At 43.0% G+C, this 271560-nt stretch overlaps 6 protein-coding genes and 1 non-coding gene across 13 annotated transcripts in view; 3 read left to right on the top strand and 4 right to left on the bottom strand.

The window, feature by feature from the left end:
* Positions 1 to 16395: 16395 nt before the first annotated feature.
* CCNJL (cyclin J like) lies at positions 16396 to 63178 on the top strand. Its single transcript, XM_074960620.1, has 6 exons — positions 16396 to 16609; positions 17364 to 17476; positions 31017 to 31227; positions 58046 to 58345; positions 59168 to 59327; positions 60281 to 63178. The coding sequence occupies exons 2-6, from the start codon at positions 17399 to 17401 to the stop codon at positions 60717 to 60719; spliced, it is 1188 nt and encodes a 395-aa protein (XP_074816721.1). The 5' UTR covers positions 16396 to 16609; positions 17364 to 17398; the 3' UTR covers positions 60720 to 63178.
* On the top strand, positions 32186 to 32262 carry TRNAA-UGC (transfer RNA alanine (anticodon UGC)). Its single transcript has one exon. It is a non-coding gene; the product is annotated as a tRNA-Ala (tRNA).
* Positions 63179 to 72532: 9354 nt separating the features above from the next.
* Positions 72533 to 84680, bottom strand: FABP6 (fatty acid binding protein 6). The gene is made up of 6 exons (XM_074960619.1): positions 84628 to 84680; positions 77354 to 77422; positions 76387 to 76458; positions 75286 to 75461; positions 73370 to 73459; positions 72533 to 72654 (listed from the first exon to the last, which is right to left on the bottom strand). The coding sequence occupies exons 3-6, from the start codon at positions 76451 to 76453 to the stop codon at positions 72601 to 72603; spliced, it is 387 nt and encodes a 128-aa protein (XP_074816720.1). The 5' UTR covers positions 76454 to 76458; positions 77354 to 77422; positions 84628 to 84680; the 3' UTR covers positions 72533 to 72600.
* A 49017-nt stretch (positions 84681 to 133697) lies between these two features.
* On the top strand, positions 133698 to 173259 carry PWWP2A (PWWP domain containing 2A). Of its 6 annotated transcripts, none has more exons than XM_074960614.1 (3): positions 133698 to 134459; positions 151799 to 153499; positions 170156 to 173259. In XM_074960614.1, exons 1-2 carry the CDS (start codon positions 133768 to 133770, stop codon positions 153483 to 153485), a joined length of 2379 nt encoding a protein of 792 aa, XP_074816715.1. In that variant the 5' UTR covers positions 133698 to 133767; the 3' UTR covers positions 153486 to 153499; positions 170156 to 173259. The 6 variants fall into 6 exon arrangements, with proteins under 6 accessions (XP_074816715.1, XP_074816716.1, XP_074816714.1 ...); XM_074960615.1 differs by lacking the exon at positions 170156 to 173259 and adding an exon at positions 166316 to 166353; XM_074960616.1 differs by having other exon boundaries at positions 133699 to 134459; positions 151799 to 152769.
* Positions 173260 to 185208: 11949 nt separating this feature from the next.
* Positions 185209 to 231598, bottom strand: TTC1 (tetratricopeptide repeat domain 1). 2 transcript variants are annotated; one of them, XM_074960611.1, is made up of 8 exons: positions 231482 to 231598; positions 230307 to 230653; positions 222040 to 222100; positions 220900 to 221012; positions 216602 to 216638; positions 214265 to 214413; positions 202785 to 202839; positions 185209 to 185781 (listed from the first exon to the last, which is right to left on the bottom strand). In XM_074960611.1, the coding sequence occupies exons 2-8, from the start codon at positions 230640 to 230642 to the stop codon at positions 185645 to 185647; spliced, it is 888 nt and encodes a 295-aa protein (XP_074816712.1). In that variant the 5' UTR covers positions 230643 to 230653; positions 231482 to 231598; the 3' UTR covers positions 185209 to 185644. The 2 variants fall into 2 exon arrangements, with proteins under 2 accessions (XP_074816712.1, XP_074816713.1); XM_074960612.1 differs by lacking the exons at positions 185209 to 185781; positions 202785 to 202839 and adding an exon at positions 204249 to 204326.
* Positions 231599 to 254667: 23069 nt separating this feature from the next.
* Positions 254668 to 259819, bottom strand: LOC141992664 (large ribosomal subunit protein uL11-like). The gene is made up of 2 exons (XM_074961995.1): positions 259727 to 259819; positions 254668 to 255042 (listed from the first exon to the last, which is right to left on the bottom strand). The coding sequence occupies exons 1-2, from the start codon at positions 259817 to 259819 to the stop codon at positions 254668 to 254670; spliced, it is 468 nt and encodes a 155-aa protein (XP_074818096.1).
* An 894-nt stretch (positions 259820 to 260713) lies between these two features.
* Positions 260714 to 271560, bottom strand: part of ADRA1B (adrenoceptor alpha 1B) — a 23798-nt gene continuing 12951 nt past the window's right edge. The window contains exon 2 of the mRNA XM_074960610.1: positions 260714 to 263018. Within this exon, the coding sequence (XP_074816711.1) occupies positions 262453 to 263018 (566 nt within the window). The 3' untranslated portion in view covers positions 260714 to 262452. The remainder of the gene's footprint in view (positions 263019 to 271560) is intronic.

Raw genomic sequence — 271560 nt, 5'->3', positions numbered from 1 at the left:
CAATGCCCCTCTGCCATGTACATTGGCCAAACCGGACAGTCTCTACACAAAAGAATAAATGGACACAAATCTGACATCAGGAATCACAACATTCAAAAACCAGTAGGAGAATGCTTCTGTCTCCCTGGTCACTCGATAACAGACCTAAAAGTGGCAATTTTTCAACAAAAAAAACTTCAAAAACAGACTCCAACGTGAAATTACAGAACTGGAATTAATTTGCAAATTGGACACCATCAGATTAGGCCTGAATAAAGACTGGGAGTGGTTGGGTCATTGTAAAACCTAAACCTAATTTGCCCAATATTAATGACCCCTACTGTTACTCACACCTTCTTGTCAACTGTCTGAAATGGGCCACTTATTACCACCACAAAAGTTATATTTCCTCCCTTGGTATCCTGCTGTCAATTGAATTGTCTCGTTAGACTAACCTCACACTTGGTAAGGCAATTCACATCTTTTAATGTATTTATACCTGCTTCTGTGTTTTCCACTCCATGCATCTGATGAAGTGGGTTCAAGCCCATGAAAGCTTATGCCCAAATACATTTGTTTGTCTCTGAAGTGCCACAAGGACTCTTCGTTGTTTTTGCTGATACAGACTAAGATGGCTACCACTCCGAAACCTGTCTCAGAAAAGACATTTCTCTTTGGAATCTTAAATCTATACTCAAGGAGGTGCTCTGCTCATGTACAGAGATTCACCCCTTCCACATTAAAGGATAATCAGCTGATTTCCTATTTCTCTAGTGTTAGCTTTTCTTTTAACTCAGGCTGAAAAAGTATAAGGCTTATAAAATGTCTGGCACATATGGCATGTGTATTATGAAACATAATCTAAGAAAATGCACCCTCCTATTTGTTACAGTATTTAACTAAATGCTCAGTCATGCAGTAAAAAAAAATTAGAAATCCTTTTTCTGTAGGGGCTGAAAGCTTTTGTAGTCTAGCATATAGGTTACTTAGTAAAAGCTGTCACATCACTGTATTGAGACCTAGTAGAGGAGGGTACTTTTAATCTAGATTGAAGGACTATACTGAATTCACTCAAAACAAAGTGATATGTTTACAGGTTTTCACAGGTTTTTCTCTTCCCCCTTTAAGACTCAGTATGAAATTATGACTATTGCAGTAAAAACTTAGCACCTGGGTTATTTTACTGCCGGAGCTGTAGGGATAGCTCAGGCTACGAGACTATCATCTTGTGCATGTCAAAATCATTCCATTTTGAAAAGACACTGTAGGAAAAGTGTTGTTTCTTTTCTTGTTTTCATATAAAGCACAGAGAAGAGGAGGGTGGCAGACACACATGCAGTGACCATTTCCCAAAACAACATACACTCTGGTTAACTAGACCAGAGCTTCAAAAAACGTTAGCTGCATTTTCCTCCATCCACGTTCTCTCCACTCTGCTTCCTTCAGCTATGGGAGTCCTGAGTCACACCGCAGCTCCCTTCTGGCAAACCACAGTAGGGTCACCAGAGAAACTCCACTTCTCAGACAGCTTTGGCTTCAACTTTCTCCTCCCACCATATCCTAGCGCCTATCAGCAACACACAGAGGGCAAAGGTAGGGAATACCTGGACCCAGAGTTGCCTGAAGAGCGCTCCTCTGCTAGAGGTAGTGTCTCCATTTGGTGACCTGGGGGAGCCTCAGTCTGACAAGACTTAGCAGTTCTATGAGACTTGGACTCTTGCTTGTGAAGCTTAACATCTCCAAGGACCAGGGCCTAGATGGTTAGAAAGTAGAGAGATTGATAGGGGTGCAGGACTGGAAAACAGATCTTCCTGATGCCTCCCCTGGAGTCTGAGCCTGTGTGGTATTGACACCCACAAGCAGCACTGACATGAATGGGAGTTAAGGGTGATCAACACCCAATGGAATGCAGACCTGTCCTCATCCCCATTGCCTAGCCCAAATCAGTGACCCCAATATTCAGCCCATCTCCCCAAGTTCCATGCTCCCTTCCTCCCAAAAACTATTCTACACCAAAAGGATTTTGACATTTCAATGTCTATTTGTTATGCTCTTATTCATTTAAATATGAAATAAACATGAAAAACTATAGTGATTGCTAGTATTACTTTTGCATGTAAGCTAAGTATCTAATATATGTTGGCAGTTTTGAACATAATGTTGAAATGTAACAGCTGGAAACAAGAGGAAACTGGAGCAACCCAGCCAGTCAGCTCTCCACAGTCCACCGCATTCAGAGAACCTCTGCACTAAAACTTCACACTAGAGAATGTTGCTGCTAATTAATAGGTTGATGGGTGGACTTACTATCTTAATCTCTGACAATCGTCCTTCAAGAGAAAAAAGGACTTGGATCGTTAAGGGTATGTCTACACTTGCAGGGTTACAATCACTGGAAGTTACATCGCCACTCAGAGAGCGCTGAAGGGAAACCGCTGTTGTGTGTTCACACTGTCAGCTGCCTGCATAATAGCATGTTCACACTTGCAGTGGTATTCAGAGCGGTGCTCTCTGGGAAGCTATCCCACAGAGCATCTCTTCCTCTTCTGCCGCTAAGAGTTGTGGGAAGGCGGGGGGGAGGGGGGGACGCAGGGCATCCTGGGTCCTGTCCCAATGCCCCGAGATGCATTGCTTTGCATCCCAGCAATCCCTGTGGTTCTGTCTGCATTTGACACCATCTTTCAATGTTTTGAGTACTGCACACTCTGCAGGGCCATTAATCACATCCTGCTCCGAAAGACCATGACTCTGGGCAGCGTGTGTGAAATTCTGGACGGCTGTGCACAAATGGGCTTCCCTAACTGCAGAGGGGCAATTCCAATTTTGGCACAAGACCACCTAGCCACCAAGTACATTAATCAGAAGGGATATTTCTCAATGGTTTTCCAGGCGCTTGTGGATCACTGTGAGCATTTCACGGACATTAACACAGGCTGGTCTGAAAAGGTGCATGATGCACGCATGTTTCAGAACACTGGCCTGTTCAGGAAGCTGCAAGCCGGGATTTTCTTCCCGGACCAGAAGATTACCATAGGGGAAGCCAAAGTGCCCACTGAGACCCTGCCTACCCCTTAATGCTTTGGCTTATGTAGCTATAAATGGGGCACCTTGACAGAAGCAAGAATCGGTTTGCCTCCCGCGTCTTGTGGTAGGTGTTTCACAGCTCCTTCACTCTGACCCTGCACTGCAGTGCATTCCGGTCATGGCCCCTTTCTGTCATGCATCGTGAAATCTGTCCATCGGTATTGTAATTCCTACGGCTGGAGCACAGCTGGGACTGGTCAGCCTCGTCTCCCCAAATGCTGATGAGGTCCAACAGCTTGGCATTGCTCCAAGTGGGGAAATCACCTGGTGCATGGAGCAGACATGGTCACCTGGAAATATGCACTGAGACCACTGCATGCATCACGGAGCAAACAGGAAGGGGAACTTTGAAAATTCCCAAGGAATTCATGGAGTGGGGCTCACAGTTGGTCACCTGCAGGCAGGGCAGTAGAGTTCAAACCGATGACCAGAGAGGCAAGAACAGGCATTGGGGAACATCTCCCGGAGACCAATCGCAGCGCTGTAATCGAGCAGGGTGTCTACACTGGCACCATGCCGCTGTAGCCCTGGCACAGGAAGCTCTATGCCTCTCGTCAGGGTGGGTTTTTTTTTTTACAGCGCTGCAGCTGCCCAGTGTCTGCACACTGAGTGGCTTGGCAGTGTGTACACCTCGGGAGTTACAGTGCAGAAAGCTGCTTTACTGCGCAGAAACTTGCCCTTCTAGACAAGGCCTAAGAGTGATGCTTTATATATTATTTAACAGGCACCAGGGTTTCAGTACTACTCTGTGTTAGTGCACCTTCAGCGTAAATTATTTAACACTTGACAGCTTAGCACAGGCAGGAGAGCAACCCAAGAATCCTGAGTAACTGATACAAAAGGATCTTTATCTGCCTGTATGCAATCCCTCAGTCCAGTCATTGCTAAAAGCTCCTGCAAGTTGGCATCCTGACAAACATACTAGACAACTGGAATCCTGCCAAATGTCTGTTCTAACTGAACTGCCAATGTAAAAAGGAGAGGTTTGATGCAAACCAGGCGATTCCACTACAACACAAACAACAGGTTCAAGGGAAGATAGTGTCTCATATCAGAAACTCTGCACAAGAGGGGATGCACAGGCAATGAGGGTGCATGGCAAAGTGGGGTGAAAGTCAAATAAATATGGTTACAAACAACTGAGGGTGATGGGAAAATGCCCCCTGAACTCTGAGAGGAATGTATTACACTGCTCATAGAGAGTGGTTGTTTCTGAACGATACTGTCTACAAGAGTATGATTTTGTCCGTTCCTTGGGGAAATGGAGGACATGGGGGAAATAGGAATGGGGGTCCACAGAGCTCTTGTATGGTGAAGAAGGGAGGCCTGGTACAGGAGAATGAGGGCACACAGAATCTCTGGCAGGGGGAGGATTGCAGGAAGCCCCTGAGAAAGAAAGGGATGGGAAGGGGGCACCCTGGGTGGTTGGGCGGGGAGGAGAGAAATAGATGGATGCAAGAAGCCCTTAGTGTGCGCAATATGAAGTTGTAAACGTAGTCTAGCTTATTTGTTAGCCCCCGACAACTAAGTCCCAGAGCAATTTATAGCTTGGCAGTAACAATGCAAAAACTTCCCATCCTAACCCCATCCACGAGCCTCCACAGTAACCCATAGGCACCACTTCTAGGAGTGGGTTCACTCTCCATTCCCACCCATATCTTGGCTTCTCTATTGAGATTGCTAGTGGTGTATTGGTATATTTTCATGTGAGATGGACTCTGATCTGGTAGCAACTGCACTGAGACCACCAAAGCACTTCACGTAAGCTACCAGTGGCTGGGCCACCCCTCCTGGAGCTCCCTCCTGCAGCAGGCTGTGGAAAAAAGGCAGTGTGTCTGCCTCAGTTTCCCCTTCATTTGCCTACAAAAAGGAATAGTCTGTGTCCTATTCAAAGACCTGTCTTTGGCATAATTTATTCATATACTTGCACAGTAATCTGTAAAACCCTCATGAAACAAGCATTCTCCCAAGCCCCCAAAGTACAACAGGTACAGTCACAACAGGTTTCCATGCCACAGGGACATAGTTTCCAGGTCACCTACTCGAGAGTCAGCGTCCAGCTGTTCCCAATTCCTTTCTGCTCCTCCAGGGCCCCTCTCTCCCAGCCTCTGACCAGAGGGTTGCTAGAGTCACTTCTCTCGTGCAACTCTGTTACCGCAGACAGCAAGTCCCATCTCCTGCAGAAGAGCTCCCCACATGGTTCTGCTCCTCAGGGCTCCTGCTCACGAGTCCTACCCTGCTCAGGGAACATCCCTGCAGAGTTAAGCCTTATTTCTGGGATTGGCCCCCACTCAAGTCTGCTGCAAGAGGCTCCCCCAGTGCTCCACTGCCCCAGGACTCCTCATCCATAAGTCCTACATGGTATCCGCCCTCCAGCATCAAGCCCCTCATTTCCAAGCTCTTCTTTCCTTTTGCCCAGGAGCCTCAGCACAAGCTCTCCTGCAGGCACGTCTACACTACAGACTTTTACAGACGGTGGTTCATGTCTGCACTACCCTCTTTCTGTCGGTGGTGCGTGTCCTCTCCAGGAGCACTTCCACCGACTTGAGAGGCAGCGTGGGGGGCTGAAAACCCAGGCTCAGCTCCATGTGCAGCTCTCCGCTGGCAGTTGCAACTCGTGGGAGGGGCACAAAGGGTCAAGTGCCCCCAACAGCCAGTGGCGCTGGAACATTTTTAAAAGTAAGGGGGCTGGCTTTCAGCACCCCCACCCCTGTCCACCACCCTCCCCAAGAGCTGAGGCTGGCAGCCAGGAGCCTGGGCACGCAGGGCCAGCAGGCAGGGCAGGGGGAGGGGGAGGGGAAATACCGCAGCACCCCCTGCACCCCTAGTTGGCATGCCTATGCCCGGATGGGGAGAGGAAGGGCTAGGGTAAGAGCCTTTCCTCTTCCAGCCATGCTGCCTGGGACGGCACAGTGGCTGACTGGGAGAGCATGTGGCTGTAGCAGCAGGCTGCCCCCCCCCCCCCCCCCCCCGGCTCAGCTTCTGAGGACAGGAGCCGACTCTGAGCATGCTGGGGAGCCTAGGGGGCTCTGACTTGTTCAGCTGCTGTCCTGGAAGCCAAGCCCGAGCAGAAGGCAGCCTGCTGCTGCCGCAGCCAGGCACTCTCCCAGGCAGCTGCTGTGCTGCACTGGGCAGCATCCGGGAGTGGCTCCAGGGCCGGGCTGCCAGGAAGAGCAGCCGAACATGCCAGGGGGAGCCGGCGCAGCAGGAGGACAGAGCCCCCTGCAGGTAACATGGAATAGGGAGAGTGCAGGGGGCCTGGGCTGGGGGAGGGGCATGGAGGAGTCACATGGGGAGGTCACACGTCCTCCCCTTTAGCTGGTGCCCCCTTAGCGTCCCTCCCATGAGTTGCCAACTTTCAGCTCTTAGTGGGAAGCCCGGAGAGGTTCACGGTTCCAGCAGGTAGCCATGAAATTGACAAGAATGATAGCCAATAGCCAATGTAAGTAACTCAGTGTCTACATGGACACTGCATAACCGATTACACCAACAGAAGCCCTACACCTCTTGCATATGTTGGTGTAGTATGGCACGTACGTCGGCGGGAGTAAGGATGTAGTATAGACACTGACATAATTAGGTTGACTTAAGCTGCCTTATGTCAACCTAACTCTGTAGTGTAGACCAGGCCCCAGCTGGGTTCCCCAGCTCTAGCCAGAGCTCTCCAACAACTTTCTTCAGCTTCTGTTCTTCTCAATAGCTCTCTAAACTTACCCCTTTTCCCTCTCTCTAGTCACTCTATCCTTCTGCTGCAGTTTTCTGTCGCTCTGTGGCCATGGCTACACTACAGCCTTTGGTCAATGCAAGTTTTGTCAGCGCACACAGCTATCAAAATGTGACTCTCACTGGGGTGCATGCGTAGTTGGCTGCTTGCATCGGTGCTCAGCATACCAGGAGAGCTTGCATCAATACAGAGTGTGGTGCAAGGTATCCCAGTGTGCTACACACTCTCACCTGGTGCAGTGCCTTTCAGGAGATTCTAGTAAGGTGTTGTTTAATAGAAATGACAAGTCATGCAGTGTCTATGCATGAACCGTGTTAACCTCAATAGGTTGACTATAGCTCCATGCCATTTGGGGAGGTAGTTTTACTGCACTGCTATAATGGCTGACAAATGCCCCAGAGACAGATTTGGGTGTAGGCACATGAACAAATAGGGCAATGCGAGTCTCCTTGCCTCAACCTACATTTGTAAGTTAGATGAGGTTAGTCTCTTCTTCTCAGGCAGCTCCCAGCCACCTTTCCGGTCTCTTTCTCTGGTGCCCAGCTGCCCTCTCAAGTTCAGCTGAGAGGTAAAAAACAGTGAGGAGTCCCTGTGGCACCTTCAAGACTAACATTTATTTGGGCATAAGCTTTTATGGGCTAGAACCCACTTCATCAGATGCATGAAGTGGAAAAATACAGGAGCAGGTATAAATACATGACAAGATGGGAGTTGCCTTATCAAGTGTGAGGTCAGTCTAACAAGACAATTGAATTAACAGTAGGATACCAAAGAAGGAAAAATAACTTTTGTAGGTAATGAGAGTGGCCCATTTCAAACAGTTGACAAAAAGGTGTGAGTAATAGTAGGGAGAAATTAGGTTTAGGTTTTGTAATGACCAAAATGAACCAAAACCTAAACCTAATTTTCCCCCATACTCTCCTGCTGACAAAATAAAACCACCCCCAACCAGGGGCAGTAGCTTTGTGGACAGGAGAGCATCTCCCACTAACATGGTGCTGGCCACACTGGTGCTTGTCATCGGTAAAACTTCTGTTGATCAGGAATGTGTTTTTTTCCCCCACGCCCCTTACTGACAAAAGTTTTACCAATGACAGTGCAGAGTAGACATAGCCTTAGAATCAGGTTTCTGGTGCAAGTGTCCTGGGAAAGCAAAATCACTTTCTATAAATATTTGTGCTAGCATGTCCAAACTGATTTTTATGTTCATGTTGTTTTGCAGTTTCTGCCAGTTCTATTAATACAGATAGTTCTTTTTTGTGCCAAATATGAAGCATGCTCATTCAATGGGGAATCCGCAGCACAACTCAGGTCTTTTCTTGATGATTGCACTTAGCTGTTATACAGTGCTTTGCATCCACAGCACTTTACCAAGGTCAGTATCATTCTCCTTTTACACATGGTGTAACTGAGGCACAGAGAGGTGAAGTGATTTGCCCAAGGCCACCCAGAAGGCTAGTTGCAGAGCCAGGAATAAAGTCCCAGTCCAGTACTCTATCCTCAAGGCATGAGTATTTTTTCCTTCTCTGCTGCTTTCAGCACATTTTGAGTACAAGTTTTCCTGTAATACCTTTACAAAGCAATGTGCATATCAGGAATCTGACACATTGACTTTATTTAAAGTGTTGTTTCAATGGTAAAAGTAGGATTGGTCAGTCAACATCAGTAAAAAAAAAATTGATGGTCTGAGGAGAAGCATTTAGAGGAAATAATAAGGAAGTTGGGATCTAGGAGAGCAAGATCAGGGGACTGTAGTGTGGATGCAGCCTGTATTTCTCAGAGTGGGAACTGGAGGAAGTTTCAGAATAACTCTGGGGAAAAGTTGCTGTAAGGGCCTTTCCAGAGCACCATATAAAATGCTGGCTTTGTCTATGCTCTCAGTTGCACTGGTTAAACAATGGTTTTTTTGTTTTTTTTTAAAAACTGATTTAGTTAAATTTGTTAAAGATAGGGTGGGCACTACTCATTCACTTTTCACCTGGTTTATACCGACTTAGCATACAGTGATTCTGTTTCTAGATACCACTGCAATACACATTAATAAAATCCAGGTTTAAATCCATTTAGGCATGTCCACACAGGGTTTTGCACCAACCAAGTCGATTTTTAAGTTGATGTAAAGTTAAACTAGTACAACTTTGGGTTAAAACAAAGGCATTTTTAATATTCAAACTATTCATGTTGTCTTATGTTACTTAGACCACACACAAAAAGTTGATGACTCTTTCAGTTAAACACTCTGATGGAAAATATAATCCCATAAATGCAGTACATATATAGTAAAAAACATGGACCAAAATACTATGCATGGATATTGTTTGACTGGCTAAACTACTAGCATATGGAAATGAACTGCTGGGATTGCTCAATATTTCAAAAGATCTAAGCAAATTCTCTGTTATTTTACCCAAGTGCCTCTTGTCTTTTTCCACTAAAAACAGCTGTAGCATTCAAGGCGAGGCAATGGCATGAACTAGTATCAAGCACACAATGGCTCTAATTTGTAAACACTGAGACACCGGATAATATTTAAAGCCAAGTTGTATGCTCTTCTATTTCAAGAGTTATTTAACTCATATTATGGAGCTGAGAATCACCTTGATGCTCCTTTAACAAGTACAAAGAATCCTACATTAATAAGAACAACAGTTGTTTCCTTGTCTGTTGCCTACTTTGCTGAAATTAATTTTGCACGGACTGTCTCGCTGTGCATCACATTTCATTCCATTCTAAAGTGCAATGAGTGAAACACGTTGATTATGGGACAGACTTTGAAAGAGATTGAGGTGCTGCTCAGCACTGACCAGAACAGTGCCTAACCCATAGGTGGCCTGCAGCGCATTGGAATTGTCAGCTCCAAGCTAAGCAGCTCCATGCCACCTAAACTCCCTCGGACATGGAAATAGTTGAGCACCTAAAAAACAGATTTTCAGAAATTGGCCAGCTGGGTAGGGAGCTGCCTAAACTAGCTAAAAGGAGAGAAGAGGCTAGGGACTTGGGCAACTAAGCAGCTGGCCTGCTGGTGGGCTCCACTCAGGAGCTTCAACTGCAAAACACTCCCTAGAATTAGGTACTTAAGACAGATCAGCTCCTTACTCATGCTCAGTACTTCTCTTATGCTTGCCCGTCCCTGTTGCCTCTGATTGTTTTGTGTGTAGGTGATGTGCTGCCTCTCCACATACTGGAAACTTGTGTCCAGCTCTCCTGTTGTGGGGTCTGCCTGGCATCAGATCTTAGGTGTGCTCAGTACATGCTCATGGGACTGGGCTCACTGGCAAGCTAGCTCCACCAAGTTTAAAACTCTCACTTAAGGGCCTCCAGGGCATTAACTTGCACTAGGGCTCTGAGCAGCTTGTGAGCTGGGGGGCGACAGCAGTGTGGGTTGTTTTGAAAGTGCCAACCAGCAGAAATGCCGGCATCTCCAGGGGCTCGTGAGCTGCAGCTTGGGAAGTGTCAGAGGTGCCTACATGGTAGGCTTGGCACCTGTATCCCTTCAAGTGCCCCTAGGGTGGTGGGGGGAGGAGGAGGAGTATTTTGGACTGAAAATAAAAACTGTTCATAAAATGTTTATAATCTTTTAGACACTTCTAGTCATTTACCTTTACAGCTATATAAATCTGGATTTTAAAGGTAGTAGAATGGCATTGATGTAAATATTAGACACCCCATAGCTGTATTAACAAAGTAGATAAAGAACAGATGAAGAAAAATAGGTCTATTGATGCTTTAATAGTTCTCACATTTGTACCACTGGGGCAGGACTCAGGTGCTGATTCAGCATGGTACTTAATGTGCTGAATTTTGAGCCAGTGACAATAGAACTACTCAGATGCTTATTTTAGGCAAGTGTTGTAGTATTTTGGTATCTATTTAGCCGACTGCTTAGAGATACTGAAAAGAAAATAGGTGAGAGTTTCTGATGGGTAGTTAGAATTCAACTGAGTTGGCTGCTAACAGGCCATTAACAGTCAACTTCACCGAACATTAGTAGGATTCCTTTTGTTTTGCAGAGTAAGTTAATAAATCAAGCATCCAAAGCATGCTCAACTTTTAGCATAAAAACAGCTGGGGCCTATTGTCTTAAACAGAACTGGTCAAAACTTCTCCACTGAAACATCTTCTAAAAAACAAAATGCTTTTCAACCAAAATGAATATTCACAAGAGTTTTCATTCTGGTTGAATGTTTCCGCATGTCAAACTGGAAACTGAAAATTCTTCAATAAAGTGTTTTGTTTTCAAAAATTGAGTTTTTATGGAAAGCTCATTTATTTTTAACTTTAAAAAGCCCCTATTTTTCCAATGGAAAAGCCAAAACATTGATAGGAAATATAAATCCCTCTTGATTTCCTATGAAAAACTGGAGTTTTCCCTGCCAGCCCTAGCTGTAAGAATGGAACCCCAGTTTCTCAAGTGAGAGAATTCACAGCCCTGCCTATTAGAATCCCTACTTGGAAATAACATTTTTCATATGGTTTTGATTGGGAACTAAATTTGGCAATAAACTAATGGGTACATTGATGTATTGCTTGCAGGAACTACTGGTGTTTCCTCCAAGCCAATAGAGCAGAAAGCTAATAAAGTTGAAGGATTATAATGCAGTCAATTGCAATTTCTACTAGGGTGTACATAAAATCACAGCTTCCTAGATGTGGGGTCTGAGGAATAGATCCCAGCTCCCTGAATATGGAGCTCCAGGACCTGGGGACATTGCACTAGGGCTATAAACCCAGGCCTCAGCTGTGGTTGCCATCTGTATGGTATACAGTGTTATTGTAGCTGTATTGGTCACAAGATTAGAGACACAAAAAAAGGGACTAACTTCTGTTGGTGAGAGAGATAAGCTCTAGCACTTACACAGAGCTGACCTGAAGAAGAGCTCTGCTTACATTCAAAAGCTTGTCTCTTTCACCAACAGAAGTTGGTCCAATAAGAGATATTACCTCACCCACCTTGTCTCTCTGAAATGTGGAGCAGTCACGCCTCTCTGAGCTGAAAGAGAGTCAAAATCCTTATATTATTGCTCTATTAGCACCAAAGGTGTCCACATGTAATCGGGACCCCAGTGTGTTTGGCATGATAAAAAAAAAAAAACTTGTATAACAATACCCACCTCATATATAACAATTTTCATTGGGAGATTTCAAAGCACTTTATAATGGAGCCACATACAACTATTCCCATTTTACAGATGGGGAAACAGACAAATTCAGCCTGGAGATAGTGAGTTTCCCTTACAAGCTCTCTCTCTCTCCGGAAGCCTATAGAAAACTTCCCCAAGTTGGGAACCATAAGACAATAAATTCAAAGCTCACCACTTCTGTTGATATTTTTCCTATACTTCTTAACTCTTATTATTGAGCAAGCCTTCATATCCTCTGCGAGGAGTCACTTACCAACTAGAGCACCCCTTCATAGCCAGGTGTAGTGTGTCTTCAACTCTAGCACCCTCCATCAACAGCCACTCAGAGCACGCAGTTTGCTCCTTCTCACCACTCAGGTCACTTGTAGTCCCACCCCTTCCAGATGAATTAAAAAAAGAAATCCAACATTTTATGCCAGGTCTTCAACCACATTCTGCATCAGGAGAGCTTTCCATCCCTTTCCCTGGGGCAGGTAAGGGAACCCAGGCCCCCCCTTCCTCTAGATTTCAGCCCAAGGACCATGCTAAGGTCTGCTCCCTCAGATGTATTGCTACATCCCTTGGATGCTTGAACTTCCTACCTTTATTGACCTCCAGGCCCCTCTCAAAGGGCAGCTCATTCCCATGTTTATTCTTAGAGGTTCCAGGTGCTTACACTATTTCCTCCCAAACTGCACCCAGTGCTAAATCCTTCTCAGGGTACCTATTACCAACCCATCTCTGGCTGAGGTGCAGCCTTTTACCCCCACGTTGCAGCTTGTTAATCAAATAATTAGCCACAGGTGGAAAAAATTGTTTGTTTGTTTGTTTGTTTTTTTTGAAACAGAAAAGAATTTTATTGTGACAGTTACAAGAATTACCAAAGAAATAAACCAAAATATGCAACAAAACAATGCAAACAGAAGGTATAACACAGCAGCTTTCAGGAGGCAGAAGTGTTCAGGCTAGCCTGGGCCCAGAGCGGGGGGGCTTCCTCGACACTCGTGGTCTTCCACCCTCCTGAGTTACCTGATGGCCTAGAGCGGGGGGGGCTTCCTCGACACTCGTGGTCTTCCACCCCCTCGAGTTACCTAGTGCCGCGCCCAATGTCACCGATTATCCCCCTCCTGAGAGTGCCCGACAAGATGGGCACGGCTGCGGGGTGGGCGGTTTGGGGGTGGGGGGGTAGACACCCACGTATTATAGGACCCCTCCTAGGTGACAGTAATGATGGTATCCACAGTGGCAACGACTGGGGCTGGTGTCTCTCGCTCTTCCCCTCAATCAAAGGGTCAGACGGAGGGAACCGGACGGGGTCACCGAGCAGAGAACCCCGGACAGCGCCCACCGCTCTTCGAAGGTGTCAAGGGAGTCGGTGGACGCTGCCCAGAGGAACTCCGCCCGGATATGTGAATGTACTGAGGATCGGAAAAAGGCCCTACAATCGCAGGACGTTTCATGGGCCAACCTCCTCTCTCTGGTTTTATAAATGACTGTTTTAGCTAAGGCTAGGAGGAGGTTAACCAGGAGATCCCGCGATTTTGTGGGGCCACGGATGGGGAGTGTATAGATAAAGAGGTGAGGGGAGAAATGAAGCCAAAAGCGCAATAGAATATTTGTGAGGAGCCGAAAAAGGGGCTGCAATCTGGCACACTCTAAATATACGTGCGCCAGGGTTTCCCTCACATTACAAAAAGGGCAAGTATCCGGGATGGGAGTAAACCGTGTCAAAAACACGCCCGTGCTCACAGCTCCGTGAAGGAGCCGCCAACTGACAGGTCAAGGTAACTTCCAATAGAGCTAGGATTAGAACCTAGATCCCTAGCCAAGTCCTAGTTGCACTATTCCAGAAAGAAGCTACAGGCTTGGTTAGCTTGTCTTTGACTACCACTCTCATCCTATGCTACCTTCTCTGAACCAGGAATGGCAACTAGGAATCATGACACCCAACATTCTGCTCTTATCTAGCACAGCGGCTCCTAAACTATATGGGTTCACATACCATCTTCTTCAAAAATTGTTGTGAAGTGAATTGATGAAATATCAAGCTCACATACCACAGCACAGTTTAGGAACACCTGGTCTAGCAAATAGTTGTGTAACCCCCTGGAAAAGGATGACATAACAACTATAGGGGCTGACCCTTATAGAGGCTAATAACCTACTTCTGCTATCAGTTGCTCATTTAGTTTAATTAGTAGATGTCTGTGCTGTGATTTTGAAGGTCCTGCGTTCAAACCAAACTGATGAATCATGTGAGAAAAATAATATTTAATCATATAATTAAAGACCCATTGAGAAGAAGAATGATGAATTAAGGCTGCCATAGGTAACATTAACTCTAACATCTCCATTTTGAGTGCTTGACTTGCAACCTTCATATTCTGTTAACATAGATATATAGATACTGGGCTTTTTTTTTTTTTTTCCAAATATCTATAGCTATGATTCCCTCTTAAATTAACACTTACGCCTCAGGACAGTGCTAATGCACTGCAGAGCCTTTAACCTGGAGGTTACAAGTTTAAACCCAGCCCAGTTCAGCAGTGACTAAAATATGTTCTAATCTAATGGATATTTAGTGGCACTTATATGAGATGAATTTGAAGGGTCTCAGTTCCAGTTCTCACATCACAAACTGACCACTATGCTTTGCACTAATCAGCAGTGTGACCCATGAACCTCTTGGTGCCAACTGGAAGAGGGGATGAATAGATTTTTACAGAGATCTTCTGGGTCGTATATCTACATAATATTTCACTAAAGGGTGACATGGGAGGTCTCTACCGAGAGCCAGTAGTACACTGGTTGTCATAATCACTGGGAAATGTATGGATGGGTAGTATCTAAGGCAGTGGTGGGCAACCTGCAGTCTGAGGGCCGCACGCGGCCCATCAGGGTAATCCACTGGCAGGCCGCGAGACAGTTTGTTTACATTGACTGTCCGCAGGCACGGCTCCCCGCAGCTCCCAGGGGCCGTGATTTGCCATTCCTGGCGAATGGGAGTTGCCGGAAGCAGTGGCCAGCACATCCCTGCAGCCCACGCCACGCCCTGCAGCTCCCATTGACTGGGAATGGCGAACTGCGGCCACTGGGAGCTGCGGGCAGCCGTGCCTGCAGACAGTCAGTGTAAACACTGTCTCGCAGCCTGCCAGTGGATTACCCTAATGGGCCACGTGGGGTTGCCCACCTGTAGGATTCATAAAGGTTTATGCGCTTGGCAACATTCAGGGCACACCCGGAGTGTTGTGTAGGAGCAGTGCACACACTGCTCCATCCAAGGGCATCAACCCTGGAATCTCGCCAAGATCACATGAACCGTGGGAAGCCTCTCAGGACTGGGCTCAAGGCCCGAGAGCAAGGAATGCGGTAGATAGAAATTGGTAAATAAGAATGTTAAACAAAGCCAGTGTATTCCTTTTATCTGTTGGAGAATGTAATGCGCGGGGGGAGAGAGAGAATAAAGGGGGAAGGTGGAAAGCTGACATGGAAAAGCCTGTTAGCAGAGACCAGCCTGCTTGCTTGCTAAAAGCTGTGTTCTGTCCTGTCATTGAACCGCCACACCCACCACTGACCTACGGAGTACTATCTGTACTGTGTATCTATACTGAAAATTATGTTCTTAAGGCAGGTAACCGGGAGGTGACATGTCATAGACAGGTTCCTTTCAAGCAGGGGGTAACAGATGCTTATCTCCCTGTCTGGTTATGTGTGTATGGGGCATCATATGTCTCAAAGTGGATGCCTACTTGCACACTCAGCTTTCATGGGGGGGAGGGAGGAAAGTTTCTAGCCTTCACACATCCCAAAAAAAGCACCAAAACATGAGCCCTAAAGTCTCAAAAACCAGAAGGCAAATAAAGATCCCAACATTTCTTATATTATAAAAATGTCATGATTTTAAAGCCGACTTCATAATGGGGAGAGGGGCTAACCCTGGCTTCTGAATGGTTGTGGCTGGCAAAAGAGTGGTATGGCGGAAGCTTGCCCTGCTGCTGACTTTACTCCCCAGACTGTGTGATTATATGCAAATGATTTGCGAATATGTACATTAGCTCATCGCATGATTTGCATAAGACATTCACACCCACCCACCCAGGCCAGGGGCTTGGTGACCCTGGTGCGGAGAGCACTGCTGCAAGCACGTGGGCAGCCAGCTGCTGAGCCCCAGCAGCACGCGCCGCCTTCCCACGGGACATCCTCTGCCCGCGGCGCCCGCCGCCCGAGCCAAGCCACGCCTCACCTGCCGCTTCCCGTAGCCTCACCGCGCAGGGGGCAGGAAACTACAGTCCCCAGAGTCCTTCGGGGCGGAGGCATGGCGCCTGCGTGGTGCGCGGCCGGTGTTGTAATCCCCCGCGAGCGCTGCTGTGCTCCCATAGAGTCTCAGCAGCAGCAGTGACCTGCTGCGGGGACTGGGTGCAAGAGAACAACGGGGGAGGCTGGAGGGGTCGGGCGCTATAAAAGGGGAGGGGGGGGAGCAGCGTCTGTTTCCCCTGCGTGGTGCACCCTGGGGACGTGGAGGGTGTGAATCCATCTCCCGTCTTTCCCTCCGACTTGTAGCGCCAAGGGCTGCCGGGGTCTGATCTCCCCCCTCTTGGCTGCAGGATTCGCCCTGCTGCTGTAGCAGCACCCGCAGGATGTTGGAGTCGGACAAAGGCTGCTGATCAGAGTGAGTGAGGCAAAGAGGAGGCAGCCGGCGAAGGTAACGCAAGTTGCATTTTTCAGGGTCCTGAAGTTGTGTAGCGTAGTTAATTAAAAGAGAAAAAGAAATCTGCAGGCTGGAATTGCACATTCGAAGGGTATTAGAAACCCCAGTGTGACTGCGTTACACAGCCAGCTGGGGGAAGGGCTAGATCCAATTGATGTAAAGTCAATTACAGGGCGCTTCTTGCCCTGATTTCATCAGGTGGGAAGAAGTCCCCCAGGATTTCTCTCGCTGGGACTCATTCCTCCCGTCCTCTCTCTCTCCTCCCGTCCCAATTTAAAAAACAAAAAAACCTTTACCTGGGAAAGGCAATTAGAAGGAAGAATAAGGGTGTCTGAGGGTAAAGGCACCACTGGTTTGTTTTATGGGAAGGAAGCAACAGTGTAAGAAACGCTTCTGCTATTGGAGAAGCTCTCTGAAATTTTAAGCGATCCCGAGGACAATGCTGCTCCGAGATGTTTTGGAGCAAAACCCCTTGAAAGGCTTTGGCAATGTCCTACAACTGGCAAAACCTACAGGTCACAATCTGATCAGAAGTTTGGTGGCCTTATGATGACCCTGAATAACTTGTATTTTTGTCTCTTTGAAACAAGCTGATCCGTGATTGTTTGTTTTCAAGTGGTTTATTTCTAGAGAGTGTTGTCAATCTGATGGCAAGTAACTAACGCTAAAACAGCTACGAAAAACTGATGGCACTGGATTGGTTTGTACAAGCTGCTTGATTGATTTATTTGGTTTGTTTCCTTTCCAGCAGAGTTACTAAATCCCACTCTTCCACACCTTTGGATGGGAAGAATGAGGATGGAAGAGCAGTGGTGGAAAGGGGAGCTGGCAGCAGACATTCATCAGACTCTGAGAATGAAGGTTGGACTTTAATTCCCTTCTCTCCCCTTCCCCTGTTCATTTTCGATTCAGCAAAAATGCTTTGGCACCCCTCAAGCATTATAAGGAAAACAAATGTTAAAGCTCTAAATTGTCAAGTAACTGTCTTCACCAATTCAGTTAATCAAAGAAGAAGCTACACTTAACCCTCTCTGTCCTATAAAAATGCTTTAATCATAATTTAGAGTCTGCAGAAACCTATTTACAGGCTAAAAATATCTGCCTGCTTTAGTTCAGCAGTTTTAATTCAGGCAAGCTGGTGCTGAGATAATGTGTTTAAATAAAAAGGGGATACTATTGCTGTGCTGCATCCAATCAAAAGATCTTGAGGTCTGAAGAAGTAACTCTGTTTTCAAACAAATACAGGTTGAGAGGCGGTTTTACTGCAGACACTTGTTTCTTGGCAGACTGCAGAGGAGTTGAGATAGACAATTACAGCCAGCATTTGTACTGCTTTGATAAAGCTAGTACTGCATCTACGTGTGCTCCTAAAGAAAAAAATCTTTGATATTAAAATACCTAAATGAGCAATATTTGGGCAGTATTTGAAGGGATTTATTGCTGTGCTTTGTCTTGTCCTCTTAATTTAAAAAAGCTCTTGCTTTGAGCAGCTAGAAATAATAGCATTGTCTATTATAAGGCATCCGATGAAAGCTTATGCTCAAATAAATTGGTTAGTCTCTAAGGTGCCACTAGTACTCCTTTTCTTATTGTCTATTTAGATGTTGCATTTCCTTAAGTACGCTTCAAACATTAAAGAATTGCTAAATGCATTTAGCTGGGTAACATGAAAGAGAGATCACAGCAAAGATTAACTATCTGCACTTTACTCCCTTTCAAGTTACCCTTAACAAAATTAACACTTTGGATATTCTACTACTTTTGTCTCTCCAGCAGGCATTCAACAATAAATTACATCAGGTGACTTAATCATTATCAGGTCTTGGCAAGTGGGTTGTTTGTTCTCATGCAATCACGTTGAGGGACAGGTCCTTCTGATTCTGAAATGGAGTGGGGGGATCTACAGCTGTTTCTTTTCATGCAAAAGAAAACACTGAACTTGTTTATAAGTTACTTAAAACTAATTTTTACTGAAACCCACACTATTTGGCTTGTCAATTTCTTCTGAGGCTTGCATAATTTCGTAGCCATATTTTACCTCTTGTATATGTGGCTTAGAATTTGTCTTTAGCAAGTGCATACTATGTCCCCAAAGTAGGCTGAAGTTACATTGGACTATCCTAGAGTGCTAACGTCTTTTCTTTGTTCATGTGTACCTGTAGATGCCAATTGCTATGACAGGAATAGGCCTGGTTGTTTGAATTTGCAGGTGAAGCTGAAAAGGGGGGAAAATGGGCTTGTACTTTTCTTTTGCTACTTCCTTCATAAGGAAGGCCTGAACTGAACTGTGCGTCTTTGTGTTCTTGCATTAGAAGTTTAGGTCCTGCCTAGTTTGGAAGATTCTGGTTAAAGAATGAAATGATATTTAAGAGCTCAGAGTATGAGTGTATTGAGAAAGAAAAGGACTGTCACGGCGTACAGTTTGAGTCTTTTTGTTAATGCCTTTAACATTTTGGAAAAATGAATCCTTGAAACAAATGAGAGAGTAAAACAGACCATCCTTTAATATCAACTCTTATCTTGCTGGTTATGCTGAAGTGGAAAAAATACCCGTAAACCCCTCCCCCCAAAACCCTTCAGGCTTTCTTTATACATAATAAAGAAGCAAAAAAGAGGATGCAAACCCAAGCTTTCTTTTTTAAATTGCAAATTTCCCTTAAAGAGAAATCTAAATGCGGGATTTGTAAACCCTGCAGTATTGAGGACTTGATGCCACCTGCTCATGCTTTTGAGGTGGGAGTTTGGAAGGAATCCTTCCTTTTTAAATAAATTTAAATAAAAAAACAAAAAAACCAAACGAACATACATAAAAGTAATTTGACTTAGCATGTTTCTAGTCAAATAGAAGAAGCGCATCTGATTTTGTTCTGGAAGAATACAGTGTATTTAACTAATTAGCTTTCAGTGATGGGGAAATCTGCAAAAGCAGCACAGAACAAAAAAAGCATAAATGTTGTTCTGCTTTTTTATGACAAGATTGCTGAGAGTCCTAATGGTATATTATGGTGCTGTGCTGTAGAAAATGGTAAAACAGATGGTGGTGCCCACAAAACAAAGCCTCCTCTCCCCCTCCCCCCCCCCCCCCGCCCCGATCTCTACTGAGTGATTTTTCTAAACACTTTCAGTTCTGTGGTCTGGCACAGCATGTTAATCTGGTCATGGATGGGGTGTAGGGGGAGGGAAGAACACACCAACAGATTAGTCTTGGTCTAAGCAGGTGAGTCTGAAACAGAAACAAACTATAGTAAAGGTTAAGGAGGACTTGTGGCACCTTAGACTAACAAATTTATTTGAGCATAAGCTTTCGGACAGCTCACTTCATCGGATGCATACTGTGGAAAGTGTAGAAGGTCTTTATATATACACACAAAGCATGAAAAAATACCTCCTCCACCCCACTCTCCTGCTGCTAATAGCTTATCTAAAGTGATCACTCTCCTTACAATGTGTATGATAATCAGGTTGGGCCATTTCCAGCACAAATCCAGGTTTTCTTACCCCCCCCCCCCCCACACACACACACACAAACCCACTCTCCTGCTGGAGAGTAAAGGTTGTATTTGGCACTGGGGAAAAATACACTTTATGTAGCCCATGACTTGCAGTGCAAATTTCTTGGCAGATTATCCCCTCTTCAGAAGAACGTACTTAAAGTTTGTATTTAATGCGGAGAAGACATTTCCCATCTCAGCAACATAAGGATTTCTGAAGGAAAGTTTCTGAAAATGTTTAACTTTCTTTAAAACAAGACATGTGGAGATCATTTTAATATTAAACCTAACTGAGCCTTCCTTTGGAGGGTATAAAATCACAAAAACCTGTAAGGGTGATGGCATAATATATCTGTGTCCATACTTTACATAGTGTGCAAAAACCTGAAATTACTGTACTCTGAGGATAATCAGGGACTCTGAGAGCTGGTGTTACTGCATGAAAGACTCCAGTCCATGCTGTGTGTTCATTAGTTATATGTAATGAATGAATGTGGTGCACTTGAGGGCAGGCACCTGGTGTACATAGCACACCTGAAGTCTTCTAGTGTAAATTGGGTTTAAAGGTGCTGGGAAGTTTTTTGCTGTAGAGATGGAGTGCTCATAAGGCAGAGGAAATAAATCCCTTGAGTTGGCATTCTAAGTTGGCTGGCTGGTCAGCAAGCAGTGTTGTGGTTGCTATGGAGGTAGCTTCTGCTAGGCTACACAGGGTTTGGTCTTGCAAGGTCTCAAGGGTTCTGGCCAGATCCAGAACACTTGTAAGCACATGACTAGTCTCGCCGAAGTCAAAGTACAGTACAAGTTTAATGGCTTCTCTGGTTGGGTGAGAACACTAAGCCTTGCAGGATTGTGCCATGGAGGACTGCTTGAGGAGGTGGAAGGGCACTGGTGGAGTAGAAGGCAGAGCCTGCCCTGCAGTCTTCAGTGTTCTCTTCTACCCTGTTCATCAGCAGTACTGTGCCAGGTGGGTTGAGTATATGTGCTGGTGCCCATGATGACCTTTCAGTAGCCTAGAGCCTGTGTAGTGGTGGTCAGTGGTGCAGGGACATCATGCTAGCAGGCTGACTTGCATTTTAACTCATTCAGCTTTCAAGAGGTTTTTGGGACCTACCAAATGGATAGAATGTCACAGAAATTGGCCTTCTGATGCTTCAATTCGATGTAAAAGTGTACCTCTGCTTTAGCAGGAATAAGTACTCTAGAAAGCTTATGCCCAAATAAATTTTAGTCTCTAAGGTGCCACAAGTACTCCTTCTTTTTTCTAGAAAGAGAGTTTAAATAGCAAGTCAGCATTTTTCCTTGCACACAAGGGCTAAAAAGAGGAAAAAATCTATTTAGAACATGGTCTGAGCTTATTTTGGAAGCAGAGTACTGAATTAACCACAAACGCTGGGGGTTGGGGGACATGTTGGCTTTCTTCCTTCCAGGATATGCACATTTCCTACAATTTAAAAGTACTCAGTAGATCTGCTTGTATTTCCTCCTTTATTCACCTCTTACATAGCTTCTCTAAGCAATGTGAGTAAGAGCAGGGCTGAATTTCACAAAGCCCATTGAGTGTGCAAGCTTTAAGAGTTTATATTGTAACTTAATCCTTCAAAGGCCGCCTTAATTGCTTTGCGAATGAGTGGTCTGTGGGCTTTCCAGCCAGGTGGATAGTTGAACAGAGCTGATGCCTTCTGCTGAAAACAAACAGTTCTGTGACTTTACATTTTTACAGTGTCTGGGGGATAGATATTTCCTCTAGGTAAAAGTTACTCCCCCAGATAACCCTGATAGTAATAAAACAAGTTGTCAGAAGTACTACAAGCAACAGGTTTATGGTCACCATTCTTCAGTAAAAACATACCCGCCCCCACCTTTCGCCCAATGAATAGGGGAGAATGTTTCCCTGTGTTCTTCACACACATTCTCTGGAGCTCTGAAACACTTGGCTTCCCTGTTCTATTAATTAAGCAAGATCGTACTAAAAATGAGGCCACAGTAATTCATCATTTCAATTCTGTATCCTCTTAAATCCACTATTGTACTTTTTACCCCTTACCTAATGTTATTTGATAGGTGCTTTTCAATAACTTTTACAGGTGCTTGGCACAGATAATTGAATTCAGCATTATACAAACATCACAACTGAGTAAATCAGGCAATTGTGTTTTTCTTTTTTTTTTTCTTGTCCAAAGGGGTAGCTGGCACTAGGACATTGCAAAAGGCTGTAACTCTTCCAGATTTTGAAAGCAAAATCTAGAGGAGGATTTCTGGAATCCAGCATGTCTGAGACACAATTGATCTCTTCTGTTCATCTTGATGAACAGAAAAAATGTTAACATTTGCTTTTAACTTGCCTTTCTAGTTTAATTCAGTTGTAAAATGAAAGTAGGCATAACCAGCATTGAGCAACTCATTGCATTAGGGCCTCTAAAGGGATTGTCAGCCCAGCAACAAAAATGTAATCTGTCCACTTTAAAAACTCCAGCTTTTGAAACTTGTAACAATAGCATTACTGGTTTCTAGCTTTAGTTTGCTTATAGTATAGATGGCACCATATGTATGGAGCTGAAAAGAACAGGTGTTCTAATAAAGTACATGATTATTCATGATCTTTTCTTTCTTCTTTCCTCAAAGTTGGAATCTCAGTTTTCACACTCCTTTCTCTGATCCTGCCTCAGATTAGCTGCTGAGCATTTGAATAATTTAAATTGAGTAAGGAGAATTTAATGAAACACTCTCTAAAATGCCAAAGCGAAACACATGAAGTAGTGGATTTTTAAACATAGTAGCAATTAAACTGTCCTTTGACATTAGAAATGTTTGGTAATATTGTGATTACACATGCCTGCTGTGGAGTGCATTCAAGCAGAAATACATCCTCTTACATAAGAACAGTGTGTTTATCTTCCTGTCTGTCTTCTTTAGTAGGCTGCAAACAAATTAAATTTTTGAATGTCTGAGCAGTGAAGTGTGCAGTTTTATCTGCATATATTGAAAGGCATTGTCAGTGGGCAGAAATCTGGCAGTCCAGTACAAATATGAAGTGAAAAATACGATACACATGGTCAGAGGTAGCTTCCCCTCTGGATGAACGGGACAACATTATGAAGGTTTGGCTCTTCTCTGAAAGCGAGTATGTGAACTGGCAACTTGTTACCGAAGAGGAGGCAGTGTGATCTCTCTAGTAGATGAAGCGCTGGATTAGGACTCATTAAACCTAGACTCTGTTCCCAGCTCTGCCACTTGCTGCTAGGTGACCTTGGGCAAGACGTGTCCCTTGTTGTGCCCCAATTTCCCTGTTTGTAAAATGGGGATGATGGTACTGTGACCACCTTTTTAAAGCACTCTAAGGTCTGCTGATGAAAAGAGCTATCTAAGAGCCAAGGTGGTTTTCAGATCCTGTATTTTCTGACTTTGATTTACTCGTGTTAGCTTTATTGGCTTGGCCATGCTATAGCATACTAGGTGAATTACTACGAAGTTTTAATTAAATTTTGGAAAGAACTCATCTTGGGGCTCTTTTCCCCACCGGCCTGGCTGAGTCTTCTAAACGACTCTCCGTTAGGAGAAAAAAAAAACCTTAATCTGCAAGTCTGATGTGGAGTTGAGAGCAGTAATTAATTTGTAATGAAAGAGGTGCTGGGGCTCAAGCAATTTTTTTTACATTCAGAGCTGATGCATCAACCAGAGGTGCCGGGGCTCAACCCTGGCTAGCCCTGGCACAAATTAAGCCCTGGTTTAGAGACATAAACATGGAACATCACTCTTCCAGTGATGCCATTTGAAGTCAGTAGACAAGAACCACGTGTTTGCATGAGTAAAGATTATATAATTTAAATAGAGTTTGTCTTCTTTTTAAAACCGGTAGGTGCATGCAGTAATATTTGTCATTGCTTACTGGATATGGGAAGTTCTGGTGTACTCCACTTAGAATAAGTTGTGTACTCTTTGAAAGAGATGGCGGAGACCTCCTTTTGATTGTTGGAGAGTGTTGGTGGTGCTGCATAAAATCATATATATATTAGTTGACATTTGAGTGGCATACTTCACCAATTGGCAAGGGTAGTTTGTTGAATAATAGCTTGCACACAACCTTATCCATTATTAGACTTTGTTGAAGGAGGGAGAAACTTGGCCCGTGTACTTGTCAAAAAAAGCCCTGGGATCTTAAATTTCAAGAGAGCTGCATTTTGACATCCTGTTTAAAGGATAACACTAATAGCTTAGTGTCCCTTCCAGTCCTGTGCTTAAGTGAGGGCAGTGGGGATGAACCCAGGTCTGTTATGAGACTCTAACCCCACAGTCTTCTAGAACTTTGCTTAGTTAGAAATGGGGGTGGGGGGTGGGGAGAAATACTAATAAAACTTGCTTAATGGAACTGGAGGACTCATTTAAGTTTTTAAGTTATATTAATAATGTTTCTCTGCCACTTAGGTCCTATCTAGTCTATAACAAATAGGTGACCTAGTTATAATAAGGCTAAAAGTTGACGTGTAGAACGTATCTAATTGTGGCCCCATAACAAGGTTAAAACCCTGGACTGTCTCCCTAACATGGTTAGAACCCATCTACACTACAGCTTTGAACTGATAGAGCAGTAGTGTAGCTGGAGTCTGATGCAGTTTTTTTGTTTTTGTTGGGTTTTTTTTTTTTTTTTTTTTTTTTGGTGGATTTTCATGCACATTCCTGTCCTCTGACCAAACACATCCTGCTAGTTTAGTGGTGGGCAACCTGCAGCACACGTGCTGCACGCAGCCCATCAGGGTAATATGCTGGTGGGCCATGAGACAGTTTGTTTACATTGACCGTCCACAGGCATAGCCCCCCGCAGCTCTCAGTGGCTGCGGTTCCCTGTTCCCGGCCAATGGGAGCTGCTGGAAGCAGTGTGGGCCGCAGGGATGTGCTGGCTGCTGCTTCCCGCAGCTCCCATTGGCCGGGAACGGGGAACCGCAGCCACTGGGAGCTGCGGGGGGCTATGCCTGTGGACGGTCAATGTAAACAAACTGTCTCATGGCCTGCCAGCATATTACCTTGATGGGCCGCATGTGGCTCGCGAGCCGCAGGTTGCCCATCACTGTGCTGGTTCCTTCTGAAGTGTCATTGACCTGTCAGTTCTCTCTACCTCTTCCCGTTGGGGAGGTGGTTTGCATAATCTCTGCATTGTGACCAGCAAAATCCAAAAGCATCAACTGTAACCCACTAACAAGCTTTCATAAACATAGTATCTGACTCTTAACCTTAATGACCTGTTCACTAAACTACTGCCAACTGTCTAATCATAGAAACACTTACCAGAATACTTCTGTAGACGTTTTTGTAACTTAAAGGCACAACACTGCAGTTTGTGCAGAAGCTGAAGTTAGTTTCAGTAGGAAATAGCATGCCATCAATTGCAGAGTCCCCTCTTGAGTTTCATGGCCCTTTGTAACTAAGCATTCAGACTTCACTTAGTATTGAAATACTGGCCAAAAATGGAAAGTTTGGAAGACAGGTAGTATAGGTTAAATTTAAGGAACATGTGCCTCCCCCTTAAAAAGAAGAACAGAAACTAAAGATTCCCTAACTCCTCTTTGTGCTATTCTCCAAACACTTCCTGACAAGAGGATTGTTTGTTTAAATAGTGTCAGTTACAAAGGAGTTAACTTTTCACCCCTGACTTTTCGTGCTAATGCTCTATGCAGAAATTGAATTCAAGGAGAGAAAATGAGAACCTCTCCCCCAGCTGAGTAAGATAGAAAACAGGAAAAAGTTGAATTGTTGTGAGGGTGAACTTTTAAGGTAACCTTATCTAGGATTTTTTCCTTACCTGTAAACTATAGGCCAGGGTGGCCAACCTGAGCCTGAGAAGGAGCCAGAATTTACCAATGAACATTGCCAAAGAGCCACAGTAATATGTCAGCAGCCCCCCATCCGCTACCCCCCTCCAGCTCCTACCGCCTCCCACCCACTGGCAGCCCCACCAATCAGCATGTCCCCCTCCCTCCCCATGCCTCCCGCCTGCTGCAGTCAGCTCTTTTGCAGTGCACAGGAGGCTCTAGTGGGGAGGAGCGAGGGCATCGTGGGCTTGGGGGAAGGGGTGGAGTGGTGGCAGGACCTGGAGCAGAGCAGGGAGCAATGAGCACCCCCCAGCACATTGGAAAGTTGTCATCTGTAGCTCCAACCTCGGAGACAGTGCCTATGCAAGGAGCTGCATATTAACCTCTGAAGAGCCGTCTGCAGCTCCAGAGCCACAGGTTGGCCACCCCTGCAATAGGCATTTCTGCTGCTGCTTAATTGGCAATAATCTTACGTTATTTCTTATGACACAGAGATTCTTGTTATAAGAAATCTGAGGATCCAGTGCAATAGGGTATTTACTGAGACATACTGTGCAAAGGAAAAGCCAGCATACAGAGAACTTTAAAAAAAAAAAAAAAAAAAAAAAAAAAAAAAAAAAACTTGTTGGTTAGTGCTGACTCCCTGATTTGAATAAACTGTGGGAATTTTTATTATTGGTTTTCAGACCTGGCTGTGGCCCTATGTAGGTTTAGGCAACTTTCCACTAGATTAAATAGCATCCTTCAAACATAGCTGTAGTTTCTTTCACAATTACATTTTAGAAACATAGTATTGAAACAGTCGTCTTTCAAGTATTGGTTTTCTTAATCTGACTGTCATCATCAAATGGTGAGAGAGAGATGCTGTCCTTGGATTAACTTCTTCCTGTCACAAAACGATAGAGGGATCCCAAGAATACTACTGTAAACTTTGTCCTCGCTAAAACTATTTTGTATATGTGTAAAATAATATATGCATATGTTAATGATCAGTCCCTGTTGCTATCTCAATAGACTGCTTTGGCAGTTACACTGATTTAACTCTATAGAACAGCAAATTCTGGTATGAGAGCAAGCATCCCAGGTTGTTGAGAAATGATAGCCAGGAGTATTTCTGGGAAATATTTTGTCAATTTACTTAATAAAAAAAAAAAAACAAAAAACAAGCTCGGCTGATGAATTCCATTTTGTTTCCTTCAGCAGTGGTTTACTACCGCAACCATCACATAATTCACTAAATCTTCTGCTCGTATCGAGTCAGTTGCTGGATATTTCATGAATACCTGTAGTATTTGGAGAAAGGTAGAGAATTCCAATGTTTAATTCCTTTGCCATGTTCCTCTTCTATCTTGGCATTTGGTATGTGGGGAAAGTCTAAGAAGCAGATACCTCAACTGGAATAAATCCCTCACTGTTTATCTGGCTTTTTATTGACTACAAATCCAGATGCTCCTTCTCTTGAAGAGGGAAAATCTGCTCTTATTCTGTTAATGTTGTCACAACTGACCAAACTGTATGGTGCCAGTTCACCATAGAAATGCATTTTGATGCCGTTGTTGTTATATAGATTTCTTCACAATGAAATAAATTTTAATAAGCATGTGGCTAACGCTGGTGCAAAGTGAGTCAATGTTACCCCCTTACTATTAAATTTGACATGGTGGCTCCAGAGCTCTGGAGACAAACCTCCCACTATATTTCTCATTTTATTAACAACTCAGGCACAAGCTCCTTTATTTCCACAATCAGTTCTGAAGTGCCTTAGTCCAGACCAGTTTGAGTTCCATCCTTAGAGCTGTGATAGGCAAGACTTCACCTGACTCCTACTTAACTAAGGGCTGGCCTCCACTGGGAACTTATATCTGCATAGCTACGTCTCTCAGGGGTGTGAAAAAGCAGCTTTGCCTGCTGCTGTGAACTGTGTGGCGTGTGCTGTACATGGTGGGGTGTTTTCCTGAGACTAGGAATTCTGTGGCGCTTGAGGTGCATTTACAAGTACTGTTTGATTTCTTGACTGCTGGTGGGCATTCTGTAATTTGTGAGCTAATGAAGCTACTTTGAGTCTCCAAAAACAGAACGTTAAAGTTTAGTGCACAAAATCAAAGTGCAGACAATGCCATGCAAATTTCTAACACAATTTAACATGAGTGAAACCTTTTAAAATTACTATTGAAAAGGAAGTAAACACGTCCTTTTTGTTTTCACAAGTGGATGTTAGTCCAGTGTAGCCTGTTGTGGCTGAGAAAACCATAGATTGGTGTATGTGAAGCTGAGGTTTGCCTTGCTTTTTCCCCCCAACATGGAGTGGTAGGGGTAAGGATGCAGTTCATAATGCCAGATGATATGTGGGGGAGCAGTGACCATGCAGTTCTCCAGTGACTGCAAAGGCTGAGTCTGATGTTTGGCCCTGTAGATCAACCAAGGTCTGCAGTGTTTGGGTTTGCTGCCTGAAAAGAGTCATTATTATCCTGGTGCATTTCCCTCTCCTTGTTCTGCTGGGACTCCTAGGCCTTTTGCCTGACCTTTTGTTTTGTATTGCATTTTTTTTTTTTCCATGTTTTCAGTCAGATTGTCCCTACGTGCTCTGATGCAGCACGGGCTTGAAAGATCTCTCAGAAAATTCCTAGCTTGTCGTCTTCTCTCTCCTTCTCATTAGGTCAGGTGTGAAGGGTGCATCCCTTAAGCTCACCATGCCAGAAGTTGCTAATAAAAACAGACATACCGTTGGATTTACAGTCACATTGGGAAGGGAAAAGTTTCAAAACTCCCTTCCCTTACTCCCATAAAAAATTGTAATTAGAGGTGCTTATTAACACTTCAGCTTTGGAGCGCCTTGGGATAGCACTAGTCTTGAGCTCCTGGTGGGGGAGACTTTCTGTTGCATGAAGCTATAAAATTTGGCCCCCAATTCCGTGACTAGAAGTATAGGGCAATGGCAGTGAATACTGGCAGCCCAAGTGTGGTGACTTTAGCTGAGATCTCACTCCTAAGGGTCACAAAGGCACAGAGAGCCCAGTTCTTACTGGCCTCACAAGGTCACCTGGGCCCACCTGCTGCTAGCCTGTTGGCTGTGATGATGCCAGCCATATTCCTCGCAGAGTGGCATGGGTGTCCTATTGTGGAGGACGAAATAAGGCTGTCATCCCTAGAAACCTGCAGGAGAGGATTGCAGAGTATCTACATGACAGTTTTTTTTCATCAAGCTCTCTCAGCAGGATAAAAAGGGTGTCCCTGTTCACATAAACAAGCACATGCCAACTCTACCTCTCTTTGTTGTACCAGTACCTCTTCTCATATGAGCAAAACAATGAAAAGTCAATACCTATGTCTCATGAACTTGGGGCTGGGCACCATCTTTGGGTTTGAACATTGTAAGGAAAAATGTATACACATTTACGTGAGATTCCTTCCTCTTGAAGCTTGTCTGTGTTCACCTGGCAGGACTGGCTAGACTGTGGTGGAGTCTCGAACAGGTCTTGGCTTGTGGCATGGCTGGAACCCTCAGACGCATCTTCTTCCTTCTCCTCACTGTTCACAGCAGAGGTCTTTGTCTCAGGCTCCTTGGAGGGATCTGTGGTCTGTGGGGTGCTGGTGAGGTCTTCACCAGGTATGGCATGCAGCCTGCTGTAAAAGCAGCAGGTCTGTGGCTCAGCACCAGTTCTATAGTGGAGAATGGGGCATTGTGGGAAGGAAGCTGCTGAAGGACTGTTTGGACTGACACGTGTCACACAGTGTCTGCAGTTGCTCTGTATCAACCTGAGTAGGTTACCCATGGTTCCACACCATTTAGGGAGGTGGTTTGACTGTCACTGTAATGGGGCATTTACATCACCTGGAGATTAATTTGAGTATAGACGCATGCACAAATAGGCCAAAATAGGTCACCTTGTGTTGACCTAACTTTGTAGTGTAGATCAGCCGTTACTTATGCAGCGAAGACCTATTCTAAGGCCTTGTCTACACTGGAAATTTTTACTAGTTGTGATTGTGTATTGTGGTAGTTCCTAAGAGTGTGTCACGGACCAGGATCCCATTATGGCAGGCGCTATACAAACACAGAACAAAGAGTCCCTGACCCAAAGAGCTTACCGCCTAAGTATAGTCCCCTTTGTCAACATTTCCATTTTAGTTTGGCTCTTAAACACCTTCTTAAGTGACCTACACTGAAAACAGGCCCTTCTATACTAGAATAAGAGCATCTACTGAATTTTCTGGTGTAGTAGACAAAGCGTGATAGAGGCAGTTGTCACTATTGTGGTATGTGTTTGGTTTCTAAGGATCTATGCACTTGTGCAGGGATCGGCAACCTTTGGCACATAGCCCATCAGGGAAAGCCACTGGCGGGCCGGGATGGTTTGTTTACCTGCCGCGTCCATAGGTTCGGCTGATCGCAGCTCCCACTGGCCGCGGTTCGCTGCTCCAGGCCAATGGGGGCTGCGGGAAGCGGCATGGGCCAAGGGATGTGCTGGCCGCCGCTTCCCACAGCCCCCATGGAAACGGAAATAAACTGCTTTCTTTCTACTCAATGGTCTTTTTGTAGGCTACCACCACTCTGCAATATTTGGGTTTTAAACACAATACAATAATGCTTTTTAATTTGTAGAACAAGGAAGGAGTTTTGTTTTATAAAGGACCTAGCAAAGTGTAGGTGTTCTGTATGGAATGTGTGTGCATAAGAAATAAAATGAACCGCTATGCCTTAAGAAATTATAGTACAGAACCTGACTTTGTCAGGTCAAATTTTGCACCAATGTCCCTTTTCAGTTATTCCTCATGATCCTTTTTTTTTTCTGAGTCTGGATAGTGTTGGAGCTCTCTTTATGGAAAGCAATAACTGGTTATTGCTGGGTTAAACCAGAATTTACAGTGCAAAATCAAGTACCTTAAGTCTCCTAAGGAAAATGAATGAATGACTCAAACATATTAGAAGTTAACTGACTTTCAAAACATGTTAGCACTAACACAGCTCTGCGTTCTGAGTAAATCTTATTGCTGTGGTTGCTAAGCACTTACCATCGTAGGTGGCGGGTATTGGTTTGGGCATTCTGGTCATTGAAACAAATGCTCACTTTAATACCTCTCTCCCCTCCTGTTGTGTTCTTGTAGGAACTGAAACTGCCTGTCTATAAGGCCCATTCACCACAGATTGGGATGCGCCGCTACTTTACTGACCTCTTGACTGTCCTCAGTAGCCGCTGCAATCTCTGCCCTACAGCACGGCACCTTGCTGTCTACTTACTGGACCTCTTTATGGATCACTACGATATTACTGTCAAGCAACTGTATGTCATTTCGATTGCCTGCCTTCTCCTAGCAAGTAAGTTCACTGCTGCCTAGTAACATGCTTGTTTTTTTCTGATCAAGCAGATGGTTGCTTTTGTTTTATGTAACGCACAAGCTGCTATTCTCCATTCAACAGGGGATAATTTTAATGCAAGATATAACTTCTCCCGAAATTCATCAATTTGGGCCTGAAATTATGCCACGCTTGGCTTCCACTGAGACCAAAGAGAGCTGGGATCATTCAGTACATTGGAGAATAGGACCTCCTAATATCTGAGCTGAAGGCAGTTACCAAAGCACACTGTGGCAGCTATATGTGCTTGCCAATATACCTCTGAACCAACATTATGTGTTTTTAAAGTAGCTTTGTTTAGTCACCGAACTAAAGAACAAGTTGAATTGTTAAACTCTTGCGTTTCAGGGAAGTTTTTAAGAAGTGATCTTAAAGAATGGGATTTTTAACTTGGCAAAGAAGTTCAGGGTTCCCAGCCAATAGCTCTACATAAACCCTAAACTCTTGTACCATTGGAGAACTTTTGCTTACAGTGATTTCTTCCATAGATCCATTGTTGTAGACTTGAGTGAGAACTTGGCTAGAAAATTTATAAGCACAGAATATGTACTAAAATGTTACACAGCAACTGGTGTCCATTTGATTAATGTGACACTGTCCTACTTGTTCAAGATGCTTGGTCTGTCTTGAAAATGAACCCGTGACAAAGAGATCTTTATTTGTTCAGCCCCACCTCTGCGCTCAAGACTATGCAAATGGTGGATGGCACTGATGTAGCCACAAGGATCCTACTTATGGTCTCTCCTGAAATGGATTGTGCTAGGATAATTTTACCATACAAAGGACACTTAAGGCCTCATAACACTATGGTGGAACAGACAACAGATTTTGGTATATGTTTCTAAATCTAGAGAGGTGTTGCCCCTTTTTCCTAGCTCTGAAAAAGGTGGAGATTGTTGTATCATTTTAGAAATATAGAGGAGCTGGAATGTAGCTCAGTGGTAGAGCGCATGCTTTGCATGTATGAGGCCCTGGGTTCAATCCCCAGCATCTCCAAGTTCTTTGGGGGGAGGGATAGCATTGGCCTGCTAAACCCAGGGTTGTGAGTTCAATCCTTGAGGGGGCCATTTGGAATCTGGGGCAAAATTTGGGGGTTGGTCCTGCTTTGAGCAGGGGGTTGGACTAGATGACCTCCTGAGGTCCCTTCCAACCCTGGTATTCTGTGGTTCTATGGGTATGTCTACACTACGAAATTAGGTTGAATTTATAGAAGTTGGTTTTGTAGAAAGCAGTTTTATACAGTTGATTGTGTGTGTCCCCACACAAGTGCTCTAAGTGCATGTAGTCAGCGGAGTGTGTCCACAGTACCAAGGCAACCGTCGACTTCCGGAGCGTTGCACTGTGGGTAGCTATCCCACAGTTCCCGCAGTCTCCACCACCCATTTGAATTCTGGGTAGAAATCCCAGTGCTTGATGGGGCTAAAACATTGTCACAGGTGGTTCTGGGTACATATCGTCAGGCCCCCGTTTCCCTCCCTCCCTCCATGAAAGCAAGGGCAGACAATCATTTTGTGCCTTTTTTTTTCTTGAGTTACCTGTGCAAACGCCATACCACGGCAAGCATGGAGCCCGCTCAGCTAACCATCACCATATGTCTCCTGGGTGCTGGCAGACGTGGTACTGCATTGCTACACAGCAGTAGTTAATTGCCTTTTGGCAGCAGACAGTGCAGTATAACTGGTAGCTGTCATCGACGTAATCCTGGGTGCTCTTTTAATCGGGCACCTGGGCAAACATAGGAGTGACTCAGCCAGGTCATTTCCCTTGTTTTGTCTCGTAGCGATTAAGTCCTACCGGCAGTGCGCTGTCTTTTAACCTGCAGCCAGCAGAAGATGACGGCTAGTCGTCATACTGCACCGTCTTCTGCCGAGCACCCAGGAGATGATGGCTAGTGGTCATACTGCACAGTCTGCTGCCAGCAAGATGTATAAAGATAGATGAAGTGGCTCAAAACAAGAAATAGACCAGATTTGTTTTGTATTCTTTTTTCTCCTCCCCTCTGTGAAATCAACGGCCTGCTAAACCTGGTTTTGAGTTCTGTCCTTGAGGTTTTGAGCTCTATCCTTGAGGGGGCCATTCAGTTTCTCACAAACCACCCCGTTTGTTGATTTTAATTCCCTGTAAGCCAACCCTGTAAGCCATGTCGTCAGTCGCCCCTCCCTCCTTCAGGGCAACAGCAGACAATCGTTCTGCGCCTTTTTTTCTGTGCAGACGCCATACCACGGCAAGCATGGAGCCCACTCAGATCACTTTGGCAATTAGGAGCACATTAAACACCACGTGCATTATCCAGCAGTATATGCAGCACCAGAACCTGGCAAAGCAATACCAGGCGAGTAGGCGACGTCAGCGCAGTGACGTGAGTGATGAGGACATGGACACAGACTTCTCTCAAAGCATGGGCCCTGGCAATGTGGGCATCATGGTGCTAATGGGGCAGGTTCATGCGGTGGAACGCCAATTCTGGGCTCGGGAAACAAGCACAGACTGGTGGGACCGCATAGTGTTGCAGGTCTGGGACGATTCCCAGTGGTTGCGAAACTTTCGCATGCGTAAGGGCACTTTCATGGAACTTTGTGACTTGCTTTCCCCTGCCCTGAGGTGCAAGAATACCAAGATGAGAGCAGCCCTCACAGTTCCGAAGCGAGTGGCAATAGCCCTGTGGAATCTTGCAATGCCAGACAGCTACCGGTCAGTCAAGAATCAATTTGGAGTGGGCAAATCTACTGTGGGGGCTGCTGTGAGGCAAGTAGCCAACGCAATCAAAGATCTGCTGATATCAAGGGTAGTGACCCTGGGAAATGTGCAGGTGATAGTGGATGGCTTTGCTGCAATGGGATTCCCTAACTGTGGTGGGGCCATAGACGGAACCCATATCCCTATCTTGGCACCGGAGCACCAAGCCGGCAAATACACAAACCGCAAGGGGTACTTTCCAATAGTGCTGCAAGCACTGGTGGATCACAAGGGACATTTCACCAACATCAACTTGGGATGGCCGGGAAAGGTACATGACGCTCGCATCTTCAGGAACTCTGGTCTGTTTCAAAAGCTGCAAGAAGGGACTTTATTCCCAGACCAGAAAATAACCGTTGGGGACGTTGAAATGCCTATAGTTATCCTTGGGGACCCAGCCTACCCCTTAATGGCATGGCTCATGAAGCCGTACACAGGCAGCCTGGACAGTAGTCAGGAGCGGTTCAACTACAGGCTGAGCAAGTGCAGAACGGTGGTAGAATGTGCATTTGGACGTTTAAAGGCGCGCTGGTGCAGTTTACTGACCTGGTTAGACCTCAGCAAAACCAATATTCCCATTGTTATTACTGCTTGCTGTGCGCTCCACAATATCTGTGAGAGTAAGGGGGAGACGTTTATGGCGGGGTGGGAGGTTGAGACAAATCGCCTGGCTGCTGGTTTCGTACAGCCAGACACCAGGGTGGTTAGAAGAGCACAGGAGGGCACGGTGCGCATCAGAGAAGCTTTGAAAACCAGTTTCATGACTGGACAGGCTACGGTATGAAAGTTCTGTTTGTTTCTCCTTGATGAAACCCACCGCCCCTTGGTTCACTCTACTTCCCTGTAAGCTAACCACCCTCCCCTCCTCCCTTCAATCACCGCTTGCAGAGACAATAAAGTCATTGTTGCTTCACATTCATGCATTCTTTATTAATTCATCACACAAATAGGGGGATAACTACCAAGGTAGCCCAGGAAGGGTGGTGGAGGAGAGAAGCACGAGGAGGGGTGGTGGAGGAGGGAAGGACAAGGCCACACAGCACTTTCAATAAGTTTTAAACTTATTGAATGCCAGCCTTCTGTTGCTTCGGCAATCCTCTGGGGTGGAGTAGCTGGGTGGCTGGAGGCTCCCCCACCGCGTTCTTGGGCGTCTGGGTGAGGAGGCTATGGAACTTGGGGAGGAGGGCGGTTGGTTACACAGGGGCTGTAGCGGCGGTCTGTGCTCCTGCTGCCTTTCCTGCAGCTCAACCATACGCTGGAGCATATTGGTTTGATCCTCCAGCAGCCTCAGCATGGACTCCTGCCTCCTCTCATCACGCTGCCGCCACCTTTCAGCTTCAGCCCTCCCTTCAGCCCGCCACCTCTCCTCCTGATCATATTGTGCTTTCCTGCACTCTGACATTGTCTGCCTCCACGCATTCGTCTGTGCTCTGTCAGTGTGGGAGGACAGCATGAGCTTGGAGAACATTTCATCACAAGTGTGTTTTTTTTTTCGCCTTCTAATCTTCACTAGCCTCTGGGAAAGAGAAGATCCTGTGATCATTGAAACACATGCAGCTGGTGGAGAAAAAAAAAGAGGCAGTGGTATTTAAAAAGACACATTTTCTAGAACAATGGCTACACTCTTTCAGTGTAAACCTTGCTGTTAACATTACATACATAGCACGTGTTTTTGTTCCAAGGTTGCATTTTGCCCCCCCCCCATGGCTAACGGCAGGGAACTTTTCTGTTCAGCCACAGGCAAACAGCCCAGCAGGAACGGGCACCTCTGAATGTCCCCTTAAGAAAAGCACCCTATTTCAACCAGGTGACCATGAATGATATCACTCTCCTGAGGATAACACAGGGAGATAAAGAACGGATGTTGTTTGAATGCCAGTAAACATACACTGCAATGCTTTGTTCTACAATGATTCCCGAGTACGTGCTACTGGCCTGGTGTGGTAAAGTGTCCTACCATGGTGGGTGGAATAAGGTTGCCCTCCCCAGGAAACCTTTTGCAAAGGCTTTGGGAGTACATCCAGGAGAGCCGCAAATGCCAGGGCAAATTAATCATTAAACATGCTTGCTTTTAAACCATGTATAGTATTTTAAAAGGTACACTCACCAGAGGTCCCTTCTCCACCTGGCGGGTCCAGGAGGCAGCCTTGGGTGGGTTCGGGGAGGATTGCCTCCAGGTCCAGGGTGAAAAACAATTCCTGGCTGTCGGGAAAACCAGTTTCTCCGCTTGCTTGCTGTGAGCTATCTACAACTTCATCATCATCATCTTCCTCGTCCCCAAAACCTGCTTCTGTGTTGCCTCCATCTCCATTGAAGGAGTCAAACAACACAGCTGGGGTAGTGGTGACTGAACCCCCTAAAATGGCATGCAGCTCATCATAGAAGCAGCATATTTGGGGCTTGGACCCGGAGCGGCCGTTTGCCTCTCTGGTTTTCTGGTAGGCTTGCCTCAGCTCCTTAAGTTTCATGCAGCATTGCTTCGGGTCCCTGCTATGGCCTCTGTCCTTCATGCCCTGGGAGATTTTGACAAATGTTTTGGCATTTTGAAAACTGGAACGGAGTTCTGATAGCACAGATTCCTCTCCCCACACAGTGATCAGATCCCGTACCTCCCGTTCGGTCCATGCTGGAGCTCTTTTGCGATTCTGGGACTCCATCATGGTCACCTCTGCTGATGCGCTCTGGCCAGCGTGGCAAGCTGCAGGTGACCATGCAAGCAGGAAATTGAAATTCAAAAGTTTGCGGGCCTTTTCCTGTCTACTTAGCCAGTGCATCTGAGTTGAGAGTGCTGTCCAGAGCGGTCACAATAGAGCACTCTGGGATAGCTCCCGGAGGCCAATACTGTCTAACTGCGTCCACAGTACCCCAAATTCGACCCAGCAAGGCCGATTTAAGCGCTAATCCACTTGTCAGAGGTGGATTAAGGAAACCGATTTTAAGAGCCCTTTAAGTCGAAAAAAGAGCTGCATCGTGTGGACGGGTGCAGGTTTACATCGATTTAACGCTGCTAAATTCGACCTAAACTCCTAGTGTAGACCAGGGCTATGATTGGTGAATGATCACTTAGTTGCTGACTTACCTTACAGTAAAAGATGATTAAAACTGGAATAGAGAAGAAACCAAATAATTGCATTGGCTAAAATTAGTTCAATCTTTTCTTTGAGCCTGGTATTTTGGTCCAGTCTAACTTTTTTGAAAGAAAATACCAGATTTAAATATCCCTGAACACTTATGAAAGCTCAGGATTGAACTTCACAACTTGCAGCTCATGTTTTAAAATCTCCAATACTGCATAACTTCATTACATTACAAGAGGAACTTGCGACTGCTGAGGTAATGCCAATTCAAAGTACTTTTCCAGGTCACTTTAATCTAAGAGAATATAGTAGTTGTCCTTCTGTTTATGATGGATGAAGGAGGTCTCAAAGCTTTCAGACTTCTCTGCCCTGCCCGCCCCACCCACCCCTTTAAAAAAACAAAACAAAAAAAAAAACTGTCTAGCCTGGAAGAGTGCTGTTAAGGTATCATTTCAATAGTTCTTCAATCAGATTTAAGGAAAGGATTTTACACCTTTAACTTCAGTGACTACCATTATGGAGAGAGGATGAAGGGATTTGACATACAGTACTCATCCCTTCACTCGAAGTGTGACTGCTAACATTGTATACCTTGCAAGGATCGCAACCTCATTTCCTCCTCCAGTCAGGAAAGATTAGTCTTTATAGACCTCCAACTTCTAGGGTTAAAAACAAGCAGAGAAACTTTTCAGGCTGCCCTTTATATAAAGAAGCAAAAAAGTCCCCTAACTGAGCGGAGGAGGAAATCTTCTGCAGGTCACCTGAGGTGTAGTAAGGCAAAAGGGAACTTGCAAGCTTCCTTATGATGGCAGTAGAGGAAAATATTTTGCAACTTCTCTGAGCATTGTAAGGAGGGAGTAACTTTTAAAATGTGTGGTAACCTAAATATAAGTAAGGACTTTTTTTTTCTAAATACAGCAGTTTTATATTGGTACAGGTAAAGCAGTCCATGTTGGCTTAGGCACTGAACCAACAGGGCCTGTGCTCAGGGGCCTGGCCAATTCCGCCCCCGCCCCCCAAATCCACTCCGCCCAGTGCTCCTGCTGGGGAGTGGGGTCAGGGCGTGGGGGCTTGCCCTGCTCTGCCCTCCCCACACACACAGACACCTGGTGCTCCAACAAGGGAGCGGGCATGGGGTCTTGCCAGAGCGCTGGGCGGAGTGGAGTGGGGCAAGCCCCCTACGTCCCGACCCTGCTCCCCAGCTGGAGCGCAGGGTGACCGCAGGCAGAAGGGGTGGGAAGGCCCAGTAACATCCTAATCTGCCTCTGGAAAGTAGTACAAACCTTCCCTGCCCCCCGCCCCTTCCCAGTGTCAGCATGGTTGCACCATAATAGCTTATTCCTGTGCGTCACCTTTATAACTGTTTCTACACCACAAGTTTTACCAAAATAGATAGAGTAGAACAAAATCTGCATGTAGATGAGGCCTTAAATGACTGAAGTCTTAAGTTTGCATACAATGAGAAATATACCCATATAATTATACTGGCATAACTCCCCATCTGGATATTCTGTTCTTCTAGAATAAATGGGTTGATTTTTTTTCTGGTTTATATTGTATCATTGTCAAAGTAGCACCAGCTAAACCAGGAAAAGGGTACTCTTATTCCTCAATGAGTGTCCACATGGGGAGATATGCCAGTAAACTTTCCTCTGTAGACAAGCCCTGAGAAGCATCAGCTTGAGAGAGTTCTCTCAAGAAACTTTGATCTACTGAACCACCCTGTAAGTGTGGTTTCTCTGAATATCTGTATAGGTACATCTGTAGGTACAAGCTTCTACCACTGTAGCAAGGAGGAAAGAAAACTGTTCCCTTGGCTTGTTTCTGCAAGTGTGGCAGTCTTTATTATAACTTCCTACAGAGCATTTCTGTAAGAAGCTGTATAGCTTTTCAGCAGAGAACAGAGAATCTTTTAAAAACAATGAGAAGATGATTTTTCAGTCCATGTGGCAAAACATTTGTTGTGGTAGTTTCAAAACAAGTGAGTATAAATTACTACATGAAGCAAAGAGAATTTAATCCAAAACCTGTGAAAAGTAGAGCTGATAAAAACTTTTTTTCATTTGAAATGTGGTTTTTGATTTGGTGTTTTTGTTTTGTTTTTTCATCAAAATGGACATTCTGTGGGAAGTGTCTAGTTTTGACTAAGTTCTTAGGCTGACATAAACAGAAACCCAGAAGGGGTACTGTTGTTGATTTAAAAACCTGAACATTTTTGATATTTTTTTTTCTTTCACATTTTGTGAAGAAATTAAAAAAAAAAATCAAAAAATCCCTACCAGCTTTAGTGAAAAGCACTTTGTGGTGCTGTGACGCTCTGTACCTCGAAAGAACACCCTATACCCCCATCTTCATCTTTATAAAATGATTGTGTGGTATCCGATGCAGAGTTTGTCATGTTGCGTGTCTTCGGAAGGCTCAGGATGCATTGAGCAGCTTACCTTCCAGAGGCTGTGCGTGAACAGCCCAGGAGTGGGGGCTCTCACAGCAGAGCAGGGTAAGGCTGGCTCCCAGAGTCAAGGATTGGAGTGGCCTAGCAGATCACTGGTCTAGATAACACCAGAGGGGAACGTCACAGGTGCATTTTTTAAAAAAACTGAAGACCATGTACACTTGCCTACATCTTTGTGTTTATTGGCAGGAAAAGTAACTTACTAGTTACAAAATGTTTGACAAATGGGAAGGATCTTGCAGTTCCAGAACAATCTGGGTCCACTTGTGCTGGCCAGCCAAATCATATTGGAATTTGAAATCATTGTAACCAAGGCGTGTGTGTCCCTTGAAAAATCATTGAGGAGTTGTAACCTGCTTGCCACTTCAAATGCGTGCAGAGTGGGAGGGGTGGAGGAGGTTTCTGCAGTTTTGAGGGGATTAATATTAAAGTCCTGTGCACACTAATAACATGGATTGTTGCTGTTCCCCTTGAGTCGGCATTGAAAATGAACGAATGTTCATGCGGCTGGGACAAAACCGTCACAGTAGTTTTAGAAAGTGTGATTTGAGACTGCTTCAGTAGTGGTTCACAGGGAATCTGTTGCTTGAAAATGGCTTTCAGAAGCAGTTAAATACCCTAGTTCAGGAAGGCTACAGAGATTGACACACATCCCAGAGTTATCAATTTATGGAGATGAAAGGCATTTGATTCCTGAATCAGGCTGTTTAGGTGCCCATTCAGACAGCATTGCTGTGGTCCTTATTCTGGGAAAAGAGTACAAGACTGGGAGATTTTTCTCTGTAAAATTTCTCTGAGGCAGAGGGAACCCTATCTCTAAATTGCGTACGTAGTCTTGACTGCAGTAAAGGAAACAACTGGTTAACACTCTGCAAAGCCACACCATAACTTAAAACCTATCGTCCAGTAATATACTAAGGCCTGGTTTACTAATGCTGAATTCTATACCAATATAACTATTTTGATTAGGAATTAAAATAAATTATACCAGCACAACCCATAGTGTGGACACAGTTATTCTGCCATAAAGGTGCTATACTGGTATAACCACCTGTGCACTTAGGGGGAAGGACAATGCACAGCTTCCACTATACCTGTAGAGTTAAAGCAGTACCACTTTTTGTGTTTAGACTACCCCTAAAGAGAACTCTGCTTTTATCAGTATAAAATCTTGCTCTCCTTTCTTCCCTGAAGAGCTAAACCTCAACAGCTGGGTTTAGGCAACAGCTCTCCTTCCATGAGTTAACACAGGACAGCTTTGAACGCTCTCACAATTTTTAGGTTTCAGAGTAACAGCCGTGTTAGTCTGTATTTGCAAAAAGAAAAGGAGGACTTGTGGCACCTTGGAGACTAACCAATTTATTTGAGCATAAGCTTTCGTGAGCTACAGGTGCCATCTCCAAGGTGCCACAAGTACTCCTTTTCTTTTCACAATTTTTAGTTATTGCCCCTCTTTCCCCCCTTGAGGGTTCTGCTTTCATTACAAGGTAGTTGTTTTTTTTAGCCAAACTCCATGAGCAATCTGTTGTTGGCTGCTTCACTATATTCAGTGCCATGTTGCTTCCAGAACATTCTAATTTCTCAGAGGGTTTTTACCAAACTTCTTCTTTTCTTTTCTTTTTTATTACTGTTTATTTAGGAAGTATTAACAGGTTCACAGATTCTTGCCATGTAAATATCAGAAACAAAACAATCATTACAACAGTGAGCTTTTGTTTAAGAAGACATTATACAGGATTATAGTAATCAAATCTCTCATTTTAACAGAGTATTACCATATTACAGAGTTTACCCAACATCTTAATCCTCCAGTGTGCTTCCCAAGAGCTGAGTTAGCACTAGAAAAAATAGAGGGAACTGGAGCAAAAGCAGAACACATTAACACTATCTGAGCTGAGGTCTGGTATGGACAATCTCTCCCCACCCTGTTCTCCTGCTGAGCATGTAGAGCGGCTTCCAACTCATCCAGTGGGTTCTGCTTTGTGACACCCTTGCTATGCACAGTTGGAGAAAGTCATTAGTGACAGCACAGCAACCAACCAGCATGAATGTGTAAGTGCCCTGTGCCTTGATGGGGGCAGCTCAGCTGCTTGCTTTCAGCAAGGAGGATTGTGGGCTGCCTTCCAAAAGCTAGAGCAATGCAAGTCTCAGCTGTCTGAGAGAAGATGCATTTGCAGACTCCTTTGTTGAGACTAGAAGGAGGGGTGGGTGGGAGAGAAAGAGCTGCTTTCTGACTGAAAGGCTGAGAAAGAGCATTGCTTATGAGTGTGCTCTAAGCCAGTGAGGCTCGCTTTTCCGGGCACCTGACATATGTTGTTAGTGAGCTAAAGAAAAGCTTCCACAGGCCCTATTCAGTCTAGTTGGCAAAACTGCTTCATTGACACATGGGCAGGCAGTCTGTCTGTTTGGCTTCTAACAAGTTCGGTGTGGTGGGTTTTCCATTCACTTACAGTAATTCTTTTCGGGTGGGTATCATCTGTTTGTACAGTGCCTATCACAATGAGGACCCAGTTCTTGATTGGCATATGTATGTGCTAGTGCAATATAAATAACAGAAGCGCAGTAAATTGTTTCCTGGTCAATGTTAGAAATTAAGTTAGGTAGGATGGCACATAAGACTTCACTGTGAATTTAATTTCTCCCTCTTCTATAAGTTGTAGCTTTTTGATTTTAGCTTGTCGGTTGGTGTGGGGTTGGTGTGTGTGTGTGTGTGTGTTTTTGTTTTTGTTTCCCTTTCCTTTTATGCTGGTAGATAAGACTGTTATATGGCTACGTTATGGTAACTGGTATAACTTTCCCATATAGACAACTCCTAGCTCTACCACTCTGGCTATGTCTTCACCGACCAAAAAAAGTTGTGTTTTCACTACAGGTTGACTAACTTTTGTGTTGACTGTCCTGCTGTAAAACACAGTGGAGGCAAGGCACCGGTAGACTTGCCATGAGATAAACTAGGCGAGGTCACTGACTGGTGGTGGGGGGAGTAATAGCCTACCTACCCCACAGTATAAACTACAGGTGCCTTGTCTTCACTTCAGATTTTACAGTGAGATAACTATGGCATGCTAATCTCTCGGGGGGGGAACCAAACCCATTCTCCCACCAACACCTGTGGTCAGAGAAGACAATGCGTCTCTCTGGCCACGGGGTTGGAGAGTTCTAGGCCTTGCAATGTGTCCAGAAAATTGTTTTCCCCAGATATCTTCTGCATGTCAGTGACTTGTGTGAGGAGAATCCTAGCTACCTTCTTGAGTGGGAAACAGTTTGTGTTGACAATAGGTCATCCAGCTTGTTACAGGCCTAGAACGGCAGAGTTTTTGATAAACACAGGTAAGTGAAGTTCATTTGGTGTCCTCCATGCCTGGCGCTGTCCCCTGTCTTCAATTTATCTCCCCCTAAACATTCCATTCTTATGAGGATTTAGCTTTACTGCCCAGTTGGAAAATGCTGACTAAATGCCTTGGTAATACCAAATGCTCCTTTCTGGGGTAAGTACAACCTGGTGGCCCTCACTTTACTGAAGCTTACCCTACAACTGCCAGGCTTTAAAATCCTTCCCAGGAGTGAGACTTTCTCCTTCAGAGAGAGATGCAGAGACACCTGAAGCTTATTTTGAATTAGCCTCACTTAACTGGGCATCCATATTGGGGGCCAGCTTTCCATCGCTGCCAAGTCTTATGTGGCTCTCAAAGTGTTTTTCTTAAACATGCTACTGTTGATTCAGCCTTCCTTTCACCACCATCTGTTCAGTGTTTTTGCTCACTTCCTTATTTCTCTGTTCCCAATCCCTCTCCTTTCTCTACACAGTTCTTTGTCACACTCCTGATAGTCTGTTCTTCCTCAACCCTCTGCACGCTTCAGCTTTTTTCACCACCAGGCTGTCTTTGTGCACAGCCTTTCCTCCCAAGTCATTAACAGACTATGTTACTACTGCTCTTATTTGGGGCTGGGAGACAGCAGGTGGGTGACTTGTAACTGGTGCTGGCCACTCCTGGTTCCCTGGCTGGCTGCATTATGGCGTGGTGTGGGGAGAAGGAAGAGCCCTGAAGGAGGAGCGGTTGGGCTGACAATATTACTCTTCCTTAATGAGTGTTGCTTGTCATGTACCTGTTTGCTAACAACTTGAATAAATTTTAATATTTTACAAGTGAGGCACAAACTGCCCCAAGTGTGTGTGTTTTTCCATTTTAAAGTTATGCTGTATCCCCCCTCCTCCTATCCCAGGTCAGGAAACAACTGGCCTAGTGGATAGAGCACGGGAGCAGGACTCCAGAGAAGTGGGTTGTATTTTCAGCTCTGCCATTGGCTCGCTGTGTGACCTTGGGCAAACCACTTCCCCTCCGTGCCTCCATTTCCCCATCTTTAAAATGGGGATGACGCTGACCTAATGTGCAAAGAATTGAGATCAAATGAAAAGTGCTATCTATGAGGTAGGTATTAGTGTAATAAAGGGAACCTAGAGCACTTTGATAAATTCCAAATATTAATCCCACCTCCTCTCCCAAAATCAAATTTCTGTGTCATGTTTCAACTGTCATTCCTATTTTTTCCCCAAGATGACTCATCCTCAGGAGATGGGGGGGTGGGGTGGAGTGGCTTCTGCATTGCCTCTAATTTATCACTTAACACCTCCACACCCCAAAATGCCAAAAGGACATGCAGGAAGTTGAATGATTTTTCAGGAACAACACACTGACAGTCTTAAAACCAGCAGTGATTCGATCTGAGGTGACTGTGTGGGGTCACACCTCCAGAAAATGAATTAGAAAACTGGTAGACTACATGACCCTCATCTGTGTATGTGAGCCTGAAGAGCTGTTCTGTGTTTATAATCAACACCAGGTGCCTGGAACTGATTATTGAAATTAGAAGAAGGTACATGCTGGCCCACTAGGCATTGGAAGAAAGATGAAAACAGTTGGTGGATTTATGGATATAGCTAAGAGGAAGGACATCTCACAGGGGGTAAGAGCTCTTGCCTGCCCTGATTTCTGCGGACCCCAATAAGTTGGAGGCTTGTATCTGATGGGGCTACTGCCAGTTTCAAGCATTCAAAAATCATAAGTCAAGCCCCCAAACATCCTAAGATTGGCTTAAAAAATTTGAAATTTGACCCCTCCCTCTGTCTCTCTTCCGGCCCCCCCCCCCACACACACACTTTGGCTTCTTTTTATATGCTTTCTGTTTTTTGAACCTCTAGGGCTCAACTTTTAAAGATTTTTTTCAACAGTCATTTTAAAAGAAAAGAAAAACAGACTTTGTAATGTTTTCACCTGACTCCAGGAGCTTGGGGCTTTAAGAAAGATACCAAATTTGAGATTCAAGATAAAAATGTGAGCTGGAAATACTGCCTATTAATGGCATGGAAGTATCTTCACTTAAAAGGATGGGTTAGCAAGAAGCACATGATAAAACACATTTAATTTCTTGTAGCAAAAATGAGCCAGATGTGATTTCTCACTCCCCTTTCTAAGTCAGTGCATATTTATAAACCATAAAAGGAGAAGCTCTGTCCCTACATAGGGCTAAATTGTCTTATTTGTATTTCACTAGCACCTAGGGGCACCAGACAAGGAATAGGGACCCATTGTGGTATATGCTGTACAGAGAGACAGGAAAGAATCCCTGTCCCAAAGAGCTCTCCATCTAGGTTATGGGAAGATGCAGCAGGAAGATGAGAAGCTAGTGGGGCTGGCGGGGGGAAGAGGAGGAAACGTTAAGGCTATGTCTACACTACACAGCTTTCTGCAACATGGCTGTGTTGCCACAGCCATGCCGCCAAAAGTCACTTTAATCATTGTAGCCGCTGTTTGTTGGCTCTCCTGCCAACAAAATCTTCTACCCCCAGCGAGCAGTGTTTCCGTTGCTGTTCGCTTTAGCACTTGTCATGGCAAAACTTTTCTTTTTTTTTTTCCTTTGGGGGGGGAGGGGAAGGGAAATACCTCTGAAAGACAGAAGTTTAGTAGTTCAGTTGTCAGTGCAGACCTAGCTTTAATTGAGCCAGTTATCTTACACACCAGCTAGAGATCTCATTGTGAGCTGCTAGTGCCTCTATCTTGCCAGTAACACAAACTAGTTGGGAAAACTTTCACTCAGATGTGTATTGTCATCTAGTGGGTCAAGGAGTGAAGAAAAATGTAGTCTGTCAGTATTCAACTGCATACCACTTTGTAGCATTGAATGTGTGTTTCCTTCAGTCCTGGCTGGATGTGCTTGATCTGTGTATCCCACACTTGGTTTGATTGAATTGGGTATTTATGGGATGAAAAGCACTTGCATTTTAATGACTCTTCAAACTGACCGTCAATATTCCTTTTTAACCCACTCCTCTGTTGGACTCTGAAACTCTAATAAAACTAATTGTATGTCCTCTTTTAATTTCGTCACTGTGCAAAACCCCAGGAAGTCCTTCCTTCTCTCCCCCGCAAGCTCCCTGGTAAACACTCTGAGCTGCGCACTATAGCTAGGATCGCATAGCAACGTTTGCTTCGGGTACCTTTTGGCAGCTGTGGTGCCCCTTTTAAACCTTTATCTTTTTTTCCTAGTTAAAAGCCAGTGTGGGTAGGCAGTTTTAATCCTTTCTGGCAGACAGATGAGCTAATGAAATGTTCTTTTCTCTTTGACTTAAATCTGTTCCTCTTGGCAACACTGTTTCAGGCTTCCCTCTAACTAGCTGAACATATTTCTTTTTAAAGAAAGCAAGTTTTTCACACTGGGAAGACCGCTTGATTGTGACCAGAGTGGAGTGATTTAAATCTGATTTAATCAGGTTGTGGCTTTATACACCTAATTTACAACTTTTGCTATTGTAACTTTAGATTAAAATTTAGTTACACCTGCTGCTTCTTAAGAAGAACGCTACTGGGAGGACATCTTATTTCTATTGTACAAAACTGCTATAGGCAAAGAACAAAATATTGAAAATTTAAAGCCCAGATCCTGCACACACTTAAGCAGGTATGTAACTTTGCTCACGCAAGTAGTTCCATTGAATTCAATAGTTCTAGCTCATGTGCTTAAAGTTAAGCATGTGCATAAGTGTTTGCAGCATCAGAGGCCAACGTATTTTTGATTATTCTTTTCTTAAGAGGCATCACTTGAAAACAAAACTGCTTCAGTGTTTAATGATGAGATGTTTAGGTTTTTCAATGCATTAACAAAGGAATTGGAACTCTTTACGCATAGGCCAACAGTTGAAAAAATAGCCTAAAATCAGGATTCTAGGAAACTATTTAGGCACCTCAGAGTGGGATTTTCAAAAGCATCTAAGGACTTACCTATGCTTAAAATGCTGCAGCACTTCAGTGCAGATATTATCTACACCAATGGCAGGACTTCTCCTGTCACCACAGGTAATCCATCTCTCCAAGAGGTGGTAGCTAGGTCGATGGGAGAATTCTCCCGTCAACCCAGTGCTGTTTACACTAGGGGGTTAGGTCGGTTTAATTGTGTCATTCAGGGGTGTGGATTTTCATACCGAGTGACATAGTTATACAGACCTAATTTCCTAGCTTAGACCAGGCCTAAGTGACTTCATACTGATGGAGTATAGCCTGGTTGAAACACTTTCAGCTTTCTTGATTTGTAGGTATAGAATGTGTCAGAAAGTGGTGTTGGTTGCAAATCTAGCACAGGCTGTTTACCTATAAAAGTTGTATTTTGAGCTTGTGGTCCTACTATGAAACTAAAGGAACAAGCACAAAACATCTGCTTTGACGATTAAGGCTGTGAGAGGGGGGAAAAAGTTAGAAATAGTGACTTACAATATAAATTGATTTTTTTTTAATGACTTTTCGCCCTGATTGTGAGCTAATAAATCTGATGTAATGACTCTTCCTGTTTTCAAATTCAAGTAATTTAAAGTGCAGAGTGGAAGTAAATTGCACCGTGTGCTCAATGAATTGAGAAGCAACGTTGATGGGTCAGGCTGGAATTAGGGTCAGAGAAAACATGTCCATATATAACTTGATACAATCGCTGGGATGTTGTATTGGAAAGTATCTCAAGTAACTTAATATTACAGAATATTGTTTGCCATAGGACTTCTGCCTTGATTTCAACTTCCTGCGATGTTATCTACCTGCAATGTGACAATCTGAAGGGCTGCTTTGTTTAGAATGTTGTTTCAACTCCTCCAGCTAAAGTCCATATTGTAGGTCATAGATTTCTTCTGGTTGCTAATTTGTATTTAACATCCAACTTAGAAACTTGCTAAGGAGCAAAAGTGAAAAGTAGTTCTGAGAGCATTCAAAACAGTCAAAATTTGAACACCACAACTGAACTTAGCTGTCATTGTTTAAATTTAAAGCATGTAATAAATCATCTTGATTAAAGCCAAACAGGACAGAACTTTGTTTTCTTGATACTTTCCAGGTTGTACAGTCATGGATTGTTTTCCAAACTGCAAAAAGCTTTTGAAGATATCTGTGATTGAGTGGAAAGAAGGAGTGATTTAGAATTTATGGAGCTGATTGTTAATTTAGCTAGTCCTTAGTTTCACAAGAACACAGAGGTTCTTACAGAGATCCGCCAATGAACTCTTCTGAAATTTCTGTGCCAAGTGCTAGGATAGCTTTAGGTGAGTCATAAAGTCCAGAGGGGGAACTTTAAAAACTGATTCAAAATTATCTCCGAAAGTGAGAGGCTAATGCATGTTCTCTGTGCCCTAATTCACTCTTGAATCTTTGAAAAAAGAACAAGGAGTACTTGTGGCACCTTAGAGACTAACAAATTTATTAGGGCATAAGCTTTCATGGGCTAAAACCCACTTCATTGGATGCAGGCCGTGGAAAATACAGTTGGGAGAGATATAGAGAGAGAGAGAGAGAGACACACACACACACACAACATGAAAACATGGGTGTTGCCATACCAACTCTAACGAGACTCATCAGTTAGGGTGGGCTGTTATCAGCAGGAGAAAAAAACCTTTTGTAGTGATAATCAGGATGGCCCATTTCAAACAGTGGACAAGAAGGTGTGAGTAACAATAGGGGGAAAATTAGCATGGGGAAATAGTTTTTAGTTTGTGTAAGGACTCATCCGCTCCCAGTCTTTATTCAAGCCTAATTTAGTGGTGTCCAGTTTGCAAATTAATTCCTTTGCAGTTTCTCATTGGAGTCTGTTTTTGAAGGGTTTTTTTTGTTGAAGGATTGCGACTTTTAGGTCTGTAATTGAGTTTCCAGGGAGGTTGAAGTGTTCTCTGACTGGTTTTTGGATGTTATAATTCTTGACGTCTGATTTGTGTCCATTTATTCTTTTGCGTAGAGACTGTCCAGTTTGGCCAATGTACATGGCAGAGGGGAATTGCTGGCACATGATGGCATATATCACATTGGTAGATGTGCAGGTGCACGAGCCACTGATGATGTGGCTGATGTGATTAGGTCCTATGATGGTGTCCCTTGAATACATATGTGGACAGAGTTGGCAACGGGCTTTGTTGCAAGGATAGGTTCCTGGGTTTGTGTTTTTTGATGTGTGGTTGCTGGTGAGTATTTGCTGGAGTGAGCGTGAGATAGGAGACGTGAATCTGCTGTTCCCTCAGTCGGTCTCAGTTCCCATGTGCCTCTCGCGGCGGTGGAGTACAGGAGTCAATGGGAGAGCGCTCGGGTCGATTTATCGTGTCTAGACTAGATGCGATAAATCGATCCCCGCTGGATTGATCGCTGCCCGCTGATCTGGCAGGTAGTGTAGACATACCCAAAGTGTGAGCATCTTGCTGCGTTGAGTGGATTCTAGTGCAGGGGTCGGCAACCTTCTGAGAAGTGGCTTGCCAAGTCTATCTTAAATTAAGGCTTGGCGTGCCAATAATACATTTTACAATTACAGGGGCCGGCAGCCGGAACCCCAGACTGGCAGCGGGCTGAGCGGTCCTGGCCTCTGGCGCTGCTCAGCCCACTGCCGGCCCTGGGTTCCGTTCATCCAGGCCAGCAGCGGGCTGAGCTGGGCCAGCGGCCAGGACCTCTGGCTGGCAGGGGCCAGCGGGCTGAGCCGCTCAGCCCGCTGCTGGTCTGGGTTTCTGTCCGCTGGCCCCTGCCAGCCAGGGGTCCCAGCCGCCAGCCCGCTGTTGGCCCGGGGTTCTGTTCATCCAGGCTGGCAGTGGGCTGAGTGGGGCCAGGACCCCGGCTGGCAGCAGAGAGCCGCCAAAAATCAGCTCGCGTGTGTGCCTTTGGCACACGTGCCACAGGTTGCTGACCCCTGCTGTACAGGGTTGTACAGTATACACAAAACCTGTACAGTTTACTGTACTGTACTTTATGGGCGATTTAAGGGATTTTCAAGGGTAAACTTGACTATATGCAACTTTCACCTTATGCATGACTTTAGAACCTAACCCCCGCGTAAGATGCGACTCGCCTGTACTGCTCTGTGGCAATACCTGAAGAAGCTCAAAAATATGGAGGATGTTGTCATTTTCTGAAAGTTAGACAAGGTTTTTTGTTGTTGTTTTTTTTTATACCTAAGGAGTAGAATTAAAAATTGTCATGTCACCTGTTTAATCTGCTAATGAAATGACCAAGATGAACCAAGGAAAACATCACCTTGAACAGCAAGATCTTCCTGATTTTTATTTTTTTACTTTAATATTAGACTTAACAATAACAATTAAATTTGTTTAGCATACAGCTCTGGTGTTTAAAGGCTCTACCTGTTAGTTTGAAAAATGGATTGACGGGAAGATTCTACGGGTGTGTAGTAGCACTGATCACTGCGGAAGCAAAAAGGAATGATAACCTGCGTGTCACTCATATGTAACCATACATCAAAGCAGTTGGTTTGAATTTGTAGCAAACAAATAATCTGGAGAGACACTCTTTCTTTTTAGTGAATCTGTTTATTGCTGCCTTTGAACTATGTTTAAAATTTTGCAGTGCAGCAGGCATTAATTACTGCATTCTTAACTTCGCACCAGACTAACCCTCTCATTATTCCATTATCTGTTGATTGGTCACATACTGGGAATCAAATATGTGTGACACGGCTTCCTTTCAGGAAGGTGAATGGAGACCTGTACACACTGCTTTTCGAGTGGCAATGCGCTTTATAACTACTTTTTTGAGAAGTAGGTGACTAATTCTGGGGAAAGCCACAGTCCCGTACAGTGGTAAATGTAGCCTAAAGAAGTTGAGTGCAGCACAGCCATCCTGGCTCTGTGAAAATGTATACTCTCTCCTAATCCCATAGGAATTTATTTATGTTAATTACTTGGTTACTGTATACTTTTCCTAACCTTTCAATGACCTGATCTTAATGAGGCCCTGCCAGACAGGAAGAAAAAGAAATTCTGCAAAAGCAGGGCAAAGTTGGAGCTGCCTAAGGGCTTTGTGTGTCTTCCGTCTTGTAGCATGTGCATTTTAGCTTTCAGATAACATATCCAAAGAACAGGTTTCAGAGTGGCAGCCGTGTTAGTCTGTATTCGCAAAAATTAAAGGAGTACTTGTGGCACCTTAGAGACTAACAAATTTATTTGAGCATAAGCTTTCGTGAGCTACAGCTCACTTCATCGGATGCATCCAAAGAAGTTTTCTTTCTGAATATCGATCTTCTTTAGCTGCTGAGTTCCCCAGATCATGTTTCTCCACACTTGACTGCAGGCCTTCCACTGAGCCGCTTTCAAACTGTCAGAATAAATGGCCTTTAAATGATTTACGGAGGGGTGGTATAAATTAGGGGCTACTGAAAGCAAAGAACTGGGATTTGGGGCTACTATGTTCTAGTCTTGGCTCTGAAGCCTCACTTTATGTGAAAGTCAGTATGGTCCTGTCTTAATGGGTCAACAAGGAAAGATATGGCTTCCTTTATGGTTAAGGTTAGCTTCATAAAGTTAGTTTAACATGACTGAAAAGCCCTTTAGGGATGCCTACGCTAGGGAAAAGGCTTTTTTTTTTTTTTTTTTTTTTTTTTTTTTTTTAATGGCTAGCTCACTCACCTCTTTCTACAGTAGAGCAGGCCTTAATGCTGATTAAAACACAAGCTAGTATATTTGTAGGTGTTCAAAGAGTTTTGAATCTGAGTACAGCTATTGAACAGTCCATGTTTTATGGGTACTTGAGTGATTACCTATTGCATTGCAGTTTGGCACATTAAATAAGTGTATGTCATTAGATCTTTGCCAGGTAACTCAGAGCTCACTTTTGAGGGTGGGGAGAGAACTCGGTTGTAAAATGTGTGCATTTGTCTTTGAGACAATCCTGAACAAAGAGGGGAACTTCCGCGTGCTAGACATCTTTAAAAATAAGGAACTTATCCAGGTGCCTAAGGTGGATTTAGGAGCCTAATTTTAGTTACCTGTTGGAGATTTTGGCCTCTGAATCTTGTCTGTTCTGAAGTGAAAGCAGGTCTCACTACAGTAGACTCATTTCTTGATAAGCTTGCATGTCCCAATTTTTTTTCCCTTTGCGTGTGTGTGTGTGTGTGTGTGTGTGTGTGTGTGTGAAAAATCTAAAATCAAAATTCAAATGGAAACAGTAGGGGAATAAGCTTTATCTCTTCAGTTATTATACTCACAAAATACTGAACATATAACAAAGTTTTATTTTAGCTGTTTCCTCAGGTGAATACCTTGAGCTTTTTGCTATTTTCCTGTACTGACAATTCTGATTCAAAACTTTTGTTGATTGGTTTTCTGTCCTACCTTAATGTTCACTCTCCTTGGCCTCTGCTTTTCTTTTAACTTTGTACTCCCACGCTCTCCAGCTGTCATGAGTCTGAATCCTAACGTTTCATTAATCCTGTTTTGTTCTAAATCTGTAAATGGATTTTAAATATCTGGGTCTTTTCCCACTCCAGCTATTCGTGTAGCGGAGTGAAGTGGAGAAGTATTGTCTTTTCAGGCTGATGTGGAGGTGATGTTCTCTGGCCCTCAGCACAAAGGATGGAAATCAAAAACTGATATCTGCAGACGGAGGTCACCACTGTGGAGGGAAAAGGAACTGATGAATAAATGACGGTTTTGGTTATATCTGCACTCATGCTTTTTATCACATTTCCAAAGGGTGATAGCAAAGGGGTGGCAGACAGCGCTTGTGTAGACTCAAGAGGAAAGGTAGTCTTGTTAAAAGAAGAAAGGCCAGTGGCTCGGGTGCTAGCGTAGCATTTGCGAGACATTCGTTAAGTCCCTGCTCTACCGGACTTCGTGTGTGACCTTTAGGCCATGTCTGTGCTGCTACCGCACAGCTATGACAAGGCAGCTGTGCCACAGGAGTGGCAGGGTGTAGGCCAGTGGTGGGCAACCTGCGGCCCACACTGCTTCCCGCAGCTCCCATTGGCCGGGAACGGCAAACCGTGGCCACTGGGAGCTGTGGGCGGCTGAGCCTGTGGACAGTCAATGTAAACAAACTGTCTCGCAGCCCACCAGTGGATTACCCTGACGGGCCGCAGGTTGCCCACCACTGGTGTAGACCCTTCCTACATCAACAGAAGGGTTGTTCCTATCAATGCAGTTCATCTACTTCTCTGAGAGGCACTACTGCACCTGCACCAGGGATTAGGTCGCCCTAATAATGGCACTCAGGGCCCGATTTCTTTTCACAACCCTGAGCAATGTAGTTATGTCAATCTAACTGTTAAGTGTAGGCCACGTCTTAATTTCTCTGTGCCTCCATTCCTCATCTGTAAAATGGGTATAGTAGCACTTCCCTGTCACAACAGGGGTGTCTGAAAGGATGAAGACTGCGAGTGCTGAAATACTATCGCAATGGAGGCTATTGGTTAAAACAACAGTGTGTTGACTACCCTGGTCCTCCAGCATTGCTACCACTTGGGTAGCAAAGATAGAAACTTAAAGAAAAATGCTAAATGTGGGTGGCTATAGAGACTTGATGTGCAGCTAGATTCCGCAGAGCTGGGTTGGACAGAGACAAGCAATGCTTGGAATGGCAGAACAAAGGTCAGAAACTCTGTAGCATTTCTTAATCCACTTGCCCAGAGCACCTCTCCAATTTTATTGTAGGCCTCATACCGCTGCAGGCCATATAGTTATTGAAGTATGTTTCCATTCAACCAAGAAGGTAGTATTTATCCACCAGATTGATAGAATGTTTAGAGGAACAATTTGGCTCTGCATTGGGAGTCTCTTCTGACTTCCTTAGCAAGTGCTGCGTATTAAATATAGTATGTATAGGGCTACGTGCAAAGAACCCTTTCTCTGTGTGTATCTGTTTTATGCCCTATGAGTTTGAAAACATACTGTATTTAAAAATTTTCCCCCATGGATAGGTATGTAAACAAATTCAAGAATACTAGAAGCACGGGTACTCTCCATTGGAAGGAAAAGCCTAAGTACATGGTATAAGCTTCAACTTGCCAGCTTGTTTCTGGGATCCAGACCTTCCATGTCTAGCTTCAGATAAAGACTTTTTTTCCCCACAGGGAAGTTGTGAAGGATGGAAAGTAGGCCTTTCCGATGGCAGCCTTAACACAGTAGAACATTGCAACGAATGCGTATAATTAAAAAAGGTTTAGACTTTGATAAAAAACAGTTTGAGTGTTGAAAAATAATACTTCTGGTGCAGGATGTTGAAGGGAATTCACTTTAATCACAGCTGACTTGTTCCATATTGAAAGAGAGAATGCATCCATCTGAGTGATTTAGGGCTTCTCTATATATATGTTGGGAAAATTTTCACCAGTGTAACAGAATCTATTTAAAATTGATCTAATTATATTGGTGCAAACTTCTGATTTAAATCTTTTCAATTGATTCAGGTTTCCAAGTGTGAACCAGACCTAAATCTGGCAGTGACTAACCTTTATGGTAAATTATTTTAGGACATTTCTCCACTGCAGAGTTAATTGGGATCGTTGATACCTGGGATAGCACAGCCTGGGTATGTGAGCAGCCACTCTGCAAAGCAATACCTGAGTTTTGTGTCCTGGCTGTTGCCCAAGCTTTAGGCTATACCCCAAGATGAGCCATCAGCCCTGGCTGAAATGCGAGAGAGGGGGATTTGTGTTTTGAAGGGTAGGGGAATTAAGGATAAAACATGAGTGAGAGCCAGAGGTAACTCTGAAGTGAAAACATACCTTAAAAGTTGGTGTGTAAAAGGGAAATGACAGGGTTTTTAAAAACTTCTTTAGCCCCTATGAAAGCCTGAAAGGGTGTGGATTTTTCTTTTTAAAATAAGTAAATTAAATTGGCATTCGTAATTCAGGGCTTGTTGGCAGTGAGACTTTGGTGATGCAAGTATTTGTTCTAATCACTAGGCAACACAACTTCAAAAGTACCGCTGAAGCAATTTATACTTTTTAAGGTGTATTCCTCTCCCTCCCCCCCCCCCCCATGCAACCCAACGTATTGTGTGTGCATATTAAAAAAAACAAAAAAACATATGGGCATATGGGTAGTGGTGTTGATAGTCTTGGTATCACGGCAGGATTCTTCTGTTTCGAGCAGTTGTTTAAAGCTTTCTGAATATTTGTAATTTTAAAAGTGTCCACTTGCCCGTTCCAGTGAAATTGGTGGTGTTAATCTCTTCATTGCTCCCTTTTTAGTTCTGCTAGGATCTATTGAATCGTTACCATGACGAGGGTGCCTTGCAAGGCATATGACCGAGGTTGAGGGAGGGTGTTATGGTCTTGTCTTTAAGCTTGTAATTTGACCTAACATAGCAGTTGGAGTATTGAGCTTCTCATTTAGGTTTCAGAGTAATAGCCGTGTTAGTCTGTATTCGCAAAAAGAAAAGGAGTACTTGTGGCACCTTAGAGACTAACCAATTTATTTGAGCATGAGCTTTCGTGAGCTACAGCTGTGAGCTGTAGCTCACGAAAGCTCATGCTCAAATAAATTGGTTAGTCTCTAAGGTGCCACAAGTACTCCTTCTCTCATTTAGGTGGCCAGCATTGTAGAAGGGACTAAGAATACTTTGGTACCTACTGGGTTAGAGACCTATGGAGTGTCAATGCTGCTGGAGAAGAAAACTGGAGGGACTATTTGCACTAGAAAGAGCTGAAATTCTGGCTAAAATGATATACAGGCACTCATCTTCAGCACATCATTCATGAAAAGAATGGGTTAAGTGCGTGTGTTAGTTGATTTCTTGAAGCAAGTTTTTACTTGACAGTAACATGATTTTCCTGATCAGTCTGTCTATATACTGTAGCATGCTCAGAAATTGAGGTGTTTTCCTGTCGCTTTCCATGAGAAATCTGGGAGAATCTGAGTTTTTAAACAAAGAAATTGAATAAATTGATGTCAGTGGTGGCTAAAACCCCAACATTACCAGAAAGGCATTTGTCAATAGACAAGTGAAGTGTGTATTTTTAATAGGTTACAGTTTTTATGTGGACTCCATTATATACCCAATCATTAAGAGTACACATTTTAAATTAGACTATTATTTAAAGCAGTTACATTTTGAGTTAGCACTGTAGCTACTGCCCTGTTCTTTCTATATTTAAATAGCAAATGCTTAAGTTCAAAACAGTTTTTTCCCCAAAAAGATAACTTGCTATAGAAATGGCTTGTTTTTTCTAGTATGTATTTCTAGTACCTGAAAAGTTAAATGTCACAGTTCATAGTTTAGCAGATTGCTTTGCTTAGATACATGCTTATCTTGGATTTCTGTTCACTTCTGAAACCCCGTGCAGTATAAAACTCTTGAAATAGGAGCAGATTCTCTTTTCATATTGAAATACAGTTTTCCTACAGAATGCATTTGCATCTCCCAAGATGTGCCACCAAGCTTTTTGCTATGTATAAAAATGCTAATGAATTCCAACATCTGCTTCTATAAGATCCTGAACAAATGTTCAATAGATAAATTATTGTTAAGTAGATGCAGTCAATCTAATTCAAGATGGCTGCAAAGATGGGGTTACTTAGTTTTAAGGCAGAAAGCAAATTCTAAATCAGAGAAAAGTAGATGGATGGTTAAACTCAGGAACAAGTTGTTTAGACCACTTGTTTGTTTTTCAGTTTTAACAAGAAGGCCTTTGGTGTCTTGAGACTTCTCTGGAAGTATATCAGTGTTTTCTTAATTTATCTGCACTTGTGCTGCAGGGAGCTGCCTTTGTGTATCCAAAGGAAGAACGGAGTTGTGGGTCTTGCTGATATTTGATCTCTGGACCAAATTTTAAATCTCTTGTCTAACCATATCCTAAGGCTTTCGTGATCGTGGGGTTGATGTGTACTCCTTCAGCTACTGATAGCTGTTTGAATACTAGAACAAAAATGTATGGATTTAGCAGAGGGAAGATAGAACAAATACAGGTCTTGTTCTTTCCCATTTCTCATCGCACTTTGTATCCTCTTATTTTGCATTATACTTTATAGGCTCTTCTTCTTACAAACTTCTTTATGGTGACTGATATTAGGTGTGGGGGGGTTGTAGTTACACATTTACGACCATCTGAGCCTGAGCTGCACTGCAAAAACTACCCATTGCTGATGACAAGACTCCGCACTGGGTAAGCTGAATATGGAATAACATCAGCAAGGGTAAACAAAGGCCAGTGGTGGTCTGCACTGTTCTAAAAACATGCTTAAAATCGGCTTGGATTTATTTGGATGGATTTTGGGGGGGAGGAGTTTTGTGCTGCTTTTTAAAGCACTGGGATTATTTATCTGCGACAATCGAAGTAGCACCAATAGGACCCACCAAGGGTTTTGGGTCCTATCGTGCTAGGTATTTTACTGGGATGCGCTAATTAAAAATCTGTGCAATTTTTTATTTTATAAATTTATATTAATACCACATAGAATAATCTTATAAATGTTCTGTGCTATATGGAAACAAGCTCCTTTTGAGATCCTTGCACGGAAAATATTACTTAATTGCAAATTAACTTCACTTTTTACATTTTTATATATATGTATTTTTTGGTCTGACTCTGTTCCTAAACCTTTGAATGTGATATAAGTCCTCATGGGGAGGTGGGCTTATCCTTTGGGAGATTCGTTTAGGATTCCAATACCTTTGGCTGGGTCAGTTTCACTAAGTCTTTAAGGAAAGACAACATTGGTGACACAACTTCATAATAGTGCAAGCGTGTACCCATCACTATAAAGTTTGCTATTGTCCTAAGTTGTATGGGCCTCCTTGACTTGCATGTATCTAGTGTTGGTATTTGGCATATTAGAGTTGCTCTTAAAGACAAGGAAGCTTATATTGAAATATACCTTATATTCAGATCATGGCAAGACATCATCAGACCTCACTTCCTGCCTTCTTCCCTTGCCCCAATAAATACTTCTGGAGCTCACAGTTCACCAGTGCACCAGAGCTGCACACCTTTGTCTTGCACAGATAGACCAAATACAGTGTTTGCACAGACCCTGGCAGTTTGCATATACACCACCTGATCAGTTTTGGGTTTAAGTCCACAAAACTCCAGCTAGTCCCACTAGAAGAGCAGGTTCCCCATGCTGCATGATGGATCTGTGAATTCTACATGCTTACTAATGCACAACTAGTGCCAGGATCCTTTGAATCTTGGTGACCTTGGGCTGAGTTTGTTTTTGAGTCAATTTTGAAATCCATCTTTAATTTTTTAATTTTTTTTTTTTTTTTAGGCAAATTTGAAGAAAAGGAGGATCGCGTTCCAAAGCTGGAGCAGTTAAATAACTTGGCTTACATGTGCAATGTGAACGTGGTGCTAAACAAAAAAGACCTGCTCAAGATGGAACTGCTACTCTTGGAAAACTTCAACTGGAACCTCTGCCTGCCGACTCCAGCACACTACATTGACTACTACCTCTTCGCTTCTGTTGGTGAGAAGGACCTTCATAATGGCTGGCCCATCACCTCCCTGACCAAAGTCAAAGCTTTCATGGAGAAATATGCTTACTACTTCCTTGATTTCTCAGTGCAAGGTAATCTCTCAGTCCAGCTGTGAGAGGTGGGATGTGTAGAGATTTACCCTTGAGTAGTCTTCCAGTGGGCTAATGGCAAAAATCCATAGCAGACAAAGGCTTTTAAAACTGGCACAATGTAAGTGCAATAAAAATACCTGCAAAGAGCAATATCTTTCCTCCATATTGCTACAGACTGCAAATGGTGCATATTATCAAAGGCACTTCTAGGGGAAGGGTTCTTCCCCTAGAAGAGTCCTTATGGCCCTCTTTGCAAGCATCTAAAGCAGGTTGGAAATGCCCAGCCCTAGAACTTTTCTGTGATGCCCCTAGTGAGAGTCACTAGAAATGGGGGTTGTGGATTTTAACTTCCTTCCTGAGGGTGAGATGTTTTGGAGAGCTGCTAAAAAGCCAAAGGGGCTCACTGTCTTGGCTGCAGCAAGATTTGAACTAAGGTGTATTTTTGATTCTTGAAAAATTGGGTTAAAGTTTAAGTGCCCAACCTTGTTTTAGTTGAGACCCTTCCTAGAAACTTGATTAGGTGTCAGAAAATGCATTCAACTTGCATGAAATGGAACCGATCCGAATGGCTTGCAGGGGATAGACGCCCACAGCAGGGTCATAGTTTGAAATGTTCCATCCTGATTTGTGGAGGCTTTTGCTGGGCACAAAATGCCACTCTTCAGCCTGTGTATCAAATATGAAGACTTAACTGTTCACCTCTGTGGGCATTTGGCATATAGGTTTAACTCGGTCCACCTTGCTGCATGTGCACAGAGTGAATGGAACTCAGAGTGAATGGTGATCGGTCAAAGCGTAATATTATTTTTAAAATTTCTTTAGATTATGCTTTCCTCAACTTTCGACCATCTCTGATTGCTGCTGCTTGTGTGTGCGCCTCACGCATCTGTATGCAGATTTCTCCCTCCTGGACCACACAGCTCCAGCTGGTAACGTGTTATTCCTGGGAGCATCTTGCCCAGTGTATCGAAATGATGCTAATGTAAGACTGCTGGAACAAAGTAACCTATTCCTCAAACTCTTAATAGACTTTCTATTACTCTCCAAAAAAGTAGAGATGAAAAGACTCCAAATGGCATTTAATGTAGCAGTAATTAAGATCACATGAGATTAGTACATCTCAACGCATATCAGCAAAATTGGGGATTGGGGCAATCTTTCTAAATATTGGTGCAGTGGTAGCACATGAATCCATTGAATCAACCAGAATGGTAATCAATTCATGCAACTGGGTGGGTAGGCTGCACAAAATTTGACTTCCGTTATAGCTTCTGTGTAAGTAGCTATCCATCCTTTGCGAGGTTATAACACTTTTTAGTGTATGAAGTATTGCTGTAAAGTGATAGCAATATTCCCCTTCCAGCAAAGACATTCCAGAACTATTCACTTTCTCTGTCTCTCTCACTCACTCACTCACTAACTAGCCCCAGGAGAGGAGGTTGCTTGTCCTGTTGTGATAGCCCTGGCCGCCGTCATGATCTATGTGGACGCAGGCAAGTCCTGCTAGCAGAGACTGAAAAGGATTCCCTTATTGGTACTCTGCATTTATGGGGTCTTGATACACAATACAGCTGCACGTTTTAAAAGATCTCTCCACGCTAGAGACCAAATGTACCAAAATGCCCACTGAATGTTTTAATGGTGCAGAATGGTCATTAGTAGATAGAAATGGCAAGTCTAGTCAAAGTGCCGACGGGAAATATGAACATTAGTGAGGACAGGAAGTTCTTTTTAACTCTGACCTCTGCAGGCTAATAAGCACCCAAATCCTATGCCCATCAGGGTCAATGGGAAAACTTTGTACTGACCGTGTAGGAACAGGCTGGCAAGGGGAAAACTGAAAATCAATTTGTAGAAACTCCTCAGATATTTACACCCATTCTGATAGCTTGCATTTGCTTGACAACGCTGTGCTTTAATTTTTGTTTTCTCTAGATATTATGAGAACGATGTCAAAGAAGCCAGCAAATTGAAAAAACAAGTAACCTTGCAGCAGCAAGTAGTGGGAAGTGTGAACCACCAAACCACAACTCAGGTCCTGTTTCAGCAATCCAGTTATCCTCCACTAGCCCAGCACTCAACTACCCTTTCACAGTTCCAGTCTCCAGTGCAGGATTTGTGCTCTGCTTACCGTGACTCCTTGCAGGCCCACAGGCCCAGCAGCCTACTCTCTGAGAGTGCTAGCACCTCACTGCATTCTTACTCTGCTCTGCAGGCCAGCCTTCAACCTTCTGTGCAAACTCTTCCCATCCAAGGACCTATCACGATGCAGGTAGCTATAGCAACAGAACCTAGACACTGCATCTCCATGGCCTATGGCAGCAGCTATTTCAGTGGACATCACTCCTACACAGCCAGGTGTTTTGACAGATGACTGTCTAGAAAAATGGTGACGTGAGTGAAGTCTGAACAAAGGGCCCCATGGGATGAGACCCAAATGTATATCTGCAGCGAAAGGAACAGGAACACAAAGGAACAGAATCTTTACAACTAGTTGATTCCGAAGACGTTTGCTCTTGAGACCCTTTTTAATGTAGGTGCCATTCCTGCAAGGATTGGGGTATTGTCTTTTAATAAGACTGAGAGAAACAGAAATGCAATAACATACATCACTTTAGGTTGTCACTTTGAAAAGCATCTTGTGTAAGAAGTTACACCCTATGGGGCTTACTAGCTTAGTCTTCTGTACAGCAGGCTCCAGTTAATCACAAATGCTAACACTTGTGATTTTAAAGGGTTATTTTGAGCAGGAATGCCTGGAGGGACTTCTCAAATAACATTCTTGTGGGAGGTTATTGTTGAAAGTGGCGTCTATCCAAAGGTCTTTCTGACAGTTTATTCCACTGGAAACTACCACTAAAAATGATGATATAGAAGCTTCTTGATGCTATCTGGATGAACAATCCCAGTCTGTGCAAAATCTCTATGTAAAATGTTGTTTTCCCTTTCCTTGACCTGGAGTGAAAGTAACCCAGATGACCATCAAATCCTCTTTGCCTTAAAAGTCCTCTTGGATTTGGATGCTGTGCCACTGAACAAAACCTCTCTGCCTTCATGTAAAAAAACCTCAATCTTAAATCACCTTTAGGATTTTTAAGATGCTGCTGCCTTATGTGACTGGATATAATTTGTTTAGTAAAATTGTTTACAAGCTACATCAGGGATCTAATGTTACTTGAAGAAAACCCCTTGGAAGAAAATTCTTATATATACACTGAAGGGGTTCACTGCCTTCAGTTAGTATTTTTGGGGATTAATGTATTGTGGTCAAAGTGAAGTTTAGGACTGAAGAACTTGTACTAATGAAGAGGAGGTGGAGAAGGGGAACCAGTTAATTCTACCATGGAAATTAGGAATGGTTATGCCTTTATTCTAAGACTGCAATGTTAGGCTGTACAGAACTTTGGTCTTTAAATTCCATCTTGGAGCATTCTAGCAAAACTGGGTTAAGGGTACTAGTAATTTAACTGAAATGAGAATACCTGCTACCATGTATCCAAAGGGTTATGTTTTTAAAATCATTTTGAGCTGGAACTTCCTGTGTTTGGTCAAAAATTCTATGTAGGATTTGTATGGTAATGTAGATAGTTACAAGTAACATGGAGACTTCTGCTTGGGTGTAGAACACTCACTTGATATGCAACCACCATTCTGTAGTTGCTGAAAGCCAGTATTCTTTTTTAAAGGTTCTCAGGACAGCAGTATAGACAATGTGCAATATGCTTTTACTCTGAACTGTGGCAAATGCTGTTTGTTTGTTTTTTTAAATATCACGTTAGACAGTGCTGTTTAAGTTATATTTTTAGAGAATTTAGTTTTTAAGGGATGTGTTGGGGGGTGGAGGGCAAATCTCTCTCAAAAATAACCTGTCTGCTAACATTTGTTTTAACGATGAGGGTCTCCTTAAAAATATTGCATACTGTAATTTTGTGTCACACAGTAAGATGACCATGTCCTTAGCAGAACAGGCTAGGAAAGTTTAAAATCTATTTCAGTTTTTAAATTTTTTTTTTAAGTTACAAATCCTAACAAAACTGAAGAGGTAATGCCTTACAGAAATTAGTTTAGCAACTTAGAGAATTTAGTTCACTCTTTTTTATTCTGTTTGTGTATTTATATGGAACTTTTTTCCACAAGGTTTTAGCGTATCTTAATGACTGTTATAGTCGGCCATTGAGCAGACTGTAAAGAACCTCTTAAACATGCAGGGAATATTTTGGTACTAGGGCATTTCTGACTGTGGAATCCGTGTTTTTTCGTAACCTCTCTAGAACAGGTCATATGAAGTCTTGAGTTTGACAGTCTGCAGTCACTCTTTAGTGACCATTTCCACTGCTAGCTTGATGAAGATTGTCCAATAAACAAAAGACCTGTATCTGACTACTTATTTGTTAATACTGTCTGCGTTCTCACAGTGTATTTCTCCTAAAAGGAGCCAGTGAGCTTCTGCCCCCACCTTGCACAGAGTAATCCCTTGGTCAAGTATCTGTGTATAGAAGCTATAGCTGTCGACAGTGCTTCCTGGGACACAACAGAAAAGTACTCTTGGCAAGTGTGATACACAGGATGAATTAACAAATGGTATTTCCATGGTTTAGGAAACCTATGCAAGAAGGCTTTGCAAAAAAGGAATTGTAAAGGATCAGGGAGGTGCTACTCACTGCTTCGGAAGTGAAGAACTATTCCAAGTGTAAGATGTGGCAGCATACAAGGAAGCAAGAAGTGAATCAGGGAAGCAGTCTAAGGAGCAATTAGAAATGATGCAGCGGGACTGAGGGCATGTGGTGAAATGACCGCTTGTGATGTGACCAATACATTTCTTGGGCATCCTATCACGCTGCTTATGCAATTTTTAATTCTGAATTGGAGAGTACGCCTCTGCAATTTTTCTTTCCTTCATGGTCACTTTTTTCTACACATGTCCTTTCCCTGGGTTCTCTCAATTTTGCTCTTTATGTCCTGTGCATAGATAAGCCCCAAAACAAAGCTCTGAAAGAAGCATATAGAGGTTTCTCAGAATAGATGGGCTAAAAAGCCCAATGTTGCCTCTTGTTTTGGGAGAACATATCTTCTGCAATGCCTCTGAATGCTGGCAGGAGTTCCACTTTAATTTCCTGGCTAGTGTACATTTAAGCCACACCTAATTTTGTGTGTGAATTTCCTTTTGTCTTTAATGAAAACATGCCACCTCTGGAAGTAGCTAATGTAGGAAAGCTCAGACAACTGTAATGTAACTGTAAACCTGATCATGTCACTTACATAGCTGCACAAAAAGCTGGGTGAGTTTTTAAAGCTTAATGGATGTTACAGGACATTTTTAAAAATTCACTGGTAATTTTTTAAAAGATAGAAGTGGGTTGCAAAATTAGATGAGAAAATTCAAAAGCTATTTTTTTCTTAACACTTATGAATCTTGATATGTAGCAGGTGTATATGGGGGAACGCGTTCCAGTGATTAGCAAGTGATTAGGAAGACTACAGTGAGCTCACTAATTGAGATCTTTATGCTTTGGAGCTAACATAGACATTCCTTATTTAATTTTCTATAATGTTTTGCGATAATGGCTTTGACTAGTCCCCAAACACAGCTTGATCTCTCTGTTCTAGCCACTGTCCAAAACACTTCATATAAAGTTATTTACTGTTAAAAGTTGGTTAATACTCTGTGATCAAAGATAAATTACTGCTGAGGGTTTGATTAACATTACCAGCAGATATTAAGGGCTATTGCTTTATTGAGAGCTTGAACATGCTGACATTTTTGCTAAATAAGTAGTCTTTGATCTGGTGTGTTTTTGTTTTGTTTTTCTTTTTAATTCTTATAAATGTCAGAATCTGTTCCTCACAGTACTTTCGGTGTTTGTTGACAGCACTGTGAAGGCAAAAGGAAATAAAGATATTTCATTCATTGTCAATCACCCCTTTAAACATATAGTAAACTCTTCAAACAACTTCTTGCTGAAGTTGGAATATTTCAGATTTGGTCATTTAAATAATCCTTGCAAAATTCTCCCTGCCCCTCACTTAGGGTACTTAAATTATTATTATTATTATTATTATTATTTTTTTTTTACGGGTGAAAATCACTCTTGATCACTGCCACCAAAGGGGCAGTAGAATATAATGTGCACAATCTTGCATGGCAGTCTTAAGATACAGCTGGAGACATAATAAGCAAGAAACTTCCTTTTCCCTGAATTAACTTCTGTCTCCCTCTACGGAACATCTCCCTCTACTACCTCCTTACCTGCCCATATATTCTTTTGATGTTAGGTAGTAGCACTGAATTACTGAAGTGGGTTTTAGCCCATGAAAGCTTGTGCCCCAATAAATTTGTTAGTCTCTCTAAGGTGCCACAAGGACTCCTTGTTGTTTTTGTGAGTACTACTGCAGGTGTCAAGTGTCTCCTTAGTGTAAAAGACAAGACAAGGTGAGGTGAGTGTCCTGCTTGAAAAAGCACTTCAATAAATCCTCAAACTGCTTAACTTGCCTGGCAAATCAGACTGCCTTGCAAATTGGTTTGAGTGTCCAATTTTTGGCAGCAGGCGTAAGTTTTTTGCTCTCTGACCTTTGGCGGGGCATGCACTTATCTTCAGAACCCAACTTTTGAAAATGTGGCTTTAATTTTTGGGGGGTTGAAATGCTCTGTGTGAGTTCCCAAGCAGTTCTGTCTTCGTGAGACACATTTTAAAGCTAGCATGGATCATCGAGGGGAGGGATAGCTCAGTGGTTTGAGCATTGGCCTGCTAAACCAGGGTTGTGAGCTCAATCCTTGAGGGGGCCATTTAGGGTTCTGGGGCAAAATTGGGGATTGGCCCTGCTTTGAGCAGGGGGTTGGACTAGATGACCTCCTGAGGTCCCTTCCAACTCTGATATTCTATGAATCTATTGTTTGGAACTATCTTGCAGAAGTTTAAACTTCCAAACCCCACTCTCCCAACTCCTTTATTAAAGCATCAGTTCTTTGCATCTTTTTAAGGTCCTGTATATCCAGCTGTTGGGACTTATTTAGAAGCAGGTCCCCCCCTCACCATCATGGCAGGGTTCCATCAACAGAATTGTGTATACAATACAATGACATCATTTGGTTCCCTCTGAGACAGAGCTTTGTTTTTGAACCAGAGTGGGAGGGGGGGAAAAAAACATGTTGGTGTCAGGTCCCCAAGAAATCAATTTCAAATCTTATCACATTCTTATATGGATCCCAAGAATCAATTCCTAAGACTAAACTTTAACTTGCTCTTACTTTTACTGTTCTCAGCATAAGCAAATGTTCTGCTTTAAATGAAAATCAGCTCTCCAAACACCTTCTAAATAGTGTTTAGTAGCCAGGGCAGGGCAGGATTAATGTAGACCTACCTGATCTTAGAAACTTTTGCCATATAGTAATGTCAGTTAGAGGAGTGGAGGCTTCTTGTGATATTTTTATGCCAGCAAAAGCCCTGCTGTGGATACAATTACACTGGAAAAAAGTGTGGTGGTGTTGCATAGCTTATTTTGTTCAGGGAACTGGCATAAGCTATACTGCAAAAGTACAACAAGCTGCATCAATACCAGGAGGCTTTGCCAGAATAGCTATACTGGCAAACCGTTTTTTAGTAGAGACGCTGCCTAAACCCCTCCCCCAGCACATTCCTATGTATCTGTGACCTACTTCCTCACCTCTGGATTATGGCACAAGCCTATTTCTGGGGCTTTGTATCCTCTGGTGACCCTTCTACATGGCCAGGAAAACCAAGAGCTGGAGTTGAAGGCTACTTTGTCAAGCATGGAAAGCGGTTAAGGAATACAACCTCTGCCACAGCCTGCTGGCATAAAAGCAAAAGGGAGGGACTGCAGGGAAAGGAGACCAGGAGTGGTGAGTTGGGCCTTTGGAACCTTGCATAGCTTTAAGCCTCTGAGGACACGACTGGACCGTGAGCACTAGGCTCCTGCAGTATTAGCCATTTCCACTTCCTACTTCTGTGCCATGTCAAATTGGCAGTAATGAAGGGGGGAAATGGGAAGAGAAGAAGCTTATGTAAATGCAGGACAAAACAAACATCGGTGCTTAGTCATGTGGCTCAATGCGATGGGGCTAACCATCTGGCTCCAGATGGAAATGTGAAAGCGTCCGCACAAGAACTGAAAAGGTTCATAGTCATTTCTTAGCAACAGAACCCCCCCCCCATGCATGAGTCCCAAGTGACTAGCACAGCTGAGTGTGCACGTACCACAAGCACATGGCTTCCTACAACAGGCCAGGGGCAGCTTTGGAAAAATATTTTCTTGTCCTTTAGAGCTTTGCTGGACAATAGAACATACAGCATTAATGGCCCAACCTTTCCAATAATGAGTTGCTGTTGACTTCGCTCTGTTTTGTCTGTTAGTGTCCCCTGCTAATTTCTGTTCTTGAGAGCTGTGGAATTTGTCTTGCAATGGAGTATAAAATGCTCAGTTCATTCCAGACTTAAATTTTCCCTTGTAGTAGTGACCCTGTGAGGTGCACGAGTGTTGTTTAACCCCCATCTTGCACATACAGAAACTAAGGTAAAGAGGTTATGTAACTCGCCCAAGGCCAAAGAGAGCTGGAACTGGAATGGAGTTTTCCTGGTGTATGCCGGTCCTGTGCTCAGACCACTAATGACGAGGTAGGTGCATTCTTCCTTTCTCTCTGCTGGAGCAGCTTATAGGTTCAAGCAATACAACACAACCTGTGTACACAGCTACAATTGCCATCACTTTACAGTGGTAAGTGTGGGAGTGGGGAGCCAGCTATATTGTTAATACTGTCCTCCTACAAATGTGACCATAATCTGTCCACTTTCTAGGAAGCATATAGATCTAATGGCACTGTGGGGAATGAGTAGGGGATAGATAACCCCACTGTCCTAGTCAACATACTCTTCCTTCAAGAGTAACAAGCTGCAATGTCCAATGCCCTGAGGCCTTATTCTCCACAAAATACACTGTTTATCTGCAGTTGCCACACTGAGTCTTGGGCAATCACTTATGTCTTGGGTATGACAGGCACTGTATAATTCAAATCCTATTTTAGATTCACAAACCTTAATAGTTTAGGTTTTTGATGAGAGCAACCTTAACATACATCTTGGCATTTTCTAGCTGGGGAATGCTTGACTTTGCGACCTTTTTTTAATCCGTAACTTTATATTTCCTATTTTTTTTTTTTTTTTACAGCTCATTCATGTGAGCAACCTTAACTAATGTTCACTGAAGATTTTTGTCTGTGAATGTCCTTAATTTTTAAATATAAAATCTCTTGAGTGCTATTTAAATAAAGCACTTATACAATGCAGACAACAAATGTGTATTATTGCCATTATCTTTGTGAAGCTCCATATTTCACCACTCTGTGCCATGCTGACCAGTATTTTGAAAGTAATTAAACTGTACTCAAACAAAACATGATTTTTTATGCAAATTCAGTTTTACTCCCACTTCTAAATGACATTTTAAAAAACCCTCAAAGTTGAATAGGGATATCTATAATTTCCTGCTCTTTTTAAAGATGACCAAGCAATTTCGATTGATGATAAGCCATAAACAATGTGTATAAACAATATACATGAACAATATCCTCCTCAAACAGTCATAGTCTGCTGATGACCATTGTGCCAGCCAGAGAGACTACTGTTGGTAGTGTTGCACCAAACAGCAATATTCAGTATTACAGCTGCTCTTCATGTAACTTTTCATGTAACACTTTTGGGGGGAAATACCAAACAATTACCCTTTGAAAAGAAACAATGTAACATCACAGTACAACCCCAAAAGAGCAGAGCAGAAGCTTATCCAACCCATCTGCCGTCATTATTATAAGATGGGTGCAGAGCTGATTGAAAGACCATACTCGCAGTAGTTATCAATTGTTTGCTGTCAAACTGGGAGGCGCTACCTAGTGGAGACCCGGAGGGGATCAGTCTTGGATCTGGTGCTATTCAATATTTTAATTAATGATTTGGGTAATGGAGTGGACAGTGTGCTTATAAAACTTGCAGGTGACACCAACCTGAAAGGGGTTGCAAGTACTTTGGAGGACAGGATTATAATTCAGAAGGGCCTTGACAAATTGGCATGAATTCAACAAGATGAATTTCAATAAAGATAAGTGCAAAATACTTCACTTAGGAAGGAAAAATCAAATGCACAATGAGGGATAACTGGCAAGGGGTAACTGGCAAGGAGGTAGTACTGCTGAAAAGGATCTGGAATTACAGTGGATCACAATTGAATATATGTCACCAATGTGCTTCAGCTATGAAAACAGGCTACTGTCATTCTGCGGTGTAATAACATGAGTGTTCTATCTAAGACACACCAGGTAATTGTCCTGTCTAACTGGCAAGGGTGAGGCCTAGCTGGAATGCTGTGTCCAGTTCTGGGTGCTGCACTTTAGGAAAGATGTAGACAAATTGGAGAGTCCAGAGGAGAGCAACAAAAATTGCTATGAAGAAAGGTTTAGTCCTGAGAGAAGAAGACTGAGGGGAGACCTGATAGTCTTCAGATATGTTAAGGGCTATTATGAAGAGCATGCTGATAAATTGTTCTCCATGTCCACTGAAGGTAGGACAAGAAGTAATAGTTTTAATCTACAGCAAGGAAGATTTAGCTTAGATATTGGGAAAAGCTTTCTAACTAGAAGAGTAGTTAAGCTCTGGAATAGGCTTCCAGTGAGGTTGTGGCATCCCCATGATTGGACTTTTTTAAAGATCAGTTGGACAAACACTTGTCAGTGATGGTGTAGTATGCAGTGTAGTTGTAACCATGTTGGTCCCAGGATACTAGAGACAAAGTGAGTGAGGAAATATCTTTTATTGGACCAGCTTCTGTTAGTGAAAGAGGCAAGCTTTTGAGCTACATGGAGCTCTCTTTCGGGTCTGGGAAAGGTACTCCCAGAATCACAGCAAAATGCAAGATGGAACAGATCGTTTAGCATAAGTAGTTAGCCCTGCCACATCCCACCCCAAGAAAGGGCAGTGGAGAGGGTCCTCCAAGCTGCCTAGAGTGGCTGTGTCCCATACAGTCAATCAGGGCCCTGCAGCCTAATATAAAAACACTTGCAGGGCCAGAGAGAGTTCAGTTCCTTGCTGGCGCTGGCTGGCTGACGGAGCTACAGAACCTCAGACAGGGCAGTGCTGCCAGAAGCTAGGGAGAGTGAGAAGGAGCCTTGAGCTGGTTGCTGGGACCTGGAGTATGAGTGGGTGGGCCTGGGTCTCACCCACCCCCCCTTTTCGCCACTGGGGAGAAGTGGCCTGGAAGCCCAAGAGGGCAAAGACATTTTCTCCAGGATGGGAGCCCTGGGGCACTGCTCTCCCAGAGCAGGGACAATCAGAGAGAGAGAGTGAGTGAGTGCAGGCACATGCACTCGGCCAAGGGAGCGCTCATGAGAGGTGAGTGTACCCTGTTACTTACACACACACACACACACACACACACACACACACACACACACACACACACACACACACACACACACACACACACACACACACACACACACCATTCATTCAGTTGCTGAAATTTGGTTGAAAATTGGCATGTTTACATTTTTTTTCTGTTTTACATGATCTGTACCTCAGTATCCCACCTTTTTTGGAATGCTTTTTTTTGTAATCTTAACTCTCACTACTGTGAGACCATAATTTGCCAAATGCCTGAGAATGTTGGTTAGTTGACTTGAGTCATACTTAAGGACACAGACTGAGGCACCTGGCATATCATGCTATATGCCCTCTTGCCAGTTGCTACACTGTGCCTCAGTTTCCCCACCTGTAAACTGGAGATAATTACCCATGTTCAAGAGGCATGTTGTGAAACATAATGTTTGTGAAATGCATTGTGTTCCTGCTGATAAATACATTGTAGTATATTTCTGTTGGTCAGAATAAGTTGTTTTATGTAATTAACTTGTTCCAAGTTTTAATTTAGATGCTCAATATTTGGGCTTTGTTTACCTATCAGTGCTTCTAATTCCATTATTCAGAATGCTGGTAAAATCTGAATCCCATGGCCACTGGTATGGAACAAGTGCCCCCGTCCCTCCCCCCCCACTTCAGAATGAAAGTGGATTTCCCATGGTGTAACATTTCTCAGAGGTAGTTTTCTCCCATACACACTTTGATCAATTGCCTGCAGGGATTTTGCCAGTCCCTTCCTTAATTGCATCACAGCACGTTAACATTCCTTCAATAGTAGGGGCCTTCACAAGGCTAATAAAACATCAAAATTAAAAATATAAAAGCATCTTTGAAGGTAGAGGGTAGGAACAGTGATTATCTTTCAATTCAGTTGTCTGCAGCCTGTTAATGTGTAAAGTAGAATTTCTAATTACTTTTCTTCTGTAAATATATTTTCTTCACTGCTTCATGATTCTAAATTAATCTGTTTTTAATAGTGACATTTCCAGAATTTATGGTCAGGGTGAGTGGAATTATAATTAGCTTGGCATACCACTTTCTTGTTCCCAGTACTGGAAGTATGGCCAAATATTCCTGACCAGAGCTCAAATTCATCCAACTTAAATTGGATCAAAAAATTAATTTCACTTGGCATCTTTTCATCTGTTCTTTGGTATCCGGTTGTATAACCCCCTTGGAAAATACAAATACTACCTTGTCAAACTATCTCCAAATTAAATGAGAGAAAAGCATGAGCTAGGTACCCACCTTTACCCTCTCACATCAATTTTACCCTGATAAAACAGCATTGACATAAATGGACCTGATTTACACCAGTGTGAAGGTAACATGGCCCTTTGATTGTAACTTTCCATGAAGATCTGAATGCATAATGTGGCTCTGAGTTCTCTCTCTATTTAACTCCCACCTCTCTACAACTGTGTTTCTCTGTGTATCCATATCCAAGTCTTTAAGGTATGTTGTGTGACTACATTTCATGTTTACATAATTATTTCCTATGCTCATGCACCATTCTTTTCCAGTAATAATGTGAGCTGTTCTCACTTTTAACTAGTTTTAAAACTTGTTTTAGTGTGTGGATCATATGACCTTTAACTTTTGTTGCCCTGTGCAAGTTAATAGCTAGTTGATGTTGAAATGCCTAAAAACTGAAATCATTATTCATGGGCTGGAGAAGGACTTTCCACAGAGGTTTACAACACTGTTACAAGTTTTCATACAGCAATCTATTAAATTAACACTTTGTACAGCTGGCAGAGTGTCTGAGTGAATGCTCCAGGGGACCTACACTAGAGGGCTGACCCCCTCAGCCTCGGGAAATTGTGATGGTGATTTGTGTCCCCATTGTTGACACAGTCGTGCTCAGAAACTGATGAGCTGCTTATAAAACATCAGGCCTGCAGTCTGGAGGTGGAGCATAGTGAGGATATGGAGGAGCATCCTTGGTGAGAGGGGTAGGAAAAATCAGTGCCCTGCCATCATTTAACAATATGATTGAGGAGGCTGAATTTCAACAGAAGCTTGTGGATCAGAAAAATCTATTTGTTGTAAGCAGCAGAAGACCGTTCCAACCATGCACAGCTTTCAGATCTGACTCCTATTTCACCAATTTAAAGTTCAGCATCTTTCAACAAAGGTGTACTTCAGTCTTGGAATCAGAAGAGGTAATGCACATGAGCAAAACTGGACAAGGTGTTCTGTGTAAACCAAGTAGAAAAGGTCTGGGAGGGAATCTAAACATCCTCCAAAAAAAACCCACAAGTAGTGGCTAACCACTTAGATAAAGAGGGGTAAAGATAATGTAATCACAGTAGCAATGCTAGCAGATTATCACTGCCACACATATAACCAAAATACCTTCTTTTGAGACTGAAAGGGTTGATATCGGATGCACAAATGTGGCTTTTCAATGATGTCTTTAGCCAGACACAAAGGTTAAACCCCTTTCCCCTGTTCTTACCATGATAGTTGCTTTGAACAGAGTACTGCCTATCATGCCTAGTCAGAGGCCAAATAAGAAAACTACCAAATGGTTATAGACACCACTCACCTAGGCCACGCACAAAATGAATCCTGAAAGAATTAGACTGCAGCGCAGTCACTATACGTGTATGAGCACTTTGATTTAAATCTCATGTTTTTTGACTAGGGGTGTGTGCCAGAACCCTCAGTTACACAAAGGGTAAAAATATTAACATTGAAGTTGTCTGTCTTTTGAAACAACTGTTCCCTCATTTGTTTGCAATAGAGACACAGAAAGAGATGGAGTTTCTAAAACTGATTTATTGACTGTCTTGATATTAATTTCTCAGTGCACTGGAAGATGAGTTCTTCTTAAGCCACCTTTTTGCTGACTCTTTTGTAGGTTACACCACCAGCTGTAGAGATCTGGAATAAAGAACAAACCAAAAACTCTGAACATGGTAACTAGAACTGCAGAGTTACTTATAGAAAAGACTTGTTAGAGCTTGGAGTATGCCCCTTGCTGGTCAAAGATTTGGTCCATGAAATTAAATTAATATGCTTATTAATTATTAATATTAATCCTGGGATACTCTAGAAATACATTTTACATAGCAACTATCTCACATAAAAACATGTTTAGGGATGTTGTAAGGGATTCCACCCTAGAAAGTTTCACTATTATAGAAGACTTCAGTAAGTGTTATTTCCATTTCAATTCTTGAAGTACATGTACTTTATGTAGTCAGCTAAGCCAGTCAAGGACAGACTGGTCAACCTGAGAGAAGTCGGGTTAAAAAAATCCAAAATATAAATACAAAATTTTGTTTTAACAGTTATCTGGGTTTTATTAGCTATGACACTTAAAAAAATCTAATTCATCATGAAAGCCATTCTAAAAAATGTTTTGCATTCAGATGGAACAATGAAGCACTTGTCCATTTCACATTGGATAATTATGCTACAAAAACTGCAGGGAGAAGGTTTGCTTTAAAATCCTGCCTTTAAAAAAAAAAAAAGTAATGGAAACGTTAATAGTGGTCCCTTAAGTTTTGTAAAGCTAATGTTCCGTGCTGTAATTAACCTGGCAATGTTCCTTTACGTTTCATGGAGTGCCTCTAGAGGATGGTTAGAGACTTACCTCTACTAGTTTTCCTCCAGCAATCTCTGCAGTATGATGGTAGTTAGGGAAATCAGCAACCACTTTCCCATCTTCCATTTTAACAGTTGCCTGTAATGGAAATTTGTTTATCATTGTCTTGATTTCTTGGACTTTATTGTGCATGACTGCTTTTCAACAGCCTCTAAAGAAAATAAGATGTGAGCGAACCCATGTGCTACAGGCACTATTATATATTTTCAGACACTAACAAGACCAGAATCCTAGTATTTTAGCTCCTAAACATAAGTTCTCACAGCTTAAGCTAAAGTAGATCTAGCTAGTAGTAGTAGCAAGTAACATATCTTCTCTTTGGGCCAGTACTGAAGGGAAATAGTATATCCAGAGACAGAAGGGCTGCAGGGTACTCTTTTCATAGCCAGTCCTCATAGTGTTGGTCTCTTACAGATAACTAGTTTTGTTGAAGCTTGTAAGGCAAAAATAACTTAACACCAGTCAGCCATAATTAGAAAAATAGTGGTTTTCAAGGTAAAAAATGAGCTGACTTTAACAGACAACAGGGAAACCCCCTGTCAGGTTTGCATTGTGTTATATTGAAGGAAGCATTTCTCATGTGAGAACCATTTTTTGTCTTAACTGCCCAACTCGAATCTTTGGCAGCCCAAAAGGATCCACATGTTAAAGTGTCTCTGGTATAGAGAAAGGGGAAGGGTAGAATTTGTAACATTAGAACTTTGGATGAAAAGTTCGCAGTATATGAAAGTAACTCTCCTTGTAACGGTATGTATGTTAGGTCTCAAGGGTTTTGTAAAGCCAGAATTGCTTGGCTTTTTGCACAACTCCAGTCAGAATGTAGAGGAAACAATGTTATGATTGAGAAACCAGTCTAGAAACTGGGAAATATGGGTTCAGGTCCCAGTTTGGTGTCACACTTCCCCGTGTGATGGTTGGCTTTCCCATTGTTAAAAATGAATAAATGCTTCTATCTAGGTACGTACTTCATTATTTTTGAGATGCTCAGATATTATGAGTTTATTCTTTCAACACCTCTTTGAGATAGGGAAATATTATCCCCATTTTATAGATGGAGAATAGAGCAAGTGATTTGTTCCTGGTCATTTAGGAAGATTGTGGCAAAGCCAGATATTAAATCTGTCTTCTGAGTCTCTAGGCAGTGCCTGGAAGACCAGGCTATCCTTCTTCATATCTAAGAAATGTGAGGCTTGCTTCATGCCTCTTGCAAATTTTGATGGGAAGTAGAAAGAATCATTATTATATTAGCAGTCTATATAGTAAAATACATTGGAATATATAGGGCCAGGTTGCATGGATTTATAAAGGAGGAAATGAGAGCACCCCTGCATGGGTCAAGGCCCAAGCACAGTGGGAGTCCTGGTGCTCTGTGTGTTACTTTATATAGTCAGCTAAGTCAGTCAAGGACAGACTGGTCAACTTGAGAGAAGTCAGTTTTCCCCACTCTCTACACCAGTCACTGAAGGGAATCTGGCATAGAAGGCAGAAGGTAATGAACTCCCGTTATGGGTGGGGTGTCAGCCAGTGTACCTGCTTGAGGCACAACACCTTCTGGGGCCCTTTTGGGGCTGTCATTCTACCCTTTTTTCCCTGTTTTTTTTTAATGTGATGATTAATGTTCAAGTCCTTACTAAACTCTTTGAACTGGCTGCCCATTGGCCTGAAAATCAAGAGGTTTAGACGTCTCTATGGGCATATTTAGAAATAATTTATGTTCAAAAATATAATGGGTAGATTAAAAACAATACAGGGCATCTCTTCATGTGTGTCAGGACTAGGCACTGACAAAATCCCTCAGATGGGGTACCAGATGCTATAGACCATTGTCCCCTAAATTATGGAATAGACTAGGTAGCTAAATTCCTACTGAAACAACATTAAACCATAGGACTAAATTAATTTACCTTGAACTTTTTACCTCCCATTGTCTCCATGTCTGCTTCCTTGCCAATGGTGAATTTGTTGGTCATGGACTGGCCTGTTGGGTAGATCTGGGTCCAGACGAAGTCATTTCCATTCTGTGCCACTTCTGTGACAATCTTGAAATTCCTTCCCTTTTCAATGATATCACTGGGGATACCTACCCAATGGAAACACACTTTTTAAAATCCAGTATCCCATCAATCATATTTTCTTTTGTATTTAAGCCAAACAATGGCAAGGGGTTTCCTCTATTGAGACATTCATGACTGATACATGGATCCCCACTCTTTTTCATAGTGTCATAGTTCAAAATGCTGGAAGCACACTTTGGAAGCAGTAAGACCTCAACCCTGTAGCTAGATGCAGCTCTTGAGCTGCGAAAGATTGTTGGGAAAGTGTCCATGGTCGGGGGGGGAGGAGGGGGGTTGTAAATTTTTCAGTTATATCTATCCAGTCTATTCATGTGTGTACACACAAAGTTACATGTGCACAAAGTTTTTTCTGTACTTCGTAGGAAAAAAACACTTATTACATTCAATATTTGCATATGCCATTTAAATAGTTGAACGCTTGCATGAATTCGAACATTTACACTCACAGAACCTAGTTACCTCCATGGATTTTACAGGTGCCTGCACCAGCTTTGGCTTTTTAAAAGTTCATACGGAGTTAGTGTACACTCAGGCACCTACTCCTGTAGAGAACAGTCACGAGTTTGTACCAGCATAAGTGGAGCGCAAGGATTGGATATTGGGGTCCCTAATTCATTGTATTTCAGGTACGTTTGGGCCTGATTCTGCTCCCATTAAACTCAGGATTATATTAGTAGGAGCAGGCCTGACCTTTGCTGTAGATGTTATTCGGAAGATGTGATTGAAAGCTGCATGGAAGAAAATGAATCAATGACGGTATAACCCACTTGCCAGCTATGGGCTAGCAGATAAGGTGCTCAGCACTTTCTGATAGGTATCAAACACCCTTAGCACCTGGCAGGAGCAAGCCTCAAATCTTTGCATTGTTTATCTAGTAGTTTATTAAAACTCATTAAGATTCATTGAGAAAAATCTCCAGTATATACTCACCAATACACTTCACGAAGGCGTCATAGTTGTCTTCACTTTCCACTTCATATCTGCCCGTGAAAGCCATGCTACCTTAGAGATGTGGTTAGAGCAGCTGTTGCAATGAAGAAGCTTGGCTGGGTGCAAACAGGCTCAAAGCTCTCACTTTATAAACCTTCCCAAGCTGCTCAACCCCATCCCCTAATCATTCCACCTGTCCGCCACACCCCTCCAACTGAAATAGTGTCTCTGAGTCATTAGCCTGGGTGTTATTGACCCTCATGAACATGCCTGTTTATAATTCTATGATGACTCTTTGTCCTTGGTTTATACGGCTGTAAGGATCAGTTGTTGTTTTTTTTGTTTTTTTTTCAAGTGCAAGTGCTGACCCTTTCTGTTGGAATTTTATTTTAAAAAAGAGAACCGCAAATTAATTTTTTTGAAATAAACTAGTTATTTTGCAGATGATGTATTTGTAAAATGTCCGTTTTTGACTGCTTCTGATTCAGTGTGTGTCCATAAGCAAATCACTTGATTTCTTTGTTATGAATTCCCTCTCTGTAAAAAGGGATGATAATGCAGTATGCCTGTATGAGAGGCTGCAAGATCCTAAGAAGAAAAATGCTTCTTATTGACTCTTAGTAGCATGGATTCTGCCAAGGAGAAAGAATTATAAATGTTTGTTCCCCAAAATCTTGTCCCATTAGAGTGCATGCTGCAATGAGAGATGCCTGCTATCTCAGGGGGCTACCTCTCCCTCATCCCCTAAGCCTTCCTCCTAGAATCCAGTCCTGACTGGCAGCATCCCAGGAGCAGAAGATATAGCCAGCAATGCTGCTGCTCCGCTTTTGAGGCTCTGTCCAGCCAGGGCAAGGTTTGATCCTGGCTGGACAACTGTAATGCCACCTCAAGCATTCAGAAATCATGAGGGAGGTCACCTCAAAGTCATGAGAATGTAATAAGAGCCCAAGGCTTACTTTGTATTTACCTTCTGGTTCCAGAGCTTTTAGGTTGCACTCAAATCATGTTTACCCACTTTGCTCCCCAAGCATGTAGGCTAGATTTAAAAAAAAAAAAAATGTAATTTCATAACTCTAGGAGCTGAAGCTTTAAGAAAAACATCAAATATGAAGTTGGTTTTAAAATTGAAAGAGTTGGCAATATTGCTACAATACAATAATTTGACAACCCATAACCTTCTATTACCCCAAGTAATTCACAAATCCTAATTTGCCAGTGGCAGAAAATATACATTAGAGTCTTTGTAAGGCCTCCTGGATTAGGTCCTATTCCTTAAATATATTTGCTATTTGTATTGTAAGGGCTTGTACCATTTGAGAACAAAATTGTCCTCTTCAGTGCCTGTAAGAGGGGGGTCTCACATTCTGCCTTTGTTCTTCATGAATTACAGACATCAAGTGGAATATAGAACATGCAATAACTATCGACACTGCAGATAATCAAGCTTTTTAGTTGGAAACTTCGATGATCAAACAAGAAACAACCTATTTCCTTCTCTGAAGTCTGACGGAGAGTAATGTTAAGTATCACTCATAACAATGGAAGGTACAAAACTTTCAGATGGAAATGTGACTTTTCAAGTTGAAGTCTCATTTAAAATTGCTTGCTTTGGTGGATGTTCCTACTGGTAAAGTAATTTACTAGAATAGATGCAGAAAGTGAACATGAGCAGTATAAACAGAATTTAAAAAAATCAAACACGTATTTTAGGAATTCTTCCACACGCACTTCTCCTCACTATTCGCTCAGCTTCAAAGTGCACCATGCTGGGAAATGATAGGCTGCAGGAGTGCTTGTCATCACAAAAGATGTCATCTGCTGTCTGAGGGTAATTTTTTTAAAAAAAAATTGTCTCTGTGTGAGAAAGGGAAGAGGTCTATGTACTTCTCCGCTGTGAATTTTCTCCACATTCTGTGGCTAGCATTCAAAACTCACTGACTGGATGCTTCCATGTCATTTGTAAGGCCTGCTCACACAGGGTTCAGGGAAGTAATTGGGAAGTTCTGCTTCAGAGCCAGGGTTCCCCTTGCCCTTCTAGTACAAAATAAATAGGAACAATGCTCTGTGAGATGGGTGTAACTGTTTGCTGCCCCAGTTCAGGGTAATTTTAATTCTGACACTTCAGGTCTGATTTTGAGCCGGCTGAAGTCTTTGGCAAACAAAGTTCCCTTTGTTGTCCATTGCACAGGATCACACCACTGAAGAGGATCTTTTCTTTACTAGCTGGGCCACAACTCTTAGGCCCAGTTCATGTTAAGGAAATTAGCTTTGGTACAACAGAGGCAGAGAGAGAGGTGAAGTGATTGGGCCAAAGTTTCATATAGCAGCCCAGTGGCAGAGGCCAGGATCAAACACAAATCGCTTGAGTCCAGTGCCTAGGGGGTTGCACAAGCATAGGGGCACCAGTACAAATTTATTTGATGTAAACAAGGCCTTAATGTGATGGAAAACGACAATGAGACCATTGGAGGAACTGCTGCTTTCAAATGGATATGTAGGGAATTTGCACTAGCCTCAGTGATGTTCTGAATTATTGTCTAGAGCATCTTAGTTAAAAATCCTCAGTAAAGGCTCGTCTTCTGCTTATATGTCTTGTATGCTCTGTAAATGGAAAAAAATATTTTGAAAATAGTTATGGAGCAGGAGCTGTATCTTTTCCTACCAGGTTTGTCAACTTGCGCCCCAAAAATCCAATTAGTGAGACTGTCCCAGAGTTAGTTTCTACAATGTAATTTAGTGACACAGCTGAGCATTCAGACCTCCATCTTGCATATTCTAGATGGAAGTCTCCCCTGGATGATCCAAGAGTGAGGTAAATGAACTCAAGTCATGAACTTTTTCTGTTTGAACAAAACTTATGAGAGCAATCTCACTAGTGTAGTAATACTGTAAAGGACTTTGGAAGTCAGATCAATTGACAGATAAAAAAAAGCACTGAAGGTCTAGGAAACTGCTGGGAAAGATTACCAATACATGACTTCCTTGAGATACTATTTCTACTTAAACTATATCATTAGCTTTCTTCAACTCTTGGTATGCTATATAAAAATGCTGACATCCACATAACTGCACAGGATTTACTATATTGTATGGCCTTGCATTTCTTCTTTTTTTAAATCTTTATTCATTTTTACAGAGCAACAAAACAAAAGCAGCTGTATTTAAGAATGAAGCATTTAAGAAGAATCTTTTCCCAAATACTAAGTCGTGCCCCTGTTTAGTGCTAGATTAAAAGGGCATAGGACCCTTAATTCAATGATGCTATTGTCAAGCTGTTTAGAGCAGCTCACAAATATGACTACCAGCCTCAGGGCAGACTGTTGCAAATCAGTCTGGTTGTATGTTCTGTAATTAGATTCACCAATCAAGTATCAAGTGTGAACTCCTTAAGCATTATAACATCTTTAACATGGAGTCACAGACAGTCCCTTTGGGTGCTCCAGACTATCTTGGACTACCCAGGCAAGCCTGCCTTTGTGATAGATGGTCTCTTTCACTAAAAATCACATCAATACTCAAGTTGCTCCCAGTCCTGAATGACCAGGTGAATTGCTCCCTAGAGCTCACACAAAAGACAACGCTTGTAGCCAATAATATAATAAACTAACTAAAGATGTATTAACTAGGAAAAAGAAATGAGTAATTTACAAGGTTAAAGCAGGTAAACGTACACAAACTGATGAGGTACAGTCTTAGGTTTCAAAAAGTAAGAGAAGCTGCTGTAATGTACTGTATATGTCCTTTAGGGTAATAACCCAAGCTAAGGAGCGAGGGCTCCCTTGCTTATGCTTAGAAATCTTGTCCTATCCCTGAAGTCCATGCAGCATAGGGATAACAAATGTCATCTTAAAAGGGACTTTTGTTCTCTTCCCCCAGAGCTCAAGCTGATGGGATGAGTGTTTGTGTAGGTCTCTGCTTGATGGGTACAGGAGGAGCAATCAACAAAGTTTTTTGTCCACTGATGTTCCACAATGGCTTGTCGGGTGTCTATGGGCCTTCTTTTGTTGGAGAGGAGATGACATCTCTTGTGGTATACTAGTATTTCATACTTGGTAATGCTTCTCTCCCAAATGTGCGGGTTTACAGTTTTAGAGCAAACACTTAAATGTTACCTAATAACATGGGTTACAGATGTAATAAGTGAGATTAATACACGCAACATCCTAAAAGCATTTCATAAAGTATAAACTAAGCGCATTCTTATAACTAGGGCCCTACCAAATTCACAGCCATGAAAAATGCATCATGGACCGTGAAATCCTGTCTCCCCCCATGAAATCTGGTCTTCTGTGTGCTTTTACCCTGTACTAGACAGGTTTCACAGGATAGACATGCGTTTCTCAAATTGGGGGGGAAGGGGGGTCCTGATCCAAAAGGAAGTTGCAGGGAGGGTTATGGTATTGCCACCCTTACTTCTGTGTGCCTTCAGAGCTGGGCGGCCAGAGAGCGGCGGCTGGTGGTCAGGCACCCAGCTCTGAAGGCAGCACCCTGTCAGCAGCATTGCAGAAGTAAGAGTGACAATATCATACCATGCCACCCTTACTTCTGCGCTGCTGCTCACGGGGCACTGCCTTCAGAGCTGGGTGCCGGGCCAAAAGCCACTGCTCTCCAGATGCCCAGCTCTGAAGGCAGCACACAGGTAAGGGTAACAGTACGGCAAAACCCCTACAATAATCTTGTGACCCCCTCCCCCCCCCCAACTCCTTTTTGGGTCAGGATCCCTACAGTTACAACACCATGAAATTTCAGATTTAAATAGCTGAAATCATGAAATTTAAAATTTTTAAAATCCTGTGACCGTGAAATTGACCAAAATGGACCATGAATTTGGTAGAGCCCTAATTATAACTCTACTTTCTATTTTAACAATGAACACACAGGTGAGCCAGACGGGTTTGCACCTACGCATTTGTCAGTGTTCAGGGAGGTCTAGGCCCTATGAGCTGGCACCTGCTCTGCCAGCATTGCAGCTATGCTCACGCCATTGCTACATTTAGTCATCCATGTTTCCAACCCTTTCGTTTCAGGTAACAATTTTAGATTTTGGCAGCATACAATGCTCTTGATTTCCCGCACCTTCAAGACCACTAGTGGGACTTCAGTGTTGCATAGGCTTTGTTCTGGTATGCCTGTGCAGGAAGGAGTTTCACCGTTGTAGAGATGAACACACCGTTAATGGTAGAGCCCTGCAGTGGGACTGGAACCTGCAGCCATAATGGTGGGAGTGGGATTAAGCAATAGTCCCATGCAATCACTCTACTAAACGTCACAAGAGATGCAGAAATAATCATGATGTCAAAAATATTGATTAAAGTAACATTCTTTCATGTTTTATTGCTTCTGTTGAAACACACATCAGTTACCCTGCATGTAAGTAGCTGTTTATGCAGGAATACAGGCAGTTTTCACTCCCAGTCATCAGAATCTAGGCCTCTGGACAGTCTGATAAAAATGTCCTTGTTTCACATTGTAAGAACTCCATCCAACTACAATTGAATTAAATGCCTATAATTTGCTATTAGACCAATGGAAGGATAAGAGTGACTTCCATGGACAGAGAGTGACATGCTGTATCACCTGTGAGACTGGAGCTAGGCAGAATGTTCTATCAACTTGTTGGCTTGTTGTAAGAGCTGAAGATTGGTCTCCAGCATTTGGCTGTTGTTTTCCATTTGCCCTTGGCTTTAGCTACCTTTCTAACAGGCCCAGGAGGTGTAGTTCAGTGGTTCTCAAACTTCTGTACTGATGACCCCTTTCACATAGCAAGCCTCTGAGTGCAACCCCCCTAATAAATTAAAAACCCTTTTTAATGTATTTAACACCATTATAACTGCTGGAGGCAAAGAAGAGTTTGGGGTGGAGGATGATCGCTCACGACCACCCTGAGAGATCCTGACCCCCACTTTGAGAACCCCTGGTGTAGTTGTTCTTTAGGTAAGTCAGAGGAGAATATAATTCTCATATAAGAGATTGTGTCTGCCATCTGGTGGCCAACTGCCAGAGAAGACTGAACCAATTAGCATAGTCCTGCATTCTGTGAATTCACGCTCCCGGAGTCACATTCATCCCAGGTAGAATACCATTGACTTCAAAGAACTGATGGCAGGAATTAATTTGGCATAGAATGTTTGCATTGGGCAAGGTACAAAAGCTGAATCTCAAAGTGGGATCATCATTGTCCAATGGTAGCAACCCTCCCAGCTGAGTCAAACAGCATCTTCCTCTGGCCAAGATGTTAGGAGCCATGTTAAACTCGTGAGTCTCTCAGAAGGATGTTGCTTTTTGCCTGTCTCACATGTAAGCTAGGTAGAGAATATTTCCAAGGTGACAGTTGTTCCCCTGGTAATCATGATGTCACAACATTGGATGATCACCTCACTAAGTATCAGGTAGAACGATCCCTTGTTTAAAAGTGCAATATTTCAATTGACACACTAATCAAATACCTTGGGGGTCAGCAATGACAGGAAAGGAAATTGAGAAGTATGCAGCAACTTCATGGGGATTTAATCAAATGTTAGGGGTAAAATCCTGAAGTCAATAGCAATTTTACCACTGGCTTAAACTGAGCAAGGATTTCGCCCCAGATTTTTAATGTGAAGCATGAATAATTAGCTTAACCTAAATTATATGTGCAGGTACCTAATCTGTATGTGTGAGCAGGGGCTGGTGACACTCATGCCCAGTTAGCAGTCTGGTTGGTTATGTGGTCATAAATACTGTTATGCATGGACATGTCAGTCTGAAATCCACTCTGTACAGACAGCACCAGGCTTAAGTGGGATTAAGCCCAATGGGGTTTAAAAGGGATTTAAGTGATGGATAGGCCTGGCCCTGTTTCTCTGCACAGGGTAGATTTGATCAATCAATTAGGTGATCTGTTTGTGGATGTGTAATTTATTTCACCTGGAAATCTTGGCCTATGCTTTTTAAAATTTTCATAAGTGTGACATGGGTTGGGCTCTGCAGAAAGACTAGGCATTATGCTTGAGTTTGTCATCGAAAGGAAGCATCTGATTCGAAATTATGTGTGGACAATGCAGGGAGTGGGAATTCAGAAGTAACATTGCTGTGAAAAAACAACAAGGAGACCTTGTGGCACCTTAGAGACTAACAAATTTATTTGGGCATAAGCTTTTGTGGGCTAAAACCCACTTCATCAGATGCATGGAGTGGAAAATACAGTAGAGAGGTATAAGTACACAGCATATGAAAAGATGGGAGTTGCCTTACCAAGTGGGTTTTAGCCCACGAAAGCTTATGCCCAAATAAATTTGTTAGTCTCTAAGGTGCCACAGGGACTCCTTGTTGTTTTTGCTGATACAGACTAACACGGCTACCACTCTGAAACCTGTCACTATTGCTGTGGAAGTCTGCCTAAAGAAATGAAGCAAGCAGTTGGTTTTCACTGTTTCCAACACAGCTCCTATGATATTCAAAACAGCTGAGAATCTAAATTTCATTGGGAACTCAGAAAATTTTCAGCAAGTGAATCAAAGACCTGGCATATCTTCACTTTCAGAATTTACTTGCCACAAAGTCATAAAAATAAGTCTTTACATTCTTATTTTCATGTCGGAGTCACCCTGCCCTTGAATATCTCCCCCTGTTTTTTAAGAGTTTATTAACCTTTCAGATGTGTTTTATAGCCAGCTTAGAGACACTCAGAGACAGAACAAAGATAAAAGAAAAGAAAAGCTGTTCCATTACTAAGTGAAGAAGGACGTGTGATTGGTTTTTTTTGAAGTGCTTTTAGAACTGAAAGGCAATTGAACAAAGGAGGACACATTCAGAATAAAATTGGGATATCTCCAGTGAAAACAAAGTTACTCTTAAATTATTCTTTCAGCATGAAGTCTGATCAGGAAGACTTGTAAATTCTTAATACAACTGTATCTTGCAGTTCAACAACCCTTTCTAGTCAATGGTTAATGATTATTAATTCCTTTGGTATTCAGAGTACTAATTCATAATGAATTCAGAATGAACTCATTTGGTGTTAATGTAATGTGTAATTCCATGGGAGTCCCATTATAATTTTGCCTTATTAAGTATCAATTTAGTGCTAGCTTTTATTATTCTAAACTCATCAGCGGTAGAAAAGTAATTATCGGGATGATGTGGTTAAATTACTAAGAGCTATGGTTTGTGCAAAGTTTGTGCATTTTATCAAAATACTTCAGCCAGTTCTGCAGGATTTTTGTGGGTAAGTTAATAATGACAAGGTCAGCGTCTACTTACCTACCATCCTCTTCCATGATGTGGCTCCCTGAAGGGTGGAATGTATCCAAAGGAAGCTAGGAGGAAATGGGAGGCAATTATAGACTCGGGGCACAGATCTCCTAAGAAACCAAGTCCCTGCTTGCTCCCTGAGGGTTAGAGGGAAATATGCCTCATTCCTTACCATGCTCTGGCTACATCTACACAGTGGCACAGCTCTACTGCTGCAGCTGCACCGCTGTAAGGTCTCCTGTGTAGCCGCTCTACGCTGGCGGGAGAATAGTTAAACCATCCCCATTGAATGGCAGTAGCACTATCCACACTGGCGCTCTTGTCAGTGAAACCTATGTTAGTCAGGGGTGGTTTTTTCACACTAACAACAGTGCTAGTGTAGACAAAGCCTCTTGTACTAAGGGAACCTCCTATTGTTTCTAGCCCTCTCCCTATCAGAGATAGGTTCCATTGAGGGGGACAGTCTGGATCAGAGTGTTTAGATGTGTCTCAAAGTTGCTAAAGATCTTTAAAGCCTTCTCTGGGCTGCAAAGTCACTTTGCAGTGAAGTGTTAATGGAGGCATGTTTAATAGTCTAACTATACCAAAAGAGTAGAAAAAGTCTAATGTTCCCTTGGTAACTGCCAGATATAAACAGGTCTCTGGAATTGATAGGCAGGAGTATTGCTAAGTTGAACTAATAATGTGCCTATTTTTTAGGTCGTCTGATGCAATTTTGTACAAATTTAGGGCCCAGTCCAAGTCCCCTGAAATCAAAGAAATAAATCCTCTCGACGTCTTTGGGAATTGGATTGGCCGTGGGGGCTCAAGTCTGCAATCATTGAACACTCAAAACACTCATTCAAACCAATGGAAGTACTGGGTGTGCATGGAAAGCAGGAATGGGCCCTTAGATTAATTACGTTTCAGTGAGAATTGCAGCACAAGCAGAGTTTCTAGCCCGCACCATTTTTGAGTAATGTAACCAGAAAATGCCCAGTAGGAGTATAAATGTGAGTTACAGGAGCCGCCAAAAATCAAGTTATGTAGATTGCTCTGAAAAATCAAACTCTGAATTTATAACTAATAATTCCTTTCAATCCAAAAGGAATTAGTTTGATAGAATTATAACAACTGAAAAAGGTTGTCTAGATTACAGAAGATAAAATTTAACTTTAACTATAGTGATATCTATTAGCACAAGCAAATAAGGTAGATGCAACTTCTGGATATTTTTATTTTGTTCCACAAACTGTTATACCAGAACATCTGAGGTTCCTAAGGGAAAATAGCCAAAATTCTAAGTCAGATGAAGTTAACATATGAGATTCTTTAAGATAACACATTATGACCCATTCCTCCTGCCATAAATAAGGCAATCTCCTTTCCTCTTTATCTTTGTAGTACACGTGATGTGTTGTAAAGATTTTATTACTTGATCATATCTGTATAATGTTACTTGCTGATACATCAGAATAAATCAGATACAAAGGGGGGTTAATCTTCAGTGTAATCTAGTTTTGCTCAGATACTTCTGATGTGAGGCCTTGGGCTTTTGGCAAGGTTCAGTTATCACCAAAAGAACAAAGACAGTATGACCACAGGAACTGAACAGTCCCTTGGGTTAGCGTGCATTGCACGTCAGCTACTGTTAGGTGCCTCTGCACTCCATAATCCCTAGCCTCAGAGGATTAGTCCACCACCTCTAGACATCTAGCAGATTCATATTCAGTCTTGGTTGCAATGTGCTTAGTCCTGTCTCTCTAATTCCCACTTTTCTTCAGCAATATGCATCTAGAAATTTATCACAATTGGATCAGTAGCCTATGTCTGAGAGAGGCCTAGGACTGGGGTAGTGGGGTAAATTACAGGTCAGGATTGTAATGCATTGGGCCCAAAGCCTGCCCCCGTTACAGTGCATGTACTTCAGTGGCAGCAGAATTGGGGCCTTCCTGGTTGTATGACGCCTCCCTGAAGCCAGCCTCATGAGTTCTGCATTTTCATGGGCATGAAATTCACTCACGCATTTAATTACATTAATGCTAATTCTCTCTACCAGTTGTGGTGCCCTACAGTAGCATTCCAGCAAAGAACATTTCAGTGAAATAACCATGGAAATTTATGCTCTACCTAATATACTGGGCAACACTAATGGTTCACTTTGCATGATAATGTGTTGTGGTAGCTTGAGGCTTTTTTGGAGAAATGCTGTACCCTACAGAGGCACATATACACAGAGCCACTCTTGAACTAACTATATTAACAGGAAGACCAGTATGTAACAGTGTGCTTTAACTTGTTCTAGCTATACGAGTGCCATTAAGGGGAGCTATATTACTCACATGAGAGTCATGCTAATCAGCTTTTTAAAATGTAACAAAAAATGCTACTGGCTGTATAAAAGTCAACAATTGTTTCCAAAGCCCCCAACACTACAGTGTACACTGCAAATTAAGAGGTCTTAAAAATGATAAGGAACAAGTTATGGGTCTTCTACCTTTCTTTATTAGTGTTCAAGTTTATTATTTGCATTACTACCCCCTGGCTACAAGTACACAGAGGGAAATCAATGCTGACTGTGAAATCACCTAGTTTGACTGAAGATTACCAGCCTGGCACCTGATCTTGCCCACAGAAGAGAGTGGGAGCCCAAATGCCAACTTCCTTAAGGCAATGTGTCAGGAATCGGGGCCTACAGCACAGCCAGTCTTGGACATCCTAACGAGCACAGATGTCCAGTAGTAGGCTGTCTGGCTGCACTACCTGTTGGGTTTGAAAAGGGAGCAGACTGGCTCTTACAGCCAGCAGCAGCAGCATTTGCTCAAAGCATTTGCCCATGGCTGTAATAGCACCTGTACCTGCCTGTTCCCAGGTTTGCTCCTGCCCTGAACCTAGCCTTGCCTAGATAACCTGGTCCTGAGCCTTGGCTCCAATTTCTGACTTCAGCTGTGACCCTTGACTCTGCCATCTGGTTTCTGTCTCTGAGCTCCGATTCTTGATTACTGACTCCTGCTCTACCTGTGAGGCATGACCACCCACATCTCCATCACTGACACAGCGTGCTATGGAGGAATGCAGTTTAATGTTGAAGTAGCTCAAAAGGAAGCATTCTGGATCACTTCAACCAACCAAAACGTTTCATTTTCAGGAATATTGCGGTGTTTTCATTCAATACAAAATGAAACACTTTTACATTTCCAAAATGAAATTTCAGACTATCCATTTTGTAGAAAATTTTGAACTTTCAATTTTGTCCCATTGTGGGATGAAAACAAATGTTGAAACTGAAGAATTTTCTGCAGCAAGGAAATTCTGAATTTCATTCAGTTCTACTTCTACGTTGGGATGTGCTCAAATCGTTTGGGATGCATTTTCAATATCTCTACAAATAGGTCACCCAGAGTTACTGGAGCAAGTACACAAAGCTAAGGAAATGCCCTATTCTCCACTCTGTATGTAAGGGGAACTCACACTGATGTAAGGGTCACTCTGAGTTCAGTATGAATGAATGGACATAACGTATTTATATACATAATGCTTTCCAGAGTGCTTTGCCCCAGCACTTCATTATTAAAGGGATCACTCTGTATTTTAAATACAGGTTATGTGATTTACCCAGACCAGAATAACACTCAGAAACCCAGATGCACAGCTGCCTGCTCTAATTGCTTGATAACACTCCTTCCCATAGATATAACAGTCTCTCCAACATATTGCCCTGCATCTGCACTGACTTTTCTACAGTGAAGCATAGTAACCTACACCTATTGCATTTGGAGAGCCTGGTGTTTTATGTGTGCATATAAACTCTGTACAGTATTAACTTCTGTAGAGTGGCAGTTTTTTTTAATATTGCACTTTACTGCATCCCATTAAGGAGGAATATTAAAGTTTTACATCATGTTTGTTAGTCTTCATTTGAAGTAATCTCTCTTTTACAATCAGTTTTATCATATCTAAAAATCTTTGTCTATTTATCCCTTACTTCATTTGATTGCACCATATCTTACTTCTGAACCATATTCTTTACTCTCTCCTGAGCCATGCACTATGCTCACCGCCCACGGCTCATTCAAAGTGGGGGGTCAAACAGACAGCTACCTGCTGGTGGTAATAAGCCATTTGCTAGCTTGAGAAGCCAGGCAAAAAGGGTTCTGCCTTGGAATGACAACAAACCTCAACAACAGACAAGAGAGAACATATTTACAGGTGCATAACTTAGTTATAGACATAATGATAAAATATCAACACAAATTACTCAGAAGGGAAAAGAGTTTGAAAATATGTGATGTAAAAGGTGATCTATTCCTATTTCGTTCTGTAGTAGAGCCAAAGGAAATATTCTTTCCTTCTAAACATTGTCTTAAGCTATGTGTTTATGCATATCATTGCACATGTTATCTCCAATTCCTTTATATTTGCCCCCAGTGTACAAGCTTTAATGGGAGTTTGCATGTGCTTCTGTGGTGAGGAGAATACATACACCACATGTAATTCTTCTTTTTCCTACCTGCTCCAAGCCAGAAGGTAATGCTATCTGCTCATGTTGTTAATCACTGTCAGTATGTCTTGTCCATGGCATACTGCTTCAGAGAGACTTATCCTGCTCTCATTTACTCTGGAGTAAGTCAGGAATAACTCCATTGATGTGAATGAAACAATGCTGGTGCTAAACTGCTCTAAGTGAGAGGTGTTGCCAAGTATTGCAATTTCATTGCAAGTTTTCTGGTAAGTGATGTTTTCTTAAAGCTGCTGCTGGAATCAGGAAACTGCATGAGAATCTCAGCTTTCATTTAAAAAAAAAAAAGATTTTAAGCCATCATGGTTTCAAAGAAAAGCTTGAAAATGTGACCCAAGCACACCCTAATGCTCAGAAAGCAGATAAAAAGCACCCTACGTTTATTCCTTTTTAAAAATCTCCTGACTTTATGCCAATCTCATGAGCCGTGGGTTCTCAGGTTTGGCAATACTGGAGTAGCACTGACATCCTGAGCTCTGTTAAAAATCTGGCCACTTATTTTGCTGCCTAGATGGGTGCTGTGCTTTTTTGAAAATCTGTCCCTTAATCTTCACGGGCTACATTTAGACTGATTCAAGCTGGTTTTAAAATGGGTTGGAGCCCCATATAGACGGGGCTCACATGGCCAGAACTGTCCTTCTAAGTGGTTTACTTAAAGCTTGTGAAGCAGATTTAAAACCAGTTTGGATTTGGGGGGCATTTCTTCAGGGTGGCCAAGGCTTTAGGACTAGCTGCTCTGAAAATCAGACAAGGAATGTGTGTTATAGGCAATAGTGCCATCTAGTGGTAAAATCATAACTCTGCATATTAACAAACAACATTCAAATACCCCACAGCTTTATCGTTGTGCCTGAATTTGCCACTGGTAAGGTGGATGCAGGTTACTTACTTTACCATGTGTACCACAGTGCTGTGGCTCTTGGGGTTTACAGTGTGCCAAAAGAATTCGAAGTCTGTCCTCGCACAATGCTGCAGTTTTGTTAGGTCAAAACAGAAGTTCTGATTTAAATACATTTATTTATAATGTTATGTTGCTCCCTTACCAAAGAGCAATCTGCCTCACACCCATCTCAGAGGTTTCTTCTGAGTGGGACACAAGGCCTCCACACAGATACCTTGCCCTCCCATGGATGCCTAAGGATCTGCCAGGTTTGGAGGGGCCAAACTGGTAACCCTCCTCAATTGGATAACATAGGAGTGATGTTTGGAAGGGCATCCTTGCAGAGCTTTGCTCTATAGAGCCTCTTTCTGGGGTCACATCTCAGGAAGGGGTTCTCGACCTATAACCCAGGGATTATTATCTAATAGTTATTCAAAAGCACCTTTCATTTGAGGGTCTCAAAGCCCTTTACAAAATATGAATTCATGAAGCCTCACAATGTCACACTGCAGAGTTGTAAACTGAGGCACAGGGGAAGTTAAACTAGTTATTTGCACCAAGGACAAATGCACCTCTGGAAGTGTAGGCCCTTGCATTTCCAGCCCTCGTGGTTGTGAAGATAACCTTCCAAAGGGGATCTCGGTGTACACCAATGCCACGTTGTGTGCCTTAGGCTTGGTCTACACTGCAGACTTACGTTGGTATAATTGCTCGGGGGCATGGGGGTGCAGTTATACTGACTGAACTCCTGGTGTCGATAGCACTATGTCAACAAGAAGGCTTCTCCCATCAGTGTAGCTACCGTTGGCATAGGTAGCATCTTCACTGAGCTGCTGCAGCTGTGTATGCGTAGACAAGTCCTTTAGTCTGGAAACATAGAGGCTGTAGGCGGCATGAAAATTCACCCTGACTCCCCGCACTGTTCATCTCTCTGGACTGTTATGATCATGCTGTCTCAAGCCTAATGCTGACACTTTAATTGTCACCATTAAGTATTTTGTTTCTGATCATTTTAGCAGATAGAACAGGGAGAGAGAATGAAGCCTATGGGAGGGGGATTGGGAGGTGCTCCAAGGAGAAGTGGGACAGAGAAAGGAGGATGGGAAAGGAAGGGACACACAGGGCAGAAATAGAGGTGTTCCGAAACAGGAGCATATTTCCCACTGAGTGTTACTGACAAAACACAGAAGCATTAGACAATGACAATAACTCAGACTTTAATTACTCCATTATAGCCCTTTCCTGTCCTTGATTTTTGTGCAAGAGCCCCATTGTCATACATGGGAGTGGTACTCTGCACTGAGGGGTACACAGAGTCCTACCTTAATACCTAGGGTTGGCAACCCTCCAGGATTGTCCTGGAGTTTCCAGGAATTAAAGATTAATCTTTAATTAAAGATTATGTCATGTGATGGACAGGAATTCGTCCAACCAGAATTGGCAACCCTATTTATACCTGAGCCCATGAACCATCATAAAAATTGCCTAATCCACAGAAAGAGTTTGACACCTGCATGGGTAGAAGATACAAGGAGACAATTGTGAGAAATATTATAACCCTGTGTGGTATCTTTGGGGACCATTACATTGAATATATGAGTGGTTTATGTATGATTGTGTCCTACTCCATGGGGGAGGGTTACCACCTCTTCTACAGGAACGAAAACTAGTGTGGGGTTATTACCCCAGGGTGGGGTGGGGGTTGCATATGCTGGTTCAGGATGGGTTTGCCAGAGATTCAGGCAAAGAAAGGCCTTTTGGTATAAAGCTGAGCTTGAACTGACAAAGGGCCTTGTTTCTGATCCAGCAAATAGAAAGGACCTTCAGTTCAACGGGGGCCCCTAATCCTCGCAGAAGGGTTGGAAATACTTTGGCATGCTGGGGCTCCATAAGACTGATGGGTGAGTCTTAGTATGTTTAGTGTGTGTTTAAATCTGTTTGTTTTTATTAGGTTTTCTCTGCAATGTTTTTACAGGAAGAATAAATATGCTTGCTTAGTGAGAGCTGCACGGTGACCTGTAACTGCTGGTAAAAATGCTGTCACTGATTGTCTTTGGAGAGAAAGCAATGCGCAGGCACTGGCCATTAGGCAGACTGCTTTGTAGGCACAGCTGCTGACTTTCAAAAGTGCCGGGGAGTGCTCGATCCCCAGCTCTGACCCAGGCCCCTCATGCCACTCCACCCCTCCTCCCAAGGTCCCACCCCACCCTGCCTCGTTCCGCCCCTGCTCCACCCCACCCTGCCTCTTCCCACCCATTTCCGCCCCCTCCCTTGAGCCCATGGTGTCCTTGCTCCTCCCCCAACCCTTCCAGCCTCCTGCATACCAGGAAACAGCTGTTCACGGTGGGCAGGAGGCGCAGGGAAGGAAGGGGAGGCGCTGCTCTGCAGGGCCCGCCGGTGGGCGGGAGGCACTGGGAAGTGGGGGTGAGCTGACCGGGGGGCTGACCTGACCTGACCTGACAAGGCACTCCTGGAGTGGACCATAGAGAGGGAGTATGGGTACAGTTATCCTGAAACTGTGACAACAATAGGTTCTTCTTTTCTGCCCTGTCCCTCTATCTATAGAAGGAATAGTAATACACTCCCAAAACTGGAAAACCAATGTGCAAAAATGTTACCATTTCAAATCTGTTACCATTTTGCAGGGTTGAAAAACTGTAATGTTTTATCTCAATCGTTTTTGAAAATTTTTGTTTACCTTCAGGTTTTTGGAAGGAGAACATTTTAAATAATGGTTTTGAAAATGACTTGACTAAAAATGTTGACTAAAAATTGTGCTAAAGTATTGTGGAAAATTTCACAAAAATACTGAAAATTTCAGTGCTGTCAGTTTTTTTAAAATTTTATTTTATTTTTGCAAAAAGTTTCCTTTTTAGAGAAAAAGGCTATTTTTCAACTACAAAACCTTTTGAAAACCCTTTCTTATATACAGGACGGCCATGCTTTGAGAACATGGTATTATTATAACCTGAAATTTTAAATCCATAATTTATTGTATCTCATTAGACAAAACAATCATAAACAGAAGTAAATCTAGCAACAACAAAAAAGAAAAGAAAGGAATCTGAAAAATGTTTCAGCACACACATATACCCTACCTCTATTGTTATGCAAACCTTTAAAATCACTGCTATCTCCAAGCTCTGGCCTAGAAACAATTGACATTCTGTTTGTCATACAAATAGCTTTGCATTGAGAGTGATGTGTAACCCTAAGCACACAATAGGATTTTCAAGCAAAAGCTAAAGGGGAATCCAGGGGCTTCTGTTGTTGAATTCAGGGAAAGTAATCTGCATTTTTCCTGTGTAGGACAATGTGGCTTTTCTACAAGTGATTTACATTCTCAGGCCTTGTCCACATTTGTGGGGTGGTTGTTTTTTTTTAATTACAAAAATTTCTTTCCATTGCTGTAGCTGGTGCAGCACCACTGGCTGTAGCCCTAGCGTAGACAAGGCTCCCATGGCCAGAGGCGTTTATTAGATCTTCTCTGTCGCTCCCTGTGTGTAGCTGCATCTTTGTCTCCAGCTTCCCCTGCAAAGGAGAGTTTATTGGATTATTTGTGCATGCTCCCATCCTGCCACCAGCATCAAGGCAGACAAAAGGTCAGAGAGAAGATTTGCTTTCCATCCTCTTCAGCCTCCTCAAAAAGAGGAACAGTGGACACATCACTACACTTTCTCCTAAAAGGTGTGTAGGTGGCTGCACTGTTCTATAGGCAGCAGCTATTGCAGGGGAGCTTGGGTTTGCCAAACTGACTGGGGTCAGTAAGGAGAGTTCATAAAGAACTGGAATCCCGCTGGAGAATATTGCTGGTCTTGCAGCTTGGGAGTGAGAGATGCCAGACTTGTAGGCAAGCATGGGGAGTTGGAGAGAGAAGCAGCTAAAGATGGGTTTCCTTTCTTTCCACAAGCAGAGGAGTCTATGGGCATGCCTATGTTAGCCCATCTTCTGACCAGCCTTTCTAGTTTAAATCTGTCTCGGGCTATCTGCAAGCTCTACCCCCTATCTGCGTCTATCAACGGTATTTAGTAGTGATTAAAACATAAGCAGGATAAGATGCAATCAGAACAGGTTTATTATACAGCAGGTATAACAAGCAAGGACCCCAAACTAAAAAGCTAACATACACAACAGTAAGTAATGGTTCGGATGTTAACAGATTGTCAGGGGCGTAAAGCCCAGATCCCTCAAAGCCCTTACAAACATTAGGAGAAACTGAGGGGAACAACAAGGGTAGTCACGGTACCATATCTTGACGGCACAGGTATGGACGATGACAGGGAGAAGGAACACAGGCCACGGGACAGGAAACCAGGAGCAGGAGCACAGGATATAGTTCAGGTAAGTGGTTGTGTTTCTCTTCGTCCTGCATGTGGTATGTGGACAATTGCTTTAAGGTATTGATACAGGTGCATGCAGGTAAGTCCTGGGGAACTAGATGGATCCTGAATGGTTCTCATGAGTCCTGGTTTGGCTGGGCCTAAGCAGCTAGCTGGTTATGTGGGAGACTGACTGGCTCTCAGAAGGACAGCCCTGAGTGACAGCTGCACCACTCTTAAGTAGCCTGCTGTTGTCAGGCAGATTAAGGCTGTTTCGTGTCCCTACTTTTCCTGCTCTTTGAGGGAAAAGGCCCCAACTCTCCTTGAAGGGGGGGTCTCGATATGGAGGACTAGTTGTCCTTTCACAAATTCAAGATGGCTAACGGGGAAACCATAGCAAAACAGAAATCACCCCAACACCTACACATGAAATGGCACAGCTGCAGCTACACCTCTGTAGCACTTCAGTATAGATCAGAGGTGGGCAAATTATGGCCCGCGGACCACATCCGGCCCGTGGGACCATCCTGCCTGGCCCCTGAGCTCCTCCTCCGCTGTCCTCCCTTCCCCGCAGCCTCAGCGCACTGCGCCACCAGCGCTTTGGCCTGCCACTCCTGCCGGGCAGTACGAGCGGCGGGGCTGAGAGCTCCTGCTGCTCTGAGCAGCATGGTAAGGGGGCTGCAGGGGAGGGGGAGGTTGGGTAGGAGGTCCCAGGGGGCAGTCAGGGGACAGGGAGCAGGGGGCAGTTGGGGCAGCGGTTCTTGGGGGGACAGTTAGGGGATGGGAAACAGGGGGCGTTGGATAGGGCGTGGGAATCCCTGGGGGGCTGTCAGGAAGCAGCGGGGGTTAGATAGGGGGTAGGGTCCCAGAGGGCAGGGGTCCCGGGAGGGTGCGGTCAGGAGACAAGGAGCGTTGGATGGGTCGGGAGTTCTGAGGGGGGCAGTAAGCGGGACGGGGCAGATAGGGGGCAGGGGCCAGGCTGTTTGGGGAGGCACAGCCTTCCCTACCTGGCCCTCCATACAGTTTCGCAATGCCAATGTGGCCCTCGGGCCAAAAAGTTTGCCCACCCTTGGTGTAGATACTACAGTACCTGTAGTGCTTCAATGTAGACCCCCTGAGAGGCAATAGCTAGGTCGAAGGAAGAATTCTTTCATTGACATAGCGCTGTCTACACTGGGGGTTAGCAAAAAGAAAAGGAGTACTTGTGGCACCTTAGAGACTAACCAATTTATTTGAGCATAAGCTTTCGTGAGCTACAGCTCACTTCATCGGTGATGCATCTGATGAAGTGAGCTGTAGCTCACGAAAGCTCATGCTCAAATAAATTGGTTAGTCTCTAAGGTGCCACAAGTACTCCTTTTCTTTTTGCGAATACAGACTAACACGGCTGTTACTCTGAAAACTGTGGGTTAGGTCGGCTTAACTATGTCACTCGGGGGTGAATTTTTCACACCCTGAGCGACGTCGCTGGGTTGACCTAACTTTTTAGTGTTGAACAGGCCTAAGTTGGACCTGGTCGATATGGAGGCAGCCCAATCAGCCAGGCAGAGGAATTGCTTAAAGCCAGCTTTGTGTTCTTTCCTTGCCTTGCACTTGGGGGAATGGGGTGTTGTGTGAAAGAGAGAGAGGGATGCAGGCTGAGCCAGGCAGCTAAGGCCTGAGGCCCCACCTGATCTTACCCCTGGGCTCTACACACACCACCCTGGCCGCAGTATGATCCTCCACCAACTGGACAGCCTCTGTGCATTGGATACCGGCAAACTCCTTCCCTGCCTCCTACAGAGGATTCAGATGATCAGCTCTGGTAGCAGCTTAGGACCAGTGCAGCTGCTCTGCTGTTGGAAAACGGGCAGTAGGGTTTCATACGCAGACACTGGTAGGACAGCCCACAAACGTGCAAAGCTTCGCTGCTGCTGCCCGCACTCCTCAGGCTCCTGTCACATCAGGGGAGCTCCAAGCTCGTGAAACCGCACTATACAATGAGTCCTCTCCGTCGTGTATTTTGAGCTCTCTGCCTGAGATGGAACTCCTGACTTACGTATGTGGCGCGTTTGAAGAGGTTTATTTTTGCCTCGTCAGTGCCTTGCCTGCTTTAAGTCACCGTGACCTACATACAGAGGTGATCCAAGCAACACTGTCTTTTTCTCGTTATTTTTTCAGGTGACATTGCTTGTCAGGGCCAGCTTGACAGCTTTTCTGGCTTCTCTCTCTCATGTCCCCTCATAGGGTCAGACATGCATTTAGCGAAGGGTTGGGTTGTTTTGTTTGTTTTTTATTTTTCCCCTTCACTAACAAAACGAATGCTTTAAGTGTTTCTCTTCAAAAAGACCAATGGAAGCTCGGGACGGGGGGATGGATCAGGGAGGGTCATGTCGCACTCCCCGTCAGTACCTGGCCCAAGTCGGGGGAGGTAATGATCCCGCCAGCGGACCAAATTCGGTGATGAATCCTGGTTGTGTGCCACCTGAGGCCCATTGCGCATAAGCTAAGAAGAATGGAAGCTCACACTTCGGAGGTGGTATTGATTGACAGCAACTTTATTAGTATCATTTTAAGCATAGAACTCTGGGCTTCAGTTTCCTGCCTCTGTGTGGATATAACATAGATCCTTTGAGGAGGGTTGAATGACTCAGGGAGTTGCTAAAGGGATATAGAAACTTTCACCCAGCTATAAATTACCTTTGAATCCAGGGTGATGCAGACTGTACTAGTAGATGGCTCTTCAGCAGCCTGGATGAGAAAAGTTTTGTAGTATCAGTCCACTTCTCAGGGGCATGGATTCACTGGGAGAAGATTGCATTGTACATACATAGGTCTTTTCTGTTCGGAGTAAAAACTAGGCTACGTGACTGACCTTGCTTTGACTGTCAGCTGGAAGCCCAGATACATATTGCTTTTCCACATTTCAAAACTCACCACCGTGGCTGGCACTAATTGACACTGGCAGAGCAGCCAAGAACTGAATAATAGCCCTGGAGGTTCCGACCCCTGTGATTTATCCCTGCAGGTCAGGGTTGAAGCACATTGCTGACAAGGGGCTTGTGCTCTACCTGCACTGTGGGTATAAACAGACAAGTGCATTTCCCAGTGCTGTCAGTCTGGCACCTTTCACACTACATTACTCAGCAGTTAGCAGAGAGAAACAACTGGCATTTCAGCATTGCAGGGGAGAAGCAGCTGTTTGGAAGATGAAGGGATGGCAGGGAGCGGTTATACAATTGTGGGAATCAAAGAAGCCCACATCGATCTTACTTGTGCTACGGGGTGCCTGTCCCCGAAGCTTGTACCCACTGTGCTGTTGATAGTACCTAATGTTCCTAAGACCCACTCTTGATGGTATCTCTGACAGAAATTACTCCCTGAACAGTCATGCTATTTGTCTTTGTTCTTCCTCCTCTGATTACAGCCAGACTGGGATGTCCCTGATCTGCATAGAAATGAATATTTAAAAAGTCAATGCCATCCTCAAAGGGATTTATGCACTGTTAAGTCATCAGATTTATTGCGTTAGTGAAGAATAGCAGTAAGTAATGATGTGGCAACACTGGGATGGATATAAGTGAGGTGAGGAGTGCTACAAGCAATAGATTTTGTTTTGGAACAAACCAGATTGAAAATTAACGTTATAATTGAGGATCTGTCTTTGCATTATAGATTTCTACCAAATGTTGTAATCAGACTGCAACATAGCTGACTCCATATACAACACACAGTGCTGTGAGTGAGTACACTCTGTTTTGAACTGACTGATATTTAGGGCTGGTTGTCAGGCACTAGGCAGGTTCTAACAAGGTTCTGCTGTGTCATTGCGCTAGCAAGTCCCCCTGTCTCCTAGGTCTCTGTGTGGGAGGATCTCCCATAGCCCATTATACTAGTTACGAGCTGGGTGAAACCTTGTTATGGGTCAAGTTAAGACCTCGCTGAGATTGATGGATGTGAATTTGTGCAGGCAGAACACAAAAAACTGAGAACAGACAAGCACACAGAGAGAGGCAGAGGCAGAAAGTGAGAAAGCCAAGCAGTCACTTACAAGGACAGTGTGAACCTGGAAAAAGCTAAAGGGAGAGCTTTGGGGGCTGTAGGCTAAGAAATTGCTCTTTTTTTCTTCTTGGTTTCCCCTGTGTCTGGAGAAGCAGGACTTTGAACATTCCTTGTAAAGAAATAAAATTGCATCAAAGAAAATACCAGGGTCTTATCAATTTCTACTTCCAACTGGAACATGCCCCAGGCCCCAAAATTTAACTAGCTGCTCAGATTGAAAAGGGGCAACAATTTTGTTAGCCATGGGACCCAGTTTCCCGGAAAAGAGGTTGTGAGCCTGGCACGCCTGTTGAACCAAGATGGAAGAAACAATGGGGGTACTTGCAGAAATGGCCAGCAGGAATTAAAACAGGATCTAAAACAGGAGCTGGAGACTTTGCAACAGGAATTAAGTCAAGATATAAAACACGAGCTGGAGGTTTCCCAGAAAGGGCTCAGAGATGACTTGCAGGCTGAGATGAGATTCCTCTGGGTATGCCTAAAATGCAATTAAAAACCCACGGCAGGCCTGTGCCAGCTGTCTGGCTTGTGGGGGCTCGGGCTAAAGGGCTGTTTAATTGCAGTGTAGCTGTTCTGGCTCAGGCTGCAGCCTGAGCTCTGGGAACTTCCCGCCACGCAGGGTCATACAGCCTGGGCTCCAGCCCGAGCCTGAAAGTCTACACTGCAGTTAAACGGCCCCTCAGCCCTAACCCCGAGAGTCCAATTCACTTGGCATAGTTCAGCCATGACTGTGAGTGTCTAACTGCAGTGTAGACTTATCATTTTAGAGCAGCAACAATGAAGTGCCCAGAGGGATTGGGAAACCCAGCTGCAAAATACCCAGGCTGGAATGGTTAAACAGATTGATGAGGTAACGAGCAAACTGACTGCCACAGACCAGAAGATCTCCTGCAAAATAGCAGAGACTAAACAGGCTTTGACCAGTTTAGAACTTGCTAACTGAGATGAGCTGCAGCAAGGACTGATAGAGCTAAAATTCATCTGCAGAAGGAAATCAAAGGGTCACAGGCCACAGTGGAAAGCAGCTAGAATTGGACCAGTCAGCGGACTTGGGTAAAACTAGACGCTTGCAACAGTTTTCTATCCTGTTTGTAATCTATAGAGGCCAAGAGCGGAAAAGTTGGCCTACCCCAGGTCAGATGATGCACAAACCCACTGTCTTGAGGGAAAAACTCCTCAGGAGGCTTATTTCAACATCACTTCAACATCATAGCTCAAATGAATGGCTGGGATGATGGACAAAGAGGGAAGTTATTAGCAGGTCTGATGGTGTTGCAGAATTTAATCCCAGAGAAGAGACTTAGTTATCTAGACCTGGTACAAGCCCTTGACATGCGGTTTGGAGCTAGCCATCAATCTGAGCTGGCCAAGACACAGCTAAGACCTGGAAGGAAGAAACCCTACTTGAACTGGCAGAGGACCTGCAGAGAGTTATGTTCCTGGTATATTCAGACGCCAACAAGGCCTTCCAGGGTAAACTGGCAACAGACCAATTTATAGATGTTCAGCTAGACTTGGACTTGCAGATAAATGGATGACAAAGACACTCCGAGAGGCTGTGCAATTTGCCACAGAACTTGAGTCTTTTCTTGCAGCAGTGCACCAGAAAAGGAAGCAGCTGCTAGGGAGGAAGATGAAAGCTGATCACCATGAGCCCTGTATGTACAGCTCTGTGTCTAATTTGTATGATGAAATAGAGCAGGGATCGGCAACCTTTGGCCCGCGGCCCGCCAGGGTTTGTTTACCTGCTGCATCCGCAGGTTCGGCTGATCACAGCTCCCACTGGCTGCGGTTCACCACTCCAGGCCAATGGGGGCTGCGGGAAGCAGCACGGGCTGAGGGATGTGGTGGCCGCCTCTTCCCGCAGCCCCCATTGGCCTGGGATGGCAAACCGCAGCCAGTGGGAGCTGTGATCAGCCAAACCTGTGGAAGCGGCAGGTAAACAAACTGGCCTGGCCCGCCAGGAGACTTACCCTGGTGGCCTGCGTGCCAAAGGTTGCGGATCCCTGAAATAGAGCATGCTAATCTGGTTCCTGAGCATATTGAATGATTAGAAAAACAGATAAATTTGGTTTGTAAAACAAGGGAAATTGGCAATAATGCAAATATTAAAGGAAACAGTTCAATTAAATGCCAGTACTGAGACAAAACTGGCCGCAAAAAGAATTTTTATACATTTAAGACAGCCCAAGACAGACTGTCACAAGGGTCTAGTGAAAGCCAGTTTGGGAAATGGGGAAACACTAAACTGAAAGAGCAAAACTTGGAAGTACAAGAATCAGCCCCACAGGTTTCATTTTGATCTGGACAGTAATGGGTGTTTGGCTATTGAGTGTGTAATAGGGTCTGTGAAATGCACAGCTGTGATTGACACTGGCTCAAATATGACATTTATTAAACCAGACATGCTAAAAAGGCTAGGGAATCAAGGATTCAGAACTGAACCACCTAATTGATCTCAGATAGAGATAGTGACTGACAAGCGCATCTGTCCGAAAATTGGATTTGAAAACTGGACCTCTGGAACTTGAGGACGAAATTGGATTGGCTGAAATAGTGAATGAGTTCATAAATGGCTTGGATTTCATTATGGCTAATAACAACAACGGTGTAATCAATGCCAGGAAAGGTGTCTTACAAATTCAGTCTGTAGAAATTCACTTCAAAGAAATGGCCCAGGAGAGCCACCTGGTTTATAGGCAATTGATTTGCAGTGAATGAGTTGTCCTGCCTCCAGGGGCAGGAACCATTTAACATGCTGTGGTAGCTTTCCAGCAACGAAAAGACGTGGAGTGGTGGAATCCTGGTTTGAGGCCTAGGTCTTGGGGAAATCTTAGCTGCTAAAGCTCTTGTGGATCTGAAGAACTGATCCCTGTTTCTTTGCTGAATGTTTCTGACACCTCCCTGCCCCGCCCCAATCTGAGAATGTAGCTGTGTAAATTGAGGCTGGAAAAGTTGTTATGGTGCTGAATCATCCCCCATTCAAACAGAAAGTGCAGGGTCTGCCTCAATCACTAAATTCCACAGAAACAATAGGCATTGCTCAGGAGCTGATTGAAAAGGGCCCTTCCCTGCTGGTTGAAAGAAAGTCCATGAGGGAGTGAAAAATCCTACAGAGGTTTGGGTGGAAATAAAAAAATCAATTTGGGTTTGCGATGTGAAAGTATCTTGACAGAAGGACACTGTACCTAGGTAGATAGTTAACCTTGTATCATATTTAATTTGTTACTTTTAACTGGGTCGTACCAGTTGTTACCATTTTAGGCTTCACTGGGATGATGGGCAAAGCTGAGGCAGGGAGGAGGGCTGTTATGCTGGGTGGCAAGCTGGGTGAAATCTTGTTATGGGTCAAGTTAAAGGCTTGCTGAGATTGGTGGCTGTGAAGTCACTCTTCAATTTACCTAACTGTAAGGATAAATTAATCACAAGCCCTGAGCTAAGAAAAAAGGATTGTGAACCCACCTAAGAGGAGTTGCTGAGTGGGGGATGGGTTTTGCTGAGGGGATTTTGACCTGATCCCTCTAAAAGGGACCAAACTCATTGTAACACTAGGGTTTCCCTGCAAGACTTCTTCCAGCCATCTCCACAGAGAGCTATTCCAATGCTTGCTAACAGACTGAGTCACAGAAAAGCCTTGTCATCCTGTTACACTTGACCTTGACTCAGGGGATAGGCCTTCTCTCTCAAGCAACCATGGGGCTTTATATGGTTCCATTGAACCTATCACAACTATCTCTACTTGCTTAAGATTCTGCAAACTGACTCATCTTTTCCATCCTTTGGGAATCATTCCAGATCTTAATTTGGCTTGACCAGATCTGACTCATGTTGGACAACTTCAGAAATTAGAATCAAATTGAGTTTATTGTAGAAACAGCAAGGCCATGGTGAAATTATCATTAAAAATTTCCCTATTGACATGACAAGAGATTTTTGGGCTTTAATCTAAATCAATTAGCAATACTTATCTGGGCTCCCAGCTGCCAAACCAAGAATGGGTCAGTCGCTTAACCTGATTTTACTCTGAGCGGAAAAGACCTATGCACCATGAAACCGTCTTATAGTGAATTCATGCCATGGGGAAATATAATTTACTACTGCAATAATTTCACTATATCAGAGGAGATCAATTGAAGCAGCTCTCACAAACCTGGATGGGCTCTGATCCATGAGAAAAACAGAACATATTGCATTCCCTTATAAAAAGTACTATAGTATTCTACAGCCTACATCAGTGTTTTAAATCATTGTAGAATGCAATTGTATTTTTAGGAACTGCAGTTATTTATAGCTATTTTTGAGGCAGTTGTGAAGTGTGTTCTTTTTATGCTTGCAACTAGAGAGCAGATCAGTTGATAAAAGTTGTGTTTAAAGAGACACTGTCTGGTGAAAAAAAGATCACTGGGCCAAATCCTGAGGTGTTTACACTCTTTTTATTCAGTTCTCATTCAGCCAAAAACTTCTATTGAAATCAGTGGGAGTGTTGCCTGAGAAGACCTCAGGATTTGGCCCATATAATAAAAAAATATTTCTTAAATGTGCCAGAACGTTAGGTTTTCAATTTTGTTTTGTACTTTTAATAATATATTTTGCTTTTCCTGATAATGCTGTTTGTTTATGTTTTATACAATTTCTGAGTTGAACAATACAAATAGATGAGTTCCACTTGGATTTCTAATCAGTTCCACAGTCTGACATGAGCTAACCCCATGCAGTGGTGTTTGGGTCACAAAAATTACAGAACATTTGTTTACAAAAATCAAAACAATGTGATTTCTATTGCAATTAAAATGTAAATGTTCTCAAACATATTAACATTGGATTTAAGTTTTGGTAAAGCTTAATTTTACAAAACCTAAATCATGGGTCAAATTTGACCTGACACCGTTAATGTGAAGTGTGCATTACACCAGCCTGTGATGTCAATGCCAAGTGGTGGTTATAACAGGGCATACAATCATGATCTGGACTCTAAATAAAGTGTTCACTCTATTGGGAACTGAGGTCCCCATGGACAATAACTCACAAGAACTTGCTAGAGAATGCAGTTTTTCTCTGCAGCCTATGATCTATGTCTATGATCAGCACTTCTGTCAGCCCTAAAATAGAGCCATTCTAACCTTCTGAGATATCAGATTCCCATCTGTCTTCAGCAGAGAGATGCCAGATAGTCCCAATGGCAGTAATTTCATAGTATAATGCAACTCAATGGCCATCCCAAGCACCTCTTATGTTATATAAAAGATATAACCAATCAATAATTGCTTGTGGGTTTGTGTCTGGAGCAGAGGATTTTCCAATAATTGATTACATTCAGTTTACAGAGTATTTTTTCCTTCCATGTTGGTCCTTAAATCGTTCATTCTCCATCTCAGGGTATGTCTACACTGGCAGAGTTACAGTGCCACTCAGAGAGTGCTGAAGGGAAACCACTGTTGTGTGTCCACACTTGCGGCACTTGCATGGGTATTCAGAGTGGTGCATCTGGGCAACTATCCCACAGAGCATCTCTTCTTCTGCCGTTAAGAGTTGTGGATCACTCAGAGTGCATCATAACATCACGCAGAACGTCCTCTTTAGTTCTTCGTGGCCGCTTTCTAATTCTGCACAGCCGTTCAGCTGGCGATAACAAAGAGGGAGGCTGGGCTCACAAGGGGTCATCTCTGTGAAGCCAAAACGCAACACTTTACAGAAGCAGTATTGTTTGCAACACAGAAAACACTGATTCAGTGATTTAAAATGCAGCCAGTTTTCACATACCTATCACTAACTGGCTGACCCCAGGCAAGCACATATGAGCCACAAGACTCCCAAAGTGGTGACTAACCTCAGGGGCAGGAGAAATCAGTGCTCCTGGACCCTACTGTACACTGGGCACATGGCTCTTGGGGAGAGCCAGCACTGTGGGGGGGAAAAGGGGGCCTGATAATCATTCGTGTCCCCACGTTTTCCACAGGCTGTGATCATGGAAGATATCTTGCTGCCGAGGGTGAACAGGGAATCAAGGGAGGGTCTTCTCCAAGACTGCGGCTTTCACCCAGCTGAAATTATAGTGGGAATCCAAACTCCAGCCATCCAAGGTGCAGACTTTGAACACACAACAGTATGGGAACCTTGTATGCAAAGCTGATTGCTTGTAAGCAGATACCATGCTTGTGTAGTTTAAAACAAACCACATTATTTTCCCACAGTAAATCGAATGAATTGGTGAACTTTGTATTTTTAATGCAATCCATTTCTTTATATTCTACCAGTTAGGTTGTTTCAGTAGATGAAACCTATCATTTTCCAAACAGTAGGCATTAATATGATGCCCACAGTGGTGTTTGTAACTAATAGTGCAGCTCATCAACAAGTTCCCTCTATCATCTCCCTTGTATATTCACAACATTATATCTGGTTTCAGAGTAGCAGCCATGTAAGTCTGTATCTGCAAAAGGAAAAGGAGTACTTGTGGCACCTTAGAGACGAACAAATTTATTTGAGCATAGGCTTGCTCACTTAAGCTTAAATTTATTTGAGCATAAGCTTTTTCCCTTTTAATAAGATCCTGCTGGTTTTTAATTTATTGGTATAACAATAACACAAGAACTAGGGTCAGTCACCAAATGAAATTAATAGGCAGCAGGTTTAAAACAAACAAAAGGAAGTATTTCTTCACACAACACAATAATCAACCTGTGGAACTCTTTGCCAGAGGATGTTGTGAAAGCCAAGACTATAACAGGGTTAAAAAAAGAACTAGATACATTCATGGAGGATAGGTCCATCAATGGCTATTAGCCAGGATGGGCAGGGATGGTGTCCCTAGTCTCATCAATCAGCAGATGGTACATTCCTGACGGCTCCGTGCTGCTAAATGTTATCTTGTTCTTTGGTTCTCCCATTCTTGAGGCTGTTGGGTGGATTCCAGTCTGCCCTCCGCGGGTCCTCTGGTTATTTCCACTTGACGCCTTCTTCAGCCGATGGACACTGGATTCTTAGGCTGGCACCTCCCTGATCATTCAGTTATTATCCACACCAAACATCCATCCACATACATCCTCTATCTCTATTTTAATCACAATTGTTAACAAAGCAAGATGAATACAACAAAAAGGCAGGGAGTCTCTGGGTGCTGTTTCTATTGTTACAAAGTATTGCTTTGAGTCTCTCTCTGTGTGAGTAGTTGTTACAAAGAATTGCTTTGAGAACAGACTCTGTCTTAGAATGTACTAACGCAATTAGCAGCTTGCAAGTTTCACACACAGAGGGAGAGAAACAGTACCAAAAACCAAGAGACCTCTTAATTAGTAATACCCTGGAATTTAAACTATGGGGAATCAAACTCATTTGTGATTTTAATACAGAATTTCTTTAATATGATCCAACATTATGAGAAGGAGTAAAATAATACTTCCTTATTTACTTTCTCCACACCTGTCATGATTTTATAGACCTCTATAATATCTCCCCTTAGCCGTCTCTTTTCCAAGCTGAAAAGTCCCAGTCTTATTAGTCTCTCCTCATATGGAAGCTGTTCCAGACCCCTAATCATTTTTGTTGCCCTTATCTGAACCTTTTCCAATATATCTTTTTTGCGATGGGGTGACCACATCTGTATGCAGTATTCAAAATGTGGGCATACCATGGATTTATAGAGAGGCAATATATTTTCTGTCTTATCTATTCCTTAATGATTCCCAACATTCTTCCCTAAAGCTTACATATTACATTATTATCATGTATGGTACTATAACTTATATATATATATAAATAAAACTATAACTTAGCTAGTAGTATACCTGGAAACAAAAATCAGGGAACATTTTCCTAGAAAATGTAATGTTATATGCTTTATGTATATTACTGTAACTCCTGGACTATACAGGAGTCTATACTCAATAGACTTCACGTTCAGAACTGATACTGACAACCAGGAGATGGAACTCTGGTACATGATAAAAATATATTTCAGCCATTTAAAATGAAACTTCTGTATCTTTGGAAGTCAGTTGCCCTAAGGAGAAACTGCAGACGTCTGAATCTCTCAGATTCTTTCTTTCTGACAGGTATTTTTTCAGTTGCACATACATGAAGTTCAGAATACAGTCAGACCCCATAGGCACAGTGTGCTAACAGTTACTGTGGGTGAATGGTGTAATGTGAGGTAAAGCTGCCTCTCTGCTTGGACCTAGGAAATGCTCATCTCTGCAGTAACACATGGCCTCAAATATGATTTAGAGTCTCTGAAACCATATTTAATATCCTGAAATAGAATCACAGAATATCAGGGTTGGAAGGGACATCAGGAGGTCATCTAGTCCAACCCCCTGCTCAAAGCAGGACCGATCCCCGACTAAATCATCCCAGCCAGGGCTTTGTCAAGCCTGACCTTAAAAACTTCTAGGGAAGGAGATTCCACCACCTCCCTAGGTAACGCATTCCAGTGTTTCACCACCCTCGTAGCGAAAAAGTTTTTCCTAATATCCAACCTAAATCTCCCCCACTGCAACTTGAGACCATTACTCCTTGTTCTGTCATCTGCTACCACTGAGAACAGTCTAGAGCCATCCTCTTTGGAACCCCCTTTCAGGTAGTTGAAAGCAGCTATCAAATCCCCCCTCATTCTTCTCTTCTGCAGACTAAACATCCCCAGTTCCCTCATCCTCTCCTCATAAGTCATGTGTTCCAGTCCCCTAATCATTTTTGTTGCCCTCCGCTGGACTCTTTCCAATTTTTCCACATCCTTCTTGTAGTGTGGGGCCCAAAACTGGACACAGTACTCCAGATGAGGCCTGAGGCCTCACCAATGTCGAATAGAGGGGAACAATCACGTTCCTCAATCTGCTGGCAATGCCCCTACTTATACATCCCAAAATGACATTGGCCTTCTTGGCAACAAGAAATAGCCTCCTGCTAAAAGCATTCAGGAACTCTTATTTTTGAAAACAATCCTCTTTGAACACAAAATAATAAAAAGCCTGATTCTGCTTTCCTTGGCAAAACTCCCACTGAATTCAGACCTGAATTCATTGAATTCCCAAACCTGGAGAAGAGCTCTGTGTAGCTCGAAAGCTTGTCTCTTTCACCAACAGAAGTTGATCTAATAAAAAAAATATTACCTCACCCATCTTGTCTCTAATATCCTGGGACCAACACAGCTACAACACTGCCTACGTTGAATTCAGTTGTCATGTAAAATAAAGGCTTGTTACCAGGCAGAAATTGAGACTCACCATAAATAAAAATATGTGGGGCATAACTCAGGCTGTAATCACTTGTAACTTTGACATTGGCTAGCAGACCATTATTGTGAGCTATTCAGACTTGTTGCAGCTATGTGCATTAGAGACATGGGGTGGCCAGGCCAAATCTGTCTGTCACCTTCACTTTGTCACTTACTGACTTTTGATCATTTAACTGTGCAACCTTATGGCCAGATTGTGTCTTTAAGGGCACCCAGCTCCAGAGGGAGAGCCGGGAGTCCTTGTATGACAGAAAGAAAAGGAGTACTTGTGGCACCTTAGAGACTAACCAGTTTATTTGAGCATAAGCTTTCGTGAGCTACAGCTCACTTCATCGGATGCATATGCTATGCATCCGATGAAGTGAGCTGTAGCTCACGAAAGCTCATGCTCAAATAAACTGGTTAGTCTCTAAGGTGCCACAAGTACTCCTTTTCTTTTTACGAATACAGACTAACACGGCTGTTACTCTGAAACTGTGGAAAGTGTAGAAGATCTTTTATACACACAAAGCATGAAAAAAATACCTCCCCCCACCCCACTCTCCTGCTGGTCATAGCTTATCTAAAGTGATCACTCTCCTTACAATGTGTATGATAATCAAGGTGGGCCATTTCCAGCACAAATCCAGGGTTTAACAAGAACGTCTGGAGGGGGTGGGGGGTGTTAGGAAAAAACAAGGGGAAATAGGTTACCTTGCATAATGACTTAGCCACTCCCAGTCTCTATTCAAGCCTAACTTAATTGTATCCAATTTGCAAATAATTCCAATTCAACAGTTTCTCACTGGAGTCTGGATTTGAAGTTTTTTTGTTGAAGAATTGCAACTTTCATGTCTGTAATCGCGTGACCAGAGAGATTGAAGTGTTCTCCGACTGGTTTATGAATGTTATAATTCTTAACATCTGATTTGTGTCCATTTATTCTTTTACGTAGAGACTGTCCAGTTTGACCAATGTACATGGCAGAGGGGCATTGCTGGCACATGATGGCATATATCACATTGGTAGATGTGCAGGTGAACGAGCCTGTGATAGTGTGGCTGATGTTATTAGGCCCTGTGATGGTGTCCCCAGAATAGATATATGGGCACAGTTGGCAACGGGCTTTGTTGCAAGGATAGGTTCCTGGCTTAGTGGTTCTGTTATGTGGTATGTGGTTGCTGGTGAGTATTTGCTTCAGGTTGGGGGGCTGTCTGTAGGCAAGGACTGGCCTGTCTCCCAGGATTTGTGAGAGTGTTGGGTCATCCTTCAGGATAGGTTGTAGATCCTTAATAATGCGTTGGAGGGGTTTTAGTTGGGGGCTGAAGGTGACGGCTAGTGGCGTTCTGTTATTTTCTTTGTTAGGCCTGTCCTGTAGTAGGTGACTTCTGGGAACTCTTCTGGCTCTATCAATCTGTTTCTTCACTTCCGCAGGTGGGTATTGTAGTTGTAAGAATGCTTGATAGAGATCTTGTAGGTGTTTGTCTCTGTCTGAGGGGTTGGAGCAAATGCCGGGGGGAGATGAATACACCATCCTGGCCACAATGGATGTAGAAGCCCTCTACACCAACATTCCACACAAAGATGGACTACAAGCCGTCAAGAACACTATCCCTGATAATGTCACGGCTAACCTGGTGGCTGAACTTTGTGACTTTGCCCTTACCCATAACTATTTTACATTTGGGGACAATGTATACCTTCAGATCAGCGGCACTGCTATAGGTACCCGCATGGCCCCACAGTATGCCAACATCTTCATCTTCTGGACCCATGGAAAAGAAGCCCTTGAGGAATTCCACCATGATTTCAACAATTTCCATCCCACCATCAACCTCAGCCTGGTCCAGTCCACACAAGAGATCCACTTCCTGGACACTACAGTGCTAATAAACGATGGTCACATAAACACCACCCTATACCGGAAACCTACTGACCGCTATTCCTACCTACATGCCTCCAGCTTTCACCCTGACCACACCACACAATTCATCGTCTACAGCCAAGCTCTGCGATACAACCGCATTTGCTCCAACCCCTCAGACAAACACCTACAAGATCTCTATCAAGCATTCTTACAACTACAATACCCACCTGTGGAAGTGAAGAAACAGATTGATAGAGCCAGAAGAGTTCCCAGAAGTCACCTACTACAGGACAGGCCTAACAAAGAAAATAACAGAACGCCACTAGCCGTCACCTTCAGCCCCCAACTAAAACCCCTCCAACACATTATTAAGGATCTACAATTTATCCTGAAGGATGACCCAACACTCTCACAAATCCTGGGAGACAGGCCAGTCCTTGCCTACAGACAGCCCCCCAACCTGAAGCAAATACTCACCAGCAACCACATACCACACAACAGAACCACTAAGCCAGGAACCTATCCTTGCAACAAAGCCCGTTGCCAACTGTGCCCACATATCTATTCAACATCAGCCACACTATCACAGGCTCGTTCACCTGCACATCCACCGATGTGATATATGCCATGTGCCAGCAGTGCCCCTCTGCCATGTACATTGGTCAAACTGGACAGTCTCTACGTAAAAGAATAAATGGACACAAATCAGATGTCAAGAATTATAACATTCATAAACCAGACGGAGAACACTTCAATCTCTCTGGTCACGCGAATACAGACATGAAAGTTGCAATTCTTCAACAAAAAAAACTTCAAATCCAGACTCCAGTGAGAAACTGTTGAACTGGAATTCATTTGCAAATTGGATACAATTAACTTAGGCTTGAATAGAGACTGGGAGTGGCTAAGTCATTATGCAAGGTAACCTATTTCCCCTTGTTTTTTCCTAACAACCCCCCCCCCCCAGACATTCTTGTTAAACCCTGGATTTGTGCTGGAAATGGCCCACCTTGATTATCATACACATTGTAAGGAGAATGGTCCCTTTAGATAAGCTATTACCAGCAGGAGAGTGGGTTTGTGTGTGTGTGTGGGGGGGGGGTGAGAAAACCTGGATTTGTGCTGGAAATGGCCCAACTTGATTATCATACACATTGTAAGGAGAGTGATCACTTTAGATAAGTTTCAGAGTAACAGCCGTGTTAGTCTGTATTCGCAAAAAGAAAAGGAGTACTTGTGGCACCTTAGAGACTAACCAATTTATTTGAGCATAAGCTTTCGTGAGCTACAGCTCACTTCATCGGATGCAAGTGAGCTGTAGCTCACGAAAGCTTATGCTCAAATAAATTGGTTAGTCTCTAAGGTGCCACAAGTACTCCTTTTCTTAATGTAAGGAGAGTGGTCACTTTGGATAAGCTATTACCAGCAGGAGAGTGAGTTTGTGTGTGGGGGGGGGGTGAGAAAACCTGGATTTGTGCTGGAAATGGCCCAACTTGATTATCATACACATTGTAAGGAGAGTGATCACTTTAGATAAGCTATTACCAGCAGGAGAGTGGGGTGGGAGGAGGTATTTTTTCATGCTTTGTGTGTATAAAAGATCTTCTATACTTTCCACAGTATGCATCCGATGAAGTGAGCTGTAGCTCACGAAAGCTTATGCTCAAATAAATTGGTTAGTCTCTAAGGTGCCACAAGTACTCCTTCAGTTTAGATAAGCTATTGCCAGCAGGAGAGTGGGGTGGGGGGAGGTATTTTTTCATGCTTTGTGTGTATAAAAGATCTTCTATACTTTCCACAGTATGCATCCGATGAAGTGAGCTGTAGCTCACGAAAGCTTATGCTCAAATAAATTGGTTAGTCTCTAAGGTGCCACAAGTACTCCTTTTCGTTTTGCGAATACAGACTAACATGGCTGTTACTCTGAAACCTTGTAATGACAGGTATCTTTTGCCATCAGAGTGCAAGGGGAGTGTGCATGCTGCATCTCCCTTTAGGACAGCGCAGTATGCTCTCCCCCACGTATCTGGTGCTGAGACAGTGGTTCTGTGGCTAGATACCCAGCCGGTGCTAGCAGAGGAAAGTCCCTGTGTGTTCTGGGGTGCTCCAGCACTACAGTTGGGGTTGGCCCTTGGGTAGGTGGGAGAACAAGTAGGAGGAAGGTTCCTTATACTTACCCTGGCATAAGTGTGAGTACATAAGTGTGAGTAAGGCACCACCTGGCCCTCAGTGTTTTCTTATTGTAGTTTTTCTGACGGAATTAATAAATAAGACCATTACAGTGCTAGGAATATGGCTACCCCCTCTTTAATAAGGAGGGATGGCCCTAGAAGATCCTACCTCTAGCATGCTCCTTGATGTGAATGGAAATCTGCTCAAAATAAGGGAGGGTATTGCACAGTCTTTGAGATCCACCTCTCTGTTAAAGATGGGGGTAGATAGATGCAGACCATCAGAGTATTGATAAGCTGCCAATGTGGCCCTGAGCTGACTAGAACTGGGGGGGTCCCTCAGTCTCAGATGTCCAGCAACCTGTGCCATTGATCAAAGAAGGTAAGGGCAGAGCAGCCTCCACAAGAAAAATACATTGGTTGACTGACAGCAATTTCCACAACTTGTCTCCCTGCAAAGTGCACAGGTGTATCCCCATAACAAGTGCAAGTTTAGATTGATAAGCTAGGCATTTTCCTTGTGCATTAGGGACCATTCATTGTTTTAATCAAGAGCACAAAAATACGCTAGGGAGAAGAGAGGAGCAAATGTGATGTATATTTTCAGCATCAAAAGTGCTGGAAGTACTGGTCTGTCATGATATCATCATTTCTTGGCTTGGTAAACTGTACACGTCAGATGAGGCCTAAAGAAGTAAGGGGGTGGAAATAAGAGGACTCTTTGTGCTCTTAAAAAAGTGGCAGAAATAAAAACAATCTGGGGTTTTTGAACACTGCAAACTGCACATTTTTATTCTAATTTTAGCCAGAACAGCGGGGCATCTGATAAAGGGATTAAATCTGCTCATCCACCACTGTGACACTAGCATGCACAAATGGGCCATGACCTCTCCAATTGTTATTAGCAAACTTTGTGTCTGGCTGCAGAGCCTATTAGGGCCAAATTCATCCCTGGTGTAGCTCAAAGTCAGTGGAATTACATCAGGGATGAACATGCCCCTAAGTGTCTGTCACTGTGACTATACGGCATGGGAAGCGTCCAACCGCACTCAGAGTGATTTTTTTCTCTCCTCACGTGACAGTTGTCTCAGTAGTGATCACCAGCTATTTTTTTTTTAACCCGAGTGTTTGAACTGGTTAGTACTGGGTGTACAGGGTTATGTTACAGCCACACTTATTCATTGCTGCTGGTTGAAAACAGGGGAAGGGTCTGAGGAAGAGAGGTCAAGGTCCAGAGAGGAGAGGCCGGAAAAAAAAGTGGAAGCAGGCTGGTCATTCCCCCATCCATTTGAACAATGCTATAACTTTGTATCCTACATGGACAATGCACTAAGGGTACGTAATCACTACCCCCCGGATCTGCGGGTAGTGATCAATCTGGGATTGATTTATTGTGTCTCACCTAGATGAGATAAATCGATCCCCGAATTGATGCCTGTACTCCACCTCGGCAGGAGGAGTAAGCGGAGTCGACGGGGGAGCCGCCCTGGTCGACTCGCCGCCGTGAGGATGGCTAGGTAAATCGAACTAAGATATGCAACTTCAGCTACGTGACGTTGAAGTATCTTAGTTTGAATCCCCACCCTAGCGTAGCCCAGGCCTAAGCCAAGGTAGCAGGGAGTTTTAGCAGCACAGAGGACATTTAGAGTGTGTCTACACTGGCAGAATTACATCACCGCTCAGAGAGTGCTGAAGGGAAACCACTGTTGTGTGTTCACACTGTCAGCTGCCTTTGCAATAGCATGTTCACACTTGCAGCATTTGCACTGGTATTTGGAGCGGTGCACTCTGGGCAACTATCCCACAGAGCATCTCTTCCTCTTCTGCTGCTAAGAGACGTGGGAAGGCGGAGGGGGTCGCGGGGCATCCTGGGTCCTGTCCCAGTGCCCTATGAGGCATTGCTTCGCATCCCAGGAATCCCTGTGCTTCCATCTGCATTTGGCACCATCTTTCAACGGTTTGTGTCCTGTGTGCTCTGCCTCTTCCGTCTACAGGAATGGATCCCACACTGTTGACTAATATGAGCTCAATCTCACTAACACATCAAGAATGGCAGTGGAGTTATTCCTTAAACTACAAAGGTGCGACACTGATCTCACCATGTGTACTAATGACGACACGAGATTGCTTGTGGCATTCATGGAGGTGCTGACCACAGTGGAACGCTGCTTTTGGGCTTGGGAAACAAGCACTGAGTGGTGGGATCACATTGTCATGCACGTCTGGGATGACGAGCAGTGGCTGCAGAACTTTCGGATGAGGAAAGCCACATTCATGGGACTGAGTGATGAGCTCGCCCCAGCCCTGCAGTGCGAGAACACGAGAATGAGAGCTGCCCTGCCATTGGAGAAGTGCGTGGCAATTGCGTTGTGAAAGCTGGTTACTCCAGACTGCTACCAATCAGTTGCTAACCAGTTTGAAGTGGGAAAGTCGACCGCTGGACTTGTGTTGATGGAAATGTGCAGGACCATTAATCACGTCCTCCTCCAAAAGACTGACTCTGGGCAACATGCATGACGTGGATGGCTTTGCACAAATGGGCTTCCCTAACTGTGGAGGGGCAATAGATGGCACGCATATTCCAATTCTGGCACCAGACCACCTAACCACTGAGTACATTAATCGGAAGGGGTATTTCTCTATGGTTCTCCAGACGCTTGTGGATAACTGTGGGCGTTTTCCGGACACTAAGGCAGGCTGGTCTGGAAAGGTGCATGACGCACGCATCTTTCAGAACACTGGCCTGTTCAGGAAGCTGCAAGCAGGGACTTTCTTCCCAGACCAGAAGATCACTGTAAGGGAAGTTGAAATGCCCGCTGTGATCCTGGGAGACCCTGCCAACCCCTTAACGGCACGGTTTATGAAGCCATACACAGGGAGCAGCAAGGAGCGGTTCAACAGGCTGAGCAAGTGCAGAATGACTGGAGTGTGCTTTTGGCCATTTAAGGGCCCGCTGGCACTCCCTATATGGAGGCGGGACCTGGCTGATAATATTCCTATGCTTATAGCCATGTGCTGTACGCGCCATAATATTTGTGAAGGGAAGGGTGAAAGCTTCACTGTGGGCTGGACTGCTGAGGCTCAGCGCCTGGAGGCTGAATTTGAACAGCCAGAGACCAGGGCTATTAGAGTGGTGCAGCATGGGGCCATGAGGATCAGGGATGCCTTGAGGCAGCAATTTGAAGCTGAAATCCACTAATATTAGTTGCTATGCTCAGGAGTGCAGTGCTTGTAATGCTAGCAGATGATTGTGATTGGTGCAGAAACAGTATTGTTTGCAACACACAGACCACTGATTTAAAACACAGCCACTATTCACATACCTGTCACTAACTGGCTGGCCCCAGGCAAGCACACATGAGCCACAAGGCCCCCCAAATGGTGAGAAACCCCAAGGGCAGGTGAAATCAGTGTTTCAGGACTGTACTGTACACTGAGCACATGGCTCTTGGGGAGAGCCAGCAACGTATAATCATTCTTGTCTCCACATTTTCCACAGGCTGTGTTTATGGAATCTCTCGCTGCTGAGGGTGAGCAGGAAATCAAGGGAGGATCTTCTCCAAGACTGCGGCTTCCACCCTGGCCATTATGCGGCTCGCCTGTGTGCAGCAATGGTCCCCCCGCAGTGAAGTCAGGGTGGTGTGGGAAAGTTGCCATTAATGGGGCTCTGCCAAAGAACCTGCAGCAGCGGATTGCCCAGTATCTCCATGAGAGTTTCCTGGAGATCTGAGGCAGATTCCCGTGAAGTGAGGGAGTCAAACACCCTGTTCCGCCACTCAAACTAAGCATGCTGTGGTACGCACATCATACAAAAGCCTGCTTTCTGCAACGCTCCTGCCCACAACAACTTGCTTTAGCGATTCCCATAATCAAATCCACTTACCAGGGGCCTCCTCTCCTGTTTGCACTTTGCCAAGCTCTGACAGCTGTGACTGGCTAGCCTCCTCCGGCGTAGAAAAGATCTCCTGGCTGCATGCATCTCTGACCTTTGAGTCATCCTGTGCCTCTGGGTCCCCATCCCCGTCCAAGATTTCCTCCTCCTGGCTCCATCCACTCTCAACTGGTACGCGAGTCACCGAAGTATCCACAGTGGCCTTTGCAGTGGAAGTGGGATCGCCACCAAGTATCGTGTCAGTTCTTTGTAAAACCAGCAGCTTGTGGTCACAGCGGAGCAGCGGTTTGCCTCCTATGCCTTGTGGTAGGTGTTCTGCAGCTCCTTCACTCTGACCCTGTATTGCAGTGTGTCCTGGTCATGACCCCTTTCTGTCATGCATCATGAAATCTGTCCATAGGTATCATAATTCCTATGGCTGGAGTGCAGCTGGGACTACACAGCCTCTTCTCCCCAAATGCTGATGAGGTCCAGCAGCTCGGCATTGCTCAAAGTGTGTGTGTGTGGGGGGGGGGGAAAATCACCTGGTGCGTGGAGCAGGCACGATCTGGAAATATATGTTGAGACCACTGCACGTATCACTGAGCAAACAGGAAGGGGACTTTAAAAATTCCAAAGGAATTTATGGGATGGGGATGATGGTTGGTCACCTGAGGGCAGGGCAGTAGAGTTCAAACTGATGACCGGAGAGGCAAGAACAGGCATTGTGGGACACCTCCTGGAGGCCAATTGCAGCACTGTAATTGACCAGGGTGTCTAGACTGGCACTGCGATTCTGTACTCCTGGCACAGAAAGCTGTACAGCTCTCGTCAAGGTGGTTTTTTTACAGCACTGCAACTGCGCAGTTTCTGCTCACTGAGGGGCTTGGCAGTGTGTACACCGAGAGTTACACTGCAGAAAGCTGCTTTACTGCGCAGAAACTTGCCAGTGTAGACAAGGCCTTAGTTCATCCACATCTGTTTGCATGACTTACAAAAAACTAAAAATGGATTTCTGGGTTGTGAACTAAGAAGATCCAGATACAAAACATACCAACTGAAAAATGCCAGGACAGTATGTAAATGCCATAGACAATGTTTGATATTCACACAAATTAGAATGCATATCAGAGTCAAAATGAACACAGAACTGACTCACTGTAAAAATGCTCTTGAAAAATCTGTTGGTAAAGGCAAATATTATGGCAAAATTCATGTTATTTTTTTTGAAAGCTTGCTGCGGTGCCTGCTTCTCTGATTTGACCCTGTGTAACATCTAAACTGTAGGGCTACAAAGTTTGGCTGATATGGCTAAGATAGCCAGAGAGAATTCATTTACTTCCGCGAATCTTGTACATATTGAAATTAGCAAGCAAGCTGAGTGTTTAAAGAGAAGCTTAAAGAGAAATTAATTTGCAATTTATAGAACTAGATGCACCTAAAAGACCAATTACCCAGTTACTGGATCTTTGCTAATGATAATGCTTAATGCTTTTCATTTTCAAGCTGCTTTGCAAACATTAACTATAAAATTAACCCTCATAACACTTCTGTTGGGGAAGGAAGCGTGACTGTGTGTCCTTGTTTCACTAACGGGGGAATGGAGACAGCTATTAAATAACATGACAAAGGTCACAGAGAAAGCCAGTGTCAGAGCTGGGTTCCTTCCTGTGCTCTGACAACAAGTTCCAGTTAGCGAAGTACAATGTTTTCATTTGGTTACTCATGATTTTATTACATTTGATATTTTTAACCATCTTAAATGTGGTCTCTACAGCTATGTATTCACTGCAAAGAGGAGTGTTTTTATCTCAAAATAGCTATCTCGGTGTAAAATCCTAGTGGAGACAAAACACTGTTTTCCCCCCCGATGTAGTTAGTCATGGTCAACACTGTACCCGCCCCACCTGGGATTAACATCCACTAGCTACATCAGGTTATAGTGTCTTGGCTCCACTAGGATTTTACACTGATAGCTCTCCGATTAGTTATCTCAGTGTAAAACACACACCTTCTTTTGCAGCGAAGACACAGGGCTAGTCTACGCTAGAAGCTGTAGCGCATCTGGTGAAGACACTATGCCGAAGGGAGAAAGCTCTCCCATTGGCATAACTACTCTACCTACGCAAGAGGCAGTAGCTAGGTCAGTGGGACATGGAAGAGTGTCTCCCACCACGCCGACATGGCACTGTCCAAACTGGTGCTTAGGTCGGTGTAACTTGCGCAGCTCAGAGGGATGGCTTTTTCACACTCCTGAGCAACGTAAGTTCTATCTGCATAAAGCAGTACTGTAGACCTGCTCACAGCCAAAGGTTCAGGCTCTGTTCATCTCAGTATTAAAAAAGTGAGACTGCAGATGTAGACTACAACCTCTAGGTTATAGTGTTGTGCTTCCACAACTGGAGACAGAAATACATAGCTCCCCTGATGCTCTGCTGCTCACAGGATACAGGGAGCTTGTGTAATTTGCTGAGAGGGCTTTTCTAAGAAACGCTAAGCCAAGAACACTTCAGTAGATGGTACAAACAAACTTACAAGGGCTACAATGAAAGCTGCAGAACCTTTTTTCAAAGCACATTTTTATAGCGCCTACAGGCCGCAACCAAGCTTGATTCCCCATTGTTCTCCGCTTTGTACAGATGCATAATGAATGAGAGACCATCGCTGCCCCAAGAGCTTGCAATCTACGTTTGAATGAAGCCCCCCCCCCATCTGATGGGTGCTTGGCAGCCTACGTGAAATGACAGGTTTCAGAGTAACAGCCGTGTTAGTCTGTATTCGCAAAAAGAAAAGGAGTACTTGTGGCACCTTAGAGACTAACCAATTTATTTGAGCATAAGCTTTCGTGAGCTACAGCTCACTTCATCGGATGCATCAAGGCGCCACAAGTACTCCTTTTCTTTTTATGTGAAATGAGTTTCAAATTTATTTGCAGGGCAGTCCCTCCAGCTCAGGTTTGAAGTACAACGCATTGCTGGGAAGCTTGCACTGTTGCTGCCTATTTGCACCATACTGTATCTATGCAAAATAAAGACCTTAAGCCTGATACAGTTCTGTCCTGGAACACTAAAATTCATTCTCACACACACGCAAAACTGTATGTAATGAAAGTTGACCTACACACAAAGCATTTTAATAAATAAAAGACAGTAGTGCAACATCAGTGGTTCTTGGCCTCTCATTTCATTAAAGCACAGAATGTAGATCCACGATATTAAGCAGTTAATATGCCACTTGCTATAGGGCGAACAGGTAAGTCAAAACAGGGAAACATTCAGAGACCCAAAGAGGCTCTTTTACCACAAATGCCACTCCTGCCTTTGGCATTGCTTATCCTTTTCACTTTAGAAGCACTACTTAAAGCAGGTTAGTTCTGAAAAGGCTGCTGCAGCAGCTTGGCTGATTCAGCAACATAGTTCCCAGATCACTCACTTTTTGGAAGTAACACTCTCAGGAATGACGTTGCAGCACGAAGGCTCAGAGAGCACAGCCATTAGCACAGTGTACATCGATACATCCGCTCACAGCTGGGCAGTAACATCATCCTGAAGTGCACACACGTCACTAAAGTTTTCTTTTTTGTGAATTTGGTTCTGGTGAACTGTCCCAGATTCTGTGCCCTAGAGTGAGCGCCTCTGTAACCACAAAAGAAGGAAATCACAGAAATTAGCAATGCAAGTTTCCTTGACAGTGCTAATGTGCCCCCTCCCTGTCAGGGGATGTACCTACTTGTATCATGTCCAGGTAATCTTTGACTTATTTTTTGCTGAAACTACCAACAAGTGGGTCAGTGGTGCCCTCAAGAGTGAGGTTTTGGTGATGTGGACATCTATCCATTAGGGAATGGATTGAAAACATTGACACATTTCCCATAAACCAGTAACTGTTAACAGTTTTTGGTCACTACAGTACTAGGCTGAATTCTAACCTGTGACCTAGAGATTAAAGCCTTTGTTCAGTTACCAGTCCCTCGAGCCATATGCTACTCGCCCAAAATATTTTTAAAATTACTCATTATTACTTAAGTGCCAACAATGTATTTGGCACTGTACAGGACCCAGCTAAGGAGCCTCTGCCCCATGGAATTTACAGTCTTTGTCCTTGTCTAGATTAGAAAGATCAATAGATTGATCTGTTCCATTGCTGGAAAGTATGTAGCTATGTACAATTTTCCTCTCATTGACATTCTTCTGATTCCAGCTCAAGAGTATTTCTGCATCAGTCTTACCGCCATTAACTGAATGCCAATGTGAACACATTTCACTTCCAGGGTAAATACAGGGCATGCTAGGAGACCCAGAACAAGGTATTAATTTAAACAATGCCTCCTCTCTCCCCTTTCTCCTCTTATAAAGTTGGTGTGGAGCAGGCATTTAGCTAATGTGGAGTATATAAATTATTGCTTTGCAAAGCACTTTAAGATTCAGTGATTGTAATGAGCAATTTAAATGCCAGCTCAATGCAATATTTATAGGGAGACAGATAATTACTAACTCCACTAAAAATTAAAAAGAATTATTTAAAAAGGACAGTGTGAATAAATGACTTCAAGAATTATGCAACAGAACAAAATATACTTGAGAGACCTTGGTCAATTTGATTTATTTAGAAATAAGATGAGCTTGTTTAATGCCCATCTTGAATATAATTCAGATGACTAAGACAAATATTTATGACAAAAGGAACAAGACAGAACAAAACACTAGACTGGATCAATAACAGCTATTAATGTGGGTCACAGGGCGCCAACTCACTCGGCAGCACCTCCTGCTGGTCATCATCAGGGAATTAGCATCCAGCCTCCAGAGCACCTCCTTGAGGCTGGTGTCTCACTGCCCCTGGCCCCCATGTCCCTCCTGGACCCCGGTGCCCTTGTCTTGGGCACTGCCCCCTGGCAGTACCCCCACAGTTCTGGGTCTCCCCCTCCCAGGGAAACCACCACCCACTATTCCCACCTCACCTCAGTCTTAGGCTACTGCCAGTCACCAACTAGCCCCCGTTCCCTAGGGCAGACTGCAGTATAAGCCACTCATCACAGGTAAGGGGGTTTGGACCTGCTGCCTCTGCAGCCCCTGTACCTAATAGGCCTTCCCAGACCTGTAGCCTGGGGCTTTCCAGGCCAGAGCTCACAGCTCCTCTGGCCCTTCCCCAGCCCTGCTCCAGTCTGGGTGTCTTGCTCAGCACTTTGCAGCTAAGCCCTTCTCCCTCTACAAGCAGAGGGAAACTCTCCTGGAGCTGCTGGCTCAAAGCCTTTATAGAGCCAGCTGGGCCCTGATTGGGGCATGGCCCCCAGCTGCTGCCACTTTCCCCAGTCAGCCAGGGTTTTACTCCCTTCCCCAGCCCCAGCCCCCTAGAGGACTTTTCCAACCTCTTCAGGGCTGGAGCGGGTGCTAACCCTGCTACAATGAGGTACAGGTACAGGTACAGAAATAAGGGAATTAAAGATAGTGGTCTGAGAAAGGAACTGGGGCTCAGCTGCTCCCCTGGTGTAAATCCACATAGCTCAATTAACTTTCATAGAGCTACTCTGATTGACACCAGCTGAGAAGCTGGTCCCGGGACTCAGAAGTACTGGATGTTGTTTACAACTCTGTCAACAATTTGCTGTATGACTTTGAGCAAGTCACTAGCCCCAGATTTTCAAAGTGGCCAGAATTCTGGGTGCCAAAGATTTTCAGTGACCAACTTGAAGCTTGATCTTCAAAAGTGCTGAGCACCCAGAACTCCAAATAAAGACACTGTTATAGGAATATTATCCCACAGTAATGTAGTGAGGTTTCACTCATATATGTTTGTTTTAATATTGCTTGAAAAGTGATCCATATGTTTATGTTGTGATCCCAATGTTTTAAGAAAGAGCTCCCACAAAAATGTCCCCTAACTGTGCACCAAGGATGCATGTGCTTACAGAAAGGAAAGATGAGGGAATAGGGATCTATTCATTTGTTATCTCATAAACAAAAATGCTTTCTTTTAACTTGAGCTAAGGAAGGAGGCAATGCCACTTGCCAAACAAACAGGAGGCAGCACTTTGATGGGAACATTTATGTATAGCTCCTGAAACATTTAAATAGTATATTGATTATAAAAGAGTCCAGTTTGCACAACCATTTGATGTAGGGTGTGGGGATGAAGAAATTGTAGGGGTGGCATGAGTCTATCCCTCCCTAGGAAATGTTTTAATAGTACCCGCCATTTGGTGAAGCCTGGTCTGTTCCAAAGTTTTTTTTAAAAAATGCTTTCCAGGAGTAGTTTTACAAGCCCACCGAGATGTATTAGCAAAGTCCAGAGAAGGGATGGGCCCTTCTAGTGCAAGGAAATTATCAGACCTTCTTTTCAATTTGGTGATCCAGAATATTTTTCAAGGTGCTCACATGAGCCACCAGAACTACCCCCCACCCAGCACATTACAGACACCAGTACAAAGTATTATAGTTCAAAAGTACTAAACCCAAAAGGACCTATACTGCCCTTCTGAGGAACCACTTGCATACTTGTAAATTTTCCTAAAGGTCTATACCTGGCACAAGAGCTTACTGAATGTCTGATTTTTGGTAAGCCCGCCATTACAAACATAGATGAGGGTGACAATTCACACAGTGAGCTTCCTATTCATTTATTTACCTGCAGCAGCATCGACTATTTTAGTAACTGTGAATAGCATTATCTGATGAGTAATTTATGTTGGGAACAGCTGATCATATACCAAATTATTTTACCAAGCTCTCTAAACAATAGCTACAATAACTGTCAGATGTTGTAAATAAGATTAATATTACCTTATGCAGGATTTTCGGTCACGTAACAAGGTTTAATGCTGGCTTTTGGGAGTCTAGTGTTTCAGCCAAACAGTGATTATCATTTGGATAATGGTGTTTTTAGTTAGCAAGACATTCAGTGCTATTTCTCCTGCCAGAAAACAGTTGAGGGCCAGCACGTTATGAGCCTGACTTACAGAGGTGCTCCGTGAGCACTTGCAGCTCCCATTTACTTAAACTGTAGTTGTGGTTGTTCAGCACACCTGAAAATCAGGCTTAGTATGTTTTGAGAGAGAAATGTAAAAAGCAATTTTCAAGAACTACAAGAAATCAAAGATTTGGTATATCCACACATCCTCAGTAATTCTTTGCAGACAATATATCTCCTACAAGAAAATGCAAGATCACGCATAAATATTATGGTTTCTTGGATTCTAATAATGTCTTTGGAACGCAAAATAAATATACTCTAGTGATATAATATACCTGACAGCTATTTATTGCATTATTCTCTACAAACAAGGTGTGCTCTCACATATTGTGTTCTTAAACAATTAAGGTAATTAAGAAAAATATGAAATTAATAGAGCAAGATAATGTATTCCAAGTTGTAATTATTATATTTATTCTATTCATTAAAAAGCTAAGTTAATAAGAGAACATTAAAGCCACAAGATTAAGCACTCAGACAGTGCCAAAGTTAAGGTTGCATGTACAATCAGAACTCTTTCCCTCTGCATGTGTGCATTTTGATAGTCTTTAAATACCTGATAACATACTATTTTTCAAGTACAATAATATCACACATTTTCCTATAGCCTTAAGATACACACATAGCATTTTCTAGTACAGTATATATGTCAAACAAAAGAGATTATGACAATGATTTACATACAAGATATGCAGTGCATACTGAGCCTTTGCCGTACAGTATTCACAATGAATGAGGCAAGCTTTTTACAGGATACAAAAGGCTGCAAAAAGAATTGTCTGATATGTTGTATTACTTGAAATATAGAATGTGACCATTTAACTAAAGCTGTATATTTATTTTGCATACCTACTGGGGGCAGACTTCAGGCTGCATATGGCCTGACTTTTGAGCACTTAACAATACATCTTTCTTGTTCTCTTTACTTTCTCTTCAGGCAGACACCAGGCCTGGAGACCTTCTGTCCAACAAATGGAAGTTTCACAAAGTTATGAGAAACTCAAAACTGGAGATTAGAGAGTACATCTTCAGGCAACCTTAACTGTAGCTGTCATTAGCACCACAGCTATATCATAGCACCTTTCACCCCAAAGAATACCAGTGTTTTATACAAATTACACAATATACAAAATGCAGATGTGTCTTGAATGGAACACAGAAGTTATTCAACAGTGCAGAGTAACACTACACAACAGTTTAGCAGAGGAAGAATAAAGGGCTAGATTCTCTGCTCCTAGTAGGCTGTTTTACAGTGCTCCGGCAGCGTAAAGCAACATTAAAACTGGCAGATCCTGACACATGTGTAGGGGAATCTCTGGGTGGCCCACAAGTATTGTAGTGGTTCCAATGCCAACTCCCTCTCAGCTCCTGATGCAGGGGTTGGATGAGGTAAAAGGGAGCTTAGTCAGGTGGTCCTCAAGCCCTAGTGATTCCCAGTTGCCAGAATGGCTCCTTAGAACCATGGACAGCCAGTGTAGCCTCCCCCCAGGACTAATCTTGCAGACAGACTAAATCCATCTTTGTCCCATTCCTGAGCTGTGCTGCTGAGTACAGCTCAACTGCAGTTCAGTATCTGGACTATAGTATTTAGCTGAACTACAGGGAAAATGTAGGTAGGCAGAATACATTTACCCCAAAAGAACATCAGGGTTAAACATGCCTATTCTTGTGAAAGAGCTTTAAAGCCTTTGTTTTACATCACCTCCAACAGCACAGTGCTTACTAAGGGCTTGTTTATGTGGGGAAATTGATTGAAATAGCTATAATCTGCAATAACTATTCCAATCCATTTCCTCGTGTAGACGAGCCCTAATACAATGCATTCATGTAATACTGACTCCGAGGGAAGACTGTCACTAAATCATCCAGTGCAGCACCTTGGCTCTTCCCCTTAGAGATCTTCCATTCAAATACAGATAAGGCCCAATCCTGCTTAACTTGGCAAGACCACAGCCCAAGCAGTAACTGCTGCTAGCTATATGCTGTACCATAAATTTTAAAACAAAGAAATGTAAATAGGAAATGACAAGTTTCTACCTCAACACAAGACACAGTTTTATCCCCAATTTAAAATTACAGGAGTAAAGGCTCAGAGACTTTAGAAACACATGTAGCCAGACAGTTCTTAAGTAACTAATCATCAGTACAGTCTCAAAGATGTAACACCATAAGAAGTCAATTGGGAGGAGGGAGTGAACTGGAGTCTAGCAACCATGAAGAAAGAAATGTTCCTAGTTAGTTCCCGAGTAAACACAAGGGAAAAAAGCCTGATATAACCTTCATTAGATTAAGGATGGATGCTTTGCAGCAACTTTGTGAGTCACAGTCACAGCTGGGTCCCAGAATAAGAAGTCATGCCCAAAGCCAAGGACAAGTAGGTCCAAAGGGTTTCTTTGGACTTAAAACTCTAACATTGGAATGCTCATTACAGGAGCCATTTTGCTTTTCTCTTCCCTGCTCAACCTAGAAAGCTTCATCCAAGAACTTTCAGAATTACTCTGCCAAAACAGATGGATTTCATACAAAAATGTCCTCCTGAAAGTCAAACTTAAGACCGTACTGACAAAAATAAATGATTGTGAATGGATTTATGTCCAAGATCTAGCAGCAGCTGGATATGGTGGAAAGGAACATAAGGAAACAGTCAGTGAAAGAATTAAAATCAGCATTTATAAAAGACAGCACAGATAGAATTTACAGAAAACCAAATCCAAGCCCAAAATAGGCAAAGCCCTGGCATTCCTAAAGGAAAATCCAGATCCCTTTGTTATCTTGGAGCAAATGATTCCCTCAATATTAGATCTGCAAGTGCAATGTGACCTTATATATGCTAAACACTATAGGATTCTGGCCAAAGAATAGTCCACAATGAACAAAATAGGCCATACTATCATTGCTCCAATTTCAGATCACAGAAGGAGAGTGAGATTTTAGAAGCAGTTGCAGGGAGATGGGGGAGGGAAGAAGAAAAGAAAACAAAATTTTAATTTCCCCAAATCTTAAACTAAGTGAGATGGTCCCACAGGATAGAGCTAGTGGAGGTCAGGAGCCTTCCAAAACGAAAACACAAAAGCTACAATTCTGTACTATTCAAAGCTTGGAATATGCAACAGAAATAGCCCATTGTTTCAGAACACAGAATTAACTAAAACTGCCTAAAGATGCAGACAGGCCCCTAGTGGGATTTTCAAAAGTGCTTAGCAGATTATGCTCTATGTGCCTAAGTCACTTGAAAATCCAACCTAGGTTTCTGTGTCACTTAGGCACATTAGAAAATTTTATCCATAAACCTTTGTTCTCTTTGTTCAAGTGTTTTGGTGACATACCTGAGTAGAGGTTTTTTACTGCTTCCTCCCCAACAAAATGGACTAATGTATCTGGGGACTACAGAATATGAAGTTATATTACAAAGAAGGAAAAAGAAAAGGAGTACTAGTGGCACCTTAGAGACTAACCAATTTATTTGAGCATAGGCTTTCGTGAGCTACTTGAAGTGAGCTGTAGCTCACGAAAGCTTATGCTCAAATAAATTGGTTAGCCTCTAAGGTGCCACTAGTACTCCTTTTCTTTTTGCGAATACAGACTAACACGGCTGCTACTCCGCAACATTACAAAGAAGGTAAACTTGACATTTACGTATTTGGTATATTTGATGAAAGGATCTTTGGGGCAGGGACTATGCCTTTTATGTTTATACAGTATGTACCACATGGTGGGCTCTCTTGAAAACAGGTAATAATCTTCCTGCAGCTCCCATTGGCCGGGAACAGCGAACCACAGCCACTGGGAACTGTGGGTGGCCGTGCAAATGTAAACAAACAGTCTGGCAGCCCGCCAGCAGCTTACCCTGACAGGCCATGTATGGCCCGCGGGCCGCAGCTTGCCCACCACTGCTTTAGACCCAAGTTATATTTGTGCATCTTGGATTTAGTTTCCTCTGTATTAAGATATTAAAAGAATAAAATTTTTTTTTAAATAAAAAGTCAGTTGTAGCTTATGCATCCAAAATTAGAAGAATGTGACTACAGAAAATGAAAAAAAATTGGCATTTTAGTAACCTGGATTTTTTTGGTTTGTTTGTTTAAATGCACTGCTGTGCAGAGATTCATTTCCATTAATGTGGGTAGCCTGGTTATCTCAAGATGCATGAATTTTAGAAGACAGATGAAATCACACAGATTGCAAGATCAAACAGGAAGCAGATTCCAACCCTCAGCAGTTTAACTTATAAATAAGCAAGGGACATGCCAGAATAGATTTAATAGCAGAATTTGGCCCCAGGCGCTCACTGACATTTGTAAATTTTTATATCAATCTGCAGAAAGAAAAGGAGTACTTGTGGCACCAATATATCAATCTGGTCTGTGGTTACAGCTTTGGATGGAGTGAATAATGGATTTAAATCAATTCCCTCTAAGGACATTAGATGAAACCCCAATCCTTAACTTCTCACATGTTCACAAGAAATTTAGCATATAATTAACTTTTCAGATTCAAATAGAGACTTCTGGGGCATGTGTGTATATGTTGGGATTTTACAAATCCTTTAAGAATCATTCACAAATCTAACAAAAATGAGCTCTGCATTCTTATGACCAGGAATATCATTTGCTGATCACAAGGGAAAATGACTGATTATTTTTTCACCCCAGCCAATATTCTGTAATAAATCATGACAATGTTTAAAACCAATGATTTTAAATTAAAGCGAATAACTCTTTTTCAGAGCACTGCTTCTCATCCAAACCTTCTCATCTAAACTGTGCCTGAAGCAGTTTAGCTCTGCTGAATGCAACTAAAACCCAATCTTCATTTTCTGTTTCTGCTTTAGTTTTAGCCATGTATGCTATTTGCAATTTACCTAACCATTTGTAATTCCTTCGGCATCTGATCTGATTTTATATTGGTTAAAAGGTGCCTTTTGTAAATAGGTTTCAGAGTGGTAGCCCTGTTAGTCTGTATTAGCAAAGGCTGTGGGTTTTATGCCCGAAAGCTTATGCCCAAATAAATGTGTTAGTCTCTAAGGTGCCACAAGTACTCCTCGTTCTTTTTGTAAATAGGAAAGCCTTCCAGACTTATCAAAAAAAGATATCAGCCCAGGTTAGAATGGGTTAGCTAACATATGCTGTGGGAGCCATAAGCTTTGTCTACACTGCACTTTTGTCATTAAAACTTCTGTCACTCAGGTGTGAAAAAAAACAAACCCCGAATGACAAAAGTTTTGACGACGAAAAGCGCCAGCGTGGACAGCGCTTCGTCCATGGGAGCCACTCTCCTGTCGACGAATCTACCGCCTCTCGTTCAGGGTGGTTTTATTTTGTTGCTGGGACAGTTCTCTCCTGGTGACAAAGAGTGACTACACTGTGCACCTTACAACAGCACGGGTGCTGCGGCACAGCCACGCCACTGTAAGGTGCGCAGTGTAGACCTAGCCTAAGAGAGGTAGCTATCATTTTCCAACATCACACCTTTACATCCTAAACTGCATCTACACTAGGAGGGTTTGCTGGTACAACTATACTAGTATAGCTATGCTAGCAAAACTTTTCTAGTGTAGCCCAGGCCTATACTACCAAGTTTTGTAAGCATACCTGTGTCAGTCAAGGATGTGAAAAAAGCACACCCCCTATCTGATGTAGCTATGCCAGCAAAACCCCCAGTGTAGATGCAGCTTTAGTCTAGATAAGGCCATAGAAAAAATATCTATTAACCTACCCTTGCCATGACACTAGCACATAGTCCCTCCATTTGCCCCACCTCATGTCATAAATACCCCCTATAAAACCATACATATACCTCAGGCCTGTCTATATTGGTCTTATTTGCACTGATGTGTTTTTCCCAGTGACACTGCCATGTGTAGATATGCTGCATCAGTGCAACTTACCCTGGTGTATTACTGGGGTAAGTTGCACCAGTTCACACCCTGTTTTACCCCAGGACAATGGGACTACATGAGTGGTTTACATCAGTGTAATTATGTGATTACACCACTACAAATTTCCTTAGTCTAGATAAGCCCTAAGTGCACCTACATATGCACAACGCCCAGACAGCCACTCACTCTCTCTTTCTCTCTCTCTCTCTCACACGCACACTCCTAGACTTTCTTTTTCACACACAGTTCAATACAGTAATACTTTATTGTCATGAAAAGCTTCTGTGCCAGTGTTGCTACTGTGCAAGTACATCTGAACACAAACTCACACTCATGCACATGCAAACATTCACGCCCCATTAACTCATTCACTCTCACAGTCCTAGGCATGTACACACAACCAACTCTCTCTCACACACACACAGAGGTATCTGTTTCTCACAATCACACTTCACTGATGTTCGCTCACTCATGGCATGTCTACGCTGAAAACTGTGGTTCACGCAGCCGCCCCAACTAGTATATCGCTTGTGTACATGCAGTCTTCTCTCCTTGTGTCAGCACTGCACATACTCTCCAGGAGTGCTTATATCGATGCATGGTGCAGTGCCCCACGGGTAGGTATCCCAGTGTACAATGTGCTAGCATCCAGCTCACTGTCTTTTGAGAAGTTTTGGCAGTGCATAGTGGGGCAGAAACAAGTTACACAAGGATTACTGGGAGCAAAGGGTCAACTTCCCATCATGCAACTGTCTCCATCCCACAATGTCATCTATATTCCATAATTTGAATGCCTTCGTAAAACATCCCATGAACCCACGGCCCTCCTCACTGTCTACCATCTGTAACAGATGCATGAAGCTTTTTGTCATAAGCATTGCAAGCACGATCCTCCAGGAAATTTGCAGAGTCATAAGAAGAACCAAATCAGCGGGGAATATGAAAGTTTCTTCGAGGACTGATTGCTGTGGGACATAGCATGAACGAATTTAAGGTAGCTGGTGGCATTCACAGAGCAGCTGCAGATGGTGGAGTGCAGCTTCTGGGCCTGAGAAACAAACACTAACTGGTGGGACTGCATTGTAATGCAGGCTTGAAATGACGAGCTGTGGCTGCACAACTTTTGGATGCACATGGCCACATTCCTGGATCTGTGTGCCAAGTCTCACCCTAGCCTTCAATTGCACTGAGAGCTGCACTGACGGTGAAGAAGCAAATGGTGATTGCACTGTGTAAACTTGCAAGGCCAGATTGCTAATGGTCAGCGGGAAGTCATTTTGGAATTGGAAAATCCACTGTGATGCAAGCATGCAGGGCCATGAATATGTCTCCTGTTACGCAGGATTGTGACTCTCAGCAATGTGTAAGACATAGTGGATGGATCTGCAGCAATGGAATTCCCAAATTCACTAGTTCGATCCTCTCCCCACAAAAACTAACCAGTTCCCTTCCCTCAGATTCATCAAGCTCTTTCTTACATTTTCACCACTCATTATTACTTGCATGATAGCAATGCCTAGCGTCTCCAAGAACAGAACAGGGCCCCACTGTGCTAGGCACAGGTAACAAAAAAAGACAATCCTAGCTTGAGAGAATTTACAGGCTAGGTTTATGACAGGATGCAAGAGCAGGATGAAACAGGGAGACAATGGTCAAGGGAGCACCCGAGGGGACAAAAACAGTAAAACAAGCAAGTTTTTGCATAATAAGTAAGTCTCTTCTAACCACCTAGCCTTTGGCATAACCTATCTCTGAAGACAGGGATAGCCTATGCTACTGTATTTCTGCATCTGCCATTAGATCAGAAAAAGAACAGGAGTACTTGTGTCACCTTAGAGACTAACAAATTTATTTGGGCATAAGCTCTCGTGAGCTACAGCTGTAAGGTGCCACAAGTACTCCTTTTCTTTTTGCGAATACAGACTAACATGGCTGCTACTCTGAAACCTGTCGTTAGATCAGAGTGGCATACACATTTGTTTCCATCTTTTCACAAACACTTGGCATTTGAAATGTAAATGAAACTGTAAAAAATCCTTTTACATTCATTCTCAGGACTGCTGGAAACTCTATTAGGTATAAATGATGACAATTTTAGCATTTTAATGCTTGCTGTATGACATAAGCAACACTTCTGGCAAAGCAGGGTGATTTCAGAAAGCAACACTGCAGTTTTGGAAGAGGAATTCTTCCATGTTACTCCCATCCTTTGGAAGTCTGAATTTAACATAACAAAGAGCCTGCTGGGCTGAGCTACTGGATCTCAATGTCCCATTAGTTCAATGACTGAGTAGGCTCTTTGTATTGATTGGTGACTTCTTGTAGGCTAGAAATTACCGCCATTCTGCTCTACTAGGCCCTGGTTACACTACAGAAATGAACTGTGGCTAACTGAACTGATGGGATATCACTGTTCTAAGCACCAATGGTACAGTGTATCCACACTAACCATGCTGTTTTGAGATAAAACCCTTGACAGTTTTGGCCTCGTCTGCAGGAGTGCTGTTCTACAGCTTTGCCATTGCCCTACTCCCTGGGTATCTCTCACAATTCCTATCACAGGCTTCTGGAACTTATTTTTGCGCTGCTTTCACTGGGGAGTAATAGCTTGCCAAGCTACTGTTGCCTAATTGAATAAGGTGGTAAATTCCTGATTTTGGGGAAGGGAATCTCAGTTTTCTAGGAGTCTCTCATCTGTTGTCACAATTCTGGGGAGTTGCAATAACATAGGAAGGAAGAGCAGAGACCTAATTCTCCTTACTGTCCCCTCCTGCGTCCCTCTGAAATGAAAAATATTTCTGAATCATTCATAGCCTTTGAAAACCTTTTGGGGCCAGTGTTATTTTGTCCCCAGTACACATACCAGAATATACAGAACAATTCTGAAATGCAAAACTGAGATCTTACCTCTGAAGTGAAATTGAAATCATTGCAGAGGGGCAGGTTTTGGAGTTAAGGTATTAGTAACTCAGCAGCAAGACAAATCTCATTATTCTGTAGAATACTGGAAACAGACATATTCAGCCCTGGGGGCTCCTAGATGGTTGCCCCTCTTTCAAAGCATGATGGCCTCAGGAAACAGTATGCAGGCCTTTAAAAACATGACCCAACAAAATGTTTAGAGATGGTTTAGGCATTAATATTAATGTTGGATAGTTCTGGAAAACCCCCAGATCGGCTTGGTTTTGTTTTTAGCCACAAATCATACAGCCATGAGTCCATCTGCTGTTTCTCCCTGACAGAGACTGACAAAGATCCATGCATGATGGAGAATAAACACTACAATTCAATATGCTACTCTGTAGTACTAACCTCCTCACAAACACATATTTTATTCCAACCACACATCCCTTCAAACAGTAAATTGCTTGAGAACATGGTAGATTGTATAATACTGAGCTATTCAACTATTTTATATTTTAAAATTTCATTTAACTCAGGAGCTACATTTCTAAGGCATTTTCTGTCTCTAGAAATGTATGTACACATAAACCCTTTACAAACTATATGAGGCTGATGCTGCAAGCACTAGGACCTAATTCACTGTTGTCCTGCAGCTTGTGCAGTCAGTTACACCAGTGCAAAGTGAGGGTAAAGCATTATCAAATCAGAATGGTGTTTTATGCCTTCCTTGCATTTGTGCAAGTCACTACACATGATGGATAGCACTGGGATGGTGAATCAGGCCCCTGGTCCTTGGGACTACAACAGGACTATGTATGTGGTAATATGCATTATGATTGGCATTTGCAGGATCAGGTTCTGTTTACATACAGACCTCTCCAGCCCCTTCTGCTGTGATGGGAGGCTTCAAACCCAGTTCTTGGTTTATAAGGTTTTATAAGAAAGATTATTATTATTATTACTTGCATTACGGTACTGCTATAACTGCATGACACTCAATTTTCCCAGTGTGGAAAGACTAAAGGCAGTGTATACAACTAGGCTTTGAAACTGCGAAGGGATTTGCTCCAGTATCCTTTGCCAAAATTTCACTACTCCCTCACCGTCATTGCTTTATGTCAGTTGCCTGCCTAATTACTGCCTTCCAACAGAGAGGTGGCTACATTTCAGTGATGCTATAAATCACTTTAGAATCCTTCAGAAAAGACAACTATAAATCATTAAAACTATATATTTAAAAAAAAACTCAAAACATTAGAGATTCAGGTCATTTCTTTTCCACAGATTTCACTCTCTGCCAATAATTTATCCCCTATAATTGCATTGGGGAGGATTAAGGCCTACAAATTGCATTCATGCTCAGCATCTCGCTGGTCTAGCTCGTCCCCTTGCTTTCTGTCTTTCTTTCACAGATCTTCTCCTTCTGCCCTTTAACTGTCCATCTATCTCTTCTACTTCATCCATGTCAACTTTCCAAAATATACAATGGTGGCCGATTTATAGCATCCCAAAGGGTTTGAATCTGGCGAGGAATGACCAAAACTGGCAAAATTTTCATAGTTTTTGGGAAGAAAAGGCTAGTGTTGATTCAAAGTATCATATGAGCCAAACTGTAAAATATACAAGCGTTATTTGCTTTTTTCTCCCTTTTCTCCCAATTCTCCACTTCTCCTTTGATACCGAGTTTTTTCTTTGATCTCTTTTAGTGTCTAATTTTTCACCTTTTAGAAAATGTTATAGTTCACTCCCTCTTCCCCTTAAAATCAATCTTCTTTCTTCCAGACATTTGTTCTTTTCTATTTGGTCACCCTTTTTTGACTTTCCATATTTTTTCCTTCTCTTTTCCCATTTCTCTCCATCTCTGGTCCCTTTTGCAATGGGTCCTGCTCACCGTCCCAGTGTGGGTGCCTTGAAACTAGAGTTGGTAAGATCATTATATTATTTGTGCTGGAGCAACACCTGAGATGGAATGAGGACACCAAGGTGCTAGGTGCTGTATGGACAAGAAGACACAGTCTCTGTCCCAATAAGCTCCTAGTCCTGAATATGAGGATACTACCCTCTCATTACAAGTGACTTAACCTCCCACCTCTGTGCCCTTGCCTCCCCTGCCACTCAAACAGGAATCTCCCTTTACACTGAACCCCAGGCCTAAGGCGCTCCATCTCAGTTTGATGGATGTAACTCTGCACCAATTAACAGCCTCTCAGAGGGCTGAAGGGGGAGGAGAGTCTTCCCTGCGCCAATAGGAAGGGACAACTGCCTCATGAGTAAGCCCCTTTGATCTTTAGAGGTATTAAACTCCGCCCCTTCTTCCTCTTCCCGACCCCTGAATGAATGAAGTCTCTGCTGCCCAATGAGAAGTTTTCGTTCGGCTTGATGGACTTTCCCAATCTCCAATAGGAGCTTAGAATCGTGGCGTAGCCTCCAATGAGATGCCAATGCTGAGCGCACTGGGCGGGCTCTGCCTCCCAGGCGGGCGGAGAAGGCCGCGGTTATCGATCCCGCTGCTGGAGGGAGGCGGCGGCGAAGCAGCAGAGAAAATGGCGGCCATGGCTGCGGAGGCGGCGGCGACTGCAGCGGTGCCGGGTGACGGGGGAGCCGGCGAAGCCGAGCCCGAGATGGAGCCCATCCCTGGCAGCGAGGCCGGCGCAGACCCCCTCCCCGCTGTCAGCGAGGCCGTGGAGTCGGCCGTGCCTGATGGGGACGAGGCCGACGGGGGAAAGTCTGCTCCGGGGGAGGCCGAGGAGCCGCCGCCGCCGCCCGTAGAGCTTGCCCGGAGCCCGGCTAGGACCCAGGAGCCGGAACCTGAGAGGACGGAGCCGGAGGAACCGGAGCTGGGTTCGCCCAAGGCCGAACCTAGAGGAGCGCCCAGTCCGGAGCCCGAGGAGGCGCCGCAGCCCTGCCCGCCGCCTGCTGGGCACCCTGAACTTCCCGAGGAGGAGCCGCAGCCCTGCCTGCCGGCTGCTGGGGGCCCCGTGGAGCCGGAGCCCGGGGAGGAGCCGTGCCGGCCGGAGGAGGAGGAGCCGGATGCTGCTGATGCTGCCGCTGTAAAGCCGGAGCCCTCAGCCCCCGGCTCCCCGGTGGCCCCGGCCGCGGGGGAGGCGGAGGCTCCGCTGCTGCCTGGCTCGGAGGTGCGGGTCACCCTGGACCACATCATCGAGGACGCGCTGGTGGTTTCGTTCCGGCTGGGGGAGAAGCTCTTCTCCGGGGTCCTCATGGACCTCTCCAAAAGGTGAGATGCCGCTGGAGAACAGCTCCTCCCGGCCGGGAGAGATCAGCACTTCGGGGGGATCCCTGGGCCTGACCCCGAGGCCCTCAGGGACTTCCGCAAAGGGTGAGAGCGGGCCCGGGCTCCGCAGCTCTCCGTCAGCCGCCTCCTTCCCTCCCTGTTGAGAGATGGAGTGTAGGGGACTCAGGCTCTGTACAGTAGTAGCCCTTGGCCCACCATCCTTCCTGGAGATGGAGGCGGGGTGCTTGGAGCCGATTTACCCCCTCCAGCTCTATCTCGTGTGAGGGTGGAGGAACTGCCCCTTGTTAATTACTCCCTATCTAAAGAACCCGGCCCTTATCGCAGGCTAAGCCCCAGGCCGGGCCATGATGGGTAGGAACGGTGCCCCCGCAGCCTCGTTGCATTGAGACAATGCCTAACAGCACCTTCGACCGCCAGTTCTGATGCGATGTAGCCTCTGCTGCTGCCACGCACGGTCTCTGGTCTTCTGGCCTACTACTGGGTTAAAGGTAAGGGAGAGGCCCTTTCATTTTAAGTAATAAAAATAGGATAAAAGTTGGTCACTGATCAACAAACCTTCACCCTCTCCCCCCCCCCCCCTTTCGTGCTGCTGTTTTAAATAATAAGAGTTGTTGCCTTGTGGGGATTAGAAAACATGAGACAGGCAGGAAGAGCACATGGTCAATTCCCTCTAACTCAGTTAGGATTCATCTTGGGCCTTCCTAATTCCACAGTCCTGTAAACAGTCATGAGCTTGAACTGCAGAGAATTGGCCTGAGCCTCCCCAAATCATAGGGGTGTTCAGATCTAGAGGTCTGTTTTGGGTGCTCATCTCTTAATTTACAGCTTGCATTGACCAAGTCATGTCGTATTATCCTTTAAAAGCTCGCTGACACCTTTTGGATTACAGCAGTCTTCAAATTGAAGATTCTTGGAGTCCTGAAGGGTTTACTAGTATGATTCTCCTTGCGTCTGGGGAGGGGCTTTCTCTTCAAGGAACCAATGTCCACCTAGTAAATCTGGGCCCGAAGAGACAGTTTTGTTAGTTCAAGTCCAGCATTTTGGGGAAACTTGCACAACTTGATGGGAGTAAAAATTGTTCAGAAAATTCTAAGGAAAGTATTTACGGATATAAATATTTCCCCAGTGATATCTTCTTTAGTGTTTGTAGTTTAATACTTCAGCATTAAGCAAGTACAGAACAAAGTGACATTGACTAGGCTATTTTCATTGCCTGTTCTAAGTGAAGTGCAAAAAGTAAAAAACACAAATCTTGGAAAACAGAATTTGCAAATGTTCTTAAACTCTAGTAATCCAAGATAGTGGTCGTGACATAGAGAACCTGTATCAATTTAAAGAAATTATTTACTTATATAGTCTCTCTGTTCTTAGTGCTTCCTTTAGAAATGGGGCCAATGGCTTTGTGCATTTTTGCTTTCGACCAGCTTGTTTTTTGGGGGGCAGATATTTAGAGAGGCGTAAGGTCTTTTCTAGGATCAATGAAGATGATTTAAGATGTTAAAAACGTCTTAAAAATCATGGAAGGTAATTCCACAGCTCAGAACTTAACCACCTATAGTTTGAAAAGTCTAAAGGCACTTTCACATTTTATTAAATTGATTTGAGGCTGATCTTTAAGTGTGTAATGTACATTTCTAGTGTGAAATACTGAAAAGCCCCAAACCAGTGACGGGTGCATTCAGTTAACTTATTTTTTAATTCTATTCTTTTGTAGATCTGAAGTCCAGACCCTCAGAATTGCTGGCTTTCACTCTGTTCAGTCACTTGCACTATGTGGGTGTCAAAGCACTTGCCATTAAATGACTCTGGATCCTGTATGTATGAGTAAGGAAAATCCTGATTTATTTCCCCTCCTGAAAAAACAAACAAAAAAAAATTACCTGCGTTTTATTAAACATGTACATTTGACCCAGTGTATCCCCATAGATGTAAATGTCTGGGGTTTCTGGGTACAAAAATTGTCTCACCACTGAGGATCCTCCAACATGTGGATTTCCAATATCCCTTTGAGGCACAGGGCCATCTGCATAGAAGCACTGGGGCTCCTTGATTCCTTGGTAGTATGGTGTCAGTGGATCCATGCTTCCAAGATTGCCCCAAATCATTTGTTAAAGGTAGGGGGAAGCATTCCTCATCACAGAGGACTTTGTGGAAAAGGTAGTACAGCTAAGGGTTGTATTACCTCTTCTTATGGGCTGATGAGGGAATGATGCATCTTCTGTGTCTGCCCCTCTGTCCATGTGCATCCTGGACTTCATGGATGGTCCCTCTTCAGGTGGATGTGGAAGATACAGTTTGGACTCTCTCTCTCTCTCTTTTTTTTTTTTTTTTTTTTTTTTTTTTTAAAAAACCAAAGCTCTGGAGCGGGCCTAGGGTGAGAATTGGGCTTCCTTACATACAGGCTCTGCAATGTTTTGCTAGTGATACCAGTGTATGTGAGCTGGCAAGTGAGATCTGGACTCAGATCCCCAAAAGAAGAATAAAGTAATATGTTAACTTTAGAAATGTACTAGGCACTTTTTACCTATAGAATATTTCAGCACTTAAGTGTTAAACACATTTTTTTAGATAAACTCCACTTCTGTGCTATTTTTATTTTGCCGCATTAGCTTATCTAGATTTTTACGCTTTGGTGGCCTGTTACTGCCTTAGGACAGTGCTGTCAATATCAGAAAACTATGATGGTCTCTTCATTTGACTTTTATGAGATGTATAATTCATGTAGCAGGACTTGTTAAAAACATCAATAGTATACAAGTTTTGACTAACCTTAACTCTTTTGGGAGTCTCTGTTTACTGAATGTTGCAGTTTTTTATAGGCATCGTTACACAGGGGAAAAACCAAACCAAAAGCCCCCACAAGTTCTAACATTGGTTTACTTGAAATGGTGGGAATCCTAATATAGAAAAAAATACGTCAATTGGAACTTTGCTCCCACCAGTTCATCTGAATTTGTGGGAATTTTTCTAAACTTCTCCAGTGCAGACATGGCCATTGCCTCCAAATCTGCTTCTCCTAGAAATCTTAAACTTATCAGTTCCTATGAAAGTCAAGTACGTTTTTGGTAAGGATAAAAAAAATCTAATCTAGTCCACTTTTTTTTTTTTAATGGTTACCAACATCTTCAGTTACAGGTGCTAACTTACCCTACCCACAGTGAACTATGGATGGGGGGAATCATCTTACGCTCTAAAGAATGAGGATTAATAGCACTTGTATTCTAGCAAATGGAAATGAGACTGCTGTTTGCCTCATTATCGTATGGCAATGAGTTTGAAGGTTAACTTGTGTGTAAAAAATATGCATTTCATGCGGGCAAGTTTATTGCCCCTCTGAATTTTAGTGCTGTCACTCCTGTATTGTGGGATGGAAGCACAGCCGAAATGCCTTTGACGAATTTTGTTGTTTTTCTCTGAACCTCTACTACTTCTGTTTCTGCTGCTGAAATGAAATGCTAGCCTTTTTATTTATTCCAGCAGAGTTTTAAATGAGGTCAACAGTGCATATATAAGGGAACATTGTCAATTACATTTTTAATTGACAAATATGAACATTTTTTCTGTTGGAGTACCCCCTTTAAATAGAATGTCCTATTTAAGTATTTATGGCCCTCATCACTGAGCAAGTGCCCTAATCACTAATGAATTTTATCCACACAATATCCCTGTGAGATAAAGATGTATTATACCCACGTTTACAAATGGGGATTTGAGGCATAAAATAATTTAGCAGCTTCTCCATGGTCACATAGGAGGTCAGAAGTTGCTCTGGGAATTCATCTGGGTCTCCTGGATCCCAGACCAATTCCCTATATAATTCCAATCGAACATTTTTCATACCCAGGACCTAGTTCTTATATTTTATTAAAGGGAGTTTTTGTACCCAAGCTGATGTTCTGAAGTGTCTTTTTGGAAAATTCAAGAACAAGCATCACTGAGTCCACTCTCTTCCTGTTTACATTCCCACATGCCTGCCTGCTGCTGATTTTAACTCTAGTAGTGCTGCTGCTATTACCTTTAAGCTCCTTGCATAGTCTCAGGAAGGTAATGCTTGAGAGCTCCTTCCCAGTGCATAAGCGGTGGTATCATCTTAATGCATGAGATGGGAAGTGTAGCTGACTATCAAAACAGAAATTGATCATGCACATGGTGACCTTGGATAAATATTTTTCTCTAACATCTTAATTATAGTAATATCAGTTGCCATCTGCAAAAATTGTTAGACACAATCTCCTTTTAAATTAATGTATTTCTACGCATGCAATGTATTCTGAGGGTCTTATGACAGACACTGCATGCAGCTATATTGGTTTGTGATACATTAATGCCACCTGCTGGCTCAGAATTGCGGCAAGGCTCACTCTGCACCTGGAGAAAGCAAACATTAGTAAGTATAGCACTTCTAAATCTTAAGAGGTGGTGTGGGAGTGCTTTTCATCCTGTTGGAACACTATTCCAGGATTGAAAACTACATTGGGCGAGGTCTTAAGACTTCATCGTGCCGAAAAAAAAAAACCCTAGTCCCTCATATGTAGTGTTTTTTTTAAGTTATATTTTCTTGTGAACAATCACAGAATTCTTAGCTTAGAAACAGAAAGATTTTGTTTCTAGCCCTGGTATATCATGATGTATTGAACCTTAAAAATCACAATTCTGACGTGCAGGGTTTTTTCCCCTTTTTTGAATTTCATCATAGCAGCTCTGGAAAGAACAACCGTGAGAGCTAGAAACCAAAGTCTTTTGCCATTTGAAAGCTTGAGATACCAGAATTCAGAGGAGAGAGGATTAATCTCTAGCAATCTGACATATAACTTTGTCTGCCAATATGAAAAGAGGGTTTTGGTTGGGAACAAAATGGTAATGAAAATGATTTTTTTAAAAGCAGAGTTGTCATGTAACTTATCCATTTGGCTTAACTGAACTTTATAAATCTTAAACTCGTTTTGTAAAATTACTGTTTGTTGCTTTGTTATGGTACTGTCTTCCAGTGATACCTCTAAAGTGGTTAGAATCTTATGTTGCTTCTGCTCACATAGAACTTCTACTTCCATATGGAGAAAGAATATGTAGACCCCAGTGAGGTTACATGAACTGTCACAGTTGGCCCAAAGATTGTTCGATATAAACACATTTTCTCAGTGTTTACAGCTCAAACATGGCAGCTTGGTGTTAATTAAAACATGAGCTTTGGAAACTGATTAGTCTCTCTCCACTTTTCACCCCAAAAGTAAAACGTAAGATTAAACTTGAATCTGAGTTCTGAGAATCTAAGGTTGTGGCAATGATATAGGTAAACTCTCTTTAGATATTTTTTTATTTGACCGTCCCTGAAAGGGTAAAGAATTTTCTCCAGTCAAACCAATGTAGCTTCTATTAAACCAATGTAGCTTCTATTAAAAAATACAAGAGTAGTGAAAAATTGTCCAAATCCCATGTTGTCATGAACAACTGCTTAAATTTTGGTTTTGGGAAGGAACTACAGTGCAGGTTGCCTTAGATTTTATGGAAGTACTGAAGTTTACAAAGCTAATATTCAGTCACAAAATTCGGGGGAGGGGGCACTAACTTATGCCCATCGTTTGACTCTGTAGTATTGTTTCGTCTCCCTTACGTAATCTGCAAGATGTCACGAAGGCTATGGCTACACTAAAGTTTAAATCGATATAAACTATGTCACTCAGGTGTGAATTAGCCATTCCCTTGAGCAACATAACTTATGCTGACTTAAGCACTGGTGTCGATGTTGCCGGGAGAGCTTCTTCTGCCGACATAGCTACCGCCGTTTGCTGGGGCTGGAGTAATTAAGCTGATGGGAGCCATCAGTTTAGAGCAGCTGTGCAGAGAGTTTAAAGTGGTGCAGCTGTATTGGTGGAGCTGTGCCTCTTAAGTTTTCTAGCGTAGCCATAGCTTAAGAGTCAGTCTCTTTCTGGTGACTAAAGAGTAGGGAAACGCAGTTGTTCTTTGGACTTGTCAAAAAGCCAGGTAGGATAAGCTGTTTAGGAAACAGCCACAAAATGTCAAACTTCTCTGTAGTGTCTGCTCTTTCTTTGCCCATAATTATGGGCCCTTGGGTGCTATTGTAGAATTATGGAGGTGTCAGTTGTGGTGGGACTGAGTTTTTCAGTTAAAGTAGAGATTCTCTTATATGAAAATTACAGCATATTCTCCCCCAAAGCCTAGCACTTCTTCCAAGTATAGAGCAATATTTTTGGAAATTTAAATCCATTAATCAAATTAAAGTTAATTTAAAAATGAGTCTCCTAAGGTATTATGTATCCTGTCAGACCTCTTTATTGTTCCTAATGACAGATTCATTTTAATAATGGAATAAATGCGGACTGTTCAAGGTTCCCATAGAGTAAAAAACTTCTCTGGAATCTTGTACATAGACTACTTTTGAAAGAAATAATATTAAGATTGTTCGTTTTTCCTCCTCACAAAAAAGAGGCTGAACAAGAGCTCGTCCAAACTTAAATTTTGCTGGCATAGCTATTCTAAATAAAGCAAAATAAACTGTATAACTACATCTGCACTAGGACTTCAGCTTGTTTAGAAAGAAATCACACCACTGACACTCCTGTGCTGGCAAAAGTTTCCAGTTTAGACTACAGAGAACTCCACAAAGAACTGCCCTATTTTAAAATGGCTGCCATCTTCTGTTGTTCTCAGTTGGACTGACGTTCGTATATATGGCCAGTGCATATATCTGCTTCTTCTAGTGTTCTTCTTCACTTTCTGACAGCATAGGATGCCACCATGTTTCCTGAGGGCAACTTGGCTTCCCTTCACTTGAGGGAATGTGGGGACAGGAGGGTGGACGGGAAACTTGGGTGTACAACCTGGTATGTTCTGACTGCTTTATGTCTGGAGCATAACTAAATATGGTGCTAAAAGTTAAAATTGAAAAAGACTTCAGTTTAATCTTTAGATCATTTGAAATATTGCATGATAGTATTTTCTCACTTTCTGGTTTAGTGTTAGATATTTTATTTAAAAAAGAAATTCCCAGACAAACTACACTGAGGTGAAGTGAAGGTTGAGCATATACATCAGTGATTCTTTATTGGTTGAATGACTGTAATCAGTGCAACATGCTTGTTGAACTTTTAAATTAATTAAAGAATGTCTACTAAAAAGGGATTGCACAGTTTTAACAAAACCAATTTAAAAAGAGTTTGAGTTTATAGGTATGAAAATTGTCTAGATCAGCCCAGAAACCCTAGCACTGTGGCATGACAAAAGAAAAAAGCTGTACTTGGTATCCAGGTAAAAGTTCAAAAATAAAAACCAGTTTCAAAATGCATGTATTTTTTACCTAAGTGTAACCTGGTTATCTAGACATGCTGATGTGGAGATGAAACTGCAGAAAACTTTACATGGAGCTTCCTTCCAATTCTTCCAGAAGGAGAGGGGAGGGACTACATTACCACCTCTGTGGGAAAAATCAGGGGGTTGGACCCGCCCCATACACAGATCCTTCAGACTTCTCAGAAGATGGGCCCCGTGTGTCTATACTGAATGTGGTTTCACGAAGCTGTAGGCTGCTGCCCGTGGGGTTCCCCCTATTTCAAAGAGAGGTTTCTAGCTTCAGGCTTGCACTCTTAAGTAATACAACTTCTAGCTGTTTTTACATCAATATTTTCTACTCTTGGTCAGTGAGCTTCTTTCCCCTCGCTGTTTGAAGCTGCGGATCCACAGGGTCCTCTGTGGGTGGGAAAGATGCAGTGAAAGAAACTGATTCCTCTGTACATAAGGGGAGCTACAAGCATGCAGCTGCAAGCAGTACAGTGTTTTCTCAAATTCAGTGTGCGATGTGAAGCTCAATCTGGGCCTTCAAAAAGCCCTGTTGAATATTGATCCACTTCCTCTGATAGGTGTTAACTGTTAATCCCTGATGTAACTTTGTTAAAACACTCAACTCAGTATTTAACTAGAAATCTTTGACTTCAGTTGGAAGATGTTTACGTGCTTAGAAGTTATACCAAATAAAGACTTTTTGCGATTGTCATTTACATGTAAGAGAAATATATTATTCCATAAGTATTCTGTTTACATGTAGAGTCCATCAGTCCAACACTGGCTGCATAGGACATGCATAATTATTACTACTAGCAGATCCTAATAAGCAATGTTTTGGGTGGTAAAAGGCATTGGCCACTTACTTCCATTTCTGTAGAAACAGCACATAGTAACTCAAATTGGAGGTGCAAGCCATTGTTCTGGAACTTTGACTAAATGAAATACTGCATTTTCTGAACTGTGAACTCTGGTGCCATATTACTCTGGATGGAAATAAACTACTAAGAACATAGTTCAGCTTCTGTGGATACCTACTCAGTAAGGTGTCCCAGTGGATACTTAGTGTATATTTAGATACTGAAATTCTACTCTAAGCAGAATAATAGTGAAATGTTTGGGGTATGTTCTGGATACCTGTATTCAGGATATTGTGCTTCGTATTAAGTAGCTTACATAATATATAACCAATATAGCTATTCTGGAATACTAATGTGCATAAAGTCAGATTGGAGCTTTATTAAACTAATTCCTTCAAATTCTAAGTGAAATATTTCAATTAATCAGGTAGATGATGCATGAAACAAAGATGCTCAGAATTAAGTGGTGCTAAATATTTTAATAAATGTAGCCAATAGGCTACAAAATGTTTGAACCTTAAACCAAATGATTCCTGTCATGGCTTCTGCGGAACACACATAAGGAATGCTGTATGGGTCTGAACAACAAAAAAACCAAACAGAGAATATTTTAATTTATAATCAGACCATTGTAGGCTGACTGTCAGTGATAACACATCAGAGGTCAATGGACTTCTTGTAAATGATGTGTTAAATCAAATCTGATTCTTTCCTAAAATATCAACTTCCTGTGCTGATTCAGATTAGTGATCATGCATTCTGATAGTTATGCCAAGACACCATGAAATCATAAGTCTTTTCAAGAGACTGAAGGAACATGGCTCACATTCAATCATTAGATTTAAAACCGTCCTAGTTGGCTTTTCTCTGCAGGAGGTGTCAGCTTGCTAGAAAAGCTTTTTTCCCTCTTCCACTCCCTTCCTTCCCCCATGTAGTTTGCAAGTGCAGGAAGGGTTCACTGAAGTCCTCCCCATTAAAGTAAACCTCCATGCTATCATTCATTGTTTAAATGCTTGTGTGCATTTGTTTAGTCTAAAGAACACTACAGACAACTCCTAAATAGGTTCATAATCGTAGAAGAGTGTTTATAACGTATACCCACATTTCTTGCTTTAGTCTTGACTTAATTGACATACAGGCAAAGACTCAAATACTTCACATTTTTGTGGTAGCTCACCCCACTTGAGAACAGAATGCTGAACGTGTACATCATTATTTTCTTCTCACTACCCTTCAGAGAACTTGAATTTTGATAAACTGATATAACTAGAAAAAAGCAAAATCTACATAAATTTGTGAGATGCTTTTGGTTATACTGATGTCACTTAACTAGTCTATACATAATTACAGAGGACACATAATTAGCTCTTAATATTCATTAATTCTCATAGCTCACAGGACTTGCACAAAAACCTTATGAAGAACTTGACCAGTGATGACTTCAAAAAGTTAGTGACATGGTAAACTTGGTAGTATCAGAAATGGTCTTTGTTTTAAAAGTAAGGCTGATTATGCTCCAGAAAGTTTCCTTATTTTGGTACAGGTAATCTGTCTGTGCCCTACTTCTGCTACTTCATGACTGAAACATTCTTTACTCTTCTCTGGGATTGCTAAATCTTTCTTCATTTATTCTGTTTTTAACACTTCTTCTAGCCATCCCCTGATACCCTAAGCACCCAGCATTAATACTTGTGCACCCAGCTCATTATCTCAGAGGCTGAAATAACCTCTGACTGATATGTCAAGCTCATTACTTAAATGCGGCAGTGCGTTACTATAAAATGTTAATAGGAATAGTAAAGTCTTTCCTCAGCTATATATTGCTGAAACAAGGGGACAGGTCCTGATTCCTACTCTGTCACAAAGCCTCAGGAAAGCCAGGTTAACTGTCCCTCTGAGGGGAATTCTTTGGTAGGTGGCAAGAACTGGCGTAGCATTTTCTACATCAACCCCTTCCTGATATTGGTGGGGCTTTTTTGACACAGGCCTGGAACACATGTTGGAGGCTCACATGCAGCCGTTTGTAATTTAGAGTAGCTACAGGTCTGCTGTGAATTATGCCAGGCCTGGGCTAAGTACCTGGTTTAAGTACTCTTAAACTACTTTTTGCTCTGCCCTCCTCTAGTCCTGTGTCAAGCACAGCTCAATTACATAAGAGGCTCTAGCACAAGATCTTTCCTGCTTGCAGATGAGGACCTAGAGTGTATTTGTAAGTTGTGTAATTACATCAAAATGAATGAAAAGCTATAGATTACATTGTCCTATGAACAATATAAATCACTCATCATTGGAGTTTTTTGTATTTAGCAGATCATAGAAACTGTGGTGTTAACTTCAAGGGATGGCATTCTGTTAAGTAGAAAGTAAAGTGAGACAGGTTGTTTCTGCATGGAATGCTCTTGCTTAGCTTTACCATTGTGTTTGGGTATGAGGACAAACTGAAGATATCACTTGCAGTGTTTGCCACTTCGCATTTATTTCAAACTGAATGGTTAGACAGGCCTTACATATGTTGCTGAATTGGTTTTGGTTGTTTTAAAAGATGGCATTCATTACAACAAACCTTTTAGACTTACAGGATGTACTCCAGTTCAGAGCATAGGCCAGTGAAGGTGACTCATGATGTCAAGATTAATCTGAAGAGCGGTGATGTGCTTTTCATTTTTGAACTTTTATAGTGGCATTTTTCTTGTGGTCCTTGTTCACCTTTGCTAATACCAGTTAACCAAAACACTTTCTTTTAGAACTTGTAAACATGTAGAAATTGTACCAAAATTTAAAACCGTTTGCTCTGTTGTTCGTTTGAAACACTCTAGTCTATATAATACAAAGAAACTGAGAGTGGAGCAAAAACACTTAGCAGAACACCTCTTTGAGGTCTTGTGATTAGTGAGTGACTACAGAAATAGAGATGGGACTTGATTTTTATTTTTTATTTAGTACATTGTGTTGTTTCATCTGATAAACTAGTGAAAATTGAATAATATTTGGCAAGTTACTTGATTAATCACCCTTACTGTATCCCTTGCCTTTGTTAGATCTGCTCTTTCTGTCTTTTTCTGCCTTTTTTTTCTCCTGTAATAAGAGAGAAATACTGTTTGTCGTCTTCAGTGTTTTCCTTCCTTCCTTTTTCTCTCTCACCCCTACGCTCTTCTTCTAGCTCTCTCCTTCCCAAACCTTTCCACTGCAATTCTCTTTTCTAATTTACCCTGTTAATCTCTTCCTTTCTCCCACCCACATGCTCTCCCCACCCATGCATCCAAACATAGGCTCAGGAACTTTACTAGATTCCTAATAACCAACAAATTAAACTTATTAATGTCCGAGGGATACAAGAGATGGAAGGTAGCCTGTTGCTATGGGGCAGTGTCCAAGTAAGAAGCCAGCACCCATCTAGCTGTTGGAGAAAACTGGCTGTACCGAACCTGATTTGGGAGCTTCATCTTTTAAGGCATACAGGGCCAAATTTTGGCTCCATTGAACTCTTTGTACTAGAAGTGTGGAATCTTCATAGTATTGCCTTATCCAATGTTTGAAAACATTGGGGGAAGTCTTGACTAATGTTAAAATACTATAAACCAGTTCTGACAGTAGCAAGTTACAGCAAACAATGCAATGACGGTTCCTGGTGCATCCATTATAAGCACTGCATTTTATTATGGAGAACCCAGCTTCAAAGTGAGTTAATACAATGGACTCTTAAGTTGGTATGTACCTTTATTTAAACGCTTCCCAGAACTGTCCCATGGGTCCCGTGCTTCACTAGCCCCTAAATTTCACAGAATTTTGAGAGGGAAGAGGATAGGATTTGTTAAGTAGGAACAATTGAGCATCATTACTCCTTGTTTTTGCAGCATCCACAGTGGACTAGGTGTTATGTGGTCTTAAAACAACCCCCCAAAAAAGCACCATCCCTGTCTTGAAAATCTTACACGCTATAAAGTGATTTTAAAATTGTTTCTGGTTGCTAGATTTATACTATAGCAAATAGAACACTTTCCGGTAAGCACTTGATGACCAAAATAAGAGAGAGGTTACTGAGTGTAAAGCTGACCTTAAATTGAGGCTTCTGATTTTGTCCCTCTTTCAACAAGGTCAAACAAGTGTGATTGAAATCATTAGGTGAACTACTTATTTGTTACAAACTGTCTAAGTTGGAGCTGTATGTGGTATTCACATCTTTATATAAACTTGACTGACCTCTGTTAATCTGATGGGATTTAAAAGCCAGCTTTCAGTGTTATTTACCATGGTTCTGCAATACTTGCCTCAAACAAACAAACAAAAACAAAAAACCTAAGAGCAGAGACCTCCATCCTCAAAACTAGCTATTGGGGAGGTTTCCAAACTGTCTGTGCTTGGAATTGGAGGTAAATGGACCTGGGTGGGAAGTGGAGTTTTTTAAAAATCTATTTAATGGCAGATGGGAGTGAAACCCTGCAACACAACAGAATATAGTTACTTCTTAAATTAATTTGCTGCCCTTTGTTTGGGGAAAGAACCTCTTAATAATAACCCAATATCATCTAATCAAACTGTTGTTGTCCTCTTTAGGAAAAATGGCTGGGTTATTGGCTCACTGAGGCAGTAGACAGTTAAGTCTCTGTAAACTAGGGACTAGGAAAAATATAGAACTGGACCCAGGATCTGGGAGTGGGGAGAAAGGGAAGGTGGAGTGTAAAATGGCTACTTCGTGATACTTTCCTGTCTGGCTAGTGCCACTTGACAATGTAGGCCCTCCTCTTGCTCTGATCTGGTAGCTCTTTGGGGCTGACACTTATCAGAAACCCATGTATGAAGGAGTGGGTAGATGTGGAATGAGTGGATGTAACTTAGCAAGGGAGAGAGGGAAGAATTGAGGAGACAAGATAGAAAAGTAGGCTTTTAAGAATATGCAGGTAATTTTTGTGCGGGAGAGAAATGGAAGAGACAAAATATAGGAGAGGTGGTAAAGAGCATAATTGTGACTGTAGTAAAGGGATTGTATTCCTCTGGTGTCAGAGGCCAGCAGCTGGCTGACTGACTAATCCTACCTGCCACACTTAGGAGAAGACCTGGAGCTTAAAGGGCTGGTCCTCATAAAAAAAGGAGCAGGCAGCAGTAGCCAGTGGAGCAGGGGTGGGGAAACTGAGGGCTGGATCCGGCCCATCAGGGCTTTGGTCTGGCCTGCGGGATCGCCACCCCTGTGGCGCTGCAGGCCCCGGGCTGCTCCCGGAAGTGGCCGGCACCGCGTCCCTGTGGCTCCGAGGGTGGTCGGGGGGGGAGGCAGGGGGCAAAGGGTTCTGTGTGCTGCCCTCGCCTGAGGCACCGCCCCCCCGCAGCTCCCATTGGCCGGGAATGGGGAACCATGGCCACTGGGAACTTCAGGGGAGGTACCTGCAGGCGAGGGCATCGTGTGGAGCCCTCTTCCCCCTCCCGCAGGGGCTGCAGGGATGTGGTGCCGGAGCAGTGCAGAGCCAGGGCAGGCAGGGAGCCTGCCCTGGACCTGGTGCGTGCCACTGCTACCCGGAGACACTCCAGGTAAGCAGCGCTGGGCTGGAGCCCACACCCTGAACCCTTCCTGCACCCTGCTCCCCAACCCGCTGCCCTGAGCTCCCTGCTGCCCCCCTCCTGCACCCTACACCCCATCACCCTCCCCTGAGTCCCCTCCCACACCCTGCACCCCTCCTGCACCCCTGCCCTGAGCCCCCTCATACATCCCACACCCCTCCTCTGCCCCAACCCCTTGCCTTGAGCCTCTTCCCGCACCCCACACTCCCTCCCACACCCCAACCCCAGCCCTACATTCCTGACCCTGCATTCAATTTCCCCACCCAGATGTGGCCCTCGGGCCAAAAAGTTTGCCCACCCCTGCAATAGAGGCTGGAGCTACTGTTGACTGGGAAATCCTGTTATCACAAAGGCTCTGAGGTAAAAGTCAGGAACTTCTGGGCTGAGGAACTTATGGGCTTGAGGGACATGCTTAGAAGTTTTGATCTTGTTTTGTTGCAGAAACTTGAAATAAAATAAAAGAAACTGCAAGAACTGACCCTGTTGGAAATGACCTTCTCACAGAGTCAAGGGCAGGTTCATAGGGAGGGTGCTGGCTCAGCCAGAGCAGAGGGCTATAAAGCAGGCCTCAATCCTTTACACCTTTCCCCTACATTATTGTAAAGAGAGAACACGTTGGAAAACGCAGGGAAAAAACCCTTTATCTTTAAGAAAAATAGCATTTTTAAAAATAATTAAATGGAAAGCTTATCTAGGCTTTTTAGTTACCATTATCAAGAGTATAGCTCTCTTGTCCTTTTAAATTGTAGGATCTTGGTGCATGGCAGCTAATGTACAGTACTACCATATCTTGTCTGGTAGGTTTACTTCTTGGGATAATGTCTATTGTAGGCATTTTTCAAATCCTGATACCTTAATCTAACTGATCAAAAAGTGGCTAAAGATCTTCCTTTCCAGTATGAAAGAAACATAATGGTCCATTTGGTGGACCTTTAAGGCAGTTAGAATCTCAGATTTTCAAACATGAGTCCCACAGTGGATTTATGCCAGATGTACTCTTTCTCCAAATAACTGTAGCAGTATTTGTTCTTTTCTGTGTGTGTGTGTGTGTGTGTGTATATATATATATATATATATATATATATATATATATATATATATATATATATATAGTACAGTGTCTGAAGCCTTCAATAATGCATCAGAGAAATAGTTAAAATGAACAGTGTTCTTCTGAATTAATGGAGGAATGTCTAAACTTTAGATATTAAGCAGGTAGAGCACTCTGAACTGAATTTCAAAGGGAATCTAGTTTATTTTGTGGGGAAGGGAAGAACAATACACACTAGCATGTGTAGAGGTTCACTGTAGTGCTTAAACTGTTAACACATGCTATTCTTGTTCTCTTCCTTTATAGCTCAAAGGTCAGATGAACAGTAGCTGGTGTGTAGGTAACAGTAATGACTATGTCAGTTTTCTGTAAGTTTTCAGGTGTTTACTTTCAGCACTTTTGTGGAAACCAAACTCATTGAGGTTGCTCTTTCTCTACAACCAGGAGGAATAATGGCCCATGTGAGTTTGGATGTGGCATATTCATTTCAGCTTTGTCTGAAGATTGCTTTGTTTATAACCTATAATTTCTTTTTAAACCACATTTAATCAGTATGCATTAAAGTTAATCAGTAAAGACTTGTGTTGACAATGTAAAGAATCTTCTAGCACATACAACGCCCTGTTTCATAATAGAGCAGCAAGAAATGAAGGGCATTACATAGGCATTTGTTCAAACAGCCTGCTTCTTGCAACAGTTTGAAGCATTCAGCATACTTGCATTTAGTTAAGGTGTATTGGTAAGTGACACCTGTCTGTAAGTACCTAACTTCATTTACTGCAATTATGCACTTAGTTCATGTTGAAAAGAAAGAATGGTACAGCCAACACTAATGCATGCTGCATGACAGTCTCTCATCTATGGGCTTGAGCAACGGTTAGCTCTAGTTAATGCACTGGAGCGGTTAGATTAGCAGCTAATGAGTTGTAACTATCTGTTAATCCCCACTGCATTATTAACTCCTGTGAACCTCAGTAGCATTTGAGCTTCAAACCATACCCCTAATGGTCTAGCTAGCTTGAGTTTAAAATACCACTTAACTTGAGCTAGGGATCTTGTGTGTGAATTGGAGTCAAGTTAGGGGCAAAACTTGAGTTATACCTTAAGCTAATAAGGCAGTGAAGACAGGCTGTGTACTGTTGATATTTAAAATGTAAACACAAATGGAAAAGGGTTTAACCCTACAAGCATCAGGGATATTTGAAAGTGGTTAGGTGGTTATGAAACTTGGGAAATTCCCACTTGCTTTTGCCTCAAAGGAGTTGTAGAATGACACAACATGGCTTTCTCTCTATAGCATGTGTCAGGAAATGTTACATGCCTCTGGGTAGTCACTGCAGAAGCATGTTGCCCAGTCAAAATTGAGCCAATGCCTACTGCTCTTTCAGGGATTTCTTTTCCATTGTATTAGAATTAAGCGTTTGAGTCTCCTGCACATACTCCACCAAAACAGTTGTAGCTACAGTATAAATCTTAAAACTTGACTAGGGCTAGCTGGGAGAAATAGAATGGCTTAAGACATGGTGTGCAGTAGGGGGAAGAAAAGGGAGAGCATATTTGTATCAAGTGTATTGAAGTAACAAGGATATCTTTGCCAGAACAGACCCAAAGTTGCTTGGCATTCTGTCTCAGACTGTACGTAATGCATCAAATGATCAAGTCCTGTTCTTGTGTATTAAGCATGAAGGTTGCTATCGCTTACATTTTATTTTATCCATTATAACAGGTACTAGCATGTATATACTGAATACTTTTAAAACATACTGAATCTGCTTTGATAATTCTAAAAAAAATTCTAAATATTTTTGTATTGCACAAAAGACTTATAGGAATTTTGTGCCTCAATTGGATTAGCATGCAATTTAATTTGTGCTGACTTTGTGGGGAGGTGATAAATCCACTCTCCTTTGGAATTAGCTATCTCTCAGCATTCATTTTCTGTCGAACTACAAAGTAGATCCTGTTTCCATTAGTGAGATCTTGAGACTAGACTACAGTAATGTGTGTTTAGGGCTCCTTGTGGTAACCACTTAAACTGTAGCTTCAGAAATTGATACTATTGTGTAAGATTTGTTCATGAGTCTGGAGCCTGTGTTCAGTGACTAAGGGCTTGGCTACACTTACATTTTATAGCTCTCTAACTTGCTGGCTCAGGGGTGTGAAAAATCACCCCCCTGAGCGCAGCAAGTCAGAGCGCTTTAAAGCTCTAGTGTAAATAGGCTCCGAGTGCTGGGAGCTAATCCCCTTGTGGAGGTGGATTACCAGGAGCACTGGGAGCTCGCGTGTGACCACACTTGCACTTCAAAGCGCTGCTGCGGGAGCGCTCCCGCAACAGTGGTTTGAAGTTTCCAGTGTAGCCATGCCCTTATACAAACTATACATTGTTAAACTTATAGGTCCAGTGTCTTGTTTTGAGGAAAAATAAAACTACATTCTTAGACTCTGGATAAATAGCTAAACTGTCTTTAAAAATAGCAGTTCCTTAGCATGGACGTCTTAAAAATATCTTGTTTCAGTGTAGTAAAAAATGAAGACACTTAAAATTCTTTTTTTTCCCCTTTAAGGTTTGGACCCCATGGAATCCCTGTGACCATATTTCCTAAAAGGGAATACAAGGATAAACCTGAAGCCATGCAGCTCCAAAGTAAACCATTCCAAGATGAGACACAGGTGAAGTGTGAAGCCAGTGGTGCAGTCCCTGATAACTCCTCTTCTCCCATTCAGCCATCAGAACCTAGCCTCGCTAAAAGCCTATGGACTTCTAAACCACCTCCCCTCTTCCATGAGGGAGCGCCATATCCTCCTCCATTGTTTATCAGGGACACGTATAACCAATCAATACCTCAGCCTCCGCCCCGAAAAATTAAGCGGCCCAAGCGGAAAATGTACAGGGAGGAACCCACTTCTATTATGAATGCTATCAAATTACGACCCAGGCAGGTCTTATGTGACAAATGTAAAAACAGTGTTGTTGCAGAAAAAAAAGAAATTAAAAAAAGTGGCAATGCAAGTGACTGCTTAAAATATGAGGATCATAAAAAGCGAAGAAATGAGAGTGTAACTACTGTGAATAAAAAACTTAAAACTGACCATAAAGTAGATGGAAAAAGCCAAAATGAAAGCCAGAAAAGAAATGCTGTGGTCAAAGTTTCAAATATTGCCCACAGCAGAAGCAAAGTAGTTAAAGTTTCTGCTCAAGCAAACACTTCGAAAGCTCAGTTAAATACTAAAAAAGTTCTCCAGAGCAAAAACATGGATCATGCAAAAGCTCGGGAAGTTTTGAAAATGGCCAAAGAAAAGGCACAAAAGAAACAGAGTGCAACTTCCACTTCCAAAAATGCACATTCAAAGGTCCATTTCACACGGCGTCTTCAGAACACCAGCTCAGGTTCCCTCCCACCCCGATTGCGTTTAAAACCACAAAGGTACCGGAATGAAGAAAACGACTCATCTCTCAAGACAGGACTTGAGAAAATACGGAGTGGCAAGATGGCAACTAAGCCCCAGTCTCGCTGCTCCTCCACCCGCTCAGCAGGTGAGGCCCCTTCAGAAAATCAGAGCCCCTCAGAAGGCCCTGAAGAGGCCAGCAGTGAGGTTCAGGACACAAGTGAAGTGCATGTAACTGTTGATCAGGATGAACACCAGACATTGGGCAAGAGAGGCAGCAAAAGCAATATAACGGTTTACATGACCCTTAATCAAAAGAAATCTGACTCTTCCAGTGCATCAGTGTGTAGTAGTGATAGCACAGATGATTTGAAATCCATCAACTCTGAGTGTAGTTCTACTGAAAGCTTTGATTTTCCTCCAGGCAGCATGCATGCACCTTCCTCCTCCTCCTCCTCCTCTTCAAAGGAAGAGAAAAAGCTCAGTAATTCCTTGAAAATGAAAGTCTTTTCCAAAAACGTCTCTAAATGTGTCACACCAGATGGCAGGACCATATGTGTAGGGGACATTGTTTGGGCCAAGATTTATGGCTTCCCTTGGTGGCCAGCCCGTATTCTTACTATAACTGTGAGCCGGAAAGATAATGGCCTTTTAGTTCGACAGGAGGCCCGCATTTCGTGGTTTGGGTCCCCAACAACATCTTTTCTTGCTCTTTCACAACTGTCCCCCTTTTTAGAAAACTTTCAGTCGCGCTTTAATAAGAAGAGAAAGGGCCTTTACCGCAAGGCCATCACAGAGGCCGCTAAGGCTGCTAAGCAGCTGACTCCCGAAGTTCGGGCCCTGCTGACACAGTTTGAAACGTGAACGTGGAAAGTAAGGTAGGCAAGAATTTGGAGGCTCCACAAAATTTATAGCCTAGTTAGAGAACTACCATGAAGGACTTGGCCAATTCAGAACGTTGCACTCAGTTGGCTGCTCTTTTTATACTAAAATTGTTCTGATTTGTAGCAGTTTCTTAAAAGTTAAACTAAACAAATTGAACATGCAATCAAAATTAATCTAAAGTGAGAACTTCAGTATTTTTCAAATGAGAATCTTTTTTTAAATTAAAAACTCCTCCCATGCATAGGAGCCATAGCCTCAGCTGAAAGGCAGTTTATTTGCAGGGAATTTTTAGTAGTTTCTAGCCGGTATGTATCTAGTCACTATATGGCAAACGGTAAACAAGGGATGGAAGTAATAGCTGTGACCTGGGTGGCCCACCAGGGGAAGTGCAGAAACTTAAGTCCTGTTTATGTTGGCCTTTAAACCTTGTTTCAACACTTCTGCATTAACTAGTTTCTATACATATAGCTGGTCAGTGTGAATGGGGCCAAAGTGAGTTCAAACCATGTTTAAAAACATGCTTGGTTTCATCCACACTGGCCAGTTTAAATTATGTTAGAAACTAATTTAACTAAACCCTTTAAACAGAGTTTAAAGGCCGGATTAAATGGGGTATTGGTGACCACTTTTTTCCCAAACGCTCAGCCTTTCTATGCACACGGGCACAAGTACGACACTTCAGGGTCTGACAAGCTGAGGGGATGCCTCTTGCCCAAAGGCAAAGCTGAAATGTTACTCAGAATTTTGGGATCAAGGGCTGTTAATGCTGCATAGGTGTGAATCATAACTTCCTGTCTTTCTTCCACTGAAAAATCTTCCAGGCCACTTGTCTGGGAGTTTAGAGCAAGAGAGGTTTTGTTTGAATGTGTAAATAATTGCTGAAATTAGTCAGATTTTCTTCTGACTGGTTGTTCCTAAATTCTTAGGATACGTCCTAGTAAATTACACTTTGTGAATTGTCAGATGTGTAATTGTTGCATTTTGGATGTATCTAACTTCATATTTTTTTTAATATTTCCGTTTTAAGGTATCTGTTTGCAGGTCAGAAAATGAGAATATGTAATTGTGTAATGCTCTGAAATGTACAAAAACTGTAAATAAAATCGACTAAATCTGAATTACTTGTGTGTGTTTCTCAAAAAGCTTTGAAAAATTTTTAGGGTGTTTTCTGTGTACATGATATTTAGAGGAGAGACACCCTTTAAAATGTAAATTTGTTCTCATTCAGCACTTTTAAAAGATCGTTTGCTGTAAAGTACTATTGGCATATACTTAGGGTTCTAATTTTGAGACTAAGCATTCATCTATTTCCCCAAAAACTGGCTCTTGTAGAGAGCTCTTGCCTTAGGTAAAGCTTGTCAAATTATTTCTCCATAAATTCAGTTCTGTTCCATAGATTTGAATTATAGACAGAAAATATGACTTATGCAGTAGGGAAATGTTTTCAATCACCATTTTTTTTTCATCTGTCAAAAGCTAATTAAGCCCAATCTCCACTATTGTTAGCTACTCTTGCATGTCTGTTGCTCAGTGTTGGGGCATTTTCATGCAGTTGATCTACATTTTTCCTTCCTAGTTTTGGTCTGTACCTGACCATTTGAGTTAATATCTTTTTTTTTTTTTTTCTCCTGTTCCAGCTTTGTACGATCTTGCGAAGAATTTGGCTGCCTTCATTCCAGAACAATTCCCATCCCAAGTTTTTCCATTTTGCCCATATTGGCAAAGCAGAGATGAGGAATACAAATTTAAATTTAAATTGAATGTAGTTGTAAAACTAAAATACACAGTGTCAGGATTTAATGATTGAACCCATTAAAGAATCTTTATTGTGATGCAGTTTTAGAAGATTAATATGCCGCCTTGCAACTGACAAGTCAGTTGGTTTCCAAAACACTGAGTTTCTTCCAACCGTGTTCAGTTACTCTGATATCACGTTCATGTAACTATTGAATATCTAGTATGTTTTCTAAAAAAAACAAAAAACCACACATACATACATATTGGTCCAAATTGATTTTGCTCGGATGCTAGTTAACTTTCCAACTATACTAGGTTTTTTCCCTGAACAATTAAACAAATTCCAAGAGGTCAGTCAATGCTTTTTGAATGTAATAAACACACAATGAAAATTTTCATAATGTGAAATCCTGTTTCACTCTGGTATTTATATATTCTTTCCTGCAAACAGAAACAATTACAGTATTTCAGTAAATAAGCCTTACTTTGTGATTTAAAGCAGGCTGTTTTCAGAAGACAAAAAATTCACACTGTGGTTTTTTCAGACATCTCTAGATGTATAGAGCAGATTGATATCTAGTTTGTCAGGCACCTCAAAATGAAGTGATCCCACATCATAAAAGCCATCTGATGTTCTGAGCCAAAAATCTGAGGTAAAATACTTGGATATTTAACTCGCTGCAACTTTCTAAAATATTTAGAACTTTTGGATAGTATCTTCTGTAATACATATAAGAGTAGCATAGTACTAGCATATATAGTCAGTTTGCTCAGAGACTTCATTCAGTGAGATGGGAAAGAAACAATCTATTTCAAATATAAGTTCACAAGAACCTCTGCGTGCTTGTCTTACGGAATGAGTGGTCATGACATACACACACACACTTTGTCTTTATAGTGAATTACTTTTTGTAGAACAGATAGCACAAATCTTGCACATGTAATATTAAGAACAAAAACTGTTCTCTAGTACTTAGTCTCATAACCTAAAACCCGTCAGTTCTTTGCACCACAGCACTTCATATGAATTGCCTAAAATGTTTGCTTTCACCACTGTCTTCTTTTTAAATCCTGGAAAAGTAGCTGTGGTGTACTCTCCGTCCAAAGATTTAGTTGAGTTAGTGGTGGAGCAAATGTTAAGGATTGATAAAAATTTTTTAACTGTAGACAGCTGCAATTGTATCTCATACCTTATTATCCTGACCTTGGGGACTATTAAGTGGTGGAAAATTTGAGGTTAATCCAATGCATCCTGCTCTGTATTTGCCAGAAATTGTGTAATGTGCTCACCAGATCCCAATGGATGTTTCCACTTGTGAGCACAGGCTGTGCTGTACCTGTGGTTTTCAGTATATTCACAATCTAATACACCTCTACCCTGATATAACGCAACCTGATATAACAGGAATTCGGATATAACGCGGTAAAGCAGTGCTCTGGGGGTCAGGGCTGCACGCTCCGGCGGATCAGCGTGTCTGGCTCCAACACGTTGCTCTGAGCGGCGTGTTAAGGGTGCTGGGCTGGGGCCGAGGGGATGGATAAGGGGCCAAGGGTCTCGGGGGCAGTCGGGACAGGGAGCAGGCGGGGTTGGATGGGTCGGAGGTTCTGGGGGTGGGGCGGTCGGGATGGGGAAAGGGGGAGTTGGATAGGGCGTGGGAGTCCCTTGGGGCCTGTCAGAGGGCAGGGGTGTGGTTAGGGGTCGGGGCAATCGGGACAGGAACAGGGGGATTGGGTAGGGGGTAGGGTCCTGGGGGTGATTAGGGACGGGGGGGGGTCTCTGGAGGGGGCGGTCAGGGGAGAAGGAGCAGGGGGGCATAGAGGGTGGGGTCTTGGGAGGGGTGGTTGGGGCGGGAGGTTTCGGGAGGGGGTAGTCAGGGGACAAAGAGCTGGGGGGGTTGGATGGGTTGGGGGTTCTGAGGAATCAGGGGGCAGGAGGTGACTTAACGGAAATGCTCGAGCCAAAGCAAGTTCGATATAACGCAGTTTCACCTATAACGCGGTAAGATTTTTTTGGCTCCTGAGGACCATGTTATATCAGGGTAGAGGTGTATCTTTAAATCAATTTTAGATCATTTTAATGACTCTCAAATACCTGATAGTAGGTGCATTTGTTTTTACAGTGCTGGGATGGTGCATCCTGTGTAACTAAGCTATGTAATTGTTAGCGCACATGGTACTGCTGGAATCATAGAATAATAGTTAGAAGGGACCGCAAGGGTCATCTAGTCTAACCCCCTGCCAAGATGCAGGATTTGTTGTGGCTACACCATACAAGACAAATGGCTATCCAGCCTCCTTTTCAAAATCTCCAGCAAAGGAGCTTCCACAATCTCTCTAGGCAGTCTTTTTCTTTGTCCTACTGTTCTTACAATTAGGAAGTTTTCCCTGAGATTTAATCTAAATCTATGCTGTAGTTTGAACCAATTGCCTCTTGTCCTGCTGTCTGTGGCAAGAGAGAACAACTTTTCTCCATATATATATATTTTTATGGCAGCCTTTCAAGTATTTGAAGACTGCTATCATGTCCCCCTCAATCTCCTCTCTTTCAAACTAAACATACCCGGTTCCTTCAGCCTTTGCTCATGTGGCTTGCATTCCATCCCTCTGATCGTCTTTGTTGCTTGCCTCTGGATCCTTTTCAGTATCTCCACGTCCTTTCTATACACTGGTGACCAGAATTGGACACAGTACTCCAGCTGAGGACTAACCAGTGCCAAAGTGAAAATGTACTATTTGATCATCTGTCAGCAACCTGTGTATTATGAAGGAAAGTGTTATGCTGCAGTAAAAGGTAGTGGTGACTTGACTAACTTGCTGCCAGCCTAAGAGAATACATCACAGCCAGTGGATTATGGGGTTTGCAGATCTTTTTCAGTACAGCTGTTATCTACCCAAATTATTTCAAGTGAGAAAATAGGTGGTTGTCAGCCATGAATGTGGATACAAAACGTAACTTTCTTTGAAGGCCTCTAAAGCTAAATTAGAAGCATCTGATGTGAAGGGGAGAGAATATAATCCCAATAAATCCCTGTAAGTACCGTTGTCTCAGAGGTTTGGAGTAAAAATACAGTCATTCATCCACATATGAAATTGAATGTGAATGTTGTTTGCGTCTTCTATTGAGCAAAGTTCTACAGGAAATTAAAAACAAATGTTTAAGAACTCTATTTCATTAAATCTCTATGAGCTATAACTTTCAATACAGATATTTAAATGACAACATTCATGCTACTTAACTTCTAATACTTGACTAGTAAAACAGTTTCTTCATTCGATTTCAGGATTGAAAGGATTTTTATTTGGCTAAACTGCATTAGGTCTAAGAAACTTCAAGATTTTTCAGGGTATGATTAAAACCACATTTAAAAAAAAAAGAGTGTCTTGTTCTCAGGGTAGCCAGACTCTCACCTTAATGGATCATACCAATAGAAAAATGACATAAGACTTGTAACATGCAATGCCAGTTTAAGGTGCAATGCAAGCTACCACACTTTCTTAAATTTTGAAATGCCACAAGACTTGCATGCTGTGCTTCAGCTTTTGCTTTTGGATGTACAATAGGATCACTTAAGTGGACCAGAGTAGCAGTAGGAAGGTGTATCGTGATGTCATCCTGATGGGTGTTTTGTGAAGCACTATATGGAAACAGAATTGGTCTATTTCCTGAGGAGATTAGGAAACAAGCTAATAACCAAGAACAAGCAATGAACTACAATAGGTTAATTCAGCTCCTGTCTCCTTTCACTTACAATTTATTCAAATGGATAATTACAAGAAGGGGCATAAATTATACCTGAGGTTATACAGGCAACTATATGAATAGGAACAGCAGGTACATTGTCATATAAATGACTAAACACGAAGTAACAAGCATATTAGCAGTCCATTGTTAGGGGGATAGAAATTAACTATTTTGTGCAATAAATCAGGGGTTTTTCGCCTTCCTCTGTAGCATGGGGCATGGGTCACTTGCTGGAGGATTCTCTGCACTTGGAGTCTTTAAACCCATGATTTGAGGACTTCAATAGCTCAGACATAGGTGAGAGGTTTATTGCAGGAGTGGGTGGGTGAGATTCTGTGGCTTGCATTGTGCAGGAGGTCAGACTAGATGATCATAATGGTCCCTTCTGACCTTAATATCTATGAGTCTGAGTTAGTAAACATGGAGGTGAGCAAAGTTACACACAACACTTACAATAATGAAAGGTTGAGATGAGATATCTTGTCCGTTTACTTTATTTTCACCTAGGTGTTGTAAAGGTAGCCATAAGAACTGGGTGTTGTGGGACTAGAAGGAGAGCAAAGCTGAATGGCACACAGGATCAAGAATAATGTGGTAAGGAGTGGCTTGAGTTGCTTGTAGGGATATAGTTTGTTACACTGACATAAGCACTATTGTGCACGTCACTATGTCAGCAGAAGAATTCCCACCGACATAGCTTCTGCTGCTCGCGGAGTGCTTTTTTTTTTTTTTTTTAATGCCAGCAGGAGAGCTCCTGTCAGTATAGAGCGTCTTCACCAGATGCAGTGCAGCAGCACAGCGGTATCGGTACAGCTGCAGCGCTGTATGTATAGACATGGCCAAAGACACCACCTTATTCATCTGTGTAGGCTCCCCACATCATTGATCTGTGTGTGGGGGGGAGAGCTGGTGCTTCAGGGAAGTTACTCCCCATCCTGTGGAGACTGGATGTTTTATTTTTCTCCTTCAACTCTCAATCCAAAGAAGCTGGTGCAGAGGGTAAGTAAGAGGCACAAGGTATAGTTTGGACCAAAGGGGAAGCAGGGATCAAATGGTGACTCTGAATCAAAATATGGTGCCTAATGTGCTCCTGGGGTAGCCCAGGGCTTGTAGGTAACTCCATGATCTAGTCCTTAGGGAGCAGGTTCAGGTCCTGCTTCTGCATTATCATCAATAATAGATTCTGCAACTAGAACTCAGTTTAATGATGGTGATACACAAACTAAATCCCACTTACTCTCCCACCTGTATTTGCTTTGTATTTGTGATAACAGGTGTATAAAATAGGGAAGACTGACTGATACAGCACAAATCTCTATTGAATTAGAAGTTATTGCTTTTCTGACTCTAACTGTGCCTAGACTTTTTGCTGGGCTCTGGAGAAGATATTTATATTTATGGTTGGTATTTGATTATGCCCTGCCAGCATTTCAAAATTGTAGATACCGTGAAACAAGTTCTGATAGTTCCTCTGAAGATGAGCCAAATTGTAGGTGTCTAAGAAGTGTTACCTTGAGTCTAAGGTGTAATGATGTCTTTGCTCAGGTTTGGCCAAACTGCAGCTCCCGAGTCACATGCGGCTCTTTTACAGTTAAAGTGCAGCTTGTGGAGCCCCGCATGTCCCTCCCCCACATTCACCCTTCTACCCAACTGGGGAAAGGGGGGGAAGCTAGGGGCTTCTGCCCTGCGGCATGGTGGACGCACCTGTCAGTGCTCAGGACACACCTGACTGGGCTCAGGGCTTCAGCAGGAGTGGGGCTGAAGCCCAAAGCCCCAGCAGGTGCCTCCGTGGGGCTGAAGCCAGCAGGCATGCCCCACGTGGCTAAAGCCCCAGCAGGCGCCTCCTGCGGGTCTGAAACCCCGAGACCCCCCTCTGCGCAGGGCAGAAGCCCCAGCAGGCATGCCAGGCTCTTGAACTTCTGAAGATTATCGTATGTGGCTCAGAGGGTCAGTAAGTTTGGCCATCCCTACTTTAGCTGCTTTGTGGTTCTAACAAGAACCGAAGAAATGCTTTTTAAGGACCAATAAAAAGTAAAGGCAGGAAGTATATCTTCAGATTATACTGGCATCTATGTGAATAAGCACTTCATAAAGAATTACATGTTATTTAATGTTCTTTCGTCTTTTTGAGACCAAAACTCATCATTTCAGTATTGATATTAATAAGGTGCATGTTAGGACCTGTTTTTCTAAAACATCCAGCACTAAAATTAACATTATGTACTAATTTATTTTAATGAATGAATGATTAAAAAAACTAGTAACATAGTTAAAATTATCTCTGTCTTCGTGGTCTTTCTGGACAAGATCCTGGGTTTAATACCTTTTTAGAGATTTAGATTTGATTGGCTGGAATGTAATGGAAGAGTCTTATACCTTCTCAGAGAATTACTTTTCACAGGAAGGTAAATGTATACAGCAAGTTTCATTATAGCTGCTGGAATTGGAAATGGACAAGTTGCCTTTTGCTGACAGATCACATGGTTTCAACCCGTCAGGGACATCCATGAAAGCTTAATTTAAAGGTGACTGGCAAAGAGAATCAAAAATTCATTGCACCCTTTTTATGAATTAAGGAGATTCCTACCTTGTTCCTCTCCCATGGGAAAAGTTATTTTCTCTTCTTTTTTCATTAGAAATTGTAGGGCATATTGAGGATTTCTTAGTAGATTGTGGAATTCTAACATCAAAAGAGACTTAAACATAAGCAGTTGTAAGGGGAAGAGATTTTTACTCAGTTTGGTGGTGTTGATAACACTCATTTAACTCGGATGCCTGGAAGACAGTGGGGAAGAAAGCTTGCAACTAAGGGCTGAAGGAGCTGCCACTTCAATCCTGTAGTTCTCCAAGGAGTCTCTAGAAAACAAGGGAGACAAAACTTGATGTGAAAAATGCCCCTTCTCAAAAACAAGTTTTCATGTCATCTTTATACACAAAAAAAGGAGGAAAAAAGGTTGCGAACACATTTACTTTCTTTGCAGGCTGCCTTTAAGAATGAAAATAAAAATGGCTTTGGGCCAATGCTTGCTTTCAGGCTGGAATCTCATGCTAACATGATATTTTGCTGGGATTTTCCAAGACATTTAAGAGAATTGGGTACCTAAATCCCATTCAAATTCAATGGGAGTTGGGCATCTAACTCTCTTAAATTCCATGGAAAATCCAGGCTTTTATTTTTAGCTGTCAGTTGATGTTTCAGATTATATCATAGAGCTGGTTTTGCTATGTTTTGGAAATTCTCAGGGTGTATGTTTGAGTGAGTGACAACTGATGTAAAGTAAGGAAAATATGAATCTGTTGGTAGGTTGGCTGTAACTTAGTCAAAAGCCAGAACATTTTCTCAGATAGGCTTGGGGGAAGGGATGCAACAGCCAGACTTACTTTTTTGTAGTTCATTCATTGGAGAATAAAGTTAACTTAATTCCAAAAAACTAATTAAAAGATGGGTGTTTATAAACTAGTAGCAGTAATACAGAGTGTACTGCTTCTCCTGTGGTGTGGTTTTATGTGTAGCAAAACTTTACTATTAGTTCTCTATGCAGAAACAGACAATTTGGTAATTGTAAGTACTGTTTTAAATTTTTGGGCTTCCATTTGAGAACCAGGGCTCCTTCCTCTTTTCAGATCCTCCCTCCCTTTTTCAGGCACACTAGGAGGGATATTGAGGTTTTAACTTGCCTTATCATTCTGAGCTGCATTTTTTCTGTGTGTCTTTCCCCTTGCTGACTGCCATTGTCTCTGCTTCAGAATAAGTAGTGTGACGCCTGTTGGATTCAAGGCCACCTCTAGAGAATGTCCATTAAAAAAATTAGAACCTGTATTACAGTGATAGCAGTGATGCAGCTACACTAGGGCTAAGCTACAGGTATAGGTATCGGTCAGGTAGAGCAGGTTTACGTGATAGTGGTAAAAATGCCGAAGCCCTGTTTATATTAGTCCTGCAACAATAGCTTGCAGTTGCTTTGATAATGATACTATTTTTTAATGTGGACAAGATCAAAGAGTATTACACTACTTTTATTCATAGTCTCCAGCAGTCCACATAAATAGGGCCCTCCCAAATTCACAGCCGTGAAAAATGCGTCACGGACCATGAAAGCTGGTCTTTGGTCTTTTGTGTACTTTTACCTTACACTATACAGATTTCACAGGGGAGACCAGCGTTTCTCAGATTGGGGGTCCGGACCCAAAAGAAGGTCATGAGGGGGTGTCACATGTTTATGGCAGTGGGGTCACAGTATTGCCACTCTTACTTCTGCACTGCCTTCAGAGCTGGGAGGCTGGAGAGCGGCAGCTGCTGGCCAGGTGCCCAGCTCTGAATGCAGCACCCCACCAGTAGCAGCACAGAAGTGAGGGTGGCAATACCATACCATGCCACCCTTACTTCTGCACTGCTGCCTTCAGAGTTGGGTCAGGACCCCTACAGTTACAACACCCTGAAAGTTCAGATTTAAATATCTGAAATCATGGATTTTAAAACTTACAAATTTCTATGACTGTGAAATTGACCAAATTGGACCATGAATTTGGTAGGGCCCTACACGTAAATAGTCCCACCGTACTGTCTAGACCACTGTAGGTCTGCTAATAGCAGTCAAGTGCTGCTGTCAAAATGTCTTTCCTATCAGAGATCACTGACTATACGATGCAGTGAAACCCACTGAATGAAATAACTGATAAAACAGATAAACAGTTGCATTCACAGGGGTGATGGCATTTAAGGAGACAGACATTATACCGGCACAGGCAGCTTAGAAATGTAGAAGCATTGGCCTCTGAAGATCCAATCACACTTCATTCTTTTCAGCAACTCCAGTTTTCAGCCATTCTTTGTACCTTTTGTCCTTTACATCAGTAGTCAGCATTTTGCATAACTCACAACAAGGGATTCCTCAGGATGAGAAATGTTCCTCCACGGTATTTGTTTTGCGAGCCTGGAAGGAGAGTAGGAAATGTGTGACAGCACATATGTGGTTTCATTTTGTAGTTAGTACATTTTAAAGAGAAAGTGATTCTCTAATCTTGCTAAGTCAGGCCTTGTCTACAAACAAAAGTTGTACTGATTTAAGTAAATTGATTTAGAAACCAGCAAAGTTAAATCGGGGGAGCCCCCGTTTCTGGATGCTCTGCAATTAGTTTAAGTCCTTATATCAATTTAACTCATCGATTCCTTATTGACCTATGATAAATCAATGTAAGGCACTCTCAAACCAATTTAAGGGTACCTTACAGGGTGGTTGCCCTGATTTAACTACATTGGTTTCTAAATTAATTTAGTTAAATCAGTATAGCTTTTATGTGTAGAGAAGGCCTCAAGAAGTGAAAGGTTTTTGTTTTGTTTTTTTGACGCCACTGTTTTCTCATTACCAATAGCTCCTATTAAACCTGTTTGCTGGAGCATAAGGAACTTTTTACTAAGTGATCTAGAAAATGAATCACAAGTGATTTCCTAGGTGCTTGTTCTACACTATTTTTTCAGTAATGCTGGTGGCAGTACAGCTAATACAGCTGTTGTGCCCTTCTGATGTTTTTGAATAAGAATTTGAGGCCGCAAGAAGAGAAACTCTGCAATGATAAGAACTTATTTTGATATAACTGGTTTGTTAGGAGTGGACTCGGTGAATTTTTTTGTTTGTACAGCATCAGACACACTAGCACCCAACCTGGTGTGGCCTTTAGGCATTACAGCAATTTACATGTTTAATAATAATAATAAATAATAGCTTTATTGTGCAAGGAGTGGGCTGGTGATAAGGCATCTAAGTGAAATTTCTCATCAAGATTAATAAAACACTGGACGAGCGTCGGCTGGACCAGTAATCGCTTTATAGAAAACTTAAAAATATTTTCATTAACCACTGGGAGACCCATTGCAAATTCTTGAACTGTACAAATTAGCAAATGAACAAACTCAAGAAAACAAAATGTACCTTTCATTTTGCCAGTTGTAGTTTAGTTTTAATTATTTATTATAGTACTTCATATTACTGCAGTATTAGTAATATGGGAGCTCACTAAAACATCTCCTATTAAATCATTAGTGGGAGTGAGGTAACACCATCAGGTTTTGGGTGGGTGGATTAGTAAGGCTTTACTGTATTCAGAAGCAGTATTTCTTGTAAATATGTTTTTCTGGATTTTCCTTTACTTGTCTTTTTACTAAGTATCTTTCCCTGAAATCAGGACCCTTGTTTCCTAAGAGAGCAACTGCCCCATTTGCTTTTTCACCATGTGTGATCATAATATTCTGTCCTACCGTACTCACGCCAACAGACATTGATATCCTAAGCAGAACGTTTTTTACTTCAACTGAATAATTGTTTGAAGGACCACATGCTCTCTTAAAAAATAAAGATCATGGAGGTTTTATTTGTATGTGATTGCTCTTAATAAAGAATGAGAAGCAAAATACAAACTGACAGAATTTATTTACCATCTGTTGTATTTTTAAGCAAATTACCACAATTAAGAATACAGGTTTTGATGGTTTGTACAAATACAATGTACAGCATTGTGAAGTGTTTTTACACGTATGTAGAGCCCTAGGTAAGACACAATCTCAGCTTCCTACCTCTTTAAGATAGGATTTTCAAGCTCTGAAAAACAGATTGGTGTCCTTTCTGTGGACCTTTTTGCAAGGGAGAGCAGCAGGTATTTTCGTGATGTCCTTTCTTAGGAAGCAAGAGAAATCTAGGACAGTGAGCATAGTGATGGTTAACCATGGATGTAGGTTAATAGTCACTCTGCCACCGTGGCAAGTCAGCTGTTTAATTGCCACACTCTGCTTTTGAATATAGTGAAAAACCAAAATACATGGGCCTGATTAACTTTGCCCTGCTCCTTATGTTGAGAGTTACACCAGTGCACAGTGGGTGTAAAACACTACCCGATCAAAAGGTAGTGCTTTAGGCTCCCCTGACAGGCGTAAATGACAGCACAAGGTGCCAGTCCACAGTGAATCAAGCCCTGCTACTTTCAGTTATTCTAGATAATTATTTTGTCACATTAGATCTAACACAAAGTCCTTCTATGTGTATAACATATAAATGATGTTTGCTAGAATCTAGTACTGTTTGCTAAATGTTATTTCTATGAGAGAGACTTGAGCCCTGCAAGTCCAGTCTAGTTTAAGTTCTTAAAAGGTTGTTGATGCCTCCTTACTTTCCATTTGGTTTTCAGTGCCTTTTCATGTCGTTTCATGCTTTCTGTAAAGCTAAAGAAATCAACACGGAAGGAATTCAGGAAGACAGGCAACTAAATTGTGATTTTTTTTTTTAAACCATCATGAATGAATGCTCTATTTTTGTTAACTTGGTTTTTTCTACCATAGGTCTCAACAAATGGCAGCATATTACATCAGACAGTGACGAGTCCTGCTGCTCCCTTACATTATCTGACAGACCACTGTGGATTCAGATTGGGGGCATTGAAGTTAACAGTGAATTGGCAGGTCTGTCTGTTTTAAGCCCTGCCTAAAGTGAAGGGGGCAGTATGTCATCAGTTAATCATCCCCCAAAACAAGTTAGGTTAGAGGTGATGAATTCATCACTCACTTAATTTCCTACTTCCATTTGAACTTGGTGCACCTGTACCTCATGTGCAGACCGTACATTTCAGCTGTTTCCACTGACACATATGTGGTGATAAGGTTGATGTGTGTTAGCTTCAATTTATTCAAGAAAATTTCCTTTTCAGATTGGCTTCCGAGATTCGCATTTTATGATCATATTGAAATAACAACAGAGCTCTGGGTAGAGGTAAAATTGTTTTATAACAAAATGAGTACTGTATCTTTTAAGATGAGGATCTTAAGGACCCTTAAGATAAGGACACTTTTTCATAGTGTCGACAACATCTTAATAGAGACAGTCTTGTGGACACCTGCCCTTCCATTTGTGATCATGTGGACTGCCTCTTCCTGCCACTGGCAATTACATAACATATTGGGGGCTACTACAGCAATAGCTTACCTGGACAAGTAAAATTAGGAAACTATTTAGTGTTGTTTAAGTTGCTTTTAATGTGATTTAGCAGCTGGAACCAAGGAGGAGAATTAAAACCATGTGACCAGCCAGATCTCTGGAGGCCACTAGAAAGTGGTTCATGGACCACAGTTTAGGATCCACTGCTCAAAGAACATGTTTGATTGTCATTTTAAAGACTGACATTTTTTTTCTTCCAGGAGAGCATCCATATTCAGGATAGCACTTAACTTTAAGCATGTACCTTAATCCCATTGAAGTCAATGGAATTTAAAGCACATCCTGAAAATTAAGCAGATGCTTAAGTGATTTCCTGAATTGAGGTCCAAATTAGTATTTGCTACTTGATAAGGTATTTTTGTTTGATATGGACATAGGCATATTTTTATGCATTTTTCGGGAAGGTTTTTTATAGGACAGTGATGAGTGTTTCTGACTTACTATAATAAATAGAGCTTATTTTGTATGTTGCTTTTACTTCACAAGAAATAGGGTTATGGTTTATGGACTTGGAGGAGTTTGATCCAATACTATTCCATTTTGTTAGGTCTAGTAAACCAGACTGCTTTGGGTTATTCTAAAAATAATCTAAGGAATTTTTGAGGTCCGCTGGTACTACAGAAGCTTGTGAACTATCTTAAAGGACATGAAGCTAGATTAGATATTATGAGAATGTCACCTGGGATGTTGGGAGGCCAGCTGTAAAAAGGTAAAAGGCAAAACTGTGTGTAACTTTAGGGTCCAAAATGCTGTGTTAAGCATCATTTAAAGGAAGCATATGGCCTTAAACTTAAATTAGAACTTCTACTAACACTATTAAAGGCCAGTAGAAAACCACATGGTTTGTAAATGCCATCTGCCTATTACTTACTTTAAACAAACAGTAATGTTAGTGTACAGCTTAGAATCACTGGGCCGAATTCTTCCCTCATTTATTCCTGTGCAAAGCCCCTGAAGTTAGTTGACTGATGGTGGCAGTGTTGCTGAAGGGTAAATCAGGGCTGAATATGGATTATTGGCTGTTCATCTACTGACTGATTTGAAGACACAGGGTTCCTCTTCTATATGTGTTTGTGCTACTGGGTTTTTGAGCGAAGGCAAAAACTGGGAAAAACTGTTGGGAAAAACTGTACTCTTACGTTTTTGTAGTACTGTTGAATTTCTGACAAGAATTTGTTTCTATAATACTTGCGTTATGGAGGTTTCCATCAGAGAGATTTCCTGGGTGCAGTGATGCTAATTAATACAATGCTTATCTCAGGGACTGGCGACCTTTGGCACGCGGCCCATCAGGGAAATCCACTGGCGGGTCAGGACGGTTTGTTTACCTGCAGCATCTGCAGGTTCGGCTGATCGCAGTTCCCATTGGCCACGGTTCGCTGTTCCAGGCCAATGGTGGCTGCAGGAAGTGGTGGCCAGCAGAGCCCTCAGCCCATGCCACTTCCCGCAGCCCCCATTGGTCTGGAACAGCGAACCACAGCCAGTGGGAGCTGTGATCGGCCGAACCTGTGGACGCGGCAGGTAAACAAACCGGCCCAGCTGGCAGCGGATTTCCCTGACAGGCCGCGTGCCAAAGGTTGCTGATCCTTAGTTTATCTAATCCTAGCCTGCTGCTATAGGCATTTGTGCTGCCCTGGGCCTGCCAGCCACGGAAGAGCAAGACCCATACTGTGTGTTAGGCAACCTGTCATATTTTTGAGATTAGAAAGTCTATTTTAACATTTGTGGAAAGCAAATGTAAATTTTTTTTCATACTCAGTGCACAGTGACCTGCACCAATGGTAAATGTCATTTGATTTCAGTTGCAAAATACACTTTGCAAAAATCAGCTCCCTATGCGGAAGTGTAAGGTTAGCATCCTTTTCTTTGTAGAAGCTCTGCTTGCTCAATTCATTCATCTCTGAAGGGCATGTGGACTTGATTTTCTTGCAAAGACAGAACATAGTACCCAAATGGAGGACGTATCAGATATTAAAACTAATGCAACAGATTTTTAGCCAAAATGCCAAGATGCAGCAATTGGATGCATCTCAGCTTGGATCCACGATTCTATTAAACCTCATAATTTCACCTCTCTTCCTTCCCTTTGTGCCCAATCACTCCCAAATTCCCACTCCATCTCACTTCCTTTTACTGCAGAGCAGAGGACCTAAAATGAGCTGTTTTTGAAACTTTTATGCTACTATTAAAGTCAACTTTCCAGGCACAGTAAGCACCTTCAAACTGAGAAGTTCCTTAGTATACACCCCTTGCCCTCTCCTATGTCAGATCATTGTTCTTCTGTTTTTCATATCCTCTCTTCTCATCCCACCCCTTATGTATCAAGTGATTTCTTAAGCTTCCCTTCCCCTCTCTTCTCTGAAGTTAAATCTTTTCAGCAACAGTGTCAGGGCTTAGGCCCACCCATGGTCTTTTCTGTTAATCAGGATGTATTGTTTAAGGCATTGTGTTGGAGGGAGTGGAAAACATATGTATAGCTATCTAAAGCAATTCTAGTCTGAGCAAGCTCCAGCAAGATTGTAAAAAGAGTGAGCACAACTGGGCAGGTTTTGTTGGAACCTCCTTCGCTTTCCTAACCAGACCAAAATGGCAGGTGCACCTATACTGTAACACTGAATCTTTGTAATACTCTAAATGCTTAGCTACTGGCGATGGTGTTGTAGAAGAACTGTTTATTGCTTGGATTGCTTCTGTTGCCATTTTCATCTGTGTCATGTGAGGCAGCTGCAGACTGTGAACCAAGTGGTTGCTGAAAGGCAACGTGTTCAGTGGCTTTATTTTTGCTGCTCCATTGCATGCTTTCGGTTCTCTGTAGCCAAGTACAAATGTGTTGACACTCTGAGTTATGTGTCAGTGAGTTATAAATGGTCCCAAAGGCATTGTATATTAATCATTCCCAGTTGATTAACAACCTCTAAGCTTCTCTGATGTTGAAAGTGGGTGATATTTAAAATGGGCTGGGCTGGTGGCTTGGGCTTTTAACTCCAAACAGATGAAGGATCTGTTCACTTGCATATGTTTTATAACAATTTTAAGACAGCCCTCCACCACCCAGCTTCTCTTACTGTGGAATGCACCAAATGTAACAGGTGAAACAATAACTGTTCTGACAACCTCAGATTCTGCTTGCCACATATGCAATACCCTGGAAGAAGGTTAACCGTTTTCCCTTTCTCTCCCCTTTTCAGCTCAGAGACACTAGGCACCTGCTGTTTTGATGGAACCTCACCACACTGCCACGAAGAACACCAGCTCATCAGGAACGACAAAAATTTGAGACTGAATTGTCATATTTTTCCTCTGAAATCTTAAACAGAGGGAAGAAAGGGCAGGGTGAATGTGTTAAACAAAACCACCCCCACTAATCCCATTGGGGCACCTGTATCTATTGTACATTTTCTTCGAAATTTAAAAAGATATTAGGAAATATTTTATAAAACTTTTTTGCAATAAATGATGCATGAGATGGTGAGAGACTATACAAAGTGTACGTGCAAGGAACCACTTGAATTATTAGTATGAAGAATCACTGCGAATAATTTTTTTTTAATGTGATGGTCTAATCAATATGTTTGACAGGCCCCAGTGATGGAGCCAATTGCCTGGAAAGATGACTGTAACTTTTGAACTCTTGTTTTGATTCTTAACTTTAGCACTGCATTTTCCATTCTCCAAGGCTTAGTTAGTATTTAGTATGGGTGTTAGCAGAGCTATAACGTGATCTAAAGCATGTCCGAAAGCAGCTGTATTGTAAAATATGAACAGTCTAGTTAAATGAGACCAATGTTTCCCAGAGAGGTTATGGGTAGGATGACAACAGTAACTCCATGTATCTCTAATTTATGGGAAAAATCTTCCCCTGTGAAAATGGTTGTTCTATTCTTATGCTGATATAACACTTTGGGAATTGAGGATTGTTGAAAACATATCAAGAAGGGCTACATCTCTGACAGTACAGTCATTTCGATTTGCTTGTGATGCTATAGCAGTAAGGGATTCAAGAATGGATACTGCTAAGAGAGGATAGCAGTCGTTTGCCAGGTCATTGTTTTCCCCTCATCCCTTCCAGCCCAGAATAGAGCTCATGCAGGCAGCTAGTACAACAAGAGTTTTCATTAGTGGTTCTAATGGTAGTTGATTTAATAGCATCAGAGAAATGTTGGGCTGGAAGGGACCTCAAGAGTCCAGCCCCCTGCTCGATTTGCATTGCATCAACTTCTTTGAATATCATTAAATCAAAATTAGAAGGTCAAATCTTTTATCCTCTTTCTTCCTTTCTCCAAAAGATGTTTAGTAATAGTTATTTTAGCTGAAGCTAGTGAATGTTGACCGTACTGCTAGAGTATTGGCTTGTTAATTTATTTGCCACTGATTGTTTTAACATTGTGCGCACATTTTCTTGACAATATGGTTTCCTGTGCTGCTCTTAATGATAGAAGGGGATTCACAGGATGCCTGACTTGGGAGAGTAAATATTTATTTTGGAGAAATGAAAATGTGCACATAATCTAAAGATCTAATAAAGTACAAGTTCCTCTTTCCATGGAAATGCAAAGGCTTGTACTAAACTCTTTTCCTACTTACTAATATTCTGATCTTATCAGGGAATGTAAAATATCTTTCTACAGAGAGATCTATCTGAAAAGAGATCACCTTTTCCAAGTCTCTGGTTTCCAAAGGCACAAATATGGTTTCATAACCTGTGTGCATGGATCATGAATTAAGTAACCTTTGATTTCAAATCATGGTGACCATAGATGTATATTTTTTCCCCTGTGCTTTGGTATTTGGTAACAAATCCATATTTTTAGCAGAGCAGGGAAACAATAATCTATAGCCAGGAAAGATATATTGGTGGTACATATAGTCAAAGGCAGTTCTATATTAGAGATTTAGTAGTTATTTTAGTTTGATTCATGGTAACTTCATAATTTATTTATAAAACCAAAACCATAGCACCTGTTTCTTTCAAAAACTATTGTAGCTGCACGTTGCTGTTGTACAGTAGATTCAAATTGTGCTACTTTTCATAATAAACTGCAGATTTTTTTTTTTAAATAGAGAATAGTAATTATTGTTCTGCAGTACTCTTCCTTTCTAATGTAGTCAAAGCAGAGGGTCAGCAGTCTGGTCCTGCTCCACTGCCCAAAATGTGACCAAGATATATTATAAATTAAAGCATCTCACTCTTAGGCTACATCTGCACTATGAGCTAGGTGTGTGATTCCCAGTTTCCGTACACATACACGTGCTAATTCTCATGGAGCTAGCGTGAGTATAAATAGCAGTGTAGACGCAGTAGCATGGGTACCAGCAGCAGAGCCATAGCTTAGTGGAGCCTAGACTGTACCCACCAGTCTCAAGCAGGTTTGCATTCATCATGCTGCCACTGCAGCTACGCATGCTACCACAGCTACACTGCTATTTATACTTGCGGTAGCTTAGTGACACCTCATGCAAGCGTGTGTAGGTAAGTTGGGATCACACCCCTAGCTCTAGTGTAGACATAGCCTTAGCGAGAGAGGGGGACAGGGTGCAGTGAGTTAATGTGCCAGCCTTTTACCTCTGGAGACCAAACTCTGATTGTATTACAGGTAGATATTGGGGGGCGGGGGGATCCTCATCCCCACTGGGGGAGTCATTTTTATCCACGTGAAAACAAAACCACACCAGACAACATGGCACAAAACAGTTTCTGCTCAGGAAAAAGGCCCAGGACTGTAATAGCAGGGTTATTCCATGCTAGGATAGAAATGATTGATGATGTGTGTGGAAGCCAGTAGTGCCTGCCTATATGACATCTGACTCTTAACCAGTGCTCTTATTGCCTCTCCTGCAAGAGCGCTAGCACACATCAGTTGGAGTATACAGAACATTATCGTGTGAGAGAAATGCAAGTCTCTGCATTGGAGAATATGGGTAAATTAAGCAAATAGCTTAAAAAATAGACAAGGTAGCAAACTGTATTTGCTCATAAAAATGAGTTTATTTTCATGGGAAGTAGTGCAGCCATTTTGTTTGAAACCAGATTTTCATTTTGAAGTGAAACTGTCAGGAATATTTTAATGACTGGGAAGTACAGTAATGTATTGCTTTTCACTTTTTGGCTTTAGTTGCTTAATATTTAAGCTTTGCTCTGTGCTACCTTTTTGTCTGTATATTGAATGGTCACTATGCCTCCTTCATTTTGTAGACTTGAATGGGCGGGGAAGATTCACTTTTAAGGTTTGCTCAAAGGTAAATGTTAAAGAATGTTGTGTAACATTTATTCAAATAAAGCCTTGATTTTTTTTCAGCACTTGTTGAAGGGAAATCATGTGGAACATTTCTATGCTATAATTTTCCTTTATGTTTCCTTTTCCTTTCCTAACCCAGAAGGTTTTGATTACATCTTATGTCTGTTACATTTTCTGAATTAAAGTGGGGATGCTGATTTGCTCTTGAGAGTGCATCCTCCAGACTAAATTCCTACTTGACGAACACTGTCCGACCTTGAGTTTGGCCCATGTGGCTGGTGCATGTTAAATCTTCCTTGACCGGCTGGATGCTTTCCACAAGAAATAGTAAAAGCCCCAGCATGGACAATGAGAAAAGATACTGTACACCATGAAGAGGCAGAAACAAAGAAAATATGATGACTGTGATCTATGGCTGCAGTCAAGGAGCACAGGGTACAGCTCAAGATGGAGGTACACCATGGCAGATGGGGATTGCTTCAGCGGAGGGATACAATGGCTATACCCCCTGCATTGGCCACAGCAAGAGCTCTGTGCCACCCATGTATCCCCCGATGGAGTGGGGAATTGTCTGCTGACCAGCTAAAGCTGTCTTTGGTGCCACTTTGTTCTGATGGTGTTGCACAAAGCTGCTGGAACACAGGAAAGAGCTGAGGCCTTTGAAGAACAAGCTTTGTATGCAGTTCAGTCACTGGTTTCTTGTGATATTAACAGCTTCAGACAAATCCATCTGTTGCAGGTAAGGGTAATGGAATCTTTCTCCATTTAGGCAGGAAACTCCCCACATTGAGTTGCATTACCTCATAATTTTCCCTGAAGGAGGTGAACTGGTTATGCCATGATGGGTAATTCACTTAAAAAAAAGCACAGCATTTGTAGCATAGGGTCAAGTTGTTGCATATCTCCTCAAATGCCAGAATCTATAGGAGCTGCACTGTCTGGTAAAAGAAAAAAATGCTCTCAATTCCTGCAAATTAAATCTTCCATACTTAGGGAAAACTAACACATCTTTTAGTTGTGTCTAAGTTAATCAAATATAAAGTAGGTAAGAAATCTGTTTGGAAATGTTTATTAAGCAAGTTACTGACTAAGCATTTTCCTCTTTCAATGGTGTACAATTTGTCTGAAGTGACAGATCAGCTGTGCAATACAGTTGATAATAGAGGTAGCCAGATACCTTTCCCAAGTATTAAAACTAATTTGTTGGAGTTAAATGATTGTGCAAATGCACCCAGTCTGTCGTGACAGCTACCTGGGATCTATCCTCCATGCTGTTCAGACATTTTTGGTGACGTGCGTCATATCTTCTCTCTTCCAGTCTCTTGTGTGGACTAGAAATATGGCATATGCTTTTTCTGTTCGTTTTATAAATGTTCCTTTTTCTACGGCTTTTTTGATTATAGGAACTCTCATCTTCTTTCTCCCATTAGTCATTCATTCTTACAGCAGTCTCTCCTGGCTTGGTTTTCTCTCATTAGGCTAATAGGTGAAGAGAGGAAATCATGCTAAAATGTAATTGTACTAATAACTTCATGACATTGGCGCTCCTCACTGTGGGAGTCATTTGCTTATGCTTCATGGCCATGGAACCCATGAGCATAATTAACCATATCTATTTCACAGAGTTCTACAGATATCATACTGATTAATCCTCACTACGGTAGCACTATAATGAAGGTATAAAAGTAACACCATCCCTACCAATGATGATGTCATGTAGACTCCTGTTTACTGCTCCCTGGAAGCATCAACAAAGTGATGCTTAATGAGGGCAGAGTAGTATGTGTCACAGCTCCTTAATGAACTTCATGATGCAGGCAGATTTTATAAGCACTTCCCAGGTAAATAGTGGGAAGCCGGTATAAAGGGGTACAGTTTCCTCTGAGGGAAAGAGGAAAATGGATTCCATCAAGGCGAGCCTTCAGTCATGCAGGAGGAATTATAGAAAGAGAGGTACTATGGTAAAAGAGAATATTGGATGACCTCCATACTCTCAAATTAGAGGTCTGGTAAACAATGCAGTACCAGAATTGCATTATAGAAATATTCATCCATACCCTCAGATGCAGCCAAGAAACTCACAGGAGAGGGAGGGGGTACAAAGATGGCTTTACATTACCTTTATGCTCTGTGGTCTTGGGCTGGGTTAGTTCCAGTGGTGCCAGCAGTAGGAGGGGCTAGCCATCGGCATATGTGCCCGTGTCTTGGACGGGTACAGAGTTAGGGCAGCTAGCCCCTCCAACCACCACAGCTACACTATTTTTTTGCATACTAGTTTGATCAGAACTAGTGCAAGTTTGTTTTCTCAACCTAGGAATTACATCCCTATCTCCAAGTGCAGACATACCAACAATGGTTAGTTACCCAGCATAGGTTAACAGTCTGGCTCCTGGTGACCCCATGGAGTGGTCAGCCTGGTGATTGCTGAGATACATTAAAGCCATTTCCATGCCCCCTTTTCCTCAGCCATGCCCTCCCCTCCAGCTGTAGGGGATAGTAGCTATTACAGCTGTTCTTTACTTTTGGAGGACCGCGTTTTCCCCTGATTGAAGTGAATAGCCCATCGTTGGTTATGGCAGCTTTAGGGCTGCTTTGCATAGAGCAGTCCTAATGCAGAGGAGAATACGGGCCATTGTTTCCAGAAACCATCTTTTCTCTTTCCATCCTCATTTGGGTGGCAGAGAAATACACGCACTGACAAATGCTAAGTGTGTGAGCGCAAGGAAACTGAGAATGTCAACAGAATTGCAGAGCAGTGTCAGCAGCCCTGCAAGCAGCTGTTGGAATATCAACAGGCCACTGTGAACTTTCATATTAACTGCCACTCCCTCTTTTTTTTTTTCTTGCTCGCTTGTCCTCCCTGAAGTTGTTTTCAAATAGACTTGTCAGTCACCGTCTTCTCACTTATCTCTTCATGCAGGAAGACTGCGTAATAATGACTCTTGAAAGGAAGTGGATGTAGAGATACAACATGCTGCATGGTACAAGAAAAAGGAACAAACTGATTTCCTCTTTTAGACAGAGCACTGGCAGCTATGATACTTCAACTGCTGCCTGCAGCCCTGTTTATAACTCCTTTCTGCGTGCCTCTGTCCCAAGCCCCGGAGTTTCTGTGGTCTTTACTTGTGCTGCAGACTCATAGCCTAAGACAATCTTGAAACACAAGCTGTGGAAATTGCAAAGGGAGCAAGTTGAATGTGTAACAGGAACCATCTATGCTTTTTAGGTTTTGGCAATTCTGAAATTAGGATAAATTTTCAAAGCCAAGGATTAATGGTGGCAATTCTGAAATTGTACCCTTCATCTAAGGCCTCTGACTCCAGCTGAGGGTTCAGGAATTTGATTTTCAAAATGCAGCTAAGTAATTACTGATACCTAGCTGCTGATGTGCCCACTTTTAGGTCAATGCCAGGGCCCCAAGTAATGAGCAGGGAAAGAAGCAGGGACTGTGTAGAATCCATTGTGAAAGAGGAAGAATCCACGCAGAATTAAGGTGAATGCAAGACCTCAGCAATACCAACATTGCTCAGCTGGTTCTGTTACTGATAGGTTCACATAGGAAAGAGAAATGGTACAGACTAAAGGCACCATATATTGGGCCACTGTGCCATGCTTTGATCTCAAAATACAGTTTTCCTGGAAATGTAAGATCACATCAGAAACCATCCATTACCAGCAGTGTCTTGGCTCAGTGACTGATACTACCCCAGGGGGCACAATCCTACTCACATAGGGGCAAGTTCTGATCTGTGAGCTGCAGATGCAGTGGGAGAGGGGAAGGGATGCTGCTTGTATTACGTGTTTTGGGATAGAGGTATACATTTGTATTGTATACAGTGGTCACTGTGAACTTGCAACCTCTCTTCTACGGCTAACTGAATCCACGCTGAGAGAAATGCCAGAACCTAAAATCCCCACGCTGAAATGAGACTGTTTGGACCTTTCTAACCCTAGGTCTAAAAGATGATGCACTGGGAAAAGCTACACTGAGAAAGCATTTAGATAAATAGAATGCAAACATCCCTCCTCCTGCGTGCACACGTGCGTACTCTTTCTCTGCTTTTGGACGACATTTTGCCACTGGGTATCGGTTAGCAGAAGTCTGGGAATGAAATAGGCCTAGATGCTGTACATTCAGAATGCTGTTTTGTGGTTAGCTGCTAGAAAAGCTATCAGCCTCCAGGGCCCTGAATCGACTAGAATCCCCTCTTTCCTGCCCTCTCAGGTGATTGATGGGTCAGTCTGAAGCTACTGTGTTACACTATTAGAGCTACTGCAGATGTAACATATCTTCCAGCATCTAAGGTTCTAGCTACACGGGGCATTTTACATTCTAATCCCAGAAGCCGCTTAGAAAAAAAGACCTTGAACAATGTGTAAATATTTATATCAGATCAACCACCATGGTTAATGCTGGGGATCTGAAAAAGGCTTCCTGTACTGCAGCTGGCTGCTAATAACAAGTCACATTCTTAGTCTGCTGTAGTTTGGGAATCATGTTTATATGGGACTGTTAGTCACTCCAGTCACCTAAAGAAGGGCTGAAGGACTCACCATGATGCAGACAGCAAGAAGTATAAAATGAAATCCGGTTTTCTAGTCCTGCCCAGGAACAGACTGACCTAATAGTCTTAGTGGAGCTAAAAAAGGTAAAACCTATTTCAAGCCCCCAAGCCACATGTTCAGTTGAATGAGTATCCGCTTTCTAAATTCTCTCTCAAGGAGCCAATTGCTAGAGAGAGAGAAAACTGAAGTATGGATATCCGATGTTGAGTCTCAATTGAAAATGGTCACAGTTATAGTTGGGAAGATTACCCACCAAACACACACAATTAGAAGTGAGAGGTTAACAGTTTTCAGCTGTTTTAAGTGTTTAATACACAGGTTTTGCTTTGTCAAGATAGGCTATAATGACTCTGATGGCTTAAAGCCCCACAAGCCTAGAACCTGACAATTTACTGTGTCTCGAGAAGCTGTTTTCTTGACAAACCCACAACTAGTCATACTCCCTGGCAAGTACACCCTTTGGAGTAGAGGGCTGCACACACAAAGAATTCAACATGAACAAGGAAGTCAACGTTGGGCTTATTCCAAAACACATGCAAAGCAACTGAATGACCCATGTATTAATGCTGCACATTAAATACACCTGTGCTAATTTCACCTACTGTTCAAAAGTTAGCACTTTAATGTAATTGGTTCTCAGCTGCAGAAGCCAGCAATCAAACTCAGTTATCAGAACAATCTCTTAAGGCTGGTGTAGCTAATTAAAAGCTTGGGGATGTGTGCACTGTGCAGTTTTTCCTTCCTGTATTGTTATGTTAGAGCTAATTAGCAAAACCTCATTGAAGGTCTGTTCTGTCTGGGAAGAATGCTTTGGACCCAGAGCTCACCTCAACCAGTGAGAAACTGGTGTAACTCTAATGGCAATAGTTATTCCCAATTTACTACCATATGAGAGGAGAATCAGGCCCTTAATCTCATAGGCCCAGATCATTAAAGGTAGTGAGGTGTTGCTCCACTCACTGTTGCAATATCTAACTGGTTAGGTTGTCTGCCACTCAGTGGAATTTTCAGCCCTAAGCTAAATGCCCAGGCTCCCCATAAATTGTATGGGGATAATTAAGTACCTAGAAAAGGGATTTTCAGAAGGTGGGTCAGCTGCCTAAAACTAGTCAGGAATGAAATGCCACAGCAAGAGGAGAGGGGTGTGGGCACCTAAACAGCTGACCTGGTGCACCTGGCTGACAGGTCAGAGACAGGCACCTCCCTCACTTAAGAACTTTAGCCATGAACCCTTGCCAGGAGTTGGGCACCTAAGCCCTAGGAACTAAAAGTTGTCTCTTGCTGGATAGCTCTTCCCCACATGGACTTGTGCCCTGTGCAGCTGGGGTGTGGGTGTTCTGCTCCCCGTCCACCTACTGATGGTTTACCTCCAGCCCTCCCACTGTTGGGGCTGGCACGTAACATGTGCTAGGCTTGCTCAGAGCATACCTCTGGAAATGGGCCCAGTGGACGGTGAGATTGTCAAATTAAGCGAGGGGGAATGCCTGGCTGCTGCGGTGCCTCTGAGGGTTTGACTGGAGCTGTGGCTCTGAGCAGTTTGTTAGCTGTGGTCTTGGCCTCAGCATTTAACCAGCATTGCAAATACGAACTCATGGGGACATTGGTGCCAACCAAGTTAGACAGCAGTTGAGCAGCAGCTTTGAAAATGTCAGTACCTTACTGGCAGACTTGTCACCTAACAGACAGTAGGCATAGATGTACTTTTAAGGATCTAAGCCTTTGTGTCTCTGCTTCCTTACCTCTGAAATGTGGATGCTGCTTATAGCACCTACTTCATGCAGTGGTGCTTCACTAATGTAAATTAATTATCAGCCATGTGTGTATGATGGAAGTACAGCTAAGCTGCCTGCCCCTTAGCGCAGTGTCCAGCGTCTAATAGCCAGATCCTCAGACGGTGCAGACTGACAGTTTCATTGGTCAGTAGAGCTCCTCTGATTTACAGCAGTTGAGGATGGGCTTTAGTGGAGTGCTGCCTGGGCCATTTAATCAGGACAGGGTGGTACAGCCTCTGTGATGCAGGCTGGGCCCTGTGGTGCACAGGTGTTCACAAAGCAGCCCAGCTGTGTGCTAAAGGGCAGCGTGTCCAGGGCCGGGGTTGCCGGCTGGCCCCACGCAGCAGCGGTCAGGGCCGCCGCACGGCAGCATCCACATAGCAAGGGTTGGGTCTGCCACTGGCCCCACACAACTGGGTCCGGCTTCAGGGCTGGGGTCAGGGCTGCCAGCCAGCCCTGCACAACAGGGTCCAAGTTCCCTGCCACCAGAGCTCTGCTCCTGGCCCCACTGTGTGGAGGGGTCTCCAGGATGGGGGCACTGGGCATAGTGGTATGGGGTTGGGGGCATGCTGTGGTTCTCAACCTGTGGCCCAGGTAACACATTGTGGGCAATGATTAATAGGTTGAGAACCACTGCTCTAGGGTGCACAGTTTGTTCACACGAAGGGGCAGTGGGTAGTAGGGTAAAAAGGGTAAGGGGGGAGATTGATGGAAAGCTGTTTCACAGGCTGGGCTTTAAAACACTAAGGGGTGCCCTGCATTAGGGCAGTCAGATGGAAGTGTTTGTGTCTCCAGCCTATAAATGCACTGGAGCCTCAGCAAGACAGGAGGAGTTTGAATAGGGCAGTCCTACTCCATCAGAAGGGAGAAAGGAGATAAGAATATGGAATGGAAGGGGGGGGCAGCATCACTAGGTTCATAAGTGAGAAGGACCCAGTTAAATGCATCCCTTCTCTCTTCCTTTGTCAAGACTCTGGGAGGCATGAAGGAACCAACTAGGTTAGAACTGGAGAAGAGGACTGAGCAAAGCCCCCATGCTTGCAGACTGTCTATTTATCAGGCTGAGATTAACAATCATTTTGTGCCAGGGTTGGCTGGGAGCTTACTATGCTGGAATTCTCTCCCACCTTGAGCTGCACAACCTGGTGCTACAGTTTTGAGGGATTAGGAGGGGGAACTTCTTAAGGCATTGAGAGCCCCTCTAGTTTTCTACATTAAGCTACAATGGAGGTGCTCTTTAAATTGGAATGAACACATTTTGATAAAAAGTGTTGTACGGCCTGCTATGAAGTGGTTTGCACAGTTGTCTCCAGGGTGTACAGAAGGCTCGCCAAATGGTGCCTTTTCCCCTGGTTAAATGGGATTACAGAGTATTTCTCAAAGAACTCACATACAGTTTAAAGCCCCTCCAAAGATTAACTATTAAATTAATTTAGAAAGCCCAATGTGCCTTTCAGTACAGTATCAGTCACCAGCCCCACACAGAATGGGAGACTTGGGAATGGTGTGCTATCTTCATGGAGCAAAAGTTAGAGATGTACCTGCAAGATTGGGCAGGATCATGCAGTCATCTGGCAAGTCTCCACGGCTGATGATACAAATTAGAATTTATGATGCATCATCACACAGAACTACACAAATGATAGATTACTGAAGTTGTCTTGAAAGAGAGCTAAAGAGGAGGAAAGTCCAAGCGATCTTGGATTCTTCTGGCCTATGCGTGAAAGGCAGAAAATACTGAAGGGGAACCACTGGCTGTGCAACTGGTGTGAAGCTGAAGGTTTTGAGGAACACTGGGACACATTCCAGTGGGAGGGGAGGGTGTATGAAGGGGATGGCTTGCATCTCAGAGATGGGCAAGGGGGAGTTAATCATCTCAGTTGGAGACTAGCTGGAGCACCCAGGTGGCCATTAACTAGCCTTGCAAGGGAAGGGAGCTAAGACAACAAATGCAGCTCAAACTCAGCATACTGTAAACAAACTGAACTGACATGGCAAAGAATGTGAAGTGACAAAAATTTTCAGTTTCCTGTATACCTATGCTCAGAGCCTGGTAACAAGCAAGAGGAAATGGAAATTCTCACTCATGAGAAGACAATTAATATAATTGGCATCACTCAAACCCGGATGGACAAGTCACATGATTGGAACATTAAAGTTATAGAGCTTGTTCTAGGTTAGAAGGGGAGGGTGGCACTACATTAATACAGTTAGTAGTTTTATTTAGTTATCAATAACTTGAACCACAGCATCTTGATTGTAGGTGGATCAACATGTGACTACAAAGGTCAGGAAGAAGTAGTGGCTGTGGCCTGTTACAGACCACAGAATCAAACCAGAGACCAGGATGAATTACTATTTAAACATTTGTCTAATGGTGGGAAGAAAAATTGTGTTATGGGGGGATTTCAAATTTGGCAGATGTATGTGGGAGGTGTCATGCAGGCAGTAGTAAAATGTCCAACTTCCTAACACTTTAAATAATTTTCTCACACAAAATATTGCACCTGAGCGAAACACCAGATAACTATTTTACACCTCATTATGATAGAAAAAGGGCAGCCACCAACTTCCAGTCCAGTGATTATTGCATCTAAACACCAGTGAGCCTCATGTTCAGTATCAGCAACCAGCGGACAGTCCCACCCACTGCTTCAAAAGGGAAAGTTTTTCAAAACTGAGGAAAATTATGAACAAAATTGATTGGGAAGAATAAACTGAAACAGAAAAATGTGATTGAAAACTGGGAGTTCTTTAAAAAATTGAAGTTCTTTATTAGATGACCAAAAAGCCATAATTTCACAATCAAGAAAGAGGATAACTTTGGCTAAGAGCCCATCCTGCTCCAGTGGTAACAGCAGCAATTAGAAATAAAAAAGCAATACATAAGAAATGAAAACAAGGGGGAGAATAGACAGAAATATAAATGAGAAGTTGTGAACTATAGAAAATTGATAAGGTGTGAAGCTAAAGACCTCTGGGGGAAAAATCCATAGCTGGCAGGGTTAAGGACAAGAAATATATTAGGGGCAAAATAAATCCTAGAAATGGTAGAGGCCTAGTTACAGCAAGAGATGATAAAATTAAAAGGCAGAAGTGTTCAATAAATTTCTGTTCTGTATTTAGAAAGAAGTAGGACAATGTTTTTGTGTCTCATAAGGATGAAGTACTTTCCAGTCTATTGGTACTCAGGTGGATAAAAACAACATCCACTAGTGCTAAACATTTTTAAAATCAGCAGGCCTGATAACTTGCAAGCAGGAGTCTTAAAAGAGTTGGCTGAGGAGATTTCTGGCCCGCAGGTGTTAATTTTTAATAGATCTTGGCATACCAGTGAAATTTCAGAAGATTGGAAGAGCGCTAATGTTGTGCCAATATTCAGAAAGAACAAGTGGGATGACCCCAGGAAGTATAAGCCAGTTGTCTGGGATTGATGTCAGGCTAAAATAATGGAAAAGCTGATAGGGGATTCCATCAATATAGCATTAAAGGACAGGAATATAATTAATGCCAGTCAACATGGTTTTATGGAAAATAGGTCTTGTCCAACAAACCTGATGTCATTCTTCACATTTACAGTCCTTTGTGGAAGTCATTTAAATACCTACATACTGCAACTTACATTTTAAAAGCTTATTCTGTGTTCCACGAGTTCATGGTGATTGTGCACTTGCAAAAAACAAAACTAGTAGTATCAGGTAGTCGTTCAAGGTTTTTTTTGTTTTGTTTGTTTGTTTTTTTAAACTTTGTTCTGTAAGGTAAATAATTTCCCCTCATGCATGTAAAATATTTGCAACCCTTTAAAAATCTGAAGCAGGAATATAATGCAGAAAGAAATCTACCCCTTAAATAGTTTGTAAGACAAGGCATCAGGCTGTTAAATCACTGACTGTGCCTTTACACATCCGATTTACATTTGTGAGCACCAGTGCTATTTGTTGATTAATCAGCCAGTCAAGAAAAAAGGTAAAAATGTCAAATGTCCAGAATCAGTTTGGAATGCTCCAGTTTAAAAGTCTACTTTATATTTACAAAAGGTTTGTTATTTTTCCCTCTGAAGTGGTAGTAGACTGAAACCTCAGGGTGCAAACCTCAGCTCCATCACGTCCTCTTTGCATTGCTTTGCTAGTGCAAAGAGGCTGTCAATCTTGTTTACACAACTAGCAGAGGAATCCCCTGTTGTAGGCAGAATCTCCAGGTGACAAAACCAGCATAGCAGGTTCTGACATCCCCCTCAACTCTGGCAAACTGCTCTTTGGGGCTGTTGCAGCCAAGCTATAGTTAAAAGCAGCCCTATGGCTGCTCTCAATTACACCAGGATCAACCAGTCTCTTCAGAGCTCCTCCACCTCTGCTGTATCTAACAGAGACTGGGCAGAGGACTGAGCCTTCTGTGAGAAATAAAACCCCATTCCACTAGCGCAATTCATGACTAATGTCTAAACACATGGAAATCCTAGCGGCTTTTCTGTTGTTAAGTGAAGTGACACTTTAATTATGCACAAGAACTTAAAGTCCGCACAGGCCTCAATGTGAACCAGGGTCTTTTCCATTGACAGTTTAGTCCCCATGGACTTCATACACAGTGACTGCAGATGTGAGGTAGTTTGCAACAGATGCTATATAGACAGCATGTACCAGGTAGCCAGAGACAAAAACTAGCCCATGAACTTTGCATGGCAGCCGGACAACTTTTATGAATAGCTAAGCAAAATCCAAATCTTCCCAAACACAAGGAAATCAGCAGCACTTCAAAACCCAACAATAAAAGCTAGGAAATAGCTTGAGGGACTGCCCCCCTTCCGGCACATCACTGGAAATGGGGCTCAAGATATGTGAGTTCTAAAGTAATCTATGGTGACAGGAAGCTGAAGTCAAGTGCACGCAGCTAAAAAGTTTCAGGAATAAGTTAAAGGAGAGAACTGAAAATGAGTAAACAGCTATTGCTCAGTTATTAATTTTAAATAAGTGATATTTTCAAATCAATGGTAATTTAAAAGCTGCATCAAGGTTTTGGCCTTACTATTATAAAACTGGGTCAAAACAGAAAAAAATATGCTTAGCTACAAGCTAGCAAAAATACCACAACCCTATCCCAATTCAAACCCCACAATATTTGACTAGTACATCTGCGGAGATATTTTAAACCTTTCCTAGATTCAGAGACTCCAATACAGCTTGAAGACATTTTTGCAATCACTTTAACATCACTGATATTTGCATCTCATTATCCTAGCACCAGAAAGCACACAACGTGTACTGAACCAGGTAGGTGAATTTTACTGACCTCATAGTAAAAGTTAACACACCAAAAATATTAAGGCAGTTTGCATGTAGCTTCCAACTAGTCTCCCGAGAGTATCAAGATAAAGTAGAGAACTGGTGCCAAGTTGCCCAAGAAAAAATTAATGACAAACTCTATAAGACAATGTTAAGATTAAAAGCCTTGCAATTTTTTTTTAAACCAGTGTCTTGCAAATTTGCTTTCCTATTTTTAGGTTACTTATGTTCATATTCATTTAAAAATTTGAAGGTTACCTTTGGTGAGAGGCCAAAATACAGGACAAAAATCACAAATCAGCCCAACAGAAACATCAAGCCTTTATTATAATGAAGATAAATTATGCCACAGAGGTCAGCTTGCTTCCATGGCCACCGCCTGGGACACCCACTGCCTAAGTGGAGAGAAGCACTTCTGATAGATTCACTAACACCACAAGACACCCATGAGACACACCTGTAACTTGGGCTACAGGCATCTGAGCATTTTGATCCAACTGAATTGCTTGCTAGACTGATGTTGCTGAGAGTGAATGGGCCAGGGTAACCAACTTCCTTATTAGGGAAGACAAATAATGCACTTGAAAAAAAACCCTACTCTGGGCATAAAGCTGTCACTGCAAAAGGGAAATCAAACGACTTGCTTTTTCATCCACATTTTAAACATTTCACCAAAGTGGAAATGTTTACCCTCAAGTCTATTTTCATTTGGATAAAGTGATTTTACATGTTAAATGATTGCTGAACCCTTTTATTGGTAGTTGCAAGCATGGTGTCACAAAGCTTAAAAGCCAGCTTTTTAATAGAAGCAGGCCTAGCTCATGCTATCTGTTGTTGTTGTTTGGATTTTGAACAAAGTTGATGGAGTATGAGCCAGTTGAGGAATCCTGTTTGACCTGGAAATTTTCTGTCGACAGGCCAAAGGGTCGAAGAACCAAGTTCCCAAGATCTTTCAGCTTACCTGAAATGCAAAATTTAAAAATATATTAAACATATAACTCCAGCCTGTGTGTATAGGTGGGTTGAAAGATACTGAATTATCCATAGCTCCACAGGCTGGTTATACTATTTGAGACAGATGCAGTAGAAATCTCCACAGCCCATTCAATCCTTAGCCTTTGAGACCAATATTTTTTCCAATTATTGAGACGCAGTAACTTGTCCACTAGGAACTAAAAACAGACCAGCAAGCCATTGCACACTGTGTCCCGAAAAGCCTGATTCTCAGACACTAGAGCCATGGGGATTATATTTGAACTGGCTGCCTAGAAGTGTCTCTGTTTTCCCTTACCAATCGTCAAGGCAAGAAATTACTTAAGACAGCAACAGCGAAGTGCTGCTCTCTCCCCAGCACTTCTATGTGGATTTAACTCTGATAACTGCACCATTTGTTGTTCCATTTCTGATCATTCTGAAAATTCTCAATTCCCACCTGGCTGTCAATTGAAACATCTTCAGTTTAGAAACAAGCTACATAAAACATTCATTTAACTTTATAACTAACCCCAGAGTGCACATAAATCAGTAAAACTGTGTAAATATACCCTTCTCAAAAACAGGTTTTGACAGTTCTCTCATTAGCTGGTAAACAGTGTAATTCCCTTGACTGGATTATGTTACACAGTGTTACTATAGTTAAATTATCCCTCTGGCCAATTAAGGAGCAGTATTAAAGGATTTTGAAGAGAGTTCAATCCAGTCCTATTCTAACAAAGAAAATGGCCACAATCAGAGGCCAATAGGGCAATGGAAGGCATAGTAAAGCTCAGAAGAGTTAATAAGGATCCTCAGATTTCCAAAAGGAACAGCCACAGATTTCAAACTCATATTTACTCCCTATCTGTGAACGATGATAAAAATGTACATGTTGCTAGATGAGTATAGCCACGTGTAATGAACGAACAAAGAAAAGGGAACCTGGTCTGTACATACAAATATATTTGCACATGCAGACTAAGAATTTAAGTTTCAGTGTATAACCATTTACTGATCATTTTGTCTGTAAAAGCCTGGTATTTGAGCACATAAGTAAGGACACGTAATTGCATTCCCATTGTTGAAAGTAAGGCCCTCTGAAGCCAACTTTAAAAACAGACAGACAGACAAAACTAACGCCACCAGCTACTGTAAACTGCAGTTCAGGTTGTATAACAGTAGTGTAACAGGTATTATATTTGATATCAAAGTTAATACAAACTAGGGGTTTCTCCTATTTAGTACTAATTTTTCAAGAATTAATATGTTTTGACTTCAGATTTCTGAAACTATTAGTATAACTGGCACCTCAGAAAGGTGGAGAAGGTGTTTAAGGGCTTGATAGTATCTCCTGAAAGTTTTCTTTATAGACAACAGGTAAAATCAGCCCCCCCCCCGAAAAAGATTAAATTAAACAGACAGAAGGGAACAACAATACCCAATACTGGCCTAGTAACACCAGGCAGAGCCACTGGAATGAGGCTCAGACAGCTGCAGGATCAGCAGTAAGCCAGGCAGTTGATGTAGAAAGCTGGTTGGCTTTGAAGGAGATAAGAGGGCAAAGTCTATGCTGAATGATAAATGCAGACTGCTCCCCAGATAGCAAACAAGTTAAGTTGGAAGCCAGCGCTGGGTTTGGAGTAAAAGTCTACTTACGGGTTTTCTATCACTACATCCAATCATTATCCGCAGGGCTTTCCAAACAGACAATGGAAAGTATTTCAGGGAAAACAATAGTAGGTGGTGGAATAAAGAGCTGGGAAAAGAACCACTAATCCTGTTTTTATTCATGATCTTGTATTTAAGAAACTTACAAATACTGCCCCCACCACTACAGAAAGGGGAACAAGCCTCTGCTTCTTAACATGTCCTGGAAAAACATCTTCTGCACCAGCTCCTTACTTTTCCCAAGCAGTGTAACCCTCATCTCTGCCACTTAAAAAGTTCCTCACAACAATGTGCAGGACTTTGCCCAATAGTTAGAGCTTTACTGTTGAGACTGATTGTTACAGTGAAGCAATAACTTCACAGAGCGCAGAGTCTGGCACCTAATGCATTTAGCATTTGTCAAATCATCACATTAAAGGAGCCCATGATAGTGAACTGTGCCTTGTCTGAGAAATATTACTTTGTCTTTGAATTTCCTAGGTTCTAACTTTAACTCTAATTCTTGGAAGGTAACGCACGCTCCACAAATACGCAACTGCAACCTTAACTTTCGCATAACACAGGTGAGTGTGTGGGGTGCTTGGACATTTCTTAAACATACTTAAATATATCCCTTGCATCAAGGATGTGCAAGCTAGTCTGAAACAAGCTATTCTTATGCTACACATTGCTAATAAGCAGCAAAGAGAAAGCTGATAGCACTTTCAATCACAGCTCTCAGTTGGAGTTCAACTCCAGCACATTGTTTCAAGAAGTCAGTAGCAATAAACTACAAAGGCACTAATGTAACTACCGGTGAATATAGAGCTCTGCAGGAGAGTACCCTGAGTAATTTCTGGAAACTCTTCAGATCTTCTTTCAGTTTCAGTGAAAATGAAAGTTACCACCACTGGTCTTGTCACACTATCCCACTGACAATATCTGTCAGCAACCACAATGGTTTATTACTGTCTGTTTATCACAGTCTGTTTAAGCAGGCTTACATACATAAGCATAGACTCTTCTAGATATATTTTGTTTAGCACGCTGCAAGTCAAGAGATCAGGTACAGATTTTACAAGGAGAGGCATCAAAATAAGAACCTACACAGACACCAAAATTATTCTCTCACTATAACTTAAGAAAAAACGGTTACTTACTTTCTCGTAACTGTTGTTCTTCGAGATGTGTTGTTCACGTCCATTCCACATTAGGTGTGCGCACGCCGTGTGCATGAGTGTCGGAAACTTTTTCCCTTAGTGGTTCCTGGTGGGCCAGCGGGGCCCCCCCGAGTGGCGCCACTGCGCCGTGCATATATACCCCTGCCGGCCCGACCCCCTCCAGGTCCTTCTTGCTGGCGACTGCGACAGAGGCGTAGGAGGGTGGGTGGTGGAATGGACGTGAACACCATATCTCGAAGAACAACAGTTACGAGAAAGTAAGTAACCGTTTTTTCTTCTTCGAGTGCTTGTTCACGTCCATTCCACATTAGGTGAATCACAAACTTACCTCTGGAGGAGGGTAGGAGTCATGGAACAACTGCTCGGAGGACCGCTCTGCCAACTGCCGCGTCCCTCTCTGGCCTGCTGGTTGACCGCGTAGCGGGTCGTGAAAGTGTGCACCGAGGACCAGGTGGCTGCTCTGCAGATCTCCTGGATCAGGACCTGATGGAAGTCGCTTGCACCCTGGTCGAGTGGGCCATGACCGCTGGGGCTGGAACACCTGCGAGCTCAGAGCACGCCCGGATGCAGCTTGCAATCCAAGATGAAATCTGCTGTGCCGACACTGGGAGGCCTTTCATCCTCTCGGCTACAGCCACAAACAGCTGCGCAGATTTGTGAAAGGGCTTGGTGCGCTCCAAATAGAAGGCCAGTGCTCAACGCACATCCAGGGTGTGCAAGCTGCGGTGACTCAGGTCCGTATGGGGTTTCGGGAAGAACACTGGCAGACAAATGTCCTGGCCCAAATGGAATTGGGAGGCCACCTTAGGGAGGAACTTGGGGTGCGGCCGGAGCTGCACCTTGTCCTTGTGAAATACTGTATACGGTGGCTCAGAGGTGAGGGCCCTCAGTTCGGACACCCTTCTGGCCGAGGTAATGGCAACCAGAAATGCCACCTTCCAGGAAAGGTGGAGGAGAGAACAGGTAGCGAGGGGCTCGAAAGGGGGTCCCATGAGTTTAGAGAGGACCAGGTTAAGGTTCCATGGAGGAACTGCGGGGCGGGAGTACGGGAACACCCTCTCCAACCCTTTAAGGAACTGTCCCACCATTGGGTGGGAAAACACCGAGCCCCCTGAGAACTCCGGATGGAAGGCGAAGACGGCTGCCAGGTGCATTCTAAGTGAGGACGGGGCCAGCCCCTGCTGCTTGAGGTGCAGGAGGTTCTTGAGAATGGCTTGCACTGGGGCCTGGCACGGCTGCACCTGTCGGGGCTCACACCAACAGGAGAACCTTTTCCACTTGGCCATATAGGTAGCCCTGGTAGAGGGTTTCCTACTGCCAAGCAGAATCTGCTGCACAGGACGGGAGCACTGGCTCTCCAAGGCATTTAGCCACAGAGCTTCCACGCCATCAGGTGTAGTGACTGCAGGTCAGGGTGGAGAAGCTGCCCACCATCCTGCATGATGAGGTCCTGGTGTAGGGGCAGGACTACCGGGGCCTCCACAGACAACTCTAGGAGCATTGTGTACCAGTGCTGGAGAGGCCACGCCAGGGCGATGAGGACCACGGCCACCCTGTCCCTGCGTACCTTGAGCAGGACCTTGTGTACCAAGAGCAGCGGGGGAAACGCATACAACAAGCCCCCTCCGCACGGGATTGCAAACGCGGCTGCGACCGAGCCCGGGCTGTGGCCCTGGAATGAGCAGAACCATGGGCACTGGGTGTTGTCCCTGGTGGCAAACAGGTCTACCCGGGGAAACCCCCACCTGTGGAAGAGCGAAAGCATGACATCCGCTCTGAGTGTCCACTCGTGCATGCGATACGATCTGCTGAGGTAGTCCGCCAGCTTGTTTCGCACCCCCGGGAGATAGGACGCCTTGAGGAGAATGGCGTAGGCTATACAAAAGTCCCAGAGGAGGAGAGCCTCATGAAGAGCAGCGAGGAACAGGCCCCGCCCTGCTTGTTTATATAAAACATGGCAGTAGTGTTGTCTGTCAGAACTGTCACGCTGTGACCACTCAGAGTGGCGTGAAAGGTCTGGCAGGCGAGACGAACCGCCCTGAGCTCCTTCACACTGATATGGAGCGACAGCTGTGCTCCGGACCACAACCCCTGCGTCATGAGGTCCCCCAGGTGAGCCCCCCACCTGTGGTCTGACACATCCGTCACCAGCGTCAGGTCCGGCTGTGGGGCGGCAAAGGGGATGCCTTCGCAAACCACAGGCTGGGACTGCCACCACCAGCAGGGAGTTCAGCACGTCCCTAGGGGCTGTCACTACCAAGTCCAGGGGGTCCCTGCCTGGGTGGTACACCCAAGCGAGCCACGCCTGCAGAGTCCTGAGTCTCAGTCTGGCATGCCTGACCACGTGCGTGCATGCTGCCATGTGGCCCAGCAGCCGCAGGCAGCACCTGGCCATTGTCATTGGAAACTGGCGCAGGGAGGCCACCACTTGCTGGATAGCCCAGAATCGGGATAGTGGAACGCTTGCCCTGGCCTGCACCGTGTCCAGGACCACCCCTATGAATTCCACTCTCTGCGTGGGTACGAGCGTGGACTTGGGGACGTTGACCAGGAGCCCCAGCTCGAGGAACAATCTCAGGGCTACCTCCACATGGCCCTGCACTTCCGCCTAGGATCGGCCCACCAGGAGCCAGTCGTCGAGGTACGGGTACACCCTGATTCTCTGCCTCCGTAAGAAGGCCGCCACCACTGCCATGCACTTCATGAACACCCTTGGGGCCGTGGCTAGACTGGTAATGTTTTTGGCCCATGGTGAAGCGTAGGAACCGCCGATGCGCTGGGTGGATGGCGATATGAAAGTACGCATCCTTCATGTCGAGGGCAGTGTACCAGTCCCCCGGATCCAAGGAAGGGATGATGGTGCCCAGAGAGACCATGAGGAACCGGGCCTTGACCAGGAACTTGTTGAGCCCGCGCAGGTCTAGGATGGGGCGAAGGCCCCTTTGGCCTTGGGGATGAGGACGTACCGGGAGTAGAACCCCTTCCCCCATAGGCTGTGCGGCACCACCTCTACCACCCCCGCCTCTAGCAGCGAGCGGACTTCCTTCTCTAGGAGATGCTTGTGAGAGGGGTCCCTGAAGAGGGATGGGGAAGGGAGGTGGGCGAACTGCAGCGAGTACCCGTTCCGCACCGTGCGTAAGACCCAACGGTCTGACGTAATGGTGGACCACGCACGGGAGAAACGGGAAAGGTGGTTCAGGAAACAAAGGGACAGATCCAGTGACTGGTCTGGTACGCTGTCCTCGGGTGCACCTTCAAAAGCCTGGCTTAGTGCCCGGCTGGGGTTTGTGCTGGCTTGGTTCTGGCCCGACGCATTATTGTTACTATTGTTGTTGCACTGTCGCCTGTTATCCCCGCCTCGCCTACAGTAAGGCTCATGCCTATGGCCAGGCTGGTAGTGGCGTTGAGGGGGAGGCTGCGGCTTAAAGGGCTTCCTCTGGGTCGCCAGGGAGTGCATACCCAGCGACTTAAGCGTAGCTCGCGAGTCCTTGAGGCTGTGCAGCCTCGTGTCTGTCTGGTCCAAGAAGAGCCTGGACCCTTCAAAGGGGAGGTCCTGGAGTGTATTCTGGACCTCGGGCAGCAGGCCTGATTCCTGGAGCCACGCTGAGAGCCTCATGACCACCCCTGATGTGACTGTTCTAGCCACCGTGTCTGCCGAATCCAGGGAGGCCTGGAGAGAGGTCTTGGCTACTGCCTTGCCCTCATCCACCAGGGCCATGAACTCCTGTTGGAAACCTTGGGGGAGGGTGTCTTTAAACTTCCCCACCGCGGCCCAGGAGTTGAAATTGTGCCTGTTGAGGATGGCCTGCTGGTTCACAATCCTCAACTGAAGGCCCCCAGATGAATACACCTTTCTGCCAAAAAGGTCCAGGCGTTTCGTCTCCTTCGCCTTAGGGGCCAGGGCCTGCTGTCCATGGCGCTCTCGTTTACTGCTGAGACCACTAGGGAGCATGGACTCGGGTGGCAGAACAGGAACTCATAGCCCTTAGAAGGGGCAAAGTATTTATGCTCCACCTCTTGGCCGTTGGGAGCACTGGAGGCCAGGGCCTGCCATATAGTCTTATAGTTGGACTGAATGGTCTTAATGAGCGGGAGCGCTATTCTGGATGGACCTTCGGGGCTCAAAATGTCCACCATGGGGTCCTCCTGCTCAACCGTCTCCTCGGCCTGCAACCCCAAGTTCTGAGCGACCCTGCGCAGCAATTCCTGGTGGGCTCTATGGTCTAACGGTGGAGGTCCGAACACCTCTGTACCCGCCACTGCCTCATCTGGGGAAGACGAGGAGGTTAGCGGCTGCTTGACCCCCTCCGGTTGGTCCTCCTGCTCCCCTTCTCCCATGGGAGGGGCCTCCGGCTCAGGCTGGGGCGGGAGTCCATGGGACAGCACCGGACTCGGTGCCGGTTTCTCCCATTTATCCTGGGGGGATGCTGGAGGCCTGGAAACTGTAGCCTCCAGCACTGTCTGCCATCGGGTGCGGGGACCGGGACCGCTGCACCGAGTAACTTGCCCTGGACGGGGCCCGTTGGCGCTCCTGATAGGCCCAGGGCGTCCAGAAGGGCCAATGGCCTGGCGGCCCCCATTGCAGTTGCCAGCCCACCTGAGGGTCCCTGCTGTCTGGGGCCTGGTGCAGGTAGCTATAGCGGCTGGAATCGGCGCCGGACTGCGGCGATGCCGATCACGAAGGCCATGGCGGTGCCAATGATCTGCACGGGCGGGAGAACGAGCGGCTTCTGGTGGAGCGGAAGCGGTACCGGTATCCCCAGGGCTGGGACCGGGAGTGGGACTGGCATTCCCTGGACCATCTGCAGGAGTCCTCTGGCGAGGGCTGTCTCAACTCCTCCTGGTGCTGGTCTCTGGGTGGTGCCAGAAAGCGGCATGCCCTTTCCGGTGCTTCCTCACGCCGACCCACTGCCAGTGCCCCAACCTCCTTCTGGGCCACTGGCAACTGTGAGTCCGCGGAGTCGGAGCTCGACCGGGACCAACTCCGGGAGAGGCACCGGGACGGTGTCCTCAAGTGGCACACCATTGCTGGCTTACCCCTTGATGGCACCCGGGGCACGGGTGCCGGAGGGTTCTCCCCATATGGGAGGGGGCTTGCCTCCGACAGCTCGATGAGGTCTTTTGCAGCCTCAAAAGGTGCCAGGCGTAGAGGGCTGATCTGTTATGCCCTCGAGCCCATTCTCTGCACTGAGGTCACTTAGGTCTGGGCTTGGTGGGGCTTGTGCTGCCGGTAACACCGGTGTCAGAGCCGGTACCGCGGCCTTCCTGTTCTTATCAGCGCTCGGTGCCTTGGAAGGTGCCGGCCTCCTGTGCAGGGAATGACAGCACATTCCTTTTGGCTGTGCCAGGGCCTAGCCTGGCGCTCTGGGGCCGACAGTTTACGGTGCTTAGCCAGTGCCGGGTCTCTCAACGGCTCAGGGGCACTACGCACCGAGGAAGCCTGAGCCGGTGTTGGGCGCTCCGGGCCCGGCGGCTGCAATGCGGCCTCCATCAACAGCTGCTTTAGACGAAAGTCTCTTTCTTTCCTTGTTCTTAGCTTAAACACCTTGCAAATCCGACACCGTTCAGTTTGATGTCTGTCCCCCAGGCAATGTAGACATGAGTCGTGGGGGTCACTAACTGGCATAGGTTTGCGGCACATGGCGCAAGCCTTGAAGTTGTGGGCCTGCGGCATGCCCCGCAGCCTGGGGCGGGTGCTGGAAGCCTCCAAGCACCTAATGACTTAAGTGTCCACAATAGGTATGTTAACGAACTGATAACAGCTACTCTAAAGGCTAGGGGACTGCTCTTCTATGAGAGAGAGAGAGAGAGAGAGAGGTTGTTCCAACGCCACCACGGACGGTAAGAAGGACCTGGAGGGGGTCGGGCCAGCAGGGGTATATATGCACGGCGCAGTGGCGTCACTCGGGGGGCTCCGCTGGGAGCTGCTAAGTGAAAAAGTTTCCGACGCTCGTGCACGCGGCGCGCACACACCCAATGTGGAATGGACGTGAACAAGCACTCGAAGAAGAACTATTGTACCAATTCATAGATTATGAACCCAGAAGGGACTATTGTGACCATGTAGCCTGGCTTCCTGTACAACACAGGCCACAGAACTTCCCTGAATTAATTTCTGTTTGAACTAGAACATCTCTTTGTTATATCTTTGTCTGCTAGAACGAAGAGCAAATTTTGGTTCTTCATGTAGGTATTTAAAGACTATGAACAAGTTGCCCGTAACCTTCTCTTTGTTAAGCTAAGTATATTGAGCTCCTGGAGTCCACCACTATAAGGCAAGTTTCCAATCCTTTAATCAATCTCATGGCTCTTCTTTGAATCTCACCAATTTATCAATATCCTTCTTGAATTGTGGACACGAAGACTGGATACAGTAGTGGTCTCATCAGTGCCAAATATAGAGGTACCATAACCTCCCTACACCTACTCAAGATTCTCCTGTTTATAACATCCAGTGATGACATTAGCCCTTTTGTTAAATGACTTCACCACCTCTGAAGGACGACAGTCTCATATTTTGCACTGTGCACAATGAAAATGATATATCTGCAACGTGGCAGCACACAGATCTAGGCAGGATCAGGGCCCCGTTGTGCTAGGCACTGTACAAACACCTGACAGTACAAAGTAGCTCATATATAGTACATCAGATCTCAAAATGCTTTACAAACCAGGGAAGTATCTCTGTGTTAAAGATGGGGAAACAGGTGGAAAGAGATGACGCAGCAAGTCTATGACAGAGGTGGGAACAGGACTCCCATCTCCTGAGTTCCAATCAAGTGGAACTACGAGGACTGCTGTATGCTATGATAGTATTTCAGATCAATTTAAATTCCACCTGCAATAGACCAAAAATGCAGCACTGTTTCCACTGTAATTTAATCAATCTCAGCGGATTTAGGGTTTCGGGGGGTGATGGGGAACAGAAAGGAAAGGTAAAGAAAGTCAGTTGCTTGAGCACATCTCCGTTCCATGCAGTGGCTGGTCTTTCAGAAGTATAACTGATGAAAATCATTATTACTTCTACATCTATACTCCTCTGTTTTCCATATAATTCAGATTTTAGTTCAAAGGGCTAATTTACTAGTGGATATTCCTTAAGGAGTCAGTGAATTTAGGTTGGTCTTTGGAGATCAACATCAAAATTCTGCAGTCCTAAGATAACTATACTTATGCAGAAACAATGCCAGTGTTATCAGGCTTTCAGCTTATTTTATCCAGAAAGACCTCATCTATACCAGAGTAGTTGGCTTTCAGGGCAATCTTTGCTTTTAATTCAATTTTCCATCTGGGTTAATTGAGACAAGGAGGTCAAGTGAATTGGCTAAGGTCACTCAGTGAGAGGCTCAGCTAGATTAGCTTCCTGGTACCACGGCCATGGCTTTAACCCCACTAATGAACTATTAAGACAAGTAGTTTATAATTTACACTGCATCCTGAAAGCTTTTTGGTCATAGAACTTGGAAGTTCTTCATAGTGTCTATGTCATCAGGATAAATAGCTACTATTGTATTTGGAAACAAAGAATTGGTCATTGCTTAGCTTCAATCTTTTGGGTGAGCAGTGTCTTTGTCTAACAGTGGAAGAATCTTGGCATAGTTTGGATCTCTGGCACATTCTTGGAGCCAGTTGTAAACAATTTACGAATCATCCAAGCGCTGCAGCTGGCCCAGGAGTATGCAGATAAGTCCTGTGTCAGGAAACAGTGAAGGGCCTTTTCTAATCAGAGTTAGTGTGTCGGCCCTTTTCCGGTCATACTGAAGCCAACAAACAGAAAATAACTCTCTTGGTATTCTTGCATGCTAAGCCATTCGTTTTGGAAGCCAGATGCTGTGTAATATATCTGATATTTCAAGCCCTTCTCTCTAGAAATCTGCTCAATCATTTAAGCAGTAGTTGGGTTACAGTCCATCTTCTGATTTAGTCTTTTTGAGACATCCATAGCGGCCTCTTTTGTTGCTACTCATTTAAGTCCAAAATGAAAGAAATACTTACTTTTTCCAGGAACTCTGGCCCAAACACAGTTCCTTCTGCTTACAGCACATAAACCCATCATTGTAGAAGGGCATGCCCTCCCACCCCCTCACTACTGGATTAAGGTTTGTTCTCTCTCACACACGCGCACACACACCATCTCTTAAAGAATAACTGTGCTTGGAAACACAAGTGACTCAGCAACAAAGTGTTCTTACCTCTCAGCAGTCAAGTGCTTATTTGTCCTGGAGCAATGTCAGGTTTTCTTCTTTCAGAGCGTTAGTGTTTACTCACAACAAGGTTATTTTGATGGACATCAATCTTGACATTTTAAAAGGCATCATTCGCACATAATCTACTGTGTCCACTCTCTACTTGGAGTTTCACCATAAGAATTTATTAGACAATACATTATAGCTATTTACAGATTCCCCATTAACCTCTCAAATACTGCTGAAATCAAGAAATGAGGCGTAGAAACGTGTGTAATCTATTATCATTCAGCTGGATGAAATTTAACTCCCCCTGGCAATCATGATCAGTAGACAGATACACAGGAGTATACCTTGTTAGTTTGTTTATGAACAGATCTGATATTCATCGCTATTGAGTCTTGTAATTCTTCTAATATAAACCTGCAAATATTACCTGTTTTGTTTAGAAATCAAAAGATAAGCAGAATAGTGCTTTGAAATTTCTCCTGTTCTACATAGCAAACATAATATTAATGGATTAAAAAAACTAAGGCATATTAATTTGCATTATGAGTTTTCACCTGTGAGCAAAGTACTGCATTTCTAACAACGTAAGTGAACAAGTTAAAAAGAGCAGGGCAAGTCTGCTCCCCTCCCTCACTCATGCGTTAAAAATGAAGTAAAAAGCAAGCTCACAACTGATGTAGATTTAGTTGCCGACTATTTCACATGATCTCACATTCTCCATATCTGTAGCATCAGGTCTTAGAGACTAGTCAGAGCTTGCCTTCTAGCAGAAAGGAGCAATTCTCATTCTCTTAGGCACTAAATCTAATGAACGTTTGCGGATCTCAAATAGCTGGCAAAAGAAGAGGTGCTGAGGAAAGCTTGTGAGAAAGGAGGTCAGGTGCTCTATTTTGATAGGCTTTCCTATTGGTTATTAATGTGATTATGCACTAAGCACACTTTGCAGTTTTCTGGTGTGCTCTTATTTATGCCCTTTACATAGAGGTATCCATTACTTTTTATATGATTTGGCAAATTTAATGAACAGGAGGAATTGGCTCAAATAGATTGGCCAACAGTGCAAGCGGCACACTGCCTATAGATTGTATAGAAAGTTTTGGCAATTTGATGCTTCTCTTTTCTTTTTGTAGTACATGCAGAAAACCTGTACATAAACCACAAACTGCTGAAAAACCAGCATTTAGGTCTTAAGCTTCCAGTAGATAGGTGGGTTATGGTTATCATCAATGAATCAATCAAAAGAGAGGCAGCAAATAAAAACAAACTGAGATGGGCTACTGCATGTTCATGTCCTATGCACTACAGTTGTAACCATGTCTGTCCCAGGGGTGAGGTAATATCTTTTATTGGACCAACTTCTGCTGGTGAGAGAGAAAGCTTGTCTCTCTCTCTCTCATCCACAAAAGCTGGTCCAATAAAAGATATTACCTCACCTACCTTGTCTCTCTAATGTTCATGTCCTGGCAACTTAAGTTAGGCATAAGGTGTTCACACTGAGGAAGTCCAAAGCAAATAAAAGTCATGCAAATATATTGTATATCTGCAAAGATTTGCATAAGTTAAGCTTTTGCCATGTTTGTGAAATTGAAAAAGCAGAAGTTAGTGTCAAGTGATTATTCCAAACAGGCAAGAGGCAGCAGTCATCTGCAGAGGCTGGCTGGAAGCATGAAAATCACTTAATGTGAATGCCAGTCTTTAGGTATTTCTACAGTAGTTTAAAGCTTTAAGGAGAAACAGGCATAGTCTGACACTAAAGTGATTTTTATGTTCCCATCTTTATTCTGTCAGTGGTTTACTGCCACATGCACCAACACATTCACATGCAAAAATGCCCAGCCAGGCAATCCATAAGAAAAATCCAGGCAAGAATATGTACACTGACTTATTAACACACAACTGATTAAAATGCTGTGGTTTTGTGCTCCTGGCACATTGTGCTGTAACAAGTAACAGCGGAATAAGAGTAAGCAGGAAACACCCTGTGCAACACTTGGGAAAGGAGCAACTAACTCTACATATTAAAATGTTGAGGTTTGTTTATACCTACGTGTAGCTTTCAAGACAAGGTGTTAGTTTGCTGATTTAAGTCTATCCTTGGGAAAGAGTATATTTCTAACTAGAAGAATAAAAAACTAGGAAATTGATGTTACTCATTGCTTTAGCCATGGTGGACAGACTTTAATGTGTAAGACCACATGGTGAACCCCTACCAAAGAATGCTGTTAGCTGCTCTCCAGTACCCTGATCTTGCAGAGACTTAAGTGCATACTTAGTTTTTTACAGGAAAAGGGGCTAAGTTGCCAGAGCTTTGAAGAGATGCACTAAATATATTGCACTCTCTTTGACAGCCCCTGAGAAGAGGACTGGGACAGGGGCATTCTCATCACTAGCACCCAAGGTGATCTACCATGTACTCACTGTGTAAGTGCCTTAAGAAAGGTGGTGAAGAAAACAGTTGTCAAAGTACTACAAATATGAGAAATTTTCAAAAAATAATTAGAAGCTTAAATTTAAAAAGTTATTTTTAAAAAAGGACCAAAGCTCTTTTGTTGATGCATAATGCACATTTAATAGGCAGAGCAAAGAGTCATGAAAACTAATTTATGTTTCAGACAGATGAGGATTGGCTGGGTGAGATTTCATGTAGCTAAGTCTACTGCTCTCAAGAATGGGACTGTCTTGCAGTAAGCGAAAGAGCTTGAGCCTAGAAAGCACATACAGGAGGAAGAGACTTCAGGTCCCCCTCTAATTTCATACTCACTAATTATGGTAATACTTATCTATCTGGAGTAACTCTGAAAAGTCAGGGTATCTTGTGTACACGTTTTAATTGTATGACCACAGCACATCCTTCAAACGGCCATGCCTCAAGACTCCCATTCCCAGCTGGGATACAAGGAACTTTACTGTGAAGTGGCAAGTTCAGGGGACTAGCCTGATCAAAAATCAGTATTCCAAATGTAGTTTTTAACTCTCCTATTGTGCCTATGTATTACAAGGATTCTCCAAACATACCTGCTGCAACAGTGATTGCAAATGGAACAAATAAAATAATACTTAGGTGTTACAGAGTACTTTTCATGGCACAAGACACTCTATGTCAAGCCAACAGTTTATGTCAAGCCCTAAGACTACTATATCAAATCAGCATCTCTTGCACAAGTAAATTTACTGCATGTAGGGTTGGATGCCTCACCACATCTCCCAGAAATCCAGTCAGCAGCTTGGCTGCGTGCGTGCGTCCATGCAGCTGTATATGACTGCTGATGGACTTAAGTCATTGCTCAGCTCTGAGACTAGGGACTCTACTCCTTATTTGGAGGTTAACCTCCTAACAAAGGAGCAGAGTCTGATCTCGGTTACACCAATTTAAATCCAAAAGCCAGAACTTCACTGGATTTAGTGAGATCAGATGTGGCCTGAAGTCTCCTCTCTGCATCAGTGAAAAGCACAGGATAGGGCTTGTAATGATGGCTTTCGTTGCTAAGTCTATTGCTTTAACACAGCCTCGCATGATTAGGAATGAAATCTTTCTGCCATCAGTACCATTAGCAATAATTCTGACAGAAAAACAAGTCCCCCAAAAGCTCCAGAGACCTTTTTCACACAGATCGATATCTAGCTCACTATACTCAAACCTAACCCCAAACCCTGAAAGTAAATATCTTCCTTCTCGAATCATCCACCTTCGTAATTTATTTAGATCAGCACCACACTTTACATCGTATTGAGCCTCTTACAAATATGGCTGCTGAAACTGGTAATGTGCCACAGCTCTAGAAATCCTTATTACGTGCAACTTCACTTAAGGCTACTGGGAACAGACAAGTACAGAGCAGGAGTAGCTGGAGGACTCAGCTTTCAGCCTCACTGCTCTACAGAGTAGAGTTCAATTTAAGAAAACACTGACTTCAGCAGAAGCTCTTGAAACAATCCTTCCTTCCTAGGGATTACACAGTGCACAAGACAGATGGAATGTTTTAAACCTGGCTCTTACTAGATTACTCAAAGGATGGGGTCCACTTAAAAAAAAAAAAAAACACATACACACACACGTACGAGAACTTTTTAGCTACTATTATCAACCTGAGGCTGACTAACCAGATTAGTAAAAAAATGTTTCTAGATTTTTCAGTTTGTTTTGTGCATTCAACAGCACTATGTATAGTCAGTTTCAGTTTGTGCCCTGTGTGATCACTTGCCCTTTTATGTATGCATCTTCCAAACAACATTAATAATAAACGGAGAGAGGATTTTTTGTAAAAATAATAAAATAAGGAAAATAAAATAATAAAAGCACCAAAAGTGTCTGGACAACTCTGGCAGTGGCATAGTGCCTACCAACAGTTACCAACTCATATTTTCAAACTGACTAGATTTCAATTAACACTATCCTTTAAATACAAGAGAAAATGCAATATTTGGGCTGCTGAAAATTGCATCCAATATTCCAATTACTATTTTTTAAAAAGTATTCTAAGCATCCAATTTTCATCTGTGTTTAGCCAGGGAACTAAGACTTCATACAAGAAGATTACTTACACTCATGAAAACCACATCTGAAAACCAATCATATTTGGCCAATGTATACTAAATAATAATTCTATTTTTTTTTTTTGGCCATTTCCTTATTTCTGAGCATTGCATGCAGGTGCTCAGAAACCGCAATCACAGGGGCATATAAGTACTTAGAATCTAATTAAATCAATCAGAAGACTATTTCCCGGAACAATTTCATTAACAGTACCCTTTGGCACAAATTTGTCCGAGAGGCAGCATAGTCCAGTGAATAGAGCATTGGGCTAGAAGTCAAGAGACTGTTCTATTTCCAGAGAGCCTAATGACCTGCTGTGATGCTTTGGGTGAGTCACTTCACCTTTGTGCCTCAGTTTTCCCATGTGTAAAATGGGGACACTGATATTTACCCTCCTATTTGAGATCCATGGATGGAAACTGTCACAGGGCCAAGTACTTTTTCACAGCCATTCTTTTATGCACAGCAGATTCAGAGATACGTCGGCACTAGAGCTGGAAAAACAGTTTTGTTTGAAAAACTGACACAAAACTGCCTCTAAGAAAAAAATGTGTCTTTGCCAAATTTGTTTTTGAAATTTTCCAGTTTAACAAAAATGGAAACATTTCTGAAAAAGACTGAAATGTTTCCAACAATTTGATTTTTGTGTGAGGAAAATACTTCACATTTTTTGATCAGCTGGACTATGCGCTTTACAAACAAGACTTGGGTAATTTAAAAAATGTTATCCCATTAGGAAACTGGTAGAAAGAGTCTTTTAGGTCTGAAGGGAAAGGAAATTTGGTATTTTTATAGACCCTTGTCCACATCTATTTTCAGAGTTTGGTATAAAAGAAAACGGACATTCTTTTTGCAGAAGAGATTGAGTTCTTTTCTAGAAGGACAGGTCAGAAGTGTGACTAGGGTGACCAGATGGCAAGTGTGAAAAATCGGGATGGGGGGGGGGGGGGGAAACAGGCATCTATTTAAGACAAAGCCCCAAATATCAGGACTGTCCCTATAAAATTGGGACATCTGGTCACCGTAAGTGTGACACATCGGCACCCCTGTGAGGTGAAAGACTGCATGACAGAGCTACGTGTAGCACAAGCAAGAAAGTGATTCACTTTGCACAAGCACTAAAAATTTAAATTTTTCTTGTTGAGTGTCTCTGACAGTTGCTTCCTCAATAATGGTTTCAGCAAGGCAATTTCAAGCAGTAGAATTTTCCATGGCCAGGAAGGGGGGAGAACCCACAAAAACAAAACAAGCTCCTCCCCCAAAACAGACATCTAGTAAGATTTTTTTTTTTCCCTTTTAAAAAACAAGTGCTTTGGGAGATTTACCCACTTTTGTCTACAAAGAATTTTACCTAGCCATGCAGTTTTGTTATTTCTACAAAACTTGTCATAAAGATTACTGTGCACACAAATTATATGCATGAATTACTTACCTAACATTTCTGTTTTTAATTTTTCATTCCGCTCTTCAATCTGTCTAGGTAATCGCTGAAAGAGTATAAGAGAAGACCAGATTCAGAAGGATGCTTTTGGCAATCTTATCAGATAAATGTATATACTGTATTTTGCATACACATACCCAGGATATAGACCCACTACCTATGGTCTAAAAGAAATGCAGATGTAAAACACAGACATTTCCATCTTGTTTAGAAAACCTAACATCTGCCCTATTAGATGGGGGAAAAAATCAACGTTCATTTATAAATAATTTTTCATGTCTAGGTTAAGGTGGTCAGATGAAGCCTATTTGCTTTCTCCTATTTTAAATGAAAAGCAAATAGAATTAAAAAAAAAAAAAGACAGAATCAAAATCTATTTTTAGCTATATCTCCAGTGTGACACTTATTAGTCTTGATAAAAGAGACTGTAAAAAGCCAACTGCAACCAGGCACCGTGTTTAAGTTATGAACACAGACATACTGGGTGTGGGAGGTGAAGGGGAGATTGCTGGGAATCTGGGTCATTTGCATAAGATTGTAGAGAACTTCCATTTTATGAAACATATTAGAAAATTTCAGATGGTGCTTTTGCCAGCTGTTCTTTAAATTTGCTATTTATGCACTTCAGGATCTCGTTTTAATAAAGAAGTACCTTGTTATGTAAGACATGACACACCCAAATCTGAGAGATGACAGAATGTTAGAGATCAACTAGAGATCAACTCTATCCTGCAAGTTCCTCCATGGTGGAGGGGAACTCCAGCACCCATATGAAGTCACACTGTGCAGTATCTGGGTCCTAGTTACATACTCTTCTTGCTATTGAGTATCACATTAGGCCTTTGGTGCAATCCTCAACAATGAAAGCTCGCAAGTTTATTTTAAAACAAGGATATTAGGCAATTTTACACAAAGTCTTAAATTTCTAGAAGTCAAGGATTTCTTAAAATTATGCCTAAAACAGTTGCTAAGCCATCAAGTCAGCTCACACCCTTATAGTGCATTCTACAATGAGCTCTTGCTAGATGAATACCATGAAAATATTAATGAGAAGTTTGTTGCATTGTAAGTGTATACAGTACTTCATCAAGACAGAATTAAGGGATTAAATTTACCATTTTGGTAAAGAAAAAGAGGAGCAGTCTAATGTATATTGATTCACAGAACCATCACTGTTATAACAAAATTAAAATGTAGTATGGATGACATCCATTCATTGTACATCACATATATATTCAAAGGAATTTTTCTGTTGTGCTCATCAGCTTATAACAGAGCATTTGAGGGAGTAATTCTATGCATTGAAGAACTGCAATCACAGCTCTTAATGCTAGCAACTCTTCTTGCTGGAGATAGACCTGTGAAGGAGCAGAGACAGAATAGCTCCAGAAGTACCCTCCATAGATGCATAAATAACAATCACTGATTATAACAGGTGAGGAATTCACTTCTCACCTGCTCCTGGAACTCTAGAGATCATCTTTATATGTGTAATTCACTTTTCAGGGGGGATAAGTGAAAACAGCGCCTTCCCTGAAAGTATAAGCAGGAGTTGGGAATGAGTGAATGGGGTATTCAGAGGTAGAGGAATCTCAGTTTCAGGAAAGGGTGGAGATACCAGGTAGCAGGAAGGGTACAGAGTGTTCCAGATTCCCCTAACTATAGGTAGTGGGTTCCACGCATAGCTGTAATATGTCGCTAGCAATTCCCTCATGTAGGTAAGCACAGTAGATCCCTAATACTAGCTTTGACATAGACTTAGTTTATTAAGAATCCATATGACATGATGATTCTGCAGCCACAGAGTTGAGTGCACAAGAACATCAACAGTAACAAAAGTTATTTATATGCTATTATAAAATTATTAGAACATTTTTTAAAAGATCAAGACCTCTCCAGTTAGAACCTTTGAACACAGAACGTTTGAACTGTAGGAAAATTTTGCATTTTGTTGGATTATTTTTATACACCACCACCATAAAAACCTCTGAAAATAGGGTTACAGTTTCAAAATGCTGGATTTTAAATTATTCTTTTCTTGTAACAGTTTGCTTCTGAAGTTCGATAAAGAACTAGAACTGAAGTTCGCTTCGTTTGTTATGTTCTGTAATTTAAAGCCTTTCTGAGCCATTATATGTAGGTTAGCTCTCCTGACATTTTTTTATATCTATATAAACAAACACTTATTTATAACAAAGAAAGAAGCTCCTGGAGAGAGGTGCTTTTTAAGATTTCTTTGCAGACCATTGCAGGCTGGTAGAGACACGAGATTACAAATATCAGCATTGGGTTATTTGTTCTGTTTTTGTTTGTTTTCCTTTTAAAAGTACGTCCTTGAAAACTCTAGGTGCCTTTGCTGTCCTGTATTAGAGGGTTGGCAGGTATGTGGGGGCAAAGATGCCCCTTTGAGTTTCCACCATTACTGCACGCATGGAAGAGTGTCTTGCTATGCCAGAGCTTCAATACTAATGAGAAAAAAATAGGCTAAAAAAAAAGTCAGAAAAACTGCAGGAGTGAGGGCTGTTAGGGTATGGAATAGACTCCAATTTTCTAGAAACCACATTGCTCATTTACAGCTAGATCAGACAGTTGCGCAGGATAATGCACCGAAAGATAGCCAGAAAGGCTTTTCAACAGATATTCTCTGGGGAGTGGCTCCCAGGGAGGAATGCAAAAACCTAAACTCCCCTCCTGCCTCTCAATGATATTGATCCCCACTGAACTAGTTATTTCTGCTAAAGTGAGTAGCAGTGATAGTGAAAGATCCAATGTTAACATTAAAGTGTGCCACTGCAGTGGTGTGTAGACAAGCCCTCAGTATCTTGCAAGGGGTATATTGCAAATTGGACTGAAGTAAGATAGGTGACAGAACAGGGTATGTAGGCATCACTTACTCTCTCTTTACTTCCCAACTACAAAAATAAGGATAATTACCCAACATTAAAGCACTTTTTAAAGCTACACATCAAAGAGAGCACTGTGTCCATCCCTGACCGGTACAAGGTCGTGAGTGTCTCACGTGTCCCTTCCTGACTGGTACAAGGTGTTGAGTGTCTCGTGGAGTCAGGCTCTATCAGCATTAGGTACATTTTCACTGGAAAAGGTCTTTTGTGATTCTGAAGCTCACATTAGATTGGTTTTGCAGGCAGTACATTAGCAATGAGAACTAATGTCTATTGCCTAGTTTACACTTAAAAGTTTTGCTGGCATAGTTATGGTGGCTAGGCGTTTTATTTTTTCTAAAGTCACACCCCTTGACATAGCTATTCCAGCAAAAGCCCCAATGTAGATGCAGTTATACCAAACAAGAGGCTCTCCTTTTGGCAGTATAGCTTATTTTATTCAGGGAACTGGTTTAAGCAACACCAGCAAAAGAATTCTTTTGCTAGTATAAATTGCATCACCGCTAGCTGCTAAACCAGCAAATCCTTTCTAGTGTGGGCAAGGCCTATGACCGTTTAAATAAGAGAATTTTCAACTAGCCAAAAAGCCTTCTCTCTTTTTTTGGTAACGTTGTTAAATTTAGCATTAATGATGGCCAGCGGCTCACATTCCACAGACCATGGTTTACTTGTGGTGGTCTGTTGACACCTGGCTGTTCATATGGCTCTTCTGTTTTCAGCTGAGCAACTGCATCTTGATTCATTAGGAAGGCTTTTGACACAGTCCTACATGACACTCATAAGCAAACTAAGGAAATGCAGCCTAGATAAAATTACTATCAATGTGGGTGTACGCTTTGTTGAGACTGTACTCAGAGTAGTTTATCAATGGTTTGCTGTCAAACTGTGTGGGCGTATCTAGTGGGGTCCCATAATGGTCAGTCCTGGGTCCAGGTCATTAATGACTTGGATAGTGGCGAGAGTGCTTATAAAGTTTGCAGATGAAAACCAAGATGGGAGGGGTTGCAGGCACTTGGAAGGAATGGATTAGAATTCAAAACAACCTTGACAAGTTGGAGAATTGGTCTGAAATAAACGTGAAATTCAACACAGACGAATGAGAAACCAAATACACATCTAGCCAGTTATTCCCCATTTTGTAGTTAGTAATACTGCCGAAAAGGATCTGGGCGTTACAGAGAATTACAAATTGAATATGAGTCAGCAATGTGAAGCAGTTGTAAAAGGCTAATATCATTCTGGAGAGTATTTAACAGGAGTGTGACCTGTAAAACACAGGAGGTAATTGTCCTGCTCTACTTGGCACTGGTCAGGCCTCAGTTAAAGTACTGTATCCAATTCTGGGGGACTTACTTTAGGAAAGATGCGGACAAATTGAAGACAGTCCCAAGAAGAGCAACAAAAATAATAAAAGATTTAGGAAAGCTAACCTATGAGGAAAAGTTAATAAACCTGGGCACGTTTAGTATTGAGAAAAGACGACTGAAGCTGGGACCTAATAGTAGTCTCAAACAGGTTAAGGTCTGTTATGAACAGAACTGTGATCAGTTCTCCATGTCCACTGAACGTTGGACAAACAGCAGTGGGCTTAATCTGCAGCAAGAAAGATTTATGTTAGAAAGTTTTTCCTAATATTTATCTATAAGGGTGGTTAAGCTCTGGAAGCAGCTGCCAAGATACTGTGTGAAATCACCATCATTGGAAGTTTTGAAGGATAGGCTAGACAAACACCTGTCAGGGATGGTCTAGGTTTACTTGGTCCTGCCTCATCACATGGGGCTGGGCTTGATGACTTCTTGAGGTCTCTTCCACCCCTACATTTCTATAATGCTGTCATTAAGAGGCATTTAGATGCACCGTGTATGCTTTCCTAATATTACTTTCTGATATAATCAACTGCAGTGGGTATCACACAGAGAGGTTATACAATTTTGAAGGGGAAGTGGTCTACAGAGTCTTGAATGGAAGAAGGGTCCATAAAACATTTTATAGAGATGTGGTGCACTGTGTCACAGTTTGAGAAACTTTGCTATCCCACATTTTGCACAGATTGTTTTATAATGAAAATTTTTCCAGAAAAATTGCAGTATGTACCAGATATTAAATCAGTGAAATGCAGACACTTTAGAGAAATAAAAATACCCCAATATACCCTACATTGCAAGAACAAAAAAAATTAGGAAAGACTCTGCTAAAAAGAGAACAAGTACAACAACAGCAAGGACAAAAAAGGGAGGAAAAGAAGAGAGTCCGTGTATGATAGGAATACCTATAGATTTTAGGGACTATGGTGCTAAAATACAGAATATGCTAGAAGCTACAGAAAGTAAGAGAATCATTGATTTCTCAGTTAAGGTCACCAGAATTTTTAACTGAATTATTAGATTAAGATGTCATGGCTTCAGTGAAGAGCAAATGATAAACAAGGATAACAACATATTTACGCATGTATTTCTAGAACATCATAGCCCCAGCACATCTGTTACACATGAAACTAATGATGGGTGACAAGCTTGTCAATTCACTAGGCTGTTACCAAGAGCTGTGTGCTTAGGAGGGTATTCTGCCCTCATCTAGAGACATATGCATTTTACATTAGCATTAGTGGGAGTTATATATACACACACACACACACACACACACACACACACACACAAATCACTAGCAGAAGAGAGTCCTACTTAATGATCCAGTCTCAAAAAAGGTAGTTTCAGTTCTGGTTTCAAGCCAAGATTCTCTCTGGTTGTTTCCAGTGCTACTCCTAGAGCAGCATAATGGGTTTTTAACAGAAAATGAAATTTATTTTAAGTTGTACAGTGCAGAATTAGAACACTGGGTATCAATTTAAGTAATTTTAAAGTTGTTTTATATCAAATCGAACTATACAGAAGTCTAAGTTTAAGCAGTTTTTAAACCGCCAGCAGGCTTTAAAATGTAAGACCATTCAATTATATGATCAGAATGTTCAAACTTGGAGCCTAAAAGTTAATAGTGCTGGACAAATACATGAAGGCATGCATACAAACACACAAAAACAGTCCCTGCCCCCAAGGAGCCTGCAATTGACACACAAATGATAGGAGAGGAAACAGGCACAGAGAGGTCATGCGGCAGGTCAATAACAGAGCTGGCATTAGAATCCAGGTGTCCTCATTCCCAGTCCAGTGTCCTATCCACTAGATCAAATTGCCTCTCATATACAATTTTAGAACTAAAGATGTACACACAGGGGCTTCAATGGAGCTACACCAATTCTCATGAAGTGATCTTCTCCATAACAGGGAGTTAGTATTTTGAATTCAATGCTAGATCTAAATGTTCAAAATTTGGGGTAGGTGTGGGTAGTTCAAGCCAGTCATTACTGAAAGCCTCAAAAAAAGATTCAGTTCACACTCTTCTTTTTTCCTGGGAAGGTGCCATTGAGTCCCAGGTTAACATTAAGTGCATTTTTTTAAAATAAATAAAAGTTAGCGATTTTAGGGTCAGATGTTTAAAGTTCTTAAGTCTTGACCTAACTGCTCTAATGACGTCAATGGGAGATTTACCACTGACTTCTATGGAAGAAAACCTAGGGCACTGCTGAGCAGTTTCAAAAATCCCATCATTAACCAACACCTGTGCCACAGGCGTGCTATGTTGCTGACATTTATGCAGTCTTTCTAGATGCGTATCCTTCTCAATGATAGCAAAGTGGAGGCACTGGGCCTATCTAGGAAGCCCTACCACTCCATTACTCTGAGACTGGGTCCCCAGCTTCAGCACTCCTTCCCACCCCCAACCCACGCTGGCTTCTTCAGTAGACCCCAATAAGCTTGAGCTTGGGCCTCTACTGGAGATTTATCCTCTTGGGAGCTATGCAACCAGCAGATGTTTGCAGTGACACAGGACAACCTTTTCAAAGCAAAACATTAGTCAACTGAAATACAACAGTTATGGCCATTGAGTTCAAATGGTATAAAAGCCAGAACGTGTTTAGTTAGGTGGGTGCCGCTTTGTCCAGGCATGCAAAGCAAATTACATGGTTGCTGCAAAATTTCCCTAGCCTTCGTGAACCAGTCCCGGACTGAAAACCTATGTTCTACCATGCTGGAACATCATTCTCTTCCATGTCTCGTAAACACCTCAGTCATGTGTTGTAGATTCCAGGCATGCTATTTGCACGTGTACTCTCCTCCCTCTCCTGTGCTCTGTTGCAGGTAGGAGATGGTTGTGATCAGACAGTCCACGTGGCTGGCAGTCAGTAAAGTTAATGGTCCAGTTGTTAGTCTTCCACTGTATCTCCAAGATAGCTTCATTCACATGCTGGCAGTTCCTGATAGTCCATTCATACCAACCCCAACATGTCTTCATCACTTTTACCCTTCACAACAAGTGGGTAGCAATATGAGCGAGGAAACTGAGTCACATACAGAAATTTCCCACATTCTCCACAACAACATATCAAAAGGTAACTTCAGTAAACAATGCATATGAAATAGAATCAAGTATACCCATCAAAAGGAAAACAAGGAACGTCTGAGAACTGCAAACAACCAACATAAAAACAAGTATTATGTATTATATAGGAGAATGGCATTATCCATGTTCTCCTCAATATGCTCAAGGAAATGTCCTCAGGCCAGACTACAGACTGGGCACTCTTTCTGTTTTACATCCATATTAACTGCAGTTTTATTTCAAGTATTGAAGTAGTTGGAGTTTTAGCGGGTGGAGCACTTGCAGCTAGCTCCCACTGCAGTTGATTGAAACTATAGGTGATCATCTTGTCTTAAAATATGGTTACTTAAAATTTAGGTGCCTAAATATGGCTTTAGATGTCCAATCTTAGGCATTTTGAACATTTGTCTGTTCTCCTTAATCTAGTAATCAAAAGTAGTTTCAACCCATACACCCATGCTGTTCATAACAGTCACAGGAACGTGCATATCATTTTATAAGCAGATCATCAAAACTAATACTAGAACCCAGAAACAATGTAAATGAATAAGCATTCCCACTTACACAAAAACGTAAACCCATAAACACAACCCTAAGGGCCAGATCACATGCTGTAATGAAAAAAATATGCACCGATGAAGAGGCACTTTTAAAAAAATACCACCCAATGCTCCTCTTAGAAATGGACAGCTGCTTGTGGGTATGAGCGAACGGCCTCCAAAACCCAGAATTCAAAAACAAACAGCTCCAATTGTGTAAAGGGCAATCACCTCTGAGCAGTTTTTTGGAGCTACCTTCCCCTGGCAGCATGCCCCCTTAAGAGCCCTGCTGTCCCTTCACATGGCCTTGATAGAAGCATGAACTAACTTCCACCTGAAGAGCCAGTGTGCGATGGAATGCACCCCTGTATTCACACACTACACACTATTATAATAATCTTTGTACAAAATATGCCTTGTAAGGTATCATTTGATACCTTACAATAATAATGGTCAATAATATAATGGTGGAATGTATGTAGCCACATTATATGTAAAGTTATGAATTCTCCCTGAATGATGCTGGTGGCACATGCCCAAACCCACTGTGACGGGGCAAGGCCAGATGGCTATAGTAAAGTAAGTCAGATGGGCACGTATGTCAGGAGCTGTAGGAGGAAGCCACGCTGCTGGAGAAATGGAGCAGTACAAACCCTATTACGCACACGGAAGAAGGCCCTGAGGTAAGGGTGACATAGACATTGAGGAAGTGGGGGCTGCTGTGGGAAAGTGGCCCAGGGAATCGTACTCGTTCTGTTTCCAAAAAGTCAGCTATCAAAAGCTGCTACTATCAGGGTCCCTGGGCTGGAGCCCGGAGTAGAAAGCGGGCCTGGGCTCCTCCCCTCCCCTCCCCAACTAATCACTGAGACTGGGAGACAACAGAGACTGTGCAAGGGAGGATAGCTTCTCCTCACCTCCCTTGCTGGCTTATGATGAAAATGGCTCAGCAGGCTGTGACCCCTCTCTCTAGAGAGAGAAGGGCTACGTGGAGGGTCAGAGTGAGCCTTTGAGGCTAGCATAATCTGCCAGGAAGCACGGGACCCACGGAGACAAGGTTGGAGAAAAGCCGCATTTCAGCAAACAGGCAAAAAGAAACAGCATGGAACTTTGTTCACCACCAGTCGTCATGTTGTCGTCTTTACTGTTTTAATAAAACTTTGCTTTGAGTAGTAACCTTCAGGAAAATGCATCTCAAAGGGGGACTGGACTATAAAAGTGAGGGGGTAAAACCACCCCAAGTTCTCTCTCCAGGTCCATCTTTCTCTTTCACCTAAGAGGACAAAAGAACACAGGCCACTGGACCTTGGGAGCAGACTCTAACCTGAAACTTGGTCAGCAATGCTACTGGAAACCTGAGGTAAGAACTTCACTTTGAACCAAGTCTAGTTTGTTAAGTTTAGAAAGCGTTTTATCTGCATTTCTCTTGTAACTGCCAAGGAGAGGGCTGGACAGTGCTAAACACACATTTTTGTGGAAAATATCCAGGAGTAGGAGTGTGTTGGGGTCCCCCTGCAAGTGATAACCAAGGCTGGTGGAAGCAGCAGGCTGTGCTGACAGGCTGCTGCAGTCAGAGCTGCAGGACCAGGACTTGAGCTGTACACAGACATGCTGGGTGCGACCTGCATGCTGGCAGGCTGTTTGTGAGCAACCCAACTTGGAAGCTACAATAGCAAAGCACTGCAAGGCACGCAAAGTTGCACGACACGAGTGACAGCCCCTCACTGGTCTGGACTGCTCTGCGGAATGTCTCACAGTGGAAAATACAAGCAGCCTCTGAGAGGAGCAGTCAGAGTACCTATCCCTTCCTGCCTCCCTGGACATTAGAAACAGTCTGTACAATCTATCAAATCCACCACCACTTTTCACACTAAGAATTAAAGTGCTAAATACCGTCAGAAAAGCACTTCCTGCTGGAACGTCACACAAATAGCTGCTTAAAACCTGGAAACAGTCCATGGCAGTGACTTTAAATCCCCATTGACTAGGGACTGTATACAGGTCAGATTTGGGTTCCAGGAAGTTAAGCGTTTACCTTTATTCTTCCAAGCCATACTGTTCAAAAACCAAAGAAAACATTCTGAGTACTTATTTACACCAATGGATATAACAAAAGAATCTTTCAAGGTACCTTCAATCCCACAGCTATTTGTAACATTAACTGAAGAGGACATGGGATTTAGCATTAAACCGCACACCGCATTTTGCTCATTAAATGAAGAAAGCAGCTAGATCAGGAGGTGCTTCTGTTTATGACCACAAGATTACATTCCATTAAAATGAGAGGACATGCTCTTGGATGTAAACAACAAGTTTAAACTGCTACCTAGCAAAAATAACTCAAAAGTTTTCAGAAACAAAACACTTAAGATTTTGAATGATCTTTTAGGTCTGCCGCAATCAGAGTTATCAGTTTAGCTACAAGTCCATTTTCTGGTGTCCTCAAAAATTACATGATCAAGACAGAAGTGAAATTAATATTTTGAATTCCAGTTATTAATGTCCATCTCCCTCAGAAAAAAGACAAGTGTGCTGTAGAGATGTTTGGCCACAGAGTCACCATTCAGAAGAATGATTCAGTAGAATATCTAGGTCTTACGGTATTATAATACCTAGGTCTTATAGTGCTTTTCATAAATTCCAGTCAACTGAAGAACTAGCAAAAGCAGTGTTATTGTGTGCCTTTTTTCTGATCTACCAATTCCTCCCATCCCAGATGCCTTTGCACATTACTTCTGCAAGAATGCAGAGGTGGTGTGGGATGTGATTTCCATTCCAGGGCCCGGGGCTCAAGTGCATGGTGCATAATACACATGCCCTGCCCCTGAACACTCGCTTGGCAAATACATAGGTGTAACAATAAGTCAGAATTTGAATCATGATTTTTTAGCTATTTATCTGAATATTGTATTCTACAGAGGATACGTTGAAGGGAATCTGATCATAAAAGCATGTATAAACATTCACTTTCAGCTTTGTTTCTGACAAAGTCTCAATGTTATCCTGCCATGGTTCCTCATGGGAACATTATAAATTACTGCTCATTTTATGGAAAGAATAAAAATTAAACATCAAACGGAACAAAGATAAAGGACGATAGTGTATGAGTGATAAACAGCCACCCCGCCCAGTTTAACAAGTAAAGCATACTTACATATGGTCATTATATGCCAAGCACCTGCAGGTAGGAACACCCATGTTTACTTCCACCCATTTATAAAGGTTAAACAGTTCCATACTATGTAGATATAAAATGGTTTTTAAAAAAAAAGTCATGAAGAATTGTAATATAATGTCATGGGAGGGGGGAGGGAGGGCGTGAGAAGGCAGGATGAGAGAAACCCAATCAGCTTTCAGAGCCACAAAGAAAATTTAGTTGCAACTTTGCTATTAATACCAACATTAGGCAACTGTGATATCCTGAGTGAATAAGGATATACATCCGGCTATTGTGAATATATCGTGATCTGAGATTTAAGCCTGCTTGCATCACTAGTGAGAGTTAAGTCAAGCTCACTGAGTGAAGCAGCTTGCATAAGTAGTATCAATGCATTGCATATGTAAATTTTATGGTCAGTATGGTGTAAATGCTTACCATGCAGGCTTCTCTTGCGTGATGTACTGATGGATCTTTCTCTAGGACTGTTTTATAATCCTCCAGGGCTTCATCTAGTTTTTCTGTTTTTTCATATAGTTCTGCTCTCCTCAGCAGAGCTCTGATATAGTTAGGATCTAGTTCGATTGCTGGAAAATTAAAACGAAGTGTCAAGTATCAGAGGGGTAGCCGTGTTAGTCTGGATCTGTAAAAGCGGCAAAGAGTCCTGTGGCACCATATAGACTAACAGATGTATTGGAGCATAAGCTTTTGCTCCAATATGTGCATTAGTCTAGAAGGTGCCACAAGACTCTAAAAGTGGTATGTTTTTATGGAATGTTTCTACACCCCCTCAAATCAATGGTTAAGTGAATACATGTATCTTGAAGTTAATTAATTTTTTTATTTATTAAAATCAAGCATAGTACAAGTTTAATATAAGATATATCTTAATGGGGGGGACAGGATGGGACTATACTCTGCATTTGCAAGGGAAAGACTCAATTAAAGAGGGTTCTTTGCATCTCCATGGTCCTGTCTACAGGAGAGGTTTAAATTCAGAGTTTTGCACACTAACTGTTATTCGATAGCATGCAATAACTGCATATATATGGCCCACTGTTTTCAGATTCAGAACAGATTCATGCGTCTACACGGCAGCATGGACTTTATGCAAAGTAATTGTGCAGAATTCTGGGCAGGTATCCCTTGGTGCTTTGCCGCACTGCTGTGCTCCAGGCATCCTGGAACTTCTCACTGCACATGTGGGATACATAGCAGAAGTCAGAGGAAGGGACCAGTACTTGGGGTATTTATATTACACATAGTAATTATTCTGGACACTTCAGATATAATATGCAGAGTGAAGCCAATATAGTACAAATACAGGATCTAGAAGATAAAAGGATATCACTTTTAGACAGAGATGCAGAGGTTGAATTTATCTTCATCTAATGGTGTAAGTCAAAAGTAACTCCACTGAAGTGCTTCTGAATCTACACTGATAATAGATTAAAACTGGTTCAGTGCCTATAAATGAACGGTTAGACTGTTTCTAGAAATTACAAAAGAAGCACGTAGATTCAATGTATGCTTTTTCATCTCCTTATTCTCTTGACAGACACAACCATGATTACTGGTGCAGCTGGGACTGAATGCTAAACAGTTTGCTTCTGTACAACAGTAACCTGCTAATAAACAAGCTCTCAAGACATTCCTCCACCCAGTTTTCAACATAGGAAAAAGCACCTTTAAAAAAAAAAAAAATGAAAATAAATTCTTAACGCAAGCAACGTAGCCCAAAATATTCTAGCCAAACAGCTTGTTTCTTCTTTATAGAGGGACAAGGACAATGCTGCAGTCAGCAAGATGCAGGTCGGTGTGAATTGCATTGCTCTGCTCTAAGTGTTGCATTGCAGCTTGTGAGCCAAGCCCCTAGAGACTGTCAAATGATGGTAAAGTTTAAATCTTGTAACGCTGCACAGCCGTTTGATTTCCTTTCAGCCAGTACAAAATTAGCAGAAGCATATAAAAAACAAAAACAAAAAAAAAACCCCAAAAAGCCAAAAAAAAAAAAAAACCACCCAAAAACCACACACCCCAGGAAGTCAAAGAAAGCAAAGTGGTACAAGCCAGTTAAATTTTGTTACTTTCAAAAAGGCAAGAATACTAGTAACGCTTACCAAAAAATGCTTACTGTATAAGCAGTGATAGCACTCAGCCACTGAATTAGTTCTCCATTTGGTAAGGCTGGACTTTTGTCCCAGATGTTATAAAAAGTATAACACACATCCAAGACCAGACATCTGGGGATTTACATGTGAGTGAGTATGCAACAGTACACTGCTGAACAGATTTCATCCAGAGCTGCAGAGTTAAAACTAGGCAGCATGGGAATCAGAGAGCATGAGGTCAGCAATAATGTAAAAGACTTAGACAAAGGGATTTGGTGCCTTTAATTCCAAGGGACCACATATAATTCCTTGCACTTCAAGGTTAAAACTCTTAAGATTTGGAGAGCTGGGTTGGGTTTATAAGAGATGGAGCAGGAGAAACGGCAGCTTCTGTAATAAAGATTTTGCTGCTATCACACTGCAAACACCATTCTTATTTGCAATGGAGAAATAAGATATTTCAGGTAGCAAAAGCCAGACAGCCATTTTATAAAGTTAATCCAAGATACCTGCCCCTATCACCATGACCTCCCTCTGAGGGTTTGTTTGTTTATTTTATTAAAGTTGCCTTGCCAAACATTGCAGCCCTACTGAGTGGCAAGATTTCTGCACCAATGTCACTGCACGACAGCAGCACTTGCAGAATCAGGAAAAAGGATCATACCTTTGCTGCAGTCACTTAGGGCAGCTTCTGTCTTGTCCTAAAACAAAAATCAATAATGTTAGGTTTGTTTACCCCATTTCTAGTCAGATAACTGAATACATATTTATAGGTGCCAGTTGGAAACGAATACATTTGTAGAGACCCATTAAAAGCCTTAAATTACATTAGTAATATGCTAGAGATGTCTAAACCAGAAAGAGGCCAGCTTTCCATGACAGTGTTAGGGGGCTTATTCCTTCACCCACTTACTTCCCTGGTCCTTCTCACATGAACAGAGAGCAACAATACCCGAAGTCCAAAGGTGCAAACAATTTGATGTTTATTGGGGTGAACTTCCAGCAAGCATGATTCCAGTTTCCTTCCTTAGTGTCCCCCTTCCCAGCTCTGACACCACAGAGGCTTACCTGTGTCCCTGTTCCCATTTGCCCCTTTAGCTAAACAGGATTCCAATTTCCCCCCCACACCCGCACTCACTTCCTGATTGACTGCAGACTATACAGTAAAACTTGAGTTCTGCTTAGCTATACCTTAACCAATCATTTTACTGAAATTTAACTAACCAATCCTAACACATTGTAACATGATTATTTAGCCAATTATATCCCACCACCTTAATTAGTTTACACCCAGCAAAATTAATTATACAGCAGACAGAAACAATCACAGAACCAGACAGAGATTATGCAGACAAACAATAGGGAAATGGGGACTACAGTGATAGAACAAACACAGAAATGAGGATTTCACATCCCAGCTATTGATAAGAGAGTTCTTGCCAGACAGGATGCTATCAAACTAAGTTTCCTTTTACATTTTCTAGGCACTTCCCTTTCTCTGGAGGCGATAGGCATTATCAGGACAGGATTGTATTCCCAACAGCCCAATAGCACCTTATTTCAATGTGACTAGTTTGGAATGTGAGGATGTGACCGTTCGCTTCCCAGCTTATGGCTGCCTCTGCTGCTTAGCCAAAGATCTTAGCCTAAGCACAGGGCCTCAGACTGTCACAGTAAGAGAAGGCCCTTACACTGGCAGACAGTGATTTTGATTCTCCTCTTTTATACCTCTATAACTAGCCAAGTGATAAGAATACACCTAAATTCTTAGAGTATAGGCCTTTACAGACAAGCCTGAATATCTCTATCTTAACAGACAGCGGCTGGTGTCAGTCATGTGACTGCATACTCATCTAATTTGCGCTCAGCAGCTCACACAAGGCAGCGTGCAACAGCTGAGTAGAGGCCTGCATGAGTGACTCAGCCTTAAGTGTCTACCACACTTCTCCCCACCTTCTGGGATCTGGTCCAGTTACTTGAGGGATTAGTGCTGAAGCCATAGGCCAACACTTCCCCCATACTCCCAACTCAGTCCCTGTCCATGTGTGCTTATCGACTTGACAGCAGATTGCTGTCTTTAACAAAGAGCAATGCAGGAGACATCTTGCAGTGGAAGGGACTCCTTGCAGTGAAAGGAACTAGATCAGGGGGTCCCCAATGCAGTGCCCGTGGGCGCCATGGCGCCCGCCGGGGCATTTTTGTGCACTTGCAGGACATCCCGCCACCGAAATGCCACCGAGAAGCGTTGCCGTTTATTGGCGGCGGCGCTTCTTGCCGCTGCCACTTCTCGGTGGTGACGTGTCTGGCACCCGCCAGAGTCTTGTGGGAATAGCAATATGCTATTCCCACAAGAAAGGTTGGGGACCACTGGACTAGATTTTAGTGCACATGTGCTCTGCCTTAGCCTGCAATGGAAGATGAGAGGGTTTCTGGCTGTATTGGAATGAGGGTAGATAAAAGGTTTAAGAAATAAACATCTTGTTTTCATCCAAAATAACTGGAGTAACAGAGAACAAAGTCTGAGAAAGAGATATACAATTCAGGAGAAGGATGGCTTCTAAACAGTGTTTTTTCCCCACAAGAAACCAGCTGGTCTTTCAAGAAACGTCTGATTAAAATATCTATTGTAGTGCTGAGTAAACATACCTGTAGCAGACAAAGTTAAAGACTGTGGAAGCCCCTTAAAACAAGGATACTTTAGATCTCCAGGGCATGGTGTTAGCCTAACCAAAAGCCATTATTCTATTAGGAGTAGGGTTGCCAGGTGTCTGGTTTTTGACCGGAATGCCCAGTTCAAAAGGGACCCTGGCGGCACTGCTGTCTGGGCTGTTAAAAGTCCAGTCAGCGGCACAGTGGGGGCCCGGGACTAGAGGCAGGCTCCCTGCCTCCCCTAGCTCTGCATGGCTCCCGGAAGCGGCTGCCAGGTCCTTGCGGCCCCTAGGCACATGGGTGACCAGGGAGGCTCTGCACGCTGCTGTCGCCCCAAGTGCTGTTAAAGTGCAGGGCCCATTGGCTGGGAACCACGACTTATGGGAGCTGCGGGGGTAGTGTCTGTGGGTGTGGGGGCAGCATGTGGAGCCTTCCTGGCCGCCCATGCACCTAGGGGCTGCAGGGACCTGGCGGTCGCTTCCTGGGAGCTGCGGTAAGTGCCGCCGGGAGCCCGCACCCTGAACCCCTTCCTGAACCCCAACCCCCTATCCAAAGCCCCCTCCTGCACCCCAAACCTCTGATCCCCGGCCCCACCCCAGACAGAGCCTTCACCCCAACCTTCTGTGAGTGAGGGTGGGGGAAGAGCAAGCGACAGATGGAGGGGGCATGCAGTGAGCAGGGATGGGGCTTCAGAGAAGGGGTGGGACAGGGGAGTTCAGTTTAATGCCATTAGAAAGTTGGCAACCCTAATAAGGAGACATCATACTAACTGTTTGTATCCAACTCATTTATTCTCCTTGTATACTTTGGCAATTACTGGATTAGTTCTCCAGTGACATGGATTTTTAACATCTGGATTGTGAGGATAATTTTGCCTTTTATAAATATGCTCAGACAACGGGTTCATGTTGGAGAGGCTATTGCAGCAGCTACTGGAGAGAATCTCATTTTATTCTCTGCTTTAATAGTCTGGTAGTATAAAAGTAGTCTAGGTGATTCTACTTGAGCAAAAATGCTCAGCTGACTTTCTGGCACTTAATTTCAGATATACGACAGAGTACTCTAATATTAGAGACTGGCACAATGTTTTCTATCCCCAATTCGATCCCTGCATGTTGGACAGTCATGCACGTTTTCTTCAGGTGTTGTAAATAACTGGTGCGGGGAAAGGGAGAAAAATGTGTCTCTATTCAGAATACATTTAAAAGCAACAGAAGGAGAAATTGCTTCCTACTCCTAAATTCTTGATTCTGTTTCTTAAGCAGCCAGAGGTTATTTAGCAACATACACATGCTCTGAATAGGAACAGTGTTGAAAATTGTACAAGCTTTTCTATGACACAAGCTTTTCTGTGCTTTAGACAATTAATTTAGACCCACAACTTCCCTGTGGAGCATGGAAGTATTGCTGAATGCTCACTGTTACGTCCTGCACCAGTTCCCACTGAGGTAGGTCAATGGCATAATTCTCACAGGCCTAAATGGGATCCAGATAAGGCACTAAGGAGTTTTCCTGGCTGGCTCCTCACTCATCTCCATTACCCTCTTTTTCACCACAGTTCTGCCACACAATTTTGGCCACACATTTATTGTGATGAAGACCATCATACCCACACCAAAACTTTTAACTGATTTTTTAAAAACTGGATAGAGGCATAGTTGCCTTGACTAGTTACAAATTATACAGTTGATTTGGTTCCCCACAACAGATTTTCTGCCAACAGCTATGTTTGTGTCTCCACACCTACCATGCTGCTTAAGAGTGTACAGTGCATTCTGGTAATATCTGGACAGCTACCCCATAGTGACTAAGCAGGGGATAGAGCAGTGGCTCTCAACCTTTCCAGACTACTGTACCCTTTCAGGCATCAGATTTGTCTTGCGTACCTCCATGTTTAACCTCACTTAAAAACTTCTTGCTTACAAAATCAGACATAAAAATACAAAAGTGTCACAGCATATCCTTACTAAAAAATGGCTAGCTTTCTTATTTTTAGCATAGAATCATAAAATAAATCAATTGGAATATAAATATTGTACTTCTATATACTATACCAGTGGTTCTCAACCTATTTACAATGTGTTACCTGGGCCGCAGGTTGAGAACCACAGCATGGATAGAAGTGCCCATACCACCTGCCCCAAATCTCCACCAGTATTTCTACTGAGATGGACCCAAAAAAAAAAAAAAAAAAAAAAAAAAAAAAAAAAAAAGGAGAAAGTGAATAATAAAACCTGGAATCTATGACTTAATTCCTTCAAGCTCATTCATTGACTATTGTATATATTCACAATACTCTGAAAGTACATTCACCTGTTTCATTCTTGCAGCAGCTCTGTTTGAAAACAAAACAGACCTGTCTTTTTGGTAGCAGGCTGGGCAAACCTGTACAGCTTTTGTGTAGGAGTCTTCTGCTTCCCCATATTCTGAAGATTGAAGAGAAAAAACAACAACATTCATTGCATTTGCCAGTAGAATTAGTGAGAGCCACATAGCATAAACTCTCTGGAAACATATTCCTCAATATCTGAAGCAACATCAGTTTTACACCAAAAGCAAGACTCAGTCAGCTGCTCTCAGAAAAAGTGTCCTGCTGAATTTGCATACATACCAATGACAATAGTTTTGTCATTTTAAACCACCACCTCTATTAGAATACTAGCTATGTTAAAATGCCAAGACCTGGTCCCAGTACTACAATCTCTAGACTTGTGCCACTGTTGTGCAGATTTTAATTCATATGCCTTACTTCCAAACTTTGCACTTTCTTTGAAGTTAAAAAAAGTGAAGCAAAGTCTCAAAATAAAAAGAAATGTTTTTCCTTAGTTGAAGCCAGCCCATAACGGATCTGAAAAATCATGACATGACATCAGCACCTCCTCTCAGAGCCTAGAGAGGAATCCTGACATGATGAGAGATGCTAAACCTCTTTAAAGAACAGTTCTTCTCTAGATCATGCCTTGAAGATACACCCATATCCAAGCTTAATACAGCAAGGGGGCAAGTGAAGGAAGGAGATACCTGTTATTAATCACTGTCAGATTTTCAAAAAGTAAAGGACACAGCAGGTTGGTTTTTCCCCCCTCCTGTGTATTCCAGCAGTAAGTTTTCATTACACATTATGTCACAAAGTTTCAATCATCCAGTACAGAAAGCTCTCTCTAGTGAGCTGTCTTGGAAGCAAACCACCATCTAATTGTTGGCAAGTATCCATTTCTGTGGGATCATTACTCTAATAAGTATATTAATGATACTTTCCTTTGGTGTGCATTGCACCAAGTACTTCTCTAGCATTTATTGTTGTCAATTAGATTCCCCTCCTCCCCTTGGGTTGCTGATCGTTTTGTGGGAGGGGAAGAGAGACTCAGGGGTGATGGAAAAATATAATCTATCTTAAGGTTTGCCACAGTGTCTAATTTCAGACTTTATTATGTTAAAAGAACATTAACCCACCTCCTTTCTTAAACTGCTCATTTCCTTTCTCCTTTAACGTTGTGCTCTCCTTTCTTCTTTTCTGCAACAGATCAGAGAATTTCACAGTGTCTCACAGGATTTAACTGAAATGAACAAGTAGGTCAGCTACAGTTCTGCATTACTATGAAAGAAAATCAGAATGAAAAGTAACCAGGAGAATCTGACAGCTACAAAGGTGTTGTCTGTAAACAGTTAATTTATTATTATACATACTGGGTGTATCACCACACTGGATAGGGGCATAAAGAGCTCTGATTTATAAACTAAAATATATACAAGGGACTTTTTTTAATTAATGTTTGCATTTTGGCATTTACTGTTTGCTTCCTCTTTTGGGACAATAGAACCTTTCCAATGCCATTTAATTTCATTCCATTCAAACTGGCTACATAAGATATGTCTAGACAGTGAAGTCCTGCAAGTTATTATTTGAGACATCCTGTCCAAGAAGTTTATAATCAGCTGGCTGTGAAGCCTGATGAGGAGGGTCTAATATTGATGGGATGCAAAAAGTGCACTTCCAATGCAGCAGAGACAACAGACTAGTTCAAATGTGAGGATGTTGTTTTGGAATAGATTTATTATGCAGAAGGATTGGTTAACAGAACATTCTTTTTTCTCTAGTGAAAATAATGTAGATGTCAGGCACTATGAGCAGCTAGAGGCTGAAAAACGGGTCACTGGCACAAATAAATGGGCTTACTAAGGGAAGAGACACACATCTTCTCCTTGCTGGATCTCTTAGCATTGCTCACAGATGACTAAACAACCAACCATCAAACCCAAAGGCTGGGAGAAGGTTCCATTAGATAGTGAAAATTGCAGGAGTGTGTTTTCAACCATGAATATCTTAACAGCACTGCTGGCATAAGTGATGTTGGCATGAATGCCTTTAGCTAACACTGCAAATAGAGAAAGATGTCACCAAGCCGTCACCAAATGATCACTAAGGAATACTTGGCACACAAATATAACTCATGGAAATAAAAACAAAATATCGTAGGGTAGGAGTACAAGGGACCTGAGATTCAAGAGAAAGTGCAGCTCCTTATTATATCAAGAATTATAACATTCATAAACCAGTTGGAGAACACTTCAATCTCTCTGGTCACACGATTAAAGACATGAAAGTTGCGATATTACAACAAAAAAACTTCAAATCCAGACTCCAGTGAGAAACTGTTGAATTGGAATTCATTTGCAAATTGGATACAATTAACTTAGCCACTCCCAGTCTCTATTCAAGCCTAAGTCATTATGCAAGGTAACCTATTTCCCCTTGTTTTTTCCTCCCCCCCCCAGACGCTCTTGTTAAACCCTGGATTTGTGCTGGAAATGGCCCACCTTGATTATCATGCACATTGTAAGGAGAGTGATCACTTTAGATAAGCTATTGCCAGCAGGAGAGTGGGGTGGGGGGAGGTATTTTTTCATGCTTTGTGTGTATAAAAAGATCTTCTACACTTTCCACAGTATGCATCCGATGAAGTGAACTGTAGCTCACGAAAGCTTATGCTCAAATAAATTGGTTAGTCTCTAAGGTGCCACAAGTACTCCTTTTCTTTTTGCGAATACAGACTAACACGGCTGTTACTCCGAAACTTATTATTTCTGTGGCGAGTGATCATTTTGACCATTGATTTCTCACTCATGTGCACGCGCACACATGGAGCATTCAAATTTAAAAGCTTATAAATTACAGCTCATTGAGTGATTAAAAAGCCAACACTGGGGAAAGGAGCAGTTTCCTTCCATACAGATTGTGTAAATCAAGGATTAATGCAATTATCAATATCACACAGAACATCTCCTTGGAAACAGCTAAATATAGTAGTCGGTGTGGAGAGCTGCATCATTTCACAGTTGTGCCAAGAAGCAGACCCAAATTCAATACAAAGAGAGGGGTTCTTTCTACTGTCTGCTTTACCTTGGGAAAATAGTTCTCCCAACCACAGACACCACCGTGATAATCCAGAAACCACAATAGTTTTCACAGAGCAGATTTAGGGGAATGGACACAGTTTTCACATCACAAATAAGTTCTCTTGTTCTGAACCTTTGGATACAAGCTCAGGTACCAAAAAAACCCAACTCATCCACTCATCACTGGATGAAGTGTTCTCCCCAGTGATCTACTCTACCATTGACAAACCCCATGCATGGTGAGATACTACAGGCATTGGATTATGAGCAAATACCTCCATTGTCTTTCAAAGGTCCATAATGGAGAAAAGTCAGTTATAGGCAAGGCCTTATGCAGCACTCCAGCATGAAGGCAAGGAGAACATTTGGGCACTTAAATAAAGTAAGTTGGCATATAAGTGTATAAATGCCTTTTCTACGTTCAGGAGTTGGCTGCCTATTTAGACAGCTACATTTGAAGGCTGAGCCCAGTCTTAGGGGAATGCTAATGGAACAGCAGCACTTTCAAGGTCACTTCCTGATGTCTGGATGCTGCACAGGAGAGAAATGTATATTCTCTACCGTACATGCTTCTTGCGGAGAACAAAACAAAAACAAATAGATTTTACAACAGTGAACAAAATATTCAGGTACCAGTATGTAACAAGCTAGCGGTGTTTGACTAACCCTCACTGTTAGGAGGGGACAACCCTACGGGAAAACATGAAGCTGTAAGCTTCCTGCTTTTTACACTGTACTTCTAGCTCAGATGAGTAGCAACTGCAAAGTGACTGGTCATCACTGTGATTATATCAGAACTGTTTTGTGACCCACCAATTTTATTTCCATTATAAGTTAAAAAAATTTTTAAGTGACTTGTCCTTGGGACAAATTTTGCAGAATGTCACCCCACTGCCTTATTTTCAGAGTGAGATTTAAGTAGCTGCAGGGAAGATTGCCTGTTCTTCAATCAGTGACAGAAGTGGGTCAGAATGGACTTTCAGAATGCTCTATTAGGAAGGGGGTGGCACCTTGTTTTCCCTGAGGCTTTATTAATATGTTCACTGAATCAAGTATAACTGTTCTCCCTTACACTTCATTATGTGGTGCTATTTATAGGAGAGAAATCCAAAGGTCCATTTTCTACCATGTAAAAGCCTATGAACAGGGAAATTATGAGCCAGGATAATAATACACCAGGGTCAGGAATTTGCTTTTTGGATGCATGAACTGACTGAAATTTAAAAGAAAAAGCCTACTGAAGATATTAAGTTAAATGCGGTTACTTCTCACAAACTAATCAAGTGATCCTTAATGTTAAGTATGGGCAAAGAAAGACCCTGATTAAGAGAGGTTTATGAAAATTGGAACTGAAAATGTAGTTATGATAGTTAGGGTAAATTGGTCTGGCAATCAGCAAGAGAGACTGAAGATTAAAGACTAACCCAGAGTAATGGGGAAAAAGTCATCTTGGCCTCCTGACAATAGAGTACAAGCCCAACAGAAAGACCATCAGAGTGTCTCATATGAACTCAGCTACTTTGTCAAGAAAAAAAAAAATATCAAAAGTTAAAGTAAGGTAATTTGCTGTTGAAAGAAAACAATCTATGCTTCTTTACTCTTTATTCTGCAAGTGATCAGCTTTATAAAAATGCATAAGCAGCTAAATCTCTACATTCATCATTCAGCTGTCACAGTTAACAGACACCTGTACTGCTAGCCTACAATACTCCCCACTCAGCAACACTCCCCCCCACTCAACTCCTCTGGCTTTTTCTTATAGATTTTATTTGATGGATTGATTTAGCCTTAGTAGTGTACTATACTTGGATCCATTTTTGCCAAAGGCACAAGAAGAGCATGTGCTCTCCCTCTTTTCTCTCTGAGGCTATTTGTACAACGTGAAAATACACTCTCTGGTAAAGTCACTAAGTAGCAATTGCTTACACTGAATGAGGTTCTATCACCAAAGGGTGTATAACAAAGTCACTTATGTCGTTAAGGAAATATAAATTTCTCAGCCTCAAATTCCATTTCCTGATTGTAAATCAGTATTTAGCAGCTGTCTGCTTCCCCCTGCAGTCTTATAAAGTCATTGCTACATCACGAATCCAAGCATCTGTTTCACCTTAGGAGTTATGGTAGTCAGGTCAATCCCAAGACTTACTGCAGTTATCAGCAATAAGAATTGTTACACTGACAACTCTGGAGGCATGTGCCCTCTGTTTATTAACAGAACAGATATATTAAGTATCTTCTCACAGCCCTGGTCATCTCCTGGATGTGCTGCTCACAATCCAAGCATGAGAGGATGAGCTCAGTCTCCATCATGCCCATTAAATCCTTTGCTTCTCTGTTGACAGAGACAATCAGAGTGCCAGTTAGTGTGAAATGCAGGGGTGATGAAGCAAACTCTCAGAGCTGTAAAGTAGATTTTCAAAAGGGAGCACAGTAGCCACCTCACATCAGCATACAAGAGTTATAGACTAAGTTTCTTACTTTTGTGTGCCGAGTGTCTCAAGCTGGTAGAAACTGTACTTTCCAGAGAAGTGGAAAAAAAAAAAAAAAAAAAAAAAAACAGAAAAAATAGACTAAATAAGTCATCTAGGAATGCTGAAAAAAAACAAACAAGTAGTGACAGTAACCTGCTATGGGCTGCGTTTAATGACTTAGCACTGACAAAATAGTATTAATACAATTTATATTTCTTCATCTTTGTGAAATATAACAACCCTCCCCCATAAAATGTACATGGAATTTAGTGCCCTATTTTAAATCAACAAAATCATTTACTTCATCATCTTTCTCCCCAAGCCTTGCTTGCCACACTTAAGGGTAGATTTTCTAAGGCACAAATGACAGTTAGGCACCTAAATTAGAAAATCCAGCCCTTTTCCAAGATCAACTGCCTGGAGAAATAGCAGCACAGGTGTTCTCCAATAAAGGAAGTGACCACTGCTATAGGGCAAGTCAATTTGAATTGTGGACTTCTGTGATCAATATTTTCTCCCATTTGACCAAAGCAATAGCATATTCTGTAATACTGCTATCCAAAAACTGCACTCGATGCAAAGTTTAAGAATCTGAAACGCCTTCCAAAATTTGAGAGAGATGAGGTGTGGAGCATGCTTTCAGATGTCTTAAAAGAGCAACACTCCGATGCGGAAACTACAGAACCCGAACCACCAAAAAAGAAAAATCAACCTTCTGCTGTTGACATCTGACTCAGATAATGAAAATAAACATGCGTCGGTCCACACTTCTTTGGATTGTTATTGAGCAGAACCCATCATCAGCATGGAATGGTGGTTGAAGCATAAAGGGACATATGAATCTTTAGCGCATCTGGCACGTAAATCTCTTGCGACTCCAGCTACAACAATGACAACTGGCATTCTCAGCACTTTCAGGTGACATTGTAAACAAGAAGTGGGCAGCATTAACGCTTCTGCAAATGTAAACAAACTTGTTTGTCTGAGCGACTGGCTGAAAAAGAAGTAGGACTAAGCGGACTTGCAGGCTATAAAATTTTACACTGTTTTGCTTTTGAATGCAGTTTTTTGGTACATAATTCTACATTTGTAAGTTCAACTTTCATGAGAGAGATTTCACTACAGTACTTGTATAAGGTGAATTGAAAAAATACTATTTTTTTTATATACAGTGCAAATACTTGTAATCAAAAATAAATATGAAGTGAGCACTGTATACTTTGTATTCTGTTTGTAATTGAAGTCAATATATTTGAAAACATCCAAAAATATTTAAATAGATGGTATTCTATTACTAAACAGTGTGATTATCGCAATTAATTTTTTTAATCTCGACAGCCCTAGTAAAAATATATCACCACTGCCTAGATCTTGCACTTCTTACCAGTAGATCTCGAAGTGTTTTACAAAAAAGACAAGTATTGTTATCCCCATTTTACAAATTGGAAAACTGAGGCACAAAGAGGGGAAAAGACTCATGCAAAGTCACCCAGCAGGCCAGTGGCAGAGGTGGGAACAGAATCCGGGTCTACTGAGTCTCATTCCAGTGCTCTATCCACCAGCGCTGTCTCCCTGCCCCAAGGATCTCATGTAATGACATATGTACAATATGAAGGCAAATTAAAAATAAGGGGATTTATTATATTTTTGCCATATTTCAATTAAATCAGTAAAATGTCACCAAAAATGAACTAACAATGACTTGGTTGCTCACTCAGCTCTGTGTTCAGTTGCCCTCAACTGTACATATTTTTTCCCCATCATTTTCCATTTACAGTAATAAACAGCAAGACCCTAGCAGAATACAATCAGGACCTTAGCAAGACCATCCTCCCCCACCCCCAACACACTTTTCTGGGGGGGCGCACATTAGTATTCAATTTAGTTCTGAAAAGAAGATAGGGCCAGGCATAGATCAAAACCTGTGGTGCCAACTAAGAAAGAAGCAGCTTGCTGCTTAAAAAAAACCAAAAAAACCAAAAAACAAAAACACACCAAAAAATAAACACCCCGATTACAAAACCCTTCAATATTTATGTGTAAGATCAACTTTGTTGTATAACAGCGTCCACATCCTAATCTAGACAATATTCATAGTACTAATGTACATCCTTCTCTTGCAGTTTCACACAACTCCATACCTTCCTCTTCTTGCATGCCAAACAATCTCATTCTCCTCCTTCAAACCTCTTCTCAAAATTTACTTTGGGTTTTCTGTTCAACCCTACATATTCATTTTCACCCTTGTACCTGATCACTTATATTGATCTCTCTCCATGAAAAAAAAAAAAAAGTTAGCTCCTTCCCCTGTAAAATAATGCTCTCTCAAGAGTAGTAGTCCCTTCCCTTGTCATCTGTTGTGCCTCCTCATTGAGCAACTCTGACATTAACCATGATCTGTTATTCAGCATGTTAACTGTAATTTAGATTGTAAACATACTTTGGACAAAGAACAGTGTCTTCTTAGATCTGTAAGAATGCTGCTTATACCTAGAAAGTTGTAAAAATAAGTCTGCTGAAGGAGCCTTTTTACACAAGTTAAAATGAATCAGAATCACGCCCTTCCCAAGTTTTAAATAGTGGATTACTATACAGAAAAACTGAGACATTGCTGAGAAGCGCTATTAAAATTAGCTCCCTAACTGGACAGTCTAATCAGATTTGAAAAGCATGAATCAGTACTTTGAGAACGTTTGAACTATTTTACAGTAGGCTTATGAATTAATCAATTCTGGAATGGTGTAACCAGGCTACATAATAAGCTAACAGAAAGAAAGGCTATATGTCCTAGCACGTCAAAACCAAAGAATCAGAGTGCTCATAAAGCAATTTTATTTTTCAGTCTTCATTTTTTCAAACAGCAAAAAAAAGTGGCTCATGAAATTATTAAAGTATATTAGATAACTTGACTCCTAAATCCTTTAGAAATATTTAAACTCTTAGAGCAACATCATTTTTAGCAAAAATCTCATCACGTTACTGAAGTGAATATTGTTAGTTGAACCTTAACTTTTAAAAACAAAGATTTTTCAAGTTAATATTAATAGAAGCATATTCACTGGATTTTTTTTTAAATTAAAAATTTCCCAGAAGAAAAAGCAATTCAAACCACTGCTGTATGGTACTAGGGAATGAGAACCAAATAGAAACTGATTAGTCTACTTCCATTATCCAAGATGAATGAAATGCATGTAAGCAAGCAGCATAAATAGTGCAAAGTGGTTCCACTCCCCTCACCCCCAACCTAATTTTAATAATTTGAAGGGATACAGTCAACTTTAAATCTGACAACTTGCTTTAAGAAATCTGCTAGAAGGTACTAAAACTGTTCTGAATCCCTATGCCAGATTTTAGTTTTATAACCACGTTATCTTATTTTGCATGGTGCTTTTCTCCACCCTGTCGCTGATCAGGGGTTAACTGTCTAAACAGAGAGAAAACAATGACAGTGCTGTCAAATGCACAAAATAAAATGGCGGGGGGACGGGGGACCCAGAAGAGATTGCCCCCCTCTCCCCCCCCAGTCTCTCTGTTATAATCTAAGTTGTTACTTATACCAAAAGTAGGTAAAAAATGTACACAGAAATCTGATTTTGGGGAGGGGAGGGGGGCTTGACATCATCCCTTTAGGGTATTCTTAGTGATACAAAAAAAAAAAAAAAAAAGTGAATTTTAACTTGCCAGTTTCTTTTTAAAAGTTTAGTAGCATTAAAGATAGCTCCATAAGCTTCATTTGCACACTGGATTACATGTATAAAAAACAAAAACAAAAAACAAGGATCAAAAAGAGAAAATATGTTTAAAACAGATATTAAGTTAAAAAATTCGAATGTAATCTCAATAAAAAGTTACCTGTTTTTCTTCCTCTGGCATATTTTTTTCCAGTTCTAATAGGTATTCTTCATCTAATTCTGTCTGTTTCCCTATGGGATCCTCACTGTTGTCTCTCTCCTGTTCTATTCCTGGTTCCTTTACCTCAAAGGACTCATTACAGTCATGAAAACACTCATCTGCTGCTCTAGCCTCTTGGGCAGAGGAATGAAGATCTCCCCGGTCCAGGCTTCTTGGAAGATGTGCATCTTTGGAACCAGCTGTCAAAGGACTGGTGTTCTCTGATGACTTCTGATCAGAAAGCTTTAAGCCATGGAGCAATTCTTCAGGTGGATTGGATTCTCCAGTTTCTTCCATCTTGAGATCTCCTGAAGGGTTAAGTTTTTGAAAATAAGGGAGAAATAATAACCCTCAGTACTTACAGCACACAATCACAAGATCTCTAAGTACTTCATACATTTTAGTTTACCCTCACATGGCCCACCTCTGAGGTAAACAGTTATCTCATTTTACAGACAAGGAACTGAACTCAGCACAGCATTTAAATGGCTTTCACTTGTTCAACTCAATCTTGTGAACGCTCACACATGTGAACAACTTTACTCACAGGAGTGCTTCCCACTGGAATCTACACAACCACTCCAACAGGTAAAGTTATGCCTGGGAGTAAGCGTTCAGAGAGTGGGCCCTAGCTCATCACTGCATTGTGACAACTCCCTTGCACACACAGCTGTCACTTGCCCCTCCTCTCTCACAGCATCACCATCTCCTGGATGCCTGCTAAGCCCCTAGACAGCATCGCCACATAGGGCTCCACCCGAGCCAGGCTTCCCCACCCATTCTCCCCTGCCACTTAGCACAGCATCCCTCACCCAGTCTCTTCTCTATCTTCCCGATCATATGTTCACACAGACCCATTGGTGCAGCAGCCCCACACTTATCTCCCTCCCTGCCCCCGCGTCCCAGGTCAGCATTCCCCCACATATGCCATCCCCCCAAACACCCCCAGATCAGCATACCGCCCACTTCGCCCCTCCCCCAGCACTCCTAGGTCAGCATTCCCCTCACTCACCCCCCCCCCCCGAGTCCCAGGCACCCCCAGGTCAGCATTCCCGCCCACTTGCCCCGAGCTCAGGCCTCCCCGCCCCATGAGAGCAGCCCTAGAGCGAGAGACACGGCCGGTGCCCCATCCCCACCAGACTTCAGCAAGGACCGGCTTCTCTTCCACTCCTGCTGGCGACTGGCGTCCCCTCTAATCTCTGACCTTCCGTAGCCCAACCACTTCCGGCCTCTCCCGGCCAATAGAAGCTCAAGGTGTGGGGCTTGCTGGGAATTGGAGTCTTGTGATGACCGATGAGGTAACAGTAACTTCCAGTAAGGGGCGGGATCTATAGGCGTGGAGGGAGCGAGAGGGAGGGGCCCCTGCTGTCTTGAGGGCGGCAAGGGGTGGGACTAGGGGTCCTGTACATCGCCCAGTTTAGACGTTCCCGCTTGTGACAAAATATGGGAGGGCGACTGAGGCTGTCCGTACAGAATGTTTCAGGGCGCCATCTTGGATTAGGATTAGGATGGGAGCGGCCATCTTGTGTTACGGCGAAACGAGACGGCTGCTGCGAAGGGAAGTAGTGAGTGGCGTGCGCTGCATTCGCAAGGCGCGCTCATGCTGCTGCAGTTCCTGTGCGGGCTGCCTTGGCGTCTCCTAGTCCAGAAGAGACAGGCTAAGGACCAGGGCTGGCAACCCCCAGCCTTCACAAACAAGGCACCAAAAAGTCATGCGTGCCAATTAACTTTAGTTATTAATTAATTTTAGCTTCTTTTTAATGTGTCTTCTGGGTTTTGAACCTTTGGGATACGCTGAGATAATTTCAGAGTAGCAGCGGTGTTAGTCTGTAGCTGCAAAAAGAACAGGCGTCCTTGTGGCACCTCAGAGACTAACACATTTATTAGAGCATAAACTTCCGTGGGCTACAGCCCGCTTCATCCGATGCATAGAATGGAACATATAGTAAGAAGATATATATATGCATACAGAGAACATGAAAAGGTGTAAGTTGCCATACCAACTCTGAGAGGCTAATTAATTAAGATGAGCTCGTATCAGCAGGAGAAAAAAAACTTTTGTATTGATAATCGAGATGGCCTATTTCAGACAGTTGACAAGAAGGTGTGAGGATACTTAACATAGGGAAAGAGATTTAATTTGTGTAATGTCCCAGCCACTCCCAGTCTCTATTGAAGCACAAGTTAATGCTAGTTTGCAAATTAATTCCAGTTCAGCAGTTGACTGAATTCAAAGTTGATACAAGGAAATACTTTTTCACACAATGTGTAACTAAAATGTAGAACTCTGTCACAGGATGTTGTTGAGACCAAAACCCTAGCAAGACTCGAAAAGTTTCTCGTTGGAATCTGTTTTTGAAGCTTTTCTGTTGCAAAATTGCCACCTTTAAGTCTGTTACTGAGTGACCAGAGAGGTTGAAGTGTTCTCCTACGGGTTTTTGAATGTTACGATGCCTGATGTCAGATTTGTGTCCATTTATTCTTTTGTGTAGAGACTGTCCGGTTTGGCCAATGTACATGGACTCACCAGTACTCAGGGTGGTCGGGCTACTGGGAAGGGGGTCAGCTCTGGGCCCACAGAAAGGGCGGGGCCGTGGGCAGAAGGGCGGGGCTGGGGCCAGACTCCAGCAGGCAGCCCTTCCGTGCTGCCTAGCCTGTGCCCCCTGGGGCTCTGGCAGCGATTTAAAGGGCCACTACTGGGAGCCCCGGGCCCTTTTAAATCGCCAGGCCCCAGGGTGGTTCTCCCCATCAGTGGCTCTGCCGGTACAGTACTTAAAGCACTGCCGTTGCTTTCTTACCAGTACACCGTACCAGCCCACTTTCACCTCTGGGGACAGAATAAAAGTGTGTAAAATAGTGAATAGAAAAGAGATGGTAGTTTGGGAGCTTCTTTCTCACAACACCAGAACAAAGAGACATTCAATGAAATTAAAAGACTGAATTCAAAGTTGATACAAGGAAATACTTTTTCACACAATGTGTAACTAAAATGTAGAACTCTGTCACAGGATGTTGTTGAGACCAAAACCCTAGCAAGACTCGAAAAGAGACGACATTTTTGTGGCTAAGATGAATATCCACAATTAAATAGTTAATGCTAACAAAAGTTTTGGAAAGGATATTAACCATGTGCTTCAGGGTTTAAACCCTCTCCAGCTAGGAGTAGGAGCTTTCTTGCACTTTCCTATGAAACATGTGGTCAGAGACAGGATACTGGATGAAATGAACCATGAGTCTGAGCCAGTCTGGCACTTGCTATCCTTCTATCATTTTTCTGTTGCTCAGACAATACACTAATTATTCCAGAATAAAGTGACTTTTATTCCAGAATAGTGTCCACGGGGCAAGCTATTGTAGAATAGCTATTGCAGAATAGCTTATTCCTGAGGCACGCTGTCCACTGGTTAGGGCACTAGTCTGGGATGATAGGGATCTGGGTTCAATTCCCTACTCTACCATAGGTTTCAGAGTAACAACTGTATTAGTCTGTATTCGCAAAAAGAAAAGGAGTACTTGTGGCACCTTAGAGACTAACCAATTTATTTGAGCCTAAGCTTTCGTGAGCTACAGCTCACTTCATACTGATCATCATGAAGTGAGCAGTAGCTCACGAAAGCTTATGCTCAAATAAATTGGTTAGTCTCTAAGGTGCCACAAGTACTCCTTTTCTTTTTACTCTACCATAGACTCTCTGTGTAATCTTGGGCAAGTCATGTAGCCTTTCTGTGCCCCACCTGTAAAATGGGGGTAAATTGTACTTCACCTTATAGGGGTGTTGTGAAGATAAACCCTAAAGATTGTGAGGTTCTGAGACACTACGGTGATCAGGATCATATAGTTACAGTAGAGAGATTCTGGTCAATTTCCCTTTGTAGACAAGCCCTTTGGCTTGTCCTAGACTGGTTTTTCAATCATGTTTAAACACAAATTGACTGCAGCCAAATTGATTCCTAATACAATTCACCTGACTGATACCAATGCAATGTTTTCTTCTTAAAGCCCCAGTTCTTGGAGTCATGTCATTATGTGGAATCTTGGCTTCCATAAAAAAAAAAGTTTCCAATCTTTATAGTAGCAGAGAAAAGCTGGAAAACAAACTCTAAAGGCTCAAATCCCAGAAAACAGATAGAGACCTGTAGCCAGACAGCCAGCCCCCCCCCTCAGACCAGCATTGCTGGGAACACACGGAAGCCAAAACAGGGCACTTAACATAAATTCCAGCACAGCCTTTGAAGCTGTGAAAAGCACAGGTGTGCTGTTACAATGTGCCTCTGGGAACATATACAACGATTAGGCTCACAGCAGGCAGAGGCGCTGTGACAGACATGGCTCTTAGCCCCTACTAAATAGCATGATGCACACACACCAACATCCTAGGTGGGAAAATATTTACCCTAATAAAAGGAATGTCCAGTAGTCGAAACTTACTGTTTCTCTCCCTTGCAAGTGTAAACTACTCTTGCGAGAGCTGGCGTCGCCCAGACAGACCAGCCCCAATTTGGCATAAGAAAGGAGAAAGAGGATAAAGGAGTACAGAGGTATAAGTAGGGGACCTACAGCACCATGATTTTTGAGTGCTTTTCACTATCTATCTGCTGGTCAGATAAGTGACAGCCTCCCAAGGCTTCTGCAGCTAAGAGGGTCCCTAAGCCTTGTCCCTTATTCGTCTTTCCGTGGAATTGAGTGACCGATCCTGGCTTGGCACCGCTGGAATCGAGAGATGCAAGGAGGGTAAGAAGCACCCACACCTGATCTCCTATCTTTAGTGTACACATATTTTGAAATAGAGCTCTATACTTTGTTTTCTTTCTTTGGGATTGTGGCTTCAGTTTTGTAACTTTGTGTGTGTAACATCTCTACATTTAAATAAGTAGGCACTAGCAATTTTGTAACCACATGATTAGAATCTAGTTTAATAAATTTTGGTAACCATTTGTGCATAAGCCTGACTTGTTTTCTCTGGTTTACTGTAAAGCAGCCAACACAATTAAAGAACCTCAGCCGTTTTGGCTATAAAGCCTGGCCATTAGGTGAGAGTACTAAGAGCCTAGTGTTGAGTTGTGCCGCCTCCACGGGGCAAACTCTTGGGGCGCCTGTCAGTCAATCCTGACTGCCCACTGCGAAGGAGCTCTGAGCTCTAGCCGTTAAAGTCACGGGTGTGGAGAGGCTCTTAGTACTGCCATTGGGGCACCTGTCAGTCAGTGTTGACTGCCCGCTGCGAAGGAGCTCTGAGCTCTAGCAGTTAAAGTCACGGGTGGTTAGGACCTTGGGGCATCCGTCAGCCTAGCCCGGGCAGCCCGCCGCGAAGGGACAGTGCGTCCTAGCGGTTAAAGTCACGGATGGTATAAAACGGGCATAGCTGGCACCTCACCAAACATCCTTGGCCATCAGCTAACAAGACCCCAAATGTATTATTTTAAAAAATCATTAGTTTTAAGCCAGTGTCATGGTTTTTGTAGGCCACACTGTCTGAGTGCTTGGTTTTGGATAGATTGTGTATTGATAAGGTCACACTGTACTATAACAGTAATGGACTCCCCCTCCCCCACTAGTTGGGTTACAGGTGGGTTTAGTTTGACAAAAAACAGAAGAATGGGAAGTGAAAAGGTGTCCTTTGGAGAGGTGGTGCTACCTGTTGCCAGCTCTAGGGGAGGCAGGTGCTGCTGTTTAATAGGTCCAGCTGCATTAAAGTTTGCTCTTTTTTTTTTTTTTTGGACAATGTCATCTCACCTTATTAATTCAGATGCTATATTATGAAACTAGGCTTTAAAGAGATGGAAGACAAGTGGCAGAGGAAAGCTGACTGCATGGCAAAGTGTGGGTGTTGGGGGGTGACAAGACAATAAGTGATATTATCGCAGTTCCTGAGGAAATTACACCTTTCACCCCAGTCTAGTCTCTTTAAGGACACACACCCCCGCCCAGGTCTGAGGCCTGTAGCTGTCACCTTTCTTGGGGAGCAGATGGGAGGATTCCACAATTCAGTTCCTACACAGTGAGGATTTAGGCTGCAGATTCCTGCAGTTCACTGTGATTATCTCAGCAAGTCTAGTTCAGCACCTACAGTCCTGTTCTGTCAGGGGTAGTGACAGGGTTAATAAGTGTCCAGCCAGCCTTCATAAAACAAAGTATTATTTATTCAGAACAAAAATATTTAAGAGGACAGTATCTTGAAAAGAAGCAGCTTCTATGCATGTCTGGCTTACCAAGTATCACCCTGGAGTCCAGGCTGGCTTCAGAGTACTACAGGGCCTGTCTCTGGGTCACAGTCTCAGGTCAGTTCTTGTTCTGGTGAAAATACCCTCTCTCCAGGAGATCACTTTATATAGTTTACAGGTTTGTTTGTCAGTCTTCTTGGACCTGGTCAAATCATGATATGCAATTTCCCATGGGACTTCTCCATACGTGTTACTGCCTAGGCATTTGCATTAATTACCTCCCTCCACCCCAGTCATTTTAGTTCCTGCAGGAAACCCTGTAATTCCCCCACTGAGTCAGGAATACAATCACTATTCCATAACAATACATATAACATTTATAAAGTTGATACAATAGTCTTTGAATGCACCATGCGTCCATAGTAGCAGTCACAATGAGACTGGTAGACAAGAACATAACATCTGTTTCCTCCTTATCCACATGGCTTGTTACCCTGTCAAAGTGGGATATTAGATTATTTTGACATGATTTGTTCTTGACAAGTCCATGTTGGCTGTTACTTATCACCTTATCTTCTAGGCACTTACAACTTGATAGAGCAAATAAACTATTATCTTTCCAGGTACCAGAGTTAAGATGACTGGTCTATAATTCCCTGGGTTGTCTTTATTCCCCTTTTTCTACATCAGGAGAAAGAACTTGGACTGAGTTGATGCGTCACTCGACCCTGAAAATGATCAGATATTGCTGTGGTATAGAAAGGAATTAGGAATCCAATGGCATAAACAGAAGCATCTTTTGAGAAATGGTGGAGATTTTTTATTTTCAGTGTTGGGTAAAGAGGAGATCTCCCCCAGAAAGGAATGACCAGATGTTTGCAGAGTATCATCTCCTAAACACACACAAATTAATTTATAATTAGAATCAAAGGTCTGGATTTTTACCAACAGAAGGAGACTTGAGACATCTACTGTCTGTATATAAACCTGCCTCAAAAGACCAGCCATGAGCATTACGACAAAAATCTTTTGTGACATGCTCCTTGCCTGAGATGATGCAATCTCCAATTAGATAGCTGTACTAAGAATTTGGATCCTATCCCAGTCACTCTGATATTAAACATTTCCAAGCCAGATGGTTTTCTGCTCTTTTGCTTCACAAGTGATTCAACTGTAATAGACAGAGCCCTGGCCATGAGGGCCCTGCATGATGACTTTGGGCATTTAGGGATGGAGAGGACCCTGGAACTTATTCGTAGTAGGTTCTATTGGCCCCGAATGGCTGAAGATGTTCGCAGGAAATGTGAGACTTGCGCTCGATGTGTTCAAAGGAAAACTCTGCCCACGAGGGCTGCATATCTCAAGAACATCACCAGCAACAAACCTTTGGAATTGGTATGCATCGATTTCTTGTCTGTAGAGGTAGACAAGAGGAATGTTGGGAACATTCTAGTAGTGACTGACCATTTTACACGGTATGCACAGGCATATCCCACACGTGATCAGAGGGCCACCACCGTCGCTCGAGTATTGTGGGACAAATATTTCTCAGTCTATGGATTCCCGGCTCGGATACACTCTGATCAGGGGCGGGATTTTGAGAGTCACCTTCTGAAGGAGGTGCTGAAGATAGCAGGAATTAAAAAGTCTAGGACAACGCCTTATCACCCCCAAGGTGATCCTCAGCCAGAGAGGTTCAACCGAACCCTATTAGATATGTTGGGAACTTTGCGACCAGAGCAGAAGGCAACCTGGAGCCAGCATGTCGCATTTCTGGTGCATGCCTACAATGCCACAAAGAACGATGCTACGGGAGTCACCCCATATCTGTTGATGTTTGGGCGAGAACCAAGATTACCCATAGACTTGTGCTTTGGTGTATCAGAGGATGGAGATAGCTATGTAACTCACCAGCAATATGTATCCCAACTAAGAGAAAAGCTGCGGGATGCTTATCGCTTAGCTACCGCTGCAGCTCGGAAAAACGCAGACCGCAACAAACATCGATATGATGCTAGAGTGCGTTCGCAGGAGCTCCAGCCGGGGGACAGAGTCCTGCTGCGAAATTTGGGTATTGCTGGCAAACGCAAGATAGCTGACAGATGGAAGGCAATACCTTACCTGGTGATGGAAAAGCTGGGAGATCTGCCGGTCTACAAGATCAAACCTGAAGACGGTCCAGGGCAAATAAAGACGGTGCATAGAAACCTTTTGCTCCCTGTGGGGGAATTGGTAAGCATCCCTTATGAGACGGGCCACGACAGGGCAGCCGGGCAGAACAGAGGTGCTAGACCAAAGCCGCCATCCAACACAGACAGCGGGCCCCGTGCAGCTAACTTACCCCTATTCTGCACATCTGAGAGTGAGTCTGAGGAGGAAGACACAACCCTGGTGTATCCTGGGATGGAGACAAGATTTCAGTCTCGATCAGCTGAACCAAACGAGAGTTTTCCCTCTTCCGCCCTAAACCCCATGGCGGAATTATTTAGGCCCATTTCTGACACCCCTGTGCCGCTGATGAGACCCCCGTGTGATGACACACACAGGTTATTGGCCAGTGGAGACACACAGGTAGAGGATCTCCTGGGCACCTTGGACCCTCCCGCGTTAGAACTAGGAGTGCAGGGGCCTACGCCAGTAGCCAAGGGACCCTCAAAGGAAGCCTCTCCATCCGTCAATCAAGAGGATGTTCTCCCTACCTCGGCAACAGAGATTCTCAATAGACGAGACAGGATGATAAGACCAGTAAAACGGTTGACATATGATGCACCTGGGGTGACTAGTGAGGAGCCAATACATTTAGCACACAGGATTGTGGAAGCCAAAGTGGGCTTCCTGAGGCCCTTTGGAGGAAACCAATGAGTTGGTATAAAGGGAGTATGATTTGTCGGGACGCCAAATTCTCGGCTGGGGGGAGGATGTAAGCAGAGTCAGGATGGGCTCCACCCTGACATCTGGTGGTGAGGTGTGGCAAGTAGTGGAAAAGAACTTCAGGGGCTGATCTCAATTTGCATAGGCACACCCACCCCGCCTAGAATGAGGCCATAACTGCCCAAATGGTCACTTTGGCTGTTGTGGGATCCCCAGTGTCTTTGTTATTGGGGCGGGAAGAGTAAATTGTTATTACCCTGATTATGGGAACTGTGCTTGGAACTGTACTTGGCCTTTTGTTATGATGGAGGGACTCACCATCAACTGAGTAGCACTCGCTAGGCAAGGGACATGGGTTCCAAAACTCTGTGAAGGGAGAGAGACTTGAGACAGGTATTAGTACCTGGTGGTGTGGGCCCCTTTGTGAGGGCCTGAAGCACCAATTGCACCTCTGTCTCTCTCCACTGTGGAATGTCAGAGCTAATTTTGGGTCTATTAAGAGTCTTGCTACAGGTACTGTGCTGCATTCACTTTGGCCTTATGGTGCACCAGCACTAAGGCCCCCAATACTATGAGCTGAAATCACTGAGAGCTGAAATCACTGAGCACTGTGTCAAGTAGTGGGGAGCCGGAAGATCTAGAGTGCAGTGGTGCTGTTCGTGAGACGGCGAGCTGTGCAGAGCGGAGCCGTTCGCGAGACGGCGAGCTGAGCAGAGCTGTTTGTGGGACGGCGAGCTGTGCAGAGTGGAGCCGTTCGTGAGATAGCGGTGTGATCGTGAGACGGCGAGCTGAGCCGAGCTGTTCGTGAGACGGCGAGCTGTGCCGAGCGGAGCCGGTCGTGGTGGAGCGGAGCCGTTCGTGAGACGGCGAGCTGAGCAGAGCTGTTCGTGAGACGGCGAGCTGTGCAGAGGGAGCCGGTCGTGGTGGAGCGGAGCCGTTCGTGAGACAGCGGTGTGTTCGTGAGACGGCGAGCTGAGCCGAGCTGTTCGTGAGACAGCGAGCTGTGCCGAGCGGAGCCGGTCGTGGTGGAGCGGAGCCGTTCGTGAGACAGCGAGCTGAGCAGAGCTGTTCGTGAGACGGTGAGCTGTGCAGAGCGGAGCCGGTCGTGGTGGAGCGGAGCCGGTCGTGGTGGAGCGGAGCCGTTCGTGAGACGGCGAGCTGAGCAGAGCTGTTCGTGAGACGGCGAGCTGTGCAGAGTGGAGCCGGTCGTGGTGGAGCGGAGCCGTTCGTGAGACAGCGTAGCAGAGCAGAGCCCTGTGGGGCAGTCAGCTTCAGGACACGTAAGGTACCCCTTACCTCTTTCCCCCACACACAGGCACATTTTAGCCAGACTGGGGAGTAACACTCTGCAGATGAACTTTTGAACTCTGGGGCTGGACTTTTTGGATTTTGGGTGATTTGAGGATTGCTGGACTCAAGAGACGTTTGGGTTCTGGGACTCAAGAACCCGAGGGAAAGGATGTGGCCCAATTTGCTGGGGTGGGTCTTTGCTCATGGTTTGATTAATGAACACTAGTTGTGGTGTTTTCCCAATTTAATGCTGATGTCGTTTACCTCATGTTATTAAAGATTCTCTACTACACCGAGACTCCGTGCTTGCGAGAGGGGAAGTATTGCCTCTTTGAGGCGCCCAGGGGGTGTGTAAGATTTTCCCAGGTCACTGGGTGGGGGCTCGAGCCAGTTTTGTATTTGCTTTGATGAGAGGGAACCCCTGTGTACTGAACCCGGCCCTTGCTGCTATCAACTTGGCCTGGCAGAAGGGTTACACAATGAAGATGCTTTCTTGGAGCTAGGATGTGATTGTTAACTGGTTGGAATTAATGTTGCACAAAGGTCTCATAAGGATCACATTTTACATCAAGGAAGAGCCACCAGCAGACAGCATGTTTAGAGAGGGGCCACCTGTCAGTGACTTCCTCAGAACAAGGTAAGAAACTGGTAAGCAGGATAACGCTGTTGGTTGGTAATTAGACTTTTAGCTCTTTATTATTTTTTTAGAGTGATACAGAAAAATCACAGCTTGATAACGTATTTCTTGTCCAGCTTCTCCATAACAAAGCAACTGTAGTGAATTAGGTTCCAATCTGATCACCAGTGCACAGACCAAGCAGCCAGCCTGCATTGGGGGAGATCTTTGGGGCTGAGAGGAAAAGAATCCTCTCCCCCCGCTCATGGAGCTGCTTTGCACCTTCTACTGCAGTCTTGAAGCTGCAGTTGTACCCACAGTTCCTGGACTCCTGCTTTGTGTGTGCATGTGGAGTCTGCATAATCACAGATCCCCAGCCTCAACTCAGCTCCTCTGCTACCCCTAAACACTGCAAGCCAGCATAGAGGAAGCCCCTCTGCAGGATCCTAAAGTCTTCTCCTCCAACCCTCTCCAAACAGTAACTCTGCATCAGTACTGCTGGGGGCAGGATCTCCATGGGGGAGAATGTGGCAGGAGAGGCAAGGTTTGCCCTTTACTATTAGGATCTATAAATGCATTGTTTGTATCTACTTACGATTGCTCATATCAGCTAGACACAGATCATGCTCACTTTTTCCTGTTTCCACACTTCATTTCTGTGTTCCACTGGAGCATCTGTTCTGCCACTAGCTAAGCCAATGTTGTTGTTGGTTTTTTTTAAAGTACCAGCACTGCATAGGAAAATGATTATCAACTGAAATACACCAGCTACACAGGGACAGCATTGCACTGGTGTTTTGCACTATGTACCAGACAGCCTGAACCAAAAAAATCTAATGAAATCAGGAGGAATCTTTTCAGTGGCTTCAAGAGACTTTAGACCAGGCCCTTAGACAGCACTGAAGTGGATAAAACTAGAGTTATCAACAATTTAGTAGGTGGGTAGATATGCCTACTCATTAGAGCAGGAGTCAGTAGCCAGGAATAGGAGCCCAGCATCAGAACCAGAGTCAAAGGCCAGATACCACAGCCAAGGCTCAGAGTAGAAATCAGGAATTAGAGCCAAGAGTCAGAACCAGATTACCTGGAAGAGGTCTGGGATTCAATAAGTAGATACAGGCACTATCACATCTATGGACAAATAGTTTAAGCAGCCAGCAAACTGGTGCTGGGCTTAAGAGCAAACCTGCTAGCTTGCTCAGCTAATGAGACGGGGCATTCCATCAGGGGTCTGGTTGAAGCAACGTAGCTGTGCTCATTAGGCTGATAGGAGACCGTGCAGGTGCAGATACAGGGCCTTATTCCTGACATCGGGCAACATTTCTTTCAATGTTTCTTTGTATCTGCACCCCTAAATTTTAAACAAACCCAAAATCTCAAAGCAGAATTTTGCCAGATCATTGAGTTTTGTCCGTTCTCAAATCAAAGTCATGTGAAGCTCTGCATTTTGATTGCAAATTACTATGCAAAACCATAAGCCAGCCAAGGAATACTCTGGCTGGATCCATGTTCACCTGCAAAGTCCATAAATGTTAATGACCTTTTCCCCGGCATGTTCCAATGAAAGACAAAATCAAGCAAGTTTCAGATTTTCTTGTGAACCTTTTGCACAGGTCTAGCTACAAACAAACAAACAAACAAACCACAAAGGCAACTTGGCCAGGGCAAGTAGGCGAGGCAGAATCTAACCTGATTGGATTGCAAAGGAGAGGGGATCACCACCAAGAAAAAACAGTACCACTGAAAGCAGATGGGAGATAAACTTCATCTATGTTTCTATGGGAGCTTCCCACCAGACTATCTGAGAGGAGGCATATCAGGTTTGCCTTTCCATTTTCAGAGGCTACCAGCCTCCACTGTTAAACATCATGGAGCATAAATAGGGCCCTACCAAATTCATGGTCCATTTTGGTCAATTTCATGGTCATAGGATTTTAAAAGTCATAAATTTCATGATTTCAGGTTTTTAAATCTGAAATTTCATGGTGTTGTAATTGTAAGGATCTTGATCCAAAAAGGAGTAGTGCGGGGGTGGGGGGATCACAGGGTTATTGTGGGGGGGTTGCAGTAAGCTACCCTTACTTCTGCACTGCTGCTGATGGCAGTGCTGCGTTCAGAGCTGGGCAGCTGGAGAGTGGCAGCTGCTGGCTGGGAGTCTAGCTCTGAAGGCAGAGCCACCATCAGCAGCAGCGCAGAAGTAAGGATGCCACCCTTACTTCTGCTCTGCTGCTTGCAAAGCTGGGCCCTCAGTCAGCAGCCGCCATTCTCCAGCTGCCCAGCTCTGAAAGCAGAAGTAAGGGTGGCAATACCATACCTTGCCATCCTTACTTCTGAGCTTCTGCTGGTGGGGCGCCGCCTTCAGAGCTAGGCATTCAGCCAACAACCACCGCTCTCTGGCCACCCAACTCTGAAGGCAGCGCAGAAGTAAGGGTGGCAAAACCGCAACCCCCTTAAAATAACCTTGCAACCCTCCTTCAACTCCCTTTTGGATCAGGACTCCAATTTGAGAAGCACTGGTCTCCCCTGTGAAATTTGTATAGTATAGGGTAAAAGCACTCAAAAGACCAGATTTCATGAACCTGCGTACACTGTGTAGACTGTCGGTCCTTCATCAGTTGAGACTGAGCCGATCACAACACGTCTTCCAATCTTCTCTCGCTCTGGTCATCCTTCGCCGTGCTTGTCCATATCTCTTTGTTAGGAAATCATTCCACCTCTTTGGAGGCTGACCGCATGGCCATTTCTGTTCTCGCGGATACCACTCGGATATAGCTGCGGTCCATCTGTTGTCGCTGAGTCGGGCCACATATCCCGCCCACCGCATTTTGCTGAGCCTGCTTTCAACAACAACATCTCGCACTCCAGACTGCTGCCTAATTATTTCGTTGGGGATGTAATCGTGGAGTGAAATACCCAAAAATGTTCGTTCCATCGCCCTCTGTGTGACAGACAGTTGATGTTCTTCAATCTTTGTCAGCAACCATGTTTCGCTGCCATATAACATCGCTGGAAGCACGGTCGAGTTAAAAGATTTGCACAAGTTGTTTTGCTGATCTTTCCTTGGAGGATGTCCTTGATGTCATTGAATGCGCACCATCCAGCTTTTTTTCTGCGTGACAATTCACCTTTCTAATCATGGTGCATGTTGACTTCCTGGCCCAAATAAATGTATTCATCAACCTCTTGGATCTGCTCTCCTTCAAGAGTTATTTGGGTTCTTGGCAGAACATCTGGGGATGTCTCTTTCTCTTGTTCTTCTAGTATGGCCACATAATTTATTCTGATTTACAGAAAATATTTCTGAACCCTCACACTGTCCTATCAAATGTCAGATCATTTTAAAAAGAGAGAAGCCGCAATACAAAACTAAGCCAAAGTAATTCTGAAGTGGAGCTGAGCCTCCAGCTAGAACTTCCATGGATGTGCAAAGAGCACAGGGGTCTGAGCTAGAGTGTCAACCTTAAAAGAAAACTGCACTGATCCAAGTAATACCTTAAAAAACTCAGTCAGTATGTATGAAGTATATTTCAAAATGAGTTTTAGAAATATCGGGTGCTGATTCATTAACTGTCAATGGGGAAGTTGGACTCTCAGTGGAAGATGTCATTTTATTGACACTTCCCAGCTGGAGTCAGTGAGATAAATACTAAATTTTGCAATGTAGCATTAGTATTGGTGCTTCTCAGCTCCCAAATATTTGCCCATCCAGCAGCTCCCCAGAGCTAGAAGCACATTGCTCTCTCACTTTGTATTTAGAATCTCCTCCTCGCATGTGCACAGGAGGGAGAGAAGAACAACCGCCTAGTTGAGACCCCTTTCCCAATTTGCAGTTATGGGTGGGGGGATTTTCTCATAAACCCCTCCCCTACATTTAGCAAGAAGGGTGAAGATTCCCATGGCTCCACTCCCCTGAATGTGCTGATGAGCTAGAGGGGGTTTACAGCCAGGGCTCGCATGAGCCCCTTGTTAGCAGAAGTGATCTTTGGGTCCCAGGGAGGAGAATTTTAGCTTTAATTTTAAGAGAAAAGAAGTTTGTATCCCTTTGCTTTGTGAGGATCCCAGAAAGCATAAATTGATCCAGTGGGTTGAAACAAACAAGCAGCTGTTGCACTAAGGAGACCTAAAGATCCCTTTGCACACATTAACTTTGTGACATTTTGCTGGCCCTGCTAGCCCTGGCCACAGGCAGCACAAGTACTCCCCTCTCAGCCCCTGCAGGCTCTGCTATCCCTTTGCACGCAAGCAACAGGCAAACACCAATCCCTCTGGAATGCCCAGCCCTTGATCCACCGGACATGCACAGATTATCTGCACACCTGCTTGCTAGTTTAATCTCAGGATCACCACTCCGCTTAACACACAGCCTTTAGATATATTTATAGTGAAAACAAGAATAAATTTATTATCAAAGAAAAGAGATTCAAATGATACTGAATAAGAATATTGGAAATAAATGGTTACATATAAAATAAAATCATAACTTTTGCTTTCTAGATCCTAAACTTAACTCACAAGACATTCCCCTGTCTCCTATAGGATAGCTTACCCCAAATCCTTTCCCCAGTGTTTTCAACCAAGATGGATGAGATCCTCTTTTCATAAGATCAAGCCCACTGGTAGCTTGTCTTCCCAGACTGAAGGATGCCAGGATGTCTCTCTGCACTCCCAGATCTACCAACCAGACCTTTGATCTTCACCTGAAAACAGGATCCCTCCTCACCACTGCTGTTTACATCCTCCTCTTCATTTTCTTGTGAAGTCCCTGCAAGCTCTTTAGGGTTTTACTTAGTACGCTAATAGACTTCCATTGGGAGACACACGGTACACAACGATTAGCTAGGGAGATAAGTGTCTCCCACCATGCATGGAGAACTTTGTTTCAAGGCATGCTGCCTTTGAGTGAGCTGCCTTCAAACTTATAGTTTTAAGGAGATACATACGCGCGCGCGCACACACACACACACACACACAGAGCCTCTTATATATTATCTGCAAATACATATCACAATGATTAGAGTGACCAATGTGACCCAGGCTTTCATCAGAGACCTGACATGACATTCTTTGGTGGACTAGTATGTAGATACGAGACCAAGGGCTCCAATGTATCTCTGTGCCCTCTACCAGTTGGCGCAAAGAGGTCCCTGGGTCACACACTTTTAATGTAAAAGGAGTCAGTAAAGTTTGGGGGGAATCCCAGGACTATCTTGCTAGTCCTTCTGTTAATTCTGAGGCCATCTTGATGCAGAGTGCTGTGATAATGGCAGACAGGAGTGAGTGATGGCAAAAACTCATTTCCTAGGAATTCTAAGGCCAACCCTGTCACTTAACATTTTCAGCTCTTCCTGAGACTACCAATAAGCCAGTTGCTAATCACTCAGGGAGCTACCACACCACAGGTTCACTGTTATGGCCATACTGCTTCTCCAAGAGGAATGCCCCTTCTGGGACCCCTACCAGTGCCACTAAGAGTTCAAACTAGATGCACCAGGCAGTCACTCCTACATGCTCTCTGGCCACTCCAGCAGTGCACAAGGAGGAAAGGGACAGATGCTGGGGCCAAACTGTCTCAGCACTGTATGTGAGTCTGGCAGTTCTTCGCTCTCTCCTTATTGGTGCCATTTGCAGCTTGAATTGTTGTTGATGGCAGACAGCCTGGAAGAACCCTTTCCCCCTTTGTATTCCAACCCTCTGTGACAATACGGGGAAACCCATTCCTCCTTAGCCCCTCATCCTAGCCAGGGAGACCCATCCCCTTGGTCCCTCCCCCCAGGCTAAGGCAGCTCATCAACATTCGGGGAGAAATATACCCCTCAAGAGCCAATGGGGTCTCAGTCCCCAAATGGCCAATCCACCCCGCATCAGAGGGAACCTATTCACCAGCTGGCTGACCATCCCACAGCCAGAGACCACTCTAAACTCTCATTAGCTACCTAATTATGGATGTAGATGCCTGTCTTTAGGCACCCAAGTCTCATAGTGTTGGCCTTAACTTCTGTCTGGCTCATTTTCCCTGTACTATATCAATACTTACCGACCTGACAGGGGTGTTATGAGTATCAATCATTTAATGTTTGGAGAGTACTTAGAAAACGTATAGACATGCTATGTATTATTTTTTTCAAACATAGGAGCCATAACAGGACATCTGTATTCCTGAGACTATAGAGCATCACTTGTCAGCTTTCACCTCTAAATCTTGCCCACTTAAGATGTACCACATTTCTGCTTCAATAAGCCTTTTAGAATCCTTTGTTCTACTAAGTAGAAATGTATGAAAAGCTGAAACTTTTTTATATCCAAAAATGGAAACTTGTTGGAGTTTGTTTAATCTCCTCAATCCTGAGGGATTCTTCTGAGCAATGATGTTTGTTTAACTGGACACCTATTGAAGAAATCAAGAATATGTGATCCTATGCAAGTGAATGTATTTGGATAATAAAGGCCAGATTGTGGAGCCCTTAACTCATGTTGGTGATCACTTACTCACTGACATAAGTGGAACTGCTCCCATGAGTAAATGCTCACAACACTCCACTGTCAGTGACACTCTAACATGAAACAACTTAAAATGGGAACAAACTTCTTGAGCCAGTGCTCAAATTGGGGAAGTGGAAGGATGATGCTATTTCTCCCCAAAGTGATTGTATGCTCCAATTTTTTCCAATGTTTCCCTCTCTTTTTTTTTCCTCCAAAAGTTTTTTTTTCTCTTTTCCAAACTGGTAGCCTGCAGAGTATGGGCTAGTGTGGCATAAGCAGCCAATTTGAGCATTATACAGAGTACCAAAAAATACTGATGCTCATGCTGTACTGACTCCGTTTTTCCGTCTGATGTTGAAAGAAGCATAGGAAAGTATGCTTGAAAGTATGTATTTTTTTGTTTTTTTTTTCTTTTAATTCCCTGCTTTAAAGGTAACCCACAAATAGAGAAGAAATGGATGTGTGTCCTCTTTATGGTGTCTAAAACGTTTTTGTAAAAGTATTTTTTCCTACTTCCTTTTAACATTAAAAAATCAGTTGTCTATCTTAGACGACTCTGTTGCGACTTGAGAGCTGGTGAAGTTAGGACATCAAAAAAATACAGAAGAGTGAATGTTGAGCAGCGAGAGGGAAAGGGAATTTTAGTCAGATTACTTAAAACACTTTGCTTTTTAATTGTTTTTTTTTTAACAGCTGTTTTATACCAATACCTATCTGACATTTGGGGAAAAAGGAATTCTATATTACTTCTTAGATTAAGGGAACTCACAGTATTCATCTCTGAGACCTCTACAGCAACACCAGAGATCATCAGAGTTGATACGCCTGATGTTCCAAGATAAAAAATAATAAAGAAAAAAGCATAAAATAATTTTAAAACATTCTTTGCAGACCATGTAGTTTGAAAATCTCACCCTGACTGTCTAATACAGAATGAGTACAGAGGCTCAAACTATGATGTGTGAAATCCCCCAAACTCAGCAGAATTAAAATATTTTTGTGCTATTATTTGGAATATGGGTGAAATGTGGACCCAGTAGGTGGCACCATTGCATCTTAAATACCAGTAGCTGCAATCACCTCATATAGGTCCTAATATGCTCCCATTAGAGTCAATGACAAAACTCCCACTGATTTCAGTAGTGCAGGATCAGGCCCTTAACTAGCTCAAAGAAAAGGACCAAGCTCTGTAGCATGACCACCCATGCCACCAGGTCTTCTGCTAAACTTAGCGCTGTGGTCCCCCCCCAGCCCCCCCATTGGATCCTCAAAGCGTGGAAATCAAAGTTTTGACGCATCAAACAAAGAAATAATTACTATTTTCAAGAGGTCAGATAAAGTTTAGATTCTTTGCTAGAGTAAAACATTTGCACACTTGTCTCAGTGGAATCAGATTATTGGGCTTCCCAATGAATGTTTGAAAGGAAATAATGAAAGAGTAAGTTAAAGCCTTTTAAATCTATATAATAAAAATTTTACTATATCCACTTTCCAATTTCCACTGAATGAAGGAATGAAGTTTTTTACCTTAGTAATTCTAACATTCACTTCTTTTGTTTCTTCACAACTTTTTATTGGGATTTTAGAGGACAAGCCTGGAAATGAACAAGCTGAGGACATGTTCTGTTTTGTCTAGATTGACATATTTTGACACAAGAATTTTCATAAAAGGCACCAAACTTCCTCTTCTGATCTGTTCATGCTACTTTGCTGCTCTTAGAAAATGCGTGATCCAATACCCATTGAAGTCAACAGAAAGCCTCCCATTCTCTTCATCAGACTTTGGATCAGGTTAAGAGGGTGTAAACTAAGGCTCTGAGCTATGTCGATTCATGATTTTCTTTGCCTTCATTGTGTTTCTTACACACAATCATAAATATGGGATCAGCTCCTTAGGTGCTGTAAATCAGCTTAACTCCACTGAATTCAATAGAGCTATGCTGATTTAAACCAGAGCAGAATCTGGACCAGTGTTTGTGGGTCACTTAGGATTTTCCATGAATCAAACCACTGGTCGTTCTAGAGAAATGGCTTGCCCCAGCTGTGGGCAATACTTGCTACTTCAGAAGATTCTAATCTGCCCTCCTGCAAACAAACATACAAACCAGCCAACCCAGAACCCTAATGTATTTAGTCCAGCAGTTCCCAAGCTCTGGTCTGTGGAACCCCTGCAGGTGGCCTGCAGAGAGCTGGCTGGTCACATGGTGCTACTGCTGGAAGAAATGAAACAGATGGGAGGGGGAGCAAAAGTACAGAATGTGCTTGATGATCTTCTAAAAGGAAAAAGCACTTATTGGATTAAAGGCAGCTAAAATACATTGGTTATTTATGGTGATTATTCTGTGCAATCAGTTTCTGCAGAGATGTTACGCTATCATGCAGGGGAGGAAAGGCAGCATGTACAACAAGGAATGAGGCAGCCATCAGAAAATCTCTCTATTCAGATGTACCCCATGCTATGAAAATATTTGAACACCCCGATCTAGGCAATTGTGTAGTGTTGTATGGAGTGGGGTGAGAGCTCAGAGGCAGGGCAAACACACTTAAAATTCCAGCAGCAACAACCTTAAAGTCTGGCAGCCAATTCACAAGGAGAGAAGCCTCCTGCCCAAACCCCTCCAGAGCCTGCCAATGTTTCTCTACATTCTGTTTGTCTCATAACTTTCCCTCTGAGTTCTCAGTATATGCAAAAAATACTGAGAACCTTCATAAAAGGGGTGTTGGGGGGGGAAGAGGGGGTTGTCATGTGAAATACATGTCTTGGGGGTGAGCCTTCCATGAAGAGGACCTCAATGCCCTGCCATTCTTTGCTCCAGTGGTGTCCCTGGCAGGAAGCCTTGCTGAGCTACATAGGGGTTAATCCCCAGCTGTTCAGAGGCTGTTCAGGGAAGCCATCCTAGCTAGAGCTAATTAGATGCAGTTGCATCCATTGAGGCTCACCAGCTTCAAAGAAGGATGTGTTCCTCTCAGAGGCTAAACTCACACCTACCCCTTACTTGTGCTTAGAAATCAGGGCAGCAAGCTGTGGGAAAAACAAACACAGGAAATACTCTTTATCAGTTGTACTGGGGCTGGGCTGGGATGAGTTTACTGCTTATAAAATTACATGAATGGAATATGCAGCTAGAGGCTTTTGCCAAATTAGATTAACCATGAGATTTGACTACTCCTATTATTTGAGTTTACCTGTAACAATGATTGTTAGTGGTCATAAAATTATCTAGCCCATTAAAAAACAACAGCCACAGTTTTTGCCTCAGTTCAATTCTGCAGCTGTAAGTCCCATGGGCTGTTATAAATTCCATTTGTGTACACCCAAAAGCATTTTCAATTTGCAGAGATAGATTAGCACAACTAGGATGACAGAGATCCTCTTTTGTGTGGATTTCAGACCTGTGCCTATACTGGTACTGGCTGGGAAAGCTAAGTAGCTCAGATGTGCAAATGATTGTTATGGAATTCCCCAGCTCCAGGAATAAACTACCAATGTAAAGTTAACATGAGGCTGCTATTTTATTATGGTCAAAAGAAAACATTCATTAATGGATGAGTGGTAAAAATTAAAACTTCAATCACATTTTCTTTCAGCTAAAAGTTTTAATCAAACTGCACACCCAAGTGGAATGGACAGTTCCTGAGACTGGGAGCTTTTCAAGCAAAAGTCAATAAATTACAAGTGAACATAAATAAAACCTAGATCTACTCCCCTACAACAAAGGAGAACATAAAAAATGCAGGCAAATCTGCAAACACCACAGCAGCATAAGTTGACATAATGTCCTTGCTTTAGGCTACAAAGAGATCCTATGGTTATTACTAACCTCAGCATTGCAGGTAAACAATATCTAAAAATACACCCAAGCTAATGAATGATACTTTTTTCACAAGCACATTCATCAAAGTATCTGGCCAGGGTAATAAAAAACTTGATTCATACAAATAAAAGTTTGAGGCAATTAATATCATACTCAAGTATCAGAGGGGTAGTGGTGTTACTCTGGATCTGTAAAAGCAGCAAAGAGTCCTGTGGCACCTGATAGATTAACAGACGTATTGGAGCATAAGCTTTCGTGGGTAAATACCCACTTTGTCGGATGCATGTAGTGGAAATTTCCAGAGGCAGGTATAAATATGCAAGCAAGAATCAGGCTAGGGATAAGGAGGTTAGTTCAATCAGGGAGGATGAGGCCCTCTTCTAGCAGTTGAGGTGTGAACACCAAGGGAGGAGAAACTGCTTTTGTAGTTGGCTAGCCATTCAGTCTTTGTTTAATCCTGAGCTGATGGTGTCAAATTTGCAAATGAACTGAAGCTCAGCAGTTTCTCTTTGAAGTCTGGTCCTGAAGTTTTTTTGCTGCAGGATGGCTACCTTTAAATCTGCTCAAAAACCTGTAGGAGAACACTTCAACCTCCCTGGACACACAATAGCAGATTTAAAGGTAGCCATCCTGCAGCAAAAAAACTTCAGGACCAGACTTCAAAGAGAAACTGCTGAGCTTCAGTTCATTTGCAAATTTGACACCATCAGCTCAGGATTAAACAAAGACTGAATGGCTAGCCAACTACAAAAGCAGTTTCTCCTCCCTTGGTGTTCACACCTCAACTGCTAGAAGAGGGCCTCATCCTCCCTGATTGAACTAACCTCCTTATCCCTAGCCTGATTCTTGCTTGCATATTTATACCTGCCTCTGGAAATTTCCACTACATGCATCCGACAAAGTGGGTATTCACCCACGAAAGCTTATGCTCCAATACGTCTGTTAGTCTACAAGGTGCCACAGGACTCTTTGCCGCTAATATCATACTGTTGCCACAAGGACGAATTCAACAGGCAGAAAAATGAGGAGGTTAACTGATCTATATAATTCATACTCAGTCTTTATAGTCATCAATTCTGCAAACACATGCTTAATTTTATGCACTTGAGTAGTGTTTAAAATTAAACATGGTGTAAATGTTTGCAAGATCGGGGCCTGAATCTTCAAAGCACTCCACAAACATTAACTCATCGTTCCTCACAACAGCTTTGGGAGATAAATATTCTTGTCTCCATTTTTCAGATGAGGAGCTGACTCAGAGGTCAGAGCCAGGATTAGAACTTGGTAAATTCCTAATGCCAAGACCTTGCTTGGACTAGCTTGACTACGACTTTTTCTTGTGTAGAACTCTTTCTTTCGTTCTCATAAAATATTACAATTACATATCTGCCCATAGATACCAAGATGATGGGTGCCTTTCAAAGGCCATACATGGCCCCAGTTGGTTGATGCAAGAGTTTCTATAGAGGCCAAAGGAAAAGACAAGGCCATAGATTTCCATCCTTATTGACAATAAAAGTCAAGATTATTATTTTTCCTGATTGCTGCACTTACACAGAGAAATTATTTCCCTGTTTCAGAGATGGGGTCAGAAATGGCAGATCCTCAGAGACTCATGGGTATTTTTAGATTTGTATGTACTGTATATGGAAACTTAAGCAAGTAAATAATAGCTAGAGAAAAACTTCAGTGGTTCAGAAAATATGTGCATAGCACCAAATCCATTCCCGTCTTACATATGTATGACATGCTGGCTGAAAAGTTGGCTGCAATGAGCTAGACTCTAGGTTCAAAACCAGCTGTGTGGTTTTGCTTTCTTATGTGAGTCTTTGGAAGTTTTCTCCCTTTCTTGACATACTTACTGAGTTCTCTAACAATGTATTCAACTGTTGTGGGGAAAGCATAAGATAAATTAATTGACAAAGGAAAAAAAATATGTGTGGATAACTAAAGAAGCTTGTAGAGTACTGGTCTTAAGCCACCACATCAAACAGGAGAAAATGTGAGTTTCAGAGTTAATAAATCCATGAACATTGGCTGCATGTATAGAAAAGAGACCCAAGACATGTGCTAACATCCACACATTCCACGGCAGAGTGGTGTAAGTAAGATTCCCAGGAAGCTTGACTCCTTTGAGAATTGCCTACAGGAGGCATTTGTGAGCAGACATTGTGGGGTCTACTCTGTTGATGAACACACATAAGTCTCAGGCTACACTGGCAATTGAACGACTAAACTTTTGTCTTTCAGAGGTGTTAGCCCCCTACCCCTGAAAGACAAAAGTTTTGCCACAACAAGCGCCAGTGTGAACAGTACTTTGGTAGCAGGAGCGCTCTCCTGCCGACAATGCAAACGGGGTTGTCGTCAGGAGAGCTGACAAACAGTGGCTACACTGTGCAACTTTTAGCAGCATGGTTGTAGCAACACAAAAGCTGTGTAGTGTAGACATAGCCTTAGTAATCTGCATGGGCTTTAGAGGGAGAAAACATACTGGAAATGTCCCATATATTCCATTACCTCAACTGCAGAAACACTTACTTTCAGTAGCATAGACCCAGATCCTCAAAACTATGTAGGTACTGTGATAGACCCAGGCCAGTGGGGTACAGCAGAATAATTTTTTTTCCTCACAAGGAATACATATATTTATGATGGCAAGTTTTACGAGGGATAGGAGTTAAGCAAAGCCAGTTCAAGTACAGTGGCACTTTAAGTTCCACCTTGTAAGGTATAGTCTCCATTAGAATTAGAGGCAATCTCCACTTTTAACCTTTGTAACATTTATGTAGCATGTTTTCTCCATTCCAAAATGCAGGGGGTCTCTCAAGGACAACTTGTTAGTGTAGCTAATAGATATTAGTTCAGTGTGTGACCAGAAAAAAATTGTGTAATCTTGATGTGGCAGAATAAAGATTGTCTGGAAGCAACCATGTGTTTAGATTCCAGCATTTTGCACCTTCAAATGACAACCTGGATCCTGTATTTAAACTACCAGACCATTCTCAGACAACTGCAGGTTTTACTGAGGGTTCGTAATTGTCACAAAAAATCTTAATCAGCTTTTATGTTGAGAGTTCTTCTTGGCTTCTGTCTCAGCTAGCTGGGCACTCTATTGTGCCACTGTTGATGTCATTGATGACATCATGAGGATGTCTGCCATCAATATTGCAGCCAACAGACTGAGCAGTTCCTAGAATCTCCTTAATAGTTCCAGAGAGCTCCCGGGCCAAAGACCAGTGCCTCATCTGGCGTGCGATGTTTACTATCTCATCAAAGCTGACACTGCCACTGTGTTTAATGTTCTTCTGCTTCTTCCTGTCACAGGGAGGCTCTTTGAGGGTTTTGATGATCAGGGCAGAGGCAGAAGGGACAACCTCCATCTGAGCTTGCCTGTTCTGGATAGTGAGTTTCACTGTGATCCTCAGCCCCTTCCAGTCACCTGTTGCCTTGGCGATGTCATCACCAACCTTTTTGGGAGACAAACAGATATACTGTCCACTGGATAAGCAGTTTTCTGTTCCCTGACTGACCAGAGCAGGGGCTGCTCCAGGCTAGGGTGGACTCCAATTAGCCTGCAAAGAGTCAGTTGAAGCCATTAGGTTAATGAGAACACCTGACTCCAATTAACGTGCAAAGAGTCAGGTGAGGCTGTTAAGCTAATGTGAACACCTAACTCTAATTAAGGCCCCTCTGATACTGTAAAAGGGCTCACTCCAATCAGACTGAGGAGAGCCAGGGGAGAGGAAGTGTGGCTGAAGGGCTGGGTAATGAAGACACCCTCAAACCACTGGAAAGGAAACCCTAAAGTAAGGGTGAAGAAGGCGTTAAGAGAGAGAAGTGGGGGAGCTGTGGGGAAGTGGCCAGGGAAATGTAGCAACTCTGGCAGTGAAAGGTCGGCTGCCAACAGCTACTGCCATAAGGGCCCTGGGCTGGAACCCAGAGTAGAGGGTGGGCCTGGGTTCCCCCCCAACCCACCACTACAGAAACACCTCCTGGGAGGGGAAGACAGGCCCCTGTCAGGACAAGAGGCTAACCTGCTTTGGAATAAGCCCGTAGGAACAACAGAGACTGTGGGAGTTCTCTCACCAAACTCCTTGCTGGCTTATGATGAAAAGGGCTCAGTAAACTGTACCCTGGCCCCAAAGAGAGAAGGGCTACATGGAGGGTCACAGTGAGCCTTGAGGCTAGCATAAACTGCCTGGAAGGGTGGGACCCATGGGGACAAGGTTGGAGCTCTGCCATAGTACCTAACTCCCACTGATTTCAGTGGGAGTTAGATGCTTAAATGCCTTTGAGAATCTGGGCCTTTTCCCTCCTGACTCAGGGCCATTCTTATCCCACTTACACTGGTGTAAATCAGCAGTAAATCCATTGAATGGCAGGATGTTGCCTTGTTTGGTACTCACTGCTACACCTCCACAGCATATATTTTAACTCTGGACTGAAATCTTGGCCAACAGTGATTTCTGTTCTGAACAAGCTTAACCTGGGTTACCTTCAGTAAGTCTCACACACATCACCATGGCTTTCTTTTTCCAAAACTGGCACTGGACACCTTCATTGTAGACACAGCTCCTCCTCCTGGCAAAAAATCCCCTTTGATTGCAAACCATCCACCATGTTAACTAAAGTACAAGTTGTACCATAAAAGAGAATCAAAGGACTAAATTTTGCCCTCATTTTATGCCTGTGCAACCCCACTGATGTCAATGAGAACTGTAAATGCATAGCTGAGGGCAGAATTAGGCTCAAAATGTTCCTGTTATGGGTCTTGGGGAAGGGACAGCCAGAGAGGAGGAGAGCAGGGAAGGAAACGAGATTTAATCTCTTGTCTCACAGGAGGTCAGAGACAGAGCAAACACACTTAAAATTCCAGCAGCAACAACCTTAAAGTCTGGCAGCCAATTCACAAGGAGAGGAGCCCCCTGTTCAAACCCTTCCAGAGGTTAAAGGTTCCCATGAACATTTTTTCTTGTTGCTCCACCCCTCAGCCTTCTGCAAAGATTTTTTTCTCTGTATTAGAGTGATTCTAAAAATGGCATGATGGGCCTTCAGGGTAGTTGAGGCATAAGTGTATTCTCATCAAATCTGCTTCATTCAAAGGCTAAAACAACCTTTCTTCCTAACTGCTAGCCCTGCAAACTCAGCTTGGATTTGAAAGTCGAGTTGGGTTCTCTCTGTCTTGTGTGTTGTCACCACCAGGTCATCTCTGCCTCATTACATCTACCCAGCCCCATCATCTCCTGAGCAGTTTGGAACTAAGTGAGCAATTCTGTTGATGTACAAGCCAGCATAGAATCTAGCTCGCTCTCTCAGAGATAGTTGGTTCTGAGCTTCAGGAGCTGCTACCTCAGAACATTAATTTGTATGCAGTGTAATTTGATGCTCATTCACCCCAGATGAACATCTACTCCAATGACTCTGAATGCACCCAGAGAGCATTGCTGTAAAGTAAGGAAGTGCTAGTTTCACATATCACTTTTCAGACTAGAACTTCACTTTTACAGTATTAATGTGCACTCCCTGCTTTCTCCATTTCCCACCCCATTTGGAAAGATAACTGACAATTTAATTTCCCGAGAGTAAACAATGCACTACAACTCGGAGTTCCAATGGTATAATCTCATTCACTTGGATTGATTTTACCATCACCTCTTGCTGAAATAAGTAGTACTCTTGTGATAGATGAAAATGTTGACACCTAATGAGTTTAATGTAGGTGCAGCTAACCTATAACAATATACTATGAGCCATTACAGCTGTGCTCTTGACTGGATGGGTTTCTGCAGGCTTCTAGTTAGCAATTAGGCTCCATGCAGTAGCTTAACTTGGAGAAGTGTTTTACAAGTGTCTTCTGTGCTCAGTGGCAAAACCACCAAAATGTAAGCAAACCCATTTGGACACCGAGGCTTGTGTATGCCGACACTGCAATTAAAAACCCATGGCTGGTCTATGCCAGCTGACTAGAGCTCAGGCTAAGGGATTGTTTAATTGTGGTGTGAACATTCAGGAACCTTTGAGGGAGTAAGTAAGGAAGTGTTGTTTACTTCTTCTCATAACACAAGAACTAGGGGTCACCAAATGAAAATAATAAGCAGACGGTTTAAAACAAACAAAAGGAAGTATTTCTTCATACAGCACACAGTCAACCTGTGGAATTCTTTGCCAGAGGATGTTGTGAAGGACAAGATTATAACGGGGTTCAAAAAAGAACTAGATAAATTCATGGAGGATAGGTCCATCAATGGCTATTAGCCAGGATGGGCAGGGATGGTGTCCCTAGCCTCCGATTGCCAGAAGCTGGGAATGGGTGACAGGGAATGGATCATTGTTCTGTTCATTCCCTCTGGGGCACCTGTCATTGGCCACTGTTGGAAGACAGGATACTGGGCTAGATGGACCTTTGGTCTGACCCAGTATGGCCATTCTTATGTCCCAGAGCTTGGGCTGAAGCCCAAATCCAAATGGCTACACCACAATTAAACAGCCCCATAGCACAACCCCATGAGCCCGAGTTGGCTGGCATGGGCCAACTGTGGGTGTCTAACTGTAGTATAGACATACCCCTAGTTAATTTATCAGAGAGGTTATCGGTGCTACAGGCAGAACTACGTGATGGGCTATAATTGCATCCTGCAGGACACCAGAACACGCCAATTGCTATTTTCCCATAGGCTGCAGATATTCTATATGTAATCTATGTTCTTTCCTTAACAAAGGGGCTAAAAGGGACTGGTCCCACAAGGCTTGGTGATGATGCTCTACCTTGACTAATTTTTCACCAAAAGAAAGAAGCAGCAACGGAGGGAGGACTTATGGAGGGAAGATAGAGATGTGCAGGACCTCTTTTGGGCAGGACTTGACTGGATGCAAACTTGGAAAGATTCTACTTTTAAAAGAGATTAAAATAAATTTCCTCTGAGAAAGCCAGATGGCCTTGGAGGTGAATATGGAGCTACTGGCCACTTGTTCAAACCCAACCCAAGGGAACAGTGACAGGAATGTAGTCCTGATAGATGTTCCTCCTGCAAGTCTCCCTACTTTCCTTCATAGGTGGCATGAATGGATGTTCTCAAGTCCATTTTGCAGTCTGAGTCCTTCATGTTGGTCTTTACATTGTGTTTGGTAATGGGGTCTGAGATATGTGTTGATGCTATGATTAGAGGTGAGGTGCTTCTCCCTGGCAGTCTGTTCAAACTGTGGCTTGGCACCACTGTACAGAAACCTGTATGTGCAGGTTGCTTCCCAAAGGTGCCAGAGTGTCACCGGAGCTCTGTGCAGAACCAAAACATGTGGCCCAAAATGAGACCCTCCAAAAAGCTGGACTTGCGGTTCTCAAGAGATGAAAGGCAGGGAGCCTACAAGTGGGAAGCAGGAAGCTAAGTTATGAAGAAGAGGATCATGAAATATCTAAAGGGAGGTCATAGGGAATCCAGAATGGCAGTGTGGCTGTAAAAAAAGAATTAGATATGAATTGCAAAGAGATGCGAGGAACCCCATATTTTGTGGAGGAACAGGGTGCCAAATATAGGAATTATAGGATAACAAAAATGAATCAAGCTAATGAGACGTAACAATTTGTTGAAATCATGTCTTATTTACATGTCAAGTGTCACCTCACCTCATTGCTTCCATTGGCGTTGTTTGCTTTCACACAGCTCTGCTAAAGCTGTGGGATCAATCACTCTGTAACGCATCTAATGTCGTGGCAATAAGAGGTGAAGCATTTGAACCACTTCTGAATGAGATGCTCCAGGCAAGGCCTGGCTTGCTGAATGCCTACAATGGACTGTAGAGGAAATGCTTTACTTAGGGCATGTCTACATGCACAGCGCTGCAGTGGCACAGCTGTACTGATGCAGCTGCGCCGCTGCAGTGCATCTGGTGAAGAGGTTAATAAAACCACCTCTGTGAACGGCAGAAGCTATGTCAGCAGGAGAAGCTCTGCCACCGACATAGTGCTGTGCACATGAGCACGTATGTCAATGTAACTTATGTCACTCATGGGGGTGGTTTATTCACACCCCTGAGCGGCATAAGTTATGCTGACATAAACTGTAGTGTAGACATAGCCATAGAAAGTACAGTATACATTTACTTTTGGCTGGCTGTAACTGTTTGACATTTTTACTACCATGCTGGGTAAGTTACCTTTTCTCTTGTTATCTGCCCAGGTGCAGGGACCCTAAAACAGAACGTCTCCTGGATTTCTGTTCTTCTTGGAAGGTGGTATCCCCCAACCATCTCACCCGGCAAGCTGCCTCTGATGTGTTGGCTGTGATTATGAAATGGAGGTTTTGGGGAGGTACTGTACAAATGGTATGGACTAATGTGAAGCTTAGTTATGGTTTCTTTGATCAGTCTGGGTTTCCTTCTGTCACTTGGAGAGAGATGGTTTTTCTGCACTCAAATGACCAAGATTCCCTTTTGTAAATTTGAAAAGCTAAATCAGCAGTGAGGAATCTTTTCTCTGGAAAGTTGTAAGGAGTATCCAATGTATAAAAATGACAAGTGCTTATAGGTCACCCCAGCAAGGAGTGGCACAATATCAAATTTCAAGGCTTGCCACACGTGACTACAGAAATCTTGTTAAAATGAAATACAATTATTTAAGGAGCTTAAATGATTATCAGGGATCATGCAGCTTTTGTTAAGAACCAAAAGTAATAAAAAGAAATGCCAGTCTTTCAAAGCTGCTTTGTTAAGGCTTTAGAGGAGTGAAATGCTGGCTGTGCTGCACCTTCTACCATCAGCTCTGAAAAGTTCTCCAAAGTTGGTTGGTGTTTTGGTTTGGGTTTACACTGCATGAATCACCTGTTAAGCTAAACTTAGAAGGATAGTATCACACAGTTAGGCCCAAAATTCTGATCTGTAAACAATAATTTACACAACCTAATGTGACTAGAAATGTTTTTATAACATTTTCCCCCAGTGGGTCCCCCTCCAAATATTAAAATGAAAACTTACGCAAAAGAACCCCACACAGTCATCTACATTGAGGGAAACTCAGAGAACAGGAATATGCTAGTGCAGCACAAGCGGAAAGCAAAATCGTCCAGTCTAGCTTCCTCTTCTGAGCTGAGTAGAATACAAAAGATAAATGAGCGACAAAAAGAGTGGAAACATTTTAAAAATCCTTTCTATTTTAATAAGCAGTGTCCCTTTAAGAAGAAATTGCAACTCAGTAGGAGCAGGATTAGGCCACTGAAACACAACAGGAGATTTGCCAATGACTTCAATGGAATCAGGATCAGACCCAAGGTGCCATACATTAAGTCTGTATATGTACTTATATGGCTCTCATCATTGTAGTATATGAACATGTGGTGACCTAGACACACACCTTCCCTATCTTTGCTCACTGAGCTGGAGGATATTTGGCCCAACCACAGATCACATCCATCTTCATCAGCCTAATGAGGGAATATACATATGCAATGAAACCAAGGGAAATGCTCTCATGGGAGTCAACATTGTAAAAAAACATCTGTTAAGTGTTTTCTGCACATCTGTTCATGGTTCAGCCTCTGTTTCAGTATTAACAAAAACATTGCTAAAATTCCTAATAAGGGAAGCCTTGGGTCAGAGGAAGGAGCAAAGACCAGTTGCCATGGTTTGTACCACTTTATGTAAAAATTCAGTCGTAGTTTCATGATTCACACTTAATTGAAAGAGATGAAAACAACTTCCAAACATGAGTTAAAACATATGAGAAGATGTCCTCAGAGATCCCTGGTTTAGGATACCATGTTACTGAGCTGAAGGATGCAAAGAAAAGTGGGACTCTCATATAACTGCATCCTTTTGACTTTTCCACTTCTGATTGCAGTGACAAAGAAAAAGTCACTAGAAATGCAATGTCATCTCCAAACACTGCCAAAAGCACCAAGTGGGTTTTACTGAAATCCAGCATATTTGCTCTCAGGCTGGGCTATGGGCTTCCAGCGGTCAGTGCTCTTTTTGCTATGTCTGCAATGCTGTTTATGAAGGATCTGGAGTGATTTATGGGTTTTGCTTTGAAAACCAGACCCTTTGGTTGCCTGTAAGCTTACAGGACAATTACTAATGTGCTGGAGCACGAATACTGAGCCCTGACCATTGCTGATGTTTTTAAGCTTTCAAAAAAATAACATGGTAAAAGATAGGGGAGTTTAGCCAAGTTGGTTCACTTCCATTTTTAACTCATCGCTAACCCATAGCGCTGCGCCAAAGGATATCAGTGGGTATGATGGGAGATACCACCCCAGTGTGTGCGCACATGCACAAATGGGAGAGTGAGCAAGGAGGCTCTGCTGGAATGCCAGTTGGATATTAATAAACAAAAGTGATGTATAAATGTGAAGTTACTTTAATCTTTGACATTGTTTGCGGTTTATAAAGTGCTAGTGTTCAGTGAAGTACACCAACAGGTAAGATTTTTATAGGCAAAACCAGAAGCAGCTGGTGGTACCCTGAAGAGGTACAAATAAAACCACACTTCCTCTCGAAGATACTCTCTCTCTCTCTCTCTCTCTCTCTCATTTATATGTGTGTGTGTGTGTGTTTGGCTGCTCTACAGCCTTTCCGTCGGAGCTGAATATTTGGCTGAGTTCACATCACTGTTTTTATAGGGCCCTTCCCTGCGCTGTGCACAAATTTCTGCAGCATCTCTGGCAATCAACTTGGAACACTGATCTCCCTGCAATGGTGAGACTATGCCAATATTCTGATATTAGGCTGCCTGCTACTGCCATCCTGGCTGAACTCCCTCCCAGCGTCACGTCAAGCATGTCTAGATCGGGTGCAGGTTCGTGTCTTCACCTGGGTTAAATACCAACCAACTTAATGTGTGCAGATGAGCCCAGAGACCAGGCCCTCCTGCATCCAGGGAACAGCGTTTAGAATTCACTCATTTCAACAGCCATTCTGCAGTCAGCTGTGCTGTTCAGTGTGTCACAGATGGTCCTGCAGCCCCCATTGCTTGAGGCTTGGCTGCCAGCAGTGATATATCCGTTGTGCTCTGAGAGCTTGAAGGTGAAGAGGTGGCATGAGTCCTTTTGCCTGCTGCCTTCCTGTAGGGGGCTCAGGAAGGAGCTGGAGCTCTTCCACTCCTGGAACGTGTACATTTCCATGTGAGGGTGAGTGACTTTGCTCAGGTAGCTGGGGCTAGGGGTGGCTGAGGATAATGTCTTCTGACTGCCACTTAGGAAGCTCCTGCTGTCTTCCAATGAGTCCTTGCGTGAGTGTTCGAAGGAGCCTTGGTTCCAATTCCTGTAGTTGTAGGCCCACCACCCCAGCCGCCTCTGCTGGTGGCACTGGCACTTCAGGATCCGTATAAAAGCTCTCTTGAACTCTTTGCTCGAGCAGGGATAGATGATTGGGTTCAAGCAGCTGTTGAAGTAGCCAAGCCAAAAAATTATCTTGAAGATGGTTTCAGGTGGCTTCAAAGCAGAAAACAGAGACCCTATCAGGGAAAAACAAGCAGAGAAAGCATCTGAGATAACTGGTCCTGACTGCCTTTAATAAAGAGACTAAGGTGAACCCATGATGTTGATGGACGTTCCTGTGAGGATTCCTTTGTTAAAAAGTTCTATCACCCTTGCCACTTCAGTTAAAGTCGACTTGACATTCTTGATATTTCTAAGGTACAAAACCCACCCCCCCAAAAGCTCTTTTGGATAAAGAAGCCTGATTTTCTTTTTTCATCATGCAGCTACAAAAAGGTACATAAGCTCAATTTACGTGCGCCACCTCCCCCCCCCCAACCTCTGTATATTTATTTATATTGCAGTAGGGGATCAGGGCGCCCCATTGTTCTTGGCACCGTAAAAAACACACACAGAGAGTTCCTACTGCAGAGAGCCATTTGTAGGTCACTTTCAATAGGGACAGATCTGTTTATATTCACAAGGTCCTTTTGTGCCTCTCATCCTGGTGCGTATCTGTGCTCAGACATAACTTGCCATTTCCACAAACTTGCTATGGCAGCCCTAGGTTTGGGCACTTGTTCTCGCCTGTCCCATCTAGATTATCTAAGTCACCGATGGGAAATAATATTCAAAAGATACAAAATCTATTTAAGCCTGAAATCAGTTAAAGGTCACACAGGTCTACATAGACCAGGGCTTCTCGGCATTTTTATAGCACAAGCAGAGGGATTAGCTCATGAACACTTCCTTTCCCATTCACTATCACATAATTTCCCTGAATCAACTATTGTGGTTGTTACATAGAAAACTAATATTAGCAAAGCATATAATGTATTTATTAATTCATTAAAATGAAATTTAGCAAAATGGAACATTCTGAAAGAATGCCTGAAGGCTCTGAGTTAACATTATGGGCCCCTTGCACACATTTACTGTATATTTCTAGCTGGAGCAAGCTGAGTAGGTGGATTCAATATGGGTGCTTAATTTCAGGAATTGGAACTAGATTCTAGGCCTTTTGAAAATGGAGAGATGCAGCTGAACCACATGTCAAGGCTCTGAGAACAGAATCCTTTTACACTGGAGCAGTTTCAGACGATAAAAGCACCCGAGTCAGCAATAGCTATCAGACTGCCTTACTGTGGTGGGAGGGATGTGATAGATGGGGAAATATGCCTTCAATCCCAGCAATGCAAAGGCTGTGGTCTAGGCCTCAAAGCTATGCAAAACCCTGTTTAATGGACACAGCTGTGTCATGCAGATAAGCATAGCTGCTGCTTTTCCAGTCAGCATGGTAGGCTTGATAGCAACTACAAGGGGCTGAGCAAGCTTAACTCCCATGGAAGCTAGGGTGAGATAAGCACATTCAATACAGCTTATGCCTCAGCTTGCCTTCCTCCATGCACCAACCAGCAGGGCTGAGCTGGTGCAGAGGGAGAAGTAATGTGCTATTAATACTGACAAACTGGAGATTACTTCCTGCCTCTGCCCAAAGCAAGAGGGAACGGTGGCTCCCAGAGTCACCATTCCTTCCCTGGACTGCTTATTGGGTGATGCAGCTAGGTGCTGGTTCTTTCTATTGCTTAGAAGTAAAGTGCCAATCTAGCTCTGAGGGTTTAAGTGGAATTTAAAAGGCGCATAGTGCTTTGTTCATGCCTTCTGCAGTGGACTGCATTTCAGTGCACAAACCAGTCTCTAACCATTGTGCTGCCCCTAATAGTCTGCAGGCCTCTCCCTCCCATCTGACGGAGCTCCCAAGGCTCAGCCCTGATTTGGGACTGCAGGAAGTGATGACTGCAGCACAGAGTCTAACACTGGAGAAACAGTGAAAAGTATCCAATAGATTTCCAACGGACAAACCAAAATAATGCAAACACCTTGACTGCGTCTGCTTAGCATTAAGTACTTTTTAATGAAAGATTCAACAAACGTTCATGTGGTTCGAGGGAATAAACCATGAAAAGGGTGTGAAACCCTTATACTGTCTTAGTGAAACTTGATCCAGGCTTATGACTTGAGCCAATACGGGCAAGATATGCCAAGTCCTCCCATACACTCAGTCGCAAACTCTTTCAGGATTCATTTTCTAAACAATAATTACAAATATTTTCCTTTGGATTTGAAGAAAAAAAGTCTTATGATTGTACTGCACAAATACAAAACCTGATTACATGGGGAAACTAGTCTGGGGCTTATCCTTTAAAGGGTCTCTGTTTTGTTTTCCAGAACCAGCATAAAGTCTAGATGAACTCAAGATATTAAGGACCAGTAGGACTAAATGAAGGAACTGAAGAGCTCATATTGTTGTTATGCAATCCTGCATAAACTTTGGCTCTTTCCCCACAAGAGAATGGAATATATATATTTAATATTGGAAACATTTAGAATCTAGAAGAAATTCCTCCACTAGATTTTAATGTTTTGGGGCAGGACAAAATTTGAACATAATCCATTTGACAGTGTCTTTTTCTTTAAATAATAAGTAATAGTTAAAGAAGAAGGAAAGGTTGCTGGAAAGACTTTGCCTATGGGTAAGTAAAGCAAGAGGAGTTCCACAGAAGAAATGAGTGGCTATACATATGGGGAAAGATAAATGGGATGCGTCTGTATGTGCTGTCTTGCATATAAACAGAATACAATACAACATACTGACATACAAAGATCAAAATCTAAAACAAAGCCGTGGAAAAGGTTAAAACAAAAGTCAAGTCATGAAAAAGTGGGTAATACTTGAAAGAGCTAATGGAAATGTGTACAGTATACAGTTAAGAAAAGAAGGTAACAGGCATGTCTCTCTCACACACTTTCAGGATAATCAAGTTTTCAGATATATACTGATGAAAATCTCCAGTCAGTCAGTTTGAGTTCTTGTATGCAAAAGGGCAACTTCACAAGGGTGAAGAGAATTACTTCCTAACATCCCAGGCTGAGCGAGGTAGCATGTGCTCAGTTCTTACTCTTGAAATGTCACTGAGCCTTGGCAGATAATTTAAAAAAAACCTACAGAGCAACTACAGTACTGCAGTCCATCCATAACTGAGTGCTTAGCAGCGAAGATCTGAAGACATATCAGTTGGAAAGTGGTTTGGACTTAAAAATGATCTATATCTAGCAACATTTGAAGGAGAGTTTTGCATATTTCTCTATTGCTTTTTTAAAGTCGTATGGAAACAAGATTAAAGATAGGTATTTAAAACATTGGTGATTAATTGATTGTTTCCAAATTTATTTATTTCCCGCAGCTGCTGCAAAAATGAACAAAACCAGTTGTGATAGCACACAAAGCCTAGAATTCATTACCTACACTACAGTGTCCAAGATTATGCTTTTCTGAACAAAGGGATACTAATTTGAAAGTGGATATCCTTCAAGCTATTAAATTATAGAAATGTATGGTAAAAGCTCTGTTTTAGGCAGTTATATAAAAACAGTGACTTCTTAGCTAAACAACGCAGGCCTTACAAATATATAAAAACAGCTCTGGAGGCTAGAGAATTTAATTTAGTATATAACGCAGGATTACTGCATAGTTTTAGGAACATATTAGATGTTAGGATAATTATTTTGAAGGTGAACTGGCAAACAGAGATGTTATCATACTGAAGGAGAATTAACAAATTTGTGAATAGAAACATAACTATTATGCTTTTACACAGCACTTTGCATCTGTAGGTCAACTCAAAGTGCTTTTACAAAGCATTATCATCCACATTTTACCAATGGGGAAATTAAGTCACAGAGAGGCAAACTGACTTGCTGAGCCAGGAATAGAACCCCACCTCTCATGAGTCCCAAAACGATTGTCTTATCATTGTACCATACTGGGTAGCTGATAAGACTTTGCAATAATGACTCAGATAGGTCCTAATCCCACAAAGCAGAGTTGAGGACACCTGAAATTAATGAAAGTTGAGCACTTTGCTGAGTCATGCTTACTGTTGGCAGTGCAGAGGTCATGGACAAATACAGCAGTTATTGTGAGCTCAGCAAAAACCCACATGCTATCAGACAGAGAGGGAATATTGGCGAAAACTCAGCGATCTTCTGAATGAATATGCCTCTACCATAGAATCCCCCTCTAGCGCTAGTCAGTTTGGATTATGAGCCCAAGACCTGGTTTGGGATCTGAAACCACATCCTTTGGCCCAGAAACTGAGCTTGCTATCAGCTAAGCCAGGTTAAACCTGCCACATTTTAATGCTTTATTTAGGTTCATATGGTCCCTGACCTTTGTGCAGGCACACAGGGTGATGAGAGTGCCAATACGTTCCTATGTGTCCCACACAAGGGCAAATAACAGCCTTAGTCCCCGAGCTCAAAGGAGCACTGACTGCTATTTTTGTGTGTCCCCAGAGGTGAATCTAATCCCAAGGAGGGCAAAGATGGAGGAGGAACCCTGCCAGGCAGAGCAGGCTGCACCATCCTTAAGTTCAGTGTACTCTACATTTCTGCTGCACTCCTGGCAGCTGTGGGAAGGATAAACCTTCCTTAAAGTCTCAATGGAGTAGGGAGCTCCACAGCAGCCCCAAAGCATGACTGTAACAGTAGACACAATCTAACCCTCAGACACTCACTAATGGGACTGAGGCATTTGGTTAATTTACTGCTGAACTTGTAAAGACTGAACACAGTTTCTTCTCTTACTGTTGCCCAAGATCAAATGTAGCATCACTTTCCATTTAGTCCTCTGTGGGGAGCCTGGGGACTGTGTCCAGCTCCTATGGGGACACACACAATGATCTAGGGCTTGTCTACCTCATATGTTCCCAACACAGAACCACTGAGAATATTTAAATGGTGGGTTTTTTTGCAACCCAGCAAGTTGCAGGAATAGAGGCCCATTGGCAATCTGGCCCTCCGTAAATATATCCATTATTTAAGTGAGGATTGGTGTTAGAAAGACTGAATTCACTACACAAAGAAGCTTCTCAGGACAATCCGTTGCCCTAGGCAAATCTTTAGTCAGCTGCCCCTTCCTGCCTCTGTAGAAAATTGGTGGCAGGCACCGAGTGCCTCCCCCACAGCTGTCATCTCCACCTCCAAACCTCGGGTAGTCAACTTGGGGGCTGACAGGGCAGACAATGGCCTCGGGAGGCAGAAGCTGCTGGGCCCCAGTGACAGATCCCATGGGAGGAGAGCAGTCTGACAGTCAGGCACTGGCCAGAGCAGCTCCCAGCCAACTTTGTTGAAGTGCGGATGCCAAGGCCAGAGTGTCCCCTCCCTCTCCATGGCTGGCTGCTCCAGCGATGAGCCACCTGGCCTCTCTTCTGGTGCCACAGTGGGCTCTGGTGGGCAAACGGTGTAATTGCAGCACCTCCCCAGCAGAATCTATTCTGCGGGGGGTAAAAAAACCTGCAGGGGACATGAATTCTGCGCTTATGTTTATTTTGTTAAAAAGTAGGGGGTTATGGCCTTCCCACTTTTAAAAGTGGGAAGCCATTGCCCTGACCCCCCCAGTTCCAGCACTGGTGCTCCCAGCCCATAGGGCCCTGGGTAACGGGTACTGCAGAACTCTACCCTGTACAAAGTAATCCAGGCTGGGGACAACAATCCCCCTCACACAGAGGCAGCAGGGTTCTTCCCACTGGACAGAGTGGGAGTCTCACCCCTGGCCTGGACCCACACTGCCAGTCCCTTGCCCAGCCCCCACACACTGCACCACCTACCTGCATCCCCCAGCCCATCCTAGCTTGCACCATTTGCCCAGCCCCCCGCAGACTCACACCTTCCCGTCTGTGTGCCTTGTAGTCGGGCTCATAGCCCACACCTCAGCAGTGTCTCCAGAGCCTGGACACAGTGGTAGGGAAGTGATGATACCTGGGCCCAGAGACTGCCTAAGGGCAGTGGGAGACAGGTGTAGGTTGGCTGCCAACATGGACCTGGACAGGTCACTACACTTGTGGCCAAAGCCCCGCAGAGCTCAAGCAGCCCCAAGCTACGATGTTACCCATTCTGGGGGGTGGGGAGCACTTCCCCGGGAGCCCGGCTGAGGCTTCCTGCTCCTCGGAGCCCAGCCAGCCCAACAAGCCTTATCTTCTGCAGCTGCTGCCTAGGCATCTGCCAATAGCTAGGGCAGCCTTTAGGGTTACGACCTGACTGGTAGTTGCCTGGCCTGGCTGGTTTTTTAAATGGATTTGCCAGTTGCCAGAAAAATAATTTAATCTGCCGGGTTTTTTTTTAACGTGGGTTTAAAAACTGGTATTATTATCACAATACACTGGGACATTTAATGTTAAAAGTTTCTGTGTCCAATGAAAGATGCTGTCGTGCTCCCATTTCTGCAGTTTAAGTGATAACAAATCAAAACAGTTGAATACACAGCAGCTGTCTCGCCACAAACACGCAAGCTCACCGCACGTGTGCGTGAGAGAGGGTTTGAGTCATGCAAGAGTGAGGAGATGTGCTGTGTTATCAATCTTATCTCTATGTGTTATCACTCCACATACTATAAGTGGCTGTTGAAGGGGGGGTTGTGGAGTTGCCTTGTGGTGAGGGTTGTGGTTGTAGTGGGCTTGATTTGGGTGTGGGGGTGGATGCTGGTTGTTTTTCATTTCAAAGGTAGTTACTTGTGTGGCCTTTGAGTAGCCAAATAGTGCCCTGTGCTCTTATGTTCCCTTCAGGACTTTACAAAGTGTCTCAGGTTTCATATCCTCTCCCATTTCTGCATGTGGGACTTCCAAAGACATCAATAGATGAATTTCCCACAAAGATAGAAGACCCTTTATTATTAGGAATTTTAGTTTGATAGGGGCCTCGGTATGAACCACCTCATTCTAAACGTGCAGACCTGGGCACAATTTGGCCACTGTTGCACAGAGCTCCTTTGACACTTATCCTACAGTAAAGATAGGGAAAAATATATTTTGATTAGCTTGTATATTTTTAACATCACCTTTTCCGTTGCCCCTTCCTTGGTACTGACAATGCCTTTTATTTCATCATGCACACATACCTTACCTTGTAATTAACCTGCCAGGAGCAAACAACTGTGGGCTATTTTGGTACCTTGATAAAATAATAAAACGAATCCTACCAGGCACAGTCTCCAAACAACAAACTAATATTTCCTACTCTAATCTCTAGCTATTTTCCCATCACAGTCTGATAAACAGATTAAATATTTCCCAGTCCTGATTTAGATTGCCTTTCAGAATAGCTGAAAAAATGTCGCCTATAATTATCTCGTCAGTGATTTATTCCTGATGGGGAAGCCAGAATAACTCCCCCACTCTAAACTATCTGTTTCCTGGCACTTCGTGTTCAATAACTTCCCAGCCAGGGAATGTATTTTTTCTTCTCTTTTTTTTATTTTATTTATTTATATTTATTTATGATGGTTTACATTGTGATTCACTAAATATAGCACCACATATGATTTACCTCTGTCTGCAGCCTTGACACCTTTCTCTTCTAGCCATTTTGCAAATCCCCTTATCCAGTAATAATGCAGAACAGTAAATATACCAGGAACTCAATCAGTCTAGTAGTTTTTTATGGCATTTTGAAAAAAAAAATCCCTAATCATTACCAACTGTACACACCAGACATGACAGCTATTCAGGTTGGAAGGAGACTGAACAAAAGTGAATAACATAATTAGGAATTCAAAAGTATTTTTTCTAGTGAAAGTTAATTTCAATTAGAATGTCATTAGCATTTTGAACAGTTTTTAACGAACTGTTTATTATTACAGTCAAACTATATAAGTCACCCTCAGTGAAACTGGCAAAGGCTGTGGGAAACAATTTATGGGATTAGCCTGTCATTACACATTTTGAAGCATATAAAACCAGCATAGCATTGGGTAATTGAAATGAGCCTATCAAACTAGCTCTAGGGTGACTGTTCCTCATCAAGGGCCTGATTCTGGAAAACACTGAGAGGTAATGAGCACTTCATAGGATCAAGCTCTAAATAACTTATATGTTATGTTCTACTATTTCTATAGGGCTCAGCTTCTGATAATGGGCCCAATCCTGCAGTTTGTACACATCATGGCTCCTGTTAACATCTGGGATTTTGCCTGACTAAGGACTACAGGACTGGACCCAGGGCTGTGCAATACAAAACATAGGTCTTTTCTTTTTTGCTCTTCTTTTCTTACCTAATTATATTCTTCTTTTTTCCCAGATGGAAAAACAAAGCGTAGAAAATAATTCGGCACACACAGAAGAACACCCAGCCTTCCCGCATGGAACTACTAAGAAATAGCTAGCAATGGACTAGAGCTGAAACAATGGGGGCAAATACTCTCCAACACTGGGAAAGCTTGGATGCAGGTCAGCACTTTGTGGCCAGTCCCATCTCTATAGTGACCCTCCAAATCTGAGCATTCCGAAACATTGGGGCTCCAGTCCCACTCTAGGGACCTAATCCATAGTGCATTGGTTCAATGGGAGCCTTTGAATGAGCTTTGGACTTCAGTGGGCTTTGGATCAGGCCCTAAATCAGCAGGGCGAACAGTAGGAAGATCCTCTGGATTTGCCAAATCCTGACATACTTACATAGGGTGACCAGATAGCAAGTGTGAAAAATCAGGACAGGGGTGGGGGATAATAGGTACCTATATAAGAAAAA

Source organism: Natator depressus, chromosome 8 (assembly GCF_965152275.1).
Source record: "Natator depressus isolate rNatDep1 chromosome 8, rNatDep2.hap1, whole genome shotgun sequence".
NCBI classification, from domain to species: Eukaryota; Metazoa; Chordata; order Testudines; family Cheloniidae; genus Natator; species Natator depressus.
This window is presented reverse-complemented; position numbering and strand designations above follow the sequence as displayed.

Bases quoted from the DNA above. Each gene is read 5' to 3' on its own strand.
- CCNJL (XM_074960620.1), top strand. From the start codon at position 17,399: ATGGGAAGAATGAGGATGGAAGAGCAGTGGTGGAAAGGGGAGCTGGCA. The intron at 17,477-31,016 runs GTTGGACTTTAA...GTGTTCTTGTAG, and splicing joins ATCAGACTCTGAGAATGAAG to GAACTGAAACTGCCTGTCTA. The intron at 31,228-58,045 runs GTAAGTTCACTG...TTTTTTTTTTAG, and splicing joins TGCCTGCCTTCTCCTAGCAA to GCAAATTTGAAGAAAAGGAG.
- FABP6 (XM_074960619.1), bottom strand. From the start codon at position 76,453: ATGGCTTTCACGGGCAGATATGAAGTGGAAAGTGAAGACAACTATGAC. The intron at 75,462-76,386 runs GTGAGTATATAC...TCCATTGGGTAG, and splicing joins CGCCTTCGTGAAGTGTATTG to GTATCCCCAGTGATATCATT. The intron at 73,460-75,285 runs GTAAATTAATTT...TTTCCATTACAG, and splicing joins TGGGAGGTAAAAAGTTCAAG to GCAACTGTTAAAATGGAAGA.
- PWWP2A (XM_074960614.1), top strand. From the start codon at position 133,768: ATGGCGGCCATGGCTGCGGAGGCGGCGGCGACTGCAGCGGTGCCGGGT. The intron at 134,460-151,798 runs GTGAGATGCCGC...TTCCCCTTTAAG, and splicing joins CTCATGGACCTCTCCAAAAG to GTTTGGACCCCATGGAATCC.
- TTC1 (XM_074960611.1), bottom strand. From the start codon at position 230,642: ATGGAAGAAACTGGAGAATCCAATCCACCTGAAGAATTGCTCCATGGC. The intron at 216,639-220,899 runs GTGAATGTACTT...TTTTTGTTTTAG, and splicing joins CTGCTGCAAGAATGAAACAG to GACAAGACAGAAGCTGCCCT. The intron at 202,840-214,264 runs GTAAGCATTTAC...ATACTCTTTCAG, and splicing joins ACGCAAGAGAAGCCTGCATG to CGATTACCTAGACAGATTGA.
- LOC141992664 (XM_074961995.1), bottom strand. From the start codon at position 259,819: ATGGTTGGGGGATACCACCTTCCAAGAAGAACAGAAATCCAGGAGACG. The intron at 255,043-259,726 runs GTAACTTACCCA...TCTCCCAAAAAG, and splicing joins GGCAGATAACAAGAGAAAAG to GTTGGTGATGACATCGCCAA.